Source organism: Zosterops lateralis, assembly GCF_965231275.1.
Source record: "Zosterops lateralis genome assembly, chromosome: 1".
Classification (NCBI taxonomy): Eukaryota; Metazoa; Chordata; class Aves; order Passeriformes; family Zosteropidae; genus Zosterops; species Zosterops lateralis.
The window spans coordinates 93,134,203-93,422,560 of NC_139762.1; the positions used below are offsets into that span (position 1 = coordinate 93,134,203).

At 38.0% G+C, this 288,358-nt stretch overlaps 2 protein-coding genes across 20 annotated transcripts; one reads left to right on the forward strand and one right to left on the reverse strand.

Moving 5' to 3' along the window:
- Nucleotides 1-37,875: 37,875 nt before the first annotated feature.
- Nucleotides 37,876-147,754, forward strand: MBP (myelin basic protein). Of its 15 annotated transcripts, none has more exons than XM_083885028.1 (12): nucleotides 38,409-38,424; nucleotides 39,712-39,882; nucleotides 63,827-63,900; nucleotides 94,119-94,209; nucleotides 129,534-129,964; nucleotides 133,240-133,263; nucleotides 139,625-139,651; nucleotides 142,005-142,112; nucleotides 142,581-142,616; nucleotides 143,195-143,227; nucleotides 144,201-144,323; nucleotides 145,999-147,754. In XM_083885028.1, the coding sequence occupies exons 3-12, from the start codon at nucleotides 63,850-63,852 to the stop codon at nucleotides 146,053-146,055; spliced, it is 981 nt and encodes a 326-aa protein (XP_083741154.1). In that variant the 5' UTR covers nucleotides 38,409-38,424; nucleotides 39,712-39,882; nucleotides 63,827-63,849; the 3' UTR covers nucleotides 146,056-147,754. The 15 variants fall into 15 exon arrangements, with proteins under 15 accessions (XP_083741161.1, XP_083741148.1, XP_083741157.1 ...); XM_083885029.1 differs by lacking the exon at nucleotides 38,409-38,424 and adding an exon at nucleotides 39,140-39,369 and having other exon boundaries at nucleotides 39,709-39,882; XM_083885021.1 differs by lacking the exon at nucleotides 38,409-38,424 and adding an exon at nucleotides 39,140-39,369.
- Nucleotides 147,755-149,316: 1,562 nt separating this feature from the next.
- On the reverse strand, nucleotides 149,317-222,934 carry ZNF236 (zinc finger protein 236). 5 transcript variants are annotated; one of them, XM_083865042.1, is made up of 33 exons: nucleotides 222,868-222,934; nucleotides 212,439-212,581; nucleotides 210,810-210,974; nucleotides 206,291-206,469; nucleotides 204,639-204,763; nucleotides 201,321-201,493; nucleotides 198,566-198,712; nucleotides 196,671-196,742; nucleotides 192,793-192,996; nucleotides 191,426-191,654; nucleotides 189,473-189,745; nucleotides 187,509-187,712; nucleotides 185,562-185,706; nucleotides 183,036-183,296; nucleotides 182,534-182,784; nucleotides 181,789-181,890; nucleotides 176,766-176,917; nucleotides 175,528-175,634; nucleotides 175,282-175,433; nucleotides 174,953-175,165; nucleotides 174,141-174,420; nucleotides 173,590-173,693; nucleotides 169,496-169,861; nucleotides 167,404-167,519; nucleotides 165,931-166,171; nucleotides 165,051-165,230; nucleotides 164,461-164,613; nucleotides 163,664-163,854; nucleotides 161,891-162,022; nucleotides 160,436-160,633; nucleotides 154,666-154,795; nucleotides 151,623-151,799; nucleotides 149,318-151,191 (listed from the first exon to the last, which is right to left on the reverse strand). In XM_083865042.1, the coding sequence occupies exons 1-33, from the start codon at nucleotides 222,926-222,928 to the stop codon at nucleotides 151,064-151,066; spliced, it is 5,754 nt and encodes a 1,917-aa protein (XP_083721168.1). In that variant the 5' UTR covers nucleotides 222,929-222,934; the 3' UTR covers nucleotides 149,318-151,063. The 5 variants fall into 5 exon arrangements, with proteins under 5 accessions (XP_083721169.1, XP_083721168.1, XP_083721167.1 ...); XM_083865041.1 differs by having other exon boundaries at nucleotides 167,404-167,549; XM_083865043.1 differs by lacking the exon at nucleotides 164,461-164,613 and having other exon boundaries at nucleotides 149,317-151,191; nucleotides 167,404-167,549.
- Between the last annotated feature and the right edge of the window lie 65,424 nt (nucleotides 222,935-288,358).

Genomic DNA, 288,358 nt, shown 5'->3' on the forward strand with positions numbered 1-288,358 from the left:
ACATCGTTATGGATGTGGTTTTCTACAGCTTGATCACTTTGGAGTCAATTCTGGTTTTCATCTCAGAATTCCCAGGGCCACCAGCCTGCTTTGTTTTCTCTTGAAGTCAGAGCTGGCTCAAGTGTTAACTACAGATCAATAGGCTATGTGAATGGTTGCAGGTCTGATAGATAGATAGATAGATAGATAGATAGATAGATAGATAGATAGATAGACAGATAGACAAAGGGATTATATATCTAACATATAGTCTAATAAAGTATCCTGTGTCTTCAAAAGGCATAGAGAGAGAGACAGCTATACTTCCTCCTACTGTTTTGTCTATCTCAGTTTGAAACCTGACTCATATATTTATCAATGCGAGATTCTTCAAACATTCTTCAAGTATACATATGCATTATGTGACTCAAGACAACTACTGTCAATGCTCACAGACAAAGCATTTCTTTCTGGAAATGTATTCCTGCTATATTTCAACAGTGAACATTTTGCTATCACCATCAAAGACAGATGGGATCTTGACTGCTTGCTTTCTACCAAGCAGCAAATATAAATGAAGACTAGATAGTAATGATACAGAAATGTGGCGAGTGTATGGAGGAATTATGTTGCAGGAAAATTCATCTTAGGATGTTTTTATATTTGTTTATATATATATATATATATATACACACACACACACAAGATATTGCTTAAAGGTCCTTGCATTGAAACTTATCAATGGGCATCAAGGGAGGATTTTATCCTTTTTGCTGCTTTGTGCAAATGTACCTGATACTGGATCCTTCTTCCTTTGTATATTTGTCACCATGAAAACACAGCTGAAAAGTAATTCCTAAATCATATGCCTGATAAAATTTTCATTATTTCTCATGATGGGTTCTGCCTACTGCAGATCAAATCAGCAAGAAAAGTAGTCTTACCACATACTATTTAACAGAGTGCACATAGTGGCTGTTTCTCTGGTAGCATTGGCTGAGTCTTGTCTTCAACCGTGGCAATTTTTATACAGAGTACTTTGAAAAAAATCTTTACAATATGCAATCAGTTAATATGCAATTGGTTAATTGCAGCACTGTGAAAGCTGAAGTACAGGGATAATGCTGTTTTCTACAGAAGTTCATGGAAAGAAATTGGCTTAAGTAGAGGAACTGGTTTTATAAGGAACAGCAGGATTCTAATCCAAATTTGGAGTAATCTCATATGGTTTACAGCTTTTAATTTAGTCTTTTTTGTAACTCAAAATACCTGCAGCAACCTGCTTTGTCCCCAGAGAGATTTAAATCTTTGGGGTTTTAAACCTTTGTTCATTGAAGAGAACATTTTGGAAACAGTCAGAGGGTTCATCAAACTCCCAAGTACATTAGAAGTCTACACACTCATTCAAAGTGCCTAAAATAAAAACATTTCCTCTAAGGTCTTGATGGGAATTGCAGTAAAAGAAATCTTTGTTCTTTAGTTTCAGAGCTATTACAAGGAAATCAATAATATATGATAGGGGACATTTAAAAGAAATGTTAAAAAACCTGGGATAATGGAAACCATTTGTCATGCTGACACAATTTTTAAAAAAAAGTTCCAACAGAAATAATAATTTTCACACAAACTAGCAGTCCATGAATGTCTTTTGTGCACATATACAAATGTAGACTGTCTTTTCTTTAGGAAGAATATTTTTTCTCTAAGAATAATAATTGATTCTAGATGTAAACTCTTACCGTTAAAGTAAGCATAAATTAGTGTTATTACTATAAATTTGAGAGCCAGAAACATATTATATCAATGTATAATCTGGGATCTTCATTTTCCCTGAGCTATTTGCAGCAAATTACTTCTTTTTTTTTGCATGAAATCAGAGGGATTGCTCATTCTTGTTCGATAAAAAACAGTTTCCCATGTTTTAGTTTCCTTTGCTTTCAAATCAGGGTAATACTTTTAACATAATATTGTAAGCCTAAATTTGGATTTTCTAAGCAGTTATTCACAAATGCTCTGCTTTTAAGGCTTATTTGTTATCAGTTAAAACATTGACTTTTTATGTCATTAATTTTTTTCACATTGTCAATTTCTTTTGTAAAGACAAGCAAAGCCAATTTTTAAACCATCTTTCTCACAGAAAGGATGACATACTTTCACCTAATGGTTAATTTAAAAAAAAAGTAAAGAAGGAAGCATTTTACTTTTGATGTACCTCTTTTATTATAATATTTCATACCATATTATGGTACAGAGAAAATATCTGGTGCAGCACAGTAGGTACAGAGCGTGGCAGGGCCCTGCATGGCTGCTGACAGCAGGGCTCTTTCACCCCTTGTTTGTCAAGTACACAGCAAATGCTATAATTTATGGTGCCAAACTCTTTAATTTATTTTTCTTATGCGTCTTTTGCTACACTGTATTTCTATTTGTTTAGCATGTTGGCACCATGGTGCAGTGTCAAGTAAAGGTTGCTATTACAATTTAGCCTGTTTAGAAGCAAAGATGCCAAGCTTTTTCTGCATACAGAGCTCTGTTTCAAAGAAGTCAAGTGAATTCACATGTTCTCTCAGCATAAAGGGCAACATCCATCTCCAGAGTACATCATCACAGAGAACAGCATGTTCTCTGTTCAATGTGAATCTACAGCTTGTACTAGAACATAAAACACTAAGAATTTCTTTGGAGGGGAAGCTCTTTTAAAATATCCTGAAGATAGCTCACATAATTTTACTCCTGCTCTTGATGCCTAACAAAAATAATTTAAGCTCTGCCGTGATGAAGATAGTTTTCACATTGTTTAAAATAACCTGTACCAGTTGCAAATGAGTCTTATCCAGCCCCGTGGTTGTCACAGAAGGTGGATCAAACCCTGTATCACATGAGAAGGAAAACATCAAACATGACAAATGCATGCAGGTTTATTTTGCAGAGTAGTCACGAGCATATACCAGAGATAAATGGTGATGATTAATCTCTCTTGCAATAGAAAATCATTTTGCAGTGATTTTCCTACAATGTTCACAAGTCAGTTCATTTGCAGTACCTGCTTCGTAGATCTATTTTACTACCACACAGGACTTTATCTAATGAAAGTAAATCTCCTCTAGCTATGCTGAAGGTTCATCCACTGAGTATTCCTGGGTACTCTGCACCCATAGCTAACAACCCTGACATGACCCACTTACTGGGGTTTCTTATGCAGAACTCTTTTATCAGAGAACGTTTGGCCTGCTCTTAATAAAAAAGGCAATTTCTTCCTGCCAGCTGCAAAATTATCCTCATTCACAGGGTGATATAAACAGTGTCTCTTGGTATACCTCCTTCAATAACTGAGAGTAAAAGGACTGGTAAAACATGAACTTCCCATTACTGCTCCTACTCCTGCTAGAGTCCCTTCACAGCCTCTAAATAAACCATGTGTGCAGCACAATACACTAATTCTTCTGCCTGAGCAATCCAATATCCCATGAATATGTGAAGGATGATATTGATATCAGTCAATAGAGAGGTTTCTAATATTCTAGGGTTTTCTAAGCAAAAAATCCTCCCCCCCTCCCCTTCTTAAAGATCATGTTTTACAGGAGTGTTATGGAGACAAAAAGAACATGGATCAAAGTGTGAACTTTACATCTAAACTGATGGAATCACAACTAATATTGATTCATATGCTAACTGTGTGCCAAATCATCGCATGTGTTTATGTGTGGATATGCAAAGGTACACTAGCTCTAAATTTTGATGGAGTTTGCTTTATTCTCAGGTCAGGAAGGAGCTACAGCATGTTCATGAATCATTGATCAGTCTCAGTGCAGACCCAGAACCTTCCTTTGCTAGTATGCCCGGATGGGCTATTATTGTTATAGGGAAGTGATATAGAGAAAAAGAATGGTGCCCAGCCAGACAAAGAGAACAGGAGCAGCTCTTGCCTTGGGAATAGTGGGGTCCATCCCATCAAAGCCTCATACTTCTTCCTAAAGGCTTTTTTTTTCATTCTATCTTAATGGTAATATGTGCATAGCACAATACAAGCTGTAAGTAGGAGGCAATATGCCACAATAAATGCAAGATTTCAGATGTTACAGCGTGTCCAACATGGAATTTGCATCCATCCATATATATATGTGTGTGTGTATATATATATATATATACAGACACATACATATATGTATTTTTTACTGGTGTTTTAATGCTTCATAAAGTTCTCATGCATTTATCTATGCACCTGCACAGTATCTCTATTCCAGAAATTTTCTAGCTATGCTCAAGCTTTCAGAGATGTGCCTGCAGCAATTCAGTCAGTGCAAAAACATTGCAGAAAAAAATTACAAGGCCTTTGCAAGGTTATGGCTCTTTTCTCTGGTTTCCAAAACAGAAAACTTTAACACTGAAGCTGTTTCGTCTTCATACTGTATTACTGTTAGGAATAGCACACACTGTTCTTGCTTTGTGCTCTGCTGCTCACTGAAATATCAACTGTGTTACACTTGCACAGATTTGCAGTTGTGCACAAATTTACTCTTGTGTTTTCTGCTGAGAGCTTCACCAGACAAAATGTGTTAGGGCTGCCACTGAGGATGTTTCATTCTAACTAGCTTCTAGTGAAATGTCATTCTTTTCTTCTGTTGAGGTGACTGATAGAGGGGTTTATAGCCTTATGGAAGGACTGTTTTAATTCTCTGTCTACTAGTCATACCTAATAAGGAAACAAAACAAGAGAGACAACTTAAGGGCTGGTTACCACATCCAGTTCCCTTCTGTAGTGCACTTAGCAATTCCACACATCCTTTCATTGTCATCATGTGTGGTACATGAGAGCAAGGGCAGGAAGCATTCTTTTGGCAGTGATGTAATGAAGAACCAAAATACAATGGATATTGTTCACTTTCAACACTTCAGTGGTGCAGATCAACCAATGCACCTACAATGAAACTACAAGGGACAATGAAAACATCAGAAACCCATACGAGAGGAGATAGAACCAGGAGCATCTCACCTGGAAAATGTTACTTTGTGTGTTTTTAGTGGGCACTATCCTCAGAGGCATTAATGAGTGATATCAGCAGGCTTATATGGTATCATATCAAAGGGAGACTGCATTTCAGCAGTTTCTATCTCTGAAAAAGGAAAAGACTGCAGCTGTATACTCACAGTACAGCTGTCTTTAACTGCACAATTCCCTCAGCAAAGATAGAAATCCAACCTGTGTAATGGTCTATAAAAACCACTAAGATTCTCCTTGATTTCTGTGAAATTAGGGAACAGTTCTTGGCAGAATCAGCAGTATCATAAATAGGCAGATGGTTTGGTAAGTAGCAGAGAGGGAGTATTGCTGTGGGGGTTTTGTCTGTATTTGTACATAGATCCACCTGCATTCCCTGCATTGAAAGAAATATGCTCAGTCTCTTGATTTACATTTCTACTATGCAGAATTATTTTGTGCAGTTGCTCTCTGAAGCTCAGCACATCTCCTTTTAAACTGAGCTAAGAAGGTCACGTTAATGTTAGATTCCTCTTGCCTACAGAAGGGAAGCCACAGAGCACCTCTCTGCATCAGCCCTGACAATGTACAAATCCAAAGGGTTCAAAAATCATTTGGCTAATGCAGTTAGAAAATAAAACAATTAAGAGAGTTTTAAAGACCTTATATGCCCAATTATTTGAAATCATATCCTGTTTGTAGACGTATATTAGAGGAAGTTAAATAAAGTTGATTAGCAGGTATTTTGGCATTCTGCTCAGTTTAATTCAATGCAACATCCTGCAAGGTTGGAGTATCCAGAGGTTAGTAATGAAAAAGGTTTGGAAAATTCTGTCTTGACTGAGTGGCTGTCATGGGTAATTTTCTTACACCATTGCTGAACATATTATTTTACAAGTTAGCTGACCAGGCTTTGCTGTCAGAGATAGCAGACAGATGGTCACTCAGCCAAGTGGCTAAGGTAGGTAAATAGGAGGAGCATTTTTTTTATTATTCGATTACTTAGAGAAAACAACAATAAAGCCACAGCCTTTGGCTTTACACGGATAGTATTCTGTTACCTGACTCACCCTAGCCTCTAAAACTGAGGAGGAAGAGGTGCTTGCAATGACATAATATCCATCAGGAGAATGGCCAAGATCTATGCTCCAAGGTAGAATACTGGTGCAGAAATACTGGCTTATTGAGCCAGTATGCAGACTGGCAGACTCACAAGTTAAAAAGCCTGAAGCACCAGATGTGTTTGGTGCACAAGGTTTGTCCATGTTTTAGCTTTGCAGAAACATCAGAAGCAAATGGTGCTTTCATCAAGCATCTAAATTTATGCACTGAGACAACCCTGCTAGAGAGCAGGTCCCCAGAGCCACATGAGGGATCCCTCTCTAACTTCTCACTGCAGCAGGCCAGAGAGCAGGAATCAGTCATTCTGTGCCAGCTGCATGTAGCAGTTTCTGGACAAGTCCTTCACTCACATGTTCTGTGTAAAGCCATATTATGATTCCTTAAGCTCCTTCTACAACCTGCTCAATAAAGAAGTATGTTCTTTACTGAGGATAGGTGGATAAGAACACGATTTTATTTCTCAGTCAAAAGACAAATCCAATTTGCCTTGGCTGATAGGACAATGTCTCCCACAGGATCAGCTACTAGTCTTTCCCTCACTCAGTGGTTATTCATTCTCTTAATTCAACTTGCTTCCATCTCTCTCTTGCCCAATCACTCACAGGATGCACAATGAAAGCCAAAATATCCTGCAGGACAAACTAAGGTAAAAATCCCTGAGTGGCAATGCAATCTAATTCCCTGATGTCAGAGTCTGTCCGAGGATGTGTTATGCCTCACAACTGTCTCCGATGGTTGAAGACCAAGACCCCCGGAGAGACTGGGGAGAGCCCCTGGCCTGGCTGAGGTGGGGCGCCTGCCGAGGACTGATACGCATCTCCACGAGAACGGAATGCAAGAACAATAGCAGCTCGTTACAGTGGACTGAGCTGACTATACTGACCGTGCTAGAAGGGTACAGCTTGCCGCTTGTTCCTGAGCACCCAACTTTGACGCAGGTGCCTGCACTGGCCCAGTGCCCTCTTTGGCTCCATTCCACTCGCCTTGGTCCTTTTCCCGACCAGCCTATAAAGACTCTGCAGATCCCGTGCACCCTTTGTGATCACCCCACTGGAGAAGATCGCGTCTATGGGCATCTCTACGTCTTGAGGACCTCCGACTCTCCACGTGGTAGCTATAATCCCCCTTCCCCTCTTTCTCTATCTTTCTCACTATTCTCTATTTTCTCTCCCTACTATCGCATTGTGGGCACTAAATAAAAGTGCATTTTTTTGTTTAAGCAAACTGGTTTGTCCCCTGTTGTGTCTTTTGCGCTTTGAGATCTCCAAAACGAACCATCAGGTTCCCCGCATATGTTTGCGGACCCTGACATTAAATTGGCGTCACGGACAGGATCTTGATAGACTGTGGAGTTGCGGGTTTTATATAGTTTGTAGAAGGGGAAGGACCCTCGTCTCAGCCGCACCTAGCACGCCACTTCGGTGAGCGCTGTTAGAAAGCAAGGGGGGCGAGGGAAAATTCCCGCAAACTGTATACACCCAGGCGAATAAGCACTCCCTGTCATCAGGATATTTCAGAAACGATCTCACTGTGCAAAAGATGGGACTCTGTGTTTTAAGCTGCTTGGTGTAGTTGAGGAGACAACAGGCGTTTTTTGTGAAGAAGTGCCTCCCAAGCAGCTGGGTCTCCTCTCCCATTCCAGGGAAGCGAAGGGAAACACAGTATTAGCTGTGCCATTGTTTGTAACTTTAAGAATACCTCCCTGAGAGTGGTTTTTGTCCCTTCACAAAAAATGAGTGAAAATTCTAGTACAAAAGATAAGGATATTCTTTTTGCTTTGCTAACAAAGCATGGTGCTAGACCTTCTCCAGCCGGAGAAGAGTGGGCACAAGATAATTGGTTTAAGTGTGAAAACATTGTAGATAGAATATATTCTTTGCAACATGATGCTAAGTATAAACTGGGCAGAAATAAAACCATTCTTTGCTCAGTTTTGGGGGCCTGCCTTTCAGCAGCCATAGAAACCCATTTTAAACGGGTAAGTGAAGAGAGAGCAGAAATAGAATCCCTGCAAAAACAATTGGAACAGAAAAGAAATCAAGAGGGAGAAGTAATAGAATCCCTGCAAGATTTGGTAGAAGCTTTGCAAAAACAATTAGAACAGGAAAGAAATCAGAAATATTTGCTGAAGATTTCCCTTGCAGAAGAGCAGAGCAAAAATTCAAAACTTGTAGATTCACCAAAGGAAACAGGAGGAAAGGAGACATACAACATTAAACAGATATACCCTCAGAAAGAACTAGTACACACGCAAAATTGTGGGGAACTCTGTTGCTCCAATTTAAGACCTCTTGTCAAAACAGAATTTAATTATATAAATGAAGAGGTTCATAACCTCCACATAACCACCAAAGGAACACCAAACACAGCCACTGAATTAGCTAAATTAAAGAAAGAATACTCCCGACTTTCTAGCGAATCAGAGACGGAGTATGTCTTTAGAGTTTCACTTACTGGTGGTGACCAAATTAAATTAAGTGAACAAGAAGCAAGTGGCTACTGGGGACATGGAATTTTCTTAACAACAGGGAATACACGTGCTCCATGGTCCCTGAGACAGCGTGCAGCTTACTGGGCAGGGGTACTAAGCCCCCTTGAAAGGGGCGACCCTCTGGCAATAGTCAGCACCCCGGACCAACTCCTAGAAAACATACACAAAACTGCATGCTTGCAAATGATACATGAAAGAAAATTGATTTCTGACTGTGAGTCACCCATGCAACAGCCTGTCAAACCTGAGATTGTGACCCCCCTAATTCGAGGTTTGCTGGAGTCTCTTAAACCAACAGTAATTCTTTTTCAAAAAACAATAGCATCTACCACTCCGGTAGATAGGCTTGAAAGATTTCTTGGACACACAAGTGATCAAACTGGTTCCACTGACTCCACTGACTTCTCGCCTTTTGCTACTCCTAGCACACAATCTAACAGCAGTCATAACAGTGGAAAATACGGACCAGTGAAGCACTCAGAGGACAAACCCGAAAAACCCAGAGAAGTCAGGCACATTGCTTCTCCTAATGAAAAACCAGAAAAGGAAAGACAAATCCCTAACCAGCAGCAGTTGTGGTTGCTAGGGCTGAAAAGGGGACTACCTCGAGAAGTAATGGATAAATTGCCTTATGATAAATTGGTTAAAATAAAATTGCTGCTTTTTGAAGCAACTGCTCACCAAGCCCTTGGCCCCATTCATCCTACAGATCCTTTTCACGTAGAATGGGGATTTGCCACCTCAGGATTGTCATTGTATATATGGCAAAGGGGTCCTGAAGGCCCAATCAGATCTGTCAGCTCTCGCTCTTGTGGCTTTAAAGATGCTGAAAAGAGGTACACTACTTGGGAGAAAGGCTTGTTTGTGGTTAGCTTAGCTCTCATAGAAGTGGAGAAAATTGCACAACAACAAACAATTGTTTTGAGAGGCCCCTTCAAGGTTAAGTCAGTCACTACTGGGACCCCCCCACCTGCCGGGGTGGCTGAGAGGACCTCAGTAAGACAGTGGTCTGCTCAGATTGAACATTATTGTAACATCTTCTCAATAACTGAAGGAGCTGTGAAAAATCTAGCACTACAAGAAGCAGAAAACTTGGATAGCATCCAAGACAAACCTGCCTCAGCCATTACCCCTCCCTTTTCCCCCGAACAGCCAGCAAATCCTTGGTTTACTGATCCTTCTGCCTTTTGCCTGACAGCTTCAAGCATAATTCCCTCACTATGGGGACCAAGTAATTCCAACAATCCAGCACGTCACCCTAGACAGTCTGTTTTGGTGGACCTCCCTACTGTAGGGGAAGTACCACTAGTGCAGAAAACCCCTCTGAATAAATATACATGGGCAGCCTTTGATGCTCTAGGGAAAGAGCATCGAATAAATACAGGATGGGCAATTTTCATCATTCTAACCTCCTGCCTCCTCGTGGCAGATTCTGTTGTGCTTACTTTCCACAGGAGAACTCCGAGGGACATGAAGGCCGTATAAACCATGATAAATATTTTAAACAGAAATTTTAAATAGCATTGATTCAGAAATATTAATGAACAAATTGGTTGCCACAATCAAAGATTTGACCAAATTATAACAATTATTATAATTGTCCTTATTGGCTTTGGGGACACTTCAGTGATTGCTATTAAACATATTACCAAATTGGGAAAAGATAAATGTGAATGATAGCAAATTGGTAATTGATACAACTGGTGCTACACAAAACAATGTTTCTTTGGCCCTTAGCTGCATCCAGGCACAGCTTTGGATGCAGATGGTTGTTGCCTCAATTATAAGGCAAGAAGAAGAAAGAATTCTTCCTACTGAAATTTGGAAAATAATTTGGAACAATTCAAATTATTTTCAAAGAGAATTCCAATCCTGGTGGAAATTAGTGAACTTTACCTACAACCCCAATACTAACACAGTTACAGCCTTTGTGTTAACAATAGGTAATGCTTCAGTACATTTGATATTCCCCATCATTGCATTAGGTATAAACCATGATGGAGCTATTCTCTATCCTTCCGAGCATAGAGAATGGGCCCGTCAAACTGGTGAGAAATGGCAAACTGTCAGTTTAGAATCTTGTGTTGTTAGGGAGCAGCAAGGTTTCATTTGTGAAAGTAATGCAATCATAGCTCAGGACATTTGTTTAGACACAGCAAAATATTTGTCATTTTGAAGTACATCCTAACGAAGCTCCTGGAACAGTGCTCGTGTATATAAGCAATGGGTGGGCATGCTTTAGGACTGTCTGTGATGTTGTAGTTGTAGAAAATGCAATAGTAGATACTAAAAATCACTCTAATTTTGTGTTTGTGATTTTACCACAATTACAGGATGTGACTTTTCTTATAAAGTCCCAGCTACATCCTCCTTTTGATTTTGGTTTTGATTGGCCTTGTTTTAGTTAACATCCCTTTTGCAAAAGACACTCCTAAAGTTATTGACGTAAAATGCACTACCCAGACAGCGAAAGTTAAGCCTGTAACAGCAGTTTGATTTGAAATGGTTTGTTGTTTTGATTAATGTTGCTTTGTCTTAGTCATGTTAATTAAAAATTAAGGTTGTTTTGTTTTGTTTTTTGTTTTTGTTTGCTTAGAAATTATTATCATATTAAAAAAATTTAAAGAATTTTGTGAAAGAAATTGTTTTGAATTAAGTATTTGATTGAAAATTTTAATTGTTGATTTTAATTGATGGTATTATATTAATTATTTAGTAATTTGAGTTAATATTTTGAAAAATTGTAATTGTTGATTTTAATTGATGGTATTATATTAATTATTTAGTAATTTGAGTTAATATTTTGAAAACTGTTATATTAATTATTTGGTGATTTATGTTGATTATTTTGAAAAATTGTTAAATCAATTTCTATAATTTTTGTTTCATTTTTTGCTTCTATTCCCTTTCCGTACTTTACCTTCTTTCTCTCTCTCTCTCTCTCTCTCTCTCCTACACCCTCTCTATTGTCTCTGTTTTTCTGGGATATGCTGCCAATGTGGATGAGTCCTGAAGACTTCACGAGACTACGGAACCTGCTGATGGAAGAACACCTTTGTCGCCAGTCGTGAGTCACGGGGTGGTGTCAGAGTCTGTCCGAGGATGTGTTATGCCTCACAACTGTCTCCGATGGTTGAAGACCAAGACCCCCGGAGAGACTGGGGAGAGCCCCTGGCCTGGCTGAGGTGGGGCGCCTGCCGAGGACTGATACGCATCTCCACGAGAACGGAATGCAAGAACAATAGCAGCTCGTTACAGTGGACTGAGCTGACTATACTGACCGTGCTAGAAGGGTACAGCTTGCCGCTTGTTCCTGAGCACCCAACTTTGACGCAGGTGCCTGCACTGGCCCAGTGCCCTCTTTGGCTCCATTCCACTCGCCTTGGTCCTTTTCCCGACCAGCCTATAAAGACTCTGCAGATCCCGTGCACCCTTTGTGATCACCCCACTGGAGAAGATCGCGTCTATGGGCATCTCTACGTCTTGAGGACCTCCGACTCTCCACGTGGTAGCTATAATCCCCCTTCCCCTCTTTCTCTATCTTTCTCACTATTCTCTATTTTCTCTCCCTACTATCGCATTGTGGGCACTAAATAAAAGTGCATTTTTTTGTTTAAGCAAACTGGTTTGTCCCCTGTTGTGTCTTTTGCGCTTTGAGATCTCCAAAACGAACCATCAGGTTCCCCGCATATGTTTGCGGACCCTGACACCTGATAACATTGCATTAAATTCCAAATCCAGGGTCCAGTAGAACAAATGATTTTTGCAGGATGAAGCACCCAGGACAGGAAACATTACACCAGCTCCAGCTTCCAGCTCCATCAGCCTGAATTCTTCACTAACATCACATTTCATGGTTGACCATGCATCTGACAACTTTGTGGGCTCCAGTGAAGCTGCACTTCTTGTTCCAAGGTAATACCCCTTCCTCTGTACATTTCTTTTTTTATGTGTTGAAAGAGCCTCCTGCACTGGAGGAAGTGAACTCTGTTCCAACCAGAGAATCAGAAATTTCACTAAAAACTTTGTCATTCTGTGTTAATAAATGCTGACATGCAATGGCTACATAGCACAGTGGAGGCAATGTGTGATTCTGAAGACAACTGGTAATATTTGCTTTCATATATTTGTGTGTATAAATGTATATATATGCATATATATATACTTTTTCTAATGTTTATATGTGTCATAGACTTGTCATGCATTTGAGGCCCTGTATAGGAAATTCCACTGATGATTTTTCTGACTATCCCCAAATTTGTAGAAGACGGGTCTGTAGGAATTAGGACTGATGAGGAAAAGGGGCTAGGAGAAAATCACAAGGTGATCTTTTACAAGGAAACAGCCCTTTTTTTCCTCCAGTGTTTCAAAGCACAGCAACTAAATATTTTAATCTGGTTAATATTATCATAGTAATGAGTGACCCATATTGGTCTTAATTTCTGTAATGGTGTTCCACAACCCTCCACTATTTGTACACACATGCATGAATCTACGCAGAATTTTATAAGATCTGGTAAAAAGCACTAGCTCCACTACCACAGAAAACAAAAGCTTGGTTGTCAAGGGGTTCAGATTTAAACCTTTCTTTAGCAAGTAGAAGTATTGATAGATCTCGCATTTCTGGATCCTCTTGTACTACATGCCTTTTGAGTGATGTACTGTGCTTTTGAGGATAAGCATATCTTTGGGGCTATGGTCTGGTTTTTTTAAAGTAAACATTACACAGTACTATCATTGGATCACCATAATGTTGCCAGAAACATCTGCAGATCTTCAATTCACTCTAATCTTATTATTTGCCTGACAGCTATAAACTGATGCTTCAAAATGTAACATTTACTATGGGCAGAAATGTTTCTTCTCACCAAACAGAATTCCTCTGCCAGAGAAATAGTCTAGTGACAACAGCAGAAAGCTAGAGTTTGTGGTGGTGCTGTTCTCAAGAGGAAATATAATAATTCTTGTTAAAGTTTCAAAGTTTCAATCCTCTACAGTGACCTTTCAGATACTGCTGGGTTTTTTCCCTAAAAGTTGTCAGTGATTCATGTCACTTGATTGCAACCTCACAGAGTCACTGTTTCCTTTGCAGCTGATTCAGTCAGAATGCAGGGAAAAGTCATCACTATTGTAACCATTTAAAATCAATTTCATGGGTTTAGGTGTTAGACTGGCAACATTTGTTCTTGTTAGAATATTTGGACTTGCAGTATTCTAACAACTAAAAAGCAGCTGCAGATGCTGTGGGATAGCCTCTAATCAGAGTGGGTTTGTATGTTCACACATGGTCTGGAATACTCTTGATGTTTTCAGACAGTTGCAAGAGTTGGTAATTCAATAATGAGAAAGAATAACTTGGATAAGTACTACCCACTGGTGAGATTAAGTTTGTGTACTTATTCACCACAGATAACTTAAAATTCTCATTCTTTCTGTTATGCAGTTATCTAACATAACTTGTGTTGTGTTTGTGTTTTCTGACAACCCCTCCTTTTTTGCCTAACTGATCAGAAGTGACATTTAGTTTCTGACATGATGCAGTGAGATGAGAAGTAACTGCCTCATAAAGCTGTTATTGGCAAACAGAGAGATTGAAGGAGGCCACACTGCTTCATGGCCAGTCTGCACTTTGAAATGTTCCTATCTGGTCCCAGAGCAAGGAGTTTTACAGCATTGCATGCCATGCACAAGACTGCTGAACGACCAGGTTGTTTCAGTCTAGTGAAAATGTATACTTCACATTTATGGTACTGGTAGGAGAATGAAGAGAAGTTTGTATATGGATCTGTTACTTTCCAGAATATGCTAATTCACTGCTCTTAAATAAAATGTATTACACATACAAATCCAAGGCTTCTTGTTAGAAGAAGACTTGGATCATCACCGGTTACTGTTTCAGTCTTACACTGTTCATCCAGATTCCTATTTCTCCGTACACAGGCATCCTCTTCTCAGCGATTTAATAATGGCTGTTAAGCTGAACCTTTTGCAACTTACATCACTTTCAGAAATTTGACTTAGAATAGACTTAATTTCTAGCTTGATTAATTCAGTTGGGTTAACCATTATAATATTTGTTAATTCAAGGTTTGTTTAATTGAAACTATGGCAAAATATTGTCATTGTATTAAAACTTCATCCATTGAAGACAAGCTTCTAGAAGGATGTATAGAGAGGTTTAAACATATTTTAAGTGGTGGGACTAATGTTTGGGGCTGAATCATATGCAGTAGGTAAAAAAAGATTGTTATGATAGTTCTTTTCAGTCTTAGTCTCAAAAATTATTCTTTCAATCATAGTGAGATAGATGAAGTTATACGAGATGCTCTGTCAAAGTAAGGCAAGACATTAATTGGACTGGAATTTGAAAGTTTGTTGACGAACATTTAAAAATACTGCAGGTTGGGCATTCAGCAGATCAAAGGAAAACTGAAGTAGGGTAAAACTGCTGAGTTTTAAAAGCCAGTTTCACAGTAAGTAGTTCAAGTTCCCTGTAAGCAATTCAAATGTTCTGAAATTTGGGAGCACAGCTGCAACTATCCTCTGTAATGTAAAGAAATGCACTTTCTCTCCCCCTAAAAGGGTTATCATTGAATCCTCTAAACAGTCCTTTTTGAGCAAAATGGATGCTGACCAGGCCATGGATCAGCAATTCGACACTCAATTGGAAGTTGAGAAATATTATGGGAAGTAAAACTTTTTTTTTTTTTTAACTAGATTTTTTGACCTATTTATCAGAAACCATATGCTTTAGATATAATGGCTAAAACTTGAAAATGTGAGAAGGAAATACAATACACCGGTGAAGAAGTTTGTTGTGACAAAATCATAGAATATACAAGGCCTGGCTGTTTGATTAGGTTCAATCTACAAGTCCTAATTTCCATATGCACACCCATTTTCAAGTGTAACGGGTCTTTCTCCTAAACTTAGAGGCTGCAAGCTGCAGGTGGTAAACATGAAATGATGCAGTTCCTGTTACAAAATTTGAATGTACTACTTTGTGGTTGTACTACTATTTGAACTGCTTGTGTTAGACTTTTGACAGAAGTAAAAATTCATCTGGTGAACCAAGAGGTTTCTGCTACTTCTCTTGTCTAATGAAGTGAATTGTTTTTGTTTGATTTTGTATTGTGTTATACTAAAGTCCCAAAAATGTTTCAGATTTTGTGTTGCAGAGTGATTGCATGTTGTTGACAGCTCCTTTTGTCACAATATAAGATCCATATAAAAACCAATTCTCAAGAATTAGTTGCTATGAGGGCAGAATCAAATATCTAACTGACTGTCTTGCAGAAGAACTGTTTGCTTAAATTTGAGTGCTATACAAGAGAGCTGCTTAAATCTTAATGCAGTAAAACCAAGTATAAAAACAAAATGTATGTTTGTATCTTGAAACTTAGTAAGTTTATGTGAGAAAAATTAGAAGGACAATTCTAAGTTAATCGTCCTTTATGCTGTGGCAGCACACATGCATGCTGATAATTAAATGGCAATGGAAATTTCCAAAATGAAAATGGAAAAGGCCTGCAACTCGTCCTTTTAGGCTTGTCTACAATGCTTACTGTAATTCTTTCTCACTTTTAGGAAAGTAAGACATTCAGGGTAGAAATTTCCATGCCTTGCTTTTGTAACAGTTTTTTCAGAGGCCTTGAGTAAGATCATTTGTGCAGAGACTGGAAAAATGAAAATGTGGAGCTTTCTCAGTAATGTTAACAAATAAAGCCAGAAAACAAAAAACCTCTGTGAGGATAATCTCCAATCATATCTGCCCTAAAGTACAACACCATGAAGGCACTGCACTTTACTCTGTGGGTTGAATGACAGAAAAAGCAGTAGCAACCCCAGAGTGTTTGCAGGAAGTTAATACCTGTGGCCATGAAAGGCTCTTGGAGCTGTCAGCGTCATTCTTGCAATTTTGGTAGAACGCTGTACCAATCTTGACTGTTTTTCTTGTGGGCACAGAGTGTGCTAGTTACACGGTATGATAGTTTATATAATCCCACTGCATTTGTTCGCTGAAGTGTAGTTTTGCTAAGTGAGACCATTAAATGCTATGGGCTAAGCTGAATTCATTTACACTGTTCCACAAGCACAAGCTAAGCCGAAGAGACCTTGGCTTTTTTGCATTCAAAATGTGACATTCCAGCATTTATTCTATACTTTGAAAACAAGCTATAGACAACTCAGGCTGGGTACGAAAATTAATAGAAACATCTCTTTACTTTCTGACTGTATTCTCCTCTTCATGTATCAAATGGGCTGTGAAACATCCGAGCTCTGTGCTCACAAGCAGTATAAAAGATCTTAAGAAAATAAACTATTCTGTCCTTAGAACAGTATTTTTGTAGTTTAGTGTAAATGTGATAAATAAAGCATAACAATGCATTACCTGAACACTGGGGGGAAAAACATTGCCAAAATACTGAATTGCTGTCTGTCTGCAGAGCACTCCCCGGCTGTGTGCTGAATGACGCAGGAGGACCACTGGAAAATGTCATTCAGGTCTGTGGTTGGACAGTGATGGCCCTTATGTTTGCATTTCTTAACTTTAGAAATCTTGACTTAATACGTTTTCTGTCTGTGGTAGGTTTGTTTTGTAAGCATTTATAAGTATTCAAAGAGTATCAAAGTTTTTTGGAATGTGATAAACAGCAATCAAGAGAGTTACTATTTCCTTAACTAGCACTCATAAGATAATGACAGAAAAGATGGAGAAAGCCTCATAAATGCTACAACAAATTTTAAAAACTTTGCAGTTTTATATAAGTAGTTACACTTTTTAAATATTTTCCTTGTTTCTGTCAGCATTTCTTCAGACTCTCTTCTCTATCCTGTGCTGTCACTTGCATTTCAGCACAGCAACTGCTGAAAATATGAATGAGAACAACTATTTACAAATCTCTGTTATATTTAGATATTGTAATAAAAATACAGTGAATGTTGCAAATGATTTGCAACAGCAGAACTCTGGTTTTCACTATATAAAGTGAGTGAAAAAACCTTCACAAATAACAAAAATAAAATAATGATAATTAAAAGACTGTTAAAAATTATACTGTACTAACACTTACTAGCATTTTAGCATTTAAATGTTCTTCCTTCTGAAAGCACCTTTTTTTTCCTTCAAATTCTGTGCTAAAGTATCGCATAAATTCCTGGCCAGATAAGTGTGTGTTTGCAATAAAGTAGATGAAACTGTAAATTAAATGCAGTATGAAATGTTAGGTTAAAGGTTATTAACTTCAGACATGAAAGCATATATATATATATATAAAAAAATAAACTTTTATCTGTAGTGACAAGAATCTGAATTTTTCTTTTCTCTTCAAATTCAGAAATGGTTGTGAGTATTGCCCACAGGATTGAATTTTTAGCTGAATTCTTTATGTAAATCAAAGCTATGTAAAACAATTTTGTAAAATTGTTTAGATCCTAAAAAATTCAGTAATTTCTCCCTAATTTATTCTTGGTTTCAAGCCATTTCCCACTTTAAATTTTAATACTGTACTTTACCATTCAGATGCAATACCAACAACTTTTCTGAGCCTCACGTAGGTCAAAACTAAAAATCTTTGATAGTCAACCTGACAACATCATAAATGTGAGTCATCTGATTGTAGGCAAAATTCCTTTTATTTCAATGCTGTCCTAGTTCCTATAAATTAAGTAGACTCATTCAATGCAAAGATAAAGGACAAAGTGTAGAGTTGCATAAATATTCAATTAGTTGAAATTGTTTAAAGCTAATAAATAATTGCCTAGCTTTGAACAAATGTATCCATAACTGGAAAAAGATCTTTATCTAACATGTATTTAAACTGTTCTGCAGGTCTAATGTAATTAAGTGCACGAGCATCAGTGCAAGATGGAGAATTTAAGAGGAAGAGAGTTTAATAATACCTGTATAGGCTGTCAGTTTCCTCTCTTTTATTCAGGAAGGACAGTATCTACACCAGCATTATGTTCAGGTGCACTTTTCAGGAGAGTAAGAGCACAACAGCTTTTAAATATTTTGCAGAACTGATGTCTCATTTGTAATCATGTGCCACCAAATACCAAAGAACTGCTAAAACTTATGGAGAAATGGTTTAGTGATTGTCAAATGGAAGACCACATTCAGAAAAGGCACTAGATGGTACAGAGATGATTATTTTAGGGCAGTGTGGAGAGTGGTAGGAAACCTCAGAGGCTTCATAAAACAGCACTGCTTGGTAGCAATGTAAACTAACCCTTTTTATGCAATTTGCCATTGCAGACATTAAAATTGCAATTCTGCTGTAGAAGAATATTACCCACCACTTTTATTCTTGAAAGGGTTAGGATTATATGAAATGAATTTCCTGCCTTGACAGACCACAGGGACTTGTGAATTTCCACTTGTATTTCTCTTTCTTTCTGCTCAGACTTTGCTTTCTCAACCTTCCACAGGAATTACCTGAACCTTTTGAAGTTCTATCTGCTAACGAAGCACAGATGCCTTGGCAAAAACCTACAGCCTCCCTAAGGTGTAACTCTGACACAAATCAGTTGCTAAAGATTATTGTAGCAAAATGGTGTTGTCATCGTAATTAATTCCTCAATCAGCTGCTGGGGAAAGGCCAGCGTGTCTCCAGGCTCTTCTCTCCAGAAGTTCCTCCTTTTTGTTATGGCTCTCTTAGTTTCCTGTTCTGGGAAAAGGACTGACATTAAGGATAATGAATGTACTGATTCACACTTCTGTTAACGATTAAGTCATATTAAAGATTCTCCCTTTGTGTGGGCAGAGGAAGCTGGGCCTCATTAAGAGTTCAGAAGGGAAGATTAACACACTAATTAATGCACTAGAAGATGACAGCCAAGATCTCTGGATCTGATTTCAGGCTGTGTTCTAGCTGCAATATCTCATGACACTTCTAGATTTAGTCAGAATTTGTTCCATTGGAACATCGTTCATACTCACACATTTACGTAGGATTTCCCATTGTTAAATATCAACACTAATAGTTTCTAGTCCTTCTGAGAAACACAACTTCATCACTGTGTATCATCGTCATGGCTTTAGTTAACTCAGTGCAAAATCAAAGTGAAACCCAGACAGAATCATCTTCCATTTTCTTGTAGTTTTGCAGACAAAATAGTGAAAAATAAATGCATTCAATTCATAGTTACTAGCTTGGTTCAGGAAAGACTTATTTACTACTATTCATTTTATATCACTTTAGGGAGTCAAATTAAGGCTGTAAGCTAAAGGAACTAGCAAGGGAATTAGAAGCTGGATAGAGACTTCATTGTATTCAGACATTTATTCATTCAAATTTGTTAAGTGCCACTGACTGCTCACTCTTCCCAAGCTTTCTTTTTTCATCTTTCTATAATTGTAAAATACTATTTTAGTGCATAGGGTTTACTTTTTTGGCTTGATAATGAATGACTGGAGTCCACAGAACACAATAAGTACAGTTGCCTTTCTCTTGGTTTTATTTGTTTGCTTTTATCATCCATTTCTTGCCTTTCCATGATATCTTTAGATCGTAAGTTCTTCCAGGTGAAAAAGCATTACATTTTTCCATACATTCATTTGGTTCATTTTCCCTAGGTACACTTTAGAATCATATAGTTAAGATTGGAGAAGACCTCCAGGATCAAGTCTAACCTTTGAGTGAACATCACCATTTCATATTGTAAAGTGCCACAATTTTAATGTATTTTAAAATTTAAATGTATTTTAATTGCTAATCACAAGAACTTTTATCATTTTCACCTGTAGACTTAACTTGTTTGTAAAATACTCAGCTGAACATTTTTTTAAGACTTTTTCCCCATACATTTTTTCATCTTAGAGAATAACTGCTCAAATTGCTGCTTATGCTTTCAAACCATTGAGAGTCTGCTATGCCTGTTTCTAAAATTCAATCTTGGGTTTAACGATTCTCATTGGGAAAGAAATAATTGCTCAGACCCATTAATTTTAAATGTACTTTGGCAAGAGTTGCTTATGACAGTTATTCTGTTCTCATATTGTTGATCTCTGAGTGACTGCTAATCCTAGCAAGAATTCTGGGACACATGTAATTAATGTGTACGCTTGGTTAACGAATAAGCATTAGAGAAAGAATCAAATGTTCTCTGGTGAGTATCACAGTTATATCAAAGGAAAGGATAGCTAACAGGCCTGGATGGTGTCCTCTTTAACACTCTTTAATTCCTTGCATTTGGAAGGGATTTTGCTTTTCTTGTTTGGGGTTGGAGGGGCAGAATGTTTTGTGCTCTGGTGTAGTTATTTACAGGGTCCTTTTTTCACTTACTGTCCATTACAGTCAGTATTTTCTCCCCACCCTTCCCATTCAACATTTCAGAGTATCACAAGGAAGGTCCTTGGTGTAGAAAATGGACACAAATAAGCTAAAAGTCTAAATTGCTGTGGATGGGACACATTGGGTTTCACACACTGACTCATCTTCTGTGTCTAAGCTGGACCAAGAGCCTCAGAAAATACATGCCCATCCCTCTGCCCAGCAAGAGCAGCTTGACTTCTCATTCTATTTTTCCTGGGCCAGACAGGAATGGCCAAGGTGGCGACGTGTCATGGCACTGGCCCATGACCATGGTGTTAAAAACAAATATATTCTTCCAGCTTGCTCTTCACCAGGAGGAAAATGCTCTGGGTGTACATAAGACCAAGAAATTACTCACATTGCTGGAGATGTTCAACTACAGGTAACCCCAGTGACGAGATGGGAGAGCGCAGTGCCATCTGCCAGTTTCAGAGCACGGAAAGCTGGGATTTGTGGTGGAATAGTATTCTCTCTTTTAACATTGCAGAAGGGCTTGTTTCTGGCAGAACCCTCTATTAGAATGAAAAACATAGGTGAATTTCCACAGGAAGAGATTTGGCCAACGTGTAACTTCTCTTCATCCCCTCCAGTAGCAGTCCCACTGTATTACAGGCAACAGCTCTGAAGTGCAAACAATTCAGACAAGGCAAGCATTCTTCACTCTGACAATTCTGTGCTCATTATATGCATATCTTACACCAATTTTAGGTTGATTAATGAGGTAACTTTTTGAAATTCCAACCAATACCACTGTTAGCTGTGTTCTTGTGCTGCACCCAAGAGTGGTGAAAGCTGAACTTGTTACCACACATCTAAGAGGAATTCCAAAGTTACCACAGTGGATAGTGACTCTCAGCGTGGTCATCACATGCTTCAAAACAACATACTGGAAAAGCTTCCTAAAGTGAAAGTCTCAGAGTCCCAATTTGTTCCCAAATCTTTTCAGGAGATTTGTTTTGCTAGATTGGTTTGGCTGGATTTCTTTGCCTAGAGGTTTTGTAACCTGACACAGTTGGTTATCAACAGATGCAGCAATAGTAGTGTGTTAACTCTAGAAAGAAAAAAATTTAGATTATGCATATCAACCCAGCAGAAAAAGAATCAACTTGTTTTCCTGTTGATCTGCTTTGAAGACTAAAGCCAGATATTGTATGTCAGACAGTAAAGCCTGTATATTTTCTTTGGGGTATTTTTTTTTAATGAAAACTCATGACAGATCTTTCTTTACCTTTACTCCCGCTTTTCTAACAATAATATTGGAATTTTGAAAAAGAAACTGCATCACATTTCCCAATTAACACTCTCCATTAGCAGACTAGAGTTTCTCACCAAATAAATAGGCAGGAGTGCTTTGTACTGTATTTTCCAGTTTATAAAGTATAAGGAATGGAGTGAGCTACTCCCTGTTGGTGGAAGGCCCCATCCTTTTACTCCATCTGTATAAGATATACAAGCCACATACTAAGACAAATGTGCTATGTTTTGACTGCTTCTTGGTGAAATGTATCTTGGCCCTATCCCTATTGCATAGCACTCAAAATTAAGTGGGGAAACAATTTTCTTGAAACCTTGTTGAATTTAATGATCTGCTTTGTTCATATACTAGTACACTGTGCAGGGATTTCAGCCACAGGATCTGGTATTTCAGATGATGTATCTTCAGAAGGTACTGGATAGATCTAGGAATTGTCTTGGTTAATTTTTCTATATTTATTGTGAGTGTTTAATGTTCCCTACCCACACAGAGTTGTTCAAGTTTCTTACTACATTTTATCCAGAGTCTGCCACAGTGCTTTACTCATGACTCAAGGCATCAACTAACACTTAGGGATTATGTAACACATGATGCTTTCTCTTTACCACAGACTATGTCCCTCAGGGACAATCTCCTTATAGAGGGTCATCTGATTCACAGATGATTTTGTCTACAAGCTCATTTCTGTACAGAACATTACAGATTTCAAGATCAGGAGACTGATATCACTAGACTGAAGGGAACTAGTGAGGATGAAGTAGTTTAATAAAACAAATAAAACAGATGAACGTGGGTTGTTTCATGGTTTTAGTTTTTCCCCAGATAACATTTATGTGGGACTTTGATTTGTGAAATTTGGTGAGATTAACTTCAGATTTCAGATTTGTGACTAATTTTTTTGAAAACTTGATAGACTGTTAGGTCCGATATTTCTTTTCAGGAAGACCCACATTTTCTGCAGCCACTGTCAGAAGTAAACTGCTTATTTAGGCAAGCAATTTCATCTGTCTTTGCATCCATTTATTCTTTATTTTGGTTAGTTTGTCTTCTGCACGATGGCCCTCATTGTGTTTTTCAATTCTGCTGCTATAATTGGCAAATACAATCTTGGCAGCATCTTACAAGAAATACTGTAATAATACCTAAAAAATTAATAAAAATGTATTAGTTTGCCTTTATAAATGATTGCAGAACACAGAACTGTTAAACTAAAAGCCTTTTCTTTGTGTTACTGAGCATCACAGATCTACACTAAAGCCTACAATTTCAGGGAGGTACAGAAATAAAGGCAGAGTAAGAGGATGGAAGAGCAGCTCCAGATTATGGACTCTCATATCACAGATAAATATGAGCTAAATACATTGATTTTCCCATTTTGATTTTGAATGAAACATCTTCTCTCTTCCTTTTACATAATCTCCTGCTTTTGATATTCATGTCATTCTGCTGTTCAAAAAGGAGAAAACCCCTGGGGGCTTTAAGGGGAATGCATTGCAAAGCTCTTGGAAAAAGCTTGCTGCATCGGAAGCTCATATTGTAGTTTTACTGGTTCGTTAAATATGTATGCCTCATCTCCTATATAGTTTTCACTCTAAAGTTGCAGAGCAGCTTGTAGAGCATGTGGCTTTGTTCTATTTCCTAAAAGATTCTTTCAGCCTTTAATGCAGTAGAAACCAATAATGACATTGACATTTTCCCTGCAAGCCTCACATTTAACCATGACTTTCTCCTGATGCCTGTGGTGCAAACTCTCCATGTGACTGGTGTTACTGAAATGTTGTCTCTTCTGTTACCCTCTGAGTATAGGAATATGTACTAATGAGGCAGGAATTTATTGAGGTAACCTAGTGCATGGATTTTTTTTTACCAATGTCATGCAGTTCCAGTTGAATTAAATCCCATTCAACCTCAGTTACAGTAGAATGCAAATACAAGCATTCATTCACAACATCCCAAAGCAGCACAGTTACAAATCATTATCAAAAAAAGAGATATACATGCAGAAGTGAAAGAAAACCTAACTAGTGTACCTTAGGCAAGGTTAGGAAAAAAAAATCACCCTTATTAATGCAAATACTCTGTCTGTTTTTCATTTGTGGTTTGGGTCTTTCCCCCCTGTCTCATCTTGCACCTGCTCAGTAACCTTCACCTAAAATCTTGCCCATCACTAAGTTGTTTTTAGCTTCCTATGGGGAAGCACCTTCACAGTGCCTCTTCAGCTATGCTTAGATCTCTGTTTGTCCCTTTCTTATCCTTTGTTGGAATACTAGCTCTTTTTCCCTTCAGTCCTTCAAGGACATCCACAGGAACCTATTCTTTTGCTCCAAAACTCATGTTAATCCATGGTTTTACAGGAAATAATCAGCCCATTCTTCTCAAGGAAAACCAGGATTGTTTCCCCTCATTCAATATGTGTATATTGCTTGCAGTAACCCTTTGGCCAAGGGCCAATATATAACTAGCTAGTAGAGAAAACTGTCCTTTGGTTAGTAAAAGTTTTTTTATTCTCCTCTTTACTGACTGTTTCCCATGTTTCAGCGTGGGATGTAGCTTTCACTGCACTTTTATTCTATACCAATCTGTACATTGAAACCATACCTGAGATAATTACACTTAGGTGCTTGTCTGCCTCTCATTATTGGCTGAGTACTGCCTGGGCTGACAATGAATTTTGGTGACTGATCTTCAGCCTCCTACTCCAAAGCATTCAACTTGACATGTTGATAGTCCTAGGACAATTAAGCTGTAAGTGTAATTTTTAAATTTTTTTTAATAATTGAAAAGGCATTTTTCTATTTGGTCAGCAACACCTCAAAATTGAAGCTTTTGTTTAAACTAGAGCTAGTCACTGTGTGATCACTGAGTATATATGCTTATGGACCTTGATTCAAAACACCACTGATATCCAGCTTAAAACACATGACTGAATCCCATTCAAGTTGCTGTAAGCATGTACTTTTATGAGTGAAGATGGGCAGAAATCTTGTAGATCTACATTTCCAGACCTTGTGCCTTTTTTCCATCCTCTGACAATTAAAATCCCTATGGCTGCTTCAGTCCTGAAAGGGTTAGAGAGTTTCAGAAGATTCTGTCTTGTAGATAATATTTGCTTGTCTGGGAATATAAATCCTCTACCTGAAGCATAATTCCTAGAAGAATTAAACTCCTGACTGTGGCGCTGAATTAAAATTTTGATTTTATCCTGTCACTGCTAAGCAATTCACTGTATATGCACGATCCTTTCTGGTAATGAAGAGAGAGGTGTGATCAATGGCTGGGTTTATTAATCGAACTCATAACTCAGGGTTATGACACAAGGCTTAAAGAGCCCTCTTCACTTTTTTAGGACCCTGAAAGGTCTCCATCTAATAAATATGCTACCTCAAAAGCAAGTAGTTTCACTTCAGGCTTCTTGGCTCCTTGGGATACTTTTCCCAAACTCTTGATGGGAAGCTTCAACCAATAATTTCTTTGTCTTCCATGGTAGAGAAATATGGAAAAATTAATGTGTTGGGGGGGTTTAGCTTGATTGAATGCATTTAGAAAGCATTGGAAGTATTTAGACAATTCTATGGCTGTCTTTTCATCTTATTCTGCACAGAAATCAAATTTAGCAATTTCATTAATCTGGGGGGGGGGGGAAACAGTTTTATAATAGATAAAACTGATCTTCTGCATCAATATGGCTAATGGGTTCATCAGCTGCTAATAGTTATGCATTAACTTTGTATCAGGTGTCATGATTATTATATTTTCCTTTCCTAAATAATTTGCATTTATTTCACTGTTACAGCTTTTTTCTCTTTAATTAATAGTAGAAAAAATGGAGGAAATTAGCTGGAGCTTTTTCTCAATGAGACTAATTTTTCAAGAGCAAAAAGCAACTTACATATTTTGTCAACCAAAAAAAAAAAAAAGGCCAGAATAAATAGATCACCTCTAAGTCCTTTCCAACCCAATCACCATCTTATGATAAATCAAAACTTGTTTGCCCCCAGAGAAGTGTAACATCCACTATTTCTACCTCTTTTCACAGTAGTTCAATCTGAAGCCTTTTATGACCACTGAAAAGTTAATTATCAGTGTAAGCAGAAGCTAGACACTGAATTGGGTCACAACAGCTGGGCACTTAACTCCTGGCCTTAAAATGGATTGGCTGTGACAGTTTCTTTGGAAAAAAGACAGGTGGCAGCACATCTATATTAGATATTTTTTTAATCATGCCTATAGACAATGACACTTTCACAGACCTTCTAGCACAGCATCTCCCTTGAGCAGTACATCCACTCGTGTTAAAGGCTACTGATAAAACAGGTCACTGTATAAAAAGCAAATTCACTCACTCTGATGCTTCATAGTAAAAAACTTTGAAACTGATGTCACTGTTTTTTGAAAGTAGTTCTTCTGAAAAAAAAAAAAAGTACTTCACGCCACATTAAGAATTTGCAAGGTCTAACCCTAAAATGAGATTTTTTTTCCCCCAATACAGCTATGTAATAATGGTGCACTGTTGTCACCATTCTCAATACTACTGGATAAAGCAGAATTATTTATTTACTTTGTGATGTAATATTCAAGACATGGATACAGAGACAGAGAAATTGACAACACAAAAATAATTTTCTTCTAAATACATTTCTTTGCACGGAAAATAACAGAGAATGTGAAATTGATAAGTAACAACCTATTACTGAGGAAAAAGACTTGATTTATATGCAGTGCTGAGTGACAGACTTGTGGAGTATCCATAAATACCAGTTTATGCTTGAGATATTTTATTTTAACCTAAATATTCCACTTAAACTGTGGCCTTATGACAGAAGTTATAATTAAAATACTCTCTTCTCTACTTAATAAAATGAATTCTGGGGGCTGGTGATGTTATCTTCTATCACCCTGAATTAAATCTCTGACAGCAAGCTAGATTCCACATATCACAGGAAATTCAATTCCTCTCCCTGAAGAGCTTAGAGTCTGATTAAGCTGACATTGAAGTCGATGTAGATCTGCCCATTAAGTTAAGGGAAAGGGACTGATTGCATCGGCCCAGATTTGGAGTTAAGGATAGCAGACACATTCTGCTCTGAATAGGCAGCTCCAGTGATTGTAAGTGCAAGATGACATTCAGCAAGCTGTTCTTTGCAAGTGGAACACCCATTGAAAGCACTTTTTCTCCCCACTCAAAAGATGCTTTCCACTGAAAAAAATTGGATGATTTTAAGTGCCACTCCCAGCACTCAGCACAAGCAGAGCAAAACACAAGATTTCGTGAGGCAGGAGAGACTGTGCTCAGCTTGTTGGCCTTCAGGATCAACAAGAGGCCTGATGCTGAAAGGTATCCTTTAATTTTTTGCTGTTTGGTTTCAACAAAGAAATCCTAATTTTAGAAAGGTAATACTTCTTATGCGTATTGAGAGCTTTTGAAGACGTGCATATGATTTGAAAACAGCGATTTAAGTAATTTCTTTCCCATTTGATGAGAAAACCAGGACCTAATTAATAGTCATGAACTAAACATGTTTGGTCATTGAAAAGACACATATTTTTCCCCATCTGTCTTCAAATTAGATTGTATTGGGGCTCTTAGTTTGTGCCAAACCAGCAGGAGGTAGGAATTTTCATTTAAAAATAGGTAGTGCAGATTCTTCAAAGATTGTCATGAACTGCAACTACACAGCACGAGAATCTGGTGTGGCCAAATGGAAGAAAAAACCACCAACCTCATACACAAAAAGAGTGTTTTAGCTGTAGTTATGTTTATTAATGTCATGGTGGACCTGAGGCCTTTTCATGCTAAACGCTGCTTCCAACATGGAAGCAAAAGATGGTGACTGTTATCAGGACCTTGAATAATGGACAAGGCAGCAGATGGACACGGGCAGATGGGAAGCAGTATAACAAGGCAAGCGCTATCGGTCAGCTTGCCTGGCACTTGTTTCTGTCCACTGAAAGCTTAACTGCAGTCATGCTGCAGGTGGCTGTTTTCATTTGGGGAGGGGGTGGGAACATTTTGCTTGGTTTTTTGTTTTTTTTTTTTTTTTTTTGTTTTGTTTTTTTTTTTAACGTACGCATCATTACAATTGAAGGTATTAAAGCAAGTGGAGGCAGGATAAAGACAGAGCTCTGCAGACGCTTACAGGGAAAATTGAGGGCGCAGATAATCTGACAGTGTCATTTCTGCCTTCCTCTGTAAAGATTTGTGCCAGTTTTAGAGGGTTATATATACTCAGGAACAAAATAACTGTCTCCAGACCTTTTCATTTCATTTGATCAGAGTCTTCATTTTGATGAAGTTCAGCTCTCAGAGAATTTTATGGGGTGAGATTTTGGTAACGGGGGTGAACTTTACATTACCTGTAAAACCAAATGTTGTTATGTAAAGAGGTATTCAATCTAAGATCCTTGCAGTATTAAATATATACCTGATTTAACAACGATTGATGGGCTATTACTGTCATGAAAAATCACATTTTTCCTTAGTAGTCTTTCTAGAGTAGAACTCTTTAATATTCTTCCCTCTGTCACGTCCTTTTTGAATATATTGTTTTCTCGTGCTGTGAGATGCTGACACTTGATGGAAAAATTATGCACCAGCTACATTATTAATAAAAAAACCCACAACAGTCTTCTGCTATTTTGGACATGCACACACACCAGCACAGCCTCCAGCACAGGCCAATTTACAGAAATACTTCCACAAAACTTATCTTTGAACAAAATTAATGTGAATTCCCAAGTATTGAGAATAAAATATATTTTTCTTATCATCTTAAAATTGCTCTTTAAAAATTATTTTAGGAGTGTATTGTTAAATTTATTGATTTGAATGTTGTTTAAAATGTATCTAGAAAAACAATCTTTGTTTTATTAGCTTCTAAGGACTTTTTGAATTTTTTTCAGGCTTTCAATGGGCTTGATGGAAAATTGTGGAAGAGAAAGCTAGGGCCTACAATTACTTTTGTAACAAACACCAAGTTTAATGAAAGAGATGCAAGAGTTTATGACATGTGAAGGAAAGCTTATACAAGGTGGAAAACAACATATATACAGTTGGCATAGTAAGTATGCCTAAAACAGAGTTATTTTCAGAGAGACTTCCTTGTGCTAAAGCTGAACCACAGACAAGCCCTGTCTACCAAAAACTCCTCATGCTGGCATTTTTACTGGGACAGTTTCAGCCACTGGCAGCTGTTTAGCTCTGATAATTTTTGCCAATAATTTACACCTATTGCTATATAATTACAATTTATAACCATAAATGTTTGCCTTCAGAGGTTTACTAATTTATAAAGACTTTTCCAAACAGTTACACAGGAGTCAATGTCATGGGCTGAAACTTTATGATTTGACTATTTTTATGAAATTATTAAAATATACTAAAACTTATGAATATACTCACTTTAATTCCAAACTCACTTACTCATTGAATTTGGGTGTTTCCCAATGAAGGTGCTGACAGCAAGTTTAAAAATCATTCACAAAAACATCTGTTGGGCTTTCTTTTGCTTTGTTTCTTCTTGGAAATTCAACTTCATGAAGACAATTACCTAGATTTTTTTTTCTGTTTTCCATTTTAAGTATTTTTTCCCTTGAAATGTCATGTTTCCAGTTTACATAATTTCTCTTTTTGATGCATAAGATTCCAATCCTTCCACAGCTGTGTAAGCTGTACAACGATGGAGTATAATTCACACATTCTTTAGTTTAGAAAAAGGGCATTCTTCTAAAGCATTGAATGTAAGATGTTTCAACTCACTAACCAAAAATCATACAAAGTCAGTTATTTATGCAATATAATAGAAGATAATTTTTTCCCTTTAACCTTTTTGTTACCTCTCTGCTTAGTGACATCATTAACATGCACAAGCAAACAATCTTGTTTCAGCTGGAGCAGAAACAGCATAGCTGTACACAATATTTTGATTACCAGTCTTACTGGTACTAATACTAATTAATTAAAAAATTGGTTCCACTGAAAAAAAAATTACAGAAAGAAGATACTGAATCTGACAAACAGCTCTTTCAGCTACCATCACTGAGTCCCTACACTGGACTTGAAATTGAACACAAAAAATTTCTTCACAACATTTAATCTTATGGAAAACTTTGCCAGCTATTTGGGTCACTTGTTGTTGCCTCCACGAACTTGCCACAGCTGCAGGTAACATCAGTTGTGGTCTGGCATGGTGGTGACATTCCTTAACCCAGTGAGTGCCATCATGCCCATTGCTTACTCCTCACCAGCATATTTTGGACTGCCAAGAAGATGTGTGACTTTGGTGGTATGCATCAGCATGCATCAGCAGGGCAGATGACAGATTTTGAGAACTACAGAGACATCAAGAAGCAACTCCAGGAGAGAGCACTGACTCTACCTCACACTGCTGCAGAGAGAACCTGTCCAAGGCCATAGGAGCTGAAGCTCCTCCTGGTTCTTTGCCCCATGCTTTTATTTAGTGTTGACCACCTCTAAACATTTTTACTACATATGAAACCATCTTCTTTCTGTGCTTATCTAACCTGGTTATAACAATCTTTTATACACTGGAAGATTTACAGGTTCAACCCTTGTCTAATAAAGTTAATGTTATACCTGTAAGCCCCAGCTACTTCCTAAAGTACTCCTGCCTACTCTTATTAGTATTGATGCTTTTTTTTTTTTTTTTTTTTTTCCTTTCATAAAAGCACGACCTAGGAAAGATTTAAAGTTTCATTTCTTCAAGATTTTAATTTTCATCTTGGCCTATCAAATTACTTGCATCCTTTCTCAGCTGGGTCCTTCCACCCATTTTCTAGCTCATACCAAAGAGGAAGGAATTTGGACAACTGTAGGGTGTGTCCCTGTTGAAATGCATCAAATTTTCCTTTCCTGTACTTCCTCTTACTGCCACCTTCTTTCATACTGCCTAGCTTTTTTTCAAATTTCCTATTTATTAATCTTTTTTTCTCTGTTAATGAAACAAAGGCTTTATACTAGTAACTAGAACTTATCAGAAATAGAAAAACCAGGAATGTGGTAGACTACTGGTATCTCTGAGCTGCCTATCCTTCTATCTTCAAGAGAAATCTTTAAGATTTTAAACAACTAAACACAAAGAAGCGGCATAATTTTCATCATGACAGAGATCAGAGAACTTTTAAATTCTATACAGTAGTGTATTTTGGGAAATAGATACATATACCCATTTCATAGTGTAAAAAAATAGTTTTTTTACAATACAGTTATATCAAACACAGTATGAAATACCTAATAATTATCAACAAAACAGACCATAGATTCACCTGGACTTATTTATAAGTGTTTACACCACTCATAAGAACACTCAGCTTTGAGCAGTTAAAATTTTGTCAAATTTCAATGATTCAGGAAAACAGTTTATTTGGGCTATGCCCCTCCCTAAACCCTCAAAAACACTGCTTAATCTATTTCATATACTAGGACTATACAGAAAGTTGCTTTCTTCATGTAAAAACAAGCAAGCAAACTTAGATTTTGCAATGTATGTCTAAAAATCCACACAGCTTATTAATATTTAGAGCTTAGATCTACCATGCAGGTTAAAATTAATATTAGGTAGCACTGCCCTATCATACCTTATGCTTGTTTAGGCCAGGAAATAGAAAGTTTGACATAGTCAATTCCAGAGTTGTCTGAGGTGAAGTTTTCAGTATTGACTGTGGAAGCCTAAGATAACAATTACCCTGCTCAAGCCCATTTGAAACTTCCAGGATAGTCATGTATTGTTGGAATGTTTGGGGGCTATGGATTTTCAGAGTTGAGAAGTGCTGCGCTGTGACTGTAAAGAAAGGAATTGAAAACAATGCTATTCAATCTACCATTGTTCAGGAACACAAGATCAGAACTTTATTGACAGTGATTACTGAATTGTATCTGTTTGATAGATTTAGATTTCTCCATCATTTTAATTTTTACATTTTTTTTACAGCCAGTTGAAATAACAATCTTTTATTATGGTTAACCTTATAAGGTGCATAAATCTGAAGCATTTTCCTGATTTAAGTTTGTTTCATTTTTCTATACACCATGTCTGAACCTGGGGTAAGCTCTAGTATTAAGCAATGCAGTGCAGCTCATAGAGTGAAGGAGTGAACTGCCACTGAAAGCCTCTCTCTTTCTAATTGACTGGTTGCTTACCCCACAGCATAAGTCAATCCATACCTGCCAGTCAGAAGAGACCACCAAGAATAGGTATTCTCCAGCACAAGTTGGGGTACTACTGTGCTAATCCTTAAAAATGCTACTGGCATCCATGTTTTCTAGACCTCTTCCATTGTAGTGACACAACACCCTGCAAGGATATCCTTGGTATCCTGGGAAAGTTATCCTCCTTTCTAAAAACAAACTTCACAGGTGCAAATAACATCCTTTTATTGTTCATCTTTGGTTGGCTAACTTGCCCACTTTGCAAGCGTAGAATTACGGGGAGGGAATGTTATACATTGACAACTCAAGCTAAAGTCAGTAGCAGAACAAAGTTACGTGCAGTCCATTAACAAGCATAGTTGATAAAATTCTTTCTTATGTATACTGCACTAGCTATTTAATCTGCTAAAGTAAGAGAAAAGATAAGAGATTGGTTAGCACAGCGGTGTGTATGAAAGAGAAAAGTATTTCCCAGCAGGGAAAACAGAAAGACTTGCAAGCAACTACATGCCCTATAATTGTACACTTTGCATAGATTTGTACTGAAAACTGCTTGTTCTCAGATCCCTCTAGATTATGCAATAGCAAACCCAAAAAATGGCATGATTTCCTATCCTATGAAGCTAAGCCCCAGCTGCAAAATGTGATTATTTTTTGTAGTAGGGGCTTGTTTTTTGTAGTGTGAAGGGGAAGGCCCCAGTTTCAGTTATCAAAAATGTTTTCTGCTCTTTCTCTGCTGGTACCGCCGCAGCTGTGCTGAGGCATTCTGGAGTAAGTTTTATGTGTGAGGCTGGTTGACTTCCTCTTGTTGGAAAGGCATTGAATAGCAATAAAGCAGAGCTTTGTGGATGTCTGCCCACACAGTGACTACAGCGTCTCTCTTTTGCAGCAGGAGAAACTATAATGATGGCTGTCATGTTTGAGTTTTAAGGAGTATGTTTTACTTAACGTAAAACTGATCTGAACACACATTAGATTCTCTTGTGGAGACATAGCTGTAATCAAACATGATTTGCTCTCATGTTGCACTCAATTCAAGAGCTAGGTGGTCACAAGTTGCATGTAATACAAATCTTATCCTTTTACAGATTTTCACTTCAAGGATTATGCTATAGTAGACAATATCATATTGTTATTAAGTTTTATCACATATTTTAATACCCCTCTTATTTCCCTTACAAAAATTAACTTGGAAGATGAAATGTCAGAAGATTTTTTAAAGAATAACAAAAAAGTTATCTCGTTGTGGTGTCAGGCAATCATTCTTATTAGTAAGTACAGTAAATCTGTCTTTATGTTCTAAGCCTAGTTTCTTTTCCAATTATCCCTTTTGGAAACTTTCACTTGGGGACTTGTAAATCTTCATTTTTAAAGCTGAATAAAGCCATTACTCCTCTTTTTTTCTTCCATGACAAAAAGTAAAAGGATTTTGAGCTGGACAGCCCTGCCAGTTACATTTGTTTCCAAGTTCAGTGTGACAGGAAGTTAGATATTTCACATCTCTGGAATAAAGATGATTTCTCCAAATGGCTGGAGAACTGGCATTAGAAACAAACCAGGACTTCAACACACTGCAGATAACGGATCAAGAAAGCGGATGGAGACACAGACAGGCAGAACTTCCTCTGGCACTGAGCTGAGTGAGGACTGTTATTTTAAAAGTATTTCTATACTGAAATAGAGGAAGTATTGTGCTGGTTGTCCCAAAGAGAAGACCCAGTTCTGAAGCACGCGTAATATAAGAGCCAAGGTGTAATAAGTAAAAAAGGGAAGGTGGGAAGAACAGAGGTTCATAGTAAGTAGTCTTGTACATATTAATTTCTGTCTCTCTTGAAGTTAACTTTCCATCTGCCCACAGGAACCTTTAAAACACTCTGTCACGGCTTAAAAAAACATGAATAGAAATGGATGGAATTTATATATATCTGTGTGTGTGCGTGCATCTGTAAGTAAGTGCTGAGAATACAGACACTTTAATTTGTGTAAAGGAAGAGGTATTTATAGAGATTTGTTTTCCATTCATTCATTTGTAAATTAACTGTACATAGCAGGCATGTTTTCTCTGCTGATTAAGTGAAAAGCAGAAACATGGTAATGTTTTTAACAGCACTTGAACACATCAAATATTTTTGATGAACTTTTTCCATTAGCTGGAATGTTCATGTCAGAAGAAAAAGAAGAGTAAATCTCCTTTTATCATAGGACTTCCTTGACCTATATTGCAGCAGTACATGAAAGGTGTTTGAAATAACTTGTGAGATGATCAGTTTCACAGGAAACTGGGTTGTCAGAGGCAATGATTAGACAGAGACAAAAAAAACCCCCAAAAAATAGAAAAAGGAGAAAATTAGTTTGAAAGCCTGCTACAGTCATCTTCATGGTCCTGTGCTACTACAACCACTTCTCAATGTTTTCCTGCAAACAGCAAATTGGTGGTATCATAAAAGTAATGCTCACCTCTTGAAAAATGCTTTAGAAACTGAAGACAAATATTTAGGTCAACAATTTGGAACAAAATTTCTTGTTTGATCACTGATAGGCTATTTTTGCTCTAAAATGCAATCACTCAGATCTTTAAATGCCAGTATTTCTGTAAACAATTGCTTTTCTTTCTCATTCAGGGAAGGATATATCATATTTGCAAGGACTGTCAATATCTATCACATTGTCATTCATCCATGGCTGATTCATCCAGTTGGTAATCATAATTTACCAGTAGAGAGATTTTCTTTACAATGCATATTTACAATGAGGTCAAACGCCTTAATACCCATGGCTAGTATGAAACCGTGAGTTCTGATAAGATTTCTGAAGAGGGTCTGTCCCCTTGTGGCTGCAGAACCCTACCCCAATTCTCAAGGTTCATTGAGAAATTAAAACTGCAATTTTTTTAAGACTGAAAGGCTTCAGAAATGGTACCTTTTAACTGCCCCTTTCACAGGTATTTGCTGGAGAAAGATACATGTTGAGCCATTTTTCTAAATATTTCACAGAGATCTTCTAAAGTTTAGCCACCCTGACCAAATAAAAAAGGCCTAAGAATTCTAGTCTAACTTTGAAATATATTGACTGCTAACACATAGCTGCCAGTCTGTGACAGTTCTCAGCATCTGCAGGTAATGGTGTTCTGTTTGACTATATAAACAGTCTGTTTATATTTTTTTGTTCAAAAAAATACTTGCTGAGACAATGCTCTTGAATCAGTCTTCTTGGGAAAGAAATGTCAAGAACTTGTTTGATTGTTCTCATAAAAATAGGTTAAGCATTATGTTGTTATTTTTAAGGACTCACAAATAATAAAAGGTTTTGTGAAAATACAGCAACCTCCTAAGTCTTTATAATCACAACTTGATTCTAAGATTTAAATGAAACTATTATAATCTGGAATTCACTGATGTTCCGTTCATGAAAAATTTCAAATGAGTTCCTAATTAGGTCTAGGTTATGTTTCCTCTGCATGTAGTGCTTGATATTGTTAATCTTGCATCGGCAATCTCCACTGGCTCAGTGATGGTTCCTCATTACAACATTTGCCATTTTCAATTCTTGAAAGCAAATAGCTGTTCTTTCATCTTAATTCAATAGCGTTCCATGAATTTTAATTAAATCCTTTTCTGTGTTCATATGATGTTGGTCTGGTTACCCATTATGAGGCTATCACACACAAACTATAGTTTTCCTAATAAACCTAATCCATTGGCCAACAAGGTCAATTGCTTCTCACTAAGAATAATAAATGGCAATTCTCACATAAAAATACATGTGAAATACTGGGCAAATTCTGCTCTTCTTCCATTGCCTTTCTCTGATTTGCATAAAGGAACATTTTATACCTGATTCAAGCAATTTTTTTCATGGGCATTTAATTATTTTTTTTTTAATTAATTTCCCTGTGTCATTTGTTTTCATACTGTCTTTTATTCAGGTAGATTTCTTTACAGTGGCCCAAAGACCAGGGGTGAAATAGTGTGTGGGGTATTTAAAAAGGAGATGACATTTTTCTTTTCTCCCTGCAAAAGGAAGGAAACAAAAGACAAAACGATACCAGCTTTGTAGATGGGGGCACATTGCTGCTGAACATAAACACTTGTTTTCATCATTAAGTGTTTCCAGGAGCTGGTATTCATTAGTAGCATAGTTACAAGGGACAAATCAGAATGTCTACATTTCTAGCAAGCAGTGCTATTTACTGATTCTAGTGTTTTTTTACAGAAGTTTAATTTGCCTATGTAATTGAGCATACTGACATCTGCTTATGTACAAAAATCCTGGAACAACAGGGGAAACTACAAACTGAACAGCAGGGAGATGTTCAACACACAAAGAGAGAGATGCTCCAGCTATGCCAGGTAACACAGCTGTACAAGGGCAGTAATTTCTTCAAACTTTTTTCCCATATACTGTACGACAATACACACTCTGCAGTTTTGAATCTCTTCATACCTTCATAGACATTTAGGCCTCAACAGAGTAAGTGTGCATAACTTATGTAGAAACACACACACACACACACAAATGTATATTTTTTGTATGCACATCTGTATGCAAAGATGTTCACATGTGTAAATACATGACCCACTGCCCAAAGGGTAATTATTGGAGCTCAAATCTACAAACAATATGAAAGAATGCAAGATTTGGGTTCTAATCTCATCACCATAATTTATTCATCTGCCTTCTGAGGGTGTGATCAGATGAGATTTTTGGATCTAAATTTCCCATGAGAATTTTATGCAAGAAAAGACAGAGAGGACCACCCAAAATCTGAAATTGAGTGTTGTCTCTTAAAGTTGTTAAATATTGGTTTCTTTTTTCATGCTTTTTACCAAAGCTACCATTTAAAAGTACACAAAGATAAAGTATCAAACTCATTTAGTATCTTCCTCAAATTTCCAAGAAAAGAAGCGATACCTTTTTGCCAGTGAAGAAGTGTGACGAAAGAGATGAGTCAAAGCAGTATTTTATGTATCCTTAATATAAAATTCCCAGACTTTGAATTGCTCATAATGGTGACACTCCACCTCTTCATTTCCTCTGCAAACCTTCCTTCCTTCTGTGGCCTTTTCTAACTCACACTCCAGCATTTTATCTGCACAGTATTCTTCACACATTCAATAGAGACTAATGTTGTAAACTTCTCACTTTGCATTGTAAGGAATAAGGAAGCTAGGATGTACATTTCTTACAATGGAAATACTTATGTAAATGCTGTTTATTCAGGAGAACACAGAGTTTCTAATGTGAGCCCAAATACTTTTCTAAGATCTCCTCCATCTTTAGAGATGAATAGCAAGACAAAAAAAGGTTTATATAATGAGAAATTGGTGTATAGCTAGCTTAGTAAGTGTCTATTTATAGAGGTTTAACCACAGTGCAGGTGCAACAGATACAGTAATCATCAATGAACTTTTAAAATAAAAAAAAAATACAATTTTACTTTGTACTTTTGCATTTTTGAACTGAATGGAAACACTGCCTAAAACATTCAACCCAGTGAACTGCCCTGAAATGCTGGATGAAACTCAAAGGGCAGTTTCTCATCCCTCTGAACTCCAAACAAGCCGGGGTCGTGCCCTGGAAGTTCATTCCATGAAGGCGGCTGAACTTTGCCAGTGCCCAGCGCTGAGGTGACACCGGCCTGGCCTCCAGGATTCCCATCGGACAGGTGGGATTCCCTTTGGAACAGAGGGATGTACCGTGGGCCTGGGACCAGGCAGAGCGCGGGGATACCCGGTCTCTATTGCGGGTGTGTGATTTTGGAGTCTAAAACTGCAGGTGCCTTTTCCCTGCCGCTCCGGCCACCGCTGGGAACCAGGTGTACCAGGATCCCGGTTACGGGAGGAGTTCCCGCCCCGGGCAGGGCAGGAGGGCAGGTTCCCACCTCTCGCCTGGCTGAGCCGGGGCCAAACGCAGCCCCAGTGGCCCAGAGCCACCCGTGCCCCTTCCTCGGCTGGAGCCCCGCGGGGGTAACGGGCTCCCGTCCCTCCTTCGCCCCGGGTCCCTTCCCTGCCCTTCCCTGCCTTTCCCTGCCCTTCCCTGCCCGCCTCCGCCGCCGGGAGCTCCCTCCCGCCCGCCGCTCCTTCCTGCTGCCGAGGGGCGGGCGCGCCTCCCGCGCAGGTACGGGGCACACCGCCGGGCTGCCAGGGCGGGCTGGGGCAGGAGGGAGCGGGGGAAGAGGCGCAGGGCGCTCACAGCGGGCGGGGGCCGCTCCCGGCTGGCTGCCGGAGGAGGCGCGGCTGTGCGGCGGCGGGAGGGAGCCGGGCGCGCTCCTGAGCGCGGAGCGGAGCGGGGATTCTCCCTTCCTGCTCCATCTCCGCCTCTCCGCTCACCTGGGCGCCGCTCCCGCTGGGGCCGGGTGTGTGTGTGTGTGCTGCCCCCCCGCCCGCTGTATGCGGCCCCCGCAGCGCCGCAGCCCAGAGGATACGCCGGGTGCGTTGGGATTTACTAATTTCTTTATTATTATTATTATTATTATTGGAGTTTTGTGGGGGTTTTGTTTTGTTTTGTTTTGTTTTCCCTGCAGGCGGCTTCGCGGAGGGGAGGGGAGGGGAGGGGGGCTCCGGGGCCGTGCCCGCCCCGCTCTCTCCGCTCCGCCGTGTTTGTTGTTGTTGTTGCGCTCCGGGAAAGGCGGCGGAGCGAGCGGCTCCCCCGGGCCGGGGCGGCGGAGGGCGGGCAGCCTTCGGCTCTTTTCTCTTCTCCGGGCCGTGTCAGCCCGTCCCGTCCTCCCCGCCGGGGCAGCCGCGGGGCTCGGGGCAGACGTGCGGTACACCGGGGCAGGGACAGCGGTGGGTGGCCCCGGGCTCTCCCCGGACAGGGATCCCGCCTGGGGACAGGTGCCTGCGGGCCCGGGGCTCTGCGGGGCTCCCCCGCCGTCGGGGCGGCCGTGCCGCACTTACATAACCGGGCGGTCCGTGCCCTGCCTTCCGCTTTCGCATCTCGGCCCTGCCCGGAGCCTTACACCGAAACGGGCAACTTCTGCTTTTTTTTTTTTTGTTGGGTTGATTTCCCCCCCACTTCCCGGTGCCGAGGCGCGGGACGGGCGCTGGCGGAGCTGAGGAGCAGGTGCTGATCCCACCGCGCCTGGGCGCTCACCGCCTCTCGCAGGGATTTTCAAGTTTCCTTGGGAAGGTGTGCGCGGGGCTGGGACGCTCCTGTCAAGGAGCCGGGACCGGCACCTTCTCCGCCTTCCCTGGAGTTGCCGTGGTTGTGGTGCCTGCGGGGGCCGGGCGCTGCTGGGGTGGGTCTGGGGTGTTGGAGGTAACTGTATCTCCATGTGTGATGAGCTGTGCCGAGAGCAAAGGCTGCGCTTTTACTGCCTTCCTACGCTTGTGGGGAGTTCTTAAGAATCGCTGCATGCTTTGCCTTGGGAAGAATGTAAACATGTAGTTTTGAAATTTTAAGTAGGTCCGTCCTGATAGAATTTCCTGTGTGCGCCGCCTTTGCCCTGCAGTATGTCAGATGCTGTGTTGGAAGTGAAGTTGATTGAAATAATATGAAGACACTGGGAAAATAATGAATTCTTGTGGAGAAACGGAAGTTTTCCCCTTCTCCAGTGGAAGCAGAATTGAGTCTCAGGTGATCAGCAGTGTGTCTATTGCACTGTTTTATTTCTCTTATATCCACTAATCATTTTTAAAGAGCTGAGACTAAACGAGATTTTGTTGGTGTGGAGTACTTCCAGTTCACAGATACAAACAAGCTAACCTGTAGATGGTGAGTGATTGTGTATAAAGGCGTGAAATACCTGGCTGGAAGGAGGATGAAGTGCTCCCTGTCAGTCAAGGTAAATAATACCAGAGTAAGATAACAGTTTTGGCTTATGTTAACAGTTAAGTTATGTTAAGATTTGATTACTCTTGGCAGTCAAGTAGGAAACAGCTCTCTAAAATCTTTAAATGGTCTTAGAGGAGTTAGTAATAACTGGTATGGGTCCATCAAAGCTCTTGAGCATCATGGATTGTGGGTTTCATCGGCTCTGTCTGTCACGGGTTCCACTGTGAGTTGTTCTAAAGAGCACCAGTGACAACATGACAAATGCCATACCAGGCTATACCCAAGTTTCTACTGGTGAGAGCCTAGGAAAGGAACAGCTTGCATTGATGCTTCCCTAGAATACTCTTTCCAGGCAGTTGTGGCTCAAGAATTCCCACGGGTAGGTGTGTTGCTGTTGTTCCTGACCAACACAAAGTTTGTTGTTCTTGCTTTGATCCTATACAGTAATTTTTTCAGTCTCTGAGGAAATAGGTAACCAGATGAAGCATTCTATAGACATTATTAATCAGCGATAAGATGATCAGAGGGCAGGTTCTTGTTTGCAAAGGCCCATGCACAGGAGTTATATTGAGGGATATTAATTTTCCAAGTGGTGTTCATGCATTAGGCTCTGAGATAATACATTTAAAATAAAGCTTGGTATTTATAATCAAAAAGGCAAAGAGTGGTATGGTATCTTAATGAAATGGATTTGAATTAATTTTCACTCAGTTGGGAGAAAGCCATGAATACAATGTATAGTCAGCTTCACTGGATTTGTAAGTAGAGAGTTAAGAAAAGAAATTTAGTTTATTCCATTCTGTACAGCTGAAGAATGTTCACAGACTTTCAAAGCCCCTGTTCTACTGTAATAGTTAATATAAATAAGGTAGTGAATGTTACAGTCACTGTTGTGGTGATGAAGTTTAGCTCACTGCAGCTTAATTATAGCTCACCTTCTTAATGATAGAAATTGGAGCATGTTACTTAAAAACAGTTTCATATTTGTAATAGCTTAATTTTGTCCATTTATGAAAAATTTCATGGCAGAATTGTTCTTACATTGGGATTTGTTTCTCATGATGGCAGCTCCCATATGACACCTATTGCCTTACATCCTCATTAAAGACAAGCTTGTCAGAATTCAGGAAATCATCAGCTCAGGGTATCCTGCACGTGCAGAGCTGGATTATATCTGTTTTCAAGTCTCGAGAACAACAAAGATGACATTGCTCACCCCACAAATTGATAGCATAACTGGAACATGCATCCAGTTTTTTCAGTTCCAAAAGTTGGAGAAGATGAGTGTTAGTTGTGTGTTATATTACAAATGAAGGTACATGGGGTGCTAATGGTGGGATGAGGCAACAGAGCAAACCAAGTGAGTGTCCCTACTGTTGCGTATCCAAAAATTTCTTGCTTGTTCTTCCTGTGATGCTTTATTCAGTACTTGATATAAATTACCCACATGGTTGAAATAGCCACTTTGGTTATTTATTCCATCAAATGGAACATATAATTTAGGTTCTAATTGCTCTGCTTCATGATTTTTGTGATGGAAGAAACACAATATAAACTGTTGAGAAAAGGCCGAATAAGCTGAAATATGCATCTCATACTTACTTGAAGCATAAGTACCAGAAGTTGTTTGGTGTTCAAATGCTCCTGTTTTCTGTTAGCTTCTTACCTGTCAGAAGGGAGAGCTGTGAAAATAAATTGGTGCTCATATATTAGAACATGGGCCATTTGGCTCTAACTTTTGTGGACGAAATCTAATTTTTTTTTTGGCTAAAACACTAAAAGCATGACTAGTGTTTCATGAGGAGAAGTCTGGATGGTTTGCAGTCTAAGACTCTGATCTTGCATACAGGTTTAAAGTATAAACTCTGCCATGGATTAAAGGACAGCAGACTCTTGTGGATCATTGGTAAAGTGCTCTGTCTTGTGCTATTTAGTTACCTGAATATTTTTTCTTTCAGGCAAGACATCAGGTTGGAACTGTTATCTGTGTTTTCTAAGGTGAGGCTCTTAAGCAGTGATGAAGACCAGCCGGTCAGGAACTGCTGTTTTAAATACAGATAGATGTTAATCTTCTATAAAACAGGAGTTTTTCTGGATTCTTTAAAATACTCTGTTGAATGTGTTCAGAATGGTTAGAGGCTTCCAAGAAAAAATCAGCGGGACATTGTAATTTCTGAAGAAGCCTAAATTTATATGTATTAAAAGAAAAGTTAGCAGCCAATGGAATAAGAGTCAGGAAAAGGATATATGCTTTAGAGCTTGACTGCTCAAATCACTTGTACAACTAGAATTTCAGACAGATAACTCTAGGCTCCAGTACTTTATTTGCATATTTCTTGTGTTAATATCCATTTTCCAAGGCATCCAGCCTTCTGCACTGAGTACTTGATTTGGACCTAATTAAATAATCAATATAAAATAAACAAGTTGGTCTCTGAGAGACCAATCCAGTTGCCCAAGGCAGTGGCTGGCTGCAGTGGAGATGACATTAGAGCTGTGTTACTGTAGCCTTCAGTCGCAGTTCTGGCTCTGGCTGTGCTGGTCATTCTGCAGGCAGGTTGTTCTCAGCCCCAGGAGACAACCTGTGAGTGCTGTGTTTGAGCTAGAGGAGCACAGTATGCTGGTGCTGACTAAGCTCTAAGTTAAGATGTCACAATCTTAACTAGAAATGTAGAAATGCAGTTCTCTAAGGTTTCTGCCAATGTGAGAATTTAGAAAAAATATTCTTTGTTATGCTAAGAAATAGTCTTTGTTATGTTATGTGGTTGGAAAGAGTTGCACAAAACTTTGGTGATGGTTTTCCCCTAGGGAGACAGTGATAGTGCCTAATCTTATCTATACAGTGGCATTAAATAAAGGCTGTGTTGCAATCAGTTTTAGATTTTCTTTACTTAATAATTTCATTCAGATGACTATGAATTTTCTGTGTTCGTTTCTCTGGTTGTTTTCTTGTACTAGTTGCATATGAAGAAATGTCTTCTTCAGTCTAATCACCACATACCAATTGTACTCCTGTTTGAATCCTTGTGTCACATGAACTTCTGGATATAGTATTAAATAATTTTTGATGTTATGCTTATGATTAACAATCTTATTAACTTCTTTAAAGATGAAATTGTACTCATGTTTTATTGCTTTGCCAGTTGTTTTCAGAGTTTGACCTTTAGGTTTCTTAAAACACTTTTTCTTAGATGTTCAGGAAATGTATCAGTCCCTCTCATCAATTTTCTGTGCCTCACCTTCTTACTTGAGACATTTCCAGAAACTCACCCTTCTGTAAAAGGTTGATCAGCCTGAGCTTGACTTTTTCATGTAGAGCTTACTACTGTTTTCTTTAAAGGATTCAGAATCTATTATGAACATCTATTAGTAGCTAAAGAATTTCTAAATAGCAGACACTTAAACAGTTCCTGACAACAGTATTCAAATTTTAATGTTTTTGGGCTTTCGTATTTTGGAAGAAGCTTTATGCTTCTCAAAATGCTCTGTTAAAAATAGAGAACTCTAGCTAATACAGAGTGAGATCATTCCTATGAGGCTTCTTGCATCAGTTGCTGTAACTGTGAAATCCCAGTTCTGTTGCTTGGAATAGCTGTAAATGTTGGACATAACCCAGGAAAGCCCACACAAAAGGCACGTGAGAGAAAAAACAAGAAATAACATGGAAATTTTCAGACAGGGTTTATTTTTTTTGCTTCTGTCCTCAAGTGATTTTGAAGTAACTCAGTGAGGAAGTTAGTTTTCGAAATATTTGCTTAAATATTGCTTTTTATTTTACTTTCCCTCTTCAGAACTTTTGGAAGTCCTTTCAAAGAGGAGAAACAAGGAAATGAATGAATCTGAAAAGACTGATCAAGTCAGAGGTGTTTGGTTTTTTTTCTAATATATGACTGAAGGTAAAATAGTGGGTTTATATTATTTTTTCTTAAAATTTGAGCAGTTTTTAAACAACATATCAGCTGTACTAGGTTTGTTTTGGATGTTGGAAGGAAAGATGTTTTTTAAATCTGAATTTTTTTGTATTCTGTTCCAACACATGTAAAATTTCTTAGTGTGTATTTGAAATTCTTAGTATTTATTTTTTTAAACCTGGGAAAGTTTAAACATTTGGAAGTGTTTAAATTCAGGTCTTTCCAGGCTAGTGAAGTTAAGAGCTGAGGGGATCTAACTATTATGAGTGGAAAATGAGAGGGAAAGGAAAATGAAATACAAACCAAGTTATATTTCTAAAATTAATTCAGGCATGTAGTGTATTTTTTTACATGCTTACCTGGTGCATTATCTTTGGCTTCTGCTAAAGAGTTGATATCCCTGGATTGCAAGTGAAAATCTGTTTGTTCTTAGCTTCTTACTTGGAAGTCACAAAATGCAGGTAAAATGATGCAGTTGGACAGTTCATAGTTATCCTTGGAATTCAGATACATGTAAAAGAGGCTTGTCAGTGTGAGAGATCAGTACTACCAGACACATATAAAACCATTCTGGCTGCACTTTTGAACCACTTTTTCTGATTGGTCTTGCGAATACATGAAAGACCATGAAAAATAATGGTTATGTGTAATGGATATAGTTAGAACAAGGACTCCTGTAGTGCAGTAAAAGCCTGTCATCTCAATGGCATATATTTTTTTTCTCCGAAGATTGGAAAAGTCCTGAAATACAGCTGTTGTGTTGTTGTCAGTGACAGTTTTTTGGGGTTTTGTTTCTTTTCAGTTATAAATTGGGTTGTGATAGTTTCCAGATTAGAAAGCAGTTGTATTCTGGTTATTCAAGGGTCTTCTGGGGGACAGTGTACAGCTGCTTCATCTGTTCTGGGCACGATCTTGCTGAAGTGTGGTGTGGTGGTCAAAGACCAGTCATGAGGTTTGTTCATCTTTGGATTTAAGGTGTTCAAACTGCCATAGTGAAATCATAGTTTCCAGTAGAGCAATAGCCTTGGAGTGCAAAGGACAGTTGTTCTGTAATTTTTGTCTGTCATTCACTTCCCTAGATTTCCTTGATAGAGTTCAGATGGATAAACTAAGGTGAGGTAGGGTAGCTTCATGTTGCTAGTACCGGTTGATTGGATTAAGTTGTAGAGGTGCTCTTTGCTGTCTCCTCAGATCTTTTTCCTCACCAACCCGACAGTATCACTTTGTATTACTTTCACCTTGTCCACAGAGCTGGCCAAATCTCTCATTCCTCAGGCTGAGTTAGTGCTTTGAAGAGAACTGCTTTTTTAATGCAGCAGTTCTGCAGATCCCATTGACAGCTGTAACTGTCCTCTACCCTTCAAATCTGTAGCTACACCTGTGTCGCATCAACATATCCCCTAGCTTGTTGCCATTTTCTCCTGACTAATATATGTAATTATATATATATATATATATATATATGTATTTAGAACTTGTATTGGCTTCCTACAGTACCCACTCCCAGGAAGTATTCCTGCAGTTTGTGACAAATCCTTCAACTAACTAGACTTTCAGTTCATCTCAGAAAAGACTCATCAGCTTCTGAGGGTGGCAGTTCCGTATCTCTCGCAATACTTCACAGTTAATAGCAAAACATTGGTTTGCAATGTTGTCTAATGTATTGTAATGCTTTTCAGTTATCCTTCTCCAACATTGTTGTTTCCTGCATGTCAGCATTGCTCTTCTCTTCAAATTCTAAAAACATGAGTCCTTAGTTAAACTCTCTTGTCAGATCTTTTTAATTCTCTGTATAAAAAGTAGTGTTGGAATATTATCTGACAGAACTTACAGTGATTAGAATAAAATACTATGCTTGTCCCTTAGAGTGTTAAGAAGGTACAGAAGAAATTATGGCAGATTTGTGCGTATGTTTGATTGTTTTTGTTGGGTTTTTGTTTGTTTGTTTATTTTTTTTAATTCTTTTTTTGTGGAGGACAGCTGTACAAGTTTGTGTCCAGAAAGAACCTGTGATACTGAAAATTATGACAGCAAAGTCTGAAACCAAATGAAGGAATATAACTGGTCTATGTTTCCAGTAGTTCTGTAGCATGGGATGAAATGCCGATGAAACAATACAGAACAGTAACTTTGGGTATTGGTGTGTGCCTTGGAGATTTATCCATAAAGAATGATATAATCATTGTATTAGGAAACTTTCGGACCCCTACGGTGTTGCATTTGTAATGTTTTGATAGCTCAACCCATTCTAGAGAGCTAAAATGGGAGTAAAACTCATAATCCCATGAGTTACTGAAATCCACTGTCAAGTTACACGGTGATCCCATTTTAATTGGTCTTTTCAGTGAAATGGTCACTGAATAATAGTCAGCAATTTGATTCCAGATGTTTTCATCTCTACATTGCCTAGCTTAAAAGAAAAAAATACAATGCCTAGAAGGCTGAGTAAAGAACAGTGGCAAACTGTTTGAAAGTGATTGCCTGTTGTGCTTCATGTATTAACAAAGTTGGTGATATGGGTAGAATCTTTCCACATTTCTTAAGTCAGCCTTGGTGTTAATTCTTCTTTTATTTTTCTGAAAGTAGAAAGAATGATATTTTCCATAGCTGTTTATTAGCTTAATAAACATACTCAAATAATTGGGACTGACTTAAAGGAGAACAATTGCAGTTATCTTGTGCTTTGGCTCTTGTTGAGTCTTTTACTATTAGATTCTTTCCTCAAATGTTGGAATTTACTGAGGGACTTCTCACTGAATTGCAGAGCTTCTACAAATAGAAACTCCCTGACTTATATTTTGCGTTATCTTTAATCTGTACTATTGCTTTGCCCTGACTTGTTCCTGGAGAAGAAATGCACATAAGTTTCTGCACCACTTTCATCAGCATAGTCTGAGTCAGGGCTGTTCACCTGGAAGATAGGCAGTAATTTGGCTTTGGTTTTGTTCTTCAGAAAGATACTCTTGTCAAATGGGAAATAACCCATGATAGGCTCACATGGAAAAAATTACTGCTTTAATGGAAATTGTAGTAGGTGCTTTTCACCTGAGTGTAGGGCTGTTGGTGTTGAAAAGCTAATCTTAAACTTTGGTTTAAGATTAAGTGTGGGTTGTAAAATACTCCATTCTTCTCCTCTTCCAGTGGTAAAATACTTTGCATGTGGTTTGGTTATTTATTTGGTTTAGGTTTTTTTTTTTTTTTTTTTTTTTTTTTTTTTTTTTTTTTTTTTTTTTTTTAAAATTTTTTTTTCCCCACTCTTAATTCTAACTCCTGAATGCCACAGCCTTCTTTATTAATGAAAGCTCTGTAGGAAGATACTTAGTTCAAGTTGAAGGCTAAAATCATAGCCACAAGTAATACATTTTTGTGCCCCTGGAATTAGTGAGAAAGAAGTAATGAAAGCTACTTTGCAGCGTAATTGGCCTTTTATTATAATTGGCTTGCATGTTTCATCCCTATGAGTAATATTTTGTCCATTAGGCCTTAGCAAGGCCACAAACAGCATACAGCAACAACAAAAGTATGCTCCTTGTCTTAATGGAGTTATGTGGTAAAGCACTGAGTAGCATCATATTCATAATTCTTAACTGAGTTTATATTCTGCCATTAGGGACTGTGTTTCTTTTCCCTTGCCTAATACATATTTACAACTTCCTAGATCACAGCTGATGTTGTTCTGCCCCTGTGCACCTTGGTGAAAAGTCTGGCCTCATCATTTTTATGATTTACTTTTAGGTATTGAAAATTTGATACTAGGTGCTCCAAAGCTTTCTCCAGGCTGAACAATCCCAGTGTCTTCAGCCTCTCTTACAGGATTGTATTCCAGCTGACAGTTTTTTTTGTGGCCTTCCACTGAATTGCTCTTATTGACATTTCATAATGTGGATCCAGAAGCAGACCTGGTAGTGCAGATACCAGAGAAGTGGATTGTGCGCGAAGCAGAATGATTGCTTCCTTCAGTCCACCAGCTGTGCTTCAATTTCCAGAGCCCAGGAAGCTGTTAGCTCTTCTTGCTGCCAGGTGGAGGGGCTGATTCATGTCTTGCCAGGACCTCCAGCTTGTTTTCGGGGAAGCTGCTCCCAAGTAAGTTGGTCTTCAGGCTATGCTCTCATGACATTTTTGTTGGCCGTATCTAAGTTATTTAACCCTGCCCTCCAGTGTGTCTTCTACGCTTGTAAATGTAGCGTTTGCAGATTTACTGTGTGCTCTGCCAGGTCACTGTAAAAGAAATTAAACAGGATTGGGTCCCTAACCTATTCTCTTTGAAACAATGGGCAGATTGTGAACCATTAAGAGCTGCTGTTTGAGCCTAATGATAGAGATATTTGGGCTTTTTTGTCAGCTAGTAGTTTACCTATCCCTGCTGTAACTTGAATCAGGTTAGGTGCAAAAATGCTGCGGGAGAGATTTTTGAGTATTTCTAAAATCAAGGTGGGTGACACCAATGATCTCTCATCCACAAATCCTGACATTTTATGGCAGAAGGCAGTCAGGCAATCATATTGGTCAGGCATGATTTAACCTCTGTAAATGCATCCTAGTGATTCCCAATGACCAGCTTCTCCTTAATATGCCCAGAAATGACATCCAGGCAGACGTATGTCTGAACATACTGTGGAACTAGATTAACAAACAATAATAGTAAGCTGGACTGTGATATTTTCTTTCCTAGTGATCCCTCAAACTTGGTAACTGGTAACCTGTGCATAATCCTTCCCCTTCTCTTCTTTTCTGGATGCCCAGTTGCTGTCCATCTGTAGGTGATGAGTGCATGCTGGTCACAGGATGGAGCACCTGCATCTTTGGGAATGTGGTGATGAATAAGCTGGGCCTTCATGTGACCTGGGGTAACGAGTTTGTTAGGAACAGGATGTCACTTCTAGAGTGATTCTTTGCTCCCTCTGTGTGTGTGAGGAATTTCCAAGATAAGAAGGTGAAACAAAAGTGACAGTAAGTTTAATAATTATTTTGGCTTGGTCTAATGCATGTAAATGATTATATTGGTGATCTGCCTAAAGCCAGAGGGCTTTGCCCTGGGTTCTCTTTTGTATTGATTTAGTTCCATTATATTGTCATTAGCTTGACAGTAAAAGTAATGCATATGCAGGTGTCAGGGTGTGTGAAAAATCTGTATTTGCCTTCTGATACACATTTTTAGCTTCTTTTTTAGTAGTAGTTTGCTTTTTTTGGTTTTGTTTTGTTGCTACTGTTAATCTGCTTTTACAACTTCTCTAATTATGTTATAGCTTTTTTTCTGCTAATCACGATTTTGATATTCCCTTATTAATCATAATTTTAGATGGGTCTTTAAAAGACACCAGCACCTGTCAAATGCAGTAAGATCCCCAGCGAAACTGAGACTTGCTTGATTTGCACATAGTAAGAAGCAAAGAAATTTGACCTGATTGTATGATGCTGAATAGTGAGTTCACAATGACTTATTGGGGAAATCAGTGTTTCTCAGATCTTATCATTGGCACTACTTGCCTTACTGATTCAGATGCTTAATTTTCTAACTGCTGTTACTGATGAACAGTTATAACTCTGCATAGTTCATCAGGTATCAAAATAATTTTGTCTCATGATGATGGTTGTCCTCAGTTTTGTCCTTTATAGAACTATACATTTAGATAATAATTTTTATTTACTGCATTATTTTTGGGGACCTGAAAAGCCCCTTCAGAGTAAAATAAATTTAATAAAACATTTCTAAACGAGCAGTAGCTGAACTAATTGTAAGAATTACATTCTACAATTTGGAAATGTTCTAGTAACCATCTAATCAGCAGTGAATTAATCAGAAATACAGTATTCATGAAATGTTTTGAATGGCAAGTATAATTAGTTCATTATTTTAATGCTACCAATAGTGTTTAATTGCAGTAAGACTTTAATACTTCAGGAAAAAGATCATAATAGTTGGCAAATCATTGTCAGTATTTTAACTCAGTCTTCTATGTATTCCAAAACCATACTGGCATTTTCTAAACTGAGACTGAAAAATGCATGTAGGAGAAAAAGTCAAATGCTAAATGATAAATAGTAAATGGTGCCTCTGTAGTAAATTTTAGATATCTAAGTTCTTGCTTTTATCTATAATGTCTGTCTCTGGTTTTATGCTTTACTTATGAAGTGTAAAATCACATTTTCCTGTTATTCACTTTAGTAAATATTTTATATTTGCAAATAAAAGATTAACTTGCAAATACAGTCTTCGTAGAATATTACATTTGGAAATGGACACGATTAAATGTATTTCACAATCAGCTAGCTCTGTACTTTAACCTGAGAGGAACAACCAAGGCTTTGGGAATAAGGCAGTTAAGTAATTGCATAATCATTCATGCATTACAGCAATTGTACTGGCACACACAAGCATAAAAACTGGTTTTGCAGTGTCTTCCTGATACAAAAAAAATACAACAGTCTTCAATAGACTTTCTTGTATAAGAAAAGACCACCTAAATAAATAAGATCAAATGAAAGCAAGATTTTAAGACATTAAGTTTTGTTGGCACACTGATTTGAAATAGATAATAAACGGATGAAAAAGTTATTCTGTATATGTCCTTTCGTAGTATTGAGTAATTTTGTGGGTTTTTTCTAACCGATTGAGGGAGGCGTTGACTTAGAGTATCTTGACTCAATTTCAGCTTATTTTGTTTGTATAAAAACTCCTGTAGTGTCAGCTAAATGAGTTGCCTGTCCTATAACTTCTTAAGCACTTTAAGTTTTCTCAGTTTAAAGATTGCTGCAATTCAGAAACGTTTGAAGTTATTCCTATTTATATTTTATTTGGAGGCAAGAAATTATAGTTCAGACTGAAGAGAATGCTGAGTAGCATTGTGGTGGGGCATATATAGCAAGTTTCTGGCCAAGAGAGATCTCCTTCTGCTTGCAAATTCTGTATTTACAGTATAAAGTTAGGCAGGTTGTGGGGGTGGAGCATGAAAAAAACTCTTTTGTGAAAAATTATATATTCTGGATGATGTTTGGGTATGAATAATTTTCAATGGGCAGAGGGTAAGCAAGTGCTGGGCAAGATAACTGTATTGCCAGAGTGTTATGACATGAAATGAACAGTAATCTACCAAAATTGTGAGGTGCCTTTTGTTTCTGTGATGTTGTGACAACCTCTTGTTCATCAGCTTATGCACGTTCCAGTCTCACTGGACCTGGCATCACTGTGCATCTGCTTCTGTTATTGTCTGCTTGCACCTTTTCCCCATGTGGGATTTGAGAGAGCATTTGTGGTATGATCTGCAACTCTCCTCCATTTTAGCAGACCACCAAAATTTGGTGACATTTAAAGTGCTTTAGGATTGGCTGCACTATGTAGTTGGCAAGATAAGGGAAACTTCTGTGTATGACTAATTGAATGTAAGAGTGAAAAAAGTGCACTCTGCTGTATCTAAACTGATGAAATGTTTACATCCAACTATGTTAAAAAAAAACAAACCCCGAAACACTTCTGGTGATAATTGCTTTCCACTTTGCTTAGCTTCAAACATAGAATCTGAAGTGCTTTTAGCATGTGTTTTTGTGTTTTCAAACATCCTTGCGAGATGCTGTGAAGCCTGTGGTTTTGGGGGTGGAGCTGTATTTTTTTCTGAGTGAATATTATGTGCTTCAAGATAGTGAATGGGGAAAACACCTTTTTTTTTTTTTTTTTTTTTTTTTTTTTTTTTTTTTTTTTTTTTCCCTCCTAGCATTGCTATATTGCTGTATTTTTGTTTTGGAAATTGGCATTAATTTTGGCAGATGCTCAAATACCAAACTGGGAATGGATTTACTAATAGATACTTACCTATGAACAGTAATGCATTAGTGTTACTGGATGGACCAAAGGAAGGTAGTGATGGAAACAGTAGCATTGGCTTAGTAAAGCCAGGTTTGGTCATTCAGAATTATTTCAAGGTCTAAAAATGCCACAGACTAAATATTAGGGACCACAATAGGGCAATGTTGAAATAAAGAAAAGATTATTCATTTGGGAGTGAAAGACTCTAGCTGTAACATCTCAAACTTATCATAACTGTTAACTTCAATAGCTGAGTTTCCACTTAAAAACGTATTATAAATCAGCTAAAGCCTATTGGTACAACTTAATTCCTCTCAATTCAGTAAAAAGTGTTTTAAGTATGATGCTATGTTAAATAAAAGACACATTGCTTTCACTCATAGCTAACTCATGTGAATATTAAATGACAGGTTTTGATTCAGGTATAATAACCTGTATTAATGACTGTATTTATGCTGTGAATAGTTGTTTGGAAGTGCTGTAGGTGAATTAAGAGTTGGATGGAAGTAGCTGGGTAGTGATATTTTTTGAGGTAAAAAGTAAAGAATTTGGCCAAACCAACAGCTAAGTATCTCTTTTCTGAAAGGTTTTAACTCTCTTAAGGAGTGGAATGAGAAGCACTTTTATGGATTGAGTCAAACAAATTTCTGGAAGAGTTTGTTGTGTAGTTTGTTCTATGCATATGTGATATGAAGTTTCAGTCACAGATTGTGGAAATATTACTCATTATTGCATTTCCAAGGAGGAGTGCTTACTGCAGAGGGTTTGAGGAGGGGGTTTTAAGTACTGTTTTGGAATATAGTCTTAGGGGAATGTTATGAAAAGAGCAGTCAGTTTGTAAATGGCTTGGGAAATAGAGATGGAAGAAACTTGGAAGAGCCTTGTATGAGGGCCCTCATCTGTCTAGTATGTAGCCCATGAGCAAAGGCTCCTGAAAGTCAGTATCCAAAGTGCTGTTCTTATTCCTGGAGCTGTGGGGGCAGATGTGGACTTTATGTGTCAGTCTCACAACTGAGGGCCACTGCTCACAAATTTGCAGAAGAGCTGGTTAGCCAAGACCCTGCCATGCTGTGGTTGGGATGGAGATCAGCTCCAGCTCTTTCCCAAAGGGTTCAGGCTTGTGTTTCCTGCTGCAAGGAGCAGGCTGCCAAGGTAGAAGTTGTTGAGTAGGCTGTTTTCTTCAGTAAATGTGTGTCTTGGTGCAGAGGGAGTTACAGCTCTCCCATACTTAAGACTGATCCCTTACAGGATAAAGTGGATGAGCTCAGAGTGGGGAATAAAGTCTGTTTGTCTAGTATCCTACATGCCAGTGAAATCCAGCTGGCTAAAAGCTATCCTATTTCATTTCTGTTCCCCTTTTCCAGAGTATTGGTGGTTCTGTGGTTTTGTTTTGTTTGGGGTTTTGATTATTTTATCCTTTTTTTACAGTCAGTTGTCAGTGTATGAACAGATTCAGAAGAAGGTAGGTCCTTTTTGCCCCTCCCCTGCTTCCCACCCCAGTGCTCCAGGTACACTGTTCAGAGATATGGATTAAAATATTCCCAACCAGAGGAGTGGCCTGTGTCATTTGGGGCTGTCCTGCCATAATAAGAACCACACCATTCATGCAGTCCCTGAAATACAGTGGTCAGACTCTTGCTTTCTGTCTTCAACACAGCTAGGCTTTCTACTCTCCTCTGGTTCTCCCAGAGCCCTGCTCTCCTGATGTTTAAAATATTCTGACTTTCAGTTTAGACTTATATGTGGGCAGTGTGTATTTTCTCCTCCTCCAACACTCATTTAGCTTTGCTTTACTTAGGCTTGACATGTCATGAGCTTTTAGTCTTACCTCTGTCTAATGGGTTCCTGTTGCTCCCTTCATCTTCGCATCTGTTCTAGTAAAAAATTCATGTTGTTAGATATAGCTGACCAGAATTGTACCTTGTATTCAGCTGATGTTATGGTAGCAGCTTGTGTGATGACTTTAATTCTTCCTTATCTTAGCTGGAAATATTCTCTCACTATACAATGTAGGTCTGTTTGTCTGTCTTTTTTTTTAAATCTATTTTCCCCTTGCCAGATCACACTGGTGACTCACAGTTATCCTGTGATCAAGCCAGACTGATCTTTCCCTTCAGTATCGTCTAAAACGATCCCTGGTTTCCCACATCCTGTGTGAGTGTGCTAATCACAAGCTTATTATCTCATGGTATGGGTGACCTTCTGCTATAGCTGGTTAGAAAAAAAACAAACAAAACAAAAAAAAGAAGTGGGGAGCGGGTTGTTGCAGTGTTTTCCGCTCTGTCTTGTGATAATCTTGAGCCTGATAGCTCACATTTTCTGTGTTTGAGACAAAGTTGGCTGAATGAAGACTTAGGATGTCAGAGAAATAACCTCATTGTATATTGATGAGGTTCTGGTGTAAAATCATGTGAAGCTGCTTGGCTGTGTCATTGTAGCTGGAGTGTTGTTTTGATGGCAGAACTTGAAAGCCATGAAGCACTTACTTGCAGAGTAAGAAAGAAGGTGTGTGTTGTGATCATAAGTCCTGGCATTATGTAGTAGCTGAGAATGGGTTTTCAGAATTATAACTCTGGATTTAATTTTCTGATGTCTGCCAAAGCTTCTCAAGTGGGCTGTAAGTTTTTTTTTATTGATTATCCTTAATTTATCTCTGCCTGTGCTCTATATCTGTAATATGGGAGAAAGGTTTACCTTCTGGTCATGTGTTTTGTCTACTTATGTTGCAAGACCTTTAGGGAAGGAACTTCCTGGCAATCTTTTTGTGATGTCTGGAAAAGCACTTTTGGCAGAGGGCTGTGGACCCTGTCACAGATGATGGCATTTGCAACATTTTCTTTTTTTAAAAAAAAATTTTTGTTAACAATTAAAGAGTTTACAAGTGCAACTTGTTCAAGAACTAGATATTCTCATGATGGGTGCTGCAAATATTATATACAAGCTTACTTTTAATCATAGAGTGGATTTGAGATATATTTTGGTAATCATGATTGAAAGTGAAGACACTGCTAGTCTCCTTATTGAAACATGTATTTTCTCACTCCATTATTTTGTTATGTTGCCAAATTTTGTTATATTTTTCTTTTGTACACCGATAAATGGTGAACTGCATTTGAAAACCATGCTGAAAAAATGAGTGTATGGCCTGTCACATGCTTTTGTCTTCCTTTTAACGTGGAATAAACAATCTGGTTTTCTTTTTAATGAAAAAAGGAGAGATAATGGTCTTGTGTACATTTAGAAAATTCTCATGTTCAAATGGAAATTTTCTCCTGTGTCTGTCATTGTTCTCTTCAGTAGTTTTTCAGTAATGACTGTTTCTATATTGGCTTTGAATATACCCCTGATAAAGATTGGGAAAACAGCATTAATACATGACATTTAAGATTTAGATAAAATGAGACAATATTCAAGTATGAGCCACAAGTTCTTGAAAGCATATTTAAAGAAGCACACAAGTACAATAATTATGTCAGGGAGATGTTTCTCATGCAGATTTCAGCTGCTGTTACTCATTAATTATTTAAAATTCCAAATGCAACAACTCACAGCTTAGTGACTGCAACCTGCTGAGCCTGTGACCTAAACAATTAAAGCCAAAACATCTGGATTAAAATTCCATTTGAAAAGAAGATAAATTGATTTATTTATTTTACAGCTATGCAATTATCCTTAGGAAAAAAATAATTTTGCTTTCTTTCCTCAGAAGGGAAAGCAAATCAGTGTGTCATCAGTGGAGAAAATCCCAAACTGGGGTCATAGTATCTGTGTTTCCAGACAATCCATTTATGAGCGAAGAAAAATTGCTTCTCTTCAGCTCTCTGAGTTACTTTGTTCTTAAATTTATTTATTGATTTCTGAGAAAAGGAGTTTATAAATCTTTACTTAAGCTTCATGAGGTGTCACTTGCACCTTGCATAGCAGACCATTTCTGACTGGAGAAATGTCTGTGTTAATGGGCTCTGGATAATAAATTTTAGGAGGCTGCCACATGTCCTTTGAACATTCTTGCATGTCTTCAGTGTGCTTACAAATTAAAATACTGAGGATTGAGTTTTCAGCAAATTACTTTAAGAAGTACTTTAGGAGCATGATTTCATGCATGAACGTTCAGACAATAAGGGCAGGCAAAAGAAGGCAAAGAGAAGTTAGAAACACAAAAAGAGAGAAATACAAGCAGAGAATTAAGTATGAATTTTTTCCATGTCAGAGAAAAACATTGGGTTTTGTGCTTCTTTGGCAGTGTGTTTATGGAAAGGAAGGGAGGGACATGACTGTAGAGAAGTAGATTGGGCCAAAGGGAATCAACTTGGAGTATGGTGAAAGTCAGACCCTTTCGCAATATCAATATTTCTGCCAAATGTTACGAAGGAGAATCTACAGGAAATCCATCTCTTGGTTGGTATGTTCGCTGTATAGATAACATTTATGAAGTCAGGAGAGAGAGAGAGGGATACTTTTTTTTATTTTAATTGAGAAGGATATAGTGATTCAGTGTTATCTCACAGCACAGTTAATGCTGTCTGAAGGGGGTGAATCATCTCCTTGTCCCATCTGTCAGTCTGTTGAATATGAGAGGAGCAGGCATACAGTGCCTTTAATTCATGTGTGTTTAGAACTGCAGGTGTGCACTTTTATCATCAGTCTGTACAAAGTGTTAATGAAATACTGATCATCAAAGTGCTTGTGTTCTCTGGGAAGCTTTGGTAACCTACCTCACTTTGAAAGGGAGAATATACTGCTCAACATTTGGAGAGGGCTGATTTTTCTAAGCAGAGAACAGAAAAAAAAGTGAGTTATCAAATATATCATGGTTTTATTCTCTTTTTTAAGAGAGATATTTTTTAATTTTTATTTGAAAAGCGGTGCTAGGTCTTGTCTGTTTTCAGAGTACCTTAATATTGGAAACTGAAAGTCTTCAAGTAACAAGCAATTACAATTTTCTGTATCATTTCTCAGTTTTGGTTTTTTTTTTGGTTTTTTTGTCCTCTGGTACTGGTAAGATTTTTACTTTGGCCTGAAATTCTCCATGATTTGAATATGAATTTGTTCTTTTTTTTCATTCTCCTGATTAATAACTGCACTTGGGTTATATATTCTTGTGCGGCATTTCCTATTTTTTCAAAACTACTTAGGAATATAGGAGAAATGTCTAACCTTTAGGTATTGACTCACTGAGGCCAAATGTTGAAGTTTATGAATACACCTGTGGAGGTGTATTCATAAAGGAAATATGGTACTTTAGAAGCCATGATGGTGGAAAGTACTGGTCTTAGGAGTCTACTGTGTATCTTACAAATACACAGAATGAGGCTATGATATGTCTCTGTTCTTAAACTTTATACCTTTCTCTGTCTCTTTTTTTTTTTTTTTTTTTTTTCTTCCCATGAGTTGATTTATTTTACCGTAGTATCAAATTATTTTGTCTCTGGAGCACATAGGTGCTGAAAAAAATAACCAATGAATACGTATCTGATCCTTTTCAGAAAGCTGGGAAAAATTGATCCTAGCTCCAAGATGTTGTATGCCATGCCAACCTAAACCTCTATGAAAAAGAAAATAATAACACCCAGCCTATTTTGTTGTGGTATTGTGCATAAAAGACAGCATGTTGCAAATTAAGTGGACTTGTTTGTATTAGCAACTGAGATAAAAACAAACAAATCAGTCTTAGTTTCTCAAAGGGCACCATTTTCCTTCTGATATTTACATTTTGGGGGAGTGTATATGTGGCTCTCTCTGTTCCCTAGACTGGGAATTGACAGGCTATAAATATCTCAGCAAAATCATAGAGTACTTAAAAGGAAATCCACGTTTAGTCAAGATGCAGTTGTAGGTACAGTGGTGGAAGTGCAGGAAGCAGAAAGGATGGAGCTCAAACATGCTGGGTGCATCTGTACCTTGCCCCAGGCCTTTGGGTTCATACCTGGCTCCCTCCTCAGATGCACTGGAGGTGATTAAGGAAATTTCCTTATGACCCTGCAGGTGGATTGGCACAGAGTTCACAGGGCTTTGCTAATCTTAGTGTTTTGAAGACAAACAGTAAACATGTGGCTAATGCCTAATGATTGTGGTCATCGATGATTTCTGTTTGTGTAAAGGAGTGTAGGTACCAGCATGTGCTACATGACCTTAGGGGAGCATTTTTCCATTTGGGAAAGAGAAAAGCTCTGTTAAGAAATTTGTTTTAAAATTGCATTTTTTTTTTCTGTAATGGGTGGGACAGGGCTGATGGTGTTCTAGCAAGGAGAGCAGAGTGGGTTGAAGGAATAAAGAAGAGAAAAGTAAGGGGAGTCTAAGCTACAGAAAATAAATATATGTGGCTTAGCAATTTCATTGTAATTTCATGTTGTCTAGATTCTGTTGTCTAGAATCAAGTCTGGACTATGCTCAGTGTGCTGAGGTGAGATTCCTGGAAATCACATGCTTTTATAAAAAATAATGTTCCATACCCTTCTTGTTAGCAATAGAGAAAAATTGTAATCAGAGCAGTCAGGAAACATCTTAAACCTTGGGTCCTGCTTACCCTATGGCAATTTTAGGAAATAGTTTGCAACAATGTTTTTTCACAGAATATATTCTCTCTCGATGTTGTAGCCTTTCTTGTGTGCCATAGTGTTGCAGAAGATTTTAGAGAAAATGAAATAAATTAGGTGTCCTTTGCAATGATATATGAAGTGTGTGCAAATTACTGAGCAGCTGTGCTTGCACTGGGGAATACTCTCTCAGGCAAATGGTGTTGCAGATCTTGGCCAGTCCCTCAGAGGGATGGTTTTCTAGGGCTGGTGTCCTTGCTAAGGTACGTGCAGTTATCTGTAAAGATGGAAATTGCTGTAATATGTAGATAAGTTAGGATAAATGATATGCAAGGCACTGTACGAGCATGATTAAATACATCTGTAAGTATTAAACTCCCCTTGACTTCTCTGATTTATAGGCTATGGTTGCCACTGAAATCTTGGTTTTGATAATTCAGGATGGAAATATGTCTGGAATAATGGGTTTTTCTTTCAGAGAAATATAATTGTGGAAGTCAAAAGTGAAATAAAGTTTGATTTAGGAAGTATTGCACTCTTTTGCAATAATGAAAAATTAAATCTGCATTAAATAACAATGAAACTTGTAAGGGGTTTGAGGCACTATATTTTGTAAAATAATTTGACAGTTGAATTAAGAGGCAGGGTTCCTGGGAAGCAGTTTGTCCATGAGGCAGGTTACTTTTGTTACATGGTTGCTCACATCTGTCTATGAAGTGTCTGACTGTGGCTGCTGATGGATTTAGCTGCAGGTCACTCATTTGTGCCTGCTGGAGATTTTCTTTCTTGGTGAGCTGGAATATTACCACATGGAAGTTTACCACAACAAGGGAATTCTGAAGAAACAGATGAGGCGTGCCCAGTGTCTCAGTCTTGTTTTGAAAGAAGATGAAGTGAAAGGCTTCCTTGCAAAGATGTGTATCACACTGAGAGCCTAAAAAATCCACTCAAAGATTTCCATGTAGCTGGCAGCCACTGCTGTGCAATGTGTCAGCTTGCTTCCCAGGAAGCTATATAACCAGAACCTGACACTACCAAAAACAAACAAAAGACCAAACACAAAAATTTAAAAAAACCACCACAAATTAAAGCAAAAAAAAAAACCCTCAAACACTTGGGTAAGTTTGTAATTAAGAGTTTACATTAGGGGGCTACCAGAACTAGAGAACTTGCACGTTTCTTGAAAGAAATTTCACTTTTTTTTTTTTTTTTCTAATAAGATCTGTATATAATAGTAAAATGTCATATTTATTTGGATAAGAATAGATATGAATATAGCAGGAAGTTTTAAGTAAATTCCTCAAATATTTTTATATTCTGTGGTTACCCTTCCCATGTGTGAGTAAGGCTAGGGGAACTTGTAGCTCTGCACTATTACCCAACATCAGTCTGTGATGAATACATATTCCTAGACAAGGTGGTAATTATATTCTGATACTTGTAAATATGTAAGTCCTTTCATACCTTTATTACTACGTGTACTTCTTTTGAGTCATAATTAACGTGTGGGAAGTGGTAAGAGCATATTTAACAATCCATTTTCAGCATCGTGTGATACGCATTCAGTAGTTTATGCATTTTAATTTGAAGTAACCATTAATGTTCAGTAAAAATGCTTCATGTGAATTGGCTTACAGACTGTTTTGACTCCTGAATTACAATATCACATAAAGTCTGATGTGGGTGAACTACATGGGTGAACTTTTTTCAGGCTCCTGTGAATAAGAAAACGCTATTTTGCTGTTAAAACTGCATCACCTGCAGGAAGTAATTCCATTGCATTTCTTGTTATATTCAGAAGGTTTGGAGAAGTGTTTTTCTGCCTTTCAGTGAAAATTCTAAATCAAACTTCTTTATAGGACAGTGGTTGTGTACCGGAAGATGATTGGAACCACTTGTTTAGCTGCAAATACTGACAGGCAGACTAGAATGGGCTAAAAAAACACTACAATGATATTTCTAAACCTCTATTTTTAATAAACTCCTCAGATGAAGATCAATTACATGATGCCAACATAAGTGTATTTTTATAGGTATGTGTAGTATAGAACAGAGTTTTCCATCTCATTTTTTATTTTGAGTGTTGGAAATAGAAGTTTTTTCTCTTTGGATAAGGCACTGGCATTTCTGTAGTTGTTGCTAGTTGAAATATGGGCTTGTGTTGTGAAGAAAGTGGGAAAGCTGCTTAGTCTAGGCTTCCATGAGGTTATCTAACTATCTAACTTCCATGAGGATAGACTAACTCCGTAAGAAGGTGAATTGATGGGAGGAGACACTTTATTTCATTTCCCCAGGCAAAATCCTTCAGCAGTTTTTGGAATTACTCAAGGTGTCTGGCATAGGTGTTGCTGCTGTATCAGTCATGGAGCGGGAAGTGCCAGGTCACGGCAGCAGAGCTGATTCAGCTCAGAAGGTGGTTGTAGCGTAGTGCTGAGGCAGCTGGATGTCTCTGCTGGTGGCACCTGCAGCAGTGGTTCACAGCTTCCTGAACCAATTCACTCACTTCACCCTAAAGAGTTTTTAGGTAGCAGAAGTGTTTTCAATTTTTAGTCCTGTTAAATCAGTTTACTCCTATGGCCTTTAATTTTCTGAGCCTCTCAGATGGTTTTAATATGGAACCAGCAACTCTTGATGGGAAGTTTTATGGGGGAGCTGGTGATGTAACTCCATTCACTGCAGGCATGCAGAGTGTCCCCTCTCATTTGTGACTGAAGCTCGTGTGCAAAATTTGTCATCTCATAGGATTTACAAAATTTGCAGGGTTTCACAAGGAAGGTTTCTGGCAAATGCTGCTGAGGTCATAAGCTCGATCTCATGTGTAGGCCTGTTTTGGCAGCTTATTGTTCGGTGTGAATCATGTGGGATTCAAAGAAGGTATTGCATTTTCACAGTACTTCTGTTTCTTCATTGCTTGGAGCACTGTGACTGTTCTAGTGGCTGCTCATCAGTGCTGAATCATTCATGGATTCCTCTGCAAAGAAGAATGTTGATCGGTTGATGCACATTGTTAGGAAGTATAAGAAGCTGTTTCTTCATTTCATACAGGGCAGCTTAGTCTGGCAACCTGTACATTATGAAGGTGACTAGAAAGAAAATATGAGTCTTTTTCCAGCTGAGATGTTTGGAATAGTTGGCTGCAAGTTCCTACAAAGATTGTAAAATGAGTTGAACTCAGTGACTCAACTGAAGTCAGTGACTCGACTCATTGCATAAAGATCAGCACAGGTAGAAACTGCAGTGTGGTCTCCCTCCAGACAGTAAGAACCAAAGTCAGTGTTTAAGTCTTAGTGTTGCAGTGTACTTTCATCCTGAAGTGGAAACGACCTGTGTGCTGAGTTTTTAGTCAAGTAAGGCAGATTTCTGCTTGAAGCTGAAGTGAAAAATCAAGTCTTTGTTGCTATAAATGTTTTTAATATTTGTAGGCTTGTATTTATGTATGGTTTTGCTTCCTACTCAGATATCTACAGAACAGTTGTCACTGTAGAATTTCTTTCATAATTCATGTCAGATTCTTGGAAGCCTTTTTTTTGCCAAAGGATTACTTAGATTTCCCTGTTTAATAGGTAGCATGAAGAAATCTGGAACATTTAGGATACCTTTGCTAGTGGCAGGTTGCTTTTGTCCCTTTGGCTGAAAAGTAGTCTTATTGCTAAGTGAGGAATTAATAGCAGTTACCTGTAGCTAACTTCTCTTCTGTTCAGGCATCTGCATTCATATATGCATGAAATAAAAAGATAAAATAAAATCTAGTTGTGAGTGTTTTATGGATGAAGGATGGTTGTTCCTGGAGCATTACTCCAAAGACAGGAGGGAGGCTAAGGGGAAGCAGGAGGACAGGATCACAGATATGCTCTGCAGGTATTATGTTGGCTTCCTCATCTGTGTACTGAGATATATGTGTGTTATTGACCAAATTGGATAGTTAATATTTTGACAAACGTGTGGAAGAATAACACATTTGCCTTTATATTCTGCTGTAGACATCTCTTACAGTTTTGCATTCCACTCTGCTTTCCTTATGTTGGGAAGTAGGTGATGAGGAATGAACTGCTGCTCATAATTTGTAGAGCAGAGGCCAGTTTGAGGAAGTTCAAGTCTGAAACCCAGTGTATATGAAATTATTTGTATTTTTCTGTGAAAAATTTTAGAACAAAGAAAGTGTGTGAATTGGTTGTGCTGATCTCATTTTTGGAAAGTACAGGGATTTTTGTTTTTTGAGTTTTTTTTTTTTTAATCTTGTATGCAATAGATGGTGCTGGCTTAAAACAACACCTGTTTCCAATTTAGCAGTAAATTATATCTTGAGTGCATTTACTGAGTTTGGAAGTTTTTTAATTTTTATTTTTGAGACCTTGGAAATGGATTTTTGTGAGGAATTATTTAATTGGATACACTGACAACATGGATTTTAGAGCAAATTGAATTCAGTGAATTGCCAAATGAGCACTGTAGACCCTCAAAATTTGAAATTTATCACTGGAGGTTGGGTGGGGTGGTGAAGAGTGTGTGTGTAAATAAATCAGTCTCTCCAAAAGTTGAAGTAGAGATACAAAACAAGATTGATTACTTATGATTCTCCATCACAGATTTGTACTTTTTCAAAAGCAAAGTTTGTGTCTTTAGTGTACACAAATCAGTGCATGTAGCTGGGGTTATAATGGTATATGAGTTTATGTAGCCTATTGCTTTCCTTCATGCCTATAATTTTAAGCAATGCATGTAATTTTAAGTTTCATGACTTCAAATGCTGTGCTGCACTGCATTCAAATCATGTCAAGGCAGCACCTGTAAGATCCTATACAGATACCTGCTTCTGTGACAAGAAATATGTGGCACAACCACAAGCGTGCTATAAAAACTGAAATTTGAGTGTTGTGGTTTAACCTACATAAGCTCTGTTAGAGCTGAGATAGAACCGGATGAGCCAGAAAATACAAAGATAGAGTTGGCATTGCTTTCCTATGTGCTCGTCACGAAAGAGGGAGCTGTAAACAGCTCACATGTTCTAACCTCCACAGCAAATTGTTAGCACTTAATGTGGTGCTTTTTCCACTAATTGCTGTTTATATAATGGTAAATGTGAATTCAAAAGAACTTATTTGAACTTTTATGGAAGTTTATAGTTACAAGTTATTTGATATGTACTGCACTGTTTTTTATTAAAAACATAATATTGAAAGATAGGGCCTCTACCTAATTTCTAATCTAGTTTTGTTTTATGTGCAAATTTCAAAAAGAACATTTTATTTTTTTCCTTCCCTCTTATGACCTTTTTTTAAATAGAAGTAGGAAAGCTTTCTGATGTTTCTTAAACATGCAAAACAGACCAGATAAACATGGGTTTTTTTCGTAGGATCTTTCACAAATTTTACCTTGGGCAGTAAAAATTCTCATTGTATGTGAAAAATTTCTTTGTTATGTGTTGGATTAACAATTAATTTGTATTTTTTTACAAATGTATTGGTTTCAAAAATGTTGTTTTGTTTTTATCTTTTCAGAATTTAAAGTTTGGTGATCCATCATGGGGAACCATGCAGGAAAACGAGAGCATAGCACTGAGAAGTCAACCAAGGTGAGTGTAGAAAATTGAAGAGAGAGCACCACTTGGGAAATATGTATTCTGTGAAATACAGAGGATTTTTAGGACAGTAGTAGTTGTTTACCAGATCACTGTTATCATTACTATTTTGTAGTTTACACTGTAAAATGACCACATTTTTGAAAGAGTGTTCTATGAGATGTGGCCAAATGAAGAGTTTGTTGTGCTGGATTTACTGAGAGATGGGATGTTCAATCCATAGCTGATAATAATCTTCTCAGTCATGGTGGAAATAAGTGAACGGGATTTAGAATCGTGATGCTGTAAAATTTTTTAAGAGTCAGTGAGCAGAGTTATGTTCTGTGTGTTGACAGTTTTTCATTTGGGCAATAAAATTGGCTTCATTCATAAGAAAGACACTATGAAGAAATAGGTAAAAGAAAAGGATTTTAAAGGGCAGGATTGTCAATCCAAGGACATACAGCTTTAAAAATCTCCTCCCTAGGAAAAAAAATATGAGAACTGTCAAAATGTTCATTGAAAGTTAGTATTTGATTCCTAAGCATCTGCTGACACTGTTGTGTATTCTGCCCATAATGTGGTATTCTGTTTGCCTTGTGATAATATCGTGTTTATTTTTTTTCTGCATAGTACCGGAAGAGATTTCACACATCTTAAAACAGAACATCTTTCTAAATTTATTTATATGTAAAAAAAAAACAACCCTCACTGCTTGTTGCTAGCTATTGCTATCTTCTCTCCACACAACCTCATGCAAAAATAACAGTTTACAGTCTAAGCCCACACTGTATAAAGCTATTGCCCTTTGCATTGGACATAAGATGTAAACAGATTTTTCTGGGCCTTATCTGGAGCAATGTGGGTATTTTGCTTTACTGTGGCAGATAAGCAGCTTTCTCCAGAAGATATACAAACTAGAACTCATACGGATTTTAGTTCTTTGCCATCTCCTTTAGGAAAATCCCCAGTCACACTGGAAGGAACAGGGAGAAAGCAGCAGGAACAGAGGACAGATAGCTACATATGGTTTTGTTTTGTGTCAATGAAGTATTTTGCAAAACGCTTTATGGCTCGAAGTTTTGGTTTGAGTGCAAACAATAATATGAATCCCAAGTTGCTGTCATGTGGTGGCTGGTCTTGCAGACCTGCCCTTTAGAAAACTCAGTTTTGCAGCAAAGTCAAAGGCACCAAACAGATACATTTATCCAAATATTTTGATCCTTTCTGAGTAAGCATCTGAGATGCTGCAGGTGTGATACATTAAGTTTGCAGAGCTTGATAGACTGCAGTGCGCCAAATACCTCCTGCTTTGGTCTTTGAGGATAAAATTTGTTTCAAAAAACCCACATTGTATCTTCTCTCCTGCTGTGGGATCACATGTGTTTGATGCATCTGGATGGCAGCTGGGTGAGTTGTGGGGCACATCTCCCTTCAAAAAGTTAAAAATTCTTCAAATTGTAGCAGCCAATGCAAATTCCATGGTGATGAGTCAGGTCACCATGAGTCTGTACTTAGTATATAGGACAGAACTACAAGGAAATGGATTGCTGCAATTCTTTAAAATGCCTTCGTTTCCTAATCAGTTCATGGAGAATACTTGATTCTGCAATCAAAATAAAATTAGTTTTCCAAAATTGTTTTGTGAAGCAGGAACTTAACTACTGTAGTAGTATCTTCTGTCCTTCACTCATCCTTCTAGAGGGCCAAAAACCAAAACACCAAACCCTGAAACTTTCAAATTGGCAGTGCTTGATCAAAATCTCCCTTTATGCACAGAAATGTGCATGATCTCCCTTTATCTAAAACAGTAATCATGCCACAAGAAATGACAAGGCCATAGATTTAAAATCTGGAAATATACGGTTAAGGCCCTACTATGGATTCCCTATAGTTAGTCCTTCTTGATTCAGTTCTTTCAGGCAGCATTAAATTTCTTAGGGGGGGGAGGGGGAGTTTGTTTGGTTGGTTGGGTTTTGTTTGTTTGTTTGTTTTTGTTTTTGTTTTTTCCAAAGTCAAAGTAGGGGTTTTTTTGTTGTTCTTCAGTATTGCTGTAGATTAGAACTGTTTTCCCACTAATCTTCTAGGCCTGCTAAAGGCTTGCAGAGACTACAGTGCACATGCAGAAATGCCTTTCCTCACTAATAATAATAGAACTGCAATGAAAGAGGTGAACATCTCACCAAGGGTCTTTCTAAATGTCATTACTTTCACTCTCCAGGCAACTTACTTTAAGTGCCTTCCCAAAACTGCAGGTCCAAAGGAAAAATACTATTTTAGGCAGCTTCTTTGAACCTTTGAGGTCAGATTTACAGCCATTGTACTGCTCCTGGACTGGTGGATCGTTTCTCCACAGAGCTATTTTATGTGTAGTGACATTAAAGAGGCTGTTACCAACTGCAGCAATCACGGTTCTCGGTTGTCCAGTAAAAGCAATTACTATGAGGTTGGTTTGGTGGGTTTTTGAGTTGACATCTACATTCACATTACTTTTAGTAAGTCTGTGTATTTGAATTACAAAATTAGAAATAAACTTTTGGAAAGCAATTAATGAAATGTCTAAGGTGACACTTACATGGTTTCAAATTAGGAAATTTACAGACGACATTAAGATGGCTTCCCATGTTGTGACATTTCCTTCAAAATAATGTTCTCCTCTTGATATATAAATATGGCAAGCTACAGTGATTATTTAATAAATAATGAAAGACTGTGAAATTAAGTGAATGCTTTGAAAAATATTTGGCCTAAATAATGTGGAGTAGTATTTACAAAACTCTTCTGTGTTACTCACAGCAGTAGCATACACCACCTCATTACTGTGGGATTTCTTTCTTCTATGTTTAATGGATCTGCATTTTTTAGAGTTTTGTAAGATACAAAAAAATTCCTCAAGGAACCCAGCATTTTATCTTCTCTTTTTACTTTGAGTGATAGTAGACTGGATCTGATAAATGTGTTAGTAAATGTTCAAGTATTTATTTTGTTTACATTTTTCTTAGTGTTAATACTTGAGTTTGAACTTAACATAAATATATCTAAGAACAACAATAACAAAAATAATGGCTTGTCCTGAGCTTCTTGCCCTGAGTTTCTTTAACTTCTCACAGAGCTAAATGTAGAGGAGTAAAAAGAATAGACAGTGGAGTTTTACTGGTTCAGCATTAATTTGTCATTATGCTACAGAGTGCCACAATCTCTTTTGCAATGACTAAAGCTGCCTGTTTTCCAACAGGCACAGTTCTCTGTTTCTCCTCATTAGAGAATTCTGCACAGCATGTTATTGCCATCCCAGAATCTTTGAACTTTCTTGCTATCTGTCAAAACTGGCCCTTAATGTCATTGATTGTTCAGGAAGAGGGGTTTGGAAAGAAGGTTTCTGGCATTGTCCCAGTTACTCCACAACAACTTCCAAACACACCTGGTGCAAGCAGGCTGGTTTCCATGGTCACATAGTACTGTGGGGAGCTGGAAACCAAGCCTGTGACCTATAGCAAAAGGTCAAAACCCACTGCACTGCCATGTCAAGGGATTGCTCAAGAAATTTATACAGGCCTGGGACATGTTAGATTATGGGAAATGCTGGATTATCTACCTTTCCTTTGTGTTATTGGGGTGTGCTGTAAAAAGCCAGCAAGGAACCAAACCCAATTGCTGTTTCTGGTACCCAGCTCTAAAAAGTTTTGTGAAATGTAATTGAAGGCCAAAACTGAAAACAGACAAAATGGCAAATAAGCATTTAGACTGCAATTTAATGTTTTCTTTGAACTAAAAATAATCTTTTAATAATGACCAAGTCTTGCTGGGTAATGAACATGGGAAAAATCTTGCCTATAATTGCCCTGTGTTATATACCTAGATTCTATAATGTGTTTTGCAGTGGTTGATTTGATTTATCTTTAATAAACTGACTGGTTCTTAGTGTTTATGGAGAGCTGAGCGTAACTAGTTCAAGATAAATTGCTTCAGTGAGCATGTATCAGTAAATCAGATGGTTTCTGTGCTGCTTTAGAGGAAATCCTATTTTCTCTCCTCTTTTTTTCCCCCCTGTTGCTTGACTAATATTCTGAAATTTGTCTGTCTGAGGCTGCAGTTTGATAATACTGACAGAAAATTTTCTCTCTCCTCATGGTGGAAGGGAGTTGAAATTCTTAAGATGACTGGCACATGATAGTAGTGGTAGTTGAACTGTTCATCTCATATATGCTCACTGATCTGCAAGCATAAAAGCTTTCACTACCTCTCATGGCTTAGCTGCTTACAGACCTGAGCTGTGTGTGTGGTTTTTGCCAGGTGCTTCCTCTTGGTATGCATCATAAATTATCAAAAAAGGAAAAAAACAACAGATGAAATACTTTTTACTTCCTTGTTAATTGCTCTGAAGTGTTATTTTCATAAGATAAAAGTTTATAATTTTTTAGAACCTACAATTTGAGAGATACATGACATACAGATTATATGGATTTTGAAGTCTGGAGTATACTTTCCTGTAAAAAGTAAAGCAAAAAAAAAAAGTCTTATTACCATAAAAATTAATCATGAAGCCTTTTCACTTTTTCCCCCCTAGCAAAGTTGTATAGCACTATTTTTATTTTGCAATGTAATTGTGTGTTTTCTCAGAGTTTTACTCTTTCCTGAAAAGCAATTAAGAGCACAGAAACTATTATGGTATATTCTTTGCAAATTCATGGGTTGATGAAAACACTTCTCCTTGAGCCAGTATATTTTCTGAAGGCAAATGGAAAGGAAAAAAAACTTTAAAATGTTGAGAGGTCCAGTGTTTTCTGTGAGAGATTTGATGAGCATTTTCACCAGTCAATTTTACAAGTTAGACTTGCTCTGTAGAATCCTTATGACCAACTGGTGTCTGCTTTTGCTCGTGCCTAGTACAAGGAATTACTGCTTTTGGAAGAGGCAAATCTTCTTCAAGGGTGTGAAGGGAAGTTCTGGGCAGTCAGGTTCAGCAATACAAGCTGAATTTGATAGATGTCTGTTTTCCTCATTTTCTACCATCAATCTAGCTTTGCCCGTGAGCAAATCCTCATGTACTCACTCATGTCTTCCTGTTTCATTTCTTAACCTTTGTGCTGTCTAACTGGATGGTTTGTTGGGACAGATGCAATGTCATTCTGTGTTAATAGTAGTGCTTGGAGACCTTGAGTGGAGCCTTCAGGCACTAATGTGTTTCTGCTGGTGAAATGATATCACAGTGATACAGAAATGACTGTACTGTTTGAAACCTCTGCAAATGCCAGGCATGAAGTAGCTGTGACATCTGTCCTCAAAAATTAACCTTAACACCAGCACTCAGTATGCTATCAGAAGCCTGTGTTAATGTTTCAGTGGGCAAACAGTTCTATTGTGAAGTTGAAAGGAACAACTTGTGTCTAAATCCAGGTAATGTTTTTTAATACTTGATGGTTCATTAAACTCTCTGGGTGCTGAATTTAGTACAGTCAGTTGTAGCTGCAGTAATTAATCTTTCTCATGTCTAAAATATGGCAAGCTCATAGAAATTTTGTAAGAAAGATAAATTGTCCCTGAAGTGAAGCTGATACTCCAATACTTCCATATTTTCCTTTGTTGCATGTGAAGGCTACTGAAGGTACAGTGCTTTGCTGTGCAAGGAATGAGTGCACATTCTGGCCCTGCCACAGCGTGCGCTGCTAATGTTTAAGGAATTGCCTGAATTGTATAACCCTAGCAGTATATCACAAGGTCTGTGTTTCAGTGAAAAAGTGAGTAAATGTGTGGGCAATGGTTGCATAAAATAAGTTGCAAGTATGTTTTTCTGTTTTGCATGCAACGGCTAAGTCCTAGTGCTTCTTGGTTTGGATCTTGAGCTGGTTGAGCCTGCATGGGTGTAAAAGGAAGAGGTACAGTCACTGTGGTTTTGGTTGGGGAGGAGGTAGGGTCTTAGGCTTTGTTCTCCCACCCTCAGCCTGCAGAACTGACTAAAAGAGGGAAGTGCACTCTGCTTTTTTAAGGTCTTGTGCTTCAGATGCCATGTTTTTGTGGTAGTTTTCTACAGTTCCCTCCTTGTTAGCTTTGATGCAGAACTAGATAAATGTCCTGTCAAATGAGTTTAATGCCAGTGCCACTTAAATTAGCAAGGAGCTGGAAGAACAGGGGTGTAATGCAGTAGGCACTCTCTGTGAACTCTCTGTGAACTGTTCTAGCTGCTGAGATGACTTTTCTAGAAAATCAGCCCATACTTCAGCCTGAGAACATGTTGTTCAGTGTTTTGGCACCTTCATGGCATAAAAAATGAAAGGAAAGTTGTTGATATTTTTAATCTTGAGGAAGCAGTTAAGTGACGTGAAAGGGAACAGTATCTTCCTCTCCCACCTAACTTTTTGTGCTTTTACTGTTGTGGATCAGCATGCGGCAGTAATGTTGTATCACCTGGTCTGAAATGGGGACAGTTGAAAATTCTACTTTGTTACTTTGACCTTGGTTATATTTGAGAAGAGCTTAAAAAATCTTCTGCAGTAATGTGTTACCTTAAGATGCAGTTATATCTGGCAAGTTGTGATGAAATGTATTTGCCTTTTTAGAGAACTGGCCAAGTAAACCTCTGGGTATCCGGTGTCAAACCACAGCAGGATCTCCAGTGTCTAAGACAGTGACTGGCAAACCTGCCCTGTAGCACTTACTGAAGTATTAAAACCTGTTAAAAGTTAATTTTAAAGTTTGTTCTCATCTTTTTCCTCCTAGTGCTAATTCAATTGTGTTTGATGCTCCTGGGCAGCAGCTTTGAGGATGAGTTCTGGAGCCATGTTTTATTTTAATTCTCAGTTTCTCATGATTGTATTTCTGATACTGCAACTGACTGTGCAGATAGGGTAGCCATTAGACATAGTTTTACACTATGCATCAGTACAAAGTCAAAACACTCTTAGATCTGATGCCAAATATTCTGCCATGAGAAAAGAGAGGTTCCACATTAAGCTGCATTGCCTTTGCTCTCATTTGTAAATTCAGCAAGTGGGTTATGGACATTGGAAGGAAAAAGTTGTAGGGCTTTCCCGTGCAAAGTATCGCTGACAGTAACTTGGTTTTGTACTTCAGAAGTTGAATTTCTTGAGTAATTGGAGTAATTGGAGCAGTGAATAAATTTAACTTATCTGCAGCTACATTTCAGAAACTGATTTTTCCACTTCGAGCAGAAATGCTACGGAATGCTTTTCCTTTTTATTTGACTTCTTCAGGCCGTCTGCTTAAAGTCAATGGAAATACTTTGGTAGCATTTGCTGGGGAAGAGAAAAAAAGGTTTTTGTAAAAGGAAATCGAAAAACTTTTAAGCAGAATAATATGATGTTACTCTTGATTGCTGAGATAAGATTCGCTCTTAAAAACAATCTGATCTTTCCGTGCAGCATCCAGTGCATGTGGCCATAAAGATATCAAAATTTGCATAGAGCTGAAAGCCACAAGTTACATGCCAGTTACTTTGAATGATTAGGGGGACTTCTGAGCATGAGTTGCATTTAATAAGAAGCAGTAATAGAATTCTTGCATTTTTTGTCACAGTGCCACAGAGTGATGCTCAGTCTGGTGTGGCTGGACTTAGAATTGAAAGCTGAATTTAGGGAGGCCTGAGGGCCCTCAGCTTGCTCGGAGCTCTAGGCAGCTCGGAAAACATTGAAAAGACCCAAGAGGCCCAGAAATCTTAGCAAGTCTGTCACCAGTGAGATAGATCTTTAAACAGGCACTTACCAAAACAATAGTCACCATTTTTGGGTCATCAGATTTTCCTGTTCAGTGTAAGAGCTTCAGGCGTGGATTCACTGTTTGCTGGTGTAGACGTTTTCAGATGAATTATGGAAATACCAACATATTGGAGACATTCTGATTAAAATAAAATTGAGACTATGACGTTGAAGTCTGGGTCATTTGGGATTTTTCTTGTTTTGGCATTGTGGTCATAGCTAACTTATCTGTCTAGCTCCTTCCTTTATCTTCCTTCTACTTCTTTCACCCAGTTTCTTCCTGCATGCTATTTTCTGCCAGCACCTCTGATGTAGTCAAAATGCATTGCTTTGATTTTTCTGAGGTATTAGAAATAATATTTAGTTGCCAACAGTGCTCAGAAACAGTGAAGAGATGGCCAGCTAACAGGCAGTGTGATCGTGAAGGTGTGGACACCGTAGAAGGAAACAGAGAAAATTTGCACTTTTCTGACAACACAAATCCACTGGAATAATTACTTTTTCTTCAAGCCTGTTCTCTCTGTTCATGTTATAATATGACTTTCTGCAACCTTCCAAGCCTACCACAGTACATTGCTTTACAAAGCAATCCAGTAGTGCCTTTGCCAATATTTGAAAGCTGAAAATCAAAGCAATATTCTCTTATTTTTATGACCAGCTATCATTGTCACTTATATACTGTCTTGTCAAGAAGTTGTTTTGGATTTTTTGCATTTGTACCTGTTAAAGAATTTGTTATATTAAGCAAATGCAAGAATTTCTGTGTAGTCCTTTGGGAGAAATGTGACTAAAATTTGTCAGTGTGAAGTGGAACTGTGTGAAAATTTTAAATCCCACTTCTGATTCTTTTGTGCACATATGTTAGTATGCACATGTCCATATTGAAACAAGTGAAAATGTATATTTTAAAAATATTTGTAAGTAAACACAGGTGTATATTGAAGTGTTGATACTGTGCTTCTATCCCTGTATGGCTGCAGATGTGCTCCCTGCATTAGTTTCAAAAGGCAAGACCAACAGCCTTTCACCCTGGGGAGTCTGACTATTCATTCTGATCTTCCCTGTGAACTACAGACTAAATGTTTTCTTAATGTTAAGCCAGAGCTTTCTAGTGCAGATGAAACTTGCCTTATGGTGCACAGTGATAAAGTCTGAATAATCAGTACTTTTTTTTTTTTTTCTTTTAGACTTCTGTCTGAAATTCCAGACAATCCTGGGATTTTGAGACTTGGAAGATGAAAGATTGGTGCATGTGAGACTCAGAATCTCAAGTCAGTGCCTGTAACAGTTGAGAAATATTTATCTATCATAAAATGTATTGAATATATTTCAATACTTAATATGTATTGATTTAAAATTAAATATCTTTAATATATTTAACAAATCTATAGTACTAGTATAAATAAATACATCTTCATGTTCTAGGAGAGGCTTTGGAGCTCGCAGTAGGTGAAACCTACTGCATAAAGTAACAACTGTTTTGTCTTTGGTGCACGGCTGCACAGAAAATTCCGTGTGTTTGGGATGATTGACATTATTTCTGGAGCTTGATCACATGAGATGAGATTCTAGGTCAAGGCTGTGCACAATGTTATATTTTTGTGCTGAAATAAATAACTTGTCATATGCTGCAGGATACTTGCTGATAGAAACTTGCTGAGAGGTCTTCTCCTCTGGTGGGGTGCTAATCTTCAGTTTCCTTCAGAATCAAATCTGTGTTTGGAGAAAACCTGTGTTATATATTTTATTTGAGATGGATCTGAATCACTGTAATCCATTACATTCAGATTGGGTTAAGTGAAGCATGTTTGTTTGTAGGTGCTGACAATGTGTCCTGAACATTGAGCTTTGGGATTCTTTTATTTGACAGATTAATTTTAATGTTGGTACTTGGTTTCTACAATACAATATTAAAATATTCAAAATAAAAGATTTTTCTTTATATGTGCTTCAACTAATTTCTTGTCCTATAAGTAAAGGTATAGGCAAGAAGAAAAAAAATAGGTGACATACCTAATAAAAGTTGAGCTTTGACACTTTTTCCTCTTGTTTTGACCTCAGTGTTATGTGTTCTGCTTTCCTGCAGTGTTCTCAGGAAGGTGAGGAACAGAACTACATTTAGGAGTCTCTTCAATATACCTTTTCTGTTTGTTGCCTTCTTTTCTTTTCCACTGGTATTTTGTCTCTTTGTATTTATTTATTATTATTATTATGCTGTGCTGTATAGTCCTTATAAGGATTGGTAAAACCATGTAAAAAGGAAAGTTTTATGGAGCCTGGGGGAAAGGAGACCACAAGATCCCTGTCATTGGATGTGTCCAGTTGGCATGGGGAGCTCTGGGTTCTAATACCCTCTCAACAGATTGTACAGCTGTCCTGGCTGCTGACTTTAACTCCAAGTACAAGAACAACCAGTGGAGCAAGGGATATGTTTGCCTTTGGCAAGGGATGCTGAGATCTTCCAGGTATCAGATTCTGCTCTGGGATTTTGTAGAGTTCATAATGTGATAGCATAATACAGTTAATACTGTAATAATGTAATACTCTATTGCACCTGCTGAGTCACCTGATTATGAGAAAGTAAAAGGTTTCTGGCATTTTGGAAGCCTGTAGGGCTTGACACAGAGACTTTGTATCAACTAGATTGCATGTCTTTGATAATTTTTGATGGTGTCTCTTGTATGTAAGGAGCAGGAGGGACCCTCTGAACACGTCTTGCATGTATCCCCTTGGGAGATGACTCCACCAGGAGCAGGAGCCCTTGGCTTGGATCCCAGCTTTGAGCTCTGGTCTCAGCAGATGACAAGTTGTTTTGGGTTTTGCCCCATGGGCCTGCTTTAACCAATTAGGCTGCAGACCGTGGGCTGGTGGAACAGGTGCAGGGCTGCTGTCTTTGTGCTGGAGCCAGATGGCCATTTAATTGTCCCAGTCCCTGGATGAGACTTGGCCAAATCTCCTGCTCAGTTCTCAATTCTGCTGCTGCACTGCCAAGTTGGGTCTTGTGGCCTTCAGAAAATGGGGACTTCAGAGACAACTCTGAGCATCTGGACTTCTCTTAGTTATTATATAGTGTGGTTAGTTTCAAACTTCAAAATGGTTCATAGCCTAACTTTCTTTTCTTAAAAGAAAGAAATTGCTTGATGCTTTCCTGGAGTAAAGGTTTCTGATCTGAGCTGGCCTACCTTGCTTTTACAATGTCTTTAATATCAGGGTGACAGGAAAAAAGCTCTAAGTAGGAACCCTTACTTCAAAGGGTTGATTCCCTGGGGTTTTATAAGGAGAACTTTTGTATCTGTTGAGTTACCTCTTACCAGAACAAGAGCTGAGGGGAAGAATTTCGAAGGTTAATAAAATTTTGGTTTGCTAAAGTTTTCAAAATCCTGTTTTAGAATAACAATTTTTCATTGTTCAGAAGAAGTAAGAAATGATTATTTGAATGCTGCACATAAGGGGAAGTGCTAGACTTTAGGGCTTGTAAACTTGGTAAATAGAATTGCAAATTAAGTGTGTTTGCTTATCCATATGCTTATACTTATTCACTCGGTTTAATAACTGCAAATATTGTTTACCTGTAACCTCTTCAGATGAATATATTTGTTGCTTATATACACTCGGGTTGTTTTTTTGTCAAGATAATCCCCTTTATTATAGTAAATTATTTAAGAAGCTACAGCTGGAGGTTGTTAGAGGCAAAGGATGGGACTAAGCAGAGTAATGATAGTTATTTGCAGTGCTAGGGAACTGAATTAAAAAGATGTCTAGGTATTGCCAGCAGGCCACCTCTTTTGTTCAGTGCTAAAAAGGCAGTCTCTGGATCTAAAGTGATTATTAAGTACCATGTTGATTCAAGCTTCTTGACATAGACTGTCAGTCAAATCATAAGTAGCCTATATATGGAAAGGATTGAATATATATGTTAATAAAATACAGCTATTTAAGCTTCTGTATTTATAGTCAATGGATTCTAATCTGCATTTTTTTTTATTTATTTATTTTTTTTAATCCATCATGCTTCACCTGTTTTGTTCAGTCCTGGATCTGATTCACACAGCTTTTTTTAGTATCGTTTTGACTGTGGCTCTGGCAGTACCAATCCTACCCAGAAGTTACCTAGCCTATGGATTATACTAGCTTTAGGGGAGAAGGTGAAGAGCTTTACATGGTCTGTTTTGCTTATGTCTGCAGTCTCCATTGCCCAGCACATGAATAATACCAGAAAGTCTGTCCAAGGTGTACCTGCTCCTTTTTTATGATGAAATGCCATCGAAAGAAGGGCAGTGGAAATGGCTTCTTGTTACCCACGGATTTCTCTCCAGTTAAATTCTCTGCCTAGAGAAGGAGTTGAAAATAGTTGGTGCAACTTTGTTTTACATTTGCCCACATGACTCCTTTCCTTCCTGCCAGCCTATAGAATCGAGGCATGGATTTTAGCCTTCACAACACATATGCAGTGATGTAAAATTCTATTTATGTGCAGAGGGTTACTAAGTAACAGTTGCTGAGGGAAATGCAAGTCTTTAACTGTGTGACGTCTGTGCACTTAAAATTCCCAGCCAAGTAGTGCATTAGCATAGATTTTGTACATTAACATAATGGGGTTTGCCGTGGGCAGTGTGAACAAAACCTTGGGAAAACAAAACAGTGTAGTTTAAGGAACTGTAGTCTCTGCAGCCTGACCCTGTGGACAGGAGACGAAACCCAGATTTTGCCCTTCTACCTCATCCTCTCCTTACCAAACCATAATTAAAGACCCTGATATATTTCATAGAATCATAGAATATCCCGAGTTGGAAGGGATTCACCTAGTTCAACTCCTGGCCCTGCACAGGACATCCCTAAGAATATCACATCATGTCCTTGAAAGCATTGTCCAGATGTTTCTTGACCTTTCTCAGGCTTGTTTCTGTCCAGTGCCTAGCCACCTGCCTAGGTGAAAAACCTTCTCCTAATACCCAGCCTAAACCTGCCCTGACATATCAGTTAATTCCCTTCAGTCCTGTCACTGATCACCAGAGAGAAGAGATCACTGTCTGCTTCATTTGCCAGTCTCCAGTCCACTGGGATCTTTCTAGATTCCCAAGACAGTTGAAAAATCATTGAGGGAGGCCTCACAGTGACATTGGACAGGTCCTTGGGTATCCTGGGATGAATCCCATCAGGCAGCTTAAACTTGAAGGAATCCAGCTGAAGAAGAAAGTCCCTCACAGGTTCAGATTGGCTGGGAGTTTATAATTCTCACATTTGTGGTCCTCCAGTTCACAGATATGGAGGTTCTATTTTAAATATTTGTGTGTATTTTGTGTATTTTAATATTTGTTTGATACTTGTATGTGTATTTGTATTTATACCTATCTATAGATAAAAAGGATTCCACATGTAATCAGTTTGTTTTGCATGAGTATCTTCCTTCAAGGGGAGAAAAATTGAATGACAAAAATCCAAAAAGAGTTGGGAATAGATCGTGTGTTGATAATACAAGGAGAAATTTCCCCTGAGCTGTGTATCAAGTCTGTCTCTTCTATTAACTCTGCTTCTAATTTTTCATGGTCTATCAGAGGATTTGTTTTTTCCAAGGTTTTTTTTTCAATTAATGCTACTTGGGAAAGGTCATGTGTCTAGCCTTGAAAATGAGCTTTTGTATTGGAAAAGATTCTACTTAAATGATCAGCCTTTCTGTTAAATCACACCTAGTATGATGTGGCTTTGAACCAAAGACCTTTCTTTTATATGCTGATAATTTGTTGAACTTTCATGAAGTCTTACAGCTTTTAACTAATTTCTCTATCACCAGGCTCCTTTCCATCTGAAAATACTTGGCAAATAGGGAGAAGTGTGCATGTATGTAAATAATTATTGCAGTGGGAAGGTAACATGAGCTTCTCAGGTGGTGTGGTTTGCTCACTGTGACTAAAAGAGATCTTCATTTCAGTGAGGTTCTTAAATTAATGATGTCATTATGTCAGAGTACATAAAAGATAGATTAAAATATTTTTTTATAATGAAGTACTATCACAGTCCTGTTATAAAAGTGTCATAAATATCTGCCAGGCATATCTAGTCGTTATTTTATGGGATGTTAATGATATTGTTTCAGCTGAATCCAAGGATGTTATTTGTTGATCACTGAGAAATGCTTTATGGCCAGGAGTTGATCTTATGTTATTTACCTGGGGTTTATCTTACGTCAGTAACCATCATTGTCGCTGTCATGGAAATAGTATCATAATTTGTCAACTGTGCGAAGTTTACTTCATTTATTTACTTATGACAATTGTTTTTTTAGTTTATCTTCTTGTTCTTTCTATGCAAATTAAAAAAAACCAAACAACAAAAACAGCAAACCAAGCAAAACCCAAACCTAGTGATGCCACCTCTGTAAAAGTGTGTGTGTTTTCTGTTCCTAGCATTCTAAAGTCTCTTGACATTTTTGATGGAGTATAATTCTCAAGTACTATCTGACTGCATTTTTTGCCTCTGTTTGAGAGAGTATAGTATCGGTTTTGTAGTCTTCTAGGCAGTTCACTCATTTTGGTTTTGGGGCCAGAAACTCATCCCTCTGGAGAGAAATTGATCCTGAATTCTTCATTGTTCAGTCGAGCTCCTGTTTTTCTGTAACTCTTTGTGATCAGCTGTGGCTGCTCTAGTGGTTTTAAACTGGTGCATTGGCCACCCTTTTCCAGCTTTTCCCTCAGGAAGATATCATCACTAGTGGGAGTACTGACTTTGAGCAAAGCATCTTTAGAGTCTACGGAAGAAGCGAAACAGAACAAGGGGAGAAAAATTGTCATGCAATTGACAAGTCTGTTCTTCCAAAGCCTTTTCTTGTTGCTCCATTGAGGCTCATGTGTTTCTTTTCTCTCAAATGGCCAAATTTATGAGAACTGGAGTTAAACCTATTTGCCAATAGAACCTGCCTTTGTCATGTACTTCAGGAGCTGCTCATTAGTTCCAAACCTGTAATGCAACCATTTATAGTTACCTAACTAAAATGGATGCAAAAAGTAAATGGAACCTTTTCTGCAAAGCTGCTTTCAGGCCATTTGGCCCCTGCCGATCCTCATGAATGGAGTTCACCCATTTCAGCTGCAGAGTTTTGCATGTGCCTTTATTGGACTTAATGAGATTCTTGTCTGTTTACTTCCTGTCAAGGTCCCTGTCTGAAGAGCACCTCTGCTTCTGTGTACTGACCAGTCCCCCAGTTTATTATTACCTGGGTTTTTAATAAAGACATTAAGTGATACTGGCCTTAGTGTTGATCCCTGAAGGATGCTGCTGCTGGCTGACTGACAGATGGACTCTGCCATTGGTTGCCATCCTCTGAGCTTGGTGGTCCAACCAGTTAGCTACCCCTTGTATTCCACCTACCCAGACTTTATCTTCTTGGTTTGACTGGAAGAGTAGAGTGGCAGACTGTGGGAGGCTGTGTCATAGGCCATGCTGAAGTCAGGGGATATGATGTCATGTTTTTCCGCTCCTCCACAAAAGCAGTCATTTCATCATGGGAGGCTATCAGGGGGTTAGTCAGACACCATTTGCCCTTGATAAATCCAAGCAGGCTGCTCCTACACCCCTTATATCCATGGGGAAAAACTACTGCTTAAACTGTTATGTCATCTAAAAAAAGAAAAACAGCTAAACATTTGAAATGCTGTGTAGAAAGCGTGTCTCATTTTACCAATGCATTATCACTCCTTCAGTATTAATGCAGAGGTTTCTGTTGAGCATAGAATGTATCTGCCTTTGACAGTCTTTTATCCTTCAGTAAAGTATTGCACTTTCAAATTATTAACAAAAAAAAAAAACAAACCTGATGCCTTCTTTCAGGACAAGTCCACATAAGAGAAAAGAGATGTGAAGTGCACTTTCTAGTTGTATGATGATCCTTGATTTCTTGAAACCTTTCTAGAAAGATGGATAATTGTCACAGCTACCAAACCTTGACAGATTGATAGCAGCTTGTATAGTTTAACAGTACAAAGTTAATGTTTAATGTCACAGAAAAAAAGGCAATGCTGCCTGGCTGAGCTCTCAGTTGGGTTTTTGTTTGGCGGTAGTTGTTGGTTTTTGTTTGTTTGTTTTAATGTTAAATAGCTATAAAAGAGGAAAGATCTAAAAATTAGGCACTGGAGGAAAAGGTGGATGTTGAAGAAAAGAACAATTGTTCCTGCCTGGAGTTGGAGACATTCCCAGGCAGTGAATAGGTATGCTTGCTGATAGAGCTTCATGCTCCCCTCCAGAGCCTGGGGCTTGCACGGGTGATGACTAAAAATAATGCAAAGTAGCACTTATTTAAATCACCTTCTTTTCTTTTTAACATATAGCTCTTGAATTTCAATACAATATTTCTCCTGAAGATGTAGAGTTTTTACTAGAACCATGCAAATGAATCAAACTGTGGTAAATTGAATCATCTCTGTAGTGACCAGTGACAGAACCCAAGGTAATGAAGTTGTGTCAGGTGGAATTGAGGTTGGATTTTAGAAAAAGGTTCCCCACCCAGAGAGCATTTGGGTACTGGAACAGGTTCCCCAGGGGAGTGGTCACGGTACCAGGCCTGGGAGTTCAAGGAGTGTTTGGACAATGCTTTCAGGCACATGGTGTGATTCTGGGCCAGGAGTTGGATATGATGATCTTTGTGGGCCTCTTCCAACTCAGCATATTGAATGATTCTGTGATCTTTTTAAATGACAGTTTCTATTTGTTTTTTGGCTCACTAAGTGATAAGCTGGCTGGTCACAAATTATATTTCTGGTCTTAACCATTTCTCCTGTCTGTACATGCACATGAGTGTTTCAATGTCATCACTTCTGATACTTTTTACATTGGTATTAGAGAAAATGGACATTTATCTCACAGTCAGTATGAAGTTTATATTGTTTGATCTTTCTCAGGTTTAGTTTCTTTGTTTGACTTTATATATTTGGAAAATGGTAGCTACAGTTGTTTTAAACAATACTGTCCCTGCACCAAAACAAGATATGTTCCTGAAGAACAGGACTGTGTATTGTGCACATGGGATCTTTCTTATTCAGTTATTAGATTAGCTGGTCATGCTTTGCAAAAGGTATGAGAACAAGCATATGAGTCATTTATGTTATGGAGCACATATCATATTGGCCATCTGAAGACACTTTAGATAGATGTTTACTGACCACAGTCTTTTTTGTGTGGTGTACAGAAATGGCAGCAATTAACTCCACAGAAAAACGTTCTCTAGTTCCAGGTGAGTAATAGTAGGTATTTGCTGATGAATCAGGTGTCACCTGGGACTAAAGAAGTGTGAGTGTGAGATCTGAGTGAGTCATTTCCTTGGGCTCTCAAAGTTTGTCTCTCAAATAGTTCAGAGTCGTAAGCAGCAATAGTCAACTTGAGATGACTATTTCTGAAAGTCAGGAACATGTTAAATTGCTGGTACGTGGGGGGAAATGTAACATTTTAGCTGTACTCCTTGCATATGAAATCACCACTATCTGCTGGAAACTCACCGCATCATTTTACGGAATTTTGGAAAAATATTGGTCAGATTGCATATCTGACATACCCACATCTGCATGTTGCAGTCTGGGCTGCATTAGACTGTAAGTGTGCTCCAGAGGGGGGCACCAAAATGTGGAGGTGTTAGTGCAACTGGTACAACAAACCAGTTGGTGGCCTGGTAGCCAGAACCCAATGAGGTCAGGCTCTGAGTGACAGCCCTTAAAATGCCTGGAAGCGCCAGTGTGATCAGATGCTCTGAGTTTTCAATGTACCAGCTGTAGGGCAGCTAATGAAATTGGCTTCTGCTGTTCATTAACATCCAGATCTTCAGGATTTGTTGCTGTTACTTTCCTCCTCACAGAGGTCAACACAATTTGAATGCTAATTTAGACATTTTGAACAGGCTGAAAATAATTAAAATGTCGTCTCTCTGAGCATGTTTGGGTAAACAGTTGGGTTTGTTGTACTTTTTTCTGAATTTTTTTGTCTCTTAGACTTCATTATTCTCTTTGGAAATGGGAAAGTTCACCTGTTGAATATGTAGGTTAGTATTTCAGCATGCAGTTTAATACATGTGTTACAATGGTCAATTTTTCTTCTTATATTGGTGCAGTTGTAAGTCTGCACAGTAGTTTTTGTGAGAGTGTCTCTGTGTTGGCTTAAAGCATGGAGGAGAGCATTGTTCTCTTGTTTGTTTTCAGAAAATGTGGTGGGTTGACCCTGGCTGGACTCCCAGTGCCCACCAAAGCTGCTCTATCACATGTTTAGTGCATGTGAACATTGTGAGAGGGAAATGATCATGCCAGTAAGGGTTCTGCTCCTCTGTTCCTAATAAAGGATGCAGAAGTCAAAGCAAGCAGTGAATGGGAGCAGTTTCTATTTGTGTTGTGAGAATTTGAGGGATTTGTGTTCTATTGCTGTGGAATTTCTTCCTCGTTGTTGGAGTGGGTTGGTTTTGGTTAGATTTTTTTACATTCTCCTGGCTTGGGTTCAGTTACTTTAGTGTTAATTAGGTGCATTGTTTTGAGTTATTTACTTTATGACACTTTTTCTGGTTCAGTTTAGACGGTTTCTTGAAAAATGACTGACAGCTAGAATATTTCTGAAATCAGTTAATCTCCTCTTTGCATTTTGTGGTTGTTAAGGTAACTAGGAAAAGTCAGGAAGGGATCCTCATTGTGCTTTCTTCGAGTATCTTAAGCAAAACTGTCAATTAATTTTAATAGGTGTTCTGAGGTTGCTCTTTAAAAAGTATTCAAGTAAGTATTGCATGCATTTCAGAGTATATTCTTTGTCTCTTAGGAAATATCTCTTAGGTTATTTCTCTGTCTTCTAGTAAGTAGTTTTATTAATGTATCATTGACCAGTATCTATTAGTTAGCAGTTGATTTATACTTAAAAGGCTTGTAGTGGTTGCTGGAAGAATGATCAGCCTGATTTGAGCCTATAGTTGGACATTAGATGAACAAAAGCTAACATACACTTCACGATGGTGTCTATTTCCTCTCTTTTTATATCCAAGGTCATTATGTAAGGTGTGACTATATTTCTACGCGCACTGTCTTTCCCTCTCATGTATTTTCTCTTTTAGAGAGAGATTTGGGTCCATGGTGTTGTGATGAGGCTGGTGGGGCTTGTGAAATCCTTGGGCTATTACCCTCTACAGCTTCTCTTCCATGATATGTGAGCAGCCTTGATACTGGGAGGGAGATCCAGACACTGGTTATATGGCTCTGGGTCTGAGCAACAAGGGCATGGGAGCCAAGGTCTTCTCCCTGGTGCTCCCAGGCAGGGCATAGGGCTTGGAAAGAAGTGAATGGAACCTGGAGGTCAACAAGTAGTTGTACAGCTGATGTTGACAACAGGCATTTGGCTTTTACAACCATGGAGACCATTTCTGAGAGTCAAGGACTGTTCAGAAGAGATTGAATCTACCTGAATTGACCAAATCAGGCAAAAACATCTTTGCCAACATGCTGGCCAGGCTGGTGAGGAGAGCTTTAAATGAAAGAAAATAAGGGAGAGAGAGATGACAACCTACAGGCAAGTGAGGAAGTGATGGAATGGGTTGGCAAACAAAGGGCACAGGGTGATGCAAACAAGAAGAACCTTGGGAAAAATGTAACAGGGCCAAAGGCAGAGGTTGGTTCCATGAACTATCAAGCAGATACTCAGTTTTGCCTAGTGTCTTAACTTCCTGCATGAGACTCAAAATTTTGATAAAACTTGGTATCTTAACATTTGTAACAATTTTTTTAATAGAGTCTTTCTTTTTTTTCCTTTGTTTTCAATATAGTCTTACAGTAGGGAGCTACTTTGATGCAGTAGTATATTGATAAAGTGATCCTTGATAGCATGATCAATGTCTTTCTTTATCTTCACATATTGTATTTTTTTTTAATTTACTTACATGGGAGTTAAAAGCTGTCATACCAGTGTTTTGCAATTACATAAACTGTTTCATGCCTTTGTCAGTTCTCCTTAACTAAAAAATCCCCTTGCTTCCACGCCAACTGCATTTCAAAACTCTTATCTGAAAAGAAATCTTTATTTACATTTTGAAAAAGGCAGTTGTCTTGATTATCTTGTAAATATTGACCCTGTAAGTCTTGACGTTTGAAAGCATTTTATTCTAAGTGGTGTCTGTGTGTTTATTTACACTACACAGAGGACCGATGCATGATCTGGGAGCATGGAGGAATAAAACTAATTTTCTTTCAAGATCGTGCATTTAACACTGGCTTTCTTAAATCCAACAGAGAAATGGAAAAGTAATTTTCTGTCTTGGGTGGATAGACAGCTATGTGCACACCAAGGTCTTGTTTTTTATGGTGGCAGGGTCATGGGAGCTTCACTCCAAAGAGTTATATAGCAAACCTTCTTTTCCCATACAGGCTGGAGTGAGGGAGGGGCTCTCTGGTGGATTGGACCCAAGAGCTGGTTTGGTTCCATTTTCTCCCGTTCTCTCCCCTCATGTTACTAAGATGGATTATTTCTAGCCCTTCTTTTGCCTCTTGTCCGTTTCCATGAGGGCCCAAAAAGTTTTGGGAGCAGCCCAGGCTATAGATATGGTCTGGAGGGAAGAATACATTCCTTGGAGAAGGGACAAGGTTTGGATCTTGGCAGGTGTGCATGCTAATGATGAGCTGAAATGCCTGTGTCAAAATACCTTGCCACTGTGGAGAGGCAAAAGTGTTTTTTTCCTAACAACCCACCCCAAAAAAACTTATTGTACAAAATTTAAGAAACGTCTGTTCATTTTCTTTTATGACAGTTCAGAAACATTGATGAGGACTGTGGTCAGAATGTTCTTTGAACTTAGAAATCTTGCAGGGAAATGTAATGTATTTTAGCATCAGGTAAATTGTATGTGCAATTTTTCTTAGTTTTGGCCTAGAAATTTACTTCATGAGGTTAGAGACTGCCAAGTGACCTAAAGGACTTCAGCACTTCAGAGTGCTGAAAAATCTCCCTTCTAAAATTAACTGCATGATGTTAAATTTAATTCTTCCTTTAATTCTTGACAAATAAAAGTAAATTTTGCTTTATAAATGCTGAAAATGTCTTGGTAGTTTTTAGGGAGTTGAAGGCATGTAATTTTGAATGTTTTTGAATGCTTTTTACATATCCACTTTTGAGCTTTCTTTCCTCATGAGGTAGAGACTTGGAAGTGAAAATTAAATTCAAGAAGTTGAAAGTTCATGTTTGGTGTGCACTGGCAATTGTTTCAGAGTGTGTTTGATACTCATTAAGCTCGAAGGCTATTTGAATTATTCTGTTGTATCTCTTGCCCACGGTGAGTAGAACAGTGAGAAAGTGTTCTAAAGTTGTCTACTGTTTTTGTCTTCTTTCTGTAACCTTAGAGAAAGCACTCAAAAGATACTTTTATTATTCAAGAAAACCAGTCTGTGTTCGTGTTGAGGAAATGTCCCAGACACATATTCTGTGTAATTATTTGCATACTGAAGGACTGGTTCGTGCACGTAATGGAATTAGGAATAAAATACCAGAAGTGAAATTCTGGCTTCCGTGCAGCCTGATTTGCTGCTGGGGAACTGGGCAGAGCGAACCTCTCACGTTAGGTGCTGAGTTCCTGCTGTGCATATTTACTTGGCACAGTTGTGCCTCAGCTCTTTGTAGCCCCCACAGTCAAATGTTCCACTTGGCTCCTACAGGCTGGTGAAGTCAACAATTTATGTTGACAAGGGGAACCTCGTGTGTTTTCTGTTAACAGTGTTAACACTGGCTGCAGAGTCTGGATATTGGCTGTGCTGGGTTTTTGTCAAAAATACCTGTCCACTGTCAGTTGGAGTACTGCAAAAGCCAGAACATATTCACACCTAGGGGTTGAGAAAAGATGTTTTGCTGGTAATGCAACAGAAAGGTTCATCTCAAATGGTTGTTTACTGTTCTTAGGTTTGACACTTTTTCAGTGAATATTTCTGAGATGCTCTGTATATAGCTTTAATTTTATAATATATTTCACTCAATATTTCACTCAAAATACCTTTGAGATAATGGAAGAAGGTAAATAGGATTTAACTGCCTTTTTTTTTTTTTTTTTTTTTTTTAACTTATCTAAGATACTCTGCGTATTTTCTTGTTCCTGGGTTACTGCAGACATCCATCCTTGTGTTTGATGAACCAGATTTGGACACTGCTTCAGGCCTAATTTCTTATCTTCTTTTTATTTTAAACAACCATAAGCATCATGCAAATGCAGCAATGCAGCCTCACATAGCCATGCTTGGTGAGACTCTGCAAAATGACTGAAGCCTTTGCTCTGTGCATCATGACATCAGGTAACTTCTGCACTGGATCATGGAGCCATGCAGTCTCCCAGATGTGCTCCTTTGTGGCCAGCTGTTTCTAGATGCCCTGCAGGGAAGTGTAGAAGAGCTGTGGGTGCCTTTGCTGTCTTTGCTGCTCAATGCTGCATTGTGCAGGTGCAGCACAGCACAGGAGCCCTGCAGGAACCCTCCCTGCGCTGCTCAGTGCCCTGTTGGGCCACTGCCTTGTGCTCCCCACTAACAACTGCCACCCCTTCTGCATCTCTTCCTGTGGATAAAAGGTGCAAATCACCAGGTTTACTGCCATGCCCAGTCCTCTATAAGCCCCTGAGGAGGATTCAAGACCGAGGATTTCTAATTATGCAGCAATCATTTTGATCTTTATTCATTGCAAAGTGCCAAATCAAGACCTCTGATATGAGAACTTCAATGTGTGAGGTTGAAAGGCATTTTTTACCTGAAAAAAAGCCCAGAATATTTGTAATCTTTTCTCCCTGGCTAGTGGATTGTTATTTTCCACTTTTTTTTAATGGCTTTGGTTTGTTCTTTTTCAACCTGTTAGCTACTGGGCATCATTCTGTACCTAGCTGCCAGTTTTTGCATCTCTGTTGTGCTTTTACAATAGATAGTCAGATGCTTAGTATCTTTTTCTGGTATATTGGAGATATATATATATATATATATATATATATATGAATTCAGATTTTATCAAAATGCTAGAATATAGAAGTGCTCTCCTTAAATGTGAAGAAAACAGGTTTGCTGTTGTACACTTTTGTTATAACCCTTCAGAAAGACCTCATGTGGTGGCATTTGAAAATTACCAGTCTGCTAGGGCCAGACACTGACATGGTTCAATGGATTTATGAAGCTTTTAAGGAGGTACACAGAGGGTAGAGGCTGCAGCATCAACACTGTGTTAAGGACTTAAACCACATCCTTTTTTTAAAAAACAGAGAGAGTGAAATATTTGCACTTGTTCAGCATATGGCTAAAATAAGTGTATAAAGGAAAGTAAATTTGCACTCAGTTTAGATGAGATAAAGATGATGAGTGGGCTATGAAAGAATTGATATTGACAGCTGTCATTTTCCAGACTATTCTGGAAATCAGCTTGAACACCTTTTGCAAGAGAGACTTGCTCTTGTTCTTGGTGTCCAAAGTACCTGTTTTTGATTTTATCCCTTGAGCATTGTTACAGTTCCTCTTTGGTTCGTGAGGTCAAGAGCTGCATCCATCAACGTGCTGTTTGCAGTGGAGCTGTAGAAAACCTGTCTGGGTTCAAAGCAGGTGCCATATGTTCTTTAATAACATTATTTCTAGGTCGGGTGCTCTGGGGGCTGTTGAACCTCACTGTGTTCCCAAGTGTGGGTGTAGGTCCTTGTAGTGGTCTTCACAGTTTCATCTTATGTTGCCACTGCACTGCTTGTAACCTGATGGTTGCTCTGCTCTGTAGGACCAGGGTGGGATTGGCAGAGGGAGAAGTAAGTCGTAGCCCTGCCAGTACTTGTCTGAATTTGATGTGATTCACGTCCGGGTTTCCTATGTATGGTTTCAGGGTTAATGTGCACAGAGTGAGAGACAGTTGCGTGAAATTGAAAATATTGACCCAGAGCATGTTTTTGTGTCTTGTCTTTACTTGTTCTGCAAATTCCTTGTGGTTCTAGGAGGATTCCTGATCCTGGCAGTATCTAAGATACTTAAGATCGTATAGTATCTTCCTTTACCTACAAAGTAAAAGGTCACTCACAAAGCTTTTCCTCTCCCTCTGCCCCTGTGCACCTGAGATGATTTAAGTTCACAGTATTAATGCAAAACTCTTGAATCTTGCACGGGGCTGTCTGACCTGTTTTTTCTTTAGTTTTGTTTCCCAAATGAATGCTATTGTTTTAACCGCTTGCTCGCAAATGCCTTTTGCCTCTGTGAGTTGTGTGGCCACAGTAATGGAATCCCTCATCTTCTTCCTCTTGCATGCTTGAAATTCCATCCTCAGCATAGGGGAATATTCTACAGACTGGTAAAAGCTGACAAGTAGCACACTGTAGGTCCATTAATTATCTTTATCTTTTACATTCTGAGCTGAAGAGACCTCAGTTATAAAATATGGGAATGCCAGTGTGGTCAGGAACATTTAAAGGCGAGATATTCTCTGTATTAACCCAGAGCAGAGTGCTGATAACACCAAAGTCATTTGTTCAAGCCCAGTATGGGCCATTGGCTTGAGTTGGACTCAGTGGTCTTTGTGGGTCCCTTTCAATTCAGAATATTCTGTTAAATCTGTGAAATTTCTCCACAAACAGAAGTAGTTTCAAAACACCTTTCATAAAAGAAGGGAAGCACATACCAAAATAGCATAATGCAGAATGTAGCAAATTTTTGAGTTGGAATTCAGTGGTTTTTACTTCAACCCCTTGGTATTTAAAAGTCTCAGAACAGACTGAATTAGTTTCTTCAAGGGCCTGGATAATGTGTTGGAGGCATCTCAGACCTTTTTCGAAGTGCCTTGGGATGAGAATCCTTTTGTTTGTAACTTCTTTTGAAGGTTTCCTTTTGTGACAGCACTGTGCTGTTGAAGCTGAGAGGAACAGAAAACTGTCCTTGGAAACTCCAGCCCTCTCTTTTTCCATCACTCTGTCATGCTTTTTTTGTTTATTATACCTTAAATAAGATTTTGACACATGCACAGGAATGTAAAAATAATTACATATAGAATTTTGTGGAAACTATGAAGTAGAGGATATTGTGAGTCTTGCATTTTAGAAACTGCATGTAAAAATCTGTAGAAATGAAAATTAAACTGAGAAAACAAGATGTAATAGAAAACTGGAGATAATGGTGGTGAATTGCTTGATATTTAAAGGAGTTATTTTATTTAACTGAAAATTAATGATAAAATTTTCATCCTTTTCTTGGTTTGTGGGGATTAAAGAACAAACTGGTGTAGGAGTTCCTGGAATGTTTTCAAGAGCTTGGAGCTGTATAGATAGCACAAGCCCAGCATCAGTCTGACATAACCTGTTCTGAATGATGGCAGTATCCTTGTTTGAGGAGTACAAATCTGCCAGTATGACACTGTTAAAATTGGCTATTCACCCTCAGTGCAAGAGGCCTGGTGCATGCCAGTGTGTGTATGAATTTCTGTGTCAATGGAAAGGTGTTTGAGATATCTGCACATTTAAGAATTAATGGCTAAGTTCAAGAATATGTTTGAACACACTTGTTAATGCAGGTCCAGGAGATCTTTGCTCACCTGAAGAGGGCCAGCTGCCATTCCATGAATTCCTGCTGCTATTAAGTGTTGTCCACAGCATCTCATCTGTTTGACTGTGTTAAGCTGTATATGTAGAAATTCCTCTCAATGAAAAGGGGCTAAAAATTCTGATACTGGTTGAGGTCTCTTGATATGAACTAGCAAGGGATTTTTCCAGCTTTTATGAAAGCAACATTGTTAAAACTTAATAGGGGGACGCAGAATAAAAGCTATTACCAGAAAATTGTGACTCTTAAGATTGACTTACATTGTGCCCTGCTCATTGCAGTAGTATTTGGTATTTGGAGAAACATCCGTGCATTTGACAGACTTACTGATAATTGTCTCTCAATCCTGTTACTTTCACAATTTTGAAGGAGCACATATTCACATATTCTAAAGAATTTTCTTAGTGTTTCCCCATGGAACTCTGTGAAAAATCAGTTATCTCTGAGAAGAGAGAACATATAGATTGTCCTGAAGGTATATTGTAGCCTGAATATCATACATACATTTTAGGAATATTAAATGAAAAGTAGCCTTGCATGGTAGAGTTCAGGGGAATATCATTGCAAAAGTGGAAAATCAAGAATGTTTTTCAGAGTTCTTCAGCTGAGTCTGGAGCAGTATGATCTATTGCTGTGGATATGATTTAGATTATACAGATTGTTATTGCCTGTAACAACTTACTCTTTTTCTGTTATTTCAAAATGAAGGTTTATTGCCAGTCAAATCTGCTTTTATCCAGACTAGAAACTCTTGTCTGCCTTTTGAGGTGGTGCCTGTTGTTTATCTTGTTTATCTTAGTTTTATAGATGTAGCATAGGAGAAGAATCAAGTGTTTAACCATGCCCCCAAGGCTGCTGGGTTTTGTGAAGGGAAGGTAACGAGCTGTGGACAGGAATGAATGAGACAAGGGACTGGAGAAATGTCTGTGCTGCCAAAGCAGCTGCTGATGCACTCAGTCTGTGTTGTCCTGCTGCCGTTTTTGATGCCCATGTGGCACTTTTCTTAAAAGAAAGGAGATAAGGAGATTTTTAGTTCATTCCATTGGAATGGAGCTAAACATAGTAGCTGAATATATATAATAAGAAAACAAAATAGATTGTAAAAGGCAGGAATGAAAGCACAGACAGTACAAATCTGTGCTTCACACTGGATTTCTTTAATTCTCATTGAGACATAACACTTCTTGAATAACCATTTTATCACAGAGAAGTTTTAACTTTTCTGTGTGGTTTTATCACTTAGAAAATGAAGTTGTTGAGTAACAGCTTTGTGGTTAAAGGAAAAGAAGCAAGCCCCTTCCTAACTAGTATGCAAATATGGCAACATAGTTAAAAAGCTGGCTTGAATACTCTGGAGTACAACTTTCCATTTCCAAGGCCTATGATTCCTTGAGGACTTAGCTGCCTCTCTAAATGTAATATGCCTCACTGCACTTTTTAACTTGGCCTGATACTGTAGTACCTGCAGAATACAGTTCACAGTAACTCAGGATTTCTTAATATTTCCCATGTAAGTAAAGATCATCTAAATAGGCACTGGTAGCAACAAAAAAGTAGCCTCTTCTTGCACTAATGGGTGTATATAACACATTTTTGATATTGCTGTTTGTTTGTTGCAAATATTTTGATAGCTACTGATTATTTGTATATTTACCTATCAAAGTTTTAAAATGTTATGTAATATGGACACTGTGGTGTGCACATGGTGGATAATGGGAAAACAGGTGAAGTGAGTCATAAAGCACCAGGGGACAGCTACAGTGGAAAGTTGGGCCAAAAATATCTTAGAAAACTGAAGCAGATTATAATACAGTTCTAAATTTTATCAGGTCTGAAAAGCAACTATATATGTACATACTCACATATATAGAGCTGCAGTGTATGTGCACATCTCATTTTGAAACTGCTTTATGAAATAATAGAAGTGGTTCTAGTCTGTCACCAGCTGTTATGATGCAGTAGCTGCTGGCTTGCTTCTTAGGTATTTTATGGTATTTTGGAAGATGAGTAGTCAAGGAAATGCTTTCTGGAGGAGACAGGGTTTTGTGATTTAGGCCTATATAATATTTATTTCATGCTAAAATCAGGTATTATCTACTCTCTGGGAACTGATAGTGTAAAATAAATCTTTTCCCCATCACTGAAATTGTATTGAGTACTCAACCTGAAAGAGCTAGGTAGAATTATGTTTACTCTGTTATGTACAAATGGCCTTTATTTTATGATCAGCCTAAAGCACACTATAACTGTAGGTAAAAAAATTCTCCTGACACAGCTCAGGCAGTGTAAGGGAATGTGTTTAGCTTTTTCTCTTCATTGATTGCAAATTTTTTAGAACCCTAGAATGAAGAATCAACCAACTGACCAAGTCTTGACTTTTTTTCAGTATAGCTTGGTTTGGAGCATCTGGATCATTGATTGCTCTTTTGCAGTGATATGTCTTGTATTGGTTTTGGTAATACAGGTATTGTCTATTCCAGCAATAATGTGTTGAGTAGATTCTTCCATGCAAAAAATAAACAAAAGAAGTCTTTTGAAAGTTTGCATTTTTTAAGAAGGCATGCCAAGCAGAGTTATATCCAACCATACACTGTCATGTTTTAGGCTGATACATCCCACAACTTGGCTGTCAACATCTTGAAGCTGGCATCTGTCAACACCAACATTATGCCTTATGCAGGGAGCACACAGCACAGCTGCTGTGTAGCTCTTTCCAGTGACTTAAGTCAAACCAAAATGTCTCAGGGTTCAGTCTTTCTAACTTCCCTGAGACTGCCAAAACCCTGTTTTCAAAGTAAGGGATGCAAACATCTCCCCGGTAAGAGCTTGGAGTGACAACACATTTCACAGACACAGCTGAGTGTCTGCTGGGTAGTGTTTTGTTGCCGCTGCTCTTGATGCCTTGCAGCAGGTTCCAGACTTTCAGCTGTTTCCCAAGAGAAACAAGAGCATAAAGAGCAGAAATCCCTCTCCTCCTGTACCACCAGCTTTACCATACACCAAATATGATGAAATACAATTAAAGATGGAGCTAACAAGCACCATCTTTACCAAGCCTAGAGCAATAGCTCTTATCATTTCAGCTGTCTCCTTCATTTGGGAAAGCCCTGAACTTTTGATTATCTTAATGTATTAATTTTATTTCATTCACGATGACACAAATTTTAGTGTATTTCTTTGCCTCTGGGATTGACTAACCCTGCTGTAGCAGATGTCCTCTTCTGCTTTTTTTCAGAGTTGACTGCTGTACTCCCATCTCTCTGTACAATAAAGATGCAGTTGACTATAGAGCAACTAAAATAGGATGGAGAACCCGAGTCCAATATGCAGCTTACAGAACCACTGGCCTCTAAATGCAGGTGGTCCTGTCAGCCAGCACAGACCTTAGCATATGTCCCTTGTCTGAGTGGACAGCATTGCAAACTGTGTGGCTGCACAACTGACAGGTTTTATCTCTGGGGACAGGACTTAACTTAATTGTGCTGATCATGAAGTTGTTTACCCAAAGCAAGTTGTCTCCCTGTATAGCCAGTACTGATTTCTGTCTGGGTGCCTCCATCTTCTCAAGGGACACTAGTTAAGCCAGACTGAGGTGACCATCTGTGAAAACTGACTTCCCTCCTCAGCTCTGAGAGGTACTGAGGTGATGGGTTTTCTGCATGGGACACACTCAGGTTGATGCCCTGAGGGAGTGCAGAATCCTTTCACTTTTGCACATCCTTCCTCTTTCAGGAAGGACCTGCACTGTTCCTCTGAGGCAGTTTCTCTGTCTCTGCTTTTCCCAGCTCTTGTCAGTTGCTGTGTGACACCACTAGGCTTCCTAGGTCTATTTTTCATTTCTTTCTGAAAATTCTTGCTGTCTTGCTTCAAACTCTCATGAGTTTATGTGCCTTAAGTTTGCACTTCTCTGTTCTATAGGGAGGTTAACAGACTTAATCTACCTATTTTCTGACACCTTCCTTATTGTTATTAATAAAGGAAAATAGGACAGATTTGGAAGTGTGATATGTTTCTGAGAGCAGAGATGGTAATTTTTCATGAACAGATTGTATAGCAGCCTTTTAAATATATGTCAGAGTTTAAAAATTGTATTTCTTGAAATATCACACAAAGTCTTCCAAATGAGCATGTACTTGAATAGAGCAATATGTATCCTTTAAAAAGCACAGGCATATAGCAATTCTCTTTTATTCCTTCCTCAACTTGTAGTCATCTATTTGCAGTAATATTTAATATTGTATCACTCATTTTATATCCATCATTCAACATCTGACTGCTTATGCACTTTACTGTATGCATTGCTGTAAGCTTGTGTGTATGTTTCTCTTGAGTACTAAAGTAAAACACTTTTAAAACATGAGTCATTTTTTTCTTTAGTAGCAATATAAATATTTAAAACTCAATGTTTCACAGCTTATGTTTTCCTCAGACTTTCCTAGCTAGGGAATGAAATGTTTTATCTTCTGGCAAGTGCTGAAGCTGTTGATTTATCTCTGGGCCCAGTCTAACACCAGGTAGCTAATTGGCAGACTTCTTTCAGGAATAGATAAGTCCTTATGCTTTAAACAGTCAGGTACATTAATTGGTTAAAGACTTGAAGCTCTATCTCACTTGCCTTTGCTCTGTAAGGCGAAATATTTGTGTACTATCTTCTGATCTCTTGGTACACTAAGTCAACATGGAATATGTCAATAGAAAAAAAATCAAATATAAGGAGGAAAGGTGGAAACTTACAAGTCTGTTATGGTTTAAGATCTTTCTTGTTTAAATGTCTTTTCTAACTCCAACTTACATAGTCTAGTCAGATTAAAACAGACTCAAAAAAATCAGAGTTTTCTGAGAGTATTTTTCCTTAATATTTTGCAAACCCACATATGTGTAGCAAAGATAAGAAAACCACCTGTATTCATTAAGAATGTAATAAAGAAGTTTGAAGAGTGTTTCTATTTGAGAGCTGTGAAAGAAGGCCTAATCTCAGTAAATGTTTGTTTTACAGACTGCTGAAACCAAGGTGGAGGAAGCAGCTAAGGAGAGTCCAAAAGCAGCCAGACTAACACAGCAGTCATCAGAGGATAATGAAGTATTTGGTGAGTTACTGTGAGAAGTGGGAAATGTTATTTGATACGTTAGTACAAAGGGAATTCCCATAAAGACATAGTGATTTACTTAATGTTGATGCACAGCATTTGTGTGCAGGCTGTACAGCCCCACAGAGACCTGGAAAGATGGAGGAAAGGACCAAGAAGAAAACAAAGAGGGATCAGCAGTCTAAAACAAATCATCTCTGAGGAGAAGAAAGATTGAATCAAGTGTTCAGCAAAATTAAAGGTTTATTCAGTAAGGGAAAATAAACTTTACTCCATCCGTAATGGAGAGGATAAGCAGTGAATTCTTATAACTGCAAAAAGAAAGATGTGATCAAATGTCAGGAAGGGCAATACAGAAACAAATACTAAAGCATTGTGATACATCATCTGGAAAGTGTGCAGATTCATCATTGCAGGCCTTGAAAAACAGGTTAGACAAGTAACTGTCTAAACTGATGTAATCATCTTGTGCCAAAAGGATAGACTGGATGACCTTTGAGAATCCTTGGAGGCCTCGGTTTTAAATGAGCTTCTCTTGATATTTTTCTGTGAATCCCTTCCCTGCTCTCCATATGGGTCTTGCTGATATTTTTATTATTTGATCTGAAAGTTACATTTGACCTTTTCTTCTGCACTGAGTTTTGGAAAACAGACAGGAATCATAGAATTACAGAATATGCTGAGTTGGAAGGAGCCCATCAGGATGATTGAGTCCAACTCCTCGGTCCACACAGAACACCCCAAAAATCACTGCATGTGCCTAAGATTATTGTGCAGACATTTCTTGAACCCTTTCAGGCTTGGTTCTGTGAGCACCAAGTGCTTTGTGCATTTCCCTGCAGAGCCTGTTCCAGTGCCCCACCATCCACTGGGTGAAGAACCTTTTCTTGATAAGGGAAACCTTATTATTACAACTTCAGGTTGATTTTATGCTAATAGAACTCCAATAAAGAACCAGTAGTTTAACATTAATGCAGGAGAGGTTAGGGTAAGGCTGATCATGTGGATGTTACTAAGGCTGACTAGCTTGAAAACTTTTGGATGAGTGAAATATTTTTGAATACAGTAAGGATTTTTTTTTCTTTCAAGGTACAAAAGGAATAGAGCATGAATAATTAATAATTAGTCTTTCTTACTATATATGGAAACCATTTAAACTGGTTTTGTTTAAAATAGTTTTTTCTCAGTGAGATAATATAGTGTGATTGGCACATGAATCTGAATTCCTAGTATGAATATTTCCAACAGTGATCATATAGTGCCAGTGTCTGATGAACCCACAAGTGGACTTTAGAACTAGCTTGCAACTTAATCAAGTGGCTGCTGAGGCTATTACCTCATTTCCTTGCCATTTGCTCTGCCAGTGATTTGCAGTAGATCCAGTATTACTGGTTATAAAGCCCTATGGCATGGTGTAATGTGCATTTCTGCACATTACAAACTGTGTCCTTTCTCTTGTTTTCTTTCTGTGAGAAGGGCGGAGACAGCAAAGCAAGGAGATCTACCAGCAAAATGTCAGGCATTTGAACTGTCTGTATATTTTGATCATTATTCCCAATTACGAGTGAGCTAACCCAATAGTTAGTCAAGTCCACATGGGAACTGTGAGTTTAAAGATGAGAATTAAGCATGAAGTTCACTGTTGGTAGGTTGAAACTCGCCATCCAGTGATCAATACTCTGGATCAACAAATTCTTTAACTAATTGAGGAAAATCAACATGCAGTGTGCTATGTGGTCTTTAAAGCTAATGATTTACTAAAAAACTGCTAAATATTTCCATGTTACAAATCTGTGAACTGAGCTGGTTATCTAACATAAGACACTGATCAGCTTTTGATAACTTGACACAACAAGGACGAAAATTTCTTTCCAAACTCCCAAACCAGTCAGACTACAGTATCTTATATCAATCCTCCTACCACTTTGCAAATGAGATTCTGAGGGTTTTTTTTATTTATTTTAAGATTAGGTCAAAATGAGGGTAGAAAAAGAGAAAGTATGGTGCAAATGGAGTCTGTAATCTTCTTTTACCCTGGTCAAATGAGGAAATCAAAGTGGACTGAAGGTGCAAATGAAACCACCGTAGTAAGAATGAGGGAGAATATTTTGACAGATACAAGTTTCATGTTGTCATGAGAATGACTGCTGTCAAATGCCTTTCCCTGCAGTTCTGGACAAAATACTCTCACATCTTATAGGGATAAAGGATAAGTTTGAAGTTTTCCCTAGGTGAGTTATTTGTTGTTCTGTGACTTAAATGATTGCAGACCCTGCTCAGCTATTCTCCTTCTGGCTTGATTTATTTCAATCTATCCCTCATTTCTTTCTTCTTTCTTTTTCCCCGGTGATGCTAATTATACCAAGCATCAAGTATGCACCAATTAATTTATAGCTCCAGCTTTGACTAGAATCTCTCTTCTGAAGAATTTTTAACAGCCTCCACTCTCTTTGAGCGGATGCAGCTCAGCCTTCCCTTTTCACGGAGATAGCTATCTCCTGTGACTTATTTATTTTCCCCAGAAATTCCTTCCCCCAACTTTCTCTGGGCAATGCCACCCCCTACAGAAAGGTTGGCACGGGCAGCAGAGGAGCCTGGCACAGCCCTTGAGAGCCCTGTCTTCCCTGTCCCGCTGCAGGCGCTGGGAGTGGCCGTGTCCCCCGGCACCGCTGTCGCTGTCCCTCGTCGCTGAGCCACCCGGTGGCAGCAGCTGCCAGCCCCTGGCAGCCACCAGTGCTCCTGAGACTGCCAGGTCCAAGGCTCTTCAGCAAAGGAGACACAAATCTCTCCATTTGGGCTTGTCTCCTCGCTCTCCAGGGTTAGTGTTGGTTGGACCAGGTGACAAAAATGATTTTTCAGGATAAGGGGACTTTCTCTGCTGTGGACAGCATGGAATAGATGCAGTTGCTAAGGATTGTTGTACAGAAGATACCTGATGAATTGTACTGTTTGAACTCGGCAGGGCTTTTTTGAAAATACTTCCTTTCAGAGTAAATGTGGTTTCTGCAGCTGGATCCAGTTTTGGAGGCAAAAATTATTATTGATTGAAAATATCACAATGGTAAGGAGCCAAGTGTGGGGTTCTCTTTCAAGTCTGCTGGACCTGGTAGCATTCTTTATAGATTGAAGCAAGGTTTGACCCACTACTGTCAAAAGAGACTTGTGAACATACATAAATGTCTTAATTTTCCTGATGTTCTTCTCTATATGGGTTAGATTTGGGAATTACCATTCCAGAAGGCTTTTTTGCACTTCTTTTTAGTATTTATTTTTAGAAGGATAGATTAAATGACGTTGCCAACGATGAAACCACATTGTACCAGCTGCTTTTTTATGAAACAAACAAGTCAGGTGTGTGTCTTACTTTTCAGAGAGCTAATTCTCAAAGGCAATAAACTTTTCATACAGGAGGATGGAGTGGGAGAAATGGAGCAGAAGGCTAAGGGTATTGGGAGAGAAGAGACATCACAGTGATGGCATTTGCAGCTATGAAATTGTGAATTGACAAGAGTTAGTTTTGTTTGCCCTTTGAAAGGATTTTCTTGTGGCAGCCAACAGAGTTCTGTTGTCTGATATATACTGAATATGCATCTGTGATGTGGAGCTAGAATGTCTTGCTCGCTACAAACTTCTGTTGAACTTGCACGTAGTCAACATGGTCTGTGTTGAAACCAGGATGTAGTCAGAAAAAGATTGTGAATTACATCTCGTTCTAAGGAAGAGGAGAACATTGCTGGCTATGGTGCTATGCATTTAAAGAAATGGGTCAGGAGAGGACTCTTAGCCTTACTTCCAGAGAATATTTTCAGAAGTTTATTTGATCCAATGCAACTCTACAACGGTCAGGCAGAAGCAGGGGAGAAAACCGCCTGTCATTCTGACCACTGGAAGGACTGGACCTTCCTTTCTTTGGTGCAACCCCTATTACATTAACCTGGAAAATGATAAAGGCAGACTTTTTCCCATAGGGTTGAATTAGCATAAAATTGCGCACAAAATCTTTTTGTAGGGAGAACTGTTGTATATTGTGTATCCCTCTTTCTAATGGCAATGAAGGTCAAAGTGTGCTAACTTTTCATGATAGAATATTTTGAGTTTGGAAGAGACCTTTGAAGGCCATCTAGTCCTAACCCCCTACCATGGGCAGGGAGGCCTTAATCAGGTTGCCCAGAACCCTGTCCAACATCACCTTGACTGTTTCTAGGGATGGGCATCCGCCACCCCTGTGGGTAACCTGCTCCAGTGTTTTACCACCCTCATGGTAAAAAAAAAATCTTTCTTGGGAAGACAGAGTAAGATTTTACCATTTCAAACTGGAAGGGTTCCTTTTTTATCTGATAGATCAGGTTTAAAATTGTGTCTGGATGTGGCCATTTTTCTTCAGGCTTAGAGCTTTCCAGGGATTCCTGCTGTGTGCCTGGAGCTGTACTGTGAGGTGTTGGGTTTTTGTTGTTCGGGTTTCGTGGTGGGGTTTTGTGCTTTGGATATTTGTTGGTGGTGGGGGGTTTTTGTTTGGTTGGTTTTGGTTTGTTTGTTCTTTGGGTTTCTTTACTAAAAAGAGTCAAAATAGACACTTTTTTTTCCCCTCTAAAAGGAGAGATCCTATTGTGGAGCTTTTTCAGTGCCATCTGCCATTCTGCTGTTTCAAATTGCAGCACTGGGTACGTCCTGAGTATCTTTTTGTGTGCAGAGCTCAGAGATACAGCAAGAAAATGCACATTCAGCACAATTCCATGGTGACCCTGAGTCACTCTGATTCTTGCTTGTGCTGATGCCTGCTACTGTGTCCCACACAGAATGTCCTGTGGGGAGTTGTGTAAACCCACGCAGGATGAAGCACTTCTCTCTCCATGAGACTTCCTTCTGTAGTGGCTTGACAGATGCAGTCATGCTCACTCTGGGTCTTCCCTAACATGGTCTCGCTGCATCCAAACATAGGAATTTTTGGATGCTGTGTATTGAGTGCCAATTTGAGTTTTTTGGTTGTAAGGTTTTTTTGGTTTGTGGTTTGTTGTTTGTTGTTTTTTTATTTTTTTTTTTAGCTGAGGATTTATTGATGGTTTATAAAGTTTGTCTTAGAAAATGAGAGAATTTGTATTCTGATCTTACAGAATATTCTTAAAATGTTGGGAATGTAAATTATGTTACATCTGTATGGATGTCCCTCTTTTCTTGTACCCATTTTTGCTTTTTGATTCTTGCTTAAAAAAAGGGAGGAGGCAGAATGTGAAGGGAGGAGCTGGAAGGCACAAGGCCTTTATCAGGAGGTGATGCAGTCCTGTCAGGAGCTGGCTAAAAGCTGAGGGTTACTGCAGTTCACTGACCTTACTGGGAAGGTTCTTTCATTGTAAACACAATCAATTTTGGAACACAAGCTATGACTTTAATGCAGAATAATGGCAAGCTTACACAAAAAAAATCAATCTGGTGAGACAGCAAATGGTCCTAAAATAGGTGTTATTACCGTGGTGCAGTTATTTCCTCTTGCCTGAGAGGCAAATGGGAGAATTCAGTGTGCTGTCAGTTTTTGTTATAAGCTGAGTAATGATTCTGGTTTTCCAGCTATCCACGTAGTTCCACTTTCCTTAACCTTCTTTCCTTTTCCTAGTTTCTTACAAGACTTGGCCTGTCTGCTTTCATCCAGAGACCACTGGTTTATCAAAATTACGACAGTAACCCTGGATTAGCTTTCTGAGGTAGAAAGAATAGATTTGCATTTTAATAAAAAACCCCACTTGCTATTTTTTGTGCAAGTTTTTGGGTCTCAGAGGTACAGCTCACACCTTTCCCTTTTTGATGTGGTATTTCATGCCTACCTGCAGATTATTTTTTTTTTTAGGGAAAGGGCTAAATCTTATGTATCTTACATATATCATAGTGGTTTTTGCAAATTGCATGTAGTTTTTATGTATGGAAAAGTGAAGCTGAATACTGGAGAAGTGCTGTGGTGGAAAGAGACCTGTAGGGGTCCAGAGCAGCAGCTGGCCACTTTAAAATAAAGTTTGAAGGTTTTTATAAAGTATAGATATTTGCAATTTCTATATTAGTTCTGTGGTTGGTTTGGTTATGGTTCATTTTTATAGTTTTTCTTTACTTAAAAGTAGCATTCAAACTTTATTTATGTCCTGGCAGCAAGCTGATGCTTTAAACAGTAATGGTAGCTCTTGGAGATCTAATTACTTAATAGACCATTAATTAATTAATGTAGTGTTGTACAGTAGCATCATCTAAATCTTTAAGATTACTTTTGGCATGCCATGTTTGCTGCAAAATTAGTGCACAAGCACTTAGGAGTGTTTTAACAACTCTGATTTGGTATGATTTTTCTTTTTTTTCTTGTGTGTACCACATGCAAGCAAGATACATAACAGAAGTCTGGGTTTTTGTAATATCAGAGGGACTGGATTTGTTATTTGGGTCATTAGCATAGGCGTGGAGCTGAGACAGTGATGCCTGCTGTATTTTTAGCAGTGGTGGGCTGTGCTTGCTATAATTAATCAGTACATAAACAATAAATTACTTATTCGTTATTTTAATGCTTGCTATACAGTGTACAGGAGCTGGTGATTTTTCTTCCCCTTGTTTATTCAATAAGAATGAATCTGTATGCAAGATGGGGGGAAGCACAATAGGCATTTACCATCCTATTGTTATCCAGAACAAGCATTGTATCCAAATGTAAAAGCGAGGATGGCCAAGGCTCGTTTAATATCACATGTTGCTGGGTGGTAATACAAGGCTTTCGGCTAATTAGCTAGCCATGAAGCAAATTACTCCTTTCCCAGTGTATTTTGTCATCTTTGTCCTGTAAGCAGGCTGCAGCCCAAGAGAGTATTCTGTGTGCACAGAAGTCCTTAGTGTTCTCTCTTACTGATTCTTATGTACCATCCCGCTGGGTTAAGGCAGGATTTTATCTGCAAATGAATTAAAAGTGCTTCTGAAAGATCCTTATTTTGGGGAAAGGAGTTGAAATGTTGCTGTTGTCCCATTTCCAATTTTATTGAGGCTGAATAACCACTCAGTTCTGGTTTGAGTGAAAGAAGAAGCAGAATACTTCTCTGTGGGCCAACCACTCTTCTGTTGGGTTAGCTGAAACAGATGTTGTCATTAAACTTTAATTACAACATGGCTCACTTTTTAGTGCGGTGGCTAGAAGAGAACTAGAAGGTGTTTTTGTACCGTACTTTGGGAGAATATGAAAACAACAGCTAAGATTGATAATACTTCTCTATCTTAAAAAAAAAAAAATACAAAAGCCATTGACTTGGGCTTCCTGCATAATACAAACTTATGGAATTTGATTATGTGATTTCTAGATAAAATCCTTAATAACTGATTTGAGATAGAATAATGTTCTGTTGCAGAAATGGTACTAAAACAGTGGATTCTCCTCAGACTTTAAGCAGTCAGTTACCCTGGTTAGAAACACTTTGCTGATGGTCTGGACCCCATAATTACTTCTGGTTATGTGTCTGGCCTCCATTAGGCTGCCCATAGCACACATCATGAAAGACATACCCACACCCTGATTTTTTCTTATCTGAATACAGAAGACAAAAACCAAGGGGAAAAAGGGTAATCATCTTGCCATCATAAATACAGTATATCAGTGCTTAGTTGATGCTTCCCATCCTGTGTGCTGTTGAGTGGGCGAAATTCCAATTCTTCACCAATGGGCGTAAGAAATTCCGGGTTGGTTTTTTTAATGATACTTCCCACTCACACCCCCTCTTAAGTATGTTCACTCATGATACTGTAATTAGCTCTATTGGCTTTGCCAAAACTATAAATACAGTGAATTGAGCTTGAAAAATCAAAAATCCATTGACTTATCCTTCCAACATTAAAGGGTTGGGCTGAAGTGTGGAAAAACCTGTGGATTTTCTTGAATTCAGGATGATGACCAAAGAGTGTGGAAGGGCAGGGAGAGAGCCACTGTAACTGCATCCTCTTGTCTAGCAGCACTTCTGCAAAAATATCAGCTTGAGTGTGTGATGGGTGTAGCTCTGGAAGGAGAGCCAAGCAGCAGAAAGCCCACTGTGAAAGGATTATGAAAGTAGAAAATGACAGCAATTGTAAACATCCCATGCAAGCTGTTTTGGTCACAACCCTGACAAAATATTTTTATTCCTATGCTGGATAAATCTAAACTGTGCTTCAGCCTCATGTATGGCATTTGCAACTGTGTTCACAAGAACGAAAATGAACCTGATGGTGGTGGAGAGTGGAAGCAAGAAGGAATACAGAGCATTTGAATGAGTGAATGAAAATTTGCAGGGCTTGGCATCTGTCAGTTTCCCCTTGGCACTCCCATACCCTGGAGCTCTGTGAAGCTCCAGGGCTCCAGCACCGTGTCAGGCAGGAAATCCAATCCATACTTGAAGCTGTGGCTTTCTGTTACGCATTTGTTGGAGAAGGCTGACTGTGGTTTGGCTTAACTCCTTCAAATACATAGCTCGGCAGCACTTGTGCAATGGTTCAGTTTTAGGAGTGGGACAGTGGCCCTTTAAGCGCTGACAAGGAGGAACAGAGCAGAAATTCACATCTGAGATAATCCATTTCTGATGAGGAAAATAGAAGTGAAAAGGACTAGTATTTACTGGTGTGCACACACTGGTACTTGTACAGAAACATCCTGGTGGCGACAAGACTGCAGTCGCTCACAAGCCTTGCAAGGAGCAGAGAACAGCCATGATAATGCTGCTCTTTATTTCCAGTGCTGTTCAGAGCAGGCTCCCTCTCTAGAGCCTTCCCTATGCTTCCCTTCCCTGTTGCCAGTGAAAAGCTTGGCCTTTTCTCATCCTTTTAATAGTCATACTTCATTAGAAGGAACTATTTTTATACTGGATGAAAATATTTCCATCAAAACAGCAACTTTAAATTAGTTTGAGTGATTTCTAGTAGCTGTCATTCATTTAGAATTTTTTTTTTTTCCTTTTTGGTGGTTCTTGCTGTAGCATCCTAAAATTCCTGCTGTGCATCATATTAATCTGCTGCACAAAGACTGCAGTAAAAGCAGCATTCTAAAGACTAAACTCAGTTGTTTAAACACATGCATGGACTGTGAAAAAATAGTTCTAAATATGTTTATCTCAAGTGACTTCAAGAGAAACAGTCTACAGATAAATTCACAGTGCTCCTTTCTGTTCTGAAATATCTGTAATACAATTTTCTTTTAACCTTTGCTTTTGGAAAAGTGAATGAATGGGCTCCTGAAACAAAAGTAGTGATAGGTTTTGGACAGTTAACTAAGCCACCGTGTTATGCTACAATAAATAGACTTCATTTCATGGGACTCAGTGGAGACAAAATAAAAATATTGATGCTTCTAAAATAAATACTTGGCATTTGACAAATAATTCCTTCTTTGAAATAAGCCTGCTTCCCTGAATGTTTATCAGGATGTGGTGACCCTGTTTACCTTGATGGGACCTCCTGCTTCTTCAGCACAGCAACTCTGCTGATTTGAACAGAGCCAGGCAGTGGCTATGCCCGAGTTCCTACCATGGTTATGCTCGAGTTTCTGCTGAGGAAAATGCTGATCTGATGCTGGTACCTGAATTTATCAGCTCAGCCAGCAGGCTTGAGGTAGCTGTCCTTCACCTTTCACATCAGGCACTGACCATGCCATGGGGCACCTTCAGGAAGGCAGCTGTTTCCATTTTCTGGTCTACCAATGTCATGCAGCCCAAAGTCAAACAGGACTACTAGATAATTTTATTCCTAAACAGATGGGCCAAGTTTTAGTTGCAGTTTTGACATTTATTGCCATGAGTGAACTGAATTTTTTGGAAAGCCTTTTTGGGCAGGATTAGGTATAGACATGATAAATTTTTGCCACCTTTTGCTTCAGCTATTCATCAGGTCTAAAGTGTGTATTTTTTTTTTTTTAAGGTAAGGCTATGGCAGGAGCAGGCAGTAGTGTTCTGTTCCCTTTTACTAACTTTCAAGCTGTCCTTTGTTTTGTGTATCATGTTCAGTCTTGTGTATAAACTGGCCATCCTTGAAATGACCACAAGACCCTCTTGTTTGGTCTCCAGATTTTATTGCTGTAGTATCACATTCCTTCTGCATTTGTCAACATAGGAAATCTATTACTAACCAGGCAATAGATGTGTGGATTCCAATTATACAACAAGCCTGAGTGCCCTAGTCAGCATTAAATACAACTTCTGAAAATGTATTTATTTTTATTTATTTGCAAAAATTTCTTGAAATAATTTTAATGCTCTTTTTCAAAATCTATAATTCTTATATGAAGATCCAAAGGCAAAATTGATTAAAGATTCATGCTTGAAATAAAACCCAAACCCACAAAATTTTAATACCTCTGAAAAAGAAGAGCTTCCTTCTTTGTTTTCCATCCTTGCCTTGAGGGATCAGTGGTGGGCCAACATCATCATGAACTGCACAGCCTACAGAGGGAGAATAATAAGTGAAAATTAATAGAGGAACTTCACTAGATTTCAGCAGAATTAGGAACATGCTTTGACACTTCGAAATACTATCCAGATTTTGACTGGGGTATTTTGGTGGATCTGGACTTACTGTGAGAATCAGAAGATTGGGCAAAATATGTTTGTCACCTCTCTGTGCTGTATTTCCCAAGGCTCCAGCAGAGAGATGTGACTTCTGCTTCCATTTTCTAGCAACAAATAAATTGGACATCTGTTTTAAAATCAATCCTCACCTGATTGTAGTAATTTATATTTAGTGGCCTGTTTTCAGGATGTTGTTTGGAGTGATCAGTGAGATTAAATTGAGAAATTTTCTGAAAGCAAGAAGCCTGGGAGTTAAGACTTCTAAATGCATTCGTGCTTCTTTTTCTTCTTCAGCTGCTCTCATTATTTTCATGGTACACAGGGTTTTGGTTTTTTTTTCCTCTGTTACTAAAGTACCATAATCTAAATGCAGACTCACTCCCAGCATTATTTCAGTGACTATTCATTCTCCAGGAGCACCCAGTCAAGGACTGGACCTAACTGAGCCTGTAGATCTAAAAATATTAGACCATAACAAGGTTGCTCTGCGCCTGTTTCTGCTGGTACCCATTTCTGAGGGTCGGTATTTCCCTGCCAGCCAGACTGCTTTTACACCAAGCAGCATTTTGCTCTTAACTGTAAGACAAGAACCAAATTGCTCTAGATTTTGCAGACTAACTACAGTTTAATGATAAAACCTGTTCTCTTTGGTTGAACTCAGTAGCAGAATCTCAAGAGCACAATTATTCTCTGTGGATGTGTACTTCATTAGCAGCCTCTCCAAATGCTGTTGCTGCTCTTGACCTGGGTTACAGCTGCAGTGTCACACCTGGGGCAATACAACTCTGCTAGTGGCTGCTCTCTGAAGGCAGGCATTTAAATTATTCCTCTCTTCAGCCCAACAATCTTTTTCTATTGACTTGTAATTCGTTGTTCAATTTTGAATAATTATGAGGAGGGACAAATGTCCTTCTAGTTTCTGAGTTACTTGTTTGTCACCCACGGGCTATTTTTGTTTAATGTATGTGCTGATTAAAAATGTCTCCTGTAGTGAAAATGTGATGCCTTTTCTACTGTATTTTTTTAGTTCTCATGTAAAAAGACCTGTTTTAGCTCTATCCAAAGGTACCTATTAGAGGATTTCTGAGACTGAAATGTTCTTGCAAATTAATTTCAAGAATCCATAAAAAAAGAAAATAAGAAGAAGAAACCTGTGGAGCTGACCCCTTGAGAAAACAGAGGTGAATGTCTTGAAATCAGCATGTTATTTAAAAGCACACCCTACTTTGGCTGGTTGCTGTGACACCCAACCACTACTGGCATGTTCAAATACTTGGATTTTCTAGTCAACTCCTTGTGTATTTTCAGAGTATTAAAATCATATTCCTTACCAGGAATCAACTGTGGGAAAAGTCAGAATATAAGATGGCTTGACATAGGGAGCTATATAGAATTTAGAGCATTTTCTCCTCCATCTCTATTAGTCTGCTTGTGTTGACATAATTGTGGTGCAACACTGCAACATAAAGACATGTATTTTTTAAAGGCAAGATTCATAGTTCAAATATCTTGATTCAAATAAAAATATAACCCCTCTAATCTAGCCAGTTTTTTTCCTTGAGGAAGTATATAAATACTTGATACTTCTGCTATTTTTATTTAGTTGTTTTATTTGCTATTTTAGTTAGAGAATGTAAAGGGATCTGGAGGTTCTCAGAATATTGAAAATTTGTCACTGTGCAAATAGTGACATTTTCATCTGAGCAGAATATCCTAACATTTCTTCTTTGTAGAATTGCTAATGAGGTCACATCTTTCTGAAAATTGCAGTTAATTTGCATTAAGTGTCGGGTTTTATAACATTTCAGATCTCCTTAAAACCTTGTGGTTGCAATAGTGCATGTATTTTAAGGATATTATTTATACACAAAAATAAGGAACTGTGCTAGTAATCTGAGTCTTCCACAGTGGGGAAGATAAAATTACAATTTGGATTAGGGGGAGGAATTTGATACGGCATATTTATGTCGTTTCATGCTCTGTACATTCATCTGTTTAATTCCTAGGCTGGTTTGTGTGTTAATTCAGGGAACAGTAATGTGCACACAGTGGAGATGCACAGGCAATTTCCTTTTCTCTCTGAAGTGTAAGTTGGAAAGTGTATAATTTTCTGTAGATTCTAGCACACAGTATCAATTGGAGTTCCTGCCTGTATGCTGCTTGTGCTAAAGTGGCGTGAATCAGAGGTGGTTTGATTTGTTGTTTGGGTTTTTCTTTTAATTAACACATCTGTCTGTAAGAGGCCGAGCATCTCATTTTTGAAATTACTGGTAAACAACTTAATGTTTTCAACAAAACAATTCAAGAACCATTAAACTGCATCAAAAGGAAGTGACTTGAATGAAATATTATAAAACAAAATTTAAGAAGTAAGAAATAAATCTTGTATGGGAGATTGTAGAACAGGGCAGAATGGAATAACCTTATTCTTTCCTAATTACATTATCTTTGTGTGCAGCTTCTTAGCCTAGTGTTTGGGGTTTGAGTGTAGGGATTTTCCTTGTGTTTTGGAGTGTAGTTTTTTGGGAGATTTGTTTGGGGATTTTGGTGGGGGTTTTTTGATTTTATTTTTTTTCCCTCGTGTTAATATCTACTTCTGCTAAGAACATTAGATCAAATGGACTTTTGGATTTCTGCCTAAGGCTTTGAGGAGAGACAGATGATCTGGGATTAGAAGCACATCTGTATCTGTTTTGTCATTCTTAAAACAGCTTCAGCATTCAGCACACAGGCTCTCAAGCCTGGAACTCTTAACTAAAGGATTGCTTATATCCTAACACCTTTTAAATGAGTTCAGTGGTCGGCGAGTTCATCCAAAAAGGCAGAAGAGAAGTTCCACGTCTGTGAAAATACTTAACTTAAAACGTCCTGCCAGCAGTTCTACCTCAGCCTTTATATGTGATAGCCAACATATCTCAGATGACCTCAACTCTCAGGGGAACATAAGAATAGAGGCATTCTCTGCATGCATGAGTGGTTGGAATAACACTGTGCTTAGTGATCAAATGAACAATCCCTTTGAGCTTTCGAGATAGTACCCCCTCTCACAGGGCATCGGAAAGCATTTCTTTAACAATTATGCAGCAACAAAGCACAATAGGGTCAGTGGTTGCCATGATTTCTTTCTGAGGAAGAAAGTCAGAGTTTATGTTACCTTGTTGTTACTATCTCAAACTAAACCAGTTTGGCAGTCGAGAAATGCAGCCTGTTCTGTTACTGGATCCCTGGTTTTAGTGGAATAGGGTGCTGCAGAAATAAGTATTTGAGATTTTTTGTGTTTGAACCTGCCTGGTGCTTTTTTTATTTATTTAATACTTCCCCCCCCCCCTTCCGCCTCTCCAATCTCTTGTCTGGTGTTCCTGCTTTTCCTTAAAGCAGTTTAAAGATCCTCCTGCTGTAAATAGAACCTGTACCATGGACTGTGCTTTTCTTATGCTCCAGGTCATTTCTCCAGCCCAGTGGCCTTCCTTTTTACTGTGACTGTTTCCTTCTGTGTGACTACACTATTTTGCTGCTGTTGTCTGCTTTTGCTTAACACCAGTCTTTTTTCCCTGTGTTTCTCTCACCACATTTTCTTCCCACCTGTTGATTCATTTCTTTCTGCCAGACCTTCTTTAGCTGCATTTGCATCCTTCCATCTGGCTGATTCCTTCCTTTTCTTCCTTATCTTCTCCTCTTCGTGGTCTTCCTTTACTGCCAGGGGTCACTACTTCAGCTGCTTTCTAGCATCTTCTCTACCAACAAACACACAAAGTTCTCCTGGTGAGCTTCTTGATGATTAACCTGGCTGTTCCCACAAACCTTCTAAACAATATTAGCTGATCTCTCTTTTCTTGCATCCCTGACCATGAGAAAAAGAAAAAAAAAGGGGGGGGGGGGGGGGGAAGGTCCATATGCTAAGGGTCAATTTGAAGTAATTCAGATGTTTCCCTTTTTAATTTTTAAATGTTGAACATAGGACACAGCAAGCCACATACCAGTGAATATTCCAGCCTTGCACAAATGAATATTGATGAGATGACCTGGGATAATAGCATTGCTCAGGGCTGTTGAGGCCATTCTGCTGTAATAACAAATTTTAGCCAAGACAGAGACATATTCCACAACTGGATGTCTTTTATTTTCTTTGAATTTGGATTTGAAAACTAGTAACAAAGCTGAGGTTTTCTTATTTTGTGCATGTGAGTGTGCAAACAAATATTTGTATGACACACAAGTGTTCCACAGTTAGCAGTAGAATAAATAAAAACATGTATATTCTGTGTTCTCTGAGATGTTCATATTACCTTGCCTTTTCATTCTAGATGAAGAATAAAAGTTGAAGATTATAAACTGCGTTAGTTTAAAATTAAGATCTGGTGTTTATATTTTTTTGCTGGTGCAGTCCCCATGCCTTATTAAAATCTCAGGGGAAAAAACATATGCTCTTTAGAAAAACTGCTAGTTCTCAGCTACCGAACTGGGCCTCAATGCAATATTTATATTCTCATCGTGGAATTCTACTGATTTGTTGTTGAGTTTCTTTTTTTTCCCCTTTTCTCCCTGCTAATTAGTTTAATGCTGCCAGCATAAGAAACTTATTTTTACTTTTGTATTTGTACTATTTATCTATAACTTCAAGTTTGTCTGTAGTTTTTAGGAAAGGGAATGAATTTCAGTCTTAGCCCTAGATCTCAGATTGACCAATTACTGTGTCTAGAAAGAATCTCACTAGCTCTTCCTACTGCCTACAGCCTATCCCAGTAAACGGGCTGTGATGGTTGGCTTTGAGCTGCTTATAATCAGAAAGCACACTCAGTTTGTTAGATTTTGCATTGTTGGAGGGCTAGAGGCTGGAAATGGGAATGTGTAGATTTGACACTTGATTTGATATTCCTGTTGAGTGAGACACAGCCATTTCTTCTGTTGGACTCTAAATTTCTCCTGGTGGAGCAGAAAACATATGATAATGAATCCAAAAGCAAGTGGTTATTTAGATGGCAACAAATTGCTGCATAACTGTGGTCCCAAGGAAGAACAGGAAGGTGAGGAACCAGTGCTGCTTTTATTTTATCTTGCAGAGAGTATTTAGTACAGCCAATTTCCTCAGGGTCTCTCCCACTGAGATTTTGTTTATGGAGACAAGTGTTTTGAATGTCTGAATCTACTGCTGAACTTTTTTCCTTTCTCTTAATTATTTTAAGTACTGTGGATTAGTATCTTGCTTCAGATTTAAAAACAACCTACCAAAACAGAAGCCGGATGAATGTGGATGATATATTTAACAGCATGTTACCCTCTCTGTTATAAGGACAAAATAATTTTAAATACTCTGGAAAAATGATCAAAAAGATCATAACCTGAGTGTGTTGTAAGTAATGAAGAAAATTAAGCACAGTGATGAGCTCTGCAGAATATCCTTAAGCATTTTCACATTCACAGCTCAGTCTCAAAGGAAAATTTGTAAATGAAAGGCAAGGACTAGAATAATCTGGTCCATGCAAGCATTAGTAATGAACACTGTCAATACCATGTTCTGAGAGCTCTGAGATGTAAAACAACTGTTGGCATTTGGAAGTTTGGACAGGGTTTGGGGTTTTTTTTTTGAAGAGTTGAAGGTCAAAATACCTGATGCCAGACTGCATGTGAGCTTTAACCTGACAGGCAAAACACTGACAGCACTAAACCTTTCCAGTTTAGCTGGCAGTAGTGCCCCTAGCTGTGTGTGTTTTATAAGAACACACTGGGGGCAGCCAAGCAAGATGGACTCATATTCTTAAACAGCAACCATCTGTAATATCCAGTTCCACTTGGCTAAACACTAATTTGATTTTTGTTTCTAATTTTTAACTTCTTTTGAGCTCATTGTAATCTGTTTGGATTGGTTTGTTAGATTTGAAGTAAATAGTCCAAAAGCAGAATTTGACGGCCACTGCTTTATTGCCACCTCCTCTCTCCACCCCGTTTCAAACAAAGCCTAATTCCAAGGCAGAGTGGCTACACATTTGGCTTATTTGATTTTGATTTCCCTTAGACTTTACTGCCAAAACAACCTGGTCATAGCAGTGACAAGGCTGAACTTCGTTTCATAGTAACTTGTCAATATTTGCCCTAAAAAGCAATTTGATGGAAAAGCTTTCTTCAAAATGGGAGACATTTTGGGGCAGTAACTGCACAATGAAAACACTTCACTTTTGGAAACCCTTCATTTTTAAATGGCTCTGGGTGAGCACATTCAATTGTATGCTGAAAGAGGAGACATTAACAATTGATTTGTTACATCTTCATGGGGCCGCAAGACAAGGGAAGCAAGAGAAATGTGCAGTATGGAGAGTACAATTCTGCTGGGAGGGGAACAGGATGTTTCCTTCTTTTGCACCTGGATCTTGATCTGAAGGTCATGGCATGTGTCTCGCACTGGCCACAGTCATGGGTTGAAAGCTTTTATTATTTAGCTTGTTGGTTTTGCACATATACAGTACTAGAGTATTCACATCCTAAGTGGGATTGAAAATTTGGCTGATCAAGCACATAACTGATCCTGGAATCTAAAGATCTATTTCTTTACTTTTGAATTCTTTCTCAGTGAGTGATTTATTTTGTATATGCATCTTTTAAAACAAACAATCATTTCTCCTTTCTTTTAAAGTTGAAGTATAACAAGATACAAAGGAGCCCTCTAAATTGCAGGACCCCTGCAACAATTCCCATCTCTCCTAGAGCTAGGTCTTGGTTTTTTCCTGTATTCATGTACTTACAGTCCCTTTACTTTCCCCTTCCACACCTTGGTATCTATGTTCCCATGTAAAAAAAAAAAAACTTAATGGGCAGGCTGGGTAACTGAGGATGTCAGAATTGACATCCTGACACATAGCATGGGCATAGCTATACCACTAGAATGCATCTGGCATGAACAAACAAAAAGAAGACTTTTTCAGGCCCTTTGGGAGTATGGCTAAGGCTGCCTCTTAGTTCCTCGGAGATTTTTGTGCTACATAAATTTTCAGTTTGTGTAAAAGAGATGCAGGAAGGGCTAAGGAATGTTTTGACAATACAATGGATGCTTCCCAGGAATTGATCAGCTTAGTTCTGAATCATGATACCATGTAATTCCTGTAAGGGGGATATGAAGCACATAGTCCCCAACACATGTGCTTAGTCAGAGGTAAAAGAGTTCCACTCAGCCATTTTTGAAATACTTTTTAGCTATTGCATAAGGCAGACAGTGTTTCGGTAGAGGAGGAAAAGACATTGCTTCTCTGGTATCACTGGCATCTCTCCAGTCAGCATTCAAGTGCCGTGGAACTCATTGAATATTGTATTTTTCAGAAGCAGAGCCTTTTTGATCTATTTTGTGTGGCAAAACAGGAAAAGACAGTCTCTGAATAAATTTATTTTTGTAGAATCACTGACCCTTTAAAAATATTTCATTTTCATGTTAATTCTTTTTCTGGCTACCATTTAAAGCATATTTGATCCAGTTAGCAAGCCCTTCTGCAGGCTTAATGCTGCTGGTACTTCCGAGTTATTAATGCTCATGTTTGTGTAGATGTTGCTGGAGAAACTGTGCATGGCCACAAGAGAAACTTCACTGTCAAAAGTAACCCGGAGCATCCCCAGGGATGTGGTGCCTCTGTGTTGCAGTACATCCACCCTTGCCTTTTGCTGGCATTTATTCATTTGTTAAGGGTTTATATTTATTAAGGGAATTGCCTTTGCTCTGTCACCACGTAAGCTGACTTTTGCTAATTACATCAGATTTGTGTACGTGTATATGCAGGATAGTGCTAACAAAAGGATTCTGCCTACAAAAACTTAGTCGTTTCATTAAGTAGGTCTCAGTTGTTTGTGAATCCATGCTGACTCAGAGTATACAGATGCATTTTTTTTTTTATAATCTTGGACATACATCTTTGATATACAGGTTGTACATCCACCCAATTATGCAAAAGTTCCTGTGAGCTGGGCTGGGTGTCCTGCCACTCACCTAGTTCCTACTGACCTGAATACCAGTCAAACTAATCTTTAAAAAGTAGTAAATCTATACTGCAGTGCAAGTGGAAGAATAAAGGCTGAAAATGATGCCGTTTTATCTGCTGGTTAGTTGTGATGATGATGATGGTAGTTATCCTTTAGCTAGCCCCATGCAGCTTCTAAGGACCATACAAAGTGTGCAGTAATTAAGTGTGAACTACTCTGTAAGTTAACTTTTACTGTATTTGGAAAGCTTGACACCTTCTTTATGTGTGAGGGACCTGGCAGTGAGAGAAAGATGTAAGCAGCATGACTTCAACTTGGAATCATCTAGTCAAACTGTATCAAATGATAAATTAGACTTCTATGAAAAAGAATAATGTCCGATAATGTCATGGTATAGCTCCACATCAAGTTATCCTCTATCTTTTTTTCCTCTTTTTTTTTCTTAACATAGTCTTCAACATGCTACTTGTGCCATCAGTAGAAGTGTAGGGTAATTTGACAATTACTGATTTCAAACAAGTTGTGTCAGCCACCTGCAAAGAATATGGGCCTTAATTTTATTCCTTTCAGGTATGTGAGAAATATTTTCCTTGCCAGAATAGGAAATTGGGAAATTGAAAATGGGGTGAGTGATAGACCTGTCTTATTTATTGTCACAGGAAGAATTATCAGATGTGAGTGGGAAGAAGGGGATTTGTTTCAGTAATTGCCTCTTTGTGATACTTTTTGAAAGGCAAGCAGTCAGGGCTGCAGACTTGCAAGTGCAAGTTTTTGTCCTGATTATGAAGTACTTATTTTCTTACTTTTATGAAATATATCTTGGTCTGTTAATCTGAATGCAGTTGCAGGTTTTTGGGGTTTTTTCACTTCTGTTTCTCAGGCAATACTGTCCACAGTGAGCATTTTGCTGCTGGAAGGGATACTCTTGAGGTTCAGTCCTTACTGTAATAGGCCAAAGGTAATAAATGAGAGCTCAAAATTAAAGGCATTTGCTTTTCACAGCTTGATGATCTCATGCTGCTGGGGAGCAGCAGGAGTGGGGATGAGCTGGGACCAGGGTGGCAGCGAAGCAGGCAGGGTCAGCACCTGGGGCACCCAGCCAGGGGAGCAGGAGGAGAGGGCTGCCAGAGCCCTGGCAGGTCCCACCTTGGGCAGACACAAGGCTGGGCACAGGCAGTGTCAGTGTGCCAGCCCCTGGGAGCATCCTCACAGGCCTTTGTCTCATCCAAACTGTGTCCTGGTTGGCTGAACCTGGGCTGGAGCTGACACTTAGCAGGGACAGGGAACTCCTAGATGAGTGAGTGGGTGAGTGGGAAGAGGCTGCAGAGCCTGCTGGTGCACTTATGACCTGGAAATGTATCCTCAAGCCATGTGTTTTTCCAACTGTTCATCACAGTTACTAGAGATGGAATTAAATTTTTTTCCTTTGTATTTTTTTTAATCCTTGATTCCAGTACTTCAGGCTTTCATTGGGGAGAAAAAAAATTCCTAGCAACACGAATCTAGAAGTACATGGCAATTCTCCTGCTACTTTAGCATATTTGACTTCTGCAGTCTGTGGTACCCCTTTGTCAGACTGTCCTGGTTACCCTGTTTTCTCAGGATAAGTAAAGCCCATGATTCTCTACAATGGACTGCATCCTAAATTGGGAACTGAACCAAGGCGCAAGGGCTTTATAAACAGATTGCATTATTTACTTATTTCAAATGAATGCTTGGTAACTTTCTGAGAAACCACAGGCTGTGAATATGAAAGACTTCTCATTTTGCCAGTCACAATCTGTGGCTGCAAAAATGCTCTTACAGCACTTACCTGGGAAATAAATGACTTTTTATTTTCAGAGATAAGATGAACACAGCTATTTTTCTGTCTGTGGAGCACTTTCTGCCTTCTGTGAGTTGTCTGCCCAACTTCTTAGGAGGCAGAAAAAATGAAAACTTCCAGCTGCGAAAACCAAGGCAGAGTTGTTTTGTTTATTTCTGAAATGGTTTGTGGATAGTGTTCCTGCAAACACAGGCCCAGAACCATGAATTGTTGAGCCTTTTGCCAGCAGGCACAAAGCTGCTGCACCCAGGAAAGTGCCAGTTGGAGGCTGCCAGTCCCAGCTCAGTGCAGCACCAAGCCCCTGCCAGGTGTTGTCAGGTTTCCTGGGATGAGTGTGGTACTGTGGGCTCCAATGTGACTTCTGATGGCCTTGGGCACAGTGCAGCAACCTCTGCCTGCAAAAAGCAGGCAGGGTTATCACCTGCCTCCCCAGGGCTGCATCCTAGGTTAGGGTAACCAGGACTGCATGCTGTGTGCATCTTCTGTATACAATTGCTGCCCTGTGATAGTCCTGCTGGTGTAACCCATGGAGTTGCTCTCAGGCTCTTCGTAAACTTTTCTAGAAGTGGTGGTTTTACTCATTCTCGTGCTTGCTGGGTGGATTGAAAGAAACATGCCCAAAGTACACTTGGGAAAAAACATGTTTATAGCCTTTCTTGCTTGTTAAAATATTGTGTAGCTCAATCATACTACCATTTTAGTCTTCAGAATTAACAACTCTTTATGCTGAGTGTGCTTTCTTCATCACATGAAAAGTGACTTTATATGTACTCAAATAGCAAAATAAAGTTTGTGAATTCTTTTATTTTCTTTCTTTCCTTTTTTAATAGCAGTAACTCCCACGAACTGGTACAAGGCTTGGTACTGTGCAAGCAGTTTTTCACTCTTAGAATGCTGCTACTGAAAAGCAGATATTGTGCAAAGTACCATCGATCACTGCCACGGTTTTATACAGTTTGTCACCATTGTTCTTCATATAGCATTGAGTCACATTTAGAACTATGGTACAGCTCACAAGTGTTCAGCGTGGGGAAAAAAGTCTTGGGTTATTTTAATTGAAAAACCTCTTATTTTGTAAACCGATGTCATTGATTTGTTGGTGTATAGCAAATATGTCTGATGTGGCCTAGTATAGATGAGAACAGATTTATTAATATGTTTAGAAGTGTAGGATGCCATTTATAATGATGGAGAGTGGAATGGAGTTTCTGAAGACCTAGAATAGCTGAGATTAGAAATATTAGAGCAGATATCTGTAAGGCTGTTCTGACAGATGCTTAGCTCAGAGGCGGAAATGGACTTTCATATCTGATTTTACATTAACAACTTTGGGATTCCCTAATAATTTTCTTGGGGTTTTTTTTCTGACTAAGCATATGGTATCTCAGGTAAAATCCCACTTAAATAATAGATGATTTTAAATTGATGTGTGAGCAGATCACATTTTCTCTCAGTCTATTAAACACCATGTAAATACATCTTTTAGGAAGGTGGGATTTCATGCTGTACAAATCATACCAATGGCCTAGGCTACTTTAGAAATCTTGTAATTTTGCTCCCTTATTCAGCCAATATAGAAAGGTTTTGTTTTCCTTTCATGCACCAACTGTAGAGATGAGCTTGTAGAACAAAATGGGGAGATCCCTGTTTGTAATTAGGACACAGGAGAGGCAGCAATGTATCATCTTTGTGTTAGCACAGCCATTCAAATTTCATTAGGAAGGGTGAGAAATTGAGTATTTCTTCTTTCAGTGCAGAAAAGATAAACTCCCCGAACCAAATCAATCTGTGGCACCAACCACAAGACACATAATGCTGTTTAAGAGAACTATGGGCAGATGCTGATCCAGTGGTGCTCCATTAGCAGAGCTGTAGAGGATTGCTGCTGAAAGGGTGTTTGGGAAGTGTATCCTGACATGACTTTGAAAGCTCTTAGCTAATGTGGACAAATGTCAATAATCCAGAGCAACTGAAGCAAGTGAGAAAGGGCAAAAGGTTGTGCAGTATTTATTTTCCAAGTGAGGACCCTTTGAATTCAGATGTTTTGTGCTAACATCATAAGAACATGTATGGGTTGTAAGCATTTGACAGAGTAAAGAGAGGCAGCACTTTAATCTTGTGGCTCTTGTAGTTGGTTTAGGAGTAAGCATTTGTTGTCTGCTTGTACTAGCTTCTGACAGCTCTGACTGGTATTGCGTAGGCAGACCTTACGACAAGGAGAGATTCCAGAGGTGAATTCCTGTGAAGAGATAATTCAGAATTTGCTCCACAAGAAGCCTGCCAAAGGCTGCAACAGCATGGCAAGGGATCATGATCTATGTGGAGGTGGAGCTCATGGGAATTGGATAGGCAGCACAGCAGAGTGGTTTGGACAGCAGCTTTGGAAGGGAAGCTTTGGGAAGGGAAGGTGGGAGGAAGGACTGGAAACTACTGGGGGCCAGAGAGGGAGACAGTGCTTGACAAGAGAGAGCAAGCAGAATGGTGTGACCAGTGCAATTACTGTCCTTTCCTTCAGGATTGAAAGTCCTTCAGAATTTCCTTTCTTACATCTAGACATGTGAGGCTGTTGATTCTGTGGTTCACGTTGAAGTATAAAGTCTTTCCATGTGATTGCTGGTAATATTTCTTTATTCCCTGGTAAATGCCAGTCATTGCTTGCAGGATAGACAGACAAAGTGATGTGAACCCAGCTTTAAATGTCTTCAGTTCATCATCAAAAAAACCCACTCATCTTTTTTTTGTTGTTGTTGTTTTCCTTGTTATCTTTCTTCTGAACATCTTATCCTCAGCCTTCTGCCAGTATTTCTATGGAATATCATCTCTGCTGTTAGGACCTGTGCCAGTCAGTGCAGACTGCTTTAGTCCTTTGGAGTAATTGTTTTATTTGCGTGGTTTCAAATATTCTTTTCTGGTTTTAGGGCTGCACTTGAGGCTATTATGAAGAAGGTAAGCCTGTAAACCCTGTGATAAGTTCTGGAATAATGTTTTATTTCAATCTGTCTGCCAGGCAGGCAGAAAATTTGATTTTAATCAAATCTTATATCAATGATTCAGGCATATGTTAGAACTCGCTTCTGAAAAATATTTCTTTGGTTATCAAATTTCTTCAGTGAGGAAATCGCTTCACTCAGAAGTCTCTGAACAGTTTATTTTTGCTGCTTAATCCAAACTACTCCTAAAACTCTTGGGAGTTTAATTGTATTGACTGTAAAAGTGTAAAGGCCTTAAAATATTTTTGCTAGTATTTTAACAAATCACCCACCTTTCATTGCATGTATTACAATATTTTTATACCCTCCTCTCATTCTGTCACAGCAATTCTGTGGCTCTGCTCCTAGGTCTGTGCTGACGTTCTCCACTGTGCAGCTTCCAGACAAAGCTGTTCTGACAAGCAGGACAGAGAATGGCAGCAAAAATCCCGTTCCCTCTGTTCACAGCAGTGATCAGGTTGCAACATCCTTGAGTGCTGTGCTCCTGTGCCAGGGCCTGCAGAGAGACTTTGAACTGTGAGAGTGGCCAAAAGCAGCCTTGGGAGTCTGTGCCCCTGCAGCATCCTTGCCATGAATGTACTCAGCTGTGATTTCTCTGCCAACTTTGGATATGGCCTGGGGAATTTGTCTTTTGAGTAATCTGGCTTTTAGGCTTCTCCTCAGAGTTCAGAGTTACCATCTTGGTTGTCACCTTCTGAAATCCTGTTCTATTGCATGAAAACATTTTAAAATCTGGTTAGAGTAAACATTCCCAGGAAGACAAAAACAAAGATCTGGAGTGCTGAACATCCCCAAAATGACACATTTGGGAAGCATTTACTGCGTTTTTAAAATTAATGGTCAGCTGCTGAACTTTCAGGCAGAATAACATCCTCACCATCCATACCAAAGGCAGAGCTGGAGCTGCACATGGCTGCTACAGTGTCTGTGAGAGAAAGGGACCTCTCCTTCATGCCAGCATCTTGAGCTGGAGATGAAGCTGAAAACCTGATCCTCTACTTCCCCAAAGGGTTACAGAGGTGCTCATCTTGCACCTCATGGATGCAGCCGGTGGTGTGGCTTTTGTCCCCACCGGGATATGAGCTTCTTCCACTTCAGGTGTCTGGACTTGTGTGAGTGCATTGCCCCAGGACAGAGAGGGCTCATCTTCCACCTCCAGGGTACAGCTGGGTACACAGGTCACAGCTCTGCATCCCCCCAGGGCAGGGAGCTGCCCCTCTGGGCTTCTGCCTCTCACAGGGCTCAGGGGTACTCAGAGTAATTCATCAGTTCCTGAGATGTGATAAGCTCTGTGGACAAACTCTGTGTGGCTGGGAGAAACTCCTGCTCCTCTGACCTTTTACCATAGGCGTTAGGGTGAAAATCAGTTCCAAAGTGAAGAAAATGTCAGACGGCGACTAAAGGCTGTGACTTGTTCTGTTTGTAAAGAACTGCAGTTTAGGCAGACTTGAACAAACCTACCTCATCTTTTGCAGCTTGTGTTTGTTTGTTTGTGAGGGATATTTTGTCAGCTTCTGAAGAACCAGATCTCCAATTTTGTTTTACATATGCAAGAATTCAATGCAATGGTAAATGGTCTGTAGGCTTACTTGTCCCCAGGTATTTCAGATATTTTTAGAAATACTGGTAAATATGCATGTCATACTCAGAATGTGTCATTTATACCCTTGTGGTGTACTGCAGAATTTTCTGGGGAAAAAACAAAACAAAACAAACTTCTAAAAACTGCCAGTGTAATTCCCCTCACTGCAAATTCTGTAACTGTGACTCTCTGGGATCACTTGTGCTATTAAAAGCTTCAGTTCAGAATACATTAACAGGGCAAAAGAGAGAAATACAGAGATATGGCAATGTACACTTGAAGGATGCATGAAAATGTCAAGCTTACTTCTTACATCATCCTGCAGGTGATTCACAGCTTCCAGAAACACGGCTTGCATTGTGCTCTCTTCCCTCTAGGACTGCCATACTCCTGTAATTTGCTTTTTATGTGGACCTGCCCTATACAAAGCTGTATTGGAAAACAAACTTTGAAGTTATGTCCTCAAACCAGCAAACTGGTGTGTTATTTCGGAGGGAGTTAAAAACATTGATATTCTCTCCTTATTTTAACATATAAAAAACTCCTGTACAGTACTTCGGGCTCTGTTCGGGTTTAGCTGGGTTAGTTTGTCTCAGGAAAACTTAACAGACATCAACACTGTTACTCTGTAGGACTAAAATGCAGCTTATAGGAATTGGAGTTTATAGCCTCATGCTGTAAGTAGTTTCCTTGTGGTTACAATCAAACTATGTTTTTTGAAGGCAGCTTATTTGATTAACTTATTATAAGTGTGTTTTATTCTGCAGTTTACACTTTCTAAACAATAAAATAAAACACTGCTGTGTTCTTCTGGTCAAGAAAAACACAGCAGTGTTATCAGGCCCTCTTTGGAGGTGCTACATGATAGGTTTTAACAGGAAATATTCTACAGATAGAGGTTTTTTTGTGCTGCTTATCATGCTCTGAGCAACTTCTTTGAACCAGCTGGTTCTATCACTGTCCTCACCTCCCTCATTTCACAAACACTTCTTTTTCTGCTGCTTTTAAGGCCCTGTTTCTCTATAGTATTATGAAAAAAAAATACTGAAATATTGGGTACCCAGTTGGACTGATGTAAATAGGTTATTTTCCAGTAAAACATAACTGATGTGGAATATACAAAAGATAGTGGAAGTTGTGAGGTCTGATGGAAGCACTACTCATTTTGCTGTATTTTGGTGGGGGAAGATATATCCAAGTTTTACAACCTAACAATTACTCAGATTCACTGCAACTCAAGCTAGAAGATGAATAATCAAACAATCTTGTCTAATACTAATCAGTTGCACAATTTTTAAAGAATACAAATGCTGATGTCTCAGCAGGTGATTTAATTTCTCCTCAAGTACATGAAATTGTTTGTTACAAATGATGCTCCAGCTCGCTTTGCTGTGGGAGGATCTTTTATAAGATATTCGAGATTAAAACAAACCTATATGTTCTAGTAACACAAAGGAACATTTTTCTTTGAAACTGGTGGGTGGATAAAATTCTTTGTTGAAGTTTTTAAAAACCTCTCTGCAGGCTGTGTGGAGAATTGCCACATGCTTCTCATAGATTCCAAATTTCTGCCATAGCAAGTCCCACTGGTTTCAACCACAGGCTCTTTTGTTTTCTGTACTCGCCTTTGTGAGCCTCAGCAAGGGGAGGCAATGCCAGAAGTTCTGGAAAACAAGAGTGAGAGGGTTGGAGCCAGGCCTACACTGCTGCATTCCTCTGCAATGGTAGGCCACCGTGTGGGCTTTGTTTCAGCTCTTCATTGTAAACCAGAGGCACGGATAACCAAGTGCCCAACTCTGTGAAAAGCACACAGAGTGCAAGGCAGTTTCTGTAGATTGGTTTTAATTACAATCTGAAGATCAAAAATTGTTCTCCCTCAGGGGATGCTTTTAGCTTTTTTGAATGCCTCTTTTTACTTGCAGGTTTCTTCACCTATCCTCACAAGCAAACACTGTCTTCACACAAGGCTCATAACAGTCCTGAGCCACTTTCTCTTTCATAGTCATAGAATTATAAAGTTTGAAAAGATCTCAAAGATTGAGTCCCACCTTTGAACCCCACCACATCAACTAAACCACAGCATTGAGTGCCACCTCCAGCCATTCCTTGAACACTTCCAGGAGTAGTGACTCCATCACTTCCCTGGGCAGTCCAATTCAATGCTTAATCACTGGTAATTTCTTATGTAGGCATATCATTGAATTGCTGAAATACATACATAGCCCATTAAAAACTACTTTGAAGACGAAATTAAGAGGAATAATGCAGTGACAGATGATATGTAACTGAGGCCTCCCAGATAATTTCGTGCATGTTGAATCTGATACGACTTTCACAGTAGGTTTAAGAAGAAGAAGGTCTGTTGCACCCCTGGTTTTAAACCTCAGTATCATCGCAGTAACAGGAGAACACACAGAGTTGGTATGAAACTGCTGCTCTGATTCCTGTGGTTTGAAATGCCATGCTGGCTGGATTGCTTTCCTCTCTTTCTTTGACATGGGCAAATGAACTGGCTAAATTTCTTTGGTAAGAATACAGAGGACAGAGAGTTCTTAAAGGCATAAATAATACAGGCTCTACAAGTCTGGGGGAAGGTATGATGTTCTTTTTCCTCCATGAAGTCCAAAATCTGGCTCCTGGAGTGCCCTCCTCACAGCGGGCAATGGGATGTTAACGTGTTTCAGCCCACAGTTACATGCTTCCCATTAATAGCCAGACTTTGGGCATGGACTGTTGTTATTACTGCACAGACTTGGAAGCATTTTCACATCTCTGACATGCAGATGCTAGGAGTTGTGTGTGCCTTGGTGAAAATACAGAAAAAGCTTTCCAGCAAGAGGACTCCTGATATATCAAAATATTCTGACTCAGAGAGTATTGCTACCTTTTACACACTGATACCATAAAAAGTAATTGCCTTCAGCAGAATGATAATGCTACGTAAGCTGTCGCGAATACACAGCATATTTTTAATTTCTAATTTTTATTTTGAATTCATTTCACAGAACCAACTCTCTCAATTCACAAAAGTTGTCAGCAGAACTAAAAATTATGTGCTGTTTGCTGATTCACAAAATAAGATTTAGGCATGTTTATCAGAGTGTCACCATTCCAGCTAGATATCACAGGGCTGTGTGTTTTTACCTCATCATTGATTGGTTGCATTATGGTTTTACTGGGTAAGTTTTAAAAGTCAGTATAGTTACTCTAGCAAAAAAGATACCACAGCAACAGTTCCCCACAGTGCCAGTGCCACCTTACAGGGATCCTTCTCCCTGCAAATGTTGGTTTTACTGCAGAGCAATGCTTAAGGGATGTATTTATCATGAAACTGGTACTCTTGTAACAAGCAGTGATTCAGTTACATATTAAACACTATGGGATGATGAGGTCTAGCAGAATTAAGGGGAAATTAAAAAAAAAAATCAGACTATTGATTAACCTACTGAACTTGCAAAATTAATACTAATTACTGTTTATCACACCATAATCCAGCACTACTTTTATAGACTAAAGTGTGTATTGACATCTATGCTGTCTTCATCATCTGGCTTTTAAGCATTGGCACCCTGAAATGAAAGGTGCAAACCTAAGAAAGCAGAAGATATTAAGTTAAATGAATAATTTACTGGTTGTGTTGCATTTAATTTTACAACTCAACTTGTTATAGATACAGCCTTTAAACAGTTGCTGCCATGTTGAAGGAAGCGTATTTATTTTAACCAGATTCTGAGGATTTGGTACTGCTTGTACAAACTATACATGCACTGGGGCCAGGATTAAGATCTTAAAGTCCTTTCTTGTCCCCCTGAACAGGGGGTTGATGATTTTGATTATCCTTATGCAGATCACCACTGATTTGTATTAATGAATGCTTCTGGGGGATCACCTCCTCATACTAGCCACCTTCACAATGGAACAACTCCACAAGTTTATTTTCCCAGCTCTACTTCCTAAGCTCTGAGAATTACCTTTCAAGTAGCTGAGGAAGTGCTGAAAATGATACATCTCAGGATGGTGCAAGGCTGGCTGGCTGGTGCACTGAGGGAACTGAGAAGAAACTGTTAAGTGGACTCGAGAGGTTTATTTATCCCAGTGTCAAAAAAACCAGCCCTACTGTTGGAAGCACCTTTGGCAGCCAGCAAGTTTTTCATTGACTGGCCTTTTGGGAAGAAGGTTGCTAGTCATTTCAGGGGAGACTTTACTCTGTCTTTTACCTAGTAAAATAGGTAATACTTGTGAGTTGATGTCAAAGTATGTCAAATGTTCGAGGGGTTTTTGGTTTTTTTCATCAGATCTGGAGTACATTTAGGTTAGTATCAGAAATAAAGTGAGAGGAATCATGCTTATGTTTTCATCCTGTAGTGCTTAGTGTCTGACAGAATTCACATTCTGCTATGCAATTTTCAGTTTTTTCCCCTATGGTGTAATTTTATGCTAAAAAGTACATATTCCTATTCTACTTGAGTGAATGCAGTATTGTTCTTTGAAATATCAGCATAAATAATATAGCTAAAATGTCAACTGCAAAGACAATTGATTCCATAACAGGACAGGAATTACATTTTCCCTCTCCCCGTCAAATGTTTCTGTGTTTTCATGTGAGCTCTGCTTTAAGGCCAAACTCTGCTACGTCAGCTGCTCTTCTTCAGCAGGAGAGGACATGGGAGGGCTTGGAGAAATGAGATCTTTCATGAGTCTGAAAGAAACTGTGCCAAGACTTGGGTATTAGCAAAGGTCTAGCAATTAATAGGTCCTATTTGACCTAATAATCTTCAGTCTGGCATCAGCTCTTAGGAGGCATAATGCTTTCTGCAGAGAACAGCTAAGAACTGGTATTCCATGAGGTACCAGGGATTCAGGAAAAGAAGCATTTGTCAGGCACTTTTTGTAAAATGTTAAGTGGAAGTTCCATTAACCCAGAGACAACAATGTAGTCTAAATGTCTAAACCTATGTTGTGCCTTTACCTATTGCAGTGCAATTACTTTCAGCAGGCTCAGCCACTGATCCTTATTGACCCAAGATGTAGTATAGAACTAAACTCTGTCTTTTTTAAAATGTAGTTCAATAGAAGTAAATACTGGACTCCATGAGGTTTTTCACTTTTTACTGCATTTTTAGTACTAAGTTTTATAGTAAGGAAAATTATGCCACAGCAGACCCCTTATTCACTGCATCAGCAGATCAGTGTTGAAATGTGCTCAACTTGTCAGTGGAATGGAAACACCCTCACAACTTTTTTATTCTAGTCTGGTAAGAGCTGTAAAATGTCTAATGAAATGTCTAATGCTGTAAAATGTCTAGTGAAAGAAGTGAGGGAGGGAAGTCAAAGGAGTGCATGTTATGCTTAGCAGGTGGCTTCTCATTTTTGTAGTGGTTTAGTCTGCAGCTTGGTTAGCCCATAGAAAAAGCCAAATTTCTTGTGCAGAAAAATATCATTCCTTCAGTTATGCTGAAGCTATAGAGAAAATTTGCCTTCGGGTGGATTTTTTTTTTCCCTGAAAGTGATAAGCTTTGGCAAGGAGGAAAGGAGGAGACCAAGCTGTAATGGAAGTGATCTCTTGGCTAAGTGTAGTAAGAGTGTTAAACTCATGTGAATCTGTATCATGAGACACATGGGCACTTCTTTCTGCATTCACTCTGCTAGAAAATAGGGAGAATGTTTGTGTAAAGGCTAAATGCACCAGCCCATCCTTTCTGGTTGTGTTCAGAGCTATGACCAAGTGTTTGTTTCACAATTATACTGCATGCCATCCATTTCAAACAGAAATATTTGTCCAAAATTGATTCCCAACTGTTTGACAAGCATCAGACAAACCCAGTCTGTGAATTTAAATGTCTGATGGCATATTGCCTTATAACCATACTAGAGAAGTTAGGCTAAGAGCCATTTTTTGTCTGCACTGTCTTAGCATAATGAGGATGAATCAAGCTTTTGCAGTTCAGATTTAACAATGCAGACATAACTCTTTCCTCTGTCTCCCTAAATACTTCTGTGGTGAAGCCTAATGGCTGTGGACACGCTATTCTGCTGTGGTCTGTGCTGCAGTTAAAGTATGAACCGGGAGCTGGATTGTTGTGAAATTGTCTCAGGACAGAGTTGGAACCCAGATGCCCTCAGCTGTAGCGTGTATGTAGTGATGATGAATGTGTCTTCTCTGGTCTTTTAGTCTGTCAAGTGCCTGATATTACCACAAGTGTTTTTAGAAGCCACATGTTCCAAAACAGTGGTCCCAGCCCCTTAAATAATGCAAGGCAACCTATTACTAATACATTTGCCTTGTTGCTGTAGCTTACCAGAGTTCTTGAAATCTCAGCTATGACAAAGGTGATTAATTTCTAGGTGTTACATTTTGTTGTTCAAGTGACTAAACATAGATGAATCAATACAAAAAGTCAGATATTTTAGCCAATGTTTTATTGTCACCATTTCAGTAAACATACTGAAATAAACTTAACTCAGAATTGAGGACTATCTTGCATTGTATTTCACTGTCCAGGTGACATTTATAGAAAAGAGAGGACCTAAAAAGTAGAAAAGGGCAAATACAGATTATATTTAATTTATTGAAACACACACACACACACACACACACACACATATATATATGACTTAAGTTAAAATGAAAAGTTGATTTAAAAGTTCAGTAATTTCCATCTTCATACCCTGCAAAAAGAAGGCGGAGAAAAAGGAAGTAAGTATAATCGATCACAGCAGCCTGTAGTTATGATAAGGTGTATTAAATATTCAGTGTGACAAAGTTGATGAATGTACTTTCTGGCACTTGTAATGAGTAAATAATACTTAATTCTAAAGATTTCATACAAATATTTAAGCTGCTGTCATGTAGAATCAATATTTGCAATATACTGTGACTATTGATCTAAACCTCTCTTGAGAACCCAAAGTAAGGTAATGTACTCCAGCTTTTATCAGCTGCATCTTCCTCATTTGTTTAACAGCAAATGCAGAGGGAGCAGCAGTAGGAATGTGAAAGGAATTACAAGTATCTGCAAGAAAGCAAGACTGGAAAGGAGTAGGAGGAAGTTAAAAACTTGCAATCTTTTTTAAAACTCTTAGCTTAACAACATCTTTCCAGGCTGTCCTCTGTAGGGAAGAAAACTAGACTGCTGTGAACACAAGGAGGGACAGTCATAGAGCAGCCCTTCCAAGCGACCCATGAGAAGGATATTTGTTTCTGAGGTCTCTTGATTGGAACTTGTCCTTCATATAGAACAAATTTCTGTGGTTGTTGAGAGGAGCTGTTGTTTGAAGCATTGGGCTGAGAGGTCCCAGCCAATTAGCAGTTTAGGAAAAAGAGTTATTTTGAATCTCAAGTAATGGGATAAACTATCAACATCTAATCAAGCACCAAGGCCACAATAGTTTCAAAAATACTCATATGGGACCTTACTCCTCTTAAGGACAATGAAGGATTGGATTTATTATTTTCTCATTGAAAGCACCTTTGGACTTTCTCCTTGGTTTCATTAACAGACTGCTAAGAATTTTTTATATTCCTCGTTTTGGAAATCACTGTGTGTACAGGGAAGATATGGCTCTGTACACTCTGACCAGCATGCCCAGGGAACCTTGTGCCAGCAGCAGGCACAGAGCACCGTGAGGGGAGGGAAAGAGGAGAGGTGACATTGCCTTTAGGAGTGGTCCTTGGCTGCACCTGGAGTGCCTCATCCCTGCTTGGAGTCTGGTTCCCTCCTGCTATTTTGGGGCTAATGGGAGCAGGTGCTTTTCTTGTGTTCTCATTTGTGCAGCTCTCAAGGACCATATTCACTTACATAGAAATAGAAGACACTTCTATAGCCTTCTAATTAATGCCTGTGGCAATGGATCCTGCTATACTTAATTTTACAAGGATTAGCAAAAACGTGCCTAAGATCTCTTCCTCCCTGGGCAATTTTCTCTTGAACAAATGATTTGGTACAGGTTGTGTGTTCTATTCTACAAAAGAGCTTCATCTTCCAAGGAAAAACAACTTTAAAAATAGTGGCTATACACAGCATTTACAATAGGTTTTAATAATAGTATAAATACTTGTTTTTAAATGAACAGATAAGCATATATTTATCTAGTCCATTAATTCTGGATGTCCTTAGGACATTATTAAAATGATCTGTCTCTCCAAATGCACTGGAAGACTTTGATTAGTTAGCAACAATATTAACAGTATCTCTCTTACGTGTTTTTATACATAGAGAAGACAGTAGCATGAAGAAAATTTAGAGGCAAACTTAAATGTGTACTTTCACTGCTGAAATAAAGCCTCCAGAAAGATTTATACTTTATAGCTCACTGCGTTTGCATTGGGAGAAGCTACTTTGTGGCACAAATACCCTTCTTTGTTGCTTACCAATACCCGTATTCAGTGGCACAAAGAACAACTGTTGTAAAAATATTAGTATGCAGATGCTCTGGTGTTTTGTCAATGCATTTAATTAAATACAATAACTCTTTTGTTTGCTTTTCTTTTTCTGTCCTTGAATGGATTTGTATTATGGTATAGAACCTAGGCTTAGAGTCGCTGTTTAAAATGTTTTGCAGTTTCAGAATGTGTCACACATCCAAGTTACTTTTCTTTTGTTCTGTTAAGAAAATCATTTGGGTATGCAAGTAGTTTCTGTTAAGTTTGAGAGCATCTTTTAAGGAAAACACAAATACCAAAGTTGCCAGCAAATATTTTCACCACTAATGAGGTCTTCAGTGACAGTTAGGCACTGGTTAAATAATTATATTCCCGAGAGACTTTCAGATGTTTTAACTTAAGAAATTTTTCTTGAAGTTTCCCAGCATTTTCTAGCTAATTTTCCGATATGAACTTTTTAATTTAGTTTTCACAAAAGAAAAAAAAAATCATAGCAAAATTGTACTTTATATTTTCATGTGAAAAACTGTAGCAGGCTGATTACAACCAATTGTAACCTACACACACATTTTGCAGAAGCCATTATTACTGTCTTGTGTTGTCACCCATACAGTTATTTCAGAATTATTCTCAGCCTGATAAAAGGTTTCTTTAGTGCCCTGTGGGTGGGTGAAACCATATGAAATGACTGTGTCAAATCTAAAACTGCTCTGCTGAATCAGCAAAGTACTTGAGCCCAGAGTACTTCAAAAACACAGCAGTATTTGCCAGATCCTACCCCTCCCATGGCAACAAGGACCAAATCAAATGAGAATATTAAAAGGTAATTAGGACACCCTGAAGGTAACATATGACTAACTTAGTTCTGAGCCCTTTTAACTCCAAAAGACATTTCTGACACAGAGTGTGTGGGAGGTGTCTGTGCTGAAGGTTGCTCCTCAAGCAGTCACCTACTAATACTCTTTCAGTGTTTCTTTGATGTCGATGTAAGTCATATTTCTCAGTGGGTGCAGTTTCCTTTAGAACAGTAGGAGTCATGGTATAGACCATAAAAACTTCCATAAATCTTTTTGTCACTGGTAGAAAGAGCTACAGGTGAAGGAAGGGCTAAGTGTGCAAGTGTGCTGCAGCTGATGCTTCGTATATACTTCACTGGATGCATCAGAACACAACTGTGGAGAAGGCATCAGGCATTTCACTTACCACAGGGGTCTGTCTTGGCATCTTTCTTGGCTTAAAAAAAAAAAAAAAAAAGCTTGTCAGTTGCTGGTAATTGCTTTTGTCACTTCTCACAAGCACTAAATGCAGATTGGACAGTTTTGCTTTAGGCCTTCAGCATTAGTGCTAGGACATTGTACCTGGAGTGCCAGGATCATCATACATGAACAAAAACTGTCATGAGAGGCCAAGCAGAAATTGCAGTTTGGTGCTCTCCTTTTTGAAGTGAGGACCATTTCAATACAATTTTTGGATAAAAAAAAAACCCTTCTCCTCACTATGCTTGTTTGATCCATATTGAGGTATTCCAAGTGAGGCCCTAAGCTCTGACATTGTGGAGAGGGAATGTGCACTTGTGAAGGCACAGATCTGCAATGTCACTGTAATTATTTATTTTTCCCCCTCTGTTTTGGAGAAGGATGGCATAATTAGAGTTGCAGTCTTCAAGGGAAAGTACAGGAATTATGATTACTCACTGAAAGCCTCCTCGTCCACAAGCCTTCCATGTAAATAAAATTAATCTCAGTTACGCTTCCAGTAATCTATCGATCTTTTTATAAATGAGTTTTTTAAAAAAAACAAAAACCACACACACAAAAAAAATCACCTAGAACTACTGCAAATTTGTGTGAGAACATCATTCTGGTTTCAGTTCCAAGATAACTTAATGTTCTTTAAGGCTGGAAGAGAACATAGTTTCATTACAACTGCACATATTATGGGTTTTGTATGAAATGAGCATCTCAAGGCAAGGGAAAGAAAGCAGCATTGTTCCAGGGCTGTTTTTCACAGGCCTGTATTCATATCTCATCCTTGTTGTTTGCAGGAGAGGCAGATGTGAACCAGAACAATGGGACCTCCACGAAGAGCCCAGCGGTGACAGACTCCAAAGGCACAGCAGACCCAAAGAATGCCTGGCCCGAGGCCAACCCAGCTGACAGGACTGGTCGCCCCCACTTGATCCGCCTCTTTTCCCGAGATGCCCCAGGAAGAGAAGACAACACCTTCAAAGATCGGCCCTCAGAGTCAGACGAGCTACAGACCATCCAAGAGGACAGTGCAGCAGCTTCAGAGAATTCGGATTTGATGGCTTCACAAAAACGCTCCTCTTTCCGGCACGGATCAAAACTGGCATCTGCGAGCACTATAGACCATGCCAGACATGGATCCCCACGGCACAGAGACTCGGGTATACTTGACTCGCTGGGCAGATTCTTTGGAGGTGAAAGACACGTTCCCCGGCGGGGCTCGGGCAAGGTGAGCTCTGAGGAATAGAGAACTGCAAGGCTGCAGCAAAATACAGTAGAGTTAAAGAGGAAGGGTGGGTCTGAAAGAAAGGTCTCACTGCTATGAGGCAAGAGTTGACCTAGCCAGCAGGATGGTACTTGTAATATAATGCTTGGCTTTAAACTGAAAATAGCAACAACAAAAAAAAGCAAAGATCTGGGAAACAAGAGGAGCTACTCTGGGTAGTAACAAGGAGTATTAGAAATCCAGGGGGCTCTAGAAACATTACCAGGAGAAGTTTTTATGAGCATTTAATGTGGTGTGTTGTACGTATTTCTATGCTGTGCTATTTAGAGAAACTTCATTCTGCTTTTGTGTGTTGTTCTTAAATATTTGCAAAAGGGAGCTGGATGAGAGCACTAAATGCAAGACAATCTCTGCGTATCTTGGCACTAACTAAGGGACAAACTTGGAAATAGATGTTAGAAAAGGAATTGTGCCCAAATTCTCAGCCTGCTTGTGCAAGAGTATGTTTAAGGTCAGTTGACAGCATTGCCTGGGAGATGGCTTGACAGATATTATCCTGAATCCCAGGTGTATGAAATAATCCAGACGCTTTATTCTGACAAGAAGCTGAGATGTATTCCAAGCATTTCAGATTAGAAATTGTATAATGAGCCATTTCTACACTATGAATTCAAAAACAAGGCATTGATGAAAGACTGGTAATTAAATTCTTCCCTTTTCCAGGACACCTGCCTCCTTTGAAAATTATGCAGGTGGCATATTAGCTCGGTATAACTCAAGTGACAAAGTTTAAGATGTTTTTGCTGCACCTTTTGCCATGTAAATGGCAGGTGGAGTCTTGTGTTTGTGTGTCCACACACTACATAAGCATTCCAATGGAACTGCTGTAGGGCTGTAAAACCTTTCTTTTAGCTGCATTTGTTGTAGTTGCTCAAGTTGCGTGTTGCAGAAAGCAGCATTCATAGTTGCTGGCTGATCTTTGAAAATCCTTTGACAACTTTGAGGTCTATTCAGTGTTCCAACTTGTGATCTGTGCTATCTCTCAGTGCTTCACTGGGACAGGACACAAACTGCCCTGTGGAGTAAAACTGATCTGTGGTGGTCCAACAGCTGTGGCTGTCAGTGTCCTTCACAGCTCCACACCTGGAAGCACAATAATAGCCCTTCCCTGAAGAGCTGGTGTAATGTAGAGACCACTGGATGACAAATACTCTAGAAATTCAAAACCAGAAGCTTCTCACACTTGGTGGGCGGTACTAAGTAAGCTGAGTGTTTTCTTCTTTTTATTTCTCACCTTTACCAATTGGGGCATGTAATGCTATTGACAAAGATTTAGCAGCCAGGCAGTTTTTTCTGTAGTAACACTTCTGTGCATAATGTTCCTGTATGTAATGTTCATAAATGCAACAAGCAGTTGCTGTGAGCACGAAGAAAACCTTTTTTCTTACTGTTACTTCAAATAACAGAGACTGTTCCCAGCTGCTATTTTCTGGAACCTGGTTGGTCAGCTCAACTCTTGCTGTTTTATTTATGTACTGTGTTACTTGATGAAAAATAGGGTATGAAATGTTCTTTGTACACCAAGGAGACAATACCAAAAAGTTAGATTCTGCATACAGAATATACAGAGGTATGTGCATTCCTGCTTGGCAATAAATCAACTCAGTTTTTAGGAGTAATGACTAAAAAATGTCTGCAAGCTGTACAAATTCTGTATTTTATCCTTTGGTGTGAACATGATTGCAGTGATTCTCTATAGATTTTGATGTAATAACATATGAGAGGACAGGAGATCATCTCTTTTATCTCTGTTGTAAAATGCTATTTTGAAGAACTTAAATGTCTGCAAAACAGAACAGAATTATGGAGAATTCTGACTTTTTTACCTAGCAGAAGTAATTGTTTGGGATTTTTTTCCCTTAAGAATGACTACTCATAGTGTTACAGAGTCCTGATTTGCAGATCTGAGCTGGAAGCACAGAGAAGTTGAATTATTTTGGCAAAAGTCAGTAACATTAGGACTTCCAGTGCCAAACCATCTCTAGCACTCTTCCACACAATGATAATATAGATGTAAGTTCAAGAAACATTCCTAGGAAGCTCTCTTGTGGGAGGGCTTCAGTGTGGAAAGTATTGAGCAAATGGCAAAGACAGTCATTTTAACTATTATTTATTTAGCCTCTGAAACAATGCCTTTTTGGTTTCTTGTATCAAGAAAGACCTGTTGTCATTTATTCATACAAGTGTAGACAGAGGAAATCTAGATGGCTCATTTGTGCTTAAACCCTAAATTGTTGTTGCCATTTGCTACATTTTTGCTTCATCATCAACTGATAGATGATGAAGGTGTTCATGGACCAGCCAAAATAGATTAAAGTCCCTTGGCAGTTTTCCAGACTCCACTAAGTAAACAGGTTTTTGCTAAGCAAGATACCACTAAAAGCACCTTAAAGGATGAATTTCAAAGGCTTGAAAAGTTCCTAGAGCTGCACTGTTTATTTGCTTGCACTTTTTTCTGTATTTATTTTGAAGCATTTCAAAGCAATTCTGCAGCTGCCTTTCTTGCAGCCTTCCTTTTTCAACCAGCCCATGCCTCAGTGGGAGCATCTCAACTACCCACACCAGCAAGCACTGGAATGCAAAGACAACACTCGCTCTTTGTGCAGATCTAGGGCTGACATTCAAGCAAAACACATTATAAATTCTTGGTGGAGGCATTTTCTTCTTGCATCCACAGCTAAGAAGTACATTAATGAATAATATTCACTATTGTGTCCAGAAAGGTGGGGTAGGAACAATGCTGGGACTGTTTCATGGCCTCCTTTTCTCATGTGAAGCAGGTTCTCCCTTGCCCTGCAATTCTGAAGTTAATTTAAAAGTGCATGGGAGTTCCATGGGAGTTGTTAAAAATAGAAATACTGGAATGTACAGAAATACTCCTTTTCCTCTAAGGGGCAGCCAAGTGCATTTGCCGTTTTCCCCCCAATACCATTGCGACTTTGGAGAGATGAAACTCCATCAAAGCCAGCTTAAATTTTGTACTTTTAATAAAAACTTTTAAGGTAAAATATTTGAAACAAAACTGTTGTTGTGCACAGCTCAAATTTAACTGTATTAAAAAAGAATTTAAAATGGTGACAGAAAGAAACTGTGGTGCAGACATTTTAAATAGCATGCAAGAGAGTAGCATAACAATAAATTATTTTCTTTCTAATCTTTGTAGAATATTTGTCTAAGCAAGTTTGTTAAAACAATGAAATGTTCTTTGTGCCTCCTAGATTCGGAGCCTGTATTCAACTTCAGTATGTACTGACTGCTATTTTGTTTCTTTGATGCAGTTGTTTATGCTTTTGTATTCCTTTTGTTTATGATTTTTATTTTTTTTTTCTACTAAAGTTTGGATTGTGAAATGAGAACTTTTCTGTCTGGTTTAACATTTTGCATTAACGTACTAAACTTTAAACTATACTCGTGACAGATCAAACAAACCAAAATACATGAGTGACAGTAAACAATAGGTGAGGGCAAGACTTAGTGAAAGATTAAATCAATTTCACTTCTACATTTTACTTTGATTTCATATGCAATCTTGTAACAGTCTCCAGTTGCCTGAATGAAGCCTTGCTCCTGTATTTCCTTCCTAATTTCTATGCATTTGGGTGCAAGAAATATGGAAGGTAGAGATGGGGCTTCCCCATGCCATGGCCAGCTATGAGGCAGGAGCAGCAACGGGCAGAAGTTCTTCTCAACCTGAGCAGAACCAGGGTTTGGGATCAGCAGTTCCGAATCAGCAGTTCCAAACCCACTCCTGGGCTAAGCAGATGCTAGAGTGGGGATCTACAAAAATGGCTGCAATAACCATGCACAGAGGCAAAAAGTTTAGGAACCACAGTTTTAAATAATGCCATGGGGGGATAAATTAATTAGGATGTTCTTTTTTTTGCATTTGAACTCTATTCACATTTCTTGTGGAAGCTTTAATGTATACTACAGCACCATGAAGAATCTGAAAAGTAGTTAAATCAGTGCTAGTCTGACTAGTATATGATGTGATTTAAGTAAATACTAACTGTGATTTTATTTTCCAAATCTTAGTTTTCAGGGAGTGGTATTGCTTGTGATACATTGTTTTGTAAAACCTGCTGTTCAAGCAGTATGCTTGTAAAAAAAAATTATAGAGTTTATGGTGGTTGTAACAATAACTTTGTTTTAATCGTTTGCTTTTTATGTGCTTTATGTATTCATTAAACTGTTTACATCACAAAAAACAGTGTACTAATGATTTAATTTGTTTTAAATGCTTTAATCCATTAACAGACATTGCAACAAACTACTACTTGTACATGACAAGTTTTTAGTTCACTAAGTGGCTGTGTGTCCTTCTGCAAAATTCCATTAGAACAGTGTATTGCACAGAAGGTAACAAAGAGGTTTCCTTCTGGATGGAACGGGTAGGCTTTGAATAACCAAAACCCCTGAACATCAAATTCAGGAGCTTTGGTTATTCAAAGCCTAACCTTTCCTTCCAGAAGGAAAGCTCCTGAATCTGATATTCTCACTTAATTATAATAGGAACTGAATCTGGCCTTTAGTTTGTAGCAGGTAGTAATGAATGATGAATACCTAAAAATGAATTAGAGTAACAGAACTGCTGGTCTGAAGCTCATTTAGCTTATACAATGGTATAACCTCAGAGTATATTAGATCTGCCTGGTTTAGAAAAAATATCACCTGTAAAAATCAAGGAAATACCAACTGGTGAGTATACACACCCTGTGAAAAGTGAAAGGCCTAGGAGTCAACATGGGATTGATTTTGATGTTTAACACATGTATAACCATAAAGATGTTATTTGTGCCTAATAACTAACACATTATTTAATGCACTGGAACTTGCATTTTCAAGGAAGCTACTACTTGAAGTAATTATTACAAGCTACTAGAGAAAATTGGGAATTGGACTAGGTTAAATGCTCTTTAGTTGGTACTTTCAAGTGCAAGCACTAAATTTTGGTAAAGTATTAGTGATGCTTTGTGCTCACCTGACATCAGCTGCATGGCAAGGTTTGTTCAGAAATAGGACAAAGTATTTGGGGCTTGCTGATTTGTATCACAGGTTAAAGAGGAGGTCACGACTGGGGAGAATGCCTTTGTGCTTCGCTGCTTTTACTGTTTTTTATATGGTCTTGTGCCTCTCACATTCAGAAATGTATTAGTAACATGTTCAGGCTAAAATAGAGATTAATCAGCTGAAGCAATTGAAGGATCATTGTTTCTAATCACTCCACAGCAAAAAGTTTCCCCCTTTCGTTAAATATTTAACAGGAGATTTTAGTTCAGTCTTCGCTTGACTATTTCTAGTCTTCTGTCCATTAATATGATATAATATTAACAGTAGTATGTGTAAGTTGCATGCAGAGGAGCATGTAAGTTCTACAGAAGAGCTCCAAGGATTCTTTTGAGAACTTGGTAAAGTTCAAAGCTTGCGGTGCCCTTTGCCTGGCCCTGATGGCAGAGCTGCTGAAGGGGCAGTGATGGCAGCTTTGGGATCTTTTGGTGGGAACTGGCCTCAGCTGTTCTCAGCCATTCCTCTCTTGTTCACCTGCATGGCGCCACAGCCCAGCTGAGAGTAAGGTCTGGATTTAATTTTAAAACCATGTATCAGAGGGGGGTGTTTGTTTAAAGAAGTGCGAGGGCCAGGCAGGGACCCCAAAATGTACCTACAGATGGTCAAACAGAGCTATTAAAAATTTAGCACGAGGATTTTTCCTGCCTGAAAACAATTTAATCTGTTTACTTCTCTGCAGCTGAACCAGTTTGATAAATAAGAAATTGCTTTATATTAAAATCTGCTATATTGGTTTTTTCTATCACATTCCTTGCAAATGAAGAACTGCATTATCCTTAACACTTTCCATCATAGAATGCCAAAATAAATTACTTTCTTCAGCTGTTTTCAGATTACAGAATGGTAAATGTTGCCAGATAGAAAACCAGAGCAAAAGTTACTACTTTTTTTCCCCTGACCTTGTTTTGCACCTCTGTCATCACATAGCATTAGTGACAGTTGCTGGCTTTCACCTTTTTTACTGAGGCAAAATATCTCACCATGTTCCTGAAATGGTCTCCAGTTAGATGTGTTCAGTTACACATTACACTCCGATGTAACTTGGTTTCATTTCTGAGCTGCACGAGAAATCATCCACTGGCAGGTGATTTTACTGAATTTTTTACAAATCAACTTAAAAATGTTGGTAAAGCACAAATTACTGCTGCAGACCCAAGATGATCTTTAGCTCTCTTTCCCCTTTTGCTTATGATGCTTCTACATTTCTGATACATCATAAAATTAATGTGCCTTGGAAACTGTACAAGCCTCAGGCTTGGAGTGGTCCATCTTCCCCACTTTATACTAACAATATTATAGGAAATTTTACCACAGTACTTCTTTCAAAGAAATATGCTATTAACCATGCCAGGCCTAAATATTTCATAATAGTAAACTCTTCTTGCTATTACACTCTCTCTACAAGTTATGCTGAGGCAGGCAATAGTTCTTTTAACAACCTCTATGAGAGTTTAGCTTGTCACTTGTTTACTTATTAAAGGCAGAAGAGAAATAGAATTGGGCCAATCCTTCAAAGATGAGAACGGATCAAATATTTTGTGGGTGAATGGGTGAGTGCATGCGATCTGAGATTTCCATAAATCAAGGGTGTAGTAACATTCTTCTGGCCAGCAGCTGTAAAGTGATAGTGTACACCTGGTATTTATAGCTTAGTTTTCCAAATAATTCCCATCTTGCTTATTGTATTACCTTCATGACTGTATGAAAAACTAGGGAACAGGACATCTAAAAATTGTTCAAATGTCTGCTTTTTTTACCAATGGCCATACCCCCTGTGTTACATTATTTTGCTGTAGCAGCACCAACAAACATGCACCTCCACCAAATACACATGTGAGCAGTAGAAACTGATCATGGTAAATACCAGTGCAGGATGCCTTCCATATCTTGCGTATGTAAAGTCCTTAAGGCTGTGAAATCTGATGGTAGCAGAAGCTACTTGGAGAATACCTACTAACCAAAGTGGGTGGTTGTTGGATTTTTTTTCTGGAGTGATTATTCTCAAACAAAATCCAAAACAAAACCAGTCAAGAAAATCCCCACCCAAACCATTGATCATTTCAACAAAGATTAATCTATGTCATTGATACCAACTGGATGAAATAACAGAACAGTACTGAGTATGCATCAGAGACTATGTCCAACGAGATAAAGAACTTCTATCATGAAGAATATTTGAATAAAGTAATTCATGCTAGAATAATGCAGAAAAAAGGCTTCCAAAAAGCCAAGTCAAAGCACTGGGTTTTGCCTCTGAAACCATTTATCAAGTGTCACAACAATGGAATAAACTGGAGAAAGGGAAAAAACCCAAAAGGTATGATGGCACTGGTCTCTCATTTGAGTCCCATCATAAACCAGAACTCTCCTGAAAAACTGGCCCCATTCTTCTTTTTTCCTCAGTAATTCTTTCACCTGCTAATTTATGAACATTAATCATGAAGGCGTTAAGGGGTAACAGGGTTATGGAGAAATGTGGTTCTGGATTATTAACTGGCACCTCTCTTAATTGGGGAGTATTCTCCATTGTTTCCTTCTTATGTTTCTTACTTTTCAGTCATCTCTACTCTTTACTGCCACATTTGTTATTCCTGTCATTCTGCTAAGAATTCTTCCTCTTTTTGTTCATCGCCTGTTTCTAGACAAAGACTGATCTCAGCACAACCCTGAAAGGCAGAATCTCCTGCATTTTACATCTCTCTTCCTGCCAATTCTCCTCTATACCTTTGAGCAAGTAATTTAATTTCTGTCTTAACTTTCACATTAGTAAAAATTAACAGTACCATTACAAGGATGTGTGGCTCATCCTTCCTAAAGTGATTAAAAAAGACTGCTGAATTAGGTAATTAACTATAATGTCACCACCAGATCAGCCAGTGGGAAAGACGTCAGCATTCCGATTGTTTTTGGTAACAGATCAGCAAGTTGTGGACAGCCTGGGACAAACACTGCCACCAAGAGCAAACTCCAACCTGGATTGTACATGAAGAAGGAACGAACACCACCAGTACAACTCAGCTCTGATTTTGCAGTGCATGCTCACAGAAGTTATATTACTCCTAGAACAAGCATGGAAAAATACATCCCACATGGGCTGTGTATTCTGTCGCTGCCTGGTGAGAGCTGGGATAGCAGCATTGGAAGGTTCTGACGAAGTGTCAGCCATGCCCAGAACACAAAGGCCCATGGACAAATCCCCTCCAAATCTCAAAATGAAGCAATTTCTGTATTCGAGTGCCTGCCAGATTTCTCATTAAACTGTATCACAGATTTCCATGTTATTAAAATAAGGAAAAAAAAAAGCATATATATTTACTGAAAGGATGCATCTCAATTCCTGTTTGGTATACATATTTAGAAACCATACTGACTACCTCAGTTTGAACCTGGATAGGAATTTCATTAGAGTTTGGATCCAGAATCCATTTCAAGGACTAACACAAAATCAGCTGAGTGGCTTATAAACCGCCTGTTGAATTTCCACCTTTTTCTTCCCACAGAACAGAACAGTGTTCATCATGGGATAATTATCCTTAAAGGGTAATTTTAGTCTACCAGTACAGTTCCAAGTGTCTTAGTGGGGGTGGTTAAGCGTTATGGACAACCTACATGATATCTTTTAAATTCATGCACAGCAACTTATTTGATATCTTGTGAAGAAAAGCCATTGGGAAACCATGAAATCCACTGAACCCACGATAAAGCTCTTTGTTTTCCATCTTTACCTGGTTTTACAGCATTTTAAATCAGCTATTTCCATATTTCCTATGTATGGATTTTGCTAGTACAGAAACAGCATGGGATGTACATCAGATTTTCATCTCACATCCTAACGTAGGCAACAGAAGCACACAATAGTGATACTGAAAGGAATTGTAAAAAGCTGTAAATTCAAGTACTCCAAAAGTACCTTAATACTGTTATTGTCACAAATGCATATCATGGACTGATGAGGAGTTAGCGCTATTTACATGCATATGAAATCTTCAGCTATAAGCAATCCTCTTGTAGAGGATGAGAGTCCTCAGAGAGATTATAATATGCATTTTAAAGTCCCCCCCAATGCATCTGAGGTGCTAGATCTGGCATATCCTGTTTATAGCAAGCAAAGTCAAGGATGGATTTCATGACTGAAAATAAAAAAAGCCTGTAACTGCTTAACTGTAGTTTTTATCCATTCTATACTCAAAGCCAGTTGTTGCACAACACTGAAAAGCATGCATATATGAATATATACACACCCACTCACACAGACTTGGGTATCATCAGGTCAGTTGAAAATGTAATATTGCACAAAACCCCAAATGGAGCCTATACTGTTAAAAGAGTGGCAATTTAACTTTTTTTTTTATTAACAGCTCTTACAAGATACTAATACAGGTTGTGCCAGTAAATGTAATTATGCTGATGTGAAAGTACATGGCTAACACAGGGAATGCAATTCCAATGTACAGCTAATGTTGAAACTTAAAATACCTGCATGTTTTCTTTGAACTGCATTCACAGTTACTCTCTTTTTTTTTTTCTTTGTCTTAGTGGCCAACATACCACCATACTACCAAGGTACGTGACACATTAAAACAATGCAACTTTCCTGTACATCACCAGAAAGAACCATGATCTGTTTAAAAAAAAATCACTCCCCTTACAGGGTAACTGTGGGTATTTATGTATATTTTAAAGAATTCTTCTTTAGATTATTAATCCTTTAAAAAACCATTGATTTCACAGCAAAGTTGCAAATTATGTTTTTGTCATGAGATCACCTAGTTACTGCTTAAATTTCCAGCACTGGCAAATCTTTTTTATTAAGATCATTCAGCTTTAGGGTTCTTTTTGGCTTTTTTGAATGTACAGCAAAGTTGACTTAGTTGAGATCCTTAACTGAGGTCAAATATTTCACTAATATTAGCTGGGAACAGGAAAAACGTTCTTCTGTTCAGTTGCTGAAAAATTATTGTATGTTTAAACTTTCTTTAACGGCACAAACAAGAGGCACCTTCATTTTAAACTTCACCACTAATACTCAAGGGCTCTGAATTCATGCTCATACTTGGCAAGTACATTTCACAATGTACAGCTATGGAAGCCAAATATGCCTTTTATTGGCAATACTCTCAAGACTGAAATTCCTAACATTGCAGGAGATGTGGGGAGAACTCACTCCAACCCCTGGCAAAAGAGACCACTAACACAAAGAAATAAGTAAATTACATCCTTTCCTAAAACACAGTTGCTCTTCTCTATTCCTATTAGATTTTAACAAGAATATTATTTAAAGCCAAGCACTTAAAACATATTTAAAGGTAACAGTGATGATCCGAATGCATTAATGAAACACATGGTAACTGTTAAACTGAGTTAATTCAAAAAAGCCCACTTATATCACACCATCTCAGCAGCCCATCATAGCAGTATAAATCAGATTTCTCTTTTAATTTCAAATCCATTAGAATTTACCTTTTAACACCTACAGACATCAGTTATTACATAAACCTAAGCAGCGTCTGAAAAACACCACTGGATTTTGTTTTCTGTCTCTAGGAGTCTAAAAGTTGAAAGAACAAACCAGAGGTGAAAGAGTAATTTCAACAATGAATTGAGGAGAAACATGTAAATTACCTGTCACAAGTAAAGAATAATATTCAAAGGTTCTGAAGACAGATTAAGTTTGCTGATGACAATATGAATGGAAAGCACTTTATTTTGAACACCAGGAAACTCACCAAGAACAGCCATTAAAAATTACTTCAGATTTGCTACTGCTTCATACACATTGAAAGAGGAGAAAATTGAAGCCTGTGATGACATTTGGCACTGCAGGCAGAAGAAACTTTGTATTTACAGTACAATAACCTTTCCAATAAGCCAAGTCATTAGTACCTAATAATTGATCAGAATGCCAAAATCAAGAAATTCAACCCTATCTAGATTCTAAAACCTTATTATTCCAATTTCTCTCCATTCCTGTGGGAATCCATAGCCCATGAGATCTGCAACACCATGGTGTTTATCCTAAAGACAAGGCAGTCAGCAGGTTTCAAAGGGTGATTTGAATGTAGATTAACAAGACAAAACCATGACTGAAGCAACGTGCTCTAAACACTACTGGCTCACTATTTTGGCTACACTGGAACTAGCAACCAAGTAGAAACTGCTGCCGAAATATAAGCAGGACTGACTGCCTGACACTAGAGATTTCACAGATCCAAAATTCCTATTTTCCTGCTTTTTAAAACAGTTAACTGTCCAGATATCATCAGCATGCAAAAAAACCAACCCTGATAAAAACCAGCCAAACTTTTCTGCATTGGTTATTTTTTTTTCCAATGGAAATCAATGTCATAAACCACATATCTGACATCATTTAGACTATTGCTCAGGAAGCTCTATTGAAAATAGAAAGCCCTCCTGAAATAGAAATTGTCACCCTCACTTGATTCCCTCATTCTAAAAAAAACAGCTCTTGCAGCTCATGACTGTTACATAGCCTTTGGGAACTAAAAATGATACCCAATCTATTCCTGCTTTCCAATGCAGAATGATCCAACATAATTTATTTTTTTTTTACATTTTGGTCTATTTTCTAAAATCGCAGTCTATGATCCTACTTAAGAAAAATCTCCTATTTAGGGAAAATTACAAAGTTTCTGTTACCTAAACTTTCCAATAAGAGGCTTAATTCCACACTGGACTGTAACATCAAGAACACGTGCATCCATATATATGCACAACATATGTGCACATACATACTGTGTATTTGCCATTTCACAGCACTGACAACTGTAGGGGGAAATCTCTGTAGATTTCCAAAGCATATTCCTCCTGGTTTCACTCTCAAAAATGATTCTTCATGCCATGGTTGCTAAGCTGTCCTTCCCAGCTGACTGGGCCACATGCCTGTTCTGCTTTTCAGGACATACATGCAGCCAGGGTCAGCCACCACGTCGGGTCCATCCCCCCAAGATCTCAGCATGGCCGGCCTGTTGATGACAACCCTGTAGTCCACTTCTTCAAGAACATTGTAAGTCTCCCCTCCTCTTATGCACCAAAATTTTTTTTTCTTTATGATCCATCAGTAAACAAACACTCCCCAATCATTACCCTTTATTATGAGCCTCAAATTGCACTGTGCCTTTTGAGCTCATTATGCCATTCAAATACAAAAATAGTTTTTACCTAGAAGACAAGAAATACTGAAATGCTACCAAAAAAGCATGAGAACCTCCATCCGCATAGTCAAATGCTAACCATGTCAGTTATACAGCTTCACCATAGACAGGTTTTGTCCTTGTGTCTTTAACACTGGCAGTATTCAGGAATTATTACTGTTTTGAGATAGACATAAATCCAGTGCATTCTAGGCAAGACTAATACAGCAGAGGAGCTTCTCAATGCAATTCCCATTTTTAGCACATGGATAATGGGCAAAAGGCCTGATGATTTCTGAAATATTTTTGCCTTTGCTTCACAATCTTGTGTTGGTTTTTAGGTCTCACCCCGTACACCTCCCCCAATGCAAGCAAAGGTAAGCAGTTTCAGGGACTCAAGGCATTTATGGGCTAATTCACACTAATTCAACTGCAAGCTTGATTCACCGTCTCTAATGGCACTAAATAGAAGTTTACAGGTATCACTGGGAACAATCTAAAAAAAGAGCCTAAGACACAAAGCCATGGTTCTCTTCCTCACACACTTCCTGACTTTGTGCATGACTAACTGAAGCCACTTGCAGGGGTTTTTATATTCAATTTATGGTGTGATTGCTTTGTGTAATGAACTAACAATAGGTAATGCTTCAAACAAGTCCCACCAACCAGGAGTTGCCCTTCCATTTACTCAATTCAGTGGGATTTTGAAGTACGTAACACTGAGAAACCATGGCTAGTGAAGTCAGTTCTAGTAATTACAATAAACAATTTTGCCTTTTTTTTTGCTTTGTGAAATGACTGTACAGACTGTTGTTCTCAACTCCTGCCTGCCTGATTATCTGGCCATTATTTCATAATCTTGGCTGTCTTTTCAACTTCTTCTGTGTATGGCAGACCCAGATGCTGTGTTCCATAGTGATCATCATGTCATTGTTTCTATTTCTTGCATGTACAGGGAAGAGGATTATCCCTCACCAGATTTAGCTGGGTAGGTGATGAATGTGCTTTTGGTAACAGCCCTTTTATTTACCAGGCCAAAGCATATCTTGCTCCATTGCCTCAAGCTGCTGCAGCAACGTGATAATTTTGTTTTGTCTCAAGTTTGCTATTTTGCTTTTTCTGTTCCACTTTTCTTCCTCCTTCCACAGCACTTTAAGATGGTAATTGTGTTGCTTGCTCTTATCCTGCAATTTGACAGCCCTTGCAGCAGTAATTTCTTTTGCTTCAGCACAAAGGGAGCAAAATCCACTGCATGGCAAAGCTCTCTTCCTTTAAAGGCTCATGGAAGACCCATCTGGTGCATTTTTCTTCTCCTGGGATGGACAAAAATGAGAGGGAGGGCTGGGACAAGATAGGTGCTTATTCCACTTTTGCAACTGCATTTACACAGCCTGCAAAACTAATGCTGTCACTAATCTCAGTATTTTATCCCACCTTTCCTGTCAGTTAGAAGTGATCTGCCTAAGCAATTCCTAGACGAGTTCTTCCCACAGTTCTCTCACAATTAATTAAATTCTACTTCTCTACCACAGGTTTGATTTTATATGAGATGGCATGTAAATTACTGGCATTTTAAGACAAAATATCAAAGCCTTCAAGCCATTAAGCATTTCTTTCACTATCAGAACACTACCCATTAGCTGATGTGTTTGACATCCTAGAACTCATGAAATTAAAACATTTTAAGTTTTGTCATACAGGTTAATGTTCTGAGTATTTAATTTTTGAATATGAATTCATTTTTTGCAGATTGATGCTTCCCTCAGGTTTTAATCTATTCAGATAATTTTCTAACATTTTCCTTCATCCTTGTTTATTACATAAAAGATTGTTTTATTTCAACAACCTCCAAATTCCTCATTTGAGTATTACACTACAGTGATCACAAATAAAGACTACAATGTGCACATGATAATTTGAATGTGATAATTTGCAATATGCATTAAAATCTTTCTTTGCAGGGTGGTGAAGCACACAAGCCAGGATATGGAAGCGGAAAATTCTATGAGCATAAATCTGCTCATAAGGGACACAAGGGATCCTATCATGAGGGCCAGGGCACTCTTTCCAGAATCTTTAAACTGGTAAAGTACAACTGAATTTTAAGTACAAAGAAATTGAACCAGGAAAAAGAGAAGGCAAACCTCTCCAAAACCTGCCATGTTTGAAACAACCATATCTCCTTAAAGCTTCTGAGGGAATTAGATTTGTATGGATAAACCAAAAGCGTTCTTTTGTGGCTTAGGGACTACTCACATGATAGGACACAAAGGTAAAAATACACAGTTCATGGCCATCAGGAAAGAAGGTAAGTCCACAATGTCCCACAAAGACCTGCACCAGGATCAGTGTTGTTACTGAATACAAAAATGATCTGGAATACCTAAGACAAAGGAGATGACACAGCTCATTGCTGCTAAATTATTTAGGATAGTGAAAATGAAAGAGAACTGATAAACTGCAGAAAAGGGTAGTACAGGGCAGTTCTGGACACATATCTGGATGCAGTAACAACTTCAGCAGTCCCTGCTTGTTGCCACCCCAGGTGGGAGAACTCCTACAATGTGTCAGTATCACAACTTACAAAACCACAAAGTGGGACAAATTAGAAAGCTGTCATATTAGAAATAAACATTTGGTCAGATTATCTTTAGTCTGGTTCAATTCCCCATTTCAAGGCACAGCACAGCCACAACAACACAGGCAATAATTGAGAACAGAACAGGGTTTAAAAAAGATCAGTTGTGAGGATTTTTCACATTCTATGTCAGGAAATAGACACATGAAAAGCACACTACATCCACTGGTAGATACTTTAGGGAAGACTGTATTTTCCCTCAAAGGCAATGATGGCAGTGAATTCATAACAAATCACCCAGTGCACTATTTGCACATGAAGATGCCATCAACAGTCAGCTTCAAGTCAGAAGGTCTGAGATCCTTAGCAGAGCCGATCATTTCAGCCTCTTACTATTCCTCTCTGCAACAGAAGATGTAACAGTGCCTTCATCTGCAGCAAAAAACATATTTTTCCTATTAAACAGTTTAGGTCTTATATTTCCCATTGTACAGTTGTTTTCCAAATAAATGCAGCACTAAGTGGCAGCACAAAAACTTCAAGGAAGTAATAGGAATTCTTATGTTGCAATTTGAGAAAAGGAATGATCTCTTCAGAGGCTCAGGTAAAAATCAAACACATTTTAAGTCTTCACACTGTGCACTTAGTAGTTTTAGTGGGGTTCAGGTACATCAACTATTCTATGGCTATATATTGACATTATTTGTAAAATTTCATCCTTTCAACATCTGAAAATACACATTAATGATCTCTCATGAAATTTAACATTCTCTTATTTGCATATTTATCACAGCTATTTTAGCTTAGATTTATATATTTTTATATATATATATATATCTGAGAGATACATACACCAGTTTTACTTTTTAGATAACCTTTTCCCAGCCATTATAATTTCTGGAACTTTGATACAAGTTTTTTCAGGCCCATTTGATTTAGACTCTTTGTTTACAGCAGGAGGCATAAATTACTATTTCTTTATATAGTCAATGAAAATCAATCTTCTCTTTGAAGTGAAGATCCCACTAATATTTAGTGATATACTAGAGGCAACTGCATGCTATTTTCATTAGATAGTATTCAAAATTTTGTCATACTTACAACACATTGATGTTTTTCAATGCAGAGCCCCAAACATATATTAATTTCTAATTAATGCAACTCTGTTCTTCCCTCCACAGGGAGGCTCTGGGTCCCGACCTGGATCGCGGTCTGGTTCCCCCATTGCTAGGCGCTGAAGCTCCAAGACGCCATCCAAGGATCATGTACTCTGCTTCATAATATAACTGCCTTAAAATTAGTAACAGCTGTCACAATTACCTAGATAGATGCAATCCATTACTTAATGCCAGTTAGTTTCTGCATGCAGTAGATGACACAAACTTCTATTGGCAATCCCTGAGCAACAGTTGAATGAAAGGAACATAAAAAAGTAGCTTTGCTAGATGTTTTCCTTATTTTATATGAAGTAACAAGATCTCTGACTTTACCCATTCTTCTTCAGGATGCCCTAACTGTATGCTGGACTCCTTTATTTCTCCCCAAGCACCTAATTTAAGCTCAACTCTTCTGGTTTCGTTTTAGTGAACATCAGAATTACAAATAAAGAGCTATAATGTCTTGGATACTGAGCACTGCTGTTAATGAATTTTTGAGACACTGATGTTAGAAACAAAAAAAACCCCAACATGTGCAGAAGTTGTGAGGACTGTTTATCCAAATTTTCTTTTTTTGTTGTTTTGTTTTGTTTTAATCTTCCTTCTCTCACTCACAGAATAATTTATTTTCATAACAGGATTAGGCAGTCATGGAAAGGTTTATCAAACATTGGGAGTTCAAGGCATGTGAAGTGTGGGAGGGGGCAGATGTTGAAGAATCAATACGATGTGGAGCAATAGCAATAAGGAAATTCTTTCCATACCATGAATTGCTGATTGCATCCAAACCATTAGAATAAAGAGTAGATGAGGGAGAGAAAGAGGATTTCAAATTTGAGTTAGACTAATGTTACAAAACAAGGGAGATTCCCAGAGAAACATCTAAGACTGCACACGTGACCACTGGATGTCACTGGTGCTTCACATAAACTCTGCTGCAACAGCATTAACTTCGCAGCACAATAAGTAAATAAGCATATAAACAAAAAAAGTCTAATTTCCGAAAGAAAGCCCTTCAGTACTGGTATCTTAGATAGTCCTGCACATCTCACATTAGATTTCTTGGTATTGCAGCAGTGTTATATTTGATTGGCTCATCTTTTACCTGAGTAACATCTGGATGCCTATTAAGGGCAGTACACCAAAGCAAATTCATAGTAAACTACTGTGAACATTTAACTGTTGTATTGTAGTTGCCTCGTAGAAATAAATTATAGCTTAGTTAGATTTAGATAGGAATTGTTCACAAATTACTAAAATGAATGTGTGGAGATGGTATTTCCAACCACACTTAGGGAAATAAAAGGCTCTTCTGAATTGCACTGTTTTATTACTTAAACTTACCATTTCTTCAAACTGTCATCTAAGTGTCAGATTAATTATTTTATATTTCAGTTTTAGCCTATGCACTGTAGACTACAGTTAGTGCTTCCTAGGTTGAAACAGCATTCCTAATAAGTGCCCAGTAAAAGTTACCTATAAGTATATATGTTAATTGCATTTCACATCTAAATCTATTGTAGGTTTAAATCAGTGTCCATTAATATGAAACAATGGAAGATGAGATGATAGAAAATACATAGAGACTAAAGAAAACAAAACTGCCAAAATTATTAAGCAGACACACATATTACATCTATTATCTTCGTTGGTTGCTATGTGTATTTTTCTATTGTAGCTTCATTCAGATGTATACTCTGCAACATAATAGTTGATTTAATTTGAACACATATTGTTCTTATAGGAACACAGCTTTTAAAAATAGTCACTTGAAATAAAGTAATCAACTTGAAATGAAACTTGGGCCAGTTTTCTTTTTTACAAAGGAAAAGGATATATATATATATATTTAGGTCTGTTTGGTTTATTCCCCCCTTCCCAACTCCCCCCCACAGAGTTAATGAATAATATTCAGACCCTGCACATAGATTTCTAGTGACATTGCATGGCTCAGAAGACTGACAATAGGACACAAGAATTACGGAATGCCAGTGTCTACAGAGTGACAGCTACAGGCCAGAGTGATATTACAAGGCATAAAATATCTATGAACAGGCAATAAAAACCAGCCCCCTTCTCATGAGCAATTGTGTGCAAATGGCCCTCAAAAATATGAAAGAATATTTAAGGTAAAAACCACAGAGAAATATATCTTTCAAAATACTGCACTGTAGAGTAACAGAATTTAACCAAAACTTCTTCCTTGCCTTCATTCCTCTTCTTTCCCTTCAGTCATCTCTCTCAGAGGATCAGAAGTGGCTTTTTTGGACTTAATTCCTTTAGAGAAATACGTACAGTACTTGAAAACATTGTTTTACCAACAAAAGATTAAAACTTAGCCTGAAATTTATTCTTTTAGTTACAGACTAGTAGTTTTGATGAAAACCAGGAGTTTAAATGGCCATTTGATTTGTAAGCAAAGGATTTTTCCTGAAACAGAAATGCACAACCAATACCAGGAGTGCATAATTTAATGTACTGAAGGAACAGACATGAACCAAAAGAAATTGTGAGCAGACACAAGCGAAAAACCCCACGGCTAGCACAAGCCTACTCCTGCATTAAACCAGAAAGAACAGAGGCTGTCCCAAGCACTGTTCATTTACCCACTATACAATGTGGCACTTCAAGCACTCGTCAGAACAAGAGTTCTGCTTCCTTAAATAATACGTCTGCTTTAACACTGCTTTTGAAAATATCAACATATTGGTTACCTTGTCTGTATTTGTTCTGAACATCAACACATGCACTGCTCTGAAAAGCTCCAACTCAATCTTAACAAGGCTGCAAAAACTTCTGTCAAGACACTTGAAGTTCATGGGGGAAGAGGATGCAGGGAAGCAAATCAAAAACAATGTTAAAAAGAAATTTTTTAGAAGTCTATTACTGTAGCTGAAATGATTTCCAAGTGCTGGAGGAGTAGCAAATTGAATTCAGGAAAAAAATGTCAGCTGATTCCATAACTCACACTATTTAACACTGCTTGCTACAGACTCACTGCCTCTAACCAAGGTGTAACACTTTGAGAAGTGACCCTTTAAAAATGCCACCTTTTTACTCATGAGATCAGCTTTTAGGTTGTGTGTACCAAGTATCAAAGAATCATTAAATTGTCTGGCTTGGAAGGGACCTTAAAGATCACCTAGTTCCAAGACCTCTGTGCATTTATACAGTATTCCCTCAAATAAGAGGGGAAAAAAGTTCATATATGGTACATGCAACACAGCACATTTTGCTCTGTTTATTTGCACTGTTTATTACAGATAAACAGTGTGCTATGCCTTGAGGCCAGACAACTGTAAAATATAACGTCTTTCTTCAACAGCTGAAACACTCACAGGCTGCCTGGAAGGGAAGGCACTACTGGAAGCACTTTATTCTTTACATCCAATATTCAAACATGCACTTCTGTAAACAAAGTTTTTCCAGTCTCCTAGAATCCAGAATCATATACTTAAAAAATACACGAAACAGAATTTGGAAAAAAGTAATATTATTTAGCATGTTTTTCAATTAAATATTCCACATAACAAAAGTGTTATTTTCATGTCACCAACTATATTACTTATATACATATGCTGAACAGTTAACAAAAGAATTAAGAGATGCCCTATCAAAACCAACAGCCATTTGCTTCAGCAATCTGAAATAACTAGTTTGTATCATAGACAGAATATAGACAATATTTACAGAAAAGGGCTTTTTGGATCTGAGAACAATTATCTTTTAGAAAGTAAATTAAAGTCCAGGTCTGAATTATAGTACAACATATCCACCACTGATCTAGAAGTACTTGTGGCAACCAAACAGATGAACTCCTTGCAACTGGGATTAGTATTTACAAAATATACTGACTGGCCACACAGAGGCTCATAAACTTTAAATATATATATATACATATATAAGCACACATATATATATCTATATATATGTAACATAAATAAAATTCAAAAGAACAAGGCAAAAATAAGGAAACAGCTTCTGTCTTTGGAATGTCTAACAGACAACTATGCTTTTACTCCAGTGTTTCTTTGCTATGAATATACTTAACAAATGGCACCTTTGAAAGCAATACTCAGTCAGCTAGGTAGTTTTGCTGAAACAATGACTTAAACAACAAATAAATGTAACATATTTCCAAAATCCACAAAGAAAATGATAAAGAATTTACAGATTCAAAATGATAACTGTTTACAGCACTGGGAAACATTGTATAGTATAGGTGACCTAGTGTGCACCTAACTTTCTCACTGCCAGCACAAAATTGAACTTGTTTACCTCACAGATTTAGTATATGGCTGTTTTCCACAGATACTGAGATATGGACCTGCTGACCCAGTACAGCAAACAACAACAGAGGCTTTTACTGGAACTTTTTCTCATTAGGATTCTTTTTAAGTAATTATTGCCAAGTCCAAAACATCAAGACTTTTACTGCAAAAACTAACATTTATCTGCCTCTGTGGTTGGAATGAAAATGAACATGCTCCCTCTCAAGAGTTTAACTCAAGAAATGCCATGAGCTTGCAGTATTTTATTTTTTTCCAACAAATTCTCAAAATGCACTAAAAAAAGAAAGCTTTCAAAAGAAATACAGCCTTTACCTGTGCTTTGTAAGGAAAAAAAAACCAAGGGCAAAACTCCACTATTTTATACTGCATGCATCATCAACTGCAACACTTCATTTCCAATCTCAATTATTTCTTTAAACACATTAAAAAAATAGTTGACTGACAGTTTCATGATTTTCTTGTGAAGTTATTCATCTCCATTAAAAATGGGAATCATTCTATTATGATAGAAAGTTCCAGTTTATTTTTAAATAGATATACTGACTGTGAATTCAAAGATGAAACTGTATACATTATTACCTGAGTTCATTGATTCACAGACAACTTAGCACAGATCAAATTAAGTTTTCCCAATATTCTTCTACAAGCTTAAAAAAAGAATTCATCCTTTAGGTAACTTTTGTAAATAATTAAAAACCCTCTAATTTATTATTCTATTGTTAGTATCTTCAATGGTTGAAGCTTTAACTGTAAAGTTCAAGTGCCAGAAACATTTTTAACTTTCAAATTTCAAGGTGTTATCGAAAAACATTGCCTATACTTTGCCATTCATTTGAAGATTCTTGTACCACTTCTTCTAAATTCAAAGCACGACTAATGTCTTCTCCTTCTTGTTCTTGGTGACTCGCAGGCTCTTGTACAGGACCTACCAAGGTACAAGAGAAAAACGCAAGTGAGTATGATTTGGTGTAAGAAAAATGCAAATATAGCACTTGGGAATAAAGGAATCAGGATGGGAACAGTATTATAACGATTACTTCAGATACTGTAAATTCATTAGATGGTCTTGGAAAAAACTTTTTAAAAAATCTAATGTATTATTTTGCTTTCCTAGAATAATTTTTCAACTCTGTATTTCTGTACACAGGGGTCCACATAAAAAACAAGGAACCATAAAAACCAACAAATTAATGTTTCAACCTGATGTTTGTGTTGCATGTGCAACTCTTAGCTCACCAACTCTGGTCTTTGGCTATTAGTGCTTGATTCCTCAATAACTTAAGGGAAGTGCTCTGTGCTCTCCTAACAAAACACATGGATTCCTTCCCTCAGCAGTACTACCACCATGCTACGTACCAGTGTAACCATGAGCCCGTTTCATATGCAGTTTCATATTGCTTTTCTGTGTAAATCCCATTGCACAGTAATCACATTTATAAGGTTTCTCTCCTGTGTGCCTTTTCATGTGGACTTTAAGAGCACTCTTCTGGTTAAATGCCTTTTCACACAATGTACACTGAAATGGTCGTTCCCCTTTATAAGAAAGAAAAACGTATTTCATAATTTTTCCTTTTAAGATTGAAATACAGTTTGGAATTCAGTAAAAACTATCAAGATGATCTAGAAATGAAATAGACATCATCATTTTCCTTGAAACTTTCTCCAAACAGTGCTATAGCTAGTCTGCAAACATTGTCAGCAAAAATCTCAAATTAAATGTCAGAATAGTTATAGAAGTACTAAATCACTGATATTATCTTTCCTATCCAATTTATCACCTAGGTAAGTTATTTAACAGAGGTAGAAAAAAAAATCAATTTACCAATTTGACTTTTCTGTACTCAAGGAAACCATCACCTTTTTACATCATGCAGAGTAGTGCAGATAAAGACACGTACTAGAATTAACAAAACTGATGCCTTTAAGAAACTAAAAAGTCAAATATGTTAACAAAGAAAGTGTCCTGGTAATTCTACATAGGACTTGTGGCCTCCTATGCCAACAGCAACTAGTGATTCCCATATCTCAGCAGAAGAGGCTTATTGTTCCAATTTTGCCAGAATACTACTGATTTCCAACTATAAATACAAGAATGTATTAACTTAAAAATATTTTAAAATTTAAAAATACCTAATTTTCAAAAGCAGACTTTTGCTTCAACACTCAACACTACAACCTCTGACATAAACACATTGTATGTCATTAAGGACTTCTAAAAGCACTTTCTAAGATACTCCTTGTTATTAGCACAATGAAGCACAAGCAGGAGTAAAAACACTTTTCCAAATTCTTCCTTACAGGACCAATAAACCATTCATTACCTGTATGTTAGTGGTCCCATCTGCATGCCAAATCCAACCTCTCAGACAATCAACAGAAGGTCCTTTAAAGCACACAAATTTTCTTTCTATTTTTGTTAACAACTTTTTCACTAGTTTCGAGAGAAATCTAGGCTTCCTCAAGATTCCTTTTGATTCCATTTTTTTAATTCAGTGAAGGTGAACAGCATTTTTGATGCAATGGATTACCACACCGATATGGGTAGAACTGGAAGCAACTGCTTCCCTCTAATTTCAACATTTCAGGAAATTACTCTTCACTGATAAATCCTAAATAACCAGATATTTAGAGATATTCAGAGAAATAACGAGTTTTCCTTCTGGCCATTGATTCAGTAGGTGTTACCCATTAGAAATGGTTAAAAATGTTTAGTTAAGATAAAGTCACAAACACTCTCTCAAAGACAAGAACAGTATCTTTATGGAAACAAGTCGGTTTAGATTTAGATTAACCTTTCCTATAGTTTATGTAAGTGTATCCACCAAAATACTTCTGTGCAGCACATTTTCACTCTTTTAGTCTCAAGTGATTTCTAAAACAACACATTCTCTTCTGAAAGAATTACAATCATATGGATTGACTTACTGTTGCATGAAATTCTTGAAACACAAAAATGAATATGAATTTAGCAAGGTCTGTTACAGCCTAGCACATGAGCCCCCTAGTACAAAAACCCCAAAAATATCTCAATATCTAATCACTCAGGATTTACTGAGTGAATTACAAGTTATTCCAAAACAGAAAGAACTCTTCCTATGATGGTGAAGATTTATGAGAAACAGATCAATAAAGGGACTCTGCTTTGTTCTCAGCCTCTCTGAAGTGCTCTGTGCCTATTACAATAGGGCAGCTGCACGAAATGAAACAACTCGTAGTCTTTCCTGCTTCCTGCGTATTTTGTGGAACCCTTAAACTAGGTGAGAATAACGTTTTCAAGAGTCTGTGTTATTTAAGTCAGTTTTGCAAAAAGCAAATTATTGGTGGTATTTTAATCTCCTTGGATTTTAACTCCTGCTTCTCTTTTCCTACTCTGGTAGAACCAGAATGTTTCTTTCTAATACAGTAACCACAAAACAGCTTGATTCTGGGGAAAGAGAAAGCTCTGGTTGACTCACTCTAAGAGAGAGTCAACCTTTTGAGGGAATTCTATTCTATAGCACATTCAGCCAAATTCATTGGTCCCCTCCAGCTCAGTAGAAACACAGATAACTTTCCCCCATCCTCTTTGAGTTTAGCAGTCATGACAGCTCTTTATTGGTAGCAGTGGTAGGGAAAGGAAAGAACTCATTTCAGCAAAATGATTCCTGTATTTAGAACTCATGCTCTTAAGAATGTTTGTCAGGCACAGGAGGCAACAGGGAGGGCAGCTGGGCTATCATCCTATGTACAGCTTTCAACTTATAGCAGGGCAGAAGCTACAACCTGAAAAGCACTTACATCACAGAAAATGAGGGCTCCCTAGGAGAAGTCAATATAGACTTTTTATAGATTAGCTGTAGAAGAAAATAATAGAAGTGGAGTATGTAGAAAATAACACAACAAATTAAAGCACTGGCATTAGAAACAGATGACCTGTGGAAGTAACTCAGTGACAATGAAGCAGTGCATACAGCAGTCAATATCACAGTCAAGCCCATCCCTTGTTTAACATCACTGAGCACATGCCCTCATTAGCACATTCTTCTATATGCTGTAGGATGATCATAACCAGTGTCTTTAAATCACTTCCAACAATGCTTTAAAATATGCTTTTATTAATCTGTTTCAAAGGGTGACAAACCTTTAGACACAATCTCATGCACTCACATTATCACTGCAGTACAGCCACTCCCAAAATATAGATCAGCTTAGAGAAGCAAATAAGTTTTTAAGTTTGCTGTTCCTCCTTTTAATTTCCAAACATTTGAGGTAAGAAATTTACTTAGTTTTTTAAAGCTTAAGTTGACATTTAAAAGCAGTTAGCTGAACGCATAAGCAAGGGCTCCAAACATAACACCCATAACATAACATAACAATTCATAAGAAAACCTCTCAAGATAAAAATAATTTCTGGTGTCACCTGTATGGATGCGACTGTGTCTCTCCAGCTGACTTGGCTTAGCGAAAGCTTTTTCACAAGTATCACACTTAAACACTCTAGGCTTCTGGGAACTCAATGAAGGTCCACCCTGATGGGTTTGCATGTGTTCCTAAGCCAGCATAGGAAAAAAAATAGTTTCAGACCATTTACAAAGACTTCAGTACTTAACTGAATAAATATAGTCACACCTTGAAGACAAAAGCAGAGGATCTTAGTCATCAGCAGACAAGCTGGAAGAAAATGGAAGCCTGCATTGTTTTTTTTCTTTTCAATGAGAGATTATTTTTGCATATCAACTCTCTCTAACCATCGGTATCTTTACACTTCTAAAAAGCTCCATCAATAACTGTATGTCTTTCTTTATGGAATACATTAGTCTCTTTACTAATTATCTGAAGCAAAATAAAATACAGAAAACTAAACCAGAGTTCTTTAAATGCTCTGTTTATCTACAAGAGGTATTTTGAAAACTGTGTATTATAAGCTAACATAGGATTTTTTTCCTCCTCTCTTCTACAGGATCCATCTCCCTCCTTGTCTGATATGTGGGTATTCCTCAGCACCTGAATTGGTAACACTGCCAAACTGCACAGACCTCAAAGAGGTAACTATCACAACATACACACACACAGCTGCACAATGGCAAGATGTAAACAGAACCACTTCACGATGGACTCTTAATTGAAAAAAACACCAGAAAATAAAATCACTAAGGTTCTTAACAGTAAGACGGCAGGATGTTTTATCTTCATGAAGAAGCATCAGTAACAGTTTTAATTTCAGTGGTTTTAAAACACTGATGCTGGGCCCAGATGTTTTGCAACTTAGGAGAGTATCTTATGATATCTATTAACTTTTTTCATTTTAAATTTATTTATTAATACCAATATAAAAATCAAATTACAAAAGAAAATAAATAAAAATATATATAACTAAAAAAGTCTAATCAAGAACTGTCTGTGAGATAATACTGAAAATACTTGTCCATTTTCTAAAATGTGTGTGGATATTCTTTTCTAGTCTATTTGATTACAGACTAAACTATTAATTAGTCTTTACTATACCTAAACAATAAGCCTTCTTGATGTCTATGAAGTCCTATTCCTCACTCCACGAACTGAAGCAAACTGTGTCTGCAGAATTTGTTTACACTGGAAAATCAGTGAGACAGTTACACGAAAGAATATTATTATCACAGTAATTATAATAATAATAGAGTATTATAGGGAAATAATATAAGGTCTTCTGAGAAAATAAGATATCTCTAAAAAACCCTTGCTTAGGTGGAAATAAACAAAATCTTTTGGTTTTATCTTGTTACTTACCCCCTCAAGCATTGAAATGGTGGAAGCATATGACCTACTTCAGAAAAATTATCTGAAGCTGGTTGCTTCTTCCTTCCACCACAAAACCCGAACAAAAAACCAAACAAAACCAAACCTCCAAATCCCAACAACCCCCACCCCATCTTTGACTTGAAAGCAAACAACATATCATCCAGATAGCCCTATAAAACTTTCTGTCAACTTTCTCTGAAGAAACAGTTTGTGATGCAACTCTGTTCCACTGATCTGTGAACCTTTTATACTTTTCCTGTAAAATAAATATATTTTTGAAAATAGTTCATGGAAATGCAACATTCTGAAGTGCAATCATCTCTTTATAGACATTATTAGTATTTCACTGATTGTTCATGTGATGTTTTACTTTATTTGTCTAATTCTTATATTCTTCAGAGAGTAATTATCTTGGGGTAGCAAACAAGCATTATCTAATTTAAAAGTAAGACCAGGAAACCATCTTTGAAGTGGCTCATTCATTAGTATGCCACTCTTATACCCGATTGCTTCTGAAACATTAATTGTAACCACCTCTGAAAGTGTGGCAATAAAAAGTTTCTTTCATTCCATTCCATGGAACAAAGGCCTTTTTCCTTTCATCTTGGAATCATGGCAGTGCATTGTTTACTATCAACAGTCAGCTTCCAGATAGCTCTACTACAGAGCCACTTGAAATTGGATAGTTCAGCCTGTGCATATTTTAAGATTCTCCTCTCTGAAGCTGTAAAACAGGACAGTAACCCACATCAGAAGGGGAACTGAAGTCACTGGACTGAAAAGCCTTAACACTGGGGGTGGGTGGTGGAGGTGTTTGTGCATGATCTCTAAAGACAATTTTCTTGTGGATAATTGTGAGACTGCTGGTAATGACATTTTTGGAAAAAACCCCATACAGTTAAGTACTGGCATCTAAACACTGATACCCTTAACTCTTACTGGATTTTTCTGAAAAGCCTGAAGCTTGGTAGTGCCCTTAATATTTTTGGTGACCTCCAGAATTCTATCAGTATAAAATGAAGACCAGAGTAAGAGATCACTGAACTCTTCCCAAAATCCTAAGCCAAACCCCAATATTTATCTTTGAATTTGCTGTTAAAGGCTGCTCACAGCTGAAGCTGCTATTAACACATTGATAAAGAAAAGTCTGATGAGGGGTGGAATTTGATTTAGTACATGATGGTCCAGTGGTAAATGAAACTGTTCTTTAAGACCTTTAAGATCAAAGCCAACCATTAACCAGCACTGACAAGTCTACCACAAAACTCTGCCTCCTAAGACATTGTCCATAGTGCCCCATCTACACATCTTCTAAATACCTTTGGAGTTGGTGACTCGACAACTTCCGTTTACAGGCTGTGCCAGTGCATGAAAAGACTTTCAGTGAAGAATTTTTCCATATTTTGCAATCTAAACCTTCCCTAACACAACTGAGGTGATTTCCTCTTGTCCTATTGCTCATTACCCAGCAGAAGAGGCCAATCCCCACCTGGCCACAACCTCCTTTCAGGTAGTTGTAGAGAGTGTTACGTGACCCCCAGACTCCTTTTCTCCAGGCTAAACAACCCCAGCTTCCCTCAACTGCTCCTCCTAAGACTAGTGCTCCACATCTTTCACCAGCTCCACTGCCTTTCTCTGGACACACTCCAAAACCTCAATGTCCTTCTTCAACTGAAGGTCCAAAACTGAACACAGGATTTGAGATGCAGTGTTGCCAGTGCAAAGTAAAGAGGGACAGTCACTGCCCTGCTCCTGCTGGCCTCACTCTTGCTGATACAGGCCAGGTCACCATTGGCCTCCTGGGCACACACTGGCTCATGATCAACTGCTGTCAATCAGCAATTCCAGGTCCTTTTCCACCAGCAGCTTTCCAGCCACTCTGCCCCAGCCTGTAGCATTGCCTGGGGTTGTTGTGACCCAAGGGCAGGACCCAGCACTTGGCCTTGCTGAACCTCACACAACTGGCCTCAAGCCATTGATGCAGCCTGTCCAGATCCCTCTGCAGAGCCTTCCTGCCTCCAGCAGATCAACACTCCATCCAACTTGGTGTTGTCTACAAAATGACTGAGAGTGTACTTGATCCTCTTGTCCAGATCATTGATAAAGATATTAAATAGAACTGGTCCCAGTACTGAACCCTGGGGAGCACCACTTGTGACCAGCCATGAGCTGGATGTAATTCCATTCACCACCACTCTCTGAGCCTGGACATATAGCCAAATTTTTCCTAGCAAACAGTGAACCCATCCAAGCCATGTTGGTCAGTTCCTTCAGGAGAATGCTGTGGGAGGCAGTATCAAAGGCTTTGCTTAAGTCCAGGTAGACAACATCCACAGCCTTTTCCTCCTCCACTGAGCAAGTCACTTCCACAGGAAATCATGTTACTCAAGTAGGACCTGCTTTTCATGAACCCATATTGACTGTGCCTGATCACCTGGCTGTCCTGCATGTGCCAAATGATGGTGCTCAAGATGAGCTATTCCATAATCTTTCCTGGCACTGAGATCAGGCTGAAAGGCCAGTAGTTTCCCAGATCCTACTTCCAGCCCTTGTAGATGGGCATCACAGGTGCTAAGATCCAGTCAACTGGGACCTCCCTGGTTAGCCAGCACTGCTCATCATACATGACTGAACGTCGCTTGGCAAGCTCTTCTGACAGGTCCCTTGGTACCCTTGAGTGGATTCCATCCAGTCCTATAGACAACTTGTGCATGTCTAAGTGGTGTAGCTGGTCACTGACCATTCCCCCTACCTCCACTGAGATGGTTACGGCATCGCAGCACCAGCACAGGGACATTTCAAATGTGCTACAGTGTACTCAGCGCACTGGGGTAGAGCTTGTAGGGCCTTGCTGGCACATGAATCCTCAAACACTGGTGTGCTGCCCTCAAGCTTATCTCCAGCAAGTCTAGTTTTCTCCCTTCCTCCCTACAAATCTAGTTAAGATGATCTCTCTAAACAAGCCCTGCTAACTCCTCAGCAAAGATCTTTTCCCCTCTTTGAGACAAGTGTAACACATCTGCAGCAGGCCTGCTGTTGTGTAGACCAATCCATCATCTAAAACATCTTCCATCTAAAAATTCTGCTAGTGATGCCAGTTTCAGAGACAGTTATTGATCTGCCAGCTCTTCCTGCTTCTTCCTACACCACTCTCTGCAACTGGAAGGATAGAGGAGAAGATTACTTGTGCTTCTGATCCTTCAACAAGCTGTCCCAAGGCCCTGAAGTCTCTTGTGACTGCCCTTGAACTTCTTACTGCAACTTCAATTGCTGCCTTCCTGAAAAAACAGTTATGGATAATAATCTGAGGAACATACTAGGGTAGGAAGTTATCTTGTTATATCTTTAACCTGGGCCCAGTTCTAAGAAAACAAACTGAAGAGAGACTGATTTTTGGAATCTGTTATCATTACTTAGGAAAACAAGTATCAAGACTCTTTTGGGTTTTTTCCTGGAAAGTTTCTTCTAACTTGGAGGTTTTATTACAAAACACATTATATGATAGTTTCCAACAGTCTATCTAGCTGACAGACATGATCACTTCAAGGAGGTGAACTTCACAAAGAGGGTATATTTCATGAAAATATTATATCAAAGTGAAAAGAAATCTATTGAAGAGCTCTCCTAAAAGCTAATATAAATATAGAGATAATATAAAAGTAAATAAATACATTGCCTTTGGCTCCAAAAATTTCTTGCTATAAATTCTGGGAAGCTGGTAAAATTCTGGGCAACTAATATGTTTACTCTTTTCTTAAGGCTCTTTTTCAAATTACTTCCCTTAAGTATCTCTCAGAGGAAAAATGGCCCGAACAAAGCACTTGTCTAGTAGGGCCCAATATTCCTAACAGAAATATTCTACAATCCAATTAGAACTTAGGTATACCACTAATTTTTTTAAAAAAAGACTTGGAAGCATTAGGCTGTTCATAATCTAGAGAAAACAGAAAATATCACTAGACAACAGCAATAATGTAAGGACATTTTAAAACAAACGCTTCCTCTATCACTTGTACTCACATGACAGAGCATCTACAAATGAAATGGTAAGACTCTAAAGCAGGTAACTTCCTGGGATACCAAAAGATTATCTGGAAATCAGGGTTAGCATTGATGATATTCACATGGAAATCAAGTAAGTGAAGTCTTTTCCTGACTCTACTACTTGCATGACAGGCATTAACATTTTTCACTCTGTAGTCAATATATGCATTAAAATCCTCTCCATGCTCCAGAAGAGACCTCTCTATCCGTGCATACATTATCACTTAGACTCCCTCTCTCAGATGCACACCTCTCACACTGTAAAGGGAAAGCAGAGACAAAGGGCTAATAGGTACCTTTTGGTAATATCACAGAAAAATCTAAAAGAAAAGGAGTTAAGAGAACAATCAACTGTTATTACCAAATACCTTGAGATGTGTTGCCCGTTTAAAGGCCTTATTGCAGATGGGGCAAACGTGTATTCGCTCCTTGCCATGAACCTCTTTGCAGTGGTGTGTCAGCATGGTGACTGAATAAAAGGTTTGGCTACACTCAAAACACTGGTGTCCACGAGTTTCTTTTTCTGCTTGACTGCTTTTAGTCACATTAGGGGAAACTTCTGTCACCTGTAACAATTTACAAATACACTATCGGGTAATTTCATTAATCACATCCACATTTGTTTATTTTTCAAAATCTACCTCAGCATGACAAATTTTTGGAGAGCATCTGCAAGCAACTTAGAGACACAAAAGAAGTCAGTTATATGTAAATATAAATTTCTATTTCATGGCTCTAAAGAATGGCACATGGATACATTTTAAGACAACAACACTAATAACTATGATCAAATTGACTTAACACATCATAAATAGAACGTGTGTATCTGTACTTTTCTACATTCAGTTTTATGCTCCTGAACATCTCTGATGATCCTCGATTTGCCACCAAACAAAAGTCAAAGCCAAAAACATTTCAGACAGAAAAAAAATTATTTCTAATTTGTAGAGGAGAAGAGTATTTTCTGTTTGTTTAACTTCTTTATTGGGGATTCTATTTTCATAAGGAAGTAAAGCTCTACCACTAGAAGTACTGAAACAAACAAAATTTGATAGAATTGGATGGTAGCGTGCTGCATTATTGTTTGAATTAGTGAGAACTGCCTGGGAAAAGTACTTTCTTCAGATAATTTAATACCAAATTCCTTTTTAATACCAAATTCAACTATCTAGATACAGAACAAACTTGAGTACAGTAACATAGAAAGCAACAAAAAGTCACCATCTGCCTCTCCCATTTCTCCTATTTTACAGCTTGCCCTACCAGGCTGGTTGAAAACATTCATTCTGCCTTCAAGAAAACAAGTCTGAACCACTTTTTCTAATACCAAAACTGTATTACTTATGTAGAAGTTTCAATTGTGATTCAAAGGTATAAGAAGTTGCAAGGACTTTATGTTGCACCATCACTAAAACAACTTGGATACAGAAAGGGAATGTAAAAAGTGTACCAATAGGTGCTATTTTTTCCTCACAGCTCCAAAATGTATCTATTTTTATTATCTAAATACCAACTTACTTGGAAATTTTTGGAGCAGTCTCTGTTGAGTACATGATTATGTGATTTGTAGAAAGAAACACATTATTAATCACATTTCTTTTTTGTGTGCATGTATACATATATATATCTATAAGAAAATGGGTTTTAATTCAAGATTTAAAACATAATCTGGGTGACTAGGAAGTCATAGAGAACCTCTTCCCAAAATCCTTGTTTGGGAATGACATCAGCCTTCATAATTCAAGACAGAAAGAAATTATTTCAGTATTTTGATTAAATGAAAGTCCTTTACCACAAAAGATACTGAAATGTATAGTATTTACCTGATATGCTATTTCATCAGAGTTTGCAGGTTCTGAATGGGGTGTATGGCTCACCAGTATGACTTGCTGTGATCCTGATCCACTTTGGCTAGCAAGACTGGAATCTGTGAGTATAGCAGGGAACTGCTGACCCTGTTAGAAAGGGGAGCACAAAAAAAAAAATTCATTTTAAAAGCTTATTTAAAAAGTTTATTTAAAAGTATTTAAACGGCTAACTGTAGTAATGTAAGTTTTCCCACCTCAACAGTACTTGTCTCTTTGCTTTAGAAAGAAACATTTCAGAATCTGATCTGAACAAATGCGAATGTTTTTCCTCCTTTTCTCCTTTAAATTTACATCTAAGCATTTAAGGGTAACAACAGCTGGAAGTTTGTAAGACTAAATTCAGTTCTGATTAATTTTTACCAGCCTTGCATGAAATGCTGAATGTTTTAGTCTTCTGTTGCCTTTCTTTAACCCCTGTATTCTGCTCTCCTGCATGGTCTTCCCGCAGTGCCTTCCTTTATTTAAATTTATTGATTAAAGACACTTCCAAGCCCCATGAAATCATGAAACAAAATCACTACTTAGGATATATGATTACGAATATCTTAGTACTTTATTTCTACACTACTTTTAATGATTTTTCAATTTTCCCATGAAACACAGTTCTTTTACATACTACCTGTTTATTCACTATGATTTCTTGCAACATAAACTGTGTTTGCATAGCTATTATTATTCTTCAGTGTTTCAATTTTATTTATGCTTGTCTTAACAGGACGTACTGGATCTTATTAATAAACAGCAACACTGCCAAATGTAATCACTTAAATTATTAGAAAGCCTGACATGAAACCATGTTCTGCTTTGTTACTCTCTGATACCAGAAATCACAAACATATAATAAGAATTATTTAAGAAATCTTTTCTTTCTTTCCCCAGAGCAAAACTGCAGAGGGGAGCATAGAACTTTGCTTAACTGGTTTTAATCACAGTACATGCAAAATAAACAGCATTTAATTTGTATACATTTACACATTTAACTCAGGTCAAAAAGTAAATAAAACTCAATCTAAACGTAGTTAAACCAAGAAAATAGAAGACACAGCCCAAGTTTTCAGATGTAAAACCTACATTAAAATGTCAACCAGACAACCCATTTTCACTCTGTATTTTAATATTATTTTTAATTTTTTATTATTATAAATAATAATAATAATAATAATTTTTTATTATTTTATCTCCCAACTCTATATATTTATTTGACAATATGTCTTTGGCTCTTGATCACACCAAGAAGCTAATAATAAGGTTACTGGGGAGATGACAGTCCATACAGTACCATTTTAATAAAATTTCTTATAATGCCACCTGTTGTTGAAGATAGTCAATTAAATTCTGTCCTGTTCCTTGCTGTGAAAAGAACTGCCACAACTGCTGTTCAACTCTCCCATTCTCAAGTAGGAAAAGAAAAATTTACCATATGAAATAATATGTTTAGATGTACTAAGCTGTATTACTGAATAGTGACAATGAAGTACAAAGTCTAACACCAAATTCAAATTGTTCATTTAAAAGAACAAACAACCCTGCAAAATTTATCTGCACTTCTGTTCAAACAGTTCATGTTTCTAGATGCTATATATACATGGTTGACAGAGAGAAGGAAAATTAACTAAATTTTCAAATACTATGTATTTACAGGACAAAATTACTTTCTAAGCAAAATCTCCAATTCCTGCTTTCTAAGACAGAAACAAATTTACCTGTCAGTTCAGAAAAGCGTCTTACCTGTGAAGTGATATTAAGTGTAACTGCATCAAGACCACCTGACAACATTCCCTGAGTGTCAGCAAGAGTCAAAGTGACACTACCATCTCCTCCAACTCCTGATGAAGACATTACCAAATTCTGAGCAGAAACTGCAGACTGAGATATGGGTGTTGCTGGAGGAAGGTTTGTTCCCCCCGTTGTATTAAGTTCTGGATAATATGCAAAATGGTTTAAAAAAAAATCTGTTACATACATAAACTGAAAATTTATTTTAAGTGAACTTAGTAATTTCTGTTTCTCATTGCTAGGATTGTGGAATCAACAAAATCAGTTAAACAGCTAATCAATCAAGAACCTGAAGTTGTCAGTCAGATGATAAAATTAGAAAAAATACATTTAAATGTAGCTTGATGAACACAGTCTTGCACTCAGAGGTGGTCACGTGCATATACAAACATTTATAGGTTCATATACATACTTAAAATCTCAAACTTTGAGTACTAGAGCAAATTTGGTATTTTATCACTTCTGCAATGAAGGCATCAGGTTTTGTCATACTCTAGTTTATAGATATAATTCAATACTCCTCTAACTGCCTCTAAAGTACTAACTGAATACATGTCTTGTTTTCATTGTTTTCTTACTGTGTGGAATAAAGTTCATTTAAACTGATATAACAATTTAAAGCTTGTGAGAAAACACATAAAACCCTCAAAGTTTCTGAATCATGATGTGCAAGATTTTCTCATTTCCTTTTAATATTTACATTTTAAACAAAATATTATTTTCAATTAGAAAAATCATTGTATGCATACCTGGAGCATTTAGTGAAGGGCCCTGAGAAAGAAGCTGGTCATTGCTTATAGTTAATGTAGCACCTGTAGTCTGACTGCTGATGGTCGGTGCTGTCAGCCTTAAGCCAGTGTTCAGATCAGTGCTTCCAGAATTATGCTGAATAAGATCTTGGCCTGAATAGAATTAAGTCCTATTGTAACTGGAATCATCTCAACATTATTCTGCTACTATTCTTACAATAGATCATAAAATAATAAAAGTAGAAAATACAACCAAAATATAAAATTAATTTCTACACATGCAGATTTTTATGCAGCGGTTTGACATGTTTTTAATACAGATGTGATTATGCAAATCCAGGTACTAACAAGCTATAAAAATCCAGCTGTTAACTGAGGCTATAAATAAAAGAGTGAATCAATCTAACTTGTTCTCAAAGCAAATGTGTTTGGGTTTCAAATGTGGATTTGGGGAGCATCTTTTAAAGCTGATAAATGTAAGAAAAATACACCACGGGAAAACTGTGGACTGTGAAAATCCTTGTATCCTACTGTATAAGTACTTTAGAAACAGAGATCTGGTATCATTAAAGACTTTTAAAAACACAAACCCGATATTGTAAGAGTGATCTCTTGAGGACTTCCTGATGAGGTCGCAGTAGTAGAACCTGAAGCATGAGCTAGAACTTGACTCAAACTGGAATTATTTATGGTCAACATTATCTCATGTTGTCCATTTGTAGATGACACCATACCCTGTGAAGTCATGACTTGAGTAATGTCTTGTGCACCTAAATGAAAGTGGTAGAACAACAACAAAAAAATCCATGAATATCCTTTGGTGGCATTTTTGACATAACTTTTTAGAGCAATTTATACATTATTTTCTGAGCTACTATAATTGATGTAGGCAAGGGGAGATGCTAGAACTTGCAGTATAAATTTCTTTCACATCCAATTTATTCCTCTGCAGTTAATATCTTCAGAACGAAGATTTTGCATTTTGCTCAAAACTATGGAAGTTCTTAAGTATTTTCATTATATAAAATCAGAGAATGGCCTGGGTTCAAAGGGATCCTAAAGATCACATGGTTCCAACTCCCCTGTCATGGGCAGGGAGAACTTCCACTATACAAAGCTGCTCAATCCGTCATTCAACCTGGCCTTGAATACTTCCAGGATCCACAGCTCCTATGGGTAACCTGTTTCCAGTGCCTCACTCCTTTCACAGTAAAGAATTTCTTCCTAATATCTAATCTAAACCTACTCTCTAATTCACCTTCTGAAAAAATCTGTTTTAAGAAAGGGTAACACAGAGCTGTAAAATCTGCTGCAGATGCTCAAGCATCAAGAACTGCAAGTTTGTTTTATTAATATGAGGTGCTTGGTGAGAGGAGGGGGAGGCAGGTCGTGACATTTTTTTCACTGTGAGTAATACTCTGAGTAAAATTAAGAAACTGAACGCACAATAAAACTACTGACAGTGCTTACCGTTGGCGCTGGTTGTCAGCACAGACTCCTGCTCAGACAGGGATCCTATTGTCATGTTAGCAGATGTTACTGTGGGCTGCAAAGACAAGCCTGATATGGGCTGAATAACCACATTAGCTGGCACTGCATTTTCTGTTGCCTGGAGGGAGGGATTCTGTGGAGCCATGGTGGGATCTCCAGTGAGCTGCTGAGTGAGTAAATTACTCTGCTGTAATGTCTGTTGTAGGATACTTGGATCGATCTGAAAAACAAGTTTTTCAGCAATCAATCTGAAGTTAACAAACTGGGTTAAATGAATATTCTTAACCTAAGTCCAGAATATATATTTACTGCCTAGAGAGTAGATGAAGTGCTGAAAATTTATAATTAATGATTTAAAACTTAAATTTAGTTTCCACGTGTCTGTATACAACCAAGCTCTAAAGTGACTATGTAACCAGTCTATTTAGATTCACTTTCCCTCCTTTTCTTCAGCAAGATGTTTAGGAAATCATCATCAGTTATTTATCAGCATGCCTGCCCCCAGGTAAACACACTGCTGGCATTCTGTACTATCCTATTAGTGCATGTAATGCTTATCACTGTCTGAAAGCCTTTAAAGGTGAAAAGGCAGATAGCAGAGAGAAGATTGATACCAGAAACTGTTTCATTTTTCACCTCCTAGGGGTCATTAAGGTCTCATTTCCCAAGCCAACAGCTGTTCTCTATACTTAAAAGATAAGACATTTTCCTCTTCAGAGACGTTTAGCAGTTGAGAAAAACAAAATGAAAATGTCTTAATTTTATGCTAAAAACTCCTTGAGTTAGAGGGACTATGAACAACTCAATGCAACTCTGCAGATGTCCCTTCCCTGACCTTGGGGTTGTACCTGGTGACCTCCAGAGGGCTCCCCCAACATCAATAATTCTGTGCAACTGATCAAACACAGCCAAGTTCAAGAAAATCAGTGTTTCACACATCTCAAGAACTTTTAAATGCAATCATCTCACCTCTTTCTGTCATTCCTTTTACTAGCTCAGTGGGAATTCAAATTGTGAATTCAGCTATTAAAAGCTTGCAAAGTAACACAGTGCCTTATGTTTAGAAAAGAACACTCTGTGCAATAATTTGAGTTTGTTTTCAGGGTGGGTGGGTGTGTGCCTTTTGGGGGTTGGATGGGAACCTAAAGTACTTTTGAAGTGTAAAGATAAAATACAATTAAAAGAAAAAAATACATATTTTAAAGCAGTCTGTCAAAATTCATGAGTGGTAAAAAAACCTGAAAAAAAATGAAAACAAAAGAAACCAAACCAGGAAAACAACCCACTGTGCAGCTATTTTTAAAGTCTTCTAACATTGTAAAAGTGATACAGTATGTTACTAGCTCACTCAACTCAAAGGAACTCTTCCAGAATTATGTAAGCTCTGTAAACTTTCTTGAGCCCTCAAGTGACTGCAGAATTATTAAAAGCAAGGAACGGTGAGCAACTTACCTGTAATGTTATGTTGTTAATACCAGTGGCATCTATTCCAGAAATCTGAACATTTTGTCCAACCAGATTAGCAGCAAGTTGTAACTGTATTCCTTCAAGAGTGGCCAAGCTACCATCTGTCAAGGACACAGTTAAGTCACCTCCAGCTACCAAAGAAAACAGTTATATTGTAATGTTTTTATTTACCATTACTGGCTACCTTTCAGTGTGCTTATTTTTATAAATTAAATCAATATAAAAGCTACATACACACACATTTATTTATGACATGAAAGATAATTTCAAGTGTATAATTTGATTATAAAGTAATCTGACTGCCTGTTTTAAAACTTCATCAATTCCATGGGATCGAAGGATTGCTATTTCGGCACTAGCTAGTGACTTACATAACAAGAACCCCTCCAGAGTAGCATTGGAAATCTGGAGAAATTTGGTTTAGATTTCCTCGAGTGTGATGCACCTAAACAAAGCACCACACAGCGAGGATATTTACATTCTGACTCAGAATATACGCATGAAAAGTTACTGCTACATTTTGCACAGCACAGACATGGTTTAGTGTCAAACTGTGGAAGTTCATCCTCTGTATTTACATGGATGAAAATAAAGGTGCATTAGCAATTGAAATCCAAAAGTCTTTAGAACATGAAAGGTTCAAATTTCAAAAGTTGAATAGGTCACCTCTATAAAAGGTTTTGAGAGAATATATGGAAAAAGTCATCTTGTGTTTGCCGTACTTTCTTCTCCAAACATCTTGAGTATGATCAACCAGTTTCCTTTGGTTGATGCTTCAAAAACACCTATCCTTCCCCTTCTTCAGAGCTCTTTAGTATAATAAATCTGGTTTACGATGCACCCAGAAAACATCTGCTCTGGCCAAAATCCACACTGCCAGTCTCAATTTAAGGTCTCTTTCCAGGATATCTGGACAAGCTAAACACTCCTTATGTTCAAAAATCCAAGCAAACATCAACTGATATTTCATCACAGGTTTTATCACTAACTGTGCCCGTCAAATAACATCAGTATCTTTTGAACACAAACAATTCGTTGGTTTTGTTCAACACTTTAGGTCACATCAGGTAAGCTGGAATTGCTGCAGTTAAATATGAGACTGATATAATATTCTGAATTTGTGGACATACCTGCAAAATCACAGACATGAAAAAAATGCCAAAGCACATAAAATCAAAGTCTCACTTTCAGAAATGACAGTCCAAGACCCACAATTTAAATAGTACATTTGACAGTATCAAGGCAGGTCTCCAGACACCTTAACACTATTCTGCTCTTGAAATTGTCCCTGCCCCAAGTTTACCTGAGCATTTACACAAACATTGGGTCAGTGAGCACTTACACAAAAAATACCTGAAAAAAAATTAGAAATTAGCAAGGATCATTCTCAAAAGGTCACTTTCTTGCAACACGAAGCATGCTAGGTATTCTGTGCCAGCCTCAAAGAATGGCCTGTGGCACATTTAAAGTGCTAATGCAGCTGCAGTCACTGCCAATTGGTGAGACTTCATATCCTAGGCACTTAATTAACCAACATACCACCTACACTACTACTTTTTTGTATTGCTAAAGGGTTTTCTTGCTTTGTTTTGAGGTTGAGGGTCTTTTGGTTGGTTTTCTTTTTGTTTGTGTGCGGTTTTTTTATTTTGGAGAACTAACTACACATATATAGCAGACGATATGCATTTAAAAGACATTCTTCATTATTCACATAAATAACCAGTGTACACAAATAGAGTGATTGTTTTGCTTATTTTTTTTCTTTTAAATAAAATCAACTAAGTATTATCACAAAGAATACAAGTTCTTCAGCTATTTGTTATCTGCATTTTCTTCCTCTCTGCAGTGCAATACCACAGCAGAATTTAAGAGACTTTGAGGTGAACTGCATACATTTTCCCTTTGTTCTTAAATAAATTTATTTCTATTCATGTCACCACTGTGCATCCAACCATGAATTCAGTACAACTCTTACCTGTTTGGAAAGCAGTGTTTGGCAAAACTCTCCAAACTCTAATAAAAACCAAATTTCATAACTTGATCTCCACACCACCACTACCACCCCATCCATTTTTACCTGACACTGAAGCAGGCAGGATAGCCTGGCCCACAAGTCCTTGCTGCAGTAAATTTTGATCAAATTGATTCGTCAAAACAGAGTTATTCATGATGAAAACATTAGGGTCTGTTGAGGATGAATTAAGAAGATTGACAGGCTGTAGTCCCTCAGTTGAAGTCCGGGCAACAGGCTTCCTAACTTTCTTTGTATCCGGTTTATAATGACATTGTATGTGGGTTTTTCTGCGCCCTGAAGTACGAAACCGCAAATCACAGTGCGGGCATTTGAAGGGCTTTGCTCCCGTATGCAGGCGCATGTGGACTTTTAGACTGCCTTTCGTAGAAAAGGAATTACTGCACACGTGACAACAGAACAGCTTCTGCCCTAGAAAGTTTCAAAACCAGAAAGGTAAGTGATGAAACCTCTAAAAAGATTGACAAGACTAAATCATCCATTTAACAAACCCCATAACAGATTCTAACCTAATTGAACAGAATAAATTTGAAATAATTGGACTTTTATCATTTGGCTGCTTTTCAAATGAATTAAGGTTCTCAATGAAAGGCATATTAACTTCTTCCTTTTACTAAAACTCCATATGCTTTTAAAGCTTTCATGCAGAATCTTATTTGGTCACCTTCATGCCTCTGTCATCCTCCTCATCTCATCTTCCTGACTAATCCAGTTATTTCAACTACACAGTTCATAAACGGGAGAATTAAAAGTTTCATCTTGACCTCTTCAGCATTTGGCTCCTACTTACTTAGACACTCATTTCCTTTTTAATTCCAGCAGCTTTATTTTTCTGTTTCAATGCTGCCTCAACTAATCAGTATTAATGGATTACAAGTAGGAAATTATTAAAATTCAGATAACATTCTAAAACAAAATATCAACCCCACAAAGTAATCCAGAACTACAGAAATCTTGTCTATACATATACAGACCTCTTTATCTCTCCTTTCAGAGTGCATAACATCTGAAAAATATCCTTGGTCTCAAATGGAATTTTTAATGTACTACAAGTAACAGCAAACTATAGAGTTTGTTCCTTTAACCATATGCACAGCTGTGCAATTCACGAAAAGCATAATGTAACTATCTGGCAGAAAACACGCCACTGCAGCTGAAAACCCACTGTAACTCCTGAAATTCCCAGGCCTCCCAGCACAATATTGCTTCCTAGCTAAACAAGGGAAAGAAGCCAATGCATTCGGTAAAGAAATCACAAGAGCAGTATGGGCCTATGATTCCTGCTCTTGAGTGCTAGTTTCCATTTACACAGAAGAATCTCTCATCAATTTCCTGAATTACAGTTCAGCCTACTTCAAATTACAAAACCCTGGCACACTGTTGTCACTTCTTGTTCAACAAAACTAAGTAAACCTCTGACAATGCTCTGTTTCAACAAATGGAGAAGAAAGAGCCCAACAACATGAACCAGTAAAACAATGGGAATATGGACTGCAGCAAAGTCATCTACCACATTCACAGTGCCACAAAGGCAGCCATCCAGCAGTCTTTCCCACTAAATAAAAAAACTCCACCCATTGGGAGAAAGGGGGGTGGGAAAATAAGAGAAAGAGGAGAAAACCAACAAAAAAACAAGCAGGAAGGAACAAAGAGAACATCTGAAATCCTGTTATTTAAATATGCAATGAGATTATGAACTGACTCTTGGCCCTTTTGTGTAAATACTAGGAATCTGAAAAGAAAAAAGAAAGATGGTTGAACTATGTGTTCAGTAGTTTAGTAGTTTCAAGCTAGCATCCACAAGGGAGGCTTGGAGGGAAGATGATCACAAATTCGGATGCAAAGTCATCGGGGAATGGCAAACACTAAATTTGCACTGCTTCCAAACACAGCAAAAATTAAATGTGTTTTTATGCCACTGACATGCCACACTACTGGCTACACAACTAACAACTTAATGAGAACTGCTACATAACCAGGAAACTGGAAAAGCAATGAAGACAGAAATCCAATAGTAGGTGACTTTATGCTACTACATCAGGATGCAGGAGCAAGTGGTCAGACAAAGAACCATATACCTCAGTAAGAAACTTCAAATCTTCCAGTAAAGCCCCAAACTAATCCTTTGGATCAATGCCAATTACAGATGGTATCAGGTAGGTTCCCATCCAGGCAAATTTCATTTACAAAGTAGCTTTTCAAACTGAACTATTTTTAGGGGAGTTACATTAATACTGTAAAGCTTTTTATTGTTCATGTAAATAAATTTAAAAATTAATTTACATGAATCAATAAATTAATTCATGTAAATAAATGTCTCAATATGAAACCAACAAACTATTAGGTGTAGGTATTGTCCACAGATTAAGACAGCAGTCCAGAAAGCAATCCAGGCTCAAATGCAGAAATCTGCACATTAACTAAACTTTATCCAGCACAAGTGGCCCAAGTATAATAGAACATGGAAAAAAACTCCCATAAGATAAAATGAATTACAATAGGGAAAAGGTGATACGGCTTTTGCAGTGAAAATTACACCTCACAAATCTGTGAGCATTCTCTGAAGATCAGATTTCCACTGTATCTGAATTTTTGTAATTTTACGCTGTTTAAATATGAAAAGACCTTAATAAAAATGCTGTCACAGGATGAAAGAACAGAGTCTTCTCATGAACTAAAGAAAAACAGTTTGAAGACTGAACACAAATGGTTTATATGGACAATTTTCACAAGGCTGGAAGTCAGCAGAAGAGTTTTTAAACACCTGAGCAAAGACTCAAACTATCAAAATTGTACTACATGTAATGTGAAAGAGAATGAATTTCACATTGGGAAAGTCTGTTTAAGGATGTTAAAATAATAATTTACAAAGCTCCATTATATATTATCAAAAAGTCTGTACAACCATAAATAGCTTAAAAATTAAGAAGGGGAAACAGTTTCTCTTTATTTCTCAAACAAAAAACTAATGGGCTTAGGAACAAAATTATCAAGATGGCAAACTGAAAATCAAACTTGAATCCAGGAACTTACTACTGACTGTACTGAAGGCCATTCTTTTTTACCCAGTTTTTCTGTGTTCAGAAAACAACTGGATAAAACTAATGTAAAATATTCCATTAAAGCTAGTTAGCAGAGAGGCAATCTCTTATTCAGAGTCCCACAATTTGTAAACTGCTTGAACCTGGAGGTACATGGCATAATCCCTGCTTTGTTCCTTTCATTATCCTTATTATCTGCTAAAGTCTGTCCTGATCTACACAACAATTTCAAGTAACAGGAGTACTATTTCTTACTAAACAACAGTAGAAAGTACAAATACAGTAAAATGAAGAGGAAGCTTCCACAAGCAAAATAATCATGCATTACAGCATTAAGAGCTTTCTATCGTGTCTATCATGTGGTTGGTTTTTTTTTTTTTGAAAAGAGATAATAATGAAACTTAATGAAACTGTAGACAATTTTAGAAAATAATTAGTTCAGAACTGTGTTTATTACAGAAGTTCAATGGTAAGAAGAAAACAAGCATGAAAGACTTAGAAGGTTTTCTTTTAATTAGTCCAAAATTGCAGTTGAAAAACACTACTATTAAAATCAGACCTCTCCCAGGAATACAAAAACTGACTCTAAAAATCTAAATATTACAGATACTAGTTTACAGTCAACTTGCAAGATTCAAACAGTTGAATGCTCAAAATTTTTGTATTCTTATTTTCTAGTTTACATAGCAGTACAAAAATTAACGTTTATAGCGGTTTTTTCCTCTAACTTAATTTTATAAGATTCCCTCAACTCCAACCTCTTACTCAGGAAAATCATTTATCATTGAAATGCTACAGGAGATTTGATATGAACATATTCAGGATACTTACATACACAGTTTTTGTATGAGCTAAGACCATGCTTTAAAAGCCTAATAATACAGAAGGCTGTAATAACATGGTTTATTCAGAATGTTCTGATGCAATTCATTTGATGGTGTCACAAGTACCAAACTTCCCCCAGCACTGCCATCCACAATTCCACACAATGGAATTGTGATCACAGTGAAACATAGCATTCCTTGCAAAATCTGTATTCAAACAGCTAGTCAAGAAAGCAAACAGCTCCTAAACAAAGACATGCAAAGCCTTACTAACCTGTGTGTGTTTTAACATGACAATCCAGAGTGGATTTTACAGTGAAACTCTTTCCACATTCATCACACTTATACGGCTTCTCTCCAGTATGGATACGAACATGCCTAATAATTCCAGGATACATGTATAAATGAATTTTTACTTTTATGTCAGTTTGTACAAATATTTATTTTCTATCTTATTAATGTTAGAATTAATTAAATACTTATACTAGCATTATACTAGGCAGAACAAGATGATTAAGTATTTGCATTTTTTGAACAGATTTTTACAAGTTTTTATATGCAAGTATTAGAAGCAAGAAAAAAATAATTTACTCTAAAAATTCATAATAATGATTTTAACACTGCAGGAAAATGAATATGAAAAAGCTAGTTTAGTCCTATTCAGAATATGTAAAATTTTGACACATTTTTAAAACACTGTCAAAAAGAAAAAATTATGTAAATATTTCAACTTGGGCACAAAGAGTTATATGAAACTGTAATTGCTAAAGCTTCTAATGAAGTATTCAGCAAATTAAAAACATATGAAAATTTTCCATTCCTCACCTGACTAAATCACTGGGTTTTTTAAAGCTTTTGGGACAATAACTGCAACAGTTGGCATATTTGGGCTCTGCTTCCAGTTCTGCTTGCTTATCTTTGATCTCACTAATTCTGTCCTTCTCTGCAGCCGATTGGACAAGAACTTTCTCTGAAACAGTGGCACTTTCTTGAGGTCTAATCTTTGCCAATTCTGCTGTCTCTTCTTCTGTGAAAGTTATGACATTAGGACGAGATTTTCTGGAAGTTCTTTCAGAGCTCTCATCATCATCTTCAACACATGCAACTATTAAGTAAAAAAAAACCCAACAAAAAAAATCAAACCAAAACAAAAAATCACATTTCTGTTTAGCTTATATCTGTCAGTTGAAATTACAAAATATAGATGGGTTCGTTATTAAACACACGGCCACTACCTTTTGTGCTTGGACTTGCACTATTATGAACTTTAATCTCTTTTAGAGGTCTAACTACTCATGTCTGTACTTCATTTTAAAAAGGCTGGATTTATGATTCTAATTTTTATAATAACTAACACAGGTTAAGTAATACATGACAAAAAATCTTCTACTTTAGTGACATACTAAAGTAGCTATGTCACATACAATACCTTTAATGCGCTGGACAAATCCAGGAAAACTAATTTCTTTAAACAATTCAGATAACAACAGAGTGATCTCAGCAGCTCTGAACAGCAGACATTATCCATGCTGGAAGGCTATTTTGTACCATTATTGTTATAGCATTCATGTAATCCACCAAAACATCTGTATTTCTTATGTAGTAAGGACTGGAAAAGTAAAAATGAAATCATTTACCTCCCCCTCCTGTATCTGTAGCTGCTGCTACAGCTGAGGAGACTGCCTGATGTTTTTTCATATGTTTTTTGCAGTGAACAGTTGTTCGAAAGCTTTCATCACAGAATGGGCACTTGTAAGGCTTCATGCTCATGTGAGTTGCCATGTGCCTGGTAAGGCTGCCATTAGTTGTGAAGGAAGTATTGCAAATGCTACAGCTGAATGCTTTAACTCCTTAAAGTAACAGAAACAAATAAGTAGCATGCTATTTGTTTAAGTTTACTCACACAGGACAATTACAAAACCCAAACTTTGGTTAAACTAATATAGAGCTAGTATACTCTGTTTACCTGTATGTGTCTTCTCATGTGACTTAAGAACTCCCGAGGAAACAAAACCACGGCCACAGAGTTGGCATTTATAAGGTTTCTCACCAGTATGTGATCGTACATGTTGTTTCAAATGGCTGGATTTCTTAAATCCTTTGTTGCAATATTCACATCTATTAGAATAAAATAGCTTTCATTAATTTCATGTAACTATTAGCCATAAAAGATTCAGGAAATTCTGTTACAAAAGCTGAAAGTGTAACATACCTATATGAACGCCTACTTTGATCTTCATTATCCTCAAGAAAATGAGGCCGTTGGGTGTGCAATTCAAGTTCCTCTTGTGGTGACTGATCTTGTATCAAGCGAGTGGTCTAAAAATCAAAGCCTCAAGTGAATCTCAGTAATACAATATTTAAATATAGTCTCACAAACAGGCAAGAAAAAAAAAATCACAGCATTTAGAGTCAACAGAAGTAATTAAATTTATGCTTTCATACATTTTGAGAGGAAATTAAAAGTGCAATATAATACCTCACTCTTCCATCGTGAGAAGGAAAGCATCAAAATGTTCAGCTACTGAACTGGAATGAACAGACAACATAGTCCACTTACACTTCTCTGAATCTCCACAAAAACATATCTAAATTGTCTAGATTTTTAAGTGTTTGAGGAGTTAGATTTAAAATTAGAGCAGCCATTTTAAACATCGAGTAAGCAGCAAAACACAGTGCTGCTGACAGACTTCACCACTTTCTGAACATTCCTGTAAGTAAAGCCCACAACAAAATAATCCTTGAGAACAAGAGTATGTTTCAAAATTTGAAGTCAGGAGATTCCAAAGCCCGTAGGCTGAAATGACTCAAACTCTTCTAGATCCTAAAGCCTCCATCAGTTCTTTGCAAACCCCCATTTGCACTTTGCAAACAAGCTTGAAGGGACAGCAACTCATTAGAGATCATCATGGTAAACACATTACAACAAATTGACTTCATGCCAGGTACTTCTACTGTCATAAAAAGTTACATTTAAACTGTATTTTTAGCAATTGACCCCTCTTACAAATTTAACTAAATGAAAACCATGCAAAAACATCATACACTGCAATATGCAAGCTCCATGAATGATCACTAAAGATTTGTAATGCTTTTTTTTATTGCTTGATCATTTATCTATAGAAATCTAATAATTAGGAGAGAATATAATGCAACAATGTAAAATTATTTTGTATCATTACACCTTCTCCTTAGCTTTAAACTCATAACCCAACATTATAGTATTTTTAAGTCTAGAGCATCAAAACATGCACTTCCTTTTCAGAAACTGTAGTCAAGTCACTTATCCTCTCCTCACCTTTCTATTTTCCAGCTGTTAAACATAAGCAATCTAGAGAAGAAATCCTGAAACCTTTCTGACTTCTTGTTTTACCCAATCACCAACGAAATGGTGCAAGAAAGTCACGACTGAACACAGAACAATTAATCCTGCCTTCAAGCAGTACTTACTACATTAATAGTGTCTGTATTTGGAACCTGAAGAAGGGCTGGTGGATGATAACTCGTTGAAAGAGCCTGAGATTCAAGTGTGCTTGAATCCTGCAGCTGTTGTACAGCTGGAAATTGAGTCTGTTGATTGTAGCTGTCATTCACAGTAAAACCTGCCAGAAATTAAACAGTCATGAACCTGTAAAATACACTGATCTGGACTTTGACACCACACTTTTCTGAAGACTACCTTCAAAAGAGAATAAGTAGCATTACCACATAGTAATAGTTGTACTCTTCACTGTTGAGCATCAAAACCCACACTTTTCTGGCATCTACGTAATAGGCATAACAGGGTTACTTACCGTTAGCTGGAATTCTATTGGAAAATCTCCTCCACAGAAAAACACTGTTTGAAGTTTCTTCAGGAAGCCACTATTACCTTAGAGCCATTGAAATTTTGAATTTCTTGTATGTAAGCATGCATGTGTCAAACAGGTTGACCCATCTCCCTTTATCCACGTTGGTACCACGCTCCCTTAACTACACTGGAAGCCGATCACAAGGATGCAAAGCTCAGTGGGGAGGATGGCGGGTGAGTGGAGGAGATGACCCAATAGGAGAACTCCAGTTTCTGATAAAGTAACCCCATTTTCTCCTACTTTGGATCTCCTCCACATATTCCCACTCTTTAGATAATAGTAAAGTAGAGCAAAGGCAAACTGCAAAGTAAAAAATAAACACATTTTTATTCACATTTCCAGTATAAAACCCTGAAATTTTTATTTGGTTTTTTTTTCCAAAATTAGAAATAGCAGATCTGAATTATCTCCTTTTCTAAAGGAATGAATGAAATGATAGCACCAATGATTGAGAGCCAGGGAAATACAGTTCAGATTGCATTGTTTTTTAATGCTATTAGAGATGTCCTTTTATCAACCCTTTAAAGTTTTAATACTTCCAGTATTAAAAAACAACCCACAATGTCATGTGGAAAAGAATTAAACAACAGGTATCAGTAATTAACATATGGGCAACAATTTCAGTACTTCTGTGCAGTTTGCCTTTAGTGGACAAAAAGGGTGAAGATTATGAAAACAGAGTAGAAACAAACCCACATCAGATGATCACAGCATCAAAGGCCAAAGAGCAATGCTTAAAGAATCCTTTTGAGCAACAGTAAAACAAAAACCTGGATGTGTTGAGTTTAAGCAGAAATTTTCCCAAAAGACCCTTTCCACAGCAGAATATTGTAATCAGCAGAGAAAAAACCCTATTTGTATGCTACTGTTTCCACCACAGAATGAAAACGCACAAACATAAATACATTTTGAAAGCATTATTAATCAGGTCATAACCAGTCACCACACCTAATGGTGAAACTTGTATATTATTTTCTCTTCTAGAAGTACCACAAGAGTACAAGAAAAAAAGATCCTAAAAGCTGACCTTGCACCTCAATCACCCTTTGTGAAATGACAAAAAGTAGCCTGGAGAAAGCAATGAAAAGTTCTGCAGTGGTAAGAGGGTTGTTAATTTCTACTTCTCAAATAATTTTTAGAAGTATCTTTATAGAAAAATAACATTCCCACTACATGGGATGAGAATCAAAAAAAAAAACAAGACCCAAGAAACTGAAGAAAAGGTTTTTATGCCCTACATAAAAAATCCTCAAGCTATTAAATGTACTATATTAAAACCTGAAACTTATTTTTTAATCAGTAGGTATATTTTACTAGCTAAGAAGGAAAAAAGTTATTGTACTATGACCTATTTAATTTCACAATGTTTGAATAAATTACTGACATCCTGAAAAATTTCCCAGGATCATGCAACAAAATGCCCAGGAAGAGAAGATCTGAATGTAGAGGTATTTGAGGACAAACTGAAGAAAGAAATGCTACCTCTGAAAGTAGTTTTGGAATAAATACAAACCAAAGCTGTAACAAGAATATACACGACACGTCCCCATTTTGCTCAATTCCTAGCATAAGGGTCAATTTCCCTTCAAAATTAAAAAAAAATTTTGACAGTTGTGAGCATTCTAAAGGCATTTACTACCACCATGCTATTTCTACAAAACTGCAGTAAAAAAACACCCATACCACCAAACACCAAAACCCAGACATTCAGTGTGAGAAACTTCACAATCTTTATTTTCTGTTCTTGTTTTCATCACTGTATGCTGTTACCCAGAAACTTTTGATCACTCTTAAAAGAACAGAGAATATCTTAAGCTCTGTATAATAAGGGGAGTGACTCTCTTACTAGAAAATGCTCTAAACTTGGAATTGGATTTTGCATTTTTCAGTACAAGTAATCATTTGTATCGCTTTGGTTTTTTTCAGGTTTAGAACATCATCCAACCAATTATCTTTCATATTAACAAAACAGCAAAAATTAAAACACTCTGGAAATCATTTTACTAGTAGAAAGATATGTCTTGCATGTGAGAATGAGAAAACAACAGTATGATAGTTTGTATTAAATACAATATTTAATTTAGAAGAAATTTCACGTCTTTACTGACAGATCTTTTAAATTCTAACATTATAAACATCAACATGAACATGTGCATCTCAGCAGGGATCAGTGACTATCAATCACATATTCTGCAGGTTTGTTTCTTAGGCAAAGGCAGCCAGCTGAACAGTACTGACTGCAAATACATGTGAACAGTTACTGAAAGATCAGAATTTTAAGTCCTGAGACTACAGATCAGCTTCTTAGGAAAGCAAACAGCATTCTGGTGGCAAGGGTGTATTTGTATGGGCTACAGAACTACCGGCATTTGCACTTCTGGTTTTTCAAGATCATTTGCCTGTCACCACTATTTGAATTATCATTCAACCATGCTTACAGGGGCACTTTAAAGAAAGTAAAGGTGATATAATTTATATGAAAACACATTTGGTGACAGATGATAGTCAAAAATTCAAAGACAATTTCAGATAAAAGACACATTTGCTTGTTCTGACTTCACTTAGAAGTCTTCAAATGAAGATGCCTGAATGTGCTACAAAGAACATAAGTCCTCTTCTTCAGCCTTCAAATCCAGCTCAAATGAATTATAATTATGATACTGTAGCACCCTCAGAGGATCTGCACTTCTTTACAAGTCTGAACATGTGAGGAAGAAAATCTACCTCAACAAACAAGAAATTCAACAGAAGTATTACAAACAAACCTGAAAGAAGAAACAAAGTTCTGCCAGGTCTATGCAGACCTAGAGATTAGCCTCATCTATCTAAAATCCAAAGTTGGTGTTTTTCCCTTCAAAAAGCAAAAAGAAAAATCAAAAAGCCTTTCAAAGTTTTTTTAAAAAACTCCTATGTCATTTTACTAATAAACACTGCAGCAAAATACTTTAAAAAGAATACAGCCTATAAATATCAAGAATAAACAAACCAGTGTTTTAAGCTTGAATATTCTGCCTAGCTGATAGGAAAAAGAAATTAGGAGCATGAAGCACAGATGCAGACATAGGGAGAGGGTCGACCAATTTAACGCATGCATCCGCGCAAATGCTTACCTACCTGAAATTCAAAAATTTTGAAGGGCTCCAGGATCTTCAAGGAAACTTCAAAGAGTTGGGAATCTGTGGATGAGATTCCAAGTAGAATAGGAGACATCTTATACAAATGAGACTTTAAAATGCCCACACCACACACGTTCTGTTTCTCTGAACCAATTTTATAACACATTGATGATCAGTCTAGATTTCTGATGATGAAAGAATTGTTTTGTGAGTTCTAGGAGTCTTTCCCCTCCCCAGAAATCATTCGTTATTTATACAGAAGATACACATACACAGAAACTGAAGTTTAAATAACAAACCAAGAGTTAATCATTGGGTCTATAAATTCTAAGAAGCCATTAAAAAAACAAACAAAAACCACCACCACTCTTCAGTGTAATTCAGAACAAAAGGCTTTTTTTTCCGTAGCGTCTTCTCATTCATTTGAAAAACTGTAAAAGTCAACCAATGAAAATCATCATAATATTTCAAGAGGATCTGGATCAGTCTTGTTTAATAAAGGTAGAGACTTTAATTTTCTTTTCTTTACATGCAAAGCAGTGCAACCTAGAGAATTAAAATTGGCAAATTATACTGTTTCTTCACAGCATGATGCAACTCACCACAGTCAATTAAGTTTTTACAAATGATACTATACAATTAAAAGGGAATGAAACTAAGAACAGAGAAGTTTGTGCAGACAGAATACCAATTACTGGATACCAGCTACGTGAAGTAATTGCCTAGGGTCAGAAACAAGGAGATCAACAGATAAGCCTGTGATGCGTCCTTCCAAACCATAAAGAATGAAAACCCCTGGAACATTCACCACCTCAGCAAAAGCCCACCTGCCACAATACCCAAAATAACCACAAAAAACCCCTTGACACAAAGCTTCGTATTATGGAACAATTCAAGAATTCCAGCTGTGAAATGCAAAGAAAAACAGTCATTTCTTCACTATTTGCAGGCTACACACACCTACACATATTTCTCTGTATTTCATAGGAAAAAAAAAGTTTCCAAGTGCTTACAATCTCTTAGTTTGCTAGTTTCATTGCTCTATAAAATAGAAAAAGAAACTGCTGTAGATAGGTGAAAGTATGATTTTTACATGACTATATTTTGTACTGCCTTTTTCCAAAATGAATCCCAATAGCTACTCACTCAAATCTTAAGACTCTGCTTCTGATCATCTCAGGTTATGAGCACGTATATTGAGGGTGAAACTTGTGCAAACTGCCTACTGCCACGGCAATTTCAAACACAATCAAGGAAAGAATATGAAATGCTTGACTATAAAACCCATACTGTAATGACTAGACATCAGCTCATAAAAGCAAAAGAAAAAAATTAAGTATTCATAATATTCTACCAAATATAGCTTCAGAATGGTAATTTTTTCCCAGTTCTCTGCATTGCAGTTACTGTGACTGCAGATGCCCACTTTAGAAATGTTTTATCATAGCTATGCTGTAAAGCCAGATTTATAGAAACTACTTCCTACCTCCTTTATTTATTACTAACCTTGTGATAAGCTCTGTTGATCAAATGGCTGCTGTGTTATAGTCTGTTGTTCAAACTGAGTGATGTTTTCCTGTAAAGCATGCTGGGATGTCACAAATCTATCTGAAATGGTGAAAAGAAGGACAGGGGAAGAGAGAAAGAAAACGGGAAAATATCAAGAAAAAATGATGTAATTAAATGTATATTTCAGTTGTTTCAAAACCCCCGTGTTTTATTAGTCATACAAATTTTCTCATTAAAAAAAATTAAACAATTATTAGCTGAACAGGTATCTAAATCGTTGTTTCTAGTACATTTTATTTATTTTCCCCTGTTGTACTTGATAGCTCATTGCACCATGAAAAAGAGCAAAGAAGCAAAACCAAAATACTTCGTTCCACTATTACAAATAAAATAAGAACATGGAACATTGACCTCAAACCACAGGTATTACTTTCTAAGTAGACTACAAAGCAGTGTTTTTTAATAATAAGAGAACTGACATGGTAAGGTTTTGTGGACAGATTATTTTTCTGTGTATTTGTCTAGTAGTTTTACTTGCTACAACTAAAGGGTGCAAATCCTAATCTTTTTCTATTTTAATAGTAAACCTAAACACCAACGGATGAAACTGTACTACATACTTCAAGTATATAGTAAGTAGCCTTTATTTCTTGTATTTTTCTAGTTCCTATCGAGAAACAATGATTTGAGAACCTGTAAACTTACCTCATTTTATAAAGCTTAACGTATTTCAAATACTCACCCTCATCTTGCTCTAAAGGCTGATCAGCCAGTTCTTGTTCTAGTGCTGTTTCTTCTGTGCCTACCACTGGCTGTTGGTCTAACTCTAAAATAGCCTGTTGATCTGTTGCAACAGTTTCTGACTGCTGTAGCTCATCACTTTGAATCTCCACTTGCATTTGCGTAGAAACATGAATGCTCTGCTGATCTACTGTAGAATCATCTACTGAAGAAGACTGCTGATTCTGCTGAAGTTGCTGTGCAAGTTCATATCTACAAAGTAAGGTGAGAAAGTCTTTATGGTTTCAGTAGACATATATCCTATTTATATGAACAATTTTTTTATTTTTACTATACACCACAATTTACTATACCTGCAAAGGTGCCTAAGGTTTGCTACCCATAAATAAAAATCCTTATTTAAACATATACAGTTGCTACAAAGCAAATCTGCCTTTCCAAGTATCTTTAAGGAATGGCAGCTGAACTACATTGAAAGATTCATGCAAAAATTGCAAGCATACCTATGAGTCTTCATGTGTTTTTTACAGTTGAGTGATGTTTTGAATGTTTTTTGACAGTAGGGACACATATATGGTCGAAGGTCATTATGGATCCCCATGTGTCGCCTGAGGCTACCACCGGTAGTGAAGGCCCCGTTGCACACAACACACTTGAAAGCTTTCAATCCAGTGTGCGTTCTAATATGTGCTTTCAGAACTCCAGCTGACACAAAACCTCTTCCACATTGAGAGCACTTAAATGGCTTTTCACCTGTATGAGACCTTTTTAAGAGAAAGCAGAATTTAAAAGATTTAAGAGTTTGATTTGCAAAGTTATTAAAGGACTCAATTTTAAAATGAGTGAAACAAATCAAACTAAGGTAACAGCTGTATGGATGGAAGAAGTTTCAATTAAGAAAATCCAGATATTAAACTTTATTAAGTTACAAACAACCTGGCAGGGGTAAAAACAATACTATCTGAATAGTTTGTGTTCTACAGTCCAACCTCCTTTTCTGATCATACTTTGTCTCCATTACAATACTTGGGTTTAATTTTTCCATTCCAGATGGTATAGCAGTTCTTCAGACTAGTATATTATCACTGGCATGTATTTTCCTCAGTTCAGCTAAAAAACTGTCCACAAAAGTTCGGAGAAAAAGATATGGTTCTCCTTATATACTACCACTGCACTTAACAACAAAACTCTTGGGAAAAGAACTGTGTCCATCCTGAATACCTCTGGAACAAGGCACAACCTGTCTCTCATAATGCTATGTGAAAAAAATATTTGAGTGGTGAAAGCCTCTCACTTGCATTCTCAAAGTACATGGCACTCACTATACCCTTCCAGAGGTGCTAGAGGCGTTTCCCTTCAAGACTACACTGAGATACAAAACAGATGGAAGGAAAAGTTAGGAAATGAAATGGAATGCAACAAGAATTTTAAGGATTACAACTGTAGCATCCCAGGAGAGAGCTAGGAAGAAGACAATGGGAATGCTAAGAAATGGAAGATTAAAGAAGCAAGATTTAATAAAATCAGGAAAAGTTAGGAACAGCTTATGATTACAGTAACCTTGGAAGTCTATGGCCACCACATCAGACACCACAACAAAGTAAATGACAGATACTAAGATTACTGTTTTGTTACCAAAACACATGATAAAAATCAGCAGTAGGGTATCCTGACATTCCTTGGTGTGCCTTGGGGATTATTTGACACACCGACTACAAATTTCTCTCTTTTTCAGAGAGGGAAACAGGTTTTGGAAGCAATGATCAGCACTACTCCACAAGGACACACTGTCCACAAAATTATCAAGCACGGCAATTTAATTATAGCAATGCCAATTTACAAAGAGCAAACAGGTGAAAAGAAAAAAGTTTCTAATTCTTCCACAAAACCTTAAACAAAGCCATGCTTCACTCAGTACTCTGTTGAAAGATCAATCAAAGAAAACATAGCAGCAGGTGATTGCACCCACATCATATTTTTGCATTTTCAGTATAATTCAAAATTATTTTCATTTAAATCAATCCATCTAGAATGTTTCTACAGAAGACAGTGAGAAATCTAGGTAGGATATTACACAAGAAATAGGATATTGCAAAGCTTCCCTTCCTCCTGTTAAGATACCATATAAAACCCAAGGACTGTTTCAAGGCAGTCTGAGAACTTAAAATACAGAATTTGATTTGTAAAAAGAGTATGAGGCACTCACCACGATCTGAGCTAGAGAGAGTGAGACACCGGTACGTACAGAGCTTACATTGCAGAAACAGGCAGATTGCCACCTGCTCATATAGACTCTTCCTTTACATTCCAGTCACCATCTTCAGTGGGAGTTTTCATATTTCTTCTAATTATTTATAGTTTGTCATTCAGAGAGCATTGTTTCATACCTTGACTAAATGTTAAATCTCATTGCCTGTAAAACCGCAACTTGATTCTAACTTTGAAGCTACTCTTCTTTTCAAAACAAGATTGGATTACTTATCTCCACTGGTTCTCCTACAACCTAAATTTTTCTATGACTCCATGACTTTGTGGTTCTAACAAGCACTGAGTACATGGAACTTGAACTGAGCTTCAAGCTACAAAATGATCCCCAACAATATTTACTCGATTACAATGTAAGCTCAAATTTTTTTAGGTTTTCTATACAGGACAAAAAACAAACTTCCTTCTCAAAAAACAGGAGTTACATACAAAGCAGGCAATCTGGAGTATGCAATTACAAAATTACCATAGGAATTCACAGACAATGCTTGTTATTTTCTATTCACAGTTTTGGAAAAAAGAATCCAAGAGGCAGTAAACTAAACTGCACACAGAACACAACCACTTATACTACTAGAAATGCACATAGGCATGAGTTAGTCCAAAGTCACCTCAAACTCTACAAGAAAAAAAAATCTATTATCACTGGTTCAATGTTTAAGAGATGGTTAAAAATATCTTTTCAGTGACTACTATATGAATTTTGTGCCTTTCCACAAATTTATTATGACATCCATTTCCGTTCTTTATTTTGTTTATTTTACCTGATGTGTTGTTTAAGATGACAGGATTTTTTATAGGCTCGATGGCAATAATAGCATTTGTATGGTCTCTCTGCATTATTCACAAAATTACTGTTAAAATAGTTTTGGAAGACCTGGCTATTCCTTGGGATTGGCTGGATAAGACCTGCATATATAAACACACACACACAAAAAGGAAAAAATGATTGGTAAAGTTGTTCCAAATATACAGTAGTCTGAAGAGCTGTTACTTGAAAAGAATGCATGACTAAACTGGTAGTATCCAAAAATATAAAGAAAATGTGTATGCTTTAAGCATTTACTTAAAATTATGCATTCATCTATTTAACATTACAGATATTATACTGTACACTGTATTTTAGACGTAAGTTCTTCTTTTATCCACAGGTCCACCTCACTACAGTAGCAGCCTTGTCCAAAACAAGCATTCACTTTAGAAAAAGTTGACAGTTATGAACTGATTGCTGATCCAATAATACCTTCTTCTTCCAACCTCGACCTTAGCAAATGATATTTGATCAATTTATATCAGGTATTATCAGGTATACAACTTGACAAATAAATTTAAGACACCTTTTGTGAAAAGCGTTGAAACAGGTAGGGAAGAATTTGCAGACTTTTTTTCATATGTTTTTAGAAAAATTAAGACTATTTTAGAAAGCAAAATATGTATCAACAGAAGGGCCACTCAAAGATTAACACTATTACAAAGTAACATTATTAGGTTCTTGACACCTCTGAAAGAATTAGGATTATTTTGTGGCGGGGGAAAGGAGTCAAAATGTGGAAATATTGTCAGGGGATTGAAAAATATGACACCTTCTAGATAAACAGTAGAACTTATTTTTACATTGAACATTCTAACATCAGCAGAGGTCATGTGTTATCAGCATCCACAGGAAACAACTTCTACAGTATTTCCTGTTAATATTAATCTTTTTCCAAAAATTGGACTTTCACTGAGCAGATCTTAATTGTATTGAAGTGGAGCTTCACTTCAAAATCAAGAAGTGGCATTATACTTGTTTTGGGGTTCACTCAAGAAAGAAATACTGTGTGATCTGTCTGAAGCTCTCAGCTAAGTTTTGATTGCCTCTCAAAAATTTAAGTTTCTTCTATCTGATACCAAAACAACCCCTACTCTTGCTTTCAGTAACTCCTGGATGTGGTGAAAGCAAAAAGGATTTTTAAAGAATGATAACAATTTTATCGATATAAGCTGAAGGTATTACCAATGTAAGAGTCCACCATAAAAATGACTGCACAATAGACAAGTCAGGGGTTAGCAGACTGTTCAATCAAACTACAAAGAGTAAACACCTCACCCACTACACTGATCTCTAATGGACAACAACATATTGTTTTGTATAACTTCTTCCAAAAAGAGGGTTTACATAATCTTGTGACAATATTTGTACAACAGAATTTAAAATAACTGGATGAATTCTCCAAAGCAGGTTCCAGAATTAGGCTGCCCTCTTTTTGTTCTAAATATGACCACAAATGATTACTGCAAATTCAGCTCAGGTCATAATTAAAACAAATGTTTTAAAATCATGTAGCAGACTGGCTGATTAATATCTGTAATCTTTATTACAAATGTTTATTGAAACATGATCTTTTAAGAAGACTCTAGGTCATAAATTGTCATCTCTTCTATACCAGCAGTCTAATAATATTCAAATTAAATTCCTAATATAAAAATGCACATACTTCCTTACTGGTAAGGCTTATACAATTTTACTGTAAATAAAAAATACTGTTCTTTTTATTTCTAGTGTAAGCAAACTATAAAATACAGCACTTGGCTGAAGTTTGCTTTCGATGACTTATTTCAACATGCATTTTCACGAGCAAGCTCTGAATGCTTTTGCTTGATTAAAATGCAACCTTTGTATTCCACTGAAATCCAAATTTCAAGAAAGTATGGATTGACTTGCTCTTTACCTAAATCAGTTATGAGTATGGGCTCTTGCAAAGGAATGTCTGGTACTGGACCACTTGACTTTCCTACTCGAACTTTTGCAGGTTTACGTTGGTGTCGCAGCTTTCTCAGTTCCGTGTGTTTAAAATGTGAAGTGATATGAGTTTTCCGATGGCCTGATGTTCTAAACTTCTTGTCACAGTGAGGACAAGCAAAAGGCCTAACACCTGCAAAAGATCAAAAATAATTAGTTAAAAAATTTATTTCCATCAATCTAGAAATGTAGCTTTAGAATACTATTCTATTCCCTGTATTTTTGCTTTATCTTATGGTGTTTATTGCAACAAAGGTTTTGAAAACAAGACTCAGAAAACCCAATCAAAATAACAACTAATCTGCTGAATGGCTAACTGACTGAAACACATTGCTTGAAGCATGTTTGTTATCAAGAAACTGAATGATGGAAAAGTGACAGCAATCTTCCAGTGTTTCAAAAGCTCTCCTAGGAGTTCTACATTGCAGGTTAAAGTCCTTCCAAAAACAAACTTCTAAAAAACTGTGAGCAAAAGCAATCAGCAAACACACAGACAAGTATGTTATATAATAGGATAAAACAGTGTTATATAATAGAATAAAAGGGATGTGACAAAGTTGAAAAAATTCTAGATCAATCTCTGAAACATCAACTCTGTTTGATGGCAGTCAAAAAAGCATGCCAACAGAAATATCAAAGAAAGACTTGCATATTGCAAAGTCCAGTAGAAACATCTCCTTGGGAGAGATTTCCTAGAGAACTTGGTAAGTTAGAAACAGGCAAATGCTGAACAACTTTCTGGTTTTGTTCAAGGGGAAATCTTGGATTTAAAAGGGTAGGAAATGAGACAGGGTATTATGAAGACAGCTTTATCAAGTTAAATCACAGGCAGAAAAAATGTAGAAGAATGAATCATTCTTCACAATGCAATAAATGAAACATTCTCTGAAACTACAGAGCAGTTCCATAAACACTGGACTACCTGTTTGCCAAGCCACCTAGTGCTTCTGCCCTCTGAATTAATCTGAATGCTTGTATGAAGTAAGCCTGACTTTAACAGAAAAAAATACTGGTTTACAAGCTTACAAAAACAAAAAGTGGAAGACTTTCTGCAGATGAATTCAACACTGATATTTCATGGATAAAATACATCAAACTACAAAACATGTTGGATCCCAAAAGCACCTAAGCTAATAAAAGATACTTTTGCAGAAGTTAATTACATAAACAGGAATTAAAGGGAAGAGCAGCACATTTATCTTGCTGCAAATTTATTTACCTGTATGAACAAAAGAAGAACTTGGAGAACAACTAGGTAGCCTACCAAGAGCAGAAAATGAATTGTTCTTTATGGAAAGGCTAGTTCAATTACATAAAAAGGTTTTGAAGATGTCATGTATGATACGATCAAAGGAGACCATATGATCAGAGGAGTTATAGGATATTCAGTGTAAGATGCTGAAAACAGGTAAGTTAGTGAAAACATGAAGCAACACTGTAATGTACAACATAAAATAGGAAGTAACCAGTCCTGAGTGTTACAGTGAAATTATCAAAAACTGTGGGGAGGGGGAGGGAAGATGCAGAGCAAATATTAAGGATTACTGGGGATAAGTAAAATCAGAACTCAAATTGCAAGAGCATGACTCTTGAGAAAGCACAATTAAATACACTCAGAATAGTGCTATAAGAAAGGAATAACAGCTCACTCATCATCAGAAAATTAAATGTCCATGTTTTTTGTAAGAGCCCAAAGTTTCAAAGCCATGAAACAGTAGAAAGTTATGACAAAAAATGACACTCATTAGGTACAACACTAAAATGATACACTCACTGATAGATATTAACAATGACATGGCAGACATGTCTACAACTTACACATTTCACACTGTCTTTTCTCATTAAAGGTCCCACCCACATCACAGAAAACACAAAGCCATTTCAAGGCCTTACCTGTATGCAGGCGAATGTGAACTTTTAAACTCCCTGAGGTGGAAAAGCTTTTCATACAAAATTGGCACTTGAAAGCTTTAATGCCAGTGTGTGTTTTTATGTGTGCTGTCAGAGTGCTCTTCACAGCAAAGGCGCGGAAGCACTGGGGACACTTGAATGGCTTCTCATGGGTGTGAATGCGAATATGGCGCACTAAATCGCTTGGTTTTTTAAATTCTTTAGAGCAATATGGACAAACATGCCACCTGATTCCATTTTCTTCGCGTATAGAACCTAAAACAAGGAATATGAAAATAAATGCTTTTTAAACCTCCTAACAATTCTTGAAAAATCCCACTAGATTAATGCTACTGTAATCAGACCACAAAAACACTTTGTGAAATAGATGCCATCACAACATGCTTCATAGAAGATTAACTTCTCTCTCATATATTCTACTTCATGAAAATGGTGATGCACTGAAATGTCAAAAAAAAAAAAACAACCCAAGAGAATCCTGTTGAAATTCAAATAACCCAGTTTCTATGCCATTTAGAAATGTAGAATGCAGCTGTAAATGCAATATAATATACCAGTTAACAAAATTATCCAACAATGACTGTAAGTCCTCAACCACACCAAATTATTTTATGTACTTAACACTTATCTAACTGAAGGAGATACTTTGTTTGACCCTCTCCTTTGCAAATTCAGACTTAAATTACATTTTGTAAACTTGTAAAGGAGAAAAAGGCCCCAAGTCCTTCTGATACATTAATAATTTAAGGCTACTTTTTTTACAAAAGTTGTTTTACAATCCAAAGTGTCTGTCCTAAGGCAACAGGACTCTTTTTGTCAACAAAAAATTAAAGAAACCCCTTCTAAAACTTATCCAAGTTTTTTATTAATATATGTTATTCAATATCAGATTGTTTGCTCACTTAAACCAGTTAACCTAATGTTTTTTTTCCTGTCAACATGAGATTATGTTACACTGAGACTATGTTACTTTAGCAAAAAAACAAAAGTGGTTGTGTTTGACTGTACAGCAGTAGCCTTTTATTTTTATTTGCAGTCTGTTACTGTTAAACCTAAATAACAAAATAATTATTACTAGAGGGAAAAATTCATGTTAATTTTTATCACATCTACACTGAAGAAGACAAGTTTTTACTTTGGATCAATTTCTCCATCCCTTGCAAAAGAAAAAGCAACATCAATGTATCAATGAAGATACTACAGAGAGAGATCAAAGGCTGCATTATAGCATTGTATATACCAAGCTGCCTGCTAAAGTATGAAGGCTTTATTTGGAACAAACTATTTCTAGCAGCTATAAAGCTCAAGCAACCTTGAAACTGAAGTTGCATTTAAACACACAGAGACAAAATGCAGGCTTGCATATACACAACACAATATAGAGGCAGAATGATATATATTTATGGTGACAATATCATATCAGTACTGTGATTCCGGAGACAGGTGACATGAAGAATTATTCATAATGCCAGCCTTCGTCCTTCCCTACATGGGATCACTCAAGATCTGCAGTCCTGCCCTTACGCCTCTGCAAGGCCCCACTTCCAAAGGGGAAGAATAGTCCTTGCAAGGACTCTTTACTCTGGGACACACAATGAAAACCCAGTCCTTGTCAGAGAAGGATGATGGGAGAGAATATTAGAGTCACATACTTTTTTTGTCCTTTTCCTATAACACCACTGATTTAATCAGTAAGATTTAGAAGTATGATTTCATTTCACGCCATCTTGACTTTTTTTTTAAACTAAAATATATTTTATAATGAAAATTATAAATATTATTAATCATACCTTACACTGTATTTTAGGTAAGAACAAATACTGTTCATAACTAATCCACAACATATTTTGGGAAATCCCTTTATAAAGCCATAAACACACCCACAATTACTACACTCTTTACAGCACAAGAAGTAGAAAGCATTGGCGATATTACCAGGCAAAAACGGTGACTTTTTCTTAATGAACTTTTTTTCCTTTTTATCTAGTTTATCTGTACTATCTTGCTCCTTATCTTGTTCAGCACTGTTAGAATCAGCCTGATGATTTGAGAGGCTCGGGACATCTGGGTTCTGATCCTGGGCCCCAGCAGCCTTAGCCTGGCTGCAGTCAGTAGAATGCGCAGAGACAGGAATTGACGACAACCCGCTGTTCTCTAATGCTTGCTAAAAAAAAGAACAAAAAAATTTCTAGATTAAGGAAGAAACATTTCAGTTATCCCCAACTTTTCTCAAACAAAAGATCTGGTGCAAATATAATTAAAGAAATTAAATGTCTCATTCTCAAAAAATTTCAGCTGTATTGCAAACCTGCAAACACATTATTACACAGCATTGATTTCTGACTGTCCGTGAAATTTTAGGTCGGATTTTCTGCACTTACATATTTCTCTGCAGCTGCTTTTCAGGACACAACAACTTTTTTTCTTTTTTATAAATAGCTATCAGGATAATATTTATGTATCATGTAGCTACTCCTTCTGATTCTCCATTACATTCCAGACATTAGATAGCACAGCACAGCTAAAAAAGGATGAACCTGCCCATAACATTTGGGTCTTCCAAACCCAAATTTAAAGGGTACTTAAAAGTCTAGAGATGAAAAGGTACCTTACAGATAAGGTACCTAGGTAAGGTACCTAAGGTACCTGTTTAGCCTACCACTAAACATTAAAGAATATTATTCTCTGCCCTGATCCATCCTGTTTGTGCCTTTATGTGGTGCGGGCTGCAGAAAGTAATTCATGTAATGCAAGCACGGATAGTAATTCACCACCCTACATCTCTTCCCTTACACTGCCTCTCCTTCTGCCATTATCAAGGACAAAATATAGTAAGTTTTCTTAAGAAAAACATTGGCTGACCTCAGAAAAAAAAATCTTGCACAAATAGGAAATATTCAGATAGCCCTTATTAATTAGAACAGGGTAAAGGCCACGAATACATTCTCATTTTTTAACCAGCTAAAAATATTTTTCCCGCCTTGAATGATATCATGTTTTAAGCACTGATAACCTAAGAACACACCACGAGCTGCTTCTAGGCAACAGGAAAAAAAAAAGGCTTAAGGTATCAGTGAAAATATCCATGTACGGGGTGTACACTTAAAGCCATATAAAGATATATTGGTGCAGTCCATACCCATTATATAAACCTTTACAACTCTTTCTTGAATGATTGCTTGTTTAGAAATCCATAAGGAATGCTATAATTGAAAATATTGAGAATAGATTTCATTAAAATATAAGAGAGACGGAGAAAGGAACCAATGAAATGTAAAGCTGTTCTCACATAGAGCTCTTACCTGCAAAATATCTCTACTGATCCCCACTGCAATGTTGAGCTGCTGACCAGGTTGTTGAGGCTGGTTATTTTCTACAGGACCTGGTTCTGATAACTCAAGGAGCTGCTGAATGACATCAGTGACAGTCTGCTGACCCTGATGAGCAGCAGCTGGAGACACCTGGTTTTCTGTCTGTTGAAGAAGTGGAGACCGAAAATGTGTGGCCTGAAATATACAGCGGTACATTTGTCAAACAAGATCAAAGGTATGTGTTATGAACTCCCCTGTCCAGCTCCCTTACCTGAAATATCTGAGAACTGTCCACTATGAGGATGGCTACTTATACAAGACATAATGATTATACAGAGCCTCATTCAAAGTTTGCTTACTCCATTACAGAATTGCTTTTATATACCCTTTTTTTACAGCTCTTCCCAAGCTTGAAATGGTAAGCTTTACAGCTTGAATTAAATTTACTGTTAACTGCTGAATCTTCAACAACTTTAGAAAACACAAGGAGGGATCAACTACAAAATTCCACATGCAAAGGCCACATGAAAAGTAATTCCCAAAAGAAATAAAACGACAGGGCTATCTTTGCAGAGTTCACATTTATCTAAAGCAGGCACTTTGTAAAAAGCACCCTTCCATTAGAATTTTTTTTTTAGGAAATTATCTGTCTTGCTGTATCAAAACCTTTCAGAATAAACTACTAACTTTTCCCCTTCAATTTGGAACTTTTGAAACCCTTTAGCTCTAGAGGAATCTCTTCATAATCTAAAAATTTAAATACACGTCAGGCTCCATCAAAATACTAAAAAAATTAGAAGTGCAAAAATTGTCTTGGGTTGTAGTATAGGATGTGCACAAAGTATTCTATCACCATCTCCATGAACTGTTGAATCCAATTGTTGGAGCACTGTTTCCCAGGCCCCCTCCCCTCCCCTCCCAGGCCCTTATCTGGGCTGTCTTCTGTTAATGGCACACCAAATGCGTTGCCCATGACTCACAGGTAACTCCCTCCAGGAGTTATCTCTGTTTAATGGGCCATCAAGGACCCACTTCACAACTCATCATCCCACTGTGAGATGCTCTGCCCAGGGGGAGGAGCCAAGCATTCTCACATGGATATAAGCTGGGATTTGGGACAGGGCAAGCAGCCTTTACCCACTGGATTCCCAGAGGACCAGAGCTACCAGACCTTTCTACAGGATCACTGCTTCAGGAAGAGCACCTCACCTGGACTGCTTCCACCACCCTACTCAGATTGTATTCTGACTCTGTCAGTGATCTTTTGTATCATTGAATTTATTTTATTGTATTTTACTTTTTTTTTTTTTTTCCTTTCTTCTTATTAAATTGTATTTCTGACTTGGAGCCTCTCACTCGTTTTGCTTTCAAAACATGACAAAAATCTAATTTCTCAATTTTTAATTTGAAATTGTGTATCTTAGACTACATTAGTAAAAAAAATGAAGGGTAAAAAGTGATAAAGAGCTTTGGTATTTGTTTTAAAAGCAGAAATAAAGATTCTTGTTTGCCTACATTTATAAACTTCTCTTCTTATGATAAATAGACTGCACAAGTATACCACCTTTGAAACAACCGCTTTCAATAATTTGTTTTACTGCAGAAAATAGAAATATGTATTTATACAATGGTTAGCCCCACAGCTGGATATCCTAGAACACACTGGTTATTTGCTTCTAATGCTCACTTCCAGGGTCATGTGCAACCACATACAGATAAAAAAGACTATCTTCTTTCAGATTATTTTTAGCAATAAATAATCTTAGGCTTCACATTTGTACTATTTCCTTCTAATCTGAAAACTCCCTGAGATTTTCTTTATACTGACACTTTACACTAGACAGTTAAGAGGACAGTTACTGTAGTAAATAAAGGATGGTTACAAAGAATTATATTAAGAAACACTAGCTTGACTTAGATTATGTCCTGTGAAAATGATGAAGTATTCTTAATGCCTTCTCATGAGATGATGAAAACCAAATCCTCATCTTGTTTCTCTTGCATGCAAGAATATCACTTGTTACTTTGCTGATTTAACAATTAGGGTTTTTTTCACCTCACTAGCAAGACACAAAAAGACTCCATTATCTCTTCAGATTGCAATTTAGCAAAAGTGCTATAAACCATTCAATATGGGTGACACACTATATTGCAATGAGAATGGCATAACAGGAACTGATGCAAAGCAGTTTGCTGAAGAGTGTAACAGCTCTTTCATAATGTCTTTTCTGGAAACAGTATGTAGGGAAGTTTTTATGTAGAGCAGGATGCCTACATTAAAAGAGTACAAAATTCTCCTAGGCTTTAGCAAGAAAAAAAATTAATTGTTAATGAGGGAACTTCTCAACATCATCTATGTTATGAAAATTACAGTATTATATGCATTTAGCCAGTGTGTCTTGAGTATTATAAAGCAGTTTCTATACAGTCTTATGGAAGTTATCCTTTTTGAACAACAATGTACACACATCCACATATAAGAAGTTTGTTACTCTTAAGATACATTGTTAATTATAAAAAGTTTCAGAGGTCTCTTTCTAGGTTTTCTTGGTAATTCCACTGTTATTCAACTGGAACAGCGAACCTTGTGATGACCTCTGGTTTGTCTGATCTGCTGTGTAACACAGTGTGCCTGCTCACAGTGAATTACTCCTTCAAGTCACAGTAATTGTAAAAAATTACAGCAGCTCTTCAAATCGAGTAGTGTATTGTGGTTCATTTTTTTCTGTTGCCATCCAACTTCAACACATGGCTCCAAGAGTAAATTACCTTCACTAAAATTTCATACCTTATTTCCAACTGTCAATTTGCCTAGCTTTGACCCTCAAACTTTTTTTCTTTTCCCTATTCAGATGACAGACTTCTCCCTCTTCTTCAAAACAGAAGATGAAATCATGTCTAAGTATTTCATCTGATGGACAAGGCAGCTAACACACCTTGAATCTCTTCACTAATAAACACACTGCAGCATATTTTAAGTATTCTGATAGCTCTGATTCCTCTTGTATCATTGAATATAGTTCATGAATAGTGAACACTATAAACAGACAACTGGAAAAATCCTAAGATTTGCCAGCATGAAATACAGACCATATACAACCCTGGATCTGGACAGACTTGGTCAATAGTTCAATTGTATGAAGTTCAACAAGGCCAAGTGCTGGGTCCTGCACTTGGGTCACAGAAGTTGCCCCAGGCAGTGCTATAGGCCAGGGGCAGAGTGGCTGGAAAGCTGCCCAGCAGTGCCAGGCAATTCTGGGAGGAGAAGGCAATGGGATCCATTGCTCCCAACTCATACCTCTCACTAGGAAAAACCTGGCACTCTTCATCACATTACCACAGACTGTTTTGGAAGGGACCCATCAGGCTCATCAAGTCCAACTCCTAGCTCTCTGCAGGATATCACAAGAGTCACAACACATGTCTGAGACCACTGTCCAAATGCTTCTTGAACTCCATCCATTTTGGTGCTGTGATCTCTTCCCTGGGGAGCCTTTTCTATTTCACAAACACCCTCTGGGTGAAGAACCTTTTCCTAGTATGAAACCTAAACCTCCCCTGTCAAAACTAATGGCCAATCCCTCAGGTCCTGTCCCTCATCACCACAAAGAGCTGCTGAACAAACTTACGTGCATAATCATGAGTGTATAAACAAATGAGGCAATATAATCCATTCAAGACCTCTTCTATCTCTAAATAACCAGCTGCATTCGCCAAGGAGCTTCCCGTCACCTATTAGCTGATCCAACTTATCACAAAGTATCACAGCATGCCCTTTTTCACCAGTTAAATGAAAACTTACAAAATTATGCAAAGTTTCTCCCACTGATAGTCTTGACACAAAAATATGACAAGAACTTCACACTTACATTCTTCCATTTGTTATCAACAGGTTGCAAAAGATTAGTAGGGGATGTTGTTAAAGGCTGGGTGACAGAGTCCTACAAAGAAATCAAAATATTTAAAATCTTTACCAAGAAAAGAAAAACACGGCTGATACAATGCAGAGAAGTAGCACAGAAAAATCAGACTATGTGAGAGAAACAGAAGTCTACAAAATCATTTTAGCTATAAATACTAATGCAGCAAATGACAGCAAAATGACAGCCTTACAGTCACTATAATTTAGAAATTATTCTTATGTATCACATAAGAGTACATTATTTAGTAGCACAGCACTTCAGGAAACTTCAGCTTTTGGAATGGGTACTTAATAAGGACATAATCATTGCTTATCTCCAGGTATGTACCAAGCGATGACAGAGACTGATGGCAAACTTTAGAATAGAATTATTTTACTAGAGATCTGTTGTTAAAGCAGCTCTGCAAGTTTTCAGCAGAATGAAGGAAAGTTCTAATCTAAGAATGTTAGTGCTAATCTAATAATGAACTAAGTTTCTAAAGCAACAGAAAAAAATAAGAACAATTAAATATATGCAGATTCAGATATAAAATTACAACTAAAAAGCATAATCCCCTCTAATATGCAACTGACATGTCATTTTTTATCTCTCCTCCTCCTTGCTAAACTTCTTGGTATCTATTTTTAGAAAGAATCTTTTTCTCCCTTCTCTCTCTTTGCTTATACTATTGTATGGCATTTTTTGCTATTCCTCTCCTGCATGAAAGCAGCAAAGTATCCATGCAAGCAGAGATAATATCACACTGCTGTAAAATCAATATGCTAAGCAAATCCAAACTATTTAAGCAAAACAAAAAAATAAAACCAGAACTGTCCAGGGGAAAAAAAACGCATGAGGTAGTATGAAGGAATTATTTTCCATCCTGCTTTTAAGATTAGGCTTGAGAATGTAGAAATGTAAAAAAGAGAGAGAATATATGTACTTGCAAAAAAAAAAAAAAAGACATATTACTCTTTCTTTTTATGATTTAACATGGAGAAACAAATAGCATCTGCCCTATAAAACAACTTCAGAAAATGTAAAAAAAAATGCTTTTCCAAACAACATTACTAGACAGTTTATTTCAAGAAGACACAAAACGAAGTTCAGAGTTCAAATTTTAACCCTCCTCCTTCAAAGTCTGGTATTACTCATCACCCATTGAACATTAAAGAATGAGCTGTAGATCAGGCATAACAGAGGGGACTAAAGGTAGAAAAGGTTGTTCTAATCAAAGAAAAAAAGAACAGTACTAAGATAAATTAAATATGCACTGGCTAAAAAAATAGTCTACTCTTATGAAACCAGAGACATTTTCTGAATTTTTAGCTCTTTTTTGTATCTTGGTAAAGAAAAAAAAGCATTCACTGCTTCAAATAAAGCTATGTCTGTTCCCTTAAAATCTGCCTAATACAAAGCTAACATTTAAAAAAAGCTATCAGATATACACAAAAGAATCCACTATGTGTTTATATGGACTAGAATTATACAAACAATTCCTAAAAATAAGTTGAAACTAATACAGCATATAAAACTTCCCCACAATTTTTATTTTATCAGAGGAGGCTAACACAATCTGTAAGAAAAAGAATTATATTTTACTTAGTTGCAGAATTAAACTGCAACTTATATTTTCAATCAAACCCTCGAATTGTAAATACTTTTTTGCATATAGTTGGCCAATTTACATTTCCCCAATATTTAATCCCGCAAATGAATACCAAAAATCACACAAAACATGAAAAATCCAAAAGACAGATACAGGTCTAGAAGTTCTAAACTACCTGAAGAATTACTGGAATTATGATACAGACCTATTAAACTCTCAAAGCCATTTTCACAGTATACCAAGCAAAGCTTACCGCTGTAACATGAGATACATCTGTTGAAGCACTTGCAGAATTCTGTGGACCACCCATGTGCATCTTGCTGATATGTGTATTTAAACTACCCAAGCTTTTGAAGACACAGCTACATTCTGTACAGTTGTATGTAGGGCCATTCTTCACCTTTAAAAAAAATAAAAAAAAGTTTTCCCTACATCTACCAAATATTATGTTTTTCATTATTTTTCTATATAACAAGTATACTATGGGATTATGAGAGCTAAAATGGCTTATTTTTTCAAGTTACCAATATGCAGTTATGAAATCAGGCTGGCACCTTTTGGATATAAATGAACTATAATCTATGTGCATGATTACAATTGCCTACTACCACTTCTCAACATTATGAAGCACCAGATAGCAAAACAGATGTCCTGCAGTAAACGAGGCCTCAGACTTTTCTCTCTTTACCATCTCCTACCATTCCACTCTTAAAAGCAAAACTGAAATGCAACTTTATCAATTAAGATGTGCTTGAAGATGAAACATCATATATAATACAAATGGAAGTTTGGAAGTATGAGCTAAAAACGCAGACAAAACCAACCTGTGAAGGGCACAGAAGTTTAATGTCTAGTTTGAACTGAATTTGAACACACAGAATGAGAAAGTGATCAGCAGCCACTTGTTTGAGACTTTCAAACGAATGGGTTAAGGCAACAAAAGCAGTTAAATTTGCAGATTGCACTCCAGGTGTACCACATAGGAATAACATCTAATGTCATACTTGCAATGTGCAGGGAGCAACAAGGGAGTCAAAAGAAAACACGCTGCAGTACTTGCAATATAGTATTGTTATTTCATATTTTGTGACACTAAACTGCCAACAAGACTTTCAAAAAGAGGTATTAAGTAATAAAATATGCTACAACTAAACAGTTTTTTAGGAAGTGAGAATCAACCTGTAATTCATTATCAGCTGCAATGTTACTTTGTAGCCGTCTCAGAATAAAACAAAGAATTCACAGTGTTCCATGCAGGCTTGAAGAAAACACAGCAACAGCAAGAAAGAGAAAAAAAAAAAAAAAATCAAAAAATTATCCAAAGCAGTAACTCAAAAGCATGCTCAGGACTGCAAAACACAGCATAGGATGTGATCAAGAGGTACCATTTATTTAAAGTACCTTATCCCACAACTTCTTTCTTACAGAAAAACAGTAACAGAGAAAAAAGTGAAAAATATTTTTTACGCCACCCCTAACTAATATTGAAAAAAGTTAATTTAATCAATTTGAGTTATTGTTAATCAATGTTAGTGCATTTTTTATGTAGCAAAAGCGATCACATATAGAAGTGTTAACCTTGAGGATGACTAGTCACACCACAAAATCACAGAATCAGTTAGATCGGAAAGCCCCTCTGAGGTCCTCAAGTCCAACCAATGACCAAACATCACCACGTTAATTAGAACATGGCACTGAGAGCCAAGTCCAATTATCTCCAGGGATAGTGACTCCCCCACTTCCTTGGGCAGCCCGTTCTAATGTCTAATGATCACCTGTCCATGAAGGAATTCCTCCTGATGTCCAACCTAAGCCTCCCCTGGCGCAGCTTAAGGCTGTGTCCTGTCCTGTTGCTGCTTGCTTGGGAGAAGAGGCTGACCCTCACCTGGCCACAGCCTCCCTCCAGGGAGTTGTAGAGAGTGATAAGTTCCCCCCTGAGCTTCCTCTTCTCCAGGCTTAACATTCCCAGCTCCCTCAGCCACTCCTCACAGAACTTGTGCTCCAGACTCCTCACCAGATTCATTGCCCTTCTCTGGACACACTCCAGGACCTCAATGTCCTTCCTGAATTGAGTGGTCCAAACCAGACATGGTACTCGAAGTTATGCGACTTAACATAATTAAGTGTATCACAAACTATTAAGACATATCCATATACTGAGGCATATCCTAAAAGAAAGAAACCAACACGCTAAAAGGATCCTTAGTACTATCTACCATTGTAACACAAGAATGGAAAATGAGAATGCAAATCTCAGAGTTAGGCAAAGAGAGAGAACAAAGATGATATTGTGCACACAGGAAAAAAAAGAAGCAAAAAGTGCTACCTCTATCACTTTATGATTTCCAAACCAAAACTAGGTCTCTTTCTATGGGTATTTCCAACCACAGATCACTGAAGTCTGCAAGTAAACTACTGAACAAAGTTGCACAGCTCACATTGCTAAGAAGATTGTATTACTTTATCACAGAAGTATCTTTTGAGTCTTAAAAACTGTCAAAAAGAGGAAAGAAACCAGACATAAAAGAGGCCTGAAACTATTTTTTTTAATCTTATTCTGGAATTTTCTTCTACTTGTAACCAAAAAAACTTCTGTAAAAGGCTACAAGACATATACTTCAAAGACAAATGGGAGGTATGTTCTACAACAGAATTAGTGAATTGCTGTTTGGCCTTGAAATTTTACACCATTTTCTGCTTGGCTGCTTTTGGCTTACTTTCAGCTGATTCCAGCCCTTGTACTCCCAAGACTGACCTAAGTACATTTTTGTACACCTAACTCCACTATTTATTAATGTACCCTAGTACTGAAAAGACACTGGCAAATGAAGGTTTTGATGCTTCTCCTAAGTTTACATTTATTCAGACCAAGCTAAGGAAAGCTCACAGGTAAAAGCAGCAAACCAGAATCCACACTACAGCAGCAAACCTATACTGGTTGGAGCACACAGCAAAACTGAGTTAAGGCACATGTTAGCACTCAGGCCTCGATGAATGATTGCATTTACCTCGCTGTGAACTCGCTGTATGTGTGACTGCAGGTTGCCTTTCTGGGAAAAGGCGGCGGGACAAAAGGCACAGGCATGGGGCTTCTCCCCCGTGTGCTTGATCATGTGGGTCTGCAGAGCCCCCTTCTGGTTAAAGGCCTTCCCACACTCGCTGCACTTGAAAGGTCTTTCACCTGCAAGGAAACAGCAGCAGAAGGAGGAAGGGTAAGGAGATTTAAGTAAACGTCAGCAGCTCCCTGCATCTAAACAAAAACACGAATCCGTTAAAATAAAATACACATGGTAATATATATGTTATTAGGACGTTTTGACAATACTATTGTTTACCTCGACATGAAAATGTAGCCTTCTGAAAAAGTTTTGACACAGCTGATGATTATCCGTTGAAATGAGTAAAATAAAGGAAATCTAGATTAAGCAATTATTTAAAACAGCTTCCCTCAACTTGTGGTTTGAAAGATCTCAGAAGCTGCTATGCAAAATCATGGGAGCAAAAAAAAAACAAACAAAGGGAAAAAGAAACCCACATATGTTTTACACCAATTCCTATAAAGTGCATATACCTTCACAGAAACAAACCAGGCCCAGAGGGTAAATGGACAGTAATAAATAACTAACAGTCAAAAATTTAACCTCTTATCTGATTTAAAATCAAAAAGTCTTAGAGTAACACTGCAAAAGATTCTCATGGTTCTCATTCCCCAATAAATATTATGAGCCATTCCTTCTTTGCAACCACCTACTGAAAATAAGCAATGAAATAATGTTTTGGACAGTTCTGCTCAGAAAGTAATTTTAAAAACTGTTCATATTGAACGTTTAAAGAAAAACTAGCCAATATTGTTACAGAAATGCTGTCCCAATTTCCCAATTTTGGTGTCCTCAGTGCTGTGCATAATTACACTTTTTGTACGTTACCAGATAAGCATGAAAAACTCCACAGAATCTTAAAGTTATAGAATATAAGAGGACTACATAAACAGATTACAAAACTACATAAACATACTACTAATAAATTTCAGTTTCTTACAACCATGTGTCCTTATTGACTAATGGAAATCTCCTCCACTGTGAACTTGGTAGTACCCTTTTTTTCTTTTAGTGAAATAGTTCATCTGTGATAACTATAGGACCTTGAAAATCTTTAACACCCTGCCTTTGCACATTTCCATAGCCAAGACCAATATAAGCACACAGTATGTTATGTCTGCTACACCAGTAAGTACTACAATGTGCACACTAAATCAGTTTTAATAAATATTTTTATAGCTTTAATTGCATCTACTTTAAACTTATTAATTCTTAATTAAATTCTCGTTGTCAGAAACAAAAGCAGCTATTTTTCTGAACTTGATTACAAGCATGTAACTCACTGAAGGAGTACATATCTCCTGTTCTGCTGCTTAGAGGTTTTGAAGGTGCTTTAGGGATTGCAGGTTTTAACTGCATAATTTTTTAAAGAGATTAAAACAAAGAACACAGATTCACACCTGGAAATACAAAATTCCCATTAGGCTTTCATAGGCAAGAAGCTTAGCTTCCAGTAAGAGCTGCTGGTGGACACATGGAAATATTGCTTCAGGTTAAGTTTGCCTATGCAAGTAAATCTCATTATAAAAACAAAATCTTAATTCTATTGTGGAAATGTGAAATTTCTGCATTTCTCAAGTATAGCTTAATAAAACAGAGTTTTGAGAGAGGGGGCGAGGGGTTCATTACTTATTTATTAATGTGGGAATTGCAGTCCCTGAGACTTGATTTTTTTCCCAGAAGGTTTTATGTGCTTGAAATGACTAGCTAGAACAAAAAAAAAAGCACTGCAATTAAGAGGCTAATGTAATGCTGCACATTGTGCACAGATCTGCTATTCTAACACCTAAAGACTTGGGCATTCTAAACTCTTCAAAGCAGAGTTGCTCTTTTCTACATATTTACAGTACCTCAAGCAGCTGATTGTCTGCAGATTTAGAGTACTAACATACTTCACAAATTAAATGAGTATTTGCAAGCTACTTGGAAATTAAAATGATCTCCCAGCACGCGCAGATTAGGACTGCATTTTCTGTCTCTGGTTTCCCAATAGACAAATCTCTCTTAGTCTTCAAAAAAAAAAAAAAAATGCCCTTGAACTTTTTGAAGCTTTAAAAAAGCATCCACAACCACCTATAATCTTGTTTCTTTAATTCTGACTAGAATAAGCTAAGGAATTAAATAGAGCCAAGAATCTAAAATACTGAAGTTAATTTTCAGTCAACTCTTTTTGATATTACTTTCAAGCAACTGTTTTAAAGCAGGTACAAGGGTGACCTCTTGTGTTACTTTTCTATAACTAGATCTGTAAAACTTCAAAAGATCCTTAAGAAAGTGTCACACAATGATCTTTTTATTTCTTAGTAAACAAGGCTATTCTTGTAAATGGCAACTCATCACATCACTGTTTGAACAGTGATATTACACTGGCTCATATTACAAACAGAATTGCACACTTATATAAATGAATACCTGAATTAGCCAAAAATTAGACAAATGGCAACTTATTCAGTATGTATGAAAAAAACATATCAAACATCACTGGAACATCTTCAATGAAGACTTTATTTAAAGCTAAACTCCTGCTATAATATGTATACCTGGTTAAAGCACAAGAACTATTCTTTCATAGTCATATGTAAACTTCAAAACTTTTATATTATTTTATGCTTGGTATTTTTCAATTACTTCAACTGCTTATGGTTTGAACATGCACATATTTATGACAGAAACATAGCAGAAAACATTTCCTACTCATTCTGCAAATCTGAACAGTTACCTGCACTTCTTCAATTATTAAAATTACAACCTAGGCTTATCACCTCAGAAGATCACTTCGTAAGTTTAAATAAATCAAGTTTAAAAAATGCAAGACTACTACTTTATCAGTATCATTCTCACGTACTTTTGCTCTTCTTGCAATTGTAAACTTTAGAACCTACTCTCCAGAGTACTTAAGATCTAATTTAAAGCAGATCTCTTATCTAGGGATTCTGATTTTAAGACCCACTGAAACTCTAAGTAACAAAACTGATATTTGGTAACAAATGAAATCTATAGAATTTTGCACATTTTTTAACTGTTTCTAATCATATAAACCTGGAAATGTTAAAAGTATATAAATTTTCTAAGCAAATGAATTACTTAAAGTTTATTTTAAACCAACAGGTAACTGCATCTAATGAACCAAATGCATTAACAATTTTTCAAGTCCCAACAGGGAGAAAAAATATACATAATTTCAGAAGTTAACTGATTTTTGTAAAACAAAAACATTCACAGCCTTACCTGTGTGTATTCTAACATGTCGTGTTAACTGACTCGGTTTCTGGAACGTCTTTCCACAGTGAGGACAGGAATAGGTAAACCCACTTCTATCAATGTTTCTGTTGTAAGATCTGGTATTTGATACCCTGCGATTAAAAAAAAATAATAATATTTTTAATATGAAATATTACTTTGAAGTTCTTTTACCCCATCATTTTTAACAAAGTGCTGACTTGAAGGCAACATAGTATCACCAGTGAAAACTCAAACTCCGTGATAATGAAAGAACAACGTAAACAGCTGCTCTTTTCTCAGTACCTACATACATCAAGAAATTTATTTACTTCTGCAGTAAAAATGCAATACATCTTAGAGGTTCTCTATTTTCAGGGTAAATTCTGCCAGAAGTATACAGTGACTTCACAAACATTTTGGTGGGAACTTTCAACTCTGTGCAACTCTATTTCTTTTGCCTGAACATAGCCAAGCCCTTCATTCTGAACTAGAATATGCAAATCTCATAAACTGGAGTACAAAGGGACTTGCTGAAGTCTGGTAAGAGCCAGTTACGAATTTTGCCAACCGAAATATTCATCGTTGGCTCTTAAATACAAATCCCACTCCCCACAGAAACAGAGAAACAGAGAATATAAATTCCCAAAATTAATTTTGCTACAAATCAAACTAACTAGTTTATTCATCCCAACATCTCTACACAGGAGTAGTCCACAAGAAAAATGAGTTTTGTAGGTGATACATTTATATAGCCCAATACAAACTTAACTCAATACTTCAAACCTTTAAATTTCTGTTTGCAGATTTACACCACCTGTTTAACCTCCTGCAATGTAACTATTAAGATCTTAGAACCTGTGTTAACTTCTAGTAAAAAGAACTGGAAATAGACAGCATTTCTTGTTTTTAAATATGCAATTTTCCTCATCTGTTTTTTATAAAAACAGTGAAAATTAAAAGAGAAAGCACTTGTCAAGACATTAGGCTTTTTTAATATATAAAGTAAACCAAGAGAAGTTTTTCTTCCTTCTAACTTAAAGTAATTCTCACCTTCCTAAAAGTAAAGTTAAATTAGAGAGCTGAAAAAAAGAATAGAACAAATATTCACCAAAAATAAGAACAGCATTTACCAGGCCTCTTTTATCCCCCTTCATTTTGTGCTTTTTCAGATTGAAAAGAAACTAATGGGAGGCTGTAATGAGGACCTCTTGGGAAAGATGATTAAACTGCAAAGAACAAGTTGCACCTTTGCAGAATAAAAGCATTAAAACTTTTGTCATGATAATAAATGCTATGTAAAATTAATATACATTTGCTTCAATATACTGATATCAGTGTTTAAAATCATAAACGCACTTCAAAAATCACTTTGCATCAGAGAAACTTCACCCATGTTTACAAATAGCTGGCAGATGAACTACGCTTAGTATGCATGCCTAAATACAAAAACGGGGGAAAAAAAAGAGGCCTCCAAAAATAACCACCCACTTAAGCAAGATTTTAAAAAGCAAGTGTCATTTTAGAACAGCATACCAAAGAAAAGAAATTATCTGCATAAGTCATGGTACTTTGCTGACTGGAAATACTACTCCTGCTTTTCCCAGCTATCACCATAAAAGTAACATCTGCGCATTTTGTTATAATCCCATGATTGTCACCTTATTTTATAGTGAGTTTTCATATGCTCCTTTAGCTGTGAGGAAGTTTCAAATTCTTTTTTGCAAGACTTGCAGCTGTGCATCCTACTGCCTGCCAATTCTTGGCGATGTTCTTCCATGTGTATGGACAGCTGACTCTGTAAAGTGAATTCATCTCCACACTCTGAACAGATAAGATTCTGAAAGAGATAATAGAGACTGATTTTTCAAAACAGCAGTGCACAAGCTTTGCTCAAGTAGATTGACTTATCCTTCTATGGACATTGGCAGCTGGAAGCAAGCAGCAAGAGAAGTATACAACCAAGAAAAGCTTATGAGCCCTGTGATATAAATAATCACTTCAAGATTATATTAATATTTATATTTTAAGAAACTCCACTATAACTGAGTTCTGAAAAACTTCATACAGCAGCAGAAACAAGCAGTTCAGTACCATCCTTTCCACTGCCAGTCTCCTTGGTGGGCTGGTTCAAGACACACACACAGAAGCTCACCTCAGTGCCATTACACCCTGGTCTACAGAAACATCTGCAACAAATAACTACTTTCTAACCATAAGCATCTTAACTGTGGATTCAGGGATTTCACACTTTTACAGCTTAAAATTGTATTGATTGTCACTTTTAAATAGTAATCCCACCACAGTTAGCACTGACTTTTCTCAAGCTTTCTTGACAGTAAAGATGACGGAAATGAAGAGGGACACAATGTTTCTAACAGATACCTCTTCAACTCATTAAATTTATAAGAGTTAAACACACCATATTCCAGTTATATTAGTATTCCATGTCATCTAGAATGGAAATCATACTGCTAATGTTTAATGCAAAAGTATTGCTATTTTTCACAAATACAGAATAAGATTTTTTTTCAGAAATTCAGAATAAGAATCAATGTTTCTGTGAAAATTAAAAGCTTTGGATTTATTTGACTTCCTTCTGGCTTTTGAAATCATTAATTTTATTTCTCAGTCTATTTTAGAAAACCTAAGCTGACAGTTAATCTTAAATATCTAAAAATATCCATCTTTGTTAAATGTTCTTCACTGGTGTGCACAAATAACTTCAGACAGGTTTTTTTAATCAGCTCAGTTTTCACTAATTGATTATCACTGCAAATTGTAATATTTTTTTTCCTCTCTCCTTTTTTTCCTCTCCCATAACCACCAAGAAGAAAAATAAAAACAAACAACAGAAAACAACAGTGTTCATTTCAATAAGGATATTGACAAGAATGTTTTAAGCAAGAGGAACACAGGTATGCAATTTTTGGACTGTTTTGACAATAAATCTGTTCTTTAAGTCTGAAAAAAAATTTTTGCAGTACCACATTTGCAGACAAAAGCCTAGAAAGCTGAAGTCCTTTAATTAAATTAATTACCAAATAATTAAATAATTTAATTATTTACTCCAACCTAGATGTCATTATTACTGCAGTCAAGTTACAGAGTGAGACAATAAATAACACTTTTTTTTCTAGGACATACATTGAAATCTGATACTTCTTATGGCCATCTACTGTTCCTACACAATAAATTTAGTTTTTGATTTTAGATTTCTAAAAGTGGGGGAAAATTTTATCAAGGGAAACTTACAATTACTATGCCAAGCTCATGAACCTCAAAACTGAGGAATTTTGAATCATTTCTCAGCATTTTTCAGACATGCACATGTATCATGTTAAGTTGCAAATACACATATTTTATTGAGCACCTTCTACAAAGAAAAAAATAGCCTAAGATGAAGTATTTGAGACAATTAAAGTCTTCATTATTGTATTCAGTACTGTGGAATTTGCTGCAGGAAAGCAAGATCACAGTAAAACAAACTACAAAAAAACCCACCAATATATCATGTCCAACAGACTCTGCTATAGGCAATACTAGATATATTTTTTTGCTTCTCAAGCAAACAAAAAAATATCACCACCATGCACAGAACAAGTAATTGAACACTGTAATCTTACTATGATTAAATCCACATTTTAACACTAAACAAAAGGGGCTGATCATATGCAAAATTCCCAAACCTAGGAAAAAAAAATTAAAGCTCTACTCATTGGATTCTGCCTGTTTTATCTCTCCCTATCTTACCAGATGCAACATTTAAGAACACTTTGGAACTCATGATCTTGACTTGTTTAGCATCTATGACTCCCAGCATCTGTAAAGGATTTTAATCTGCACTTTTGAAAAGATCATTGCTCACAAATTACTAGACAGTACAAACCAAATATAGTGAATATTTCTAAAACAAACAAACAAACAAACAAACAAAACCCCAACATCACACATAGTAAAACATAAAAACCCAAACCAAGAGAATCTTATAATGAACAATTTTCATTTTATATCCACCAAATATCAGTTTTAACTTTTTCAACAAATTAAGGTGCCCCTAAAGCTCAAAAGCCCCTCACGTTCACGAAAAAAGAAGACATAGTAGTAGCTCTAATGCAATAAAAATTTTGTGTTTCAGGTTTCTATTCATCATTTCTGTCTTGCCAGGGCAAAATATAGCAATGAAAACCATTGTGCATTTCCACTGAGGAAATGGACAAGATCAACAATCCTCAAGAAGATGGGGTATATTAACAAAAGACATGTTCTTTTTGACTTCTCAAGCGAAAGTTTTTAGTGAGGAATTTCAAATGTAAAGTTTTTCCCTCACACCAGTTTCTCACACACAAATCACCAAAGAATGTGAGGAGAAAATACAGCCTCTTCAAAGCTCAGTATCAATAGCCCAGAAAATTCCTTCCAGAACTTCTCAGGGAGCAATCAATCACAAAAATCTAAGTTTCACAGACAGACCCACTCTCCCAAACCTCACTGAAGCTCCCAAGAAGCTAATCACTCTAATTTCTTGCTCTTGCCCATCTGCATTCATCTGTAGATAAAACTGCCTGATGCAGCACAACACAAGGGTAAAGTTCCCCAAATTTCATTTTGTGAAGCCTTCTCCCTAACCTCTATGTATGTCCCTTAATGTATGTCCTCCCATATTGACCTTTGCTCTGATTTCAGATTTTTAACCCCTCTAACAGCAAAAGGAAGAAGAGCAAACAGGAGGGAGAATGTGCTTCACCAATAACTTGGTAACGTGCACATTGTGGAAAACTCCTCAATGACAACTAGAGCCATCACCAATACCCTCTGCTTCAACTTCAAATTCCACCTCTCCTCAAGGTCCTGTGCATAACTACTGTGAAAGTTATTCCTGTAGTTTTATGTGAATTAATTGTTACATTCATCTCTGTTTTATCACAAAACTGTTGGATACTATAAGAAACACATTCATTAGCAATCAAAATATGTTTGTATTTTTATAAATTCAATTTTCAAGCTGCAGATGGAATTTTAAATTGGAAGGCATCACACAGCCTATTCTTCTGACATCTGCACCAAAGCAACAAAATCAGCACTGCTGAAGTGCATGAAAAATCACTTAGTGGTAGAAACAAGTATCAAAACCCACCCTTGGGTGTCTTTCTTGATGCTCCGTTTCCTTATTCTGATGTTTTTAGCAATTCATAAATCACTATGAATTTCCTTAACAATACTGATCAAGCCATTTATCATTACAGATACATTAATATGCAGAAAATTGCACTCTAGTCCACTTAACTTGGCTGTGTACGTGACAAAACATGAGATAAAATTATTAAAGAAGGAAATACAATCTCTACAGATGGCATGTCCTGCATGTGGTATAGGGAACAATGCACACAGGCCTATTATCCCCGACTTACAGGTCAGAACTGCTGTAAGCTGTCGGCAATAGACAGGGAGAAACACACCACTGTTACATTTATGATTACAAGTCTGACAATAAAAGTGCACTCTTGATTCAGCTCCAATTCTCCAACACAAAGTGCAATTTTAAAAAAGCCTTAACAGGAGGAAGAGGCAATTACACGACTGAAAACTTTTGGGCAGCGCAATCAACTCTGGCAATTGTAGTAATGCAGTAACGACTACAAAGTGTGCAAAATACACCACTATGTATTAACTGTTTGCTAAGAATTTAACCAACACTATCAAAATGGAAAAAGAAATTGTGAGAGGGGAAGGAATATGTACTCTCAAAACCAACCACTCAAAACCAGAGGTGGGAGCTGTAGATAAGGGAACAGCTTCATCTATTTATATGGATGGTGAGAGTACCTCATCATGACATCTGCCATCAAACATGATCACACATTATTTATTATGTGTGGCTGCATCAATGTAGATTATGACACAGAAGTATCTTCAAAATAAAAGTATGTGTAACCAATCAGATAATGTTTATATATAGTATGGTATCTATCAAATATGCACACAATGGGAACACTTACTTGTATCCACAATATTAATTTCTGTAACTAATATTAAAACAGACTCCCTACCAAGTTTTATATTTCTTCTGAAAAAAAATCACCTACTCAATTTTCCAATCTAAAGCATGCAGGTAAGGGATTAAATAAAACCACTATGGCAAGTCTTTTCAAAATTCAGTTATAAAGTTTAATGAATTACCTCCTCTTTCTCATGTAGCATTATATGTGCTTTCAGACTGGCTACTCTGGAGAACTTCTTGTTGCACACAGGACACGTAGGATCCTCGCCATTGTGAGTGCATTTGTGAAGTGTCAAGTTGAATTCAACATTGAATGACATTGGACACTGGTCACACCGGTGAGGCTGTTTGTTAAAATCACAAAAATAAAGACAAAATTCAGTTTTCCCATAAGCTACATATATCCTCAGTGACACATATAACCATACAAATCAAAATGTTAAACATTAAAAAAAATAACTGAAGTACCTACATGGAATAATGATGCTTAATAATACTGATATTATTTTATCTTCTTTGCATCTTCCTACAGAAAATGCAAATACAGCATTAAAACAGCACAAAGGGAAATAAAGCAGGTGAACTGAGGAAACCAGAGACTCAAAACTGACACAGTCTGAAAGGACTGAAGTTAGTAGGAGAGAGGAATGAACAAGAGATGGGAAAACCTTTTCCTGGTTTAACTGTGATCTTGATTTTCACCCAGAGGGTGGCTGGGCACTGGAACAGGCTCCCCAGGGAAGTGGTCACAGCACCAGCCTGACAGAGTTCAAGGAGGATTTAGACAATGCCCTCAGGCACATGCTCTGAGTTTTGCGGGGGTCTGCACAGGGCCAGGGGTTGGTCTTGACGATTCTTGTGGGTCCTTTCAACTCAGCATATTCTGAGATGCCATGGTATCTCCTTAAGTAAAACTAATAACCAAACCAGCAAAACACTTAGTTTAAACTAAGCCTGACTGCTCTTCACTTGGTGTCTGCAAAACCAGTTTTCATTCTTTAAGAGCACTTTCACTTTTAGATGTAAAGGCTCTTACACAGATGTGCAATAGCATGGGTTCAACTTTACCAACTTTACAACACTGAAACTTGTGTAAGTTGTTTTTTGTACATGTGAATTATCTCCAAGTGTTACATTTTGTAAAAATTAATCTGTATTTAGGGCTATCTCAAAAAGTAATAAAATTATTTTCCTATCACATGTAAGTAGTTTTAGCTTTGTGAAGTAGAAAGCAAGGGAAATAAATATTACAGATGAACTTGTGGCAAAAGCTTAATTTAAAAAACCAGTCCAGTCTTAATCATGTTAAAAAACCAGTCCAGTCTTAATCACGTAGCTGTATTCTTCTCATTCTTTCCCAAATTTGATTTGTAAACAGCTAAAGTGATGACATTCATCTACTGATTAATACATACATACTAAATTAGTTTCCTAGTGGAGTCCTGTTAACAAATACAAACATTATTTTCTTTTTATTGTTAATGTGTAGAATCACTTTGCAAACTCCATTCAAAAAAACACATACATCTTGCCATCTACCTAGGTATTTTACAAATCAAAGAAATGGTTAAAATTAAAAATTACTGATCTGGAAACAACAATCCAATTAAAGGGCATCAAAGGAAGGTCCTATCTCAAAGGAAACATGAGAAAGCATGCAAGTAAAATGTCACAAAACTCTGAGGTCCCTAAGTAATAATTACTACTGGCGTGCCTGAACAGAAATGGAAAAGATGTCTTGTGTTAGCTTCACTTGACAGGATATGAAAGTATCAATGTCCACTGGTTGTATCTACCACAATTCATACCTTGTCATTTTGCTCATGATCCCTCATATGGCGCTGGAACTGGGTCTCTCTTGGAAAAGACAGCAAACAAATCTCACACTTGCGGAAGTTGGGTACTTGGTAGGGAAAATTACCGTTCTCTGTATTTGGTGTCAGAACATCATCTACAAAACAAGCAACAAAACATTTGTATGAAGTCACATTTTATCTACTTATAATTTATTGTATAAAACAGAATAATTTGAAGCAGAAACCATTCCAATTCCTCTAAGATCTTTGACTTATCCAACACTGTAACTTCAAGGGATCTTCAAGATCTCAGGCATAAATATTAGTGCTTCCACTGACACAGGATCAACCAAATATATCCATATATCAAACTGCCAGCCACTACAGACACACATAATCACCTTCTCCCAGTAATTTGAAATAAATTCTTTCTGTGCTTCATAAACACCCATCAACCCACTTGAAACAAAATGAAACACTGGAAAAAACACTAAGTATGAGTAAGGTACTGCCAGGGGTTACTTTTAATAATATTACATCACGTTTCTAAAGAAGTTTTTTAAAATTACATAGTCAGCAGTTCGGATTACACAGGTTTTCTACCCTTCCTCCCTTCTCTTTTTCTCTTCAAAAAAAATTTAGTCATTTGTTTTCTTCTCCTTCTGGCATTATAAAACTTCTATTAAAACCTACTTTAAAACCTTTAGAGTTGTAAAACCAACAACGTTTCAAACAATTGAGAGAGATGAAATACTGCAAGTCTAAGTGCATATATATTAATTCAATGGAAAGAGATGTATTTTGCTCAAAAGAGACCCAGTCTAAGCCCACAGTTTTCTTTTGAACTCCTAGTCATGCAAGATACACAAGTTTCAAGCTTCTACATCCTCCTGCTCAAATGAGTGAAGTCAATCCTATAAATACCTTATATAAGGAAAATATTATTCTGAGGAAGTTAAACACATTTTACATTTGAGAAAGATACTGTATTACGAAGGAAGTTATCTTTATTTAAGAAAAACTTTAAGAAAAGCAACTGGCAGAACGGGTCGGCTTGTGCCACAGGTTAGGGTCATGAAAGAGAAAAAAATCTACAAAATTCAGTTTCAAACACTGCCACAACTAAAACTGTATCAACAAAAGAACATAAAAAGAAGGGAACATAAATTTTATTATCTAGACATGGAAGGTTTCTGATGTTTCTCTTTAAGTCAGTACTTTTCTCCATGTATGTAAAAACTAGGCATAGGAAGTAACAACAACACAAGAGGAAGTTTACAGCATCCTGTTTACATTTCCTCAGAGGAAACTGAATATTACAATTCATATAGTATTTCCACTCTACTGCACCCACTTCAAAGTCCTCTCTCATTCACCACACCATTTACAAAGGAAAAAAAAAATATCAGTACCTTATGTCCTGATAATTTTTTTTCCTGCTAAAATTCTCATAAACCAACTTTAAAAGCTTGTAGTTGAGGAAGCTGTAGGAAACATTTCAGCACAATATATTCTGGGCAAGAAATCACAACAAAAAACAATGCCCTAGGGACTTACACTTCCCATTTCTGGACTAAGTCACCAAGTAAATTTTGCTTTCCAAAGTTTAGTTATCAAGTATTTATCTGTAAAAGAATGATGCAAATATCACTAATCTTTATCAGGTGTAAACTTACACTTGCTGCACCCTTTAATAGACTATAATTTCATAGTATGCAGACACTATCAATAACAATCCTGAAATGATCACATTTCTTCAAAAGCTAAAAATCACAGCTTTAATGACAAACAAAATCCTTTAAGCAATCCTGTGATAAATACGCCTCAGTAGAAAAAAGGATACAAATCAGTTTCTGTAAATAATGGCATCACAAGAGAAGTGAAAGAAAAATCTACTTCTATACTTGAGCTATATGAAAACCTAATGCACAAGGCTTTCCTTTCCCCTGGAAAAAGGAGTTGTTCAACTCCATGTAGGCCTGACTTCTCACTTTAAACTGACATCTGAAAAATGATCCAATCCGTGACTTTACAAAGGCCTTCAAACCTGCTCCCTGGGCCAAAGAGATTATTATCTTCAAACATTCACTCTTGAGATCAAAGGTACTGGGAAATATGCAAAAACAATGTCTAAGTAATTGAAGTAGCAAAAATGTAGTAGTGACATCAAACCTGCTAGCTTCTCTACACTTTGAAACAAAATACCAACGTGCTCACTAGTTTCTGAATAATACTGCCAAGTGGCATCAGTCTGGGGTCAATAATGTATCTATGTATCATTTTTTTTAAATGTGTATCATATCTGCGTTGACCACAATACTGATTAATCTAGAAGGCATAAATTTTCTTCTGCAATTTAAAAAGAAGTTTAACTACAGAACAAAAAATTAAGTATCTTGTAATATTTCAACAGAATTTGATTATTATAATTCTATTAAATCAAACCACCTGATGCAGCACCTGAAAGTACTTCAGCATTTCTGTAAAACTACAGAAATGACCACCACTAAAATAAACAGAAAGAAGCAATAAATGCATAATCTTAAAATATTTCATAGAAAAGAACAGAAAAACAGCCTGAACTTCAAAAAATGAGGAGTTGAACATACCACATCCCATGCCAAAGCATCACAAAGTTTTCAAGATTAGTTCATGGATGATCATAAACCCTAAGCTGCCTCCAAGCTGTTCCACCTTCCCAAAGGCACTCAGATCCCATGGAAGAAATAAAAGGCATCCACATAGAAAATGCTTACATCTGTAACATTTTAAGCATTACTCTTTCAAAGAAAATTTTTGTAACTCTTTCCAAAGCCAAGTCTTACAGGTTTTTTTGGTCCTGTCTTTCATATTGCTAAATAGAAAAGGTAAGACACTGGGGAATCAGGACTGGACTCTAGAATCACCAACTGGACTGTAAAGTCCAACTTCTCTTGGCAGACAACTCTCAGTGTAGAAATCCTTAAGGACTGGGCACAGCAGATCAGCTTAGGTTAGACTCCAGAAGTCTTCAAAGGCTCAGCTATCGGGAGATCAGGCTGAAGTGTGTTCTAGGTAGTTACAGTCAGCATGTCTACAAAAACAGTCCAGTTTGGACATTAAAGAATTATGTAAGTTCAATTGCTTCACTTTTACTCAAAGAACAGGACTGCTATCTAATACAGGTTTAAATTAAAACACAAACTCATTTATTCATTAACACTATGTCTGAAGTAGCCTATGGGAGAGATGGCACTGTAACATCACTTTTCATTTGTATTATCACTAAAACAGCCTGGTCCTCTATCACCTACCAAATACCGGATATTTCAGAGAGTTGCACAACTCCTTTTTACTAAAGATGTAGGAAGTGACTTTACAGTTTACCCTTCTGCCAACAAGGAGAGTATTCAGAAAAATATCCCACCTGAAATCAAACAACTGGGTAACAGCAAGGCCTAAACTGTTACACTCTGTTTAGAATTAGGAGGACAGTAAAAACAGGAAAGACACCGTCAATTAAAGAAGTAACAGGCAAGTGAGATGTATTTTGACTTTTCAGGCAGTGAAAGTGAAGTATGACTCAGGTCTGTTTTCATTTCAATGTTCTTAAAAAAAAAGTTTCAAAAATGAAATAACTGTTTGACACAATTTGTTTATTAGAAGAATCGGTATCCCAATGAAAACTTTATTTACACTGATGCCTCTTTCGTAACAAGTCAAAGTAATAATCTACACTTCTGTATTTCAGATAAATCAGCAATAAAATAATCTTTCCCTAGATCAGAGGAAAAAAATGCTCTTGGTGCATCAGCTTGGATCATCAAACAAGCCAAATGCTGCAAAATACTGAACCTATTTTAAAGACCACTACTTTTGAATACCAAAAAAAACATGCAGACAAAAGCAAGTTCAAGAAGTTGGCAGTGGGGAATGAATCCTGTATGTTTAAATGCACTGAGAAATTTGTCAATTACCAGAAACGCAACATTCCCTGGTACCCAAGTGAAAAAAAATCAAAATACTGACACAACCGACTCAACATTTGATAGAAACATTTATCATTTATCATATTAGCAAGCATCTCATAAATAGCCAATATGATGCTTATGCTTTCAGAAAAATGTAAGAAACACAAATTAAACAATCTATTTATTGTCAGGTATACTCTGGCAGATGAAAACACAATTCTGCTTTTTTAATGAATTAATGCAATTCAGAATGCCATTCAAGCCAAAAAAACAGAATTAAAAGTTTGAGGCTTTAGTTCAAGAAGACATTAACTGATTAAGCGCATAACGTCAACACAAAACTGGCTCTTACTAAAGAGCAGCTTCTTACTGATATTCATAAACAAACACAGAGAGAAAACAGAAAATTACTATCAGAGTAACAAACCTGAAAAACAAGTGATTCTTTCAGGTCTGCACACTGCAACAAATGATAAATCTTGCTGAACAGAAGGAAAGTTTCAAACATTTGCATTTATTAGTATTAGCTGCATAGAAACAGTGCAGAAGCTACTGTCACTTTCTTTTTTTCAATTTGCATGTTAGTCTAGCTGCAACATAAATCAACCTTATTCCTTCACAGCTTGGGACAGACAGTCAAGTATCAATACAATTAACCTAAACAGGGAACATTTAGTTCATTATGCGCCATCAAAAACATCTTTGTCAACGTGCACTGTCAAGCGTATTTTGTCTGTCTTCTAACAGTTTGTCCAAAGTGCCCAAAAATAGAAGAATCAGATTTGCAAAGCACCTATCAGTGATAATAAACTTCCAGCTTAAAGATGGTATTACTTTCATACTCCTAATGTTACAACCTGTAATGTCTTTCCTGAATTTATTGTCCCTCACAGAGCAGCAGCAATCACTTTGGGTGAACTCAGCTGTGATACAGCCTTCACCAACACTTGACCTCAGGAGTTGAGTCAGCAAGCAGGTGCTCTCTGCTAGAAGCCACTGATGACAACTCAGTGTGGAAGGAGGAAGACAGAATTAGAGCACTCCCAGCCATTCCCTCCTTATGTAAGCAGCACTGTGCCTCATGGCAGCCCACAGTCCTCTCTGCAAGGCGCAGATGGACTCATTCAGCTGTGAATGCAGCACAGCCTTATTAGATCTCTAATAACCTCCTCGAATCCGACTGAGAGGACATTGCAAATAAACAGCCAAACTTGTGAGATTCATGGATGAAAACTTGTCACTTACGTTAAATGGCAGCTGGCAAGCCTAGGGACAAAGGGGTCTGACCCTATCAAAACCTATTTACTAATTTATGAGTGGAAAGAAAGTGGCAGGACAAGAGAACAAAACAGGAACGGCAATACTGACATTTCCTCATACTACACTTGAACTCGTGGAACACAAATTATAATGAATCATTAAAACATTTTGCTTAGTTCTGCAATCATAAAAGCAACAGGTTAGTTTAAATCCAGCTCAGTGCTCTAAACAAAAGCAGCAGGTATTCCTTCTGACTTCTAATGGGAAGAGTAGGAGGACTCAATTCTCAGTCCATGTATTGTGCCAAAATCCAGAAATCAATCAAACCTTGCCCACATAAGACAAGGTATTTTTATCATGCTTTGGTCAACACTTAATCTGGAACACACTGCTGGGATGGACATTGAGGGGCCAGTCACCTGGCATGTGCCTACACAAAGTAGATGCACAGTTTTTAGGAACAGAGGTCAGACAGAGCACAGCCACACTGCTGCTGCAGAGAAGCCTGAATTAACTGTCTGAGCACACAGAACTCACAGCTCCACCACAGCCAGTCAGATACTAAGTAGGTTGCTCTGGGTCTGGCTGGGATAGAGTTAACTTCCTTCCTATCAGCCCATATGGTGCTGTGTTTCAAATTTGTGACTAAAACAATGCTGCTAACATCACTGCTCAAGCTATTGCTGAACAGTGCTGCATAGCATGAAGGCCTTCTCTGTTTCTCACTTTGCCCCCACAGTGGGTAGGCTGAGGGTGGAAGAAAGGCTGGAGCTAACACAAAGAGATATTCCAAGCCATAAACCATCATGTTCAGGAATACAAAACTGGGGGTAGTTCTTCAAGGCAGTGTTCTTTGCTCAGAGATTGAGGACCAGACTGTACCTCTGAAAGTGATGGCAAACATTTACCTTGGCATCACTTGGTTTGCCTTTTTTTGTTATTGGCAATTTGGTTGGCTTGGGTTTTTTTTTTTTTTGTTTGTTTGGTTTGGGGTTTTTTTTACCTATTTTTCTTAAACTTTCCCCCTTTATTTCCTCAACTGCCTTCATCTTAATCTACAAGCTTTTTCTTGCTCTTGCTATTCCCATTCTATCTCTCACCCTACTGCAGGAGAAAGTGAGCGAGTAGTTGGAAGGCTGAAGCTTCATTGCTGGCCAAGGTCAACCCACCACACAGATACACCATCCACATCATCCGAACCTACACAGACAACTGAAATTTGACATTTCCTTAAACAACTCTGATAGCTTCACTTGGTATTTAGGTATATATTGCCATATTTATTGCTAAATACCCCAAAACAGGAGTTACACTTTTTTTGACAGCTGCAAATGAATATACCAAGCTACCACTGCTTGGTATATTTCTGCTACCACAGAAACTCCTGAATGAGCAAAATGATTTACTACACGGTCTTCCCTCTTCCAGAGAGTGAACATAATCCAACTGCAGCAATAAAACTCAAAAGAGAGGCATGAGAGATCTCAAACAGAAATTTTAATTATATTTGGAAGCACTTAATGCATGGGAATAAATGAGGTGTGAAGGTATGAGTACAGATGCAATAAGAAATAAAACTTCCACAACTGGCAGAAAGCTATGGACAAGGGACAGAACAAAGACTGAAGCTATACAGACAGAACACAAGTTATTCAACTCCACAGATTACTTAGGAAAAGACATGGACATTATTTCTAGTGAGGAACTAGCGTGGAATTAAGGCATGACAATGCATCTCAAGTTCATCATCTTTATCACCCAACACACCCCTTGTACATAAATGTTGATTTTCTTTACTGCAGAACAGTGAGATACCAGAGCATCACTATTAAAGCCTAAATATAAACTTTTTCTAGGGCAAAACCTTGAGCAGTTGTTCCTCCTGCACGTTTTCAAAAGGAATCACCTATACCTATTGTATTTAAGAGGTTTAGTGCACACCACACGAGCTGTACCACAACCTCTCCATTCTTGCCTGCATGACATCACTCACCTGTTCTTCTCTTGTCAGTCAGAGGTCATCCACATAAAGCCCTAACGCACAACTACTAAAATAATCTACATAACAAATATTTGACAAGATTTTACTGGTGAGCTCAAGCTTCATTTTTCTTCAGTAACATAAAACTGGAAATGTAAAGCCTCTAAATGGATTTTCCCCTAATTCAACATACTCACACCCTATATGCTGCTAGAGGACTGACAGGCAGCAAACGAAACACAGCCAGCTCTGCAGAGGTAGACTTAAAGCTATGCCATCTCTGTGTTTCCTGGCTTTGTCTATTTAATATTTATCATTCTTCACGTGTGAATTCTGTTATAATTCAAGCCCTCTGAAGACATGAAATACTGAAGTTTTAACTGCACTCACAAAGGAATTCAGTTCAAACTTGTTTAAAAGTAGCCCTTGGGTTTAATAAAGGACATACACTCTAGGCTTAAAAACTGCTTCAGTACACCCTGAAATATTTCATTTTGCTGTTCAAAGCATTCCTTTCCTGCTATTTAAAAATTATCAGATAGCAAAAGTCAAAACTGCTCATTTCATCTTGCCGCGAGTCAGTGACAAACATCACAAGTAAAACCAGAAAGGGCCACTCTATGGAAGGAGACTCCTCAACTCCCCTGTGTCAGCACTGCCTGTGCTCAGTCACCCTCACAGTGAAAAAGTGTTTCTTTACACCCAGACAGAACCTATCAGGTCTCAGTTTTGACCAGAGAGGTCAATTTGAGCAGTTCAATTGAGTTTAAAAAAAATTTTAAAAAATGCAATATCATTTTGCAAAAACAATACAATGCCAAAAAAGAAAAAGGATTTTCTAAAATATCAGCCACTGAGGTCAAGATATTATTTTGACTACTGCTGCCTAGAGGTCATTTTTCTTATCCAACTTACTTAATTTTCTTAGAACAAAGAATTAGTTCTACTCTTTGACACGCATGGTGGTTAAAGTAGTCGAAGGAAGCTACATAAAACATTATTGATTTGCCTTTATTTTCTCCCAAAGCAGAATTACCATAAACATACAGAGTGTACAACTACAGAGAGCAACACTTCCATGAAAGATATCAACATAGCACAACTGTAGGAATTCCAAGGATGACACTTTGAAAAAACCTAAACCCGTGCAATTTCCTAAGTAAAAGGTAGGAAACTTCTTTTTGTAAACACTTATTTTCTAGATAAAATTCCTCCTGGTAAAAGTGAAACCTACGAAATGCACAACCAGTTTTCAAAGTCTGCATCTGAACAGGACAAACTGCCTAATGTCCTGAGAACATAAATTTCCCAGATTCAAGCTGCCCATTCAGCCAGAGCTTCCTCATTCGTGACCTTTTTTTGTCACAGAGAAGTGCAGAAAAAAATGTGCTGCTTGCCAACACTGACTTTGTTGCTCTCCCAAACTGCTGAAATCTCAAGGACCAAAACCACCAGAATCCACAAAACTTGGTATTTGGGCAATCCTTGCAGTTGTCTCTTAATCCCTGTGACAGCCCTAGACCTTGTAATTCTCAACTGCTGTCTGCATTCAAACCTCTATGAAACAATATCATTAATAAACTGTCAAATTTCTTTTAAAAGAAATGAAATTGTGAAAAATAGAGAATGTCATGAAACTCACAGTAAGCCTTGCCAGCCACATACACACCTCTTACCACAGAAATAGCCTAAGATCAAGGTCCAACAACAAGCAAAATTAATACAACCACTAGACAAAATTAATACAGCTACCAAGTGTCTGGACAGCTTGTCTCAATTCTCATCCTTTTCTCATTTGTACATCATGCCCATTACGACAGGAGTTCACACACGTGTGACACATGCATAGCCTTTCAAAAACTACTACAGAACTAAGTAGATCTTTAAGTAGATTTTCAGTTTAAATAATAAACCAACCAACCAATCAAAACCACCTCAACCTCCAAAGCTGGCAATAGCAAAAGTTCTTTGGGACCTTCTTTATGTCCTTACTACTTAGTGATCAAAAGCTGAGATCAATGGCCACAACAGAATTAACAACAACAAAAAAACCCCAACCACTTCCGGTAGGACCCTGTGGCCCATCTGACTTTCCATACAGTAGAAAAAAATTGTGTCCAACTTCCCAATGCTCACGTAACAGTACAGCTCTTTCTTTGCCTGTCAGCACATTTCAATTCTACAGAAAAGTATTCCACAGAAGGCTCACCTACACATTCCCCTTACAGAGCCAGAGCTCATCTGCAAGCATTAAGAAAATAAAATACAATTGGCTGACTTTTTATGACTGAAATAGACATGGTACTCAAATGCTTTATGAAATCTCTTTCCATTCTACCTGTTAAAAAATACATATTTGAAATAAACACCTACTGCTACATGCTTGTGCTGAAGGAGAAGTCACTTATGAGGGTTTCAGGCCTACCTGAACCACAGCATTTTTTGTTTGTGGGCCTTATTCCGATATTGCTCACAGAACCACAGTAACATCAGCAGGAACGAGCTACACAAAAGAGCCATAAAACTCGCTGTCAAAAAAAAAAAAAAAAAAAAAAAAAAAAAAAAAAAAAAAAAGCCCCAGTCCACCAAACCAATCCTGCCCTGAAAACACTCTCCGGCAATAGAATACAATCAAAAATTTTAAAATTTAAGCGTGAGACTAATACATGTTGGGAGAGAAAAACAGTTTTGTTTGGGGTTTTTTACACATACATTCACAAAGAAAAAGACTGCAAAGATGTTTTTAAAGGAAAGCAACAACAACAAAGTTAAAAATAACGTCGTCCTTGCAAATCAGAGATGGACAAGCTGAACCTCATTTCCCATTTGTTTATCACGCTTTATTCGAAGGTCTGGTTAATGTGACCGGGGAGAAGGAGGGGAAGGAGGAGCAGCGGAAGGACTCGGAGCCCTGCCGTGCTGCCGGCCGAGCTCTTCCCCGGCCCGGGCCCGCACGGCGGCGGGAGGAGCAGGGCCAGGCCCCGGGGACGCTCCCCCGCCTATCGCGGCCAGGGCCCCGCTCCCCGGCGGGAGGCCTGCTCGGTTCCGCCGCCGCCCGCCCGGTATCATTCCGCAGGGCCGGGCCCGGCTCCCTCCGCTCGCCTCTCCTCCCCTCCGCCCTCTCGCTGTACCCTCGCACAATAGACCCGGCCTTCCTCCCCCATATCCGGGGACTATATGCGGAGCCCGCGGAGGCTTCTCGCCTGCCACCCCCGGGCGCGGATCGCGCCCGCCCGGCCGCGCTGGTTACCTGCCTCGGCGCCGGGCTGGCCGCTCTCCCCGCCGGGCTCGGGGGGCCGCCCCCTCGGCATGGCCGCCCCCGGCCCGTCCCTCCCTCCCCCCACGGCGCACGCACACGCGGGCACACCACACACACACACACTCTTGGCAACGGCGGAGGGGGGACGGAGGGGCGGGGACTCGCGGGCGGGCCCGGCCCTACACACGGGCGGCGGGGGGCGGGCGGCGGCGCTCCCGGGAGGGCGAGCGGGGCCGGGGAACTCACGGCAGCGCCAGGCGGGCAGGGCCGGCAAGGCGGGCGGGGGGCGCACGGCGGGCGAGGGGCGGCGGCGGCCCCCGGTGCGCATGCGCGGCCTGTGCTGGGTTGTGGGGGGGGCTCGGTACATCCGGGTGCGGCGGCGGGCGGGGCCCGCGGGGCCCTGGGGAGCGGGCCCGGGAATGGGAACGGGAGTGGGAGCGGGACCCGTCGGGGTTCGGCACGGTGGCTCTCCCCCCTGCCTGCGGCTCCCACCTGGACCCGTACCTGTGTCCGCTGTTGTAGCTGACCCTGCCTTGGAAGAGAGGTTGGGCTAAGGGTCGCTTCCAGCTCTGACGGTTCTGTGGTTCTCTGAGGGTGCCAGTCTCAGAGCCTGAAAGTCAGCAGGGCTCGGCCAGAGCAGCGTGGGCAACGGCCTGAAGTTGTGTCAGGGGAAAATTAGTTTGGATTTTAGGGACTAGGAAGCGGTTCTTCGCCCAGAGGGTGTTGGGGCACTGGCAGGGGCTCCCGAGGGAAGTGGTGGCGGCACGAAGCCTGAGGGAGCTCAGGGAGTGCTCGGACAGCGCTCTGGGGCACAGGGTGTCATCCTGGGGCTGTCGTCTGCCCACCCGGGACTTGGACTCTCTGATCCTTATGGGTCCTTCCAGCCGTGGGTATTCTGTGATTCTGTTCTCTGTGGGCAATTGTTCCCTGCCTTCCCCTTGCACATCCTCTATAAGTTCTTGTTTTAGGCTGAGGGGCACAAAACATGAGCACATGGGACTCAGCTGGTGCCCGGGAAAGTGGCAGCCTCCAGCCCACAGGGCTGCCGGTGTAGACGGGGTTTGGTTTGCTGCTGAAGCCGCCTGAACTTGCTGGAATTGTTTGGCCTGGCTGTGCCCAGACCAGGCTTTGCTACCTGAACTGAATTGCTGCCCTCGGAGATTGCCACCCCTGTGCCTCTTAGAATCACACAGTGATTTGGGTTGGAAGGGACCCTAAGGATCATCTCATTCCACCACCTCTGCCCATGAGCAGTGACACCTTTGACTAGACCTGGTTGTTCAAGCCCTATCCAACCTGGCCTTTAACACTCCAGGAAGGGAGCACCTACAGCTTCTCTGGGCAGCTTGTGCCAGTGTCTCACTACCCTCACAGTAAAGAATTCCTTTCTAGTGTATAATGTGGCCTCCTTCAGTTTAGAGTCATTCCCACTTATCCTATCACTCCTGAGTGAGCCTTGTCAGAAGTCCATCTCCAGATCTTGATAGGAGTTGTGATTAAAGATCACTGGGTGGCTTAATAGCAATTTTTTTGTATCGTAAGCCATATGTTTGATTCTGTCCCTGTAACTTCTGTGAATAAACCTGCTCTCTGGAAAGATGCCAATAAAGTTGCATATGCTTTTCTTGACAGCACGTTCAGCACTTCATAGATTTCCTTGCTTCCAAAGACACTGCTGTATGTCATCGTTCAATACACAAGGGTTCAGCTTCTAAAATTAGGTGTTTATTACACCTCTTTCTTGCTAAATAAAATTTAATACAAAACACTTACTTTTGATGAATGACTTGATGCCTCTTCTTCCATTATCTCCATAGTTCGAGCTATTGAAGACTATAAAGCTTTCTTGTGAGTTACGGGGTTTTCTGCAACTTTTGATTTTTAAATACCTTTTTAAAAGGGGAATATTTCTGTACAGAGGGAAGTGCTATGAGAACACTGCCTGCAGTGATCAAACCACTTTGTTAAAAATTTTTTTGGCTACTCAAGTCTTGCAGCCAAAAATGGATCCAAAGCCCATTGCCACTGAACTGGCTTGCTGCTGCTTATTTGCTAAACTGTTAAAATGCTCAAGTTCTTCTCACTGCTTTCCAGGATGTCCCTTTTTCCTCCCCCCATCCCATATGCCAGCACATGTTCAGTTTCTTTAGTACAAACTACATAGTGTTTCAATGGCCTGTATTAAAACACATTGATTATGATGCATTAACCGGGCTGGATGATCCTGTCATCATTAGTTACATTTATTACTTTAATGTCACTTTCTGTAGTCCCTGCAAGTAGTTAGTCAGGTACTTTAGATCACTGATCCAAAAATAGGGTGGGTTACGTACTGGTATCTGTAAGCTATAGTAGCAGAGCATTACTTAAACGTTTTCTCATCGTTAATTGTTAATTATCACTTTGTTAATTCATTTGTCTTGTTCCGTTGAAAGTGGGTATTGGGGTTTTTTTTAAGTTAAAGCCTTTCAGATACCTAATTAAATTACATCTAAAAACTTGCCTTAAGCAACCCAATTTAATAATATCAAAGGATGAATTCAGGTTTTTGGAATGCAAGGTTTCATTTCTTCCTGAAGGCTAAGGTTGGGTAAGCAATATTTAGATAATTTCACGTTCTGTCCACCAATAAAAAGTGTACTGTTTTTAATTTTCTCTGCGGCACTGGCATACAAAATGGAAAGGAGGAGTGAAGCTGGTGTGACCATTTCCTGGGGCTTCTGTGAGCTCGCTGCAGCCCAGCTGCAGGCAGGAAAAGAGCGAAGAACAGCACTGGCCTCTGGTGGCTGTAGGATAGTTCTGTGCTAAAATATTAAGATCTCTGGTCGTTCTAAGCAGTGAGCTGCAACCTACAAGTACATGAAACAAAGTGACAGCTTTTTGCGTGATTTCAGGGAGGCCCCAGGGACAGGGATCAAAACCAATGGAACTGAATCAGTATCTGGAAAAACTGCACAACCTAATTTTACATACTTCTGATTTTATTCCAACTTTCTTATCTAGATTGTCTGTATTTTTTGTTGAGGTTGACTGCTTTAGGATTAAGAACCTTCAATCTTGATTTTATTTTCAGTTTTAAAAAGACCTGATGCACACTTTACAGGAATGTAAATGAGATTGTATGTGCAGGCAACTTCTGTCTGTACAGATAGTAATGAAAATTGTCTAATGCAAAAGCCAACTTTCATTTCTATTTTTGCTTTTCAACATTATTGTTCCCTGCATGTCTTTCACTGTTCAGCAGCAGTACATACAATTGTGTTTAATTTTGTACTGCAAAAGTCTGTTCATTACCTCTTCCAAATTTATGTGGTATGTTTGTGATTGCCTATCAGTCTTCTAACCCTTTTGCATCACTCTCATTCTGTATAAAACTAGCTCTGCATAGAAGCAGAATAGACATTTTTTTTTTTTTCTTTAAACCTTAAGAAGCTTGTGGTACTGGAAGACAAGTAGTTTATGAAGAGTGTATGGAATATGTGTTGAAGAGCATAGAATTTTTTTTTATTAATAAGGAAATTCATTGGTATATCATATGCCTAACTTTACAGACATTTTCAAGCTGTCTAATCTCTGTGTAATTTTCCTTCTTTGTGTGATTGACATGATATTTTTCCCCTGCACTTTGCAGCTCCTGGAAGAAATTTACTACATGCATTGCTATAACTTCTGCACTACTTGTCAGTGATTCTATTGTCTGCATTTGCAGGAGTGCTGATATTTCAAAATATTTCAATTTTTTTTGTATTTTGCAAATTATAAAATCACCAATTGCAGTCACTCTCTAAAGTCTTTGGCATTATTTCAGAGGTGCTATATAGGACACTCTCGGTTTTGGGGTGTGCCTAGCATTATAACCCAGTGCCTTCTCAGGTGAGGGCCTAGCAGACCATTAGTTATGCTCTGCTGTCCATCCAAAGAAAACATGGGTCTGTTTCCTGGGTGGAGTCTGTAATGTAATACAGTGAGCGTGAGACAGTTATCCTTTAACTCTTTCTATGTTTAATTTTATCAAGTATCACTAATTTCTAGGGAGAAAAGCAGCTACAGTGTCATCCTTTCAAATATGCAACATTAAAAGTTATGCTTATTTCATACCTGCAGATGAACTATAGCGATGGAGAGTAAGGTTAGCAGGCTACAGAACAAACTGAGTTCTAGGTTTTACCACCAACCAGTAATACTAGATGTGCTGCTGAATTTTAAGGCAAATTAATGAAATTCAGTGAACCATTTCAGTAGAGCTAATTACTAAAAAGGGTACTATTTGCAGTTGTCAGATACTATTTTAGTATTGGAAGATTTTTTTTTTCCAGTTTCTTTGTATGCCTTTGCCATACTTGAAATCTTTGAACCAAAATTTCCATGGCAGCTGTCTCACTGCTCTTGATTTCAACAGTCTGCTTCTATATGTCAGATTATGTATCAACCTTGGCTTTTTTGGTTTGTTTGGTTTTTTGTTTGTTTGTTTGTTTTTTTTTTGTTTGTTTTTGTTTTGTTTTGTTTTGGTTTTTTCTGTTGTTATTGTTTTAATTTAAGAAGGCATATGGAATCATTTGGTGCACTCACCAGTGAAACCAATGGTTGAAAATTTTGATGTTAGCATGAATTTTAGTTCAGGAGGAGTCCATTCCAATTAGACTTCAAATTAATTTTTTTCTATATGTTTCAAACAAATTACCAGAATGTGGTCAATTTTTTTTTATTTTTTTTTTCCATTTTAAGTATCATGTAGCATCTCTCTGTCCATATTTCCCAAGCTGGGGAAGGCAGCACAGTATTTCCCTGAGTTAAGGCTGTAGATGTGTAGTATTCCAGATTGGAAAATCCCTCTACAATTAGCTTAAAATCATGACATTTAGATAAGTAAAACAACTTTTGAATTCTTATGTTTTGGCTCCTGCATGTCTGAATGGTTGTGAAGTAGAAACAAACATACTTCTAGTGAATGCATATCTGTGTCTTGGTTTGGCTTCAGGCAATGGCATTTTAAGAAAAAAACATTGCAATTTTCCCAGCGTGGTGAAAATGCTGGTAGACCAAAGTAGCTCTGTGTTCAGCCTGGAGTGAGAGAAAGAGAGGCAATCTCAATATCCTGGATACACAATACAGCCAGGCCTCCTTAGAAGGGTGTTTTGAGAGCTATACCATCAAATTTCATAGAATGCTTTGGGTTGGAAGGGGCTTGCAGGTCATTGACTTCCAACCTCTCTGCTGTGGGTAGGGAACCTTCCACTAGACCAGGTTTTCTCCCAGCCCCAATTTTCAGCCTGGCCTGAAAACTGTGTTTGCCAACTGTCGGCACAAAACAGTAAATAAACCTAAGACTGGCTTGGTGGTGTTGCTAAAATGAAATAAGCTGTCCTGGAAACAGGAACTTTATGGACCTGGACTATAACCTGCAGTAATGTGGAAATGTCAATAAAAGCAAGTCTTCTTGTGTCATACTGCTATAATAGCAAAAGCTAGAATAGGCCTGGTGTATGTTCAGAATGTATGAAATTGTTAAAATTATACAGTGGGAGAACTGCAGTATGCATTGTTTATGAAAGATTTCACTAAAGAGGTAGCTTTCCAATGTTAATGTATTAACTTCCAAGGAAAGGTAAATATTTCCTGCTTTGTTGGGTAGGTTTGTTCATTTATCAAAGAAATGGTGCCTCCTACACTTTTTCAATTTCCTTTTGTGAGGCTGAAGAACTTTGGCTTCCAGCACTGCCAACTATCTTGCTCCTAAAGGTGCTATTCCAGTGGAAAATAGTATTTTGATGAAACACTAATTCCCTGTGAAAATCTAGTGCTTACACTCATTACAAACCTCCACATATTTAATGAAGATTGAAAAGCCAAATTCCCCTTGAATAATACCCATAAAAATCTCATTGGCAGCCATGAGGCTGCATGTACAGTTCAGTATTTTAAAAGGAAATTCAGTATAGTCAGGCAGGGTTGTACTGTAGTATATTGTGATAGTAGAGCTGTACTAAAGGTGAAATCTATTTTGAGACCAGGACAACTAATCAAATAAGAACGGCACTGAGTCTAGCAGCTTCTTTTAACATATGCCACTGAACTTAGATATTTCACATCTGTGTGACTTTCACCTTCTGCCAGCTGGGCACTAACTCAAACTGATCATCTAAAGGATAGACATTACATTTGTTGTCAGTGTCAGAGTTCTAATTGGATTCCTATGAATTCCTACAGAACCATGTTACCTAGGTTGGCTCTTACACTGGGATTTAAGGTCTCTTTCCACATTTAAAACAGACCACAGATATGACCATTTTTTTGTACAGCTTTCCTAAGGATGCAGTTTTTACTGTTACATTGATCAGTCTGAGGCTCTATGACCAGAGCTGTCTGCTTTCTATTGCATTTGATTCTCCTATTTTTCTCCTATTTATGTAGTGTATACCCTGTGATGCAGGTTTTCTACAGGCTGAGCTTTAATTTCTGTTCTGGGTTTGACATGCCTGGAAGATGTTCCAGTCCTTCAGATACAATCTGCTAATCTTTCAGCAGCTTTGCTGCAGGGATGCCAGTGTGTCATATGCTCTAGATAGTATGGGGTGTTGATTTTTTTAAAATTTTTGAATCTGTTTTAAATCATTTGTCAGAAACCTCTAATAAGTTTCATTATTTCTTTCAGTGACACTAGTTTCTATGTTGTCTGCACTACCTGAAATCTCAGCCTTGTAAGCCTTCTCTGTATGTTTTTGTTGTGTGCCTTTTTTGGGGGGGTTATTGCACAGTCCTTCTGGTTTTATGGTCATGCATTTTATAATTTTAATCTATCTTGTTACAGTTTCAATTTTGTTTTCTATTCACAAGTAATAATGTAGGAGTCTTCATAACCTGCTAGGTTCACTGATGCCTTACTGTGAACTTGGCATTTAATTTCCTGTTTGTAGGCTGCCTTGTCTTGATGTCTTATGATAGACTGAAGCTTATGTTTTCTGTTTTATGTTGCCTTTTTGTTCCCTTCCTCCTCCTTCCTCTCCTCTTCCCTCTCCTATTTCCTTTTCCCTTGACTACAAGTGTTGTCACAATAATTTACTCTGCTGCAAATGTATGACCCCAAACAGAAGGTCTCTCCATCACCTTAGTTTTTCTTAGTACATCATAAGCAATTTTATGTGATCTTGTAATTTGATTGTCTTTTCTGCTCTGTGTTGCTTTTTCATGGTTTTGGTGATGGGAGTGGGTTCTTGGGCAGCCTTTTTCTGTCTCTTTGTTCTTTTCCTCTCTTAAATGCCAAATTGTCCCTGAGACTGCTCTGTTGCAGGGTTGCTGTCCATATTGTGCTTGTCTGTATCCCCTCATAATGTTAATGTGAAACTTTTGCACATTTTTGTTCAATCTCACGCAGCTTCGTTTCAATTTCTAAATGTTGAGAATTTTAATCTGAAAATTCTAGAATTCAGCTTTCTTGTATGATTCAGAATTGGTCTTCCCCAGATTCTTGACCACTGATGTTTTTCTGTTTTTAAAAATACTTTTTCATTAATTCTTGAGAGAATGTAAAATCCTAGAAGTCCTCTAAAAGCATGAACTGCCATGGTCTTTTTTTCATATGTCAAGGTACCATTGGAATATGTAGTCACCTTTACAAGTAACAAGTACAGTCTCAGGACATCATTCTGCCCTCTACAAAGACTCCTCCTGCAGAGCAGTTTCAGAAATAAGGCTTTCCTTTCATAAAAATTACGTATTACTTTACATATTCATTTCACTATGAAAACTGTGTTTGAACCATTGGCCTTTTCATGTGAAGGACTTTTTTAATAGAAAAAAAATCTTTGTACTTGGACACTACTTGTATTTCCTTAAATCTATTGTATTTTTCTGTATTTGGACATGCTACAGAGCCCTTGTATCTGGTTGCTTCATAGACCAGAAGCTTGAACAACTCAAGTGCACGGGAGATGTTTTTCTCCCAAGATTTTCAGTGGAAACAAACTTACAGACTCTGAAGAGTTAGACTATGCATAGAACTTAGCCTGAAGTAGCAATGTAGGCTAAATACTTTGATCCTGAGGAAGAAAATATTAAGTTTCCCAGCTTCATTCTTGAAAGGCAAAGATCTTAGCTGCTGCAACCAGCATTAATCCATTCTTTAAATAGGAATTTTTGTAATTTTACAAGCCCATATTTTTCCTACTTGTTGATGGGAGTCTCTCACTCTGTATCACACACAGAGATATTAATATAAATGAGCTCACAGTGAGAAAACACAAGGCGAAGTAAGTATGTGCTTGCAGGTGTGATAAATCTAGTGTAAAAATTCATGTATAAAATAATAATCCAATGTATAATAAGAATGATGTTAATAAAATGTGAAGTCTAGTAGGTAGAAATCTGTATCCCCAGTCTCCACGGCTCCAGTTGCGAAACAGGACAAGGACCATCAGACCAAACAAAGACGCTAGCCAGCCCCGATAAGAATCGCACCCTTTCCAATGCAAGGAAAATTTCTTCTTGACGACGATGCAGATTTCATCAACGCCCTGGCAGGGTATGCACACTGAAATCAACATAAGACTGGCTGGTACAATTGGCATAAGAAAAGACCTTCCCGGAACGGATCAACGGGACTTGACAAGATCCGGGAAGGCCATCGAAAAGAAATTTGGACTATTTGGCCCACCCTGGACACCTGGACTGCCTCAGGGCAGAAAAATCCTATAAAACGGTGGACTGAGAATCGTTCGGGGTGGATTTGGGCGACCTGTACCCTGGCGTGCAGACCCCTATCCACCTGGCGCGGCGCTGCTAATTTCCTATTTTGTGGTTTTCTCTTTTATTGGTGATCGATATAGTGTTATTAATAAATTGTTTCTTTGTTAATCCGATATTTGCCATTGCATTTATAACACAGGGATGTGAGAGTAAGAAAGTAAGCAATTATACTTCCTTGAACAACAGAAATATTATTAGAATAATACAATTTTCTTATAAACATTTATTAGAAAATTCTGATAAAAATGTTTCTGTCTTCAACTTAAGCCTGAACTTTTCCAGACCAGTGTAAGCGTCTGAATATTCATGTTCATAGTCTTGTAATTTTGAAAACTTGTGCAATAGCAAACAATACAATATAATGAATTGTTTTGTGTTTTCACAGTGTTAATTCATGTGAAGAAGCGTTGTTTAGACAGAGCCCTTCTGGGGATGTAACTGCACATTGTGAAATAGTTGGTTGCTGTTCTCACTTAGAAATTCCCTCCCTACCAGTCTCACACTGATTTTTCTTCTCTCCACAGCTTCTCACCCTGGGCTGTGCTGGCATGATTGTCCGAGAGGATGCATCATACTTGAAAGTTGGAAGTAACCCCATTTTAGAGGATTTGTATTTTTTGGTTTTGGCAAGCACAATATACTGGTGCCAAACACAAATGCTATCCCCCTCAGCCAAATATTAAAGCTGCAAAAATCAGGGCTACAGATTTACTAGGATTTAGAAACATTGCTTCATACAAGGAAGACATACAAGAGGGGCCATTTGGGAACTGGGTTTCTGGCACTTAAAATCAGGAGTGTCATGGGCTTGTAAACAAAGAAGTGTTGAGAAAGCCAGCATGCTCAGAAGAACATGTGTTTTGAAGTGGAAATTGTGGTACTGGTAATGCTATGGAATTTCAGATACATCATTCAAAGCAGAGAAAACTCGATTAGGCTGCCAGTTAAAGAAGAAAATGTGGAAGAAACAACTGCTTAAAAACTAAGACACACAATGAGGGAAGCAAGTCCAGCCCTAAGTGGAAGAAGTGGCATAGTACACTTACCAGAAGCTTGACCGAAGAAAGTTAATCCGCAGATTATAATACCAAAACAGAAACTTTGTTGATGAAGGTGAGAATTAAGTAGGCCTTTGTGGTGGTGATATGGTGTTACTTACTTCTTAAAAGTTTTAATATAATGAAGAAACTCTTTGCTCCATCAAACAGCCTTATGAATCCACATAGACTGAAATTCAAAGCCTAAATCAGAGAAATGCGTCCTTTGTTTGGTAACTGCCCAGCAAAGATGGTAACACTGGTTTCAGTATCCTAAGACCATCAAGGAAGCAGCCAAGTCAGGCAATAGGATAACCAGGGGCTGCCTTATTTGCCTACAGCAACCACAGCTGGGCTCTACAAAAAGGGGAACTGTGGGAAAGAGGCACTTTGTTTAATTGAAGAGGCAGCTAAGAGAATAGAATTCTCCTAGTTCATTTGGAATTTTTTTGGTCACCACCACACTGGAAGCATTGGGCCAATACACCTTGTTTATTGTAGATAAACAATATCTACTGTCTTATTGTAGAGAAGTGTGGGAAGTGGCAAAAGAAAACCCACATACTAAGGAGCAAGTGACAAACACAACAAAAGGAAGGAGAAGCTCTGTAAAAAACTGATGTGCATATTAAAAGGACAGAAAGAATTGTATATTCTGGCAGGTAACATGTAAAAGCACAAGAAGACATGAAGAATTTTGAGGAGCATCTAGCAGATCAATTCACAAGTAGCAACAAAACTTTCTTCCAATACATCAGAAGTAGGAATTAAGCCAAAATTTCAAGGGCAAGGATGGTAATCGTGGTGTGAAGAGAGAACTCAGGAGGGTTAGGCCATTGCAGAGGAGTTACATTAATTATTTTCATCAGCACTCACTGCACAAGAAACAGGGCAGATTCTGATCTGGAGTTGTCTTTGTGAGAGACTCCTCAAAGGACCCACATGGAAAGGAAGTGGCTACGGAAGACCACACATGGAGCAAACAGAGCACAACACAAAGAGCAGCAAGTTGCCAGGATAAGGTGGTGGTCATTATAGAGTTTGGGAGGAATTGAGCCTGAATAAATTTAATGACTCCTAAAACATGACAGTGGTAACTTTCTCAAAGCTGCCTTGGGACCCAAGGGCAACTGAAAATCTGAAGGCAACTTTTTAAAAACTTTTTAAGAAGAGACCTGGGGAAGTACAAAATACTTAAGCATTTTTTAAAGCATGATATCTGTACCATGCAGAATAGCTATCAAGAACAGTTACTTAATATCTTGAGAAAATGATGGTGTGATGTGGTTGATGTGGCTTGATTTTTCCAAAAGGCTTTTGAGAAATGCCTTACAAGAGGCTTTTAGGAAAATTTCACACCATGTCATGGGAGGGAAGACACTTGTATGTTTAAATGCTTAGAAGACAGGAGTAAATGGTCAATTTTCATGGTAGAAGGTAGTGACAGATGAGGTTCTGTATGATCTATGCTAGAGCCTTTGCTGTTCAACATGGTTATAAATTACTTTAAAAAGCATGTTAGTGCTGAGGTAATCAAGTTTGATGATACTAATTTATTCAGGGTAGTAAAACTTGGTGACTGAGCAATAAAATGACAGCTGAAATTCAGTGTAGATAAATGTTCAGTGATGCACATAAAGAGAAGAAATACTAATTTCACTTCCATGAGCTGCCTGGAAAGAGAGTTGGGAGTTATGATCAATAGTCACACAGAAATATCAGTGTTCAGTAGTGTTCAAAAGAGTAAATCAAATATCAGGAACCATTAGGACAAGGATGAAGAACAGAAGAGAGACTGGTGCTCTGCCTTGATGTAAATCTGTGGGTTTGCCCTGTTTGTAATATGTAGTGCAGTTTCCGGTCTTGTCTCTCCCTACCACCTCAAAAAAATAAAAGGGGCCGAAGAATATTAAGTCAAGTTCAACAAGGATGGTCAGTGTTATAAATGTAATGGCAAATATCGGATAAATAAAAGACAATTTATTAATAACAAAATATCGAGCACAAGAAAAATGAGAAAGCCACAAAAATAGGAAATGGTCAGCGCCGCGCTGGGTGGATAGGGGTCCGCACCGGGGTACAAGACTCCCCAATCCACGCCGATGCAGCTTTCAGTCCAGCATTTTATAGGGTTTTTCTGCCCTTAGGCAGTCCAGGTGTCCAGGATGGGCTGAATAGTCCGAATTTCTTTTTGATGGCCTTCCCGGATCTCGTCAGGTCTCATTGTCTCATTCCGGGAAAAACTCTTTCTTATGTCAATTTCGTGTGTTAGTCTTATGCTGATTTCATTTTGCTTGTTGCGCCGGAGAGTTGATGAGATCGTCAGCAGGTTGATGAGATTGGCATCGTTGTCACGAAGGAATTTCTTCCTTGCATTGGCAAGGAAGTGATTCTTATCGAGGTTGGCCAGTGTCTTTGTTGACACTGCTTGATGATGTTCATCCTGTCTTTGCAACTGAGACTGGCAGGCTGTGGGGGGAAACGATTAGCCCTATACTGGATTTCACAATTTTATTAACCTTATTCCTTATTACACATCAGGTTATTATTTTATACCCGAATTTTTACCCAAAATTTATCACAGTCAGAGACATAGATTAACTTCCATGTTAGAAATCACTTAAGCTACAACTGTTGAAAGGAGATATTCTCAATGACAAGGGGAAAACTGTGGAAAAAGGAACGGAAGAGACTAAATTATTAGGGGCAACAAATAACCACAATTTAAATAAAAAGAGAGTTGAAGGAAAAGTCAGAGGGCAAAAATAATAAAAACAGGGAAATAGAGATTCTAAAGTAGTAAGCGGAATACTTCTTGATAGGACATTGAGGGCAACCAAAGACATGGTGAATGCTGCTCAGCCATTCTGTGCACAGAGGCTTAGCAAGGTGTATGACCACAACTCAACACTAAATACTGAAAAATTTTTTAAATCAAATAGTTAGTTTGAAACTCATTTACATTTGCAATTTTTAGCTATTGTATGTTTTATCTCATTTAACTGTTTTGTCAAAATGCAATTGATAAGCACATATCTTTTAATGTATTTCACAGTCCAGCTCCACATGAAGCTTTCAGATGACCTTCTGGGACTCTAAACTAAACAAACTTTCCAATTTAAATCAGGAAGACAGCTATTTGAATTAATTTTTCTCTATAATCTTTATCAGTATTTGAAGAATATACCACCTCAGTCATCATCATAACAAATCTTTATTTTAATATTCTTCATTATTTAAATAATAAAAAGGAACCAGTTCATGTATTTTCTATCTTAAAACCCCACAGGGCTGAGGCAACCAGGTAATTTCCAACCAGATCATGAATGCTGGTTTAATATAGACCCGTAGTGCCTAAATTATGGTGTGTTGCCCTGATTTTTCTTGCTTTCAAGTGTTTGAATCTTCACAGCATGATTCTCACACTGCTTCATGTAAAGTATATGTATTTTTAGAAATTATCTTGTGTTTGCATAGTTCTTCTCTGAGAGGAGAACTTGATTGATGGTAAGAGTGACCAGTGAGGTCCATGAGGTTGCAACCTTTTTGAACCAATCCTGTCTTTCTGTACAAAGTGTATATAAGTTGATGGAGTCAGAAAATAAAGAAGCTTTCCATGTCTGACCTGCTGCTGCCTGCTATCCTCTGTGTGGGTCTGCACCCACGCCACAATGGTGGGCTGTGGTTAAAATCACTTCAGGTGTTCTAGTTAATGAAGTGTTAGTTAGGTGGCAGATGACCATGATGTGAGTCATCACTACAGGAGAAGGAATGTGTAAATGCTGAGCTGTGTGACATGAAAGAAGGACATTGAGAATTGCCCTTGAAATTCTAGTCTTTGCTACATTCAGCATCTGTTGATCTGGATCAAAATGTAGTTGCCCATAGGTCACTCATTTTATAGATATTGTAACAGCAAAGGCCGATGGGTTTACTGAGTTTAGAAAACTAGGGGCAAATTCGGAGACAAACTCCCAAATTTTCTGATTCCAAATTCTCTTTGGCGATGAAGAGAAGAAGGTGTAAAATCATCCCAATTAAAAAACAAACAATAATTTCATACGTAGGTCGTAGCTGATGAGCAGTCAGCAGTTGCAATTTTAGGGATGCCAGTAATTTCAAACAACATTTATTTTATGGAGAGTATTTCCTATATAACATGAATGGAGTAATATCACTTCTATGAGAAGAACAAATGATTTTGTAATAGCATATATCTGGACTCAGTTTCCAGGTATGCAGTCACCTTCACAGAAGTCTAATGCTGACTTCCTGTGGGGAAGGTTAGAACAACTGCAGGCTCATCTTCCATATGAGTTATCTCCTGGGCTACCTAGGTCATTGGCACTGAACTTCATCACTATTTTAGTACCAAAGAAGCAACAAAATATGTTATCCTTTTTGTGGACACATAAGTAAAAGGAAATGGGAAATTATGGCAGTTTTTAAAGATCAGAGAAGTGTCAAGACATTAGAGTTGTGATTTAAAAGCTTTTCCTTTTGTTTCCTTATCTTTTTTCTTGTTAATATTTGTTCTTTTCACTGGCATTTCATGTCCTACCAAACTTGTCTATTTTTCTTCTTTTTTATACATCACATTGCAACACCTCTGTCCTTATCATCCTACATACTTTGTCAGTGTTTGAGTTCCCTAGCTGTCTTTTTTCACTCTTGGTGATTTGTCAGAGGTAAAAGAAAGTAGAATTTTCAAAGACATTGGACACAAAATTGTAATACTTTTCCATACTTAAATCACTGTGTATTGTCTGATTTTTCTGGGGCTTGTAGCTTGGCAAAGTATGAATGCCTCTCTAGGGAACTTCAGTGAGTGAAAGTGCTCATTTTCAAGTTCTTTCTCAAAGTATATAGATAACTGATTTTTTAAAATGAAATAACTGAGGGTCCATATGAATTAAGCAAGCTGTTATCCCCCATGTAATTCTTGAAAATCACACGTTCATCTGAAACACTAACTCTCTCTTTTTATCCTTTGATTTAATTCTGAAGATGACACTTAGTCCTGAAAATATCAGCCCACACAATCAAGCTGAAAATGGTCTTATGATGGAAAAAGTTAGGCAATCTTAACAGCAGGTGTCAGTGTGAACTCTGCCTTTCTAATTAAGGGTGAAAACAATCTGACTAAGAAGTTTCAGCACCATCACATAATACTCTCAGTTGTGGATCTTAAAAGCTCTTTTATTATTCCGAGTACTTTCCAAATATTGTTCTTTCACATGTCAAATAGTTACCGTATCATAGTCAGGCTATTTTTCTGCCTTTTCAGCAATTTTCACTCTCAGCAGCACTATAATAAAAACCTTGAAATCACACCTCTGAAAGCAGAGACCATAATAGTAAATATTTGCTGTTATATAATAGCTATTGAATTTTTTTTTTATAGAAGAATGTGATAAATAAGTGATAAGGTTGATTGAAAAGACAGACTAAACTATGAAAAGACAAACAAAATGCAATTTTGAAGAAATTTCAAGAATGGTATCCTCAGTAAAGAAAAAACAACCTAGAGCAGAAAGTCACTGAGGCATGTAGTAATAAAAATCAATTGTCTGCAGAGCTGGCTGAACAAGCTGTAAGACGTTAATGAAAGGAATTAAATTAGAATTACCTGGAATCTAGTAAAGTGGGGGGGGTGGGGGGGGCGGTGTTTAAGGTGGTAGAAATGAACACTTTTATCATGAAATTCATTTAGGTATTCCTTCTTCTCTTTTGCCTTTAGCCGATACCTTTGTTCACCCATATCTGTGCTAGGTGAGAAAAGGTATTTTGTATTTTTGAAGATCTTTCGAGTGCCTGCCTATATTTCTTCTCCAGCAGAGATATTCCAACTACTGCACTGTTGGGATATTTAGTCCTATTTTTTTTTCCCTGAGAAGAGAGGCATAAAAATTTCTATCAACATGATTGTTTAACAACGTGGTCTATGTGAAAGGTGAAGATAATCACAGATGAGGCATCTGTAGATTTATTCTATGACTAAATATGAGATTAAAAACTCAGCCAATCTAGAAGAAAAATTTCAGATAATGATTCATTCAAAAGTTCTGATATACATATGTATGTGTGTGTGTGTTTTATATATATAAAAAACATATATATGTGTGTGTGTATATATGTATATATAATATCTATATATGTATATGTATAAACACATATATACACACACACACACACACACACACACATATATATATATATATATATGTATATGCAGATGAGCAAGGCTGGAAGGCAGCCAGGTTCTCCCAGCTGAGAATTCCCCTGGCTGCCTGCTTTGGCTGGCACCTACCACACTCTGCTCCTGTGTCACAGAGCAGCAAGTACCTTGTCCTTCAGCTGTATTCAGTCAATGCATGTAGAGAAGCTTTCACTAGATTATAGAACAGTGTGAGTCTGTCCTGAAAATCAGTGATCCATAATTACCTCCATCATTCGGCTTCTTTTACACCCCCAAAATTTTTCTGTATTTTTTGGCTGCGTGTTTTGTATGGCTCCCATGGTGTACTGCCTGAGTACACTCCGTGGTGTACTCCAGAATGGGAATGTGTTATCCTCCTGATCTCTGTAAGGTAGAAAAGCTCTGCTACTTCTCATACTACACGTGGGGAGTTAAGACCAGACTGCGTTTCTTCTGACTCTGAGATCTGTGTTTGAATTCAAAGACCAAAATTGGCTGAAGTTGTGTCTGTATGGCCTGGAGGAGCTCAGGTACGAGCCAGTCCTGCTCTCTGCCTCAGATTTCTTTTTTGGAGAGGCACCTTGGTTTTCCAGATGAGAAGCAAAGTGATAGTCAACATGCAGGCCGTCCCCAGAGAATTTTGCCTCTGGCCCCAAGTGACAAGGCAGTGTAAATACAGCAGCGATTTAAAAGCCAGAGCTATTACAGTAATTAGGCATCCGTAACTTCAACACAGCACACCTACATTTTATGAGATTTGGACTCAGGAGAGGAATCCAAAGCCCATTTAATGGGGACTAAACAAAGTTCAGATAATGCAGAAACATCGTGTTCTGAGGAGTCATTTGGAATTATCTCAAAGGTACCAGTAAAAGGTTTGTCTGAAAACTCATTCTGTTCGAGACTCGCATGTCTCTACTAAAACTACAAGATAAGAATCTAGATTTCCTCTGAAAGTAAGCACCTACAAGTAGGAAGGGAGCAAAGTAAACTTTGGTTTTATTGTGTCATCTATCCCAATTCAATAGAGCATTCAGCTTGCAAATGGGAACCTCTGGCCCCTCCAATTTGTCTTTCTTTAGCTGGAAGTATTTGAAATCATCATCTCTTTGGGGCTGCCTTTACCATTAGGGTAGCTGGTGGTCTGCTTAAACAGACTGCACTGAGAGGAAGCATAATCCTGTAGCCTAACAGGTTAGGCATTATGGACTGGGCTGTCAGCAATTTGTCCTAAACAAGAGAAGAACTCTGCAGAGGCACAAACTAATGCTCTGCTCTCTTGGCTTCCAGGATTTAAGGTGGTGGGCACTCATCTCTGTTTACTGGTAGTGTTGGATATTGACATATTCTACCTTTAAATGTAACTCTAGCCTGACATACTGCATGGGATTAATCAATTCACAGAAAACAAAAGCTGCACCTCAAACAGTTTCTGAATTTAGTTGAATTTTGTGTTGCATCTGTTGCAGTGGGATTAAAATAAAAGGGAAGGTGGCTTGTAGAAAGAAAGAAAGAAAGAAAGAAAGAAAGAAAGAAGGAAAGAAAGAAAGAAAGAAAGAAAGAAAGAAAGAAAGAGAGAGAGAGAGAGAGAGAAAGAAAGAAAGAAAGAAAGAAAGAAAGAAAGAAAGAAAGAAAGAAAGAAAGAAAGAAAGAAAGAAAGAAAGAAAGAAAGAAAGAAAGAAAGAAAGAAAGAAAGAAAGAAAGAAAGAAAGAAAGAAAGAAAGAAAGAAAGAAAGAAAGAAAGGTCATCCATATGGATTTGGTTATTAAAAGTTACTCTCATTGAATGAAACTTTATTGACTTGGTCTTTACCTTCCTGAAGCATCCTATTTGCCCTGAATGCTACTGAGAAAGGGTGAGAAGTATCTCTATACCAGCAAATAACACCCTTCCCAAGAATATCCCCAGGCCCAGAGGCCAACTGGCATGGGCTGACTCACAATACACCAGTAAACAAACACAGCCAGACTCCAGAACAGGCTGACTGGATGCAAATCCTTGGGTGCTAATGGTCTGTGAGATGTTGTAATTCCATGTCTGGGAATTGCTTGGGAGTCAGCTAGTTGGTACAGGCCAAAAGCATGTCAGGGACTGCTCTAAGAATTTCAGACCAGTCATATTCCTGGGAACAGTCACAGGTACAGTTTAATTCACCGGCATAGACATAGCCTTAGGTTCACTGGTGTATTCCACAAATTCTTTCCAACTGCTCAGAGGTGATAAAGACTGGTGATTACTGGTGGGAAAAAATTTAAAATTAAATCTTGGCTCAAATGCCTGCTTTGTTGTGGACCTTTTACTTTTGAGAAATACAAATTTATAGTTTGGTTCTGGATTTTTGGTCTTGTAGTATTTATCGTGTTAGCGTAGCAAACCTTTTAATGTCTCATAGTAATATAAAATAGCTTCAAGATATCTACAGGTTTTACAATTAATTTTGTGGCCTTTAGGGCAAATTTAGGAGTTGACAACTAAACATGAAATGCTTTGTGTGATTCTGGATATATAAAAGCAGTCTGTGCAGAATTTTCTCTCTCCTACACCTATTGTTTTCTTTGATAACAACTACTTACTTAGAAGTTATTATAATTTTAAAACTATCATTCCAGAAAACAGGTACCTTTAAAAGACCTTCAGGTTTTGCAAAACACTGCTTCATTTTCTTGTGCAATTAACTGTGCTTATTGTGTAGGATTTGAGTAAAATTAAAACTCTGTTCCATATTAACTTGATACAAAAAAAGTAAAACAATGGTTAGGTGTGAGCAGCCTACCTTTTTAAATTATCTTATTCTGTTTGTTATCACTTTTTTAAGTCTTCTAATTCCTACTTCCTATGATGCCTTAAGTTTTAGCTTTCATATTTTCCAGATTCTGTACTGGAATGGTATATAACTCTGAACTTCAAATAAAGTGTTAACAAGTTCTCCTCACAGGGTAGTTAGACAAAACAACCCTTTTCCATCCTGAAAATGAAGGACACTTGCAGCTTCAGGCCCAAAAAGTATAAACAATTGCAAATTGAGGAGAGCAAACTGGGAGGATGGGACTTCATAACCTGGAGCTGTAATTGGATAATTAACCCCAATATCTAAATGGACCAAAACATATAAAAGTGTGAAAATGAATGATCCATTGTCCATCTTGGTTATAGCCTCTGCCAGGCTCTTGTGCTGCCCAAGGTGTATCCTTTGAAGGCCTGTTTAATAAATGACTATTCCTTTAACTCTGTCTAGCCTCTAGCCTCTCAAGGCATCACCTACTGCCCACTAAACTTTTTGTGCATTAGCAAAGAAGGAAGAAATAGACCACCCTGAATTTTGAAACATACTTACAAGCACACAACACATGAAAAATAACCAACCTTTACATTGAATTTGACTAATTTTACCAATTCTTTCAGTCTTTTGATTGCAAATCTTGTATGAGACAAAAAAATTTGAGGCGTTTACCCCATCATGTATTCTTTTCTTTTGGAAAAGAAAATCAGCTCATCCACATAATACATAAAGAATTCAGCTTTAACCTGAACAAAATGGCTCCCTTTTTCTACAAGTTATTTATTCATTGAAGTATCTTTATCTGAGTTGCTGGTTATTTACAGAACTAATTTAAACCCCCTGATTCCACAAATGTTCAGACAAAAGCTTCTGTCACAGCCCTAATGCCCTTCATGGGTCTCTTTGTACTTTATATGAGATTTTTCAAATCATGATGTGGTAAAGGAGCAAGGCCCTTAGAGGATGACTCTGAGAATCCCATGGTCAGTATGTTATCCCACTTTTTTGTGATAATTTATGTTTGCATATTTCAAAGACAAAGATTTTCAGAAAATTAGGACTGTGGTTCTAATAATAAAACTATGGTGAGACAACATAAAGAAATCAGAACACAAAAAAATGGCGGCTTATACTACAGCATACTCTTAAAAGGCCTTCTGGTATCCAGCTAATAGAACAGATCTGCAGTATTAGATAGTGTCATTGCTTATACAAGGTTGCATATATTAGCAGAAAGGATGTAGTATATTTGAATTAATACAAGCACTTTCATTAGAAAAGAAAAAATAAAGCTAAATAAGCGAGCAGTAAAATAATTATTCTTCCGCTGTGCTATATCTTACCATCAGCTGAAAAAATGTGATCTTAAAACGCTTTCCTTTTGCCAAAGCAAATAATCACTATTTCAGGATCATTATACATTTAAATCCTTCCTTCTTCTACAAACGGTATAGTCTCTGTGCTGGGACAGGATATTCTAGTCCTATTCCAAAATATTGTGAAACTATTGATATAAAGGTAGTGAAAAAGAACATAACAATATATAGCAAACAAAACTAGGAATGGTGGTTAGAAGAGTCAAGTTTTAGATGTTTTATCTAGATCTGAATTGTCATTGAAGCACCTATTTTAAAATAAATGTCCATAAGTGTGGGTTGAGAAAATGTGCTGCATGAACTTTTTCTATGTTATTTTATTGCACATGCATAAACATGCATAAATAAAATATTGTGATTGCCAGTTTTCATGAGCAAAGCAGTTCAATAAATAGATCTTTAGGACTGGATGTGACTTGGGATAAATAGATTTGTTTAATGCACATCATGAGAAGAAGACTGCAGTCAATATCCTCAATGTGTAAAATCTGTGAAGTTTGGTGTTTTCTTCTAGTCTTCTGACTCTAGGAACTGGTATGGTAAAGAAAATCACCACACATATGGAAATCATGACACAGAGATAAGATCTCACTCAGCATTAGAAATTTGTGTCACTTACTCGTGTGTTGCCACATCTCAAACCAGCTATATCCATTGTAGCTATTTGGTCCTGTTGCATCTCCTCAATCTAGGGAACTTCGATGAATTCCAGGAAGTTGTGGAGTGTGCTCTCAAATTCCCACTTAGTTTCAAATGCAAGAGAAGGTTGCAGTGGTTGGTGCTAGTTGGCTGGGTTACAGTGTGTGGGATCTGTGGTTTGCTGCAGTTTGTACTTCACAGTCTTCTCCAGGGGAGCTGAGTGACACAGACAGCGTGCATCTGAGCCAGCTGCAGCTTTCTGCTTTTAGTCATAGCTGAGGGACAGTTAACTCAGAGATTTAACAGTGGAAGTAGGCAAGGTTGAGGAAAGTCCAGGGTCTATAAAAGCAAAGACATAAAGAGCATTTAAAAAAATCTTTTTATATGGTGAGATGATGGAAGTAAAATTTCCTCTTTAAATTTGGGGAAATTTGATCTGAATTGATCTCTTACAGAACTAATTTAAACGCTATATGTCTCTAAAAGGTCAGGCAAAATTGTCTTTTGCAAACTTGATAGTTCTCATAAGTTACTATGTTTTTTCATGTCCACACAGATTGTTGACTCAATGTGACACATCCGAAGAAATCTCCAGTCTATTAAAACCAGGCAAGGGACTGAGAAGTAGAGTTTCTTTCATGCATAAAATCCAACTAAAAAATGGAACAGGCATGAAAAGGACTTGATGCAGAAGCTGTAGGGTACTTTCTAATTTTGAAAAGATACCTGATGGAAATTACCTACTGATGAAGTGTTGCCAGAAAGAAGAAAAGATCTGAGGATTAGCAGTGCAGCTGGAGGATTGGTGAAAGAGTGATATGAAAACAGAGGGCAGAGGAAGGGAGGCCATGCAGGCATTTGAAATTTACAGACACCTATTAAATGAGATGATAGAGGAGAGATGCACGAATGGGTTGTATGACCCCAAAACCCATATGTCATAGGTCAAAATGGAGGAAGAGATCACTAGGGAAGGGGGAGATGAGCCAAAAACCAGGTGTAAATCATTGAAAAGAGTGGGCAAGGAACAGACAGAAATAGCAAACTTATTTTCTAGAGAAAACAGGAGTTACCTCTAGGAAAGTGGGAAAATGGTGATAGCCAGGGAACAGAGCAGGAGAGATAACAGTGTAATATAGGGGAGTGAGAATTACAGGAATATAAACTTATTGGTTGGAGGGATTTTTGAAAATCATCCAGTCCACCTGTATAGTAAGTTGAGTGAGGATTTTTCAACAGATTAACAGGTCAGAAATGGCTTTGTCTAGCTCAGTCTTGAAAACCTCCAAAGATGAAGTCAGTGTCTCTGTCCCGGTGCTGTACCACACTTAGCAAAAGCATTTTTTGTAATGTCCCATTGGAACTTCTCTCACTTCACATTGCTGCTGCTATTGTGTCTTGCAAAAACTGTCTGCAACTACCATTAAAAATTTGTATTGCCCCTTGAGGTAGTTGTGGGCCACTGTTAGCTCACACCGTATTTTCCTCTTCACCAAACTGAACAAATTTCTCCTCACCTGTGTGAGGAGCTATGACTGTAGCTTGTCCAGTCAAGTTTGAAATAGCTTCCAAGATGGAGATTCCACAATGTGCATGGGCAACTTGGTTCAGTGTTTGGCCACTTTCCCAGTGAAAACATTTTCTATAAGTTTCAATGGAAATTTCTCCTATTGCCATTCAGGACCATTACCTTGTTCTTTTTTGATGGCATATCAAGAAGAAACTTCCCCTGTGATCTAATAACAGTAGAATATCCCCCATTAAACTTCCTTTGTGCAGGCTGAACAAACAGGGCTCCATCACCTCCTTGGTGGAATGTGTTCCAGCCTCCTAGTCATCTTGGTGGCCCTCCAGTGGGTTCATTCTGGTATGTCCATGTCCTTGTTTTATAGAAAAGCCCTAAACTGAATGTCAGCTGTGGCCTCTTAATTACAATATAAAGGAGAAAAAAACCACTTCATTTGATTTGCTGACTACACTTTTCCCAATGCAGCTGTCATGGTTTAAACTCCATGCACCTGGCAGTTAAACTCCATGCAGCCACTCACTCTGCTCCCCAGTGGAAGAGAGGGGTAAGAGAATTCAAAGGGTAAAAGTGAGGAAAACTTGTGGGTTGAGATAAAGGTTTGATAGATAAAGCAAAAGCCGTGCATGCAAGTAAAACAACACAAAGGATTTATTCACCGCTTCCCATGGGCAGCCACTCCCAGGAGCTCAGGACTCCGTAACAAGTAATGGTGAAAGCATCACTCTGAAAGTCCTCCTCCTTTCTTCTTACCCCCACTTTATGTGCTGAGCATGACACAGTGTGGTGTGGTATGGTATGGTGTGTTATGGTGTGATGTGGAATGCCCCCACCAGAAGCAACAAAAATAAAGCAGATTCTAAGGGTTGGTTTTGGAGGAAGGTTTTGGTTACAAAGGCTCTGAGTCACTGAGAATTTTTATGAGAAATCTGAAAATGGACTGCACTTAAGTGCTGGAGCACTGTTTTTCTGCCCAGCTAAGAGGAGCTTTAAAATACAACCTTTAAGCTGTTCTCATATTTACAGCATTGTTTAAAATGTCGTGCAGCTGTACATAAATTACTTCACATTTTGGAAGCAGCCTGGCTGCAGCACAAGGCTGCTTTGCTTATGCAGTTCAACCTGATGTTTAGAAATCGCTTGCACAGCAGGGGAAGACTGACATGGAGATTCATGTTAATTTCCACACTTGGCAAAGGTACAGAGGCAGGAGAAAAATTAGTAAAATAAAAGTGCTGTAGAGGTGAGAAGAGCTAAATTTAAATCACAACATCTCATCTAATCTCCTTCCATTCTTTTTCAGCAGATTTAAAGTATTTAATACCTTGATTTAATGCGGTAATTGCATGGGGAATTACAAAATAAAACAGAGATTGACGTTAACAAATGCCTCACAAAATGTGTCCTCTGTTATGCCCCAGTCCTTCTCTGCACTCCCATCACATTTGAAACATTTGAGTCCCACTATGAAATACAGCAACACTCAGAATCTCTGTAGTGCCTTTGCAATGTGTTGTGGGCTCCCTTTGCCTATTGGTTCATGTATGGTAAATATGTGCAAAATCTTGTTTTCAGTCAAGTACATACAAAGAGCAAAAGTTCTCAGAGCAAAAATTTCTGCCCTTGGACTTTAAGCAGAGCATCTTGCATTTTAGGCTGTTGCATTTCATTGATGAGTATTTTTCCACTGCAGTGGAGTTGGAACTAGGTGATCTTTAAGGTTCCTTCCAACCCAATCTATTCTATGATTCAATGACATTCTAATCCTGGTTGGCATTCTTGATGGTCTCAAATATGTGGCATCAACTTATTCCATGCTGCTTGTGTCATGACAATTAAAGAAAAATTGTAACTAAAACCGGTGGGAAGCACAGGCACTGATGGAGTCTACCTTGGTACTGATGTTTTACCTCCTGAGCACATCTATAAGGGGAAGAAAAATATGAGGGAATAAAATAGCTCTTCAGCTAAGGGACAATGCTGGCAGAATAACAAATACCTGGGAAATGACCATAATTAAATTTAATATGGGAATTTAGAGCCAGGGCTCTGACTGGGGTGTCATTTTGGACCTGCATTTCAGCTGAAGTAACAGAGTGTGAAAAAGAGACAATTGCATTTCAAATTATACTGTTCTTTTCAGGTGGTAGAACTCTGGACTAAGTGTAACACAAAAGGCACTTGAAAAAAAGCTTTTTGGCATTTCTACATCAGTTTTAATTGGTATAAATATAAATATAACACTACCTCCTTGAAACTGGCTGGTTTTCATCTTAAAATAATAAATATAGTTTAATTCCTGAAAAGGGGTAGGCAAGGTGGGCTTACAACAATCTTTATTTTCTCTGGGAAAAGGGTGAGTATTTTTCCACATCTGTCTCAGACACAGCATGGTTGTTCCTTTCCAAAGAAAATTGTGTTTAGGGAAAAGCTAATCAGATTATTACTCATTTTTCAGAGCAAGCCATTTGGGTAAAATGCCCAAAGGTATCCAGACTGGGGCCAATTTTTCCTGACAGTAGTTAGTATGACACTTTCTTAAAAGGCATAGAATTAAATTACTACAAAAGAAAAGTATTATATCAGTTGAAACTGTTAATATATAGTCATAGTAGCATGATCTTTTATCACTTTACACATACAGTTGTGTCATTGATTTTTAAACAGTGCACTGGGAAAACTGAATCATAGTTCTCTTTTTAATAAAACTCAGTGAACCTTCAGGGTTTAACATCTCCATATAAATAAATCTTATGTGTTACATCACACTTTGGAACCTCATGACAAAAAAAATCTGCTATAGTGTGCTGTAAAACATGCAAATATTACTGAGATTCCTGTTCTATAAATGCTTGGAAAGTAAGTGTTTTAGTTTTGGACATAAAAAAGAAATTCATTGCCTTTGGTAGCAGTGGTTAGCCAATATTAAGAGCCTGTCCTCATTAGCAAGAGAAATGGAGAATAGCCCAATGGTGACAACCCTGGTAATTTACAGGAATGTATGCGGTTTTCTAGGAAATAGTCAAAATAAGCACTAGGAGACAGCATCTTTGTTCAAAAATCAAAATCTGCCTGGCTATCGAGAAATTTTTCCCCAAACAGCTCTGCACGTCTTGCTCACAGAGGTATGCCCTTGACATCTCTTGCTTTCTTCTGGGTTTCTACTCGCCTCATATGTATGCATTGGTAATCAGTCTCACAGCCCTCCAGGGACCTCCTCCATCTCTCTCATCTTCTTGAATTGCAACCTCTTTAGTTAGTTACTTAGTTACCACTCCCCACAGGGGCCCTTACTTGCTCCTTCCAGTTAGGCTGCTGAAAAGTCAGTTTCTACTGCCCTTTTGATTTTACTTGCCTCTAAGTTAGACAAAGCATCTCTTCTCAGCATCCAAAGTGCCAAAATTTTTCATTTTTAAAAAACTATTACATTTTAAATCTAAACCTATTGATTATTGTTGTCATATCTGCTTTGGAGTAACTGTTAGTCCAGTCCTAACTAAGCACTGGAGCAGGAGGTGGTAGAGCACCCACTCTTTCCCTGTTTGTGTCAGTGCTATCCTGCTGGCTTACTGGGCTGTGTGGTGAATATGCCAGCACAACAGCTGTTCAGCTTTCTTTGTCAGCCACAGCAATAACCGAGCATCTACCAGGAAGGATGAGGAAGTTAAAGAAAAGGGATGGACACACCTGGGAAGGATGGGTGCATTGAAGTCTCAACTGAAGCAGCCCACAGAAGGCTCTGATGCAGGATGTACCTGGAAATATTCCCATGAAACATTGCCCTACCTTTGATCAGTTTCTGATGGTACGCCCCTATGGAACCATGTTTACCTTCTGTCATGGGGCTCAATGGATTCTTGATCTTCTGGTTATGTCAATCCCAGTATTCATTTACGAGCAGGAAAATAGGGTGGATTGCACCTGGTAGAAAATACAAGATGAACTCAAAGTAGAAAGCAAATTAACTAACCCTTGAAATCACTTGTGAGAAAATGTTATTGTTCTTCATCCCCTGCAGTTTGGAGGTCCAGTTCAGCAAAAATACTCAAGTTTTTAATGTACAGGCAATGACATGTTAGGAGAGGTTTCAGATTAATTGTCTTTAAGTGGCATGCTTGATAGTGTCATGTCTTTCTAGTTATGTAATCTAGATTACAAAAAATAGTTGAGATTGCTCTGGAAATTTCTGTCTTTGAAAATGAATGAAACTTGCTGTCTAATGCTCGGAAGGATATTAATTAGGTAATCCTAGTAGCACCTACCTTTGCATTTGAACTCTGTTACAGATACATAAGGAACATGAAAAATTATTGGGACATAGGAAATTGCCATGTTGAATTCTCTGTGTGCATTCTCTTACTTCAAGTGAAAGTGGAGCAGCCTGTCCTTTAATTGAGAGAAAAAGCACCTAAGATTATTGCAGGAGGGGAGGGAAGTGTATATGGTTACCTTACAAGAGCTGACACACGACAGTTCATTACCCAATGGTACCTTCTTGGTGTGTCAAAGCCTTATGGCTTCAAACTGATATTTTCTTACATTTTGCTCATTAATTCTCTGCATTGAACCATATATTTATTTCTTGAAGTCATGGAGAGAGAAAAATAAAATGATGACATCTTGCAATTTTGACTGCTGGAAGAATAATTACAAGTATAGTTATTTACTTTATGATGAAAGTTGCAGCAAAAATGACCTATATCTACTTTGACAGGTATAATTTCTGTAAAGCTTATGTCCACCAGTGTTAGCATGTATTTAGTCCTCTACTTAGCCGCATTCCATTTTTATCCAGCTTTGGTTTTTGCCTAAATTTTTTTTCAGCACCCTGCAAACATAATGCACTAAATTAGTCATGGTCACAGTAAGTTCATGTTTTGAAACATTTTGAAATAAAAGTTGATGCTGCTGAGTATAAATACTTGTAATGAAAGATTCCAAGCAGAAGATACTGTAGTGACACTATCATGCCAAAGCAATGATTATTTTATTGGTGATCAAAGTACCACTCATGTCTAAGAAACTCCTGATTAAACAGAAAGTTGATACATCCTCAGCCTCCATATCCTACCATATTGTCAAGTTAACATTGCCATAAATAACACCCCTGGCACACAATTTCTTATTATTATTACTTTATGCTTGTATCAAGTGCAGGAATGAAGGCAATGATTTAAGGGCATCTTTATTAATTAGTGTCAGGAGGAATGACTGACCACTTAGTGGTGAAGAACATGATATTGAATAGCAAACTTTTGTTTTCTACTGTAGTTCAGATTTCTAACAAAATAATCAAGAAAGCAGAAAAAAAAATTCTACAAACTCAGACAGAAGCTGCAAAGACACCTCAGCAGGAGAAAACAAGCGTGACAAACGCAGAATTATGTGTATGGATGGATCAGCAAGCAGTAAACCAGAAAAAGGGCTGCCCAACAGGCTCGACAGAAGGATTCATCCACCCCACGTCACTGCAAGGCCACTTCTTATTACTCAATAATATGATATCGTTGAATCTTGAAAAGGTCCTGAGGGACAGAGCCCCAGGGAGACCTTGACAGTCTGGAGAGTTGGGCCAACAGGAACCTAATGAAGTGCAACAAAAGAAAATGCAAGGTCCTAATCTGGAGGAAGAACAACCAATGCACTGGTGCACCCTGGGGCAGACTGCCTGGGAAGCAACTTTTCAGAGAAGGTTCTGGAAATGGTGGTGGACAAAATGATCATGAGCCAGTAAAGTGCTTCTGCAACAAAGAAGGCCAGCAGCATCCTGGGATGCACTGAGAGCAGTGTCAGCAGGTCAAGAGAGCTGATCATTTGGCTCTGCTGAGCACCAGTGAGAACACATCTGGAGTGCTGTGCCCAGTCCCACATTCCCCAATACAGAGGGACATGGATGCATGAGAGTAAGAGCAGTAAAGGCCTGCAAAAATGATTAAGGAATTCAGTGAAGTGCTACAAAAGTAGTTAAGGAATTGGAGCATCTGATACAGAAAAGGAGACTGAGAGAGCTGGGACTGTTTAGCCAGGAGAAAAGAAGGCTCAAGGATATCATATCAATGTGCACAAATAGCTGATGATTGGGATTAAATAATATGGAGCCAGAGTCTTCTCAGTGGTGCCTGATGAAATGACAGGAGGGAGTGGAACAAGATGAAATAAAGGAAACTTCCCTTGAATATAAGAAAATCTTTTTTATTGTGAGAGTAGTGGAACGTGAAATGTAATTTCCCAGAAAGGTTAAAGAGTTGTTATATTTTAAGGTACTCAGAAGCCAATGAGATCTTGTCTTGAATAACTTGTTCTAGTTGCCCCTGCTTTGGGGGAAGGAGGGTAGGAGGTTGGAGGAGGTGAGGTCTCTTCCTGCCTCAAAGAACCAATGAATAACAGCATAAATGAAGGCATAAAAATTGCTTAAGAAAAATAGTCTGAAAGACACTATAAACTTTAAAAAACTCTGATGCCAAGCTGAAGATACCAAATAAATTGTAGCCCAAATTATACAGTTTAGAAAGGGCTTTGCTGAGCATAAATTTAATAAGACAGATTTAAGCAGCACAGGGTTAACTCTCTTCTCCTACTAAAATATTCTGACATGTTGAATATTTAGAAGGACTGCCACATGTCCAGTTCTGTGAAATGCAACTTACTTTAAGTATTTTGGTTTTGTATGCCTGTTTAAAATCCTAGGGAAATAAATAACTGTGACATATGAAGCTTGTGATAAACATGAATGAGGAACATACAAAGTAGGTGTTTATTGAAAATTTGATGTAATTTTAAGCGTTAAGTCAAAATATGTTAAAACATGAGAGAATTTCTTCATAATGAGTTAATGATTAGCCTGTTGAGTAGGTGATTCTTAAATGGTTTTCACTCTAAGGATCGTAACAAGAACAGTTGAAGACTCTTATTTTGTAAAAGAGATATAAATAGGAGATGTATCAAATGTAGTTGCTCTTGGCATGTTTCATGCAATTACAGGGGAAAACATGATTAACAGCAATGAAATTTATGGTTGATTAAAAATAAAATATAATACCTAGAGAGAGGCCAGAGATAAAGCTAAATGTATTAATATGAAAGTAGGCATCTGCAAGTAAAAATCTGTAGCAGTGGTGAGCCTAAATATAGTTCCTCTAAATTGTGGGGAATAAATATTACCTCTGAAGTTGTGGGAAAAGAGAATCTTATTTAAAAAGAAAGCACATTTGTTCAATGCACAAAAAGACTAATTGCTGCTAGAAATCTGTTCATTTTGCTACTCATACAGTCATGATCCTAGCATATACAAAAGGAGCATTTCAGGCAAATTGAGAAAGGCCTCTAGTGTGGGCTGAAGGTGACTGGTCACTGTGTTCCATGTATCACCACCCAGCAGTCACTACAGCTGACTTGCTGGCCATCATTTTTTGGAGGGCCAGAAGAGTAGGGTGATACAGAACTGCCCTGCATCTTAAAGAATGCAGTTGTCGTTTTCATTTTCTACATGCAAAGGAGCTTAGGGACTGAAACCCACCACTATCTTTAGACACTGGTGGAGGGAGAGCGTGAGGCTTCCACTATTTGCAAATTAGGTGCATCTGCCTACAGGTATTATGGGAATGCTTTACATTGTTCAGGAAAGGAAGGGTATGAAGTATATATTTAAGCTGCTGTAATGAAACACATAAGAGTCTTCTTCTAGCAACCTCTGAACCTGAAGTATGTGAGACAGACTTGGTGGGGAAGATAGTGTGTAAATGTGGGTTGAATATAAGCACTGCACTAAAATAAAGTTCATAAATTATGTATCCAATCTAGTATGCCATAAATGTACATACTCAACATCTGAAACTGGCCAAACTGAGTAAAATAAAGGGAAATCAGGAATGTGGCCTGAGGCAAGTTGCTTTCTTTCATCTGCTTTAGGAATCTCCCACTAAAGCAACCAGGCGCCCTAACATTTTCCCATATTTACATCTGTTTAAGTTATGTCTTATTGCTACAATTAAAAAAAAATCCTGATATTTTTACAACTCTTTCACCTAAGCAGTTGAGGCAAACTGTATCAAGAATAAAACTAAACATTGCATACATAGTACTGTAATTAAGGGAAGACTAGAGGGCAAAAAGGAAATAGGGAAGTTTAGAAGAGTATCACATGCTCGAACCTCATATAACAGATGTAACTGTTTTGAAAAGATTGAAATTGTATCAGAGCTGAGTTCAAACCACTGGTGTTACATGAAGACAAAGATCCCAATAGATTATTTGTGGGATGGACAAAATATTGTATTCCCTGTTCAGGAAGCTTGTATTGGATACAGACACAGATAGGAATCCACAAATACTTAATTTATAACTACCATACCAGCTTGTACAAATGAATAGTTAATTACTTGCTTATCTATTTTGCATATTGCCATTCAATAATATTTTGTGGTTTTTTTCTAAACTAAATACCCAAGTAGAATATAAATAAGGGGGGTTTTGTCATTTGGATAGGTAATATATATGTCACATAGACATCTAAATCCCACTGCGTTGTAATAAAATTTTGAAAGAAATCAAAATATGGTTTTTCCTTGTCATTTGTTCTTTTCAGCTTCTGTCATTGCAGCTTTGTTAAAGCACACTCCAAACCTTTCCGTATGGCATCTTTGGTACTTCCCTACACATACATTTCAGTAAATGGGCTTCAGTCCAAATTTTAATTCCTTTCTCTTTTGTTGTTCAAAACAATTGACATCAAACCGAAACATGAAAGAGAGAAGAAAAGGTTGTTTTCTCTACATGAGGAACCACAGCAGTGTTTTACATTTTCCATATGAATACAATTATTGTTCGTCTCTTGTTTGCACACTGTATCCTACATTTGGATTTTGGCAGGTAAAGTTGTGCTTGCTGAGCTCACTGATGCTTTGTCCAATTCCAAGCAGCGCCGTAGGCTTTGTTATTGTCCACTAGACACTTCCCCTCCCCCATAGCTACTTAAATCCTTTTTAAGATCAGTTTTCTGGAGTCCATCTGGCACTTTCAGACCCCTGTTACGAGGCCACTGCACTGCTGGGGTGTGCTGTGAGCTGCAAGAGGCCATCGTGCTCTCACATGCACACAGCAACAGAAGTGCTCTCTGTTTATACTCCTCCGCATGTTATCTACAATCTAATTTCAAATACATTAATGCTAAAATGAGGCTTCCAACTACTACTTCTATTTATACACTTCAAGCTTTCTCTTTTCTAGTTTTATTGGTTAAAAAAAAGTTTATAGATAACATATCCCAGGCAAAGTTCTCTAATGCCTTGTTTAAGAAACATTAGGAACTGCGATCTGTGGAAATTAACCAGGATAAATTGTTGCTTTTTAAATGCAGCTTCTTTCTATCCCATTTAGATACCAAAGAATCAAACACTGGTAATATGTCTGAAGCATTTGAAGATGAAATAAGAAGCATCTTATTTTGAGTCTATTGAGTTTACACTGTTTAAACCCTGATCTGTCCAGAATAACAATTTAAATCAAAGTTTTAGTAAATAAGGATGGGGGAGCCAGTGCTCTTGGTCCCTGTAACTGACTCAGTTACTCTATTTATAAACAGATGAACATGGTTTAGATCTTCTGACTCCTCTTTCACCACCTGCCTAAGCATCCCTTCTGGGGCTGCTTGGGCATGAGTCTTCCTCCACTGTCCTGTTTTCCTGCTTCACCTTGTACATCCTATTCAAGTGCTCCCTCACTTGGCTCTCTCTTCCTGTTTGAAGCATGTGGTGCCAAACCCAGCAGCACATTTTGAGTGAGGACTGTGAGCTACTGGTTAAAAGTGGAGAGTTTCTGCTCTGACAGCTTGACAAACCTGGTAATACATTTTGATGGTGACCTGGAAAATCAGCTCTCAGAAAATCCCACTAGCAGTCAAAATGTATAATGGAGCAGCAATCATTATCATTGTCTTTAACGAAAAGCAGTAGTTCAATCATGGAACCCGTGACATTCAAAGAAAAGTAAAGTATTAGCTTTAGTGAATCCTACCTTGGAAACAACTTTTGTAAATCTGGAGGTATTTTTCATATACAATTTGAAAGTAATCATCTGCGTCTTTTCTGATCCAGGGAATATAACATTCAGGACAGTTTGTCCACTATCAATTTGCAAATTTTCCACGAGACCTAGGACAAATGAAATTGTTTAGTCTAATCCTTAGTTTTCTAGTAATGAAAAAATTGAGTGTTTGAGGACACTTTTCTTCTGTGATGGAGATGAAGTATTCTGAATCTGTGGCAAGCACCTAGAGTAGTTTCCTTTTGCTAAGTAGTAGCAAAATCCAGAGCTTTGGAGTTGAGTTTTTCATATGAAACAGAAATTAGCAACAAGTCAGTTATTCATCTAATGTAATTTGTTCATTGAAAGATTATGCATAAGTTCCTTTTCTGTAAATAGTATTAGGAACAAAGAGCATTAGGGTAACTGCATTAGACACTTCTGTCCTGCAACCAACCATCACACAAATAACATTAAATTTTCCTTGATCTCTTTCTCTGTCCTTGAGAGAAAGATGAGTGAGGCCAGGCAAAATTCAGAAATAAGTATCACAACTGGAAATGTTTAAGTTTCACCATCTTTTTGCTCGTTATTACTCCCTGCTCAGCTGAGACAGATGAATCAAGTCTAGTAAATCACTGCCTTGAACATTTCAGGAAAAAAAAAAAACAAACAGCTGGGCTATTCTAACTTCTAGCTGTATTTGGACAATTAACCCCAATATGTAAATGGACCAGAAGTTATAAAAGTGTGAAAACTCGTGACCTATCACCTTTCTTGGGCATAGCCTCGGCCAGGCTCCTGTACCACCCAAGGTGTATCCTTTGAAGGCCTGTTTAATAAATACCTACTTTATTCCTTTAACTCTGTCTAGCCTCTGTTCCAGGTAGCTTCTCAAGGTATCAGTGACAGTTCATGGCATCCAGGTGACATGATGAGGGGCATACCCAAATTGTTTCATTAAATCAGCTGTGTGGCCAATCGGCTTCTGCTGAAGGCTCATTAAAATACCTGGGGACAGAGGAAGAGGAGTGGGTGCTATAGTGATTTCTACAACAATTGCTCTTTTCACAGCTGGGAAACTCCTAGCCAAAGGCTGCATACTGCTTGTTTAGAAAAAGCAGATGAGACTAAGCATCCCTCTTCTTTTCTATGATTTCTTTCTCTTTATTATGCTTTCTGTTGGGGTTGTGTAATATGAGGGAACTTCAAGGATCCAGATGCCATCCAGAAAGAAAAATAAAATTATCTGGTCATAGTTAATTACTTTTTGGCAAAAATGTTCTCCAAAGCATTATCCTGTTTGTTTACACATCTTTAACCTCCAGTGTACCTTAAATTCTTCTATAATAGCTTTAACTTCAGATGCACTGTACCAATTAACATTCCAATTTTTTTAGTTCAGAGTAATTTTTTTTCATATGATATTTTTAATGACTATGACAATGTAGTGCCCTTCATAGATAGTACTAAAATGTTAATTATAAACATAGCATCTATTTTGCTGTATAAATTCTCTTGTAGAATCAAATTTCTGACCATTTTCTGATTTAATCCTATTTTCAGAGATGCCTTACCGCATTTGACAGTGGAAATTAGAAATTTCCTGAGACCCAGCTCAATTGTTTTCTTGGTTTTTATCACCTTAAATTCTTGCCTGGAGGAAACAAAATCAAATGAAATCAAAATCAGCTGAAACAAAAATCAAAAGTGACTGGTTTTATAGGCCCATTTTCCCACATTACTTCAGATGTTGTCTGTTATGTTCATACCCCAAATAATCAGGAGGAAAACACTTGGAAGGTCACATAGGTCAATAAACATCTGGCTTATGAAGTGTTGCCCCGCTGCCTGTACTATGTTGATAAAATTACTTTAGTCAGGAGGAAGAAATATAAAGTACACAATGTAAGTGGTAAATTCTCCCATCCTGACATATGGAAGATTTGCATGTGTAATTCACATCAGCAAAAATCTCATTTTATCAAAATGAAATTCTATCCAAAATTCCAAGAGGAAAAGAAACATGGGGTGTGTGTTTCAGGGGTCTGTCTCCATCTGAGTGCGGGTATAGGGTCCTCCATCCATCAGGATGAGACCATTCCAGAGTGCTTTATACTTCTCCAAGCAAGTCATCTGAAGGCACTGTTTCTTTCTGCTATGGAAGCAATTTTAATCTGCTCTAAATGCGGATCAGCAGTGAAACCCCCCAGCGATACAAATTCTTCTAGTCATGCTCTTCCCCAAATTCTTCTGTTTATCTCTCGAGCTTTTGCAAATGTTTGAAATTCCTGGAGAAATCCATCCTCACCTGCACCCACTAGCAGATTCACTAAAAGAATATTTAATGAGAAGGTACTGTGTTGTCTGTGTTATCAGGAACAGCATGCTTAGCTTACTTTAATTCACGTGCAGATAAGTGCCTTTGTGATAAGTCAGTTTTCTTATTTTTATTGCTGTTCTTTGCATGGCTTTTATGTTCTCTTGTGATGTTACTAAACATTTTGCTTGAATAAAGATTGGGGTGCTTGTTGGATTTTTGAAAACTTTCTGTGTTAGAAAGCAAAATTGCTTTGGGCAAATTTAGTTGTTGTTTTTTGGTTTTTTGGGTTTTTTTCCAAGGAAAATTCCTGTTGACTTCAAACAAGGGCTTCAGGGGTTAGCTGTCCAAGGAAAATTAATGTATGATCACAGGAAGAGCTTTCTGACACTTTCCTTGGCTAGGTGAATTCATCACATATTTGAATGGAGTGCTGCCTCAAATAGATCCGGGAAAATAGGTATTAGTTTATGAACTCCAGTTATTGTGTAACCAAAGTGCAATAACATTATCCAATCTGTTTAGGTGACAATATTTTGTCCAGAGGAAAGAAAGCAAAAATTAGTAGATGTGATACAAACAAAAAAAAATAGTCCTGCATCAACTGAAGTAATATTTTTCCAGTGACAAAATTAAGCACAAGGCATCTGCCATAAACACCTAATTCTAATGCTTACTCCAAGAATCCTTTTTTCACTTGAGGCAAATTGGATCATATTTCAAACAACTTTACCTGTCAACCTGAAATGAAAATTACCAGAGACTTGGTACTCTCACCATGGATAATGAAATATCCCCAGCAAGGCATCATATCTGTGGTCATCGTATGCATCCTTCCAAACAAGAATTACAAAACCCCAATACTGATCTTTTAGTCTATGTTTTGGGAAATTAGGCGGTAGATGGTTACCAAGAGATGCAATAATATCCTCAAGAAGTCATCATCTGGGGTTTGTTAGGTAGGTCAGCTTCCAGTGGAGCCAGTTGCTGTCTGATCTAGGCACTTCTCATCCTACATTCCAAGTAAGTCACCTCATCTGTACTTATCTGGACACTTTCTCAGTTTTCACACAGTCAGACGTACTCATAAAACTGTCCTAAACACCTTTTCCACATCCTTCAAGTATTCCAAACAGGTGTGGTGATATGTCAGAATTTCATCACTATTGGCCATGGTGGATTTGCTCTATACTTCCTACAATTTTTTTAACCTTTTACTGCAGGTGTTTGCTACATGCCAGCAGCCAGCAGAGTTGGCTCTACCCATGGAGAAGAAAGGCCAAAAGAACCTTGTGCTCTCCAGTGCTCTGAGCTGTCAGAAGTCCAGGGAGCTGGATGGGTGCAGCCTCTGCTCCACGGAGGGAGTTCACAAGATTTGTGTTTTTAAGCTTGTTTCCTTCAGGACACAATCAGAGCTGTGTGTTCTAGTTGAATCAGTAGAATTGCTCTCTCCAAATTGTTCTCAGTGCTATTATTTGCACTCTGCAAGTGACTACTCTTGGTGATGGCTTCCACATGGTACATCGGTAGACATCTCTTGCCTTCTTCAGTATCCCCTTCTCTTTTGTTAACGTTTGTCACAACAAAAACTCAACTTTGAGGGTTTTTTTCCTTTCATTTCCTGTGTGTTAAAAGTTGTGGCAACTCAAAAAGAAGGAAGCTTTGGGTTCAAGTAGAGAGACACAGGTTTTCTGTTTTTGGGGTTCAAGTAAAAAGACTCACATTTTCTATGTTCGGAGGTCTCTTTGCACTCCTTCGTGGTCATTGCAGTCATGTTTGCAGGTCATGGCAGGTTTGGCAAAGCCTGTGAGCCCTGAGGAGGATTCTGCACACTGTCCACAGCACGTATGTCAATGACCCCAGCATCACTGGCCTGCTGCCAAACCAGCTCTTCTGGAACCTGTCTTGTTTCTGAATACAAGCCTCATTTCTGACCCCTGTGTTCCTGCCTTAATTCTTCCAAACTGGTATTTTTGGAAGAATGGATGTCAGGAACAGAACTACTGTAGGACATCTGTAGACATCCTGACTGATGTTATGACACCTGATCTGCTTTAGAGTAATTGTTTATGATTGTTATGGAGATCAGAGTGCCTTAAGTTTATTTCAAAGCTTGAATCTTCCACGACATGTCCATTTTTTTGGCTATATAAATTTAAAATTAAAATATTGGAATATATATCACTGTTCCAAGTTACACTCTTAAGTCTGCCTTCAGGCACTTAAATAAATGGCCAAGTTTTTAAATAATTAAGTACTTGCAGCTGCCATCAAAGTCAATACAAGTGTTGGAGCAAGGAACAGGCAGCAAACTTCAAGACAGAAAATGCAGTGAGAAGACAATTTTAACCAGTGTTGTATCAACCTGAGGCATGTGCAGAAAGAAGATATAGAAAATATAGCCTTAACATGGATTCTCCTAAATAAGGAGCTCACTGTTGATCTGTCCACTAGTTGGCAGGCAAAGCAATGCAGTCAACTATCCTGTGAATGTATCCCTGGCTGCTCCCAAATCTCTGCTGAGGCGTCCTAGCAACTGTGTGCCAGCACTGCACTGTGCAAATGCATAAGCATTAGCAGGATCAGTCGAACCTGTAGGGGAGTTTCCCAGTGGCTGGTGCATAAAGCATTTCACTGGGACAGAGTGAAACACCTGGAGAACAGGGATACCAAGGTTAAGTGTATCCATTCATCTTTTTGTTTCTTAAAAACACCTAACAGCTAGAAATCATAGGTCTGGATGCATAACTTGGGAGATTTTTCCCTTCCCTTCAAGATCCTGTTCCTGAGGATGATGCAACTGTATAAGTGCCTGCAGCAGGTGCTCAGAGAACTCTCACTCATTGATGGATTGCATGGGTCACTTCAAATTTAGGGACAATAGAACCTTACAGATCAGATTTACAGTATATTTAATGTTCCTGCCTCAATAGTGGCCAGTGCAAAAGGTCAGCAAAGATTGAACTCTCTGTTATGTAGTAGTGTACACTGTTTTTTTCCCTCTCAATACCATGTTTCAGAAAAATGACATTACGTATCAGAAATTTTAATTGGCTTACAAGAGGAGGTGAATTTTTACAGTTTTTCATTTTGCTTTCTGCCTTTGCATCCCACATATAACAGCCCTGTAACACTTAATTTGGAGCAAACTTGTTGCTCATTCAGGAAATCAAGAAATGAGTCACTCATCTCCCATTTCACATGAACATTTCACTCTAGGTATACACAGATTCATAATTTCATTTTCTGCCTTCTGTGCATTATCTGATGTATTAACATGCTTTCCTAGGCTCCTTCTACTCTTTCACTTTTCTGTAGCTGCTGGAGAGACTTTTGTCAAAGCTTTTTTTTTTTTGTACTGAGGCAAAATCCTGTCAACAGAGTGCAAAAGCATGTTTAATGGCCTCTAGCTGGCTGCAGATGCCCGCATTTCTGAATAGTACTCAACATCAGAAAACTGAACATAGTATTAATTAAAGCTTTCTTTTCAAATGATGCCAAAATAGAATATTTTCTAAAAAGACCTCACTTTTCCTCCAACATGAAGTAAGATGAAAGACATTTACTCTGTGATTTCATTTGCATTCTCTGAAGTGACTCTCTGAAATGTGCTTTGGCAATAAAGAAAGCACTTGTTGCTGAAAAGCAAAAACAAAGTATTACTTGTCAGTCTTTATACAGTGTGTCTGCAAATGTGAGCCTTGCATGCGAAAAATTAGTGGTGGTGTAAATTCGGATGTGTAAGGCCACACTCTTACTGGTTAGAAAATCCTAAAAGGAATTTCTTTTCCTGATCACATTAAATTTTCCACATCAGATATCTATTTTAATGTTATTATATAATAATATGCTAAAAATTAAATTTGGCATGTGAAACATGCATAGGTAGTGCTGAAGAGAGATAAAGCAACTGAATTTTTCAATGAAAAAAACCTTGTTTTACAATGTAGCAATGTTTTACAGTATTTCATTTTGTATCCCTGCATCTCTGTCATGCTGTATAAATATCCTCTCTACATTTTTATTTCCTTTTACGTGTATAGATATATGCATTTCAGTGAAAAAGGAAAAGAGAATTTAGATAAAGTGTAAATGATCAATGAAATGTATAGGTGTTGCTTATTGTCAGAGCAAGCAAGTATATGCCCGGGGTTACATGAGTGGCAGCTGAGTAGTGTGGAAGTTGTGCTTGTCCCAGTTCACCAAATTGGAAAACAAGCTGGTAATTGCCTTCCCCCCACAACTTCCAGACCACATACTGTGCTTTCATTTCCACAAAGACAAAGCTGAAAGGACAAAAATGCAACAGATTGCCCAGAGAGGTTGTAGATTCTCCTTAGCTGGAGATATTCAAGAGCTGTCTGGACACAGTCCTGCACCATGTGCTCTGGGATGACTCTGCCTGAGCAAGGAGGTTGGGTCAGATGAGCCACTGTGGTCTCTCCCAGCCTGACCCATTCTGTGACACAGTGATTTTGTGAATAGGAATTGTGGTCTCAGCCTACACAGAGTTAGGATGTGACTGCAGCATAAATTTGGCCCCACCAGCCGGGGAGACAAAATAATATACATGCAGCACTTTGGACTTCAGAAAGCATTCAGGGCAAGAAGAAACATCCTGCTGTGCTCCACTCGGAAAACCCCTTCCAACTCCCATGCAGTTCAGGAAAAGGGTAAACAACTCTGTGCAAAAACCCAGCAATGTGCTGGCATTCTGGCAAAGCTTTCTCCAGCCTAAATCTCTATCTACCTGCTCTTGCCTGCCTACATGAGGAGAATATATAATGTGTCAGCAGGATCTGCATCTCCTCTTTTACTGTGTGCTGAGGAACATGTGCATACCTGGTATCCTCTGTCCTCATTAAGTTACTATGCATTAGCAGGTACTAGGGGTATACCTCCTGACCAGCATTCTCTATGTCTTATTTTAAATTATTAAGTCCTGTTGTTCTTGCTCAAGGACTTTCATAATGTAGGTAAATAATTCTGTTAAATTTTAAAACTCCTTAAAAAACCAAGTTTTACAGTGAGAAGTCAAATTAATGACGCTTGATTCATGAAGACTTGCGCAACTGCATCTTCAGGGACCTAACAGACTCAAAGCTTTTTTCCATACTAGGATTATTCACAACAGGGCTCTCCCATTTCTACTGTAGACTTTTAAATGTTTAAAAAGTTCATAACCATCCCTTGCCTTACTGGAAAAATGTTTCCACTGAGACAATAGTGCAAGACTGGAACACGTAGCCCAGAGAAGCTGTGAAGTATCAGTTCACAGAGATGTTGTGCTTTGCACTGGAAAAGTTCCTGAGCAAGCCTTGATAGCCCATTCTGAGAAGGGCTTTGTCCAAGTAGCCTCCAGGGGTCATTTCCAACCTAAATTATTCCTTTTTTCTACATAAGCAACAGGGTCTGGTTTATATATCCCCATCTATTTTTGTGGCACTGCTCTACTGCACCTCTATGCCACTGAATTGAGTCGAATTTGGCAAAAGGGTCTCAAAGATTACAAGAAGACAATATACATCATGACCACATAATTCTTATTGCCTTTCAAAGGTAGGCTGCACATGAAAAGAAAAGAAGTTTTGTCTGCATAACAGGTTCAAAAATTGCTGAGGTACAAAATGTAACTTATATTTATGGTTTTTAAAAATGTATTACTTAATATTGGGCTTTGAATTGAATTAATTTTCTATATAGATTTTATATATTCTTTATTAATGAATTTAGCATCTATATTAATATGTTAATCTATATTTATTCTTAGAGTGACAAAATATCAAATTCTCAGGCAAATTCTGACCTCTGCGACACTGATGTACATTGCTGAATTAATATCAAACTAAACAAGAGTAGAATTTATCCCAGTGATTCAGAGGAGTTATTCTGGCTACTTCAGATTTATTAAAAAAAAAAAATATATCTTAAGAAATAAAACTATATCTATGCAGTGAAGATACTTGTGCCTGAGAAGACAGAAAATAAACCACAGCAGGGTTGGGGTTTTTTTATTTATTTTGTAGTCAAACAATTATTTGTGTTACATTACAAAAACTACAGCTGTATTTTGTTACTTCCTATTTTTTATCATTTCTTCCATGAGATACAGGATATGCAATATTAGAGAAGGCTCTGGGGCACACAAAGGCTAATTCATTTGAGGAACATCACTGATGTCATGACCCACAGGAGTGAAGGCTGAGGAAACTTGGGACATAAAATGCATTAAGCCTGCACAGAACAAAAAGATTGCAGGAACATTTCAAGTGTTACTTGTTTATAAATTTTAAAAACCCACAAAATTGCATGACAGTTTGGGTTTTCTAAATCAGTGAGATTTTGATAATGCAGAAAGTGAGAACACGTATCTTTAATGTAACTTGGAAAAATAATTTGGTTGTAAAACAGTGATTATTTTGGAAAGATCTCAATTCTTTCTACAATAGAAACAAACTGGTCTCTGCTAGCATGGTGAATGCTGTATTGGTGTCATCTGGTGGATGTCTGACATAGTATCCGTGCTAAATAAAGCCAGAACCAGTCAAAAATCTTATTTCGGAAAGCATTGCACCCTTTTCTTTACCATTTTCTCCATCCTTGCAAAGGAAACACTAGAAATAAAGTGTTTCTAAATCCAGCCCTTAAGATCCCTTTCCATGATATTCTAAACATCCTACATTTGTCAAGACTTGCTGAAATGTCTCTATCTCCAGAAGGATAAAGCAAAAGCAATTATTGATTTATAACTTCATGCATAATTTAGAGAAAAGTGAAGATTTTTGAAAAAGGTGTTTACACCAGTTTTCTTCAACTGGTGTAAATTGTTCTGCATCCCTTAATTTCTGATTTTATACCTGGTAAAATGGGTTTTAAAATTGCACATGGGTTTAGTGCTATCATATAGTCCTACAGGAAACTGCAAGATGACAATCTAGTTTAGCACCACAGTACACTCTGAAGATGTCTTGTCTAAATATCCAAAGTAATATTATAATGCAGAGTTATAACAAAACTGTCTTATGGGCCTGGAGCACAGCCCTAGCTTGCCTGTGTTTACTGCAGCTCCTGTGAATAGGAGCAGATTTACTTTCTTTGCAGAAACCCACCTTTTGGGAGAGCTGGTACACTTGGTGCAGATGATTGCTCCACCTTGAGCTGTTAACAGCACCCAATAATATTCTTGTCTCCCTGGCAGCAATTGCAAGGTGGATGGTAAGGATGCAGAGAAACCATCATTTGGGGAGTTATGCACCTTTAATGTCACTTTTGCTCCACTTGTGGAATGGAGTTTCTGCACTGATGGCCAGGATCCAAGCCCTTCTCAGACTTCTAGCATGTACAAAGTGCACTGAAAACAGAAATACTTGTACAGTGTCTTCCAGTGTTGCTCAAGGTAACTGAGATTACCATAAAAAGGAGACCAGTGTGTTGAAATTCTGGAAGCTGAAAATTTCAGGCTTTCTGATAAAAAATAAAGATAAAAACCTCACACCAGTGGTGCTCATTTTTTGCAGTGTTTCTATGTCTGTACTAGATGGCAGCCCTCCCTGTATTTTGGCAGTCCGTGTGATTTTCATGCTGAGATGCCAGGCTTATATACATAATATACAATAGTCTGTTTGCACTAAAATAAGCAATATTTGCCTGGCATTTTTTGTGGTAGGTAGGTGTTGGGCTTTATGTCTGGCTCTGCTCTGTGTTTGGGAAAATCAAGTCACTGCTATGCAGGAGTATCTAAGGCTCAATATGAAAAATATGTCTAAATTTCTGGAGTGCCGTCTGATTACCAAAAACTATGGAGGAAGAATGGGAAAGAAATTATTCAGTCACAGTTGACTAAGTTGGTTGGGGAAAATGCTGAATTTTTAAAAGAAGAGCCTCATTGGCATGTAGCTGAAGGATGTGCCCTTAAAAAGACATCCAAAATTCCTAGGGAACTTGCACCTTGGTCACTACGCAGCATATCCCTGTAGTGTTCAGCTCCAGTTGCAGCTAGTTAGAGGAACACTGACCTTTGATAAATCCCAGAGTGGATGTGTGAGAGGCAAAGGGGTAGTGAACAAGACTCATAGCCAAAGCATAAATATTCTTTTTTCCAAAGGCAAAATGGTAGTGTTGCATAGAAATTCCCTTGGATAATTGTAGCGGTTCCACCCATAAGGATGAGGAATTCAACTCTGTTTTCTGTCTCTAGCCAGGGAGGGAGTTTTGTAGTGCTGTGAAAAATCCCTGTTGTTGTAGCTAAGCTGACTGCCTGCAGCTGCCTTGGGTGGTTAGCAAAAGAAAAAGTAGGTTAACTCTACTTTGTACTGTACAGAGTAGGCTACACTGAATCTTACCTTTTGTAAAGAATAAATAATAAAATCCTCATTTCTTCTCAGCATGTTTAAAATCTGTAGAAAAGAAATAGAAGTTCCTACTTTGGTGTTTGTATAATGCCTTTTTGGTGACTAGGCACTCTGATGACACAAACAAGGTAATTCCTCTTTCTTCTTTACTTAAGGAATCATTCATAAATATTAGAATTCATCAAAATCTATGATGGGTAATAAAAGAAATATGTTGTCTGCCAGATTTAGAGTAAATTCAGTAGCAAATAAACATACTATCAGAAAACATGTATTCTGCAAAGGAAAATTCTTCTCAGGTTATCTCCCTCCATATTTGAAAACCTTATCCTTGATCTATTGCTCTACCCTGGATCAAAAATACCCCACAAAACAAACCTAAAAACAGTGTCACAGAACAAAATTACCCCAACTATTAGTTAAAGAAATTGAAAATGGAAGTCCGAAGTAGGTCAGCTTTAACCAACTGACACAACTTCTAAGGTCAGGAAAAGCTTCAGTCATAGTTTGTGTTCCTTTGCTAGGGAAATTATTACACAGTAATGTCTTGGGGCTGTGTGTTTGCTGGTGCTGCCAAGACAAGTAATTTCTGTGTGTGCTGTGAGGAGCATTCCTTCTCTATCATATGACTACGAGATGGACATAATGCTTCACTGTAACAGCACTGACTCACCCTGTGGTTTACGCCAACACTTAATGTCATTCATGCTTAATAAAACTGCAGGGTTCTGCTTTTCCACCCACTTTTTGTTATTTTTCTTGAAACTTACCACAGTACAAGAAAAGTTATAGCAGCTTGATATAAAATGCTTATTTTATATTCTCCATTCAAATGTATTTGACAGTATTCCTGAGCAAAAGTTCTCTGAACAGCCACACACAGATGGCCAGCACACAGCTGAATGACTGTGGCACTCTTTTCAGAGAAATAGGTATATCAGTAATCTGATATTCTAGTCTTTTTGTTTGATTTGCAAAGTTCACTTGGAAATCACAAATTCATACAAGCCAAAATCCCCCCCAAAACCCCTCCAACTCAGATCAGCAAACTGACCCACTTCTGGCCTCCTCAGCTCAAACCCACCTTTACACCAGCTGCCATGCTCCCTTTGAATGACTGATGTGAAGAGAGTCTGTTAAATATTGCAGGTAAAAACCTTATTAAAAAAATATTAAATCAAACATGTTTTCCTGCAACACTGCAAGCCCAAACACAACAGCAGCAGTGTGGTAGCTAATGAGAAATTCTATGCTGATGCACCCCAGTCCCCAGCTCCAAGACGTACTGGAGGAAGGCAAATGCCAGCTCTTAATGCCACCTCTTAATGCCACATTATGTCTTGCCCTACACACATGTCCAGAAGGATTTAACTCCATTTGAGCAGTGAGCAGCTGTAATTCCAGCTCTCTCCCCTCTAAGTAGAAGCAATGAAGAAATTCAATGGGCCTGAGGATTGCATGGCTCACAGAACAGCAAGGATGGGTGGGCTGTGGTGGCTTTCTTCATGCTGTGCTGGCAACACACCTGAACAGCCACAGGAAATCCAGCGGCAAAATCCTGAAAATTGTAGTAGAGTGTGCAATTTTCATGGACTGTGAGAATATAACATCCAGTGAAATTAGAGGTGTTCTACATTCGGTTTTTATTGTAGTAAAAGAGAGTGGAGTAAAAAAAAAAAAAGTATTTTGCTCCTGTGTTCAATTCCTGGAGTCTTATGCCCTAGCAGGGATATTGGAAATACACAAGATCTGGTGCACTTTGCTTTCTCCCAAATGGAACAAAATTATAATTCAAAAATATCTGTAGCAGTTCCAGGAATAAATTGTCTCTCTTATTGATTTAGCAATACCAAGACAGTAGAAAATTCTCAGTTCTATATAGAGGGAATTGTCCCAGTTTTCATCGTAGAGAAAACTGAAATAGCCAGTTCCAGTAAAATGTTATTTTATTAAAACCACTATAATTGCACTTTAACTGTTTGTATGTTTTAGTTCTTCTCCTCTTTCCAGCCTGAAAAGAAGTCATGTCTTTCAGTAATATTTTTCTTCCAGTAAGATCAGTAAACTGGCTTGTCTGTGTAGTATCAGCTTGATTAACAGCTACCATACTCAAATGCATGACCTCCTTGCTCAGGGAGCCTTTTAGGGAGAGTGTGGAGTGTGAATATAGATGTGATAATGAGTGGGTGAGTCAAACATTTGTGCCTGTTTTTACCTTAATAATAGTATTTTTCCCCTTTTTTATTTTTTTCCCAATAAAAAACTAAACCTGAAAAACTCTAAAGAATAAGGATTTTTCATTGCTGGCTTTTAAGATATACAAAGGATTCTGCCAGTATATGTGATCATTACAGAATATTCCCACAAAAAACAGGACTATGTTGCTTTAAAGCCTTCTATATTTAATATATTTGTTTTGGGCTCTCTTGTGAAAACTGTCAGAAGAAAAAGAAGAGACAGCATGTGTGTAATATATAGTTTGATCATTCAAACATGGTGAAAAATGATATCTGTTCTCTGTAGATAGAAGCACATTTTCAGCTAAAACAAACCTGTCTTCTGCTTTTTGTTTGATGCAGAGAGAAGGAGTGCTGTTCTGATTAGGACAGAGTACCTGAAATCAAGGAAGTTACTCTTCATGGCTCTGACAGTCACTTCTCTGCCTCAATAGATCACCAAACCTTTATATGCTTCAGTTTTAATATTTGTAAAACAATGTTTATTTATTTCAGACAGATATGCTGAGACTAAATGAACTAGGATTTGAAAAAGCATATTTAGATCTCTAGTAAAAATACTGTAAATATGGGACACATTGTCTGTTTGGAAAAACAAACAGAAAAGTAAAATAACAGTAGGAAAAGTTTTTAAAGAGAGCTTTTAAATTTTTGTAAGATTTTTCTACTTATTCTTGGATCCTTTTTATCAGTGAAGCCTAGCAATAAAACCCAAAGCTAAGTGTTGCAGTAGGAAGGAGTGACACATACTGTTTCCTGCTCTCTATCACCCTTACAGTATTTGGTGTTGCTGACAGGTACTTCAGGGTTTTGCAACAGAAATTATTCAGAACTCCAAATATTGCACCAGGGTCATACCAGGCACTTGCTGTTCAGTTGTTCCCATGCAAAAGGACCCCCTTCCAATCTCATTTGAAGGCCCACAGTCAGCAGCAAGATGTGCAGCCCAAACTTGGTTTAGGTCCCATCATTGTTCCTGACTAATGAGGATAGAGGGAGAGCAGAAAGGAGAAGGCCAGAGCGTTCCACAGGGACTTGGATGTCTGGAGCAGAGGGTGCTGTTGACTCTCTGAGACACCAGCTGCCTTGGATAGATCTAAGGCCTGGGGTTCCAGCTCAGATGGCCTAAAGTGCAGTTGTTTGGCTTTCCCTGACAAGATGGTGTCTGAGCTAAATCATTTAGTACTTTGCCTTAGGCCTCATGTCCTATTGCCACAAGTGTGTTTAAAGGATCCCCATCTCCTTTCCAGCTATCACATAAGGCAGCAGACATACACATCTGTTCTATATACATATCCAGATTTATTTTCAGGTTTCTCATTTCAAGGCTTTCTTTTATGCTCAGAGTTCTTCAATTTGCATGGTGCTACATGTGAATCATCCATGTTGCAATCAGCTCATTACCCTCAGGGCCAAAAAAGAGATGGCACCTGGCATACAGAAGAAAGAAAACTATGTACAAAGAAGTCACCATGCTGGAAAGAAGCACTCGAAACCAAATGGTTGAATTACGTCTCTGTGGGCTGATGTTCTAGATAGATTCACAGAAGAGAAACAAATAAACCCTTGTCCTCCCTCAGCCTTATTGAGACCAGATTAGAATTACTCAGGTGCATAACTGTTTGTTCAAAAGCATTGCATGTCATTAAAATACTACTAAATTCTTGAAGGCTTGTTTTATGCTCAAAGAAACAAGTATTTTCTACCTAGTATCTTAAAGTAGAAAAAAAAATACATGATCACAAGCAGTTTTATATTAGTTTTAGGTATTGTTAGTTCTATTTAATATTAGGAGTCCATATAAGTATTTTGGGGACAAGCTACATTAAGGTTGCTGACTGGCAATCTGAACAATCCATACTATGACTGGTGGGAAATTTCCAAGTGATCTAACCCAGCTTTTGTAACTGTGGTTGACATCACCTGTGGGACTGACTGCTAGATGCACCAAGAGGTGAAGCTCTCCTCACCTAGTCAGTGACAGCAACTGCTGCCTGAAGAGCCCCTTTTGTTCTTTGCATGTATGTTAATCCCAGTTTATGTTCTTAGCAAGTCATCTGTTAAGATGCTCTCAACATCAGAGCATCACACAGATGACCTAGGAAAAAAAGAGGAAAATAAATAGGCAGAACTGAAAACCATGCAAAGCTCTCTCCTGTCATGTCAGAACAACCCTTGTTATCAAAGATTTGTAGAATCATAGAGTCATCAAATCATAGAATGCCCTGAATTGGAAGGGACCTTAAAGATCATCTAGTTTCAACCCTCCTGCCATGGGAAGTGATATCTCCTATTAGACCAGGTTCCCCAGGGTCTCATCTAACCTGGCTTTGAACCTTCCAAGGGGCATCTACAACCTGTCTGGACAATCTGTTGCTATGTCTTACCACCCTCAGAGCATAGAATTTCTCCCTAATATCTAGTCTAAATCTACTCTCTTTCAGTTTAACATCGTTATTGCTTGTCCTATCACTCTATGACCTTGTAAAAAAGTTCCTCAACCCTCTTGATGGTCCCCTCTAGGTACTGGAAGGTGCTGTATGGTCTTCCCAGAGTCTTCTCTTCTCCAGGCTGAACAAGTACAGCTCTCTCAGTCTGTCTTCAAAGGAGTCATGCTCCAGCCCTTTGATCATCTTCATGACCTCCTCTGGACTCACTAAAACAGGTCAGCGTGCTTAGTTTGGGGCCCCCAGAGCTGGATGCAGCATTCCAGGTGGGGTGTCACCAGAGCAGAGCAGAGGGGCAAAATCCCCTCCCTTGCCCTGCTGGCCACTCTGCTTTTGATGCAGCTTGCAATAGGTTTGGCTTTCTGAGCTGTAAGTACACATTGCCAGATTGTGCTGAACTTCTTATCAGCCAACACCCCAAACTCCTACTCTTCAGGGCTGCTTTCAACCCATTTTCCATTCTTTCTTTCCATTTTAGCATACATCTAGCTGATTCCCATTAGCCACTGTAGGATTAGCAGAATATAAAGTTGCAGTATAAGCAACCAATAATTTGCAAATAATCCAAGCCACTTGGTGCTACTGAATATCTCTTACATATTTATATGCTGCCTGAAACATTAGATATCATTACTTACATTCTTTAGTATGTCTGCATGCCTAAAATTATATAGATTATATAGTGTTGTTCCACTGCAAAGTGAGTGGGAAGGGGCAGTCCATAGTTCCTTCTGGGATGCACTCATCAATTAATAGGTTATGGTAACATATGCTGCATAACAGAGGGCAAAGTACATCATCCAGCAATTTACTCTTTCTGAGTTGGCATGTGTTTTCAAGGAAGACCTAGCTCAGACTTTATCCCTCCCTATACAAGTGATTTTATCAATTAATTAACTTCAGTAGTTGTAATTTGTGCTGTGCTTCTAGTAAGCATTTGCCTACTGTCTGTTTACATGCACCAGAACACATGCTCTTTGGTTTGCTGTTTACTTGGGCTTTTTTTTCTAAATAAAAAACTACCTTCAATCAAAAATTCTTTACAGCACAGGAGCTCTTAAACAGCTTGCAATTCACCTCACATCGCTCTTAATGGAATTTGCACCAAAAGCATGAGGAATTGCAGTTTGTTTCCTCAGAACAACCTAAAGGAAAGCAGACACAGCTGGGGTGTGCAGGGCTGCCCTTAGCTGGAGCAACGGGGATGTACTGCCAGAAAAAACCCTAGAGATGCCACACACCAAACTCTCTCTGGCCCATAAACACGAATTTTGCACCAAAAACAAAGACAGAAGAGTCTGAGGCATGCATATGTCTCATCCCAGTATGGGCTCCATACCTTATCAAGAGGTGTACCTGGGCCCAGAAGCTTAAAAATATTACAGCTGCTTAGACATCCTCTTGGCTACTCAAACACATTTTTTTGGAGGAGAGGTATTGCCCTACTTTGTGCTGGTTTGACTCAACTAGTGCTCAGGGAGCACAAACAGCCCTACTACATCTTCTTCCAAAAGTTGCACAGCAGGAAAGTTATTTTTTTGCTTGGACCAAATACGAACAAAAGCGTGGAAACTGTATCCTTTCATATATTCTTAATAGTGCTAAATACATTCTCACCCACTATGTATGTGTTCCATTCATATGTAAAAAGAATAGCTGTGATAGCATGGTACAACCCAAAGTTTATTTGAGGGCAAGTTTATGAAAGAAATGCCTCTTTTTCCTCTGGGTAAGGAGGAGCCCTATAATAGCCAAAAATTTACAGAGATAAGGCATCTTATCTCATTTACCTAGAACCTAATGCATCTATATTTTTAAAGCCCAGAGCACAAAACACACTGTATTTTGGGCAAATTTCATAGCTTGGAAAACCTATGCGTTCCTTACATTTTGTGCAGCTCAAATGTATTTTTCAAAGGAAAAATGCCTTATAAAAAACCTCCCTTTCTATAATTTTAGGTGACTTGTGTGGAATTCTTTAACCTAATTCCCCTCTAGGTAATTTTGACAGTGGAAAAGTATATGCCTGTATTATTTACAGAAGTTTGGTCTGTGATGAGAGAACAAAAAGTGCAGTATAATTAGAGAGATGTTGAGTCACACTATTTAATAGATGAAGTGTTCTGACAACAAGGTAGAGTTATCCCTAGATCTTTTTTATTCATTGGAAGATAATATGTAAGCATAAAAATCAGATAAACATATCAGAGAACTATTAGCCAAATCTTGGTAACAGTTGTACCATTGCAATTTCATGGTTCAAAGACTTTGGTTGGGTTGTTTCTAAGTGTTTCTCCTCAATCTAAACCATACTAGTGATCTATTTTTGAATCATGTGAAACATTCCTCAGCTCACAAGACCTTTTCCTTCTTGATAAGAGAATTTAATAAGAAGTGAAAGAAAAAAAGAAGAAAAATTATAATTTTCTGACGTTTGTTTTGTTTATCCCTTTTCTTGTCCTGGAAAGGCCAATTAAATAAATAAAAAAAGAACTGTGAGAACTTAAGGATATTATACAAAAATAATTTAGTACTTCATTGCATGTTCAGAGTTGCGTATAACCACTGATGAGTCATCCATGTTTTGGTATTGTGGTAAATTTGATTTAATCTTTCTAAAGCTATCCCTGATAAAAAGACATCTGCTTCTCTTCACTGCTCTGACATTTTGTCTTGAATATATCCATTCATGGTAGACATTTACAGTTTCATATTCCTGCAATAGACATTGGGAATTCAAAGGAATGCCCTTGCTTGCCCAAGAAGCAGGATTTAGTGAAAACTATGTGATGGATCAGAATTAGCCATTCACTTTTAGACTTCATTGGGCTGAATTTGAAGTAAAGACTGATCTTTCTTGACTCCTTTCTATTTATAGCTATATCAAAGCCAGAATTTTTAAAGCCATGTAGAAAAAAAAAAGCAGAGGACTTTGCACAAGCTTTGAACAAAGATGCACATGTAGAGGGGAAAACTGAGCCTAAGTATGGTGAAAGACCAACAACCATCAGGAAGGTGAACATCAAGGAAGGCATCTTTTCCCTGATCAGAGAGGTGACACCTCCTGAAAAATTATGTGTCTAGGAGATAAGAAGACTTAAGAATAAGAGTTATTAGCTTAGCATTGGCAGCAAAATAGGTTGTCAAAAAATTGTCACAATTTACAGGAATCTACACTTACCCCAAATAATTGAAATGGGTTAGTTAAATCTGAAAAAAATTGACTGGGAGAAGAGGCCTTGTAGAATAAAAAGAGCCATCACAACATTTTATGAAGCATTCAGGACATTGAGTTACTGGCCTTCTTACTGAATTAAGATAAAAAAGGACTCTTCCTGTAATCCTGATTTTGTTATCATCTTACTTATAGAATAATTTGAAGAATAGTTCAGTAACTTGAATGATGCAGTTTAGTATACAAAGACCTCATCTTTTCTTCTGTACATGAGAACTCAATATGTGATAATTTATGGTTGTCCACCTTACATCTTGCTGTGCATGAAAACAAGTAGCCACAAGTCCCTACCACTGATTCTTTAATGTCAAAACCATAGTATAGGAAAACACAACCAATAATAAAAATTAAATTGCACTGGGCTACTGTCTGTATACAGTTCTGAGTAGCAACCACATCTGTGACTGCTTTTTACTTTAATGACATCCAAATCTTCTCTTGAAACTCACTGAAAGCATGTTAAGAAAGTAGGTTTAAATAAAAAATCTCATCCTAACCAAAAATATCAGTAAAACATTTTTGAGACTCAGGGCTCAAATTGAGGGGGACACTATTTCCTTTGCTTCAAAAGAAAGTAGCTATAGTCTAAGCTTGCTTCCACTGAAGTAACAGACTTCATCATACAAAACAGGGAGAGAGACATTCCCTTTGTTTAATAGCTGTGGTTCCAGTCCCTTATGCTTCTGTTTCCTTAGAGACTTACATATTTGTAGATAGGCATACATTTTCTGATAAATACATCTCCTCATACTCCCTTTGCTTTCACAGGTTGAGGTTTAAAAAGTGCTCATGCATTCCTTCGTCTTTTGTTTTCTTTCAAGTACTAATGAAAAAAGCAAGGCTGCTGCAATATCATATGCAGGATAAAAGCAATAAAACCCTGACTTGGGATGTTCCTCACCAGTTACCTTACCTAAGTAAATTTATTGGCTATGATTATGACAGATCAAAACAATGATACTGGGAAACCAACTGTGTACACTCAACTGCTACCAAATATTGATGTTGTTTTCACAAGTATTATTTCATCATTCTCGTTTTCTTAACTTATGTATCTGTGGCAATTCTTATACAACAAACATTGCCAAACAAACATGATGTCTCTAATGTTTTTAATGTGCTGTGGTAAGATAACAAGGTTGATATCATTGGTCTGGTAGATTGTGTCAAGAACCTGCAAGATTTATCTTTCAAGCATGTCTGTATAAACCTATTATTGGATCATCTCAAAATCTTCAATTAATTTAACCTCCCAGAGCCTCTCTGAAATAGAAAACTCTTATAATTATCACTTTTTATATTTGGAAATAAGCATCACAAGCCAGACCACAAGCAAGAAAAAGCATAAGACCAAGATTATTAAAGCTACTAAATTGTACCCACACTCATGAGCACATAAATTAGGGATGCTTGAGTATCCCTCAAGACACAGACCCCAATAACTACAGCATCCCTCTGACTCAAAGCAGAGTGTGGGCCACCAGCAAACCCAGGAATGATTCATATTCTTTTGGGAAATGCTGTGGATCTGATGAAGATGAATCTTGTTTCTTTTTACCTTGTTGAAACTAGTTCTGTCTAATAATTGCCAAAGAGCACCTACTCTACTGCCTGGCAGCTACGTTAGTGCAGGATAGTGGGAATTGGCACCTGCTCAGAAGATGGAATTGTTCTGAAGGAGACCTTTCCTTTAGGTCTTTCATTAATAACCCTGAGAAGATCACATTGTGGAAGTTCATTCTGATATCCTGTTCATTGAGTAGCAATCTCAGATTTAGGCAATTGTTTAAAAGGGTGCAGAATAGGGAAATAAATCAGCATTGGTGTCAGTTTGTTTTATTTCAATAATGGTCACCATGGAAACAAAGTCACTGACCTATTTCTTTTCATACATTCAAGTAAACACTAGGGTTTCCAATTTTCATACACATCATCTTTCATGCCAACAATTTACCTTACAGAATGCCCATAACGTACTACCTTATTGAAACTCACAGTTTTTCCCTTTCCCTAAAGGGCTTTTTTATTTTTTGATAATTTCCTTCACTAGGAAGACAATGAAAACTTAGCATTGTCATGATAATTGCAGACCTCTTCTAGTTTCACTACACCTACACTTGCACATAGGTGCAGTGACTGTAAGCCAGCAATCTAATAGCTGTATGATTAGATGTGCTTCAGCAGTCATGTCTGACTCATCAGATTAATTTCAGATTACTTCACTCTGCATCTTTTGAAAATACTGGTCACTGTTACTACACAAGAACATCTTTCTAATGGCAAGCTAGCTGCCATTGTATGAACATCTTCTGTTTCCAGTGGAGGAGGCCTCTCCTCCTATCTCCCCATCATAGCACTCTTTAAACAAATTATTACCGCTGACCTGGCTGGTGCCATACTGTTCAGAACCTGTGGATTCATTCTTGGCTTGTTGTATTTGCAAAATTCACATTGATTTATTTGCACTTAGATAAGCTGTAGGTGTCAAGAACTCACAGGTAACATTAACCAGCTGACACCCAAAGTGAGTGTGTACATGTAAGCACAACGTGTGCCTGCTTGCGTAAGGAAGACGTTTGCAAGGAATACTGCAAAATCATCAGGCTGGAGTGACACTACTCCTTTTATTATTAAGCACACAATAACACCCCTTCTCTAAACCTCTAAAGCATTTACTACTTATGTTGTGTGCGTGCAATGCACTGTGGCCTCAAGGATAATCACCCACATGTGTGGGAAGAGAGAGACAAATCATATGGAAATGTTGAAAAGCAAAACAATATCATATTTGCTACATTATGGCCTCTGAAACTATGCCCCGTGCTTGTCTCATCTCAGTAACAGTTAAATAATCTAGTACATTAGATGCATATACTAGGCTAAATGCACTGCTAGAGTAACTCTAGAGATGTAATGAATATACTTTCTTCTCCTTTAAGCAATTTAAATCCATGTAACACCATTGAATTTGATGGCATTCCTCCAAGACTAAATAGATATAACTATGAACAGAATTATCTGACTGAACCAAGCTGTTCAGAAAGAAATCAAAGACATGCCAAAGAGCCAGTGCCTTTCATTTTGTATTTCTGTGACAAGCCTGACTGCTGTATCTTTCACAGGCATTTTAGGTTTAAGTTAAAGGCATATGAAAATAGTTGTTTTAATTCAAGTTCATCAAAATCACTGTTCATAGCAGTTCAATATATGAAAGTTCAATATATGCATTTTACTTGACATGGGAATTGAGTGTTTTCTAGGTCACTTTACAGGGAGATTTGTTGGATTTTTTTTTTTTTGGCTGCTATTATTTCTGCAATCTACTAGACAAATGTGGTTACAATTTCCTAAGTCTCATTGACCAAATTTACTTAAACTTCTCCATAAACAGAATTTAAGCATGCCTTAGCTAGGACTTGTGATAGATTAAACTTTTCCTCTACCACACTTCCAAAACTTCTGTTCCAGCTGAGGGCACTGACCTTGCCAATAGATAAAACATGGTTTGTTTCTGTGCTCTATATCTATCTCAATGGACTGCAAGCTTTCAAACTTTCCTTCCCCCCTCCTTCTCTTGGGCCCTGCCATTTCCCACTGACGAGAGGGACACAGAAGGTTCCTTATTGGGTAACGTTGGGCGAGTCTAACGCTGCAGTCCACTGAAGGGAGATTTCTGTAATGACGTCCGACAGTTTCTACAACAGCAGCCTGAGGAGCCTGAGCTCAGCACTCAACTGCCTGGGGAATTAAACAGGAAGGGGAAAAATAATAAGAAAAGAACCCCAACAACAACAACTGCTTGAGTCTTAATACACTCAGATGATTTTTGTTATCTCAAGTAACTGGAATATAAAGTCAAGGGACTTTCTCTTTGTTTTCCTTTTAATATTGGCAGCAGCTCAGACCAGAACTGCTATCACTATGATTTTATTTTTCAAATTTAAAGTATTTTTAAAGGTTATTTGGTCTTTTCATCCTTCAGTTGGTCAAAGATACAGTATGCTGTGGGGACAAAAAGGACTGTGAATTTTCAGTGCCAAGCAGAGCTTAGCTCCAGTATATTGCCTGCCCAGGGTCCCTACATAGACTGAAAATCCATTGAGAATACAAAAACAGTGCCCTTTTACTTTGTACCATCAGTTCTTTACATATTTAGAGACTTTTGTTTATTGTTTATTTTGGCTTTTTTTAAAATTTTAATAGCAAAAATTAATTCATACTACATCAGGATTCCATCACCCACTAATACTCCAAGATTAATGCAATCAGTGGTGATAGTTGCATAATAAGTTTTCCAAAGTAAAACACCCTAAAAAGTTCATTTTTTCCCAGGAGTCTCCATGGGGAACCCAGAGTATTCTACAACCTGCCTCGTAGCAGAGATGAGTGAAATTTTAACTGTAGGAGTTAGTAAGCTTCAGAAAGAATTTTTATTTCTTTGTCAGATGGAGTTTGCAATGTTGAATGTTCAAGTAAACTAAATTAAATCAAGATAAAATAGACTTTCTTTAATCATTATACTGAATTTGATACAGTAAAGACTCACATAAACACAGGATCTTAAAGATTTAAAAATCCTAAATATAGGCATTGTTGAGAGGAGTAATTTCAGAGACAGTGAAAGAAAAGTCCAGGTTAGAGAGAGAGTATGCATAGCAATAATATCTCTTTAGAAATACACTCTCCCTCTGGTTTTGGCCACATTCCAAAAGTCTACTTCTGAGACATCCCAAACAATGGAGACCTTATAACTACAACCTGTGGAACAGTGTCCTGCATCTTGCTGATGATTTATGAAAGAGTGGTTTGTCTCAGCTCTAATCATTCCAAGTATATAAAATTAATGGTCTCAAAAGACAAGCAAATGCTTACTGCACACAGCAAACACATTGCAGAAATCCACTTAGATGGTACTAACTCTCTACTAATTTTCTCTGCACTTTTCCTAAGGAAGCAAGCACTCAGCAGGGTTCCCCTTTGTATAAGCCCAGACCTTGGAAGCATTGATTCCTACAGGCAGATTCCTCATACCATATTTAAGCTGCTTAAAAGGAAATGGTCAGATTTCAAGACTGTGAGAAACATGCAGTTACCATGGGCATTGAGGAGATTTGCAGCTTCTAGGCAAGCCAGGTAACTCCTCTTTGTACATCTGACCATGGCATAGCTCTAGCTGCTCAAACTCAAAAATCTTGGTGTCAGTATGGAGCTGAAGGATTTTATAGTGCTTGAAGTTTTTGACTTGATTAGGGATTTTTATATTAAAATTATTAAGATGATGCATTTCATGCAAAAACTTTTTACCCTCTTTCTCCCTGAAAGTTCAAGGAATGCTGGTGTGAGTACCCATGTGTATGTCAAAGGGATTTTACTGAGCCAAGGGTTAAGTGGCAGGAGTTTATGTTGGTGGTTTGGGGGCAGCAGAGGGGATTGAGTAGTTGCAACTTGACTACCAGGAACACAAATCACTGACAGATCACTGTCACTAGATGATTTAGTGATGTTCTGCCTCCACTTCCCTGGATGGAGACTTTCACAAATCCTGTTACATAAATATATTTTACTTATGTGTTTGGAGATCTGGAATCCATTTTATTAATCAATCAGCAGGACATAAATGAAAGAACATGCTCTAATAAAACCTGTGTGTATGTGGACTGTGATCCACCCTAAGGAAAAGCCTGTTTCCTTCTAGCAAGGGCTCCCCTGCACTTTGTGTGCAATGAACCTCCCTGTACCTTCTCCCACCTTCACCCTCACCCCCATGCACAGGGGGCACCAAACAGTAGCCAGAATCACTTAGCAGATCTCAGGAAGGGGGAAATGAAAACAAATCATGAAGCAAAATTTCTGTTAAACTGGGAATTTGGTGGCGAGGACTGGAGAATCCTGACTTGACTTCAGGGAGTTAAGAGATGTCCTTTGCTGAAGCTCAACCACTAGTCAATGTGGATGCCTGACATTGTCACCTCTTGTTCCTGAGTCATTGTTTACTTACTTTCTTACTTTTTGATGCCGTTCTATAAAGTTTCTGTTATTATGATTTTTTTTTTTTTGCGGGGTGGGGGGAAATCCCATTTCAGTTCTTGTTTAAAGATCCACAGGTCTGTGGAAGAAATGGAAAGGGATAAAAAAATAGCATTATTAATTGATAAAAAAGTGATAAATCAAGATAATTTAATCTACTGCCTATCACATAAAAGCAAATTGCATGTGCATAGATTATGTCATTCCTAATTATTTAAAGTAGATATTGATCTACTTTTATGAAACAAAATATATTTTTATGATATTTTGCAGGTATACTTAATAGACATACCCCAGAAAAACATTTTACATAGGAAACCATGCTTACACATGTTATTTCAAGGACCTGTCCACATGATATAACTAATTTGTTATAAAGACCAGTTCAAAGACAAAGGGTTTATTCACCTATATATTTATTAATTCAATATGCAAAAATGCATTTATTTGCATCCATGGATTTTATTCTCTGGTGCATCTCCTTCACAAGGGAAAGCTTAGTGGTATGTCAGTAGCAAATAAAAAGCATAAGGGTGATGAGGAGATGAGTCTGTTGTTTGACACATGCAAGTTGCAGTTTATGACTTAAGAGAAACATATCTTCTCTTGTCTGCTAGAGAATCGTATGGTGCTTTAAGAAGGGACTCTGGTTTTCTTCTGTCTCTTGCACATGTCCTCTAGGACAAGAAAGACACACCAGAGCAATGTCGTGGGCTGCATTTCGGACTCATATCATTGACTTAAAACATCACATCGCTACGCTCCACCAGTGCCTTTTAACTGATTAGTATCGTGTGCTGACGAATCTTATCTTGTCACACTACTTGGCATACATCCAAATCTTCCGGTGCACAAAGTAAACAATAAAATTTTCGACGTAATTTGAGTTTTTCTGGTGTAAATGGTGGAAAGTTCAACAAATTTAGACGTGGAGGGTAGTTGTAGCTGCACAGACCTTATCTAGTGGTTTTATAATGCTCTCCGAGAAGAGAGTGAGACAATTTACAGGGAGTATCCATACAAGGGGCCTGCAGTTTCTACTGTTCCCAGGAGATGGCATACATCTTTTGGAAAAAAATGTCTGCTCACTTCCTAAAGGAGCAGTTAGGTGTAGGAGGAAATACTTCAATGCACCATTCAGTCTTGCGATTTCCACTTAAAAAATTGAAAGTCAGTTGGCAAACCCTTTGGGATTTAGGAGAGATGGAATGGGGATTGCCATCCACAGAGGAGAGTTTGTATGAATAACTCAGCGGGAGGAGGGTGAAGAATCCCCACCCAGCAACCACATTTTCTTTGTGGCATAATATATGTAAGACCATAATACAATGCCCTCCTACTTTCATCTTTCTATATTGCCACTCATCAGCATTACAAAGAATGTAGCTATTAAAAGAACTGCCTCTTGGCACCCAAAAACCACAGCACTGTATTTTCTACAACAAAAAACTTGAGCCTCTATTATTTGTTTTGCTACATTTGCAGCAGTCTCCCCATTAAGCTTGCTTCTCACAGCTCCCTGATCTCATTCCTCGTTGGACCTAGATCAGACACACAAGAGGTCAGGCTGACTTTCAAACTTTCTTGCAGGCTGGCAAGCACAGAAAAGTGTAACTGTAATAAGGATTAAAAAGTTCTCAGATGGGCCTACTAATGTGAAAAGTCTCTCTCTTCCCCAGCTTTGCCACCCCCCAAAACCCTTGGGGTAAACATCAGAGCCACACTTATCAAGAGAGCATTTATTAACCCCTAGTTATTCAAGCCAGCCTTTGCAAGCATTGGGGCCTGTCCTGAAGCTCCTACAAATACATTCTCTGGCACTTCAGAGAGGTTTTCAAAAGTCCTGCAACTCCTGCTAATGGAAAAGAATTTTCACCATTTTCTCGTGGCAATCCCAAATCTTGGAAGTGCAATCTGAGACAGTGAAGAAGAAGCCATCAGACATTGTCCCTTCTCCTGACACAGCCATGTGTAGGACTTTGTGGTAAATGGAAGTTGGTACATTGTGATTTGTGACACACTGCCTGCATGCTCACATTTACATACATAAAACTAAACATACTCTCGCTGAAGGGGAAGCAATATGACCAGCATCAAGGGCTACAAGAACCAAAATCTAATCTATCAGGAGTCACCACCTGCTGAGGGCCCAGGCTCAGGTAGCTGCAGTGGAGAAAGCAGTGCATGGGCTCAGTCACTGAAGGAAGATGCAGCCAGAAGGAAAAGTGGAAACAGTTAAGAGTTGATTGCCCAGGTACTGCAGCAAGAAGCATCTTCACCACACATCACAGCTGAGGGATTAGCTTGACTGCCATCTGGATCAGGTCTAAATTGATCACAGGGGGATGTGCGAGGTTCCAGAGGAAATTCCTGAGCATCGGGCTCCTGATTCATCAGGTCCAGACCATACTGATTTCTGAGAGTGTAGAGAGGGGGTGTCAATTAAAGAGGGCTTTAATTCTGATCAGTCTCTACCAGGGATTGCATACGCTCTTCCTTAGGCCATGGGTTGTTACATGGTTGCACTTCCCCATTCCTCCCTGGAACGCAAGAGCCGGAGTCATTCCCACAGTCACTGTACAAGTGCCCCTAAAGATGGTGCTTGTTACTGCTCTCATTTATGGTGACCAACTTTTAGCTAAGGCTAAAAGGCTGTTCGGAACAAGACACACTTGCCCACCTTGCACAGGACATCCTTTGGCTGCGAGCAGTGTCTCTGGAGCCTGAACCTAAATGCAGTATGACTCCAGCAGGCACCCAACCTACCTTAATTCCCCAAGGCAGTGAGTCCCAGACCTGGAGTCCCCATGCCTGTCACAGTGTACTGTTGGATCACCCATCCTGTGACTGGGATAACGGCCCTTCCTGAGCATTAGCATCTCCCTCCAGGTGGGCACTCTGGTAGTGGTTGGTGTGCTCAGGGGCCTGGCCACCAGTTTTAGAGATAACATGGCCCCTCAAAGGCACACTGGGAGATCTTAACTGACAGCAGGCTCCCTCAGCCTGCCTTTTCCCACTGTATTTGACACAACAGAGTTGGAGCCAGTTTCCGACTTTTGGGGGTCACAGCAGATTGAGATAAGCCTATGCCAGCTGCACTAAAGTAAAAATAAGTGAAACAGCTGGCAGCAGGTGAGTGGTGTATTTTTAAAGTTCCTGGGGGATGTTTGAAATGCACTTATCTTGATGCTTGTGGATAGTTTTAAGAGAGCTCCCTGGATTTGCTGTAATCACCTGTTTGCTTATTCTAACAAATAAATATAAGAAACTGCTCTTCAAGAAATTAAAGGTTAAATTTGGATGCCTTCCACAGGAAATGGATATGTAAGGGTGAGTATGTGTTTTGAAATACGGATGTTACAATTCCCATTCTAGCTTGCAAAACAAACCCCAAACCCATACTATGTCACTTTAATGATTTATAAGCACGCCTCCTAGAAAATCACTTCTTTGGTTTCTCATGGCGGCTCTCTGGTACACACGTGAGGCTCAGCAGCTTGCTTGTTTCTCCTGCTGCAGAGATTATTGCTTTTACTGATGGCCAGACTGTGGCTGCCCAGGAGCAGGTGTGTGAGTGAGGGGGAGGTGAGGAAGCTCAAAGCCTTCATCTGCTTTGGCAGGTATTCAACAAGCAGCAATCCCAGCCTTGCCTCTTGCAGACAACATTTCAGAAAGAGCAGACAAGCCACACAAGTTGTGGTTCAAGTAGGGTAAATGCACTTCCCTCTGACACTGCCCACTTGGGCTGGTTTGGAGACAGTTGTGCTCCAAGCACTGGGTAGTGTTCAGCAAGAAAAATCAGGAGGCTCCTAGCACTTTCTGACTCTCCCCCTTTAGTCCTAGGAAGAGAAATTCTATATTTCTGTTAATCTGAAAGGTCTGGGTATCTTTCAAGAGTATCTATATAGCCTGTTCCACTGCTGAGGCCCTCTGGCACCTGGGACTAGAGTTCAGGAGGTCTGGACACCCAGGACTGTACCAGCGCTTCCAAGGTGCTTCAGAAAACTAAGAAAATGCAGCAATAGAAATTTTGCTTGTGAGGACACGTGCATGTTCAAATACAGACATGCACATGCAAGAGCAGAAGTGAAAGAAAAAGTTAAACCGAGATCAAGGTCATGCAGACATGGAATTATTAAAGCAACAACTAATCATTTAAAATTTACTCTGAACCACTCAGAAATGGAACAAATCAAAGGAAAGTGTTTCTCAGTTTTGTTTGACTAATGCAAAATCTAAACCATACTTAATATATCACTGGGTTTCAAAAACTTATCTGACGGCACGGTGTCTACTCCTTCTGTGAGATTTACTGCTCTTCAGAGCTGAAATATGCCAAGGGGGACCTTTAGCTGGTTATGATAAATGGCTTATCTCCACTGACTTCACTGAAGCTATGCTATATTGGTCTGATTTTTTAATATCTGACCTAAAGAGCTAAAAAAACCTTTGAGGACACAGACACTAAAACCTGCTTCTAAATGCAGATACTGCAACAGTTTTTCTAAGGACTGAGAAATATTGAAGGGTCAAAATATGAAGTTTGCAAAATGTTGAGAATATTTCCAAAGACAGAAATCACTTCCTGGCTCCCCCCTTCCCCTTCTCCATCCACCACTCTCCTGAACTGAAATTATTCTCATTGAAATGCAGGTATATTTTTCATGACTTATCCAGATTCCTTTTCTCCAGGAAGGAGTTGCTCAGCTTAGATGCTAAGTGTTGGTCTTTTCCTTTAACATTCTGTGTGGAATCATGTTACAGAGAATTAGAAACTTCAAGCATCTTTGCAAAAGGCCTCAGCCCTCTTAGCGTTGAAATGACAATGATTAACATAATTATTTCAATGATTGCCACTTTACCCAACTGACAGATCCGCTAAAGGTTTTCTTCCATCATGTAACCACAGCTGAACACCAAAAATGCTTTCCACTGTAGTAACAACTATGATCATTTTCATTTCTCCTTTGCACGTAGAACTGTTTACTCCATTCTCAGAGTAATGTTTTTTTAAAAGTGTTGGTAAAAGCAGAAATGAAAGCAGTTGACAAAAAAAAAAGAAAAAGGCTATTTCAATTTGGTTAAAATTGAGACTTTTAAGGTCAACTCTAGTTATGGAAAGCAGCAACAGACAGTCTCAGGGGCAGAGGAGTGAAGGAGCAGACACACTACACTTGTCACCAGGAGCGTTACTGGCTTCTACTCAGAGGAAACATCTGCCAAAACTTGAGACGATCAGGGCAGAGTTAGCTTGATATGAAACCAATTCTCTTCATCAATTGTTAAGGACCAGGCATGAAAAAGTTACAGTTTGATCCTGGAGCAGTTGCTGCACCATAAAACTTCCTTGAGAATTGTTTTATATTTCTTCTGCAGTCTAAATGTTTTGATTACCAAGGCAGTGTTTTCCCATGAGGCATATCTCAAAGAGATATGGTGCCAGGACCAAGTGGGATGAGATTATAAAATATAAGAAGCTGGAACATGAGAAGTTTGAAACTCAGCTGTGAAAATGTTTATTGGATAAGTGTTTACTCTGCTGCATGCTCATATTTATTTTTCTTTCAAACCTTTGAGTTTCCTTACTGCTGCACAGAGACAATTAATTTTCTTTGGAAAACATGGCATGGTTAATTAAACAGGTGAGAGAAAGTAGTTTCTCAACTGTCTGGAGATTCAAAGATTCAATTGCAATTTACAAAGAATATATTACAGTTGTCAACATCATGTGAATCCTGGATTGTGTGAAAATGATAAACACATGAATGCTGTAGGAAATACTCCTTAGAAACCTGAAACCTTTTAGAAACTCATCAATGCCAGTCCTCTGTTGTTCCAGGTGATCACAGCACACTGTGCTTTTCATGAACAGCCTGTACTTCATCTAATAAATACCTAAGGATTTTGCTTCTTTTTTCTTCCTCTCGACTGGCTGCTCTGAAATCTTACTATGCTGATGGCTGGTGAACAAATTAACAGCCCTGGCTGTTTCTTTTTGTGACTAAGTTGTTTTTAGCTTTTGTAGCCTGTCTTCATCTCTGATGTTTATCCTTGCGATATATATACAAAGATATGTTTAGGTTCTCTTAAGTCTTCACCTGCTAGCCAGAGCAGTGCAAATTTGGGGGTATATCTTTGTATGAAAGTGTGTGTGCTGACTGCTCCTGTGAGCCAGCCCTGCCTGGCCCCACGGCGTGGCCAGTGCATCTTCTCTCTGGAACTCTCAGCCCAGCTATGGTCTCACAGCTCCTATCCACCAGCAGGCAGCATCAGGGCCTTGAAGATATGCTGAGGAAGGAAGCTAAAAAGATTGGCCTGGCTGAACACAGAGCTTTGGCTGAAATTCAGGGAGGGAAAAAGAGAGTTTATGACATTTGGAAGAAGGGGCAAGCAGGAGGGAGAAATTTAGAAGGGCCAAAGCCCAACGAGAACTTAATCTGGCTGCTACTCTAAAAGACAAGGAATGTTCCTATAATTACATTATCAAGAAACGGAGGGCTAAGGAGAACCTCCATCTTTTATTGTATGCAGGGGTAAACATAGTGACAAAGGATGAGGGAAAGGCTGAGGAACTTAATGCCTTCTTTGTCTCACAGTAAGATTAATTGTCATCGAAGTACCCAGCTGCCTGAGCTCTCTAGAAAATGTGAGGGGAATGAAACGTAGAGGGGAATGAAGCCCCCACAATCCAAGGGGAAATAGTCAGTGATCTGATACACCACTGAGACACACACTACTAGGCTAGCTGGGATCCACCCAAGAGTACTGAAGGATCTGGCAGAAGTGCTCACTGAGACCCTTTCCATCACTTACCAGCACTCCCGGCTAACTGAGGCGGTACCAGTTGACTAAGGGTTAGCAAATGCAATGCCCACCTACAAGAAGGGCTGAAAGGAGAATTTGGGGAACTACAGGCCTGTCAGGCTGACCTTGGTGCCAGGGAAGCTCATGGATCAGCTTATCTTAGATGTGATCATATGACATGTGCAGGACTACCAAAGGATCAGGCCCAGCATGGCTCTATGAAAAGCAGGTTCTGCTTCACCAATCTGATAGCCCTCTATGACTAATTGACCCACTCAGTGAAGGAAGGAGAAGCTGTGGATGTTGTCTTGCTTGGACTTTAGTAAAGCCATTAATCCTCTTTCCCACAGCATTCTCCTGGAGAAACTGACTGGTTTGGTTTGGACAGGTGCACTCTCTGGTGTTTAGAAAATTTTCTGGATGGCTGGGCCAGAGAATGGTGGTGAATAGAATTACATCCAACTGGCAATCAGCCAAAAATGGTGTTCTCCTGGGTTCAGTATTGGGACCAGACCTGTTTAATCTCTATCAATGATTTGGACAAGGAATGGTTTGAATGTATTCTCTGTAAGTTTACAGAGGACACCAAGCTGGATGGAGTGTTGATCTGCTGGAGGGCAGGAAGGCTCTGCAGAGGGATCTGGACAGGCTGGCTCAATAGGCTGGGGGCAATTGTGTGAGGTTCAACAAGGCCAATTGCTGGCTCCTGCCCTTGGGCCACAACAACCCCAGGCAATGCTACAGGCTGGGGCAGAGTGGCTGGAAAGCTGCTGGTGGAAAAGGACCTGGGTTGCTGATTGACAGTGGCTGAACATGAGCCAGTGTGTGCCCAGGTGGCCAAGGAGGCCAGTGGTGACCTGGCTTGTATCAGCAAGAGTGAGACCAGCAAGACCAGAGAAGGGATCATCCCCCTGTACTTGGCACTGTTGACGCTGCACATCAAACCCTCTGTTCACTTTTGAGTTCCTCAGGACAGCAAAGACATTGAGGTGTTGGAGTGAGTCCAGAGAAGGGCAACAGAGCTGGTGAAGGGTCTGAAGAAAAAGTCCTATGAGGAATGGCTGAGGGAGCTGGAGTTGCTTAGCCTGGAGAAAAGCAGGCTCAGGGGAGACCTTATCCCTCCTTACATATACCTGAAAGGAAGTTGTGCCGAGGTGGGGGTCAGTCTCTCCTCCCAGGTAATGAACAATAGGATGAGGGGAAATGTCCTCAAGATGCACAAGGGAAGGTTTACATTGGATATTACGAAAAATTTCTTCACTGAAGGGGTTATCAGACATTGGCACGAGCTGCACAGGAATGAGTCTATGATTCTAAACCTAAGGCATCATAAAAATTGCTTGTAAAAATAGCACTTTGACAATGAACTTGAGCCCGTATTTTCTAGAAGATAAATCTAGAAAATGGTACAGAAATTGCCTGATGGGGCCATATAAATGAGTTTAAGCTCTTCAAGGCAGACCGTTACTTCCTCTGTTTTTGCTTTTAATGTACAATCATGTGGCCTTATTCAGTGGCCTTTTGGAGGTACTGTGATCTAAGAGTTAAGTATTAATAGCTTCAAACAGCAGGGAATTTTCAACCACATTGTACTATCTGTTGTACTAAGAAAGGCCAGTGCAGTAAGCTTCATTTGTGTCAGGAGGGACTTTACATGATTGCAAAGGCGCTGATCTGGGTGGGGAATGAGATGAGGATACTCTGGCAGTGAACTTTCTCTGCTACACCAAGTGGTAAGATGTA

Coding starts and splice junctions, on each gene's coding strand:
- MBP (XM_083885035.1), top strand. CDS start 63,850: ATGGGGAACCATGCAGGAAAACGAGAGCATAGCACTGAGAAGTCAACC. Junction 94,210..129,533: donor AGAGGATAATGAAGTATTTG/GTGAGTTACTGT, acceptor TGTTGTTTGCAG/GAGAGGCAGATGTGAACCAG. Junction 139,652..142,004: donor CATACCACCATACTACCAAG/GTACGTGACACA, acceptor TCTGCTTTTCAG/GACATACATGCAGCCAGGGT.
- ZNF236 (XM_083865041.1), bottom strand. CDS start 222,928: ATGCCGAGGGGGCGGCCCCCCGAGCCCGGCGGGGAGAGCGGCCAGCCC. Junction 166,172..167,403: donor TTAACAACATAACATTACAG/GTAAGTTGCTCA, acceptor CTTGTTTTTCAG/ATCGATCCAAGTATCCTACA. Junction 160,634..161,890: donor CTGATGAAATAGCATATCAG/GTAAATACTATA, acceptor AAATTGTTACAG/GTGACAGAAGTTTCCCCTAA.